At 33.2% G+C, this 288,358-nt stretch overlaps 4 protein-coding genes across 5 annotated transcripts; 2 read left to right on the top strand and 2 right to left on the bottom strand.

The window, feature by feature from the left end:
• The first annotated feature begins 12,284 nt into the window (after positions 1-12,284).
• On the top strand, positions 12,285-25,551 carry LOC147070310 (alkylglycerone-phosphate synthase-like). 2 transcript variants are annotated; one of them, XM_085949381.1, is made up of 5 exons: positions 12,285-12,592; positions 16,865-16,951; positions 19,520-20,714; positions 22,684-22,966; positions 25,238-25,551. In XM_085949381.1, the coding sequence occupies exons 1-5, from the start codon at positions 12,351-12,353 to the stop codon at positions 25,423-25,425; spliced, it is 1,995 nt and encodes a 664-aa protein (XP_085805507.1). In that variant the 5' UTR covers positions 12,285-12,350; the 3' UTR covers positions 25,426-25,551. The 2 variants fall into 2 exon arrangements, with proteins under 2 accessions (XP_085805507.1, XP_085805508.1); XM_085949382.1 differs by having other exon boundaries at positions 12,468-12,592; positions 16,865-16,916.
• A 40,760-nt stretch (positions 25,552-66,311) lies between these two features.
• On the top strand, positions 66,312-76,832 carry LOC147070309 (alkylglycerone-phosphate synthase-like). Its single transcript, XM_085949384.1, has 5 exons — positions 66,312-66,631; positions 70,961-71,047; positions 73,157-74,354; positions 75,186-75,468; positions 76,555-76,832. The coding sequence occupies exons 1-5, from the start codon at positions 66,447-66,449 to the stop codon at positions 76,728-76,730; spliced, it is 1,929 nt and encodes a 642-aa protein (XP_085805510.1). The 5' UTR covers positions 66,312-66,446; the 3' UTR covers positions 76,731-76,832.
• Positions 76,833-95,074: 18,242 nt separating this feature from the next.
• On the bottom strand, positions 95,075-199,120 carry Agps (alkyldihydroxyacetonephosphate synthase). The gene is made up of 5 exons (XM_085949383.1): positions 198,863-199,120; positions 188,447-188,533; positions 97,039-98,230; positions 96,159-96,441; positions 95,075-95,384 (listed from the first exon to the last, which is right to left on the bottom strand). Exons 1-5 carry the CDS (start codon positions 199,060-199,062, stop codon positions 95,209-95,211), a joined length of 1,938 nt encoding a protein of 645 aa, XP_085805509.1. The 5' UTR covers positions 199,063-199,120; the 3' UTR covers positions 95,075-95,208.
• Positions 199,121-217,195: 18,075 nt separating this feature from the next.
• On the bottom strand, positions 217,196-224,420 carry LOC147070307 (uncharacterized). The gene is made up of 2 exons (XM_085949945.1): positions 224,416-224,420; positions 217,196-217,886 (listed from the first exon to the last, which is right to left on the bottom strand). The coding sequence occupies exons 1-2, from the start codon at positions 224,418-224,420 to the stop codon at positions 217,196-217,198; spliced, it is 696 nt and encodes a 231-aa protein (XP_085806071.1).
• Between the last annotated feature and the right edge of the window lie 63,938 nt (positions 224,421-288,358).

Here is a 288,358-nt window from a genome sequence, read left to right as displayed (position 1 = left end):
GTATGTTAGATTTTTTATTATATGGCTTATCCAACTCAGACGGTCAAATTATTTATTCCACGAGACGGAGCGATAATTTTACCGATTTCACGAACAAGAACGGCGCTCCGGTGCGCTCCGCTCCATTTCGAGCCCTGTTTGTAAATAATTATAGATGTCAATACAAACTTCCTAATAATTCCAAGAACTTACATATTATTATTTGTTATACATACATCCTTGGATTGATTTTCTGGCTGGCTATGATAAGTATTATAATTTAACAATATTACAAAAAATCTGATTGCAATGGAAATAGTTTTTTTTATTTTTTATTTTAAGATTGACTCATTCCATAATTTCTCACAATCCTTCTAGAATCTAGATTCTAGAATTAGAAAACACTCCAAAATAGTAATATTAAAATAATATTATGTAGTCTTTCTTATCTACTAATAATCTCATAGTGCGAAAGTAGTTTTACTGCTGCCATCTAACAACAAATAGAGAAAGATGCAATTTTAAAACCAAAGACGTAAACACATTGTGGCACAGACAAAATAATTATAGAAATGAACTTCGAAATAGAGTTAACAGGTGATGTCTCCAAATTTTCTGAAGCAAATGCAAAATTTTATAAAGATAAGTGAAAGCTGATTGTTTAATTTTATATTATAATATCTCAGCGATTTATTCAATTCAATTTTGCGATACAGGTTTTGCCTTTCGGAATCTTCAGGCACTGTGCACACACACCAATGGTAAATACATATCGATACCAGTGACGAAAGGGTAGGCTATACATAAATAGCGCACACTAAACATTGTCAGTCATACGTATTTGTTTTATTGAACTTAGACTACAACTTGCAAATAGTTTTGGTTCGTTTTTAATAGTTAAAAAATATTCGTCTATCTGTAATATTAAATGCCATTAAAAACAGTCGCCTGCGCACAATTTTATTCCATGTGATTAAATATTTCTTTTATTACTAATTGTGCTTCCGTACTCCATCGCGACATTTCGATCGTTTCAAGTCTCTTTATTCAGATTGCTATATACTTGAAAAGGTATAACATGTAATTTTTTTTGTTATAATATGAATATTTTGACTATTTCATTTTGTTTATTTTCATTATTCCATTGAAAAATATTTTGTATTTGGGGGGGCGGCTATTTTGGTCTGTCACTTGGGCGGCAGTCACCCTTTTTTTTCACCGCAGCGAAATTTCGTTCCACCCACTGTTGAAAATTATTTGCCGTTTCACTTAATAAGTGTATGTATGCTCTTAACGTTACGGATAGGTAAATTCTTCTGTACTCTTTTAGTTAACTACAACCCAATCTCGCAAACTTTAGAATATAAAAATGTTTTAAAAGTGAAAATACTCTCCGAAAAAATGTAACGTCATAACGTATGTCGTATATGAAACAGATTTTCGCTTTTCTCGAAAAACTCAATTTTTCAAAACTCTTTTTGGGTTTACGGCGTGCATTGCCATCAACATTGCACTAAACCTTTTGATATTATATTATATAAGTACGAGGGTTGTCCAAGAATTAAAGACCTATATTGATTTTTGTGGCGTGGCATTTACTGGCGTGTAGCGTAGACTTCCCTCTCCAGAACGAGTGGTGAGCCGGCTCGATAGCTACTTCAGGAGGACCTTCGCGTCCGTTTGAGATAGACGCTCCGCTGTCGAATCCCGCCACCTGCGAGGTGCGTTTAATCGTTCGGTTTCTCAACCAGGAGGGAGCCCACCCTGTTGAAATCCATCGTCGTCTCACATCCAATTATGGTAATGTGATGAACCAGCGTAATGTCAAGAAGTGGTGTACTGAGTTTTCGAGTGGTAGAACGAGTGTTCATAAAGAGGAGGGTAGAGGAAGGAGGTCTTCAATTAGTGACGCTTTGTTAAAGAAAATCAATGATAAAGTTCGTGAAGATCGCCGTCTGATAGTCTTTGAGCTCGCAATGTTGATCCCTAACGTCAGTAAGTCTACCATAAAAACGATTTTGAGGAGGACATTGGGGTATGCAAAGGTGTGCTCGTTGGCTGCCCAAAATTCTGACGGAAGCTCACAAACAAAATTGTATGAAAAGCACTTAGGTCGTTTTAAACCTTCTGGACTCATTCAAATGGGATGTCTTCCGTTATCCTGCTCACAACCCCGACCTGGATATTCCATCTTTTTTTTCACCTGAAGCTTACTAGTTCTACGATAAGGAAATCAATGACCTAGTGCCACGGCTCACCAAGTGCATCGATCATAATATGAACTACATCGAAAAATAGTGGGAATATGTACCTAAAATTTCGTATGCTTTTTTTCATAAAAATAAAATTTTTGGTGTGAATACAATAATATTGATGACTTAATTTAAATAACAAGAAAATTTCAAAAAACTACAAAGTTATGCGAGAGCTCACGTTAGATATAAAGGTAACAAAGATAATTTTCGGATAAGCGGGAAGTGGAGTAACAACTACTTCGTGTCCAATGTAATAGTAAAAAAGGTGGAAAGAGATGTGAATAAAAAAAATTGAGAAGTTGAAAGTGAAGAGTAGAGCATGATTAAGAAGTAAAAAGTAAAGAATAAAATATGATAATTAAATTGTTCAGGGCGTGAGATCTTGCTGACAATCAGTGAAACTCGTATCCATAGAATATAATAAAAAAGGAATTTTAGTAGTAAGTAAAAGATGTGAATAAACAAGACTTGTAAGTGAATGATAAAATTAGTATTTGGGGCGCTAAGTACTTATATGTGTGTATAATGGTATACTGTGGAATTAAAGAAAACACTATAATTTAGAGGCAACAATTGTTTATTATAAACTAGAAGACATATTGAATTTATTAAAACAAGTAAGAAGACAGAGACATAAAATTTAAGAGACTCGTGATCATTGTTTTGCGAACATGTATAGTTTTACAAGAATATTATAATTCAAAAATAAAGGTACTCATCTGCTGGTCCATTTGAAATCATTGATTTTACAAATAGTAATGAAAGTTCAAATGAAGCTAAAGCAATACTGAGAATTTAAGTGACCGGCGTCCGAACCGGCCGTCATCAAAAGCAAGTGTTAAATGCAGAGCCAAAGTAAAAAGTGGGGTCTTGTCCTGCCGCAGGGTGGGGGTTGGTATGAAAGGGACAACCAATCTTGCATCTTCTTCTTGAATGAAATCGTATAACACTACTCCACGAGCCGTTGACTTACGGTTGTTCCAAGCGGAATGCTTGGCGTTGAAGTCTCCGGCAATGACTGTGGGAGTATTGTTGGTGTCCAATAAGTTATCAAAATCTGACCTGGTGGGTTTCTGTTTCGGAGGACAGTAGATAGCTGTGAATTTAACTAAGCCGTAATTCTTAGTGGTTACTAATATCGAAGTAGATTCTATAGCCGGACGTGTGACGCGCGCGGGTGGCTGAGAGTGTATTGAACAGTGCTCGATATGTGATTTTACGATGATGGCTGTTCCGCCACCTTTAGTGAGTCTGTCGGTTCTGTGGATAGTGTAGTTCGGTATATTAATATGGTGCGAGGGTTTGAGCCATGTTTCATTGACAAGAAGTATGTCAATGTCGTGCTCACGCAGGAAGTGTCGGACTTCGTGTTTGTCTTTGAGGAGTGAACCTCGAGTATTCCAGATCGCGGTCTGAAGTGATGTTGGTTTTATTTTACCGGCCATAGAGGGTTGGGCAGATTAGCTCTAGCGAGGAGTTGACTTGCTCCGACAGGGCCTTCATCCTTTGGGACAGCATCAATATATGTTGTACCTGTGGATGATCCTGTGGGAGGGTGATAAAGGTGGAGGTGGAAGTGGATGGGTGGGCTGCGGGGGCTTTGGTGGTGGTGGATGGGATGTCCTGGGTTCGGGGGGCGCTGTTCATCTGAGAGGCCGCTGTCGTGGCCCAGGTGTTTGGGCGTTGGACTGGCAGGCTCATCAGTGGTTGCGGGGGCAGGCGTCTGGCAAATCCTTGATTGCCGGGTCGTCTTGGGCAACCCTTGAAGTTCGCAGGATGCGGTCCTTGGCAGTTTGCACATGTCGCGGGGCCCATCTCCCTCGTGTGTGCGCAGGAGGATGAGATGTGTTGTTCTCCGCATTTAACGCATCTGGGGGGGGCGAAGCAATTCATGGCTGAGTGGTTGTATCCTTGGCATTTATGGCATTGCCCGGCGGAGGTTTTTCGTCTCAGTGGCTTGGCCTGGATGCGGAGCTGCCAGATCGCGGTTAGGTTGTAAACTTCCTTTCCACGCTCTGTCTTCTCGACATCTAATAAGACCAGGGGCATGGGGGTCCTATTTGGTCCTTTGTTCATCCTCTGGACTTTGAGGACTGGGTAGTCGAGGACTTGCGTAAGTTCCTCTAGGATCTCTTCCTCGGTGAATTTTGGATCCAACCCTCTGAGGACGATTTTGTAGGGTTTTTGAGTCTGGAGATCGTACGTGTTGTACGAGATCTTTTCTGATTGGAGGTGGTCTTGGGATTTTCTGTAGGTATCCATTGACGGGAGGGTGACTTTGATTCCTTTTTGGGTGTCAACAGCATCGGCTATTGGCTTGCCTATGCGGAACATGTATGTTTGAAATTTCCGGTAGGTGGCTTTGTCATGGAGGACAATGGGCGGGATTTTGATCGTCTTGTTGACAGGTGCAGACAAGATCGTGGTTGGGACGGGGTTTTTGGGCTTGAATTTGTGCTTGATGAAGCGCTGGAAGGAAGTGATGGTGAGATAGGTGGTGGATCAGTTGTGGTCTTCTTCGTGGGGGGAGTCACTTGGTTATTGGGGCCTTGGGGCGAGGGCGAGCTGGTTGAGGAGCTCGAGGCGTTTCGCCTGATTTCGTTGTGTTCCATTCTTTTACGCGCTTTTTTTCCGAGAGGTATGGGGGTGGAGTGGTTGAGCGGGGAAGTTGCTTCGTCCTCAATGATTGTTTCCAATCCTTTGGGAGTCTGTTTGCTTATGTTTTTGCGGATTTCCTTCATGAGGGGGGAGGTTGTGGAATTGGAGGAGTTAATAAAGCTGTCCTCCTCTTCTGAGTCCAAGTTGTGGATTTCATCTGGGGTGATGGTACATTGGGAGTCAGGGAGCTGGGGGGGGGCGGGTTGTTTATTCCGGGAGGTGCTCCTGGTCTGGCGTTCTGTAGTCGGTGTACCTGGGGGAGAAGTGGAAACGTCAGCGGGTGCGCGTTGTTTAATGAAAGTTTGTAGTTGGTCCATGAGCTCTGCTTCGGCCGGTGGAACTTGAACATTCACAAGGAAGGCCAGTAGTTGAGTGATCAACGAGGGTTGGGTTGTTGAATTTTGGTTTTTCTTTTTGGCGGGAGCCATTTTAAATAGATGCGAGAGATAGAATTTAGTGGTTGAGAATTATAGATAGAGGGTTAGAAGTTATAAGTTATTATTTATTTATTATTGCGCAATCTACTCTGTGCAATATTGTAAAAATAAAATAAATAAAAATAGAAATTAAAAATAATAAAAATTAAAGGAATTAAAGAGAAAAAAAAAAAAATACAAAATTTTTTTTTAAAATTAAAAATTAAAAAATTAATTTAAATTGCGCAATCCAAATTTGTGCAATGTTGTAGTAGGTAAAATTGTTGATAGACGGCGCGAAAAATGAGTTTAATGTTATTGCGCAATGTTAATGCGTGGTAGGTAGGGGGGTCGGAGTAGGTAAGGGGGGAGGGTTGATATTGATATTGCGCAATTCAATTTGTGCAATATTGCAGGGGTTAAGATTAATGTTTGGCGCGAAAGTTAATTTAAAAATTTAAAAGTATTGCGCAATGTTAATGCGCGGTAGGTAGGGGGGAGGGTTAGTATTGCGCAATCCAAGTTTGTGCAATAAGTAGGAAACAAATATTATTAAAGGGCGCGAAAATTAATTTGAAAATATTGCGCAATGTTGTTGTGCGGTGGGTAGGGGGGTCGGGGTAGGTGGGGGGGGAGGGTTGGATGGGTTGTTTGGTAGGTATGATGGAAGTTTTAGGTATTAGTTTAGGGGCTGGAAAAGGGGCTGAGAAAGGGTCTCGTCGGCGAGCTGAGGTTATCGGAATTTTATCGGTATGCGGGTACGCGGCGTAAAAAGGGTCAGACGGACCGAGCGAATCTATTGTTACAAAAGCAGGTAGGTGAAGCCTCTGTGTTTTTTGTAACTATGAAAGAATTTAAAGTTTATAGGTATTTAATTTATTCTATGCGAGTTGATGAATTTATAGTAAAAATGTACGGACAAGAGTGAAATTTAAATGAATAGGATAAACAGAGTGAGAGATAGCTTAGCTGTAGCCTCGGCTCCTGAGGCGCGGTGATCCGGTGGTCTCCCTGGGGCACTGTTACTGGCTAGACCGAGCTGAACGGGGCCGCCGTCGATTAATGCGATCCGGGACAGCGACAACTCTGGTGAGATGAAGGTATACTCGGATCGCACACGACAAAAACACAGAACTGCCCGGAACTGACAGCGTTGCACTCCACGGATACACTCGAAACACAACACTTTGGAGCACACGAAAGCAGTGGCTCGCGGCTAAGCACTTCACTGGGAGGTAGGTAGGTAGGTAGGTATATGTGATGGGTTGGGCGGGTTGGCGAGAGAGGCGCAATTCAGGTCTGGACACGTTTGACGGGTCGATTCTCCACTATGAAGGCCCGGGCGAAGATTCTAGGTTATTCGGCTGTTGGCGATTATCTTTAAAAAGACTGTTCAGCGGCAGGTAGATGTCTGCTAGAATCCTCAGGCTGGCGATGATAGCGGCGATTCGATGGTATCTGGAGTCCGGTGCGATAACAGTACTGCAGAGACTGATACCCACAGAATGGATATGCCTAAATCCACCAGACTTAAAATCACGGCGAGAAACCGCGCCAGGAAAATCTCCCAAATCCTGGGGGACCAGCCCTCTTTCCTCAAGTTTAAGAAACTAAGGAAAGAGGTCCGCAATCTAAACGCCACACAAGCTAGTGAGACCTGGAACTCCAAACTCACAGAGTTACTTAAGGGCAGTGACCCTTTCTGGAAACTCTCTAAAGCCTTGAGGATAAAGAAATGTCCTATCACTCCTCTGAAAGCCCATAATAAAATGGTCTTCACGACTGGAGAAAAACTCGAGGTATTTGCGGACAGCCTCCAAAATCAATTTAGACCCAACGAATTAGACACATCTAAAAGGTCCACCAGAAGACACCTAAAATCAATTGAAGACAGGGCCAGCGCAATCATACATGATAGAATAGATCCTCCACCACCTCCGATCACGCCAACCTCCACTCAGGAAGTTGAATATTTAATCTCACGACTTAAAAATCGTTCAGCGCCAGGCAACGACGGAGTGAGCAACCTCTCCCTCAAGAATTTACCAGAAAAAGGCATCCTTGCCTTAACAGGGATCTTCAATGCCTGTCTAGAGCTGCAATACTTTCCAGATGTCTGGAAACTTGCTGACATCATCCTCCTGCCAAAACCGGGCAAGAATCACACTCTCCCCGAAAGTCACCGGCCAATCAGCCTCCTCCCTACGATGAGCAAACTCTTAGAAAGACTCATAAATGCCAGACTTCAAATCATTATCCATGAGAAGAAACTCATACCAGACGTTCAGCATGGGTTCAGAGCCGGTCACGCCACGAACCATCAACTGCTGCGCGTAACAGAATACATAACAGACGGTTTCAATCACCATAAATCTACAGTTGGCTTGTTCTTAGATATTGCTAAGGCCTTCGATAAAGTTTGGATCGAAGGCCTCATTGTTAAACTCTCAGAGGCCGAAATCGATCAGCCAATTATTCAAATCCTGCACTCGTTCATCACCGACAGACACTTCGCAGTCAAACTGTTCGGAGAAAGATCCTCAATCAGACCCGCAAGCGCCGGAGTCCCACAAGGCTCCGTTCTTGCTCCGTCTCTGTATAACCTCTATACAAGAGACATTCCGATCCCATCAGACACCCCATTAGCTTCATGCATAATAGCACAATATGTAGACGATACAGCAATCCTCTCCCGATCGATGAATCAAGACAGAGCTACAGAACTAGTCCAAAGGGCGGCCGACCAGGTTTCCGCCTGGTGCGACAAATGGCGCATAAAGATAAACGCAGACAAGAGTAACGCCATTTGCTTCAGGCGCAACTTAAGGAAGAAACCACCTTCTAAACGTAAGCGCAAATTTCCACACCTGATAATGCACAAAACTAAAATCCCTTGGACCAATACGGTCAAATATCTTGGTCTAACGCTAGACACAGCACTCAACTTTTCAAAACACATTAGCGATAAAAGACGCCAAGCCGACATAGTCTTAGCTAAGCTCAAACCCATGATAGGACATAGGAGCAAACTTGCCTATCGCAGCAAGTTGCTATTATACACAGCTATCATTCGCCCCATTATGACCTACGCGTGCCCCGTCTGGGCATTTGCCGGCTTAAAATTCATCAACAGACTACAAATCGTACAGAACAAAACTCTCAGAGCAATCACCAATGCTCCCTGGTTCGTCAGGAACACCACACTCCACAGCGATCTTAACTTGGAAACCCTCCAAACCCACATCCTCAAGCTCACGAAGCAATTCTACAGCTCCATCAACAACCATCCCAACACGACAATTAAAGACCTATTACATTACGACATACACGCTCACTATCAATTTGACCGACCAAGAAGGGTACTTCTACTAATGCCCCCCTCCCCTAAATAAATATCCTTTTTTCCTATATTCTTCTCTTTTGTATACTCTTTTTTTCTTGTACTTTTCCATATGATTACAGATCCATTGACACTCAACCTAGACCGATCAACACCCAGGATGTCCGGATGACCCAGGAGGGTACTTCTATTAATTCCCCCCTCCACTAATAAAAATATCCTTTTTCCTTATATACTTCTCTTTCTGTTTATTCTTTACTTCTTGTACTTCTCTATATGATTACAGATCCCTTGCCACTCAACCTAGACCGACCACCACCCAAGATGTCCAGACGACCCAGGAGGGTACTTCTAATAAATCCCCCCTCCCCTAAATAAATATCCTTTTTCCTTATATTATTTTCTCTCCCTACAGATTAAAACCACAGCGGAGGGGTTTTTGGCCGGTTGTGGGCTTGCTCACCTCCGGAGTTTTTCCCCCCTCTGCGGCTCAAATTTTGATGAGCAAACGGGCTAAGACCCGAAGTAACACACGATAAAGATGCGATTATGGATGCCGGTCTTGCTTTTTGGCCTTCTCTCAGTCTTCGTGGGAGCACCGGCTGGTGCGGAAGAAGATGACCCCGGCACTGGATTCGGACTGGACGAACGCCAGACCCCACGGGCTGAACGCTGAACTCTGCAAAACCGGACAGAAGCGAGATGTGGGGTGGGGAGATGTTGGGGGCCTGTGACGGCGGCGGTCCTTGTTGTTGTTTGCTCAGAAGAAACACTTTTTAAATATACTTACTAGAGATTCCTTCACCCAGATCCTAAACCTGGTCTCGGTCGGACGCGAAGCCGCCGAAACCAGGTCCTCTCACTCCAATCACGCTTCACTCCAGATAGATACTTCATATAAAGGGGATAGACGCTAAAAACCGTCTAGGTGGCCCAAATGAATAAGCACATACCCTAAGTAAGTAAGTAGCATCTTCTTCTACTTATTCGCCATTTACCTATTTTGGATTTTAGGTATATCCACAACGTGACACCAAAGCTCTTATATTATTATATTGCATATACCATATTATCATTATTGTTGATTCTACATTTAGTTGGGCTATGGATGTCTTGAATAGAGACAATCTTTGTTCGTAGGTGACATTATTGTAACTAGAAGTCTGTTTTGATTTTTTTTTTTTTTGTTAATATTATTATTATTATTATTGTTATTATATTTTTTTCTATCTTCTCTCTTCTGAGGGTAATATTTGACTTATAATGTAAATATCATGTTGTGTACTTCTTCAATTTAGATTTGTTATGTCCAGAATGTTTTGTATTCTTAAATCAATAAATAAATAATACTTATTTATACTGCAATGTTAATTTTATACAAAAGAAAATATATTTTTTTAATTAAAGTATCAAGTGAAGAATATCAATGTAACCTCGTAGTCCGATGCGTAAGGCACTAGCGTACCGAGGGTATTCCGAGTTCCAGCGTTCGAAATAGAAAATATTACGAACCGGAGCGCTCGATAATTTTCCGACAGTATTACTTTAAACTACACCAAATTACAATCTTAACGTTGTCATTTCTCTTCAAATATACGTCAATGACTTCTAGACCACGTGGTAATAGAGCAAGGTCTTCTGAACTTCAGCTGTTATGTTCAGGATGTATTTTCCTGTCTGGACTGGACTGGACATCAAGATGTTTAAAATGTTATCGCTCGCTGAGATCATTGACCAAATTAAGGAGACCCAAGAAAAAATATAAAATATAAAAAAAATCGTTGTGTGTACTTATGTACGCGCGTTAGAAGTTATACTTCTTTGGCGTAACAAAACAAAAAAAAAACTTGTGATAAACTAGATTCTTTGGATAGCTCATAATTATCTTGTTAAATTACACACTCAAGAAAAAGGACTGCTTATTGGAACGACGTTGGTTTATTTCTATACACTTTAACTTATATTACTAAATTATATGATGGTTTCTCGTTGTTTTTATTTTTAAAGTACCAACTGTCACTCTGGCGTTTAATAGTTTGTTTATGTTAGGATTTGCACTGGCCGACAATAATAAATTCGCTGGCTAGGCAACGGAACAATTCTAAACTATATTATTATACTGTATAATCGTCACGATTGAAGTATCATACTGTGGCGTAAAGGTAGTGCGTTCGGCTGATAACCGAACAATCGGTGGCTCGAATCCAATCAAGTGCGTTTTTTTTCGTGTGAAAAAAATAATTATGTGTTACATGTCACACGCCAAAAATACGTAATTTAGTAAGGTGTATAACCAAAACTAGCGCCGTCTGAATTCAACTATATTATGAAATATTCGATGGGAATTTAAGATGTGGTTTGTATGCGTTTTAGTCACGTGATGCCACTGACGCCAGTCACTGTCTGGCTTTTTATTCCGAAATCATAGGTGGTTTAGTAAGCGCTTACATCCGCACATTTATTCAAAATAATTATTAGTAAGAAGATAATTTAAAAAATAATTTCTATGGGATTCAATCACATATAAATATTGATTGTTGTTAAAAATATAAAATAATTTATCTCGCGATTTTTATTTATCAGTTATTTATACCTAAGTCTGTGTTTTAAATATAGAAGTATTTCAAAATGTCTAGTTTTACGGGTTAAATTATAAATTGTTATGGAACATATTATACACAACAACGGATATTTTCAAAGATGATAGCTTATATATTTTGGACGTATGTTACGTTTATGAATGTTTAGGAAAATACATAATTCAATCGAATTGCTTATTTATAAACTAATTATATCAAACTAATTGAGCTTTTGAAATTTCATCGATTTAGTGTATCTACCTATTCATCAGTAGTAATATAGAGTTGTCTCCTTATTCCCCGTAAATATATCTGACAAGTGTGGTTACTCCACAGCCTACCTCTTTCCAAAAGTCACCCTTCGCCACTGTCCTTGAGTAATTATTTTTTCCAAAATTTCGAGAACTCTCATTTGTCAAGAAATCATCGATCTGATTTTAAATTGTTAAGTAGGCAAAAATAACAAATTAAAAATTGAAAAAATAGTCATAATGAAAGCTGATAAAAAAAGCCTACGATTTTGATACTGAACGATTTTTGTTTAAATTTCCCAGTTAAAAAAAAGCTCTCGACCCTGTGAGATAAATGTTGTACACGTGCACTTTTTACGATATTAACATGGAATATTTTATTTTTTTATTTTTTAACGAATGATACAAATATGCACTTGATGCTAAAATTATGCCAAGATATCACATAGTCCTTATTGTTTTAAAAAAGTCCATCTTAAAAGCTTTTTTATCTATTCTTTCATTTTTTTTTCTCCCACGGATGTAGTGAGATTTTGCGTCCAAAACAACTATTTTTGTGAACGGCATAGTACTATAAAATAGATAAATTATTAACAACTACTATCGGACTTAGATTTATGGTCTTCTGTCCAACTGAGTCCCAATGCATTGCATAATTCTGCGGTTAGGTGGCAACGTCACTTTTTATAAGGAAAACGCAGACACTTATGAATGGGTACATCATATTAAAAAAATATAAATTAGATAATAAAAATATCTATAAAATGTATTCTTCAATAGTACTCAATTACAACAGTTATATTTTTACAAATCTATGGAATTTAGTCAGTCTTCTTTGAGATATTCAAACATAACGTCATGCTTTATATAGTATGATTGTTAGAAAATATTACTTAATAAATTATAAAAATACTACAGTTAAATTAGTGTCTTTGCCGGTTAATGGTGTGTTTACAAGTGATTCAAATTATAAATTCAAAGTAATTTCAAATTTATTTAAAATGGAGCCACGATTTTATCCAGGGAATCAGAAATCAATTAACTCTAAATATCCCAGAAAACAATCAAGAACTCTATCGTCTATAAAAGTTAATAGTTCTATACCGATTGAAAGGTAAATTTTTCAAATTCAAACTTATTCATTACTATATTATGTGGCGGCTCGACGACTTTCTAGGTGGTGGGGTTCTGCCATTAATTATTAAATATACATAATATCTACATACTTTCTCATACCATACATTACGTACCGAGCTACTTATAATAATACGATTTTACTAGTGAGGAAATGAGTATTTTTTCAAAATAAATAGTATGATTAGTCGTTAGGTACTTAATCACATCTAAAAAGCGTGCTTAAAATTATCAACTCAATTAATAAGTAATAATAATTGTTATAGACTTAACATTATCAGTTTTGTACAACACATACAGCGAGCGTTTTTACTCACCTTGGTGTTATTTGATTCGCTCCCCAGTATGCGCATACTAACGCTAATGCATTAAAAGTCCTTTTTAGGACGAGATTTGGATGGGACTGAGTGACTTCGGTCAGCGGAAAATAGACGCTATAACTTTCTTAATTTGTACACACGTGTCACTGTGAAATAGGGCGTATTTAATTTATTTAATTATTTTAATGCATCGTAATCATCATAATGTTATGTTATAACAGAAGTATTTGCAATCATTGATCTATTTATTTGTATAATAATAATAAATATCAACCTATGTAAAATTGCGACAAATTTAGATGGATAAAATAAATTAAATAGTTCATGTAATTAAGTAGGAATATTATGACAATGATAAAAATATCGGGTGTGGAGATGGTCCCTATGAACCCTTAAGGTAGAGCCGCCCCTGACTATAGTGATAGTTACCTACATAAGATTTTTTTAATAAAAAGTGTATTAACGTCTCAATTACCTTTTTTTTAAGTAACAAAATTAAATCAAAATAACCGTTTCTTAGTTTCATTTAAAATTAATCTTTTATCGTATTCCCTCAGACCACAAATAATGTTGATAGGTTATGAATTATATTATATAGATTTCTTTTTTTTAAACCTTGTCCGATCCTAAGAAGATTGTATGGCACTAGGTATTGCAATACTGAATGAATAAATTATGTATACCGGTATTTCTTATTGAATACCAGTATTAATATCGGTATTCGTCAAAACTTATTATAGAAAAAAAATAATTAGGTACCTATCAATAAATATAACTGTTAAAATCTATTTTAAATACTATTTTTTTTTGCAATTTACCTACATTTGTTATGTTGACCTTTATAAATATGTATAGATAGAACTATTAATTTTTACAAAATGTGTATTTAACTAGTATTAACTAGTAAATTTAACGTTTGTTGGATGCACTATCAACGTTGGATCATAGAATTATTGAATATATCTATTTGGCACGAATGTTTTCTTTTTGAAAATAATATCGCGACAATTTTAAAAGTATATTGGAGGGATTTTGTTGTAATATTATGTAACTTTTGTTAGTTTTAGTCAATATATTTGTGTTTTGGCAGCATAAAACTTATATTTTTGTACACGTTTGAGTAGTGATTCCAGATGCATGAAATTATATTTCCCAAATTGATCATGCTTGATAACGATGGATAAACTTGACTCGCAGCCGTGTGTATATTTAAATATACTCTTATTCCCCTTGGTAAATCCCTCGTAGCCTTGAATTGTGACCATCCTGAAATTCAGTCACCTTCCGAACTACCAATACTCAACACCCCTCTTGATCCTTTGCTTATCTCATGGCAGAGTGAACGCTGCTCCTTCATTTAGTCGCTCGAGCGCGCCGTCACTCATTCTCTGTTTCGTATTATCTAAAAGCTACCATCAGTTTCTCCAAGTTATCCTGTCCACGTCGAATTTTATGTCCAAAAAACTGCAGAAAATGTCTCAAACATAATATTGTCTTGTCTCAACCAAGGCCAACTTTGAGGCATTCAAAAAATTTGCTGCGTCATATTGGAGGACGGAATAATTCCGATCCCTCCTTAGATTCATCACTTTCAAATCCTGACTCCTCTGTGTCGGCAGAGTTTCAGTACACGGGTACAGAGGACATGTCATGTCATTAAAGATAAATGACGGCAGAGCAAGTCAAGATTCTTTTTATTTTCTAAAACTCTTTCTTTAAGCACTAAGGTGCATGGTTGCTACATGACTACAGTGCAGCATCGCTTTGAGACAAGGAAGTGTGGCACTAAAATCTTTTCATTCTGACACGTTTATAGCGTCATGGAAGGCGGCCGTGCATAAACTGCGGTTGCATATACATGGCGGGTGGAGATGGAGAAACTCAAATCATTGTCTTGTCTGGTTCGTCCTGTGATCTATTCAAGAAATACAAAGCATTCGGCGCCAACACCACATTTCGAAGGCAATAACTTTATTGTCTTCCACTCGCTTGCGCTTAGGATCCATGACTCGATACTGTACAAAAATATAAATATAAACACTAATGTTAGAACAAGAATAATTTTCGTGGAAATTCTGTGATCCCTCCATATAACTGTAATACGTATCACCACATTTATTGTAATATGTGTGCACCTTTTTGATCTGTTTCACATCCCCTTTTTCCACTAATGGTCGATCCCAGCTGGATATATAGTGAATTATTAATTAAATTTTATATATTTTTTATTACACGCGATTTATAAATGTATTTTCACATGGTATGTTAGTAATTTCTGTATTTTTCGGGTAAAATTACGTAAATATACGTACGTATATTTACGTAATATATATATATATAAATCATATATAATATAGTACATATAAATCAAAAATATCAACTTCGATAAAGAAAACGTTAGCTGATAAATTTACTGAATGCTCCTTGAATGCATGATTTTTTTTTTATTTTAATTATGATACATATTATGTTGTCATTCCTATAGGTATTTTAACAATGGGAAAGATAATTTAAAAAAAAACATTCCAGCATCATTTTAATAAAATTAAAAAAACACAGTCGTTTCATATTATATGATAACACTGTGCATTACAGGTCTTAAACATATACATTTAGAATATGAAAGTGGGTACCATATTATGATAATTGTAAAAATTTTGTTTTGGTGAAATTAGTAAGTATTATAATAAGGAAAATAACTAGGGGGCGGATTTATATGCAACAAAAAACATGATTATATGCATGCACGTATGCATTTAAAATCAATAAAATATGCACTAAAACCGAAGAAATATGCAGTTAAAAATTGACATTTTTTGTGAGAAAAATTGAAAATATCCACTTTACCCATTATTACTAACAAAAAATCCAACAAGTAGTTAATAATTTTTCAACATAATACGATAGCAGAACAAAAAAACACAAAAATGAATATAAAGTTAATCAATTACAATTTTCAAAATAGCTTTTTCACAAGTACAAATAATTGAATAATAAATGCAATGTAAACCAAACATAACTTAAAAAACAAAAACGACACACTTAACTATTCCTAAATACTATTTTCTGTTTTTTGCCCGAAAAAAAAATACCTACAATTTTTTTTTTCAATATTATGCTCTGGCTTTAAATATTTTCGCATAGGTAGGTATCTGTCAGTATTTTGTTTATATGCGGAAAACGACCTCTTCACGTCCACAGAGGTGATTGGGTAAACTTTAAATAAAAGTGCCCGAGTTGACTTCACTTTTTCTGATAAATTCACAGAACTTCCTAACTTAGTTATATTTCGATAAAATAATACATATACATACATACTAAAATTATAAATTCAAAAGCTCTATAATATGTATTTATTTATGAAATATGCACTAATGTCTCAAATATGCATTTATATGCACAATAATATTTTATTTTTGGATTCTGTGTCTTTCAAAACAGATTTCTGTGCAACTCTCATAGCTGTGCATACACCCTAACAAAACATGCACTAGCATATAAATCCGGGCCCCAAAAATAACAATGATTTATTCTGACAAAAACGTCTAAAATCCGAATTTCACACATGTCAAATTGAAACTAACATAATTCGAGTCCAGTACCATGTTAGTTTTTAAAATTTATTATAAAAAAAATATCATTAGTCATGGACTAATAGAACTAACTTCTGAAAAAATAGATGTCACTAAAAGTACAGAATTAAAATACAATATGTAGTATAATATATGCTACATGATGCACTTAAGTGTTTTAAATGGTATGTGATTTAGACGTAATGTCCAGCAATACTCTTTCTTTAAAATGTAAATTTGACTGAAATTCATGTTTTATAATTTCGTCACTAGATTTCCCTAGAATTTATAATACAGTAGCACTTCACTTCACCTTGAATTGGTTACCTCATTATTTTAAGTCAATTTAATTTGTTTCAGACATTTAGTGTTCAAATGGTATGGATGGGGATACAAGGACTCGGGGTTCGTGGTAAGAAATGGAATTGCTGCTTTTACTGGAAATAGGTATTTCACTGGTATTTAATAATACAATAATATTGCTTTGAAGGTATTATTAATTAAGGTAATAAATAATAATATATCCTCGTACACATCAGTGTGTTTATTCAATACACTCTTTTTTAATGAAATGATTTTATATGCATTCAATTAAACATTTCTTACGTAGCAAGGCTTAAACAAATCCAGCATTTTAATGCAACAGAAAGCATTTAGTGACAAATACATGAGTTAGATGGAATAAACTGTAAAGTTTAGCATCGTATACACTGATGTAAATCTACTCTATCTGTAATTGCCTTATTTTATTTATTTATTTAAGAAAACAAAACATTGTAAACATAACAAATCTAAATTCAAGACATTCACAACATGAGATTTACATTATAATAAATATTACCCTTACAAGAGAGAAGAAGAGAATATAATTTATAATAATAATATATAAATTTGACGCCCACGGCGGCCGCGCGGCTTAAGCGTTGGACTATAACGCCGTGGGTCCCAGGTTCGAATGCTGGGTCTGGCAAGTACACATATTGTTTTTCAATTTGTGTGTTAGTCAGGGTACGGACCTAATAGGTTGAGCAAGTGGCTGACATCCATTTCTCGTAAAAAACAAATCTGTCAATACAAACCTCTACTCTGTGCAGGCCCATATGATCCTATTAGGATCGGACATGGTCGGAAAAAAAATAATAATAAACATACTTAAGTACAATTTTATACAGAAAAATTAAATTTTGAAAACAAAAAACATTAAATTGTATACATAAAAATAAAAATTCGAATACAAAATACATAGCACGTCACCGAAGATGTATACGTCTTTGGAGAGCGCATTGACTAGTCTTGTACCTCTCGCTAATGGTGCCTGATAATCTTGATATGAACAAGTAGTGCATGATTTGATGATGTAGCCACGATGTGTGCCTTCCATAACGCTATAAACGTGTCAGAATGAAAAGATTTTAATGCCACGCTTCCTTGTTCTGAAACGAAGCTGCACGGGACTGGCGTAGCAACCATGCACCTTAGTGCTTAAAAAAAGAGTTTATAAAATAATAACAGAATCTTGACTTGCTCTGCCATCATGAATAGTGTCCTCTGTATTCGTGTACTGAAACTCTGCGCGAAACATGGGAGTCGGGAATTGAAAGTTATGAATCTAATGAGGGATCGAAATTATTGCATCCTATATATCATTAATTCTCAAACTAGGGGGCCCTGGACCTCCTGCCAGGGAGCCGCGAAATATTTCAGTATTTGAAGAAAAAAATCATAAAAACATGATTAATATTATGTATCTCGCATTAAACTCTTTGCAATACAACTAGATGAATCTTACAAACTACGCACAGTTGATGGTTTTTGTAAGATATCAGTATGATTTCCAAATTCATGACGATTTGCTTTTCTGTAGGGAACTTTTGGCGACACCAGAAGGAATAGATCCACCATAATCTGGAAAGTCATGATAAAAATGAACATATTATAATAATAATTAATGGTAAATAAAGCACTGTTGGTCACTACAGATTTTTTTGGGAGGGTGGAGCCTTGGATTTTTTTTCTGGCCGAGCTATAAAAAGTTTGAGAAGCACTGCTATATATGGCGCAGAAAATTAAGTTGGCCTTGGTTGATATCAAATTGGCGTAGCCAATTGGGCCCGTGTGTGGACGGACCCTGGCAAACAGCTCCACTTGGTCGGGTCGAATCCCAGCAGCGGGCAGTCCCAGAGGACGTGTTCAGCGTATTGAAGGTCGTGCTCGCTTGTGTATTCCGGCCCATGTCCTACCAAGCGAAGTCACCATAAGCAAAATAATTACTGATTCATTTTTAATAGACGACTTTTATAAACACAATTCGCTGTGTAAACCAGATTAGCTAAACAAAGCTTAATAACCAAACCGAAAAACTAATGACGTTAAAACTCTGTAGGACAGAATGTAGTTAGTCGAGATTCTCTAAATACTCTATATAAACGACTATCCAAATTCCGGATCACCAGTTTTATAATATGATAAAAATACAGCATTATCATAATATAATAAAAAAAAAAAACAAAAAACAGTGTAAATAGATAGGTAAGAATGCAACTTGAAATAAAACAACATTATATTTTAATGATTGTTCGTAGAGCATGAATTACCGGTTTTCGGTAAACCGATTTACCGATTAAAATGATTAAATTATAATGGATTTAAATTTTGTACTATTCCATCTGAGTCGTTTTTTTCGACCCGAGTTGAATCCATTAGAATTTAAATTCAAATTCGATAGTATTAATATAACATGATTAAAGTTCATTACCGATAAATTAAAATGTGTTATTTTACGTGAGTTTGAATACCTTGATAATATGCTATAATAATGCTTTACTAAATTGTTTTTACCGATTTACTGGTTTTGCGATAATTTTGCATTCTCTAATAACTATTAATCTTGATACAACTTAATCTTTTTGTGTTATACTAACAATATTGTCATACCATTTAAATGCTATTTAAATATTACCTAACTACACATTGTTATCTTGATATAATATAATATATAACTTATTTTTGTTTTAGGTACATAATAAGTGGAAATAAACTTCCACATGCGATGAAATATATTGAAAAAAAGCTGGGCATAGTCGTTCACGGTGATATTAACTCAGAAGTCTTAGAAATTCCTAAAGAAAATGAATTTACAGTATCTCAAATGAAAAGTGAAGAAATTGAAGCTCTGGTAGATTTAGGAATCACAATTTCTACCAAAGGAATTGATCGTCTTATAAGATCATGTGGTCAGGGCTTACCGATAATGGCTTTAAGGAATAACTCCATTGAACGAATACCAGATGCAGTTGCATGGCCAACTTGCCACGAAGAAGTTGAAAAAATTGTTCAGTTAGCAAATAAGATGAACTTTATCATTATTCCATTCGGTGGAGGAACCTCAGTCAATAACAGTTTGCTATGTCCAACCAAAGAAACGCGATCAATCTTATCTTTGGACATGGGACAAATGAACGAAATCTTGTCACTTAGTCCAGAAAACTTGACAGTAACTTGTGAATCAGGAATCATTGGACAAGATCTTGAAAGAGAACTTGGTAAAATGGGATATACAACCGGCCACGATCCAGATTCGATAGAGTTTTCTACTCTTGGAGGATGGATATCAACCAGAGCGAGCGGTATGAAACAAAATCAATACGGTAACATTGAAGATCTTTTTGTTCAAGCAAAACTTATTACACCTAGAGGTGTTTTGAATAAGAAATCTTTTGCTCCTAGAGTTTCATGTGGACCAGATTTGAATCATTTAATTCTTGGATCGGAAGGAAATTTTGGAGTTATCACAGAAGCGACTATCAAAATAAGACCAGCACCAGAAACCGTTAAATATGCTTCAATAATATTCCCAGATTTTGATACCGGAATTAATTTCTTAAGATGTGTGGCATTTAATAAAATTCAACCTGCCAGTATAAGACTTTTAGACGAAGAACAGTTTCAATTTGGCATGGCTTTACAAATAGAAAAATCAGCTTTTAAAGAAGCCTTGGAAAAAATTAAAATATTCTTTGTTACTCATTTTAATAAGTTTAATCCAGAATTTATGTGTATGGCCACGCTTCTCTATGAGGGTAATGCAATCGATGTACTAAATCATGAGAAGCAAATCAATGAAGTCGCAGCAAGGTACAAGGGAATACCAGCTGGAAACACAAATGGTCGACAAGGATACTTAATGACACATATCATAGCGTATATACGTGTAAGTAACAGAACAATCTATCTATATCCACTTGTTATTAAAACTGTTTGATAATTTATTACGAAATATTTGGCTTTTGATAGGCGTTTTGATAATTTTAATGACAGCTAAGCAGAAAATGTTGTCTATTATCAGAAAATTCTATTGTCATTTGTTTCGATGTAATTCAAAACTATAAGGCTGTACAACTTAGATAATAGGCTATACTGTACATAGTAATATGGTATATTACATTCTCAAAATCTTGCGAATTTATTCATTGAATAAAAGAAGTAGTTCATTAAATATTGTCAGCAAGTTCTAGTAGACGTTATATAAAATATTTGGTGAGAGCCGGGCGTCGGTTAGTAATTAAGGTAATTAATATTCCTTGATTTAACACTTTGGACGCTGAAGACGCACCTGGCGTGTAATGACCAGGCGGCCGATCGATGTAATTAACGTGCATTTTAAAAGTGGTAACTAAAAAGTCATTATCTAGTCAACAGTGAAATAGTTATTAATATACAAAAATCGATAGTCAATAATAACGCAATTTGATAAGCATTTCATGTATGACCTACTACTTTAAATTGTCGTAATTATATAGAAGGCTCCTAGCATATTGGGTAATGCACAGATTGGCGCGACACCAATGGTTATATCCCGTCGAGCTTCGTATTTTTTTCAAATATGATTTTTTCTATTGGGTATATATCTGAGGTGTTTTCAAGTTATGTATGTTTAATATAGTATACATTCGTCTTAATATCTCAAAATGTGTTTGTAGAAGTTTTTATTTTATATAACATCGCGAAAATAATGTAATTTCACCGCTCGAAATGGAAAATTTTACGAAATGGAGCGCTAACTAATTTTCCGAAAATATTAACATAGTTATCTAATTTTATGTTTATTATATAAAAATAAGTGTTAGATTTTTGATTATATGGCCTATCTAGCTCAGACGGTCAAATTAATTTATCCACGAGGCGACAATTTTTGGAATTTCATGAACCGGAACGGCGCTCCGGTGTGATCCGGTGCATTTTGAGTCATGTAGTAATTTCAATACTTCATCACGTCGCGTAAAAGCGACGGGGTAGTGAGATGAGATGAAAAAAAAGTGAGCGTGCGTACATAATAATATAATTCTTGAGATATTTTTGTCTGCTCTCGCGTAGATGGTTACCAATCCTGACGTCCTAAAGAATTTGAACTTACAATAGTATGCACCTGTCAATAATTACCTACGTGGTCGCAGCCATGACTTCTTCTTCTAGGTCATCGTAATTGTTCCAATAAGTGCTAATAATTCGATACAAACCTACCCTAGATAGCTGCCGTAGCGGCAGCAGTATTGTGTATTGAATAGATCCGCTGATATTTATAGCCATATAGCTTATATGTGTGAAAAGTTTACTGACCATTACTTTAAAATATATTCAATATACTTAGCTTTGATTAAAGATCTGTTAAGGAAATATTTTTTTTGGTTTACTTAATAATTTTATATAACTACCGAACATTTTTTTATAAATTGAGTCGCTTAGAATCATAACTCACATATTGCAATTTTGTCGTTTTTTAGTGAAATATGCCAAGTGATTCTAAATGAATTAATCTATATACCGAAAAATAGTTGAGTAATAAAAGTCAATTTAAACCATGTGAAAATCGTTGACAAAGTTCATTGTTGGTGTAATATGTCGTATATTTCAAAGAATAGAGTTTTGTCACCAACGCCTTCCTAACCAATCGGGGAGCTCTATTTCTCATAGTATGCTGTATGTCTGCAACGTTAGGAGTATTAGGTATATATATTTTTAAAAAAAAGTTATTCGACTCTCTCACTCATTAATATTCTAGGGAGTTCAATACTGTTCTTCTAATTACAAAAAATAGTGCTCTGTTGGTTTTTAGCGATTATCTCAAAACTTGATTTTTGGAATATGTGAGTTATGATTCTAAGCGACTCAATTGATTATAGGACATGATTTGTGAAATCAACATAGTCTACGACACGTTTGAGACTTCAGTGCCGTGGAACAAAGTAAAGAGATTGATAGGCCGATTAAGGATGGTTATACAGAAAGAATCTCTTCTTCTTGGAGTATGGAAGTCCATCATCATGTTCAGGGTTGCTCAGTCCTATGACTCGGGCTGCTGTGTGTATGGATACTACAATATACCCAAACCGAATAATATGGATGCTCATGAGCTTAGCATTGGTATTTCTTCAATAATAAGACGAGAAATATTAGCTATGGGAGGTAAGAATATTGATTACATGTAAGTTGTACGTAAACAGTTCACCACAGGATACTTATTCGTGCGCCGTAGTACGTGAAACATGAGTTCGTATAACATTTTATCAAATGACGAGTTCTTCGTTGAACATTTCACCGTGGAATACATTTGTACGTATCTTACAAAATGCGGCGATAGTTTGCAAATAGTACTGTTCCAATTAGATTAACCCTAACCTAACCTAACTTAACTTAACCTAACCTAACCTAGTAAAGACATCTCATAAAATTCGCCACATGTTGTAGCATACGCACAAATATCCTCCACGGTGAAATTTTCAACGAAGAACTCGTCATTTGATTAAATGTTACACGAACTCATGTTTCACTCAAGTGTCCTGCGGTGAACTGTTTACGTACAAATTCCGAATACGAAGAATATTATTGTGTCTCATATATATATATATATATATATATACATATTTTAGCTACAACCAATTCCATTATTTTTATATTCATACAGTGATCGTTCGTATTATGTTAAAGAGCAGAGCTTCCCAACCATTTGTGCATCATTATATTGTGTAGTGTAATATTGAAAGATTTAAAAAAATCGGTGTGTGTACTTATGTACGCGCGATAGAAGTTATACTTCTTTGGCGTAACAAAACAAAAACTAAACTTGTGATAAACTAGATTCTTTGACTAGCTCTTAATTATTGTTAAATTACACACTCAAGAAAAAGGACCACTTATTGGAACGCCGTTGGTTTATTTCTATACACCTCTGACGTTTAATCGTTTGTTTACGTAAGGAATTGCAAATGGCCGACAATAATAAATTCGCTGCCTAGGCAATGGAACAATTCAAAACTATAATATTAGACTGTATAATCGTCACGATTGCAGTCTCATACTGTGGAGTAAAGGTAGTGCGTTTGGCTGATAACCGAACAATCGGTGATTCGAATTCAATCAAGCGCGTTTTTTTTCGTGTGGAAAAATAAATTATGTGTTACGTACTTCACAACATGACTAGATGACTAAATATGATTCAATATCAGTGACTAAGTGTGAAGGTTGGCTATTAAGATCCGATATAAATAGTGCATACTAAACTTTGTCAGTTATATGTAGGTATTTGTTTACATTGACCTAGGACTACAATATTTACAAATGGTGTTAGTTAGTTTTTAAAATTAAGCTCTGCGAAAACTATGCCATAATATATAATAGTCAAAAAATACTCTTATATTTATAAAATATCTATAATTATGACAATAAATCATAATTTTGGATATTTTATAGATAGAATAATAATATATTAGGTATAGCTTGATTTAAGCAGGGCTTATTGAATTTTAAAACTCAACGAAAATGAATAAGTATGAATGAAAAAGTATGCAAAATTTTGTGGGATCGCCCAAAGAATACCAAAACTATTATGGTTTGGTTTAGGCAGGGTTTAATTGATTTTTGATTTATCCAACTCCATCTGTAAATTGTAGTCTTAGTTCAATAAAAACAAATACGTATGACTGACAAATTTTAATGTGCACTATTTATGTCGGATCTTAACACTTAACTCAACGTCCACGAGTTAATGATATTATAGTGGGCTCACTCGGAATAATGTAGTTTTTTTAATGATTTAAATATTTTTCTAATTCAAATGGAAAATTTGATGAACCGGAAAGCTCAATAATTTTCTAAAAACAATGTATTTTTTTGTTATATGAACAAATGAAATAATTTTTGAACTTCTGACATGAATATTTATTTACCAATTGCGCGGGCATAATATAAAAATATGTTTTATACATTGTTCTGTTTTCTTCCTTCATTTGCCGCTCATACGCCGTTCATGGTCTGCATAAATTCTCGTTACGGCACTGCTATGTGAGAAATGTGTTATTTACAACTGTTTAACCAATTAATCCAGCAATAACATAGCCAAGATCTAAAGTCGAAGAATTTAATTTTATTTATAGTAGTCATGAACCGGAATAAAATTTTTCCACAAAACGGAACCGGAACTTTGCTCCGGTCCACGCCGCTCTATTCAAGCCCTGCTCTTCTTACCACATTGATTATTTTTTAAATAATGCTAACACGTACATTCTTTGTTTTTTTTTTGGTTTTTTTTTGTTTTGATTTTAGTGGTTAAATATTAACTTATTTTCGCCAAAACGATTCATACATTCTTTAGGGTAGCAAAATCGATATTAGGTATAATATATATATTGTAGGGACATAAGGGTGCATAATATATATTACTGCTATTCTTATTTCCAGGCTCCATATCACACCATCACGGAGTTGGAAAAAGTCGAAGTAAATACTTTGAAGACTTCATATCAAGCACTGGAGCGGATGTTCTTCGGGCAGCTAAGCATCACCTGGATCCAAATAACGTCTTCGGAGCAGGAAACCTACTGCCTGATTTTGATAAGCCAAACATAAAACTTGAGAGTAAACTTTGAACATATTGTGATTGTTGACATTAATGTCAATAGAATGTAATAAATTATTCGTTTTATTCAACCAAAATTACGACACTCGACAGGACTTGAATCTGTATCTGCTAGATTAATAAAATAATAAATAATAGAGTGATCTACGACGTCGTTTAGTAATTAAAGAATTAATTATTGATACATACCTTAATTTAATATAAGTACTAAAACCGGTAGCCAACATTATACCGCAATTCGATAAGCATTTCATGTAACAACTACTAGTTTAAATAGTCGTAATTTAATAAGATGCCTGTAGCTTAATTGGAAAAGCATACTAGCGAGAATCCAGCAGATACAGGTTCAAGTCCCGTCGGGTGTCGTAATTTTTTTTTCTACAAAATGTTTTTTTTTAGTGTGTATATGCATGAGATGTTTTCAAATTATGTATATTCAATAGAATGTACAAAATGTATAGTTTATTATAGAGATAACTTTATTTTATATTTTTTTTTTTTTGTTTAAAGCCATGAAGCCTCAATGGAGGCTTATTCAGCTTTATTTTATATACTATCTTATTAAAGTACACACTTAAATAGAAAGTAAATCGCAGGTAGGTAATATAGAATGATTTGTAATAATTCACGTCCTTCCACTTTATTTCATTATAAAAAATATGAGGTGTTTGACTATTAAAAACACTTACGTTAAAAGGGCCGACGGTTCATGAAATACCTTTAAACCATACCTTAAATAACCGCTGATGAGCTGATCACTACCATCTTGTAGCATTCTTAATGCGCTTAGGTGTAATAAATGATCATAAATGTCAAAGTGGAAGCAAAAATGAAGATAATCTTATGGTAATAATAATATATGGTAAGTCGATAATTTAGAGATATTTAGAATTAACAACGGATTATATGTCTATAATATAATAAATATGTTCTTATAATTCTTAAAATTCAACGATATACTATTAAACGTGCACATAAAACACAAATAAATTTAATTTCAAAGGGCATGATAAACTTTTAAATTAAAATTACTTCATAACATAACTTCAAGACTTACCAACTTTTGGCAGTAAACAACACGTCGTTAGGCTAAATTTTATGATGGTCTAAGACGAAGGTTCATTGAAAATTTAAGAAGTCAAATTTTCAATTACCACCTAATCTTGTGTTGTTTATAGCTCAGCCAGACATCAAAGTGTTTTCGTATATCCAAGTGTTTCTGAGAGAAAGTAAGCTGCAATATATACATATTATAATGCCACATGATTGGTGTTAAGATGTAATATCTACTGATTATGAATAAAATGCATTTTTTGTTTTTATAATAATTATTAATGTTTTATTCTTGTGATAACGTATAAATGTACAGACTTCGAAGTTTAAATAAATAAAAATAATAATATTATTAAACAATAAAAAATGACTTATTAATGAAGTGTTAAAAAATGTTTTACGTAGTATCAAAACCAGGAAATTACAGTACCCCGGCCACATTATGAGAGGACAAAAGTACAGTATTCCCCATCTTGTCATTCAAGGAAAGATCAATGGTAAGCGTAGCAGAGGACGACGCCGCATTTCGTGGCTTAAGAACCTCCGTGATTGGTACGAGTGCAGCTCCACCGAACTGTTCCGGGTAGCAGACGACAAATCTAAGATCGCCTCGATGGTGGCCGACCTCCGCTAGGGGATGGCACAATAGGAATACGAATAAAATAAAAATTAAAACTGTATTTATTAGAATTGAAAATACGTCCAATAAATTTAAAATTTATGTATTCAGAAAGTAATTTTTGAGCACATTGTTTCAATTTTTTTACCATCTATGATACTAAGAAGTTACACAGAGTGGAGGTTCAATTAACAGATATTTGTTTTTACGAGAAATGAATGTTAGCCACTTGCTATCCTATTAGTTTCATTGACCGCGACGTTGCTTCTCGGCCATCATGACAATATATTGTACCGGGTGACCCAAATCAAATGTATTCGCACTTTAATTGACCTTTAGTGGAAACGAACGTTCATTTACAATAATTCACGTATCTTTAGATTGTATTGTGACAGCTCGTGGTATAAATAATTTTATGATGATGACAAATTAACTAAAAATATACTTATTCATAATTTTTATTTTACCTACAAATATAACCTAATATTAAGAAGTACATTTGTGCGTTTATTTATTGACCCACACGTCATAGGTTACAAATGTAAATTATATGAATTACATTTCACCGTAGCACAGTTCGCCGTGAGGTTTCTTATCGGAAAGACATGACCACAGAACAGATAATAAATAGAATACCAATAGGCTATATTCAATACGCCGCATGGTGAAGCAGGCTTTTGAATGTGTGAGTGTCATACGAAAATGAAGCACGCATTATGCACGTGCAATAGTGTGTGTAATACACCAACATTAAAGGAGCGTAAATGCATAAACCGAGAACAGTTTTCAGTATTCGACGCTAAACGTATTCTAGACACATGTATAAGTTTAACCCGGATTCATCCTTACTCGAGTCGGTTACCTGCTATCGCCTTACCCGTTGTGTATTTCAGTTCCCTGGACATGACCGTATGATGAGAAAATTGCGCGTTGTTCGTGGAGCATTGCAGACAACAATATTCCAAGTTTATTAAATTCAATATAAACATTAATTTTATATTGATTGGTTTAAAATATCTCATAATAACCCTATCATTATTTGAATTCAAGAATGAAAACCTAACCTAACAAATAATCTAGTATTTCGCCTATTTTCAAAATTTGAAATTACAATTCAGTCCAAACAATAATATTTCCAATACAACATTTCACGGTGAAGTGTGATACGGCAAACTGCATACGTACAAGTTTTCATACACGTACGTCATAATGTTTGACCACACTAACATAATATCGTTACAGACAGTATGTTCAATTATTACAAAAAACATGTTATATGAATTTTATTAATTACAAGATAAAAAGAACTTTTTATATTGAACGTTTTTAAATTTTCTGCCGAGTTATTATGCTCAATATGCTCAAACTTGTACTTGATATGAAGTAAATAAAAAACAAACAAATATAGAATAGTGAAATGTCTTTTTGACATTTCATTTTGATTTCCATAGTAACGCACGTATATATTAATAATTTAGTTGCTAGGACCACCACCTTAGCAACCAATAATAGTCTTTAACTTTTTACGAATTTTTCTGAAATAACTTTCCATACAAAACAGAATTACCTGAAAATGAATTCAATTTTACTTAAAGATGGCTAAAAGTATTAAAAAATGCATTGGTATCGTGTTCTGATATATTCTAAAAGTTTCAAATGTCTAGCTAGTCGGGAAGTTAGTTAAAAATTGATTGCAATATTTGTACTGGACAAACAACCACCAGACAAACAAGAATACGAGCTAATAAAAACGCTGTAAAAAATGCGCCGCATTCTAAATTTTGGTTTATTCATAAGCTCAAATATTAAATTGGCAGATTTTCAGGCCAACCGTTTGCCAATATCGCCACCGAATCGTCACTTTTGTCACCTTGAAAAGTCACTTTTGAGTCGTTCCCTAGAGTCATGACCGAATTGGAACAATTCCTATTTTACGGGCACGATCGTATCGAAGATTACCGATAACATACGAAAATATTCGAATTAACCTAGAGTTTCCAATTGTGACCGCACTGGCGTGTCCTGGCTTGCGTTTGACATAACAACACAAATTTGACGTTACCATAATGAAATGAAGGGTGTCTGACTTTATTCATTACTATAACAAGACAATAATAAAACAAAACAGAAATAATATCCTACATAGTAACTCATTACTTGTCTAATTTTTAATGTCATTTCCAATAATAATAATTGGTATTTAGTGATATTTTTTTTTCGACCATGTCCGATCCTAATAGGATCATATGAGCCTACACAGAGTAGAGGTTTGTATTAACATATTTTGTTTATTACGAGAAATGGATGTCAGCCACTTGCTCAACCTATTAGGTCCATACCCTGACTCACACACAAATTGAAAAACAATATGTGTACTTGCCAGACCCAGGATTCGAACCTGGGACCCACGGCGTGATAGTCCAACGCTTAAGCCACGCGGCCACCGTGGGCAATTTAGTGATATTTACTTACTGGTAAAAACAAAAATCTTTTAATATAGGGTTATCAAATTAGTAGGCACTATAGATTTTTAAAACGTCATAGAAGCAATTTTACAACGTTTTTATTTGGTCGTATTCTTGTTTGTCCGGTGGTTGTTTATCCAGTACAAATCTTGCGATCGATTTTTAACTAACTTCCCGACTAGCTAGACATTTGAAACTTTTAGAATATATCAGAACACGATGCCAATCCATTATTTTAATACTTTTAGCCCTCTTTAACTAGAATTGAATTCATTTTCGGTTAATTCTGTCTTGTATGAAAAGTTATTTCGGAAGAAATCCGTAATCCAATCCACTAGTATTGGTTGCTAAGGAGGTGTTCCTAGCAACTAAAGTATTAATATATTATACGTGCGTTACTATGGAAATCAAATTGACATTTCAGTAATATAGTAAATCCGTAAAACGTAAAAAAACTATTATTGGTTGCTAGGGGTCTGGGGTCCTTGCAACTAAATTATTAATATATACGTGCGTTACTATGGAAATCAATATAAAATGTCAAAATAACATTTCATTATTCTATTTATTTATTCAGTATTTCTATCAAGTATAATTTTTTTGATCGTTTAAGGGGGGACATGCTCGTCGAAGGTCAAAATTGAGTTTTTATTGTATTTTCAAACCATGATCCTGCACACTCCTTAAACGTTGTAGATAATCTATTTATATTATTTTGAAGCCTTATTATCCTTTATAGTTATTTTAAATATTTAATGACTGCATAAAGTATTTTTGTTACATAAAATAGTAATCTTTTAAACCTCTCGCTCTAATGTTTTAGAATATAGTCATATTTCGGTACATAACTGTGCAGTGGTGTTAAGAGTTTTTACATTTGTTAATTTTTAAACGCATTTATAAAACCATTAGTATAATTTATTACGAGATAATTTTTGTAAAATATTCACGATAAAAAATTATATTGATAATCTCTGTGATCCCAAATTTGACAAGAATTAGGCATTTTATTATTCAAAAAATCGGCAATATTAACACATTTAAAGATGATTCTAAAGATACTTATCATAAGCTATATCTTTGACAATTTAAGTGTGATAAACATCTTATGAATAATGATTGCTTTATAATAATTATTGACCTAAGAATAAGGTAGTGTTTTTTTGAAATACGCCATTTCTTTTGTCATTCCCTAGTGGTTAAACTACAACATACGGCCGTAGCCATAAATTGACAAACTCTAATTAAAGTAGGGAGTAAAATTATGTTAACGCGCGTGTTTGAACATGTACCTATCCGAATTTTTTTTTATTTTTTTTTTAAACGGTACATGTTCAAACACGCGCGTTAATATCATTTTACTCCCTACTTCAATTATAGTTTGTCAATTTATGGCTACGGCCGTATGTTGTAGCTTAACCACTAGGGAATGACAAAAGAAATGGCGTATTTCAAAAAAACACTACCTTATTCTTAGGTCAATAATTATTATAAAGCAATCATTATTCATAAAATGTTTATCACACTTGAATGGTCAAAGACATAGCTTATGATAAATATCTTTAAAATCATTTTTAAATGTGTTAATCTTGCCGATTTTTTGAATAATAAAATGCCTAATTCTTGTCAAATTTGGGATCACAGAGATTATCAATATAATTTTTTATCGTGAATATTTTACAAAAATTATCTCTTAAGAAATTATACTAATGGTTTTATAAATGCGTTTAAAAATTAACAAATGTAAAAACTCTTAACACCACTGCACAGTTATGTACCGAAATATGACTATATTCTAAAACATTAGAGCGAGAGGTTTAAAAGAATACTATTTTATGTAACAAAAATACTTTATGCAGTCATCAAATGTTTAAAATAAATATGAAGAATAATAAGGCTTCAAAATTATATAAATAGATTATCTACAACGTTTAAGAAGTGTCCAGGATCATGGTTTGAAAATACAATAAAAACTCAATTTTGACCTTCGACGAGCATGTCCCCGCTTAAGCTAGTCAAGTCAATTTTATATTATGATTCAACAAGTTGATTTAAAAAGTTCTTTTTATCGTGTGATTATTTTTCTAATTCCCACCAAAATGGACATTTGTGTCAGTATTGTGGAGAAAATCACAATGGAAAGATACCACAGCTGTACATCGTACACAAATTGTTAATATTTATTAAATCAATAATGAATCTATTAGAGCTGCATTTCGGTCAATACGTGAAATTTTTGGTCAAAATAATCGACTAGAGAGCTTCTTACTATTCAAAATATAATTGGAAAATAGTCAAATGGTAATGTTAAGACGATACTTCAGTGAAACGGCAAATAATTTTCAACTATAGGTGCGACGAAATTTTGGACTCGCTGGCAATCGGAGAGCAAACGTCGAGGTGTGAACACATCAGTTTGTTTCGTGATGGCGACGGGGGTATTAATTCTTAAATCGTGTAAAGATGAGTAAAAAAGTTACCCATTTACTTGAAAAAGAAAACATGACAATGAATATATTATAATTGTTACTAATAGAACAATAAACAGAACATTAAATGGACGCATGTTGGATTTATATAACAAATTATATTTCGTTCGGCACGCGTCATTTGCACAATCCGCGCATCGCCTAGCCATGATCTTTTTAGACCATGCCTCAACTGAGGTATAGCCTTCAAAACCAACCCGTCAACAATGTAAACATACTGTTGAAAATAACGATGTTGTGAATAAAAGTGTGGATGAAAATCCAGAACAATTAATTTATTACACGTCGTTCTCAAGAACTTGGAATTTCTTATGGCACTACATGGAATATTCTTCATAAAGGTATGCACTCGAAGGCATATAAAATAGAGCTTAAACCGAATGACCATTTCGTGGGTCGATATTTTGCTGATTGGGCTTTAAAGCGACTTGAAACAGACCCATTATTTTACTGATTAAGCTTATTACATTACAACGTTTTTATTAGCTCGTATTCTTGTTTGTCCGGTGGTTGTTTCTCCAGTACAAATCTTACAATCGATTTTTAACTAACTTTTCGACTAGTTAGACATTTGAAACTTTTAGATTATATTAGAACACGATGCCAATGCATTCTTTTAATACATTTAGTCATCTTTAGGCAGAATTGAATTCATTTTCAGTTAATTCTGTTTTGTATGGAAAGTTATTTCAGAAAAATCCGTAAAAAGTAAAAGACTATTATTGGTTGCTAAGGGGGTGGTCTTAGCAACTAAATTATTAATATATACGTGCGTTACTATGGAAATTAAAATGAAATGTCAAAATGACATTTCAGCATTCTATATTTGTTTGTTTTTTATTTACTTCATATCAAGCACAAGTTTGAGCATATTGACCATAATAATTCAACAGAAAATGTATAGTGTTGTATATAAAAAGTTATTTTTATCTTGTAGTTATTTTTGGTTAAATGGCTTCGTAAACAAGCGCAATTGTTGCATTTTGAGTAATGAAAACCCATATGATATTTTTGAAACACCATTACATCCTCAAAAATTAACAGTGTGGTGTCGTTTATGATCTGGAGTGTAATTGGACCGTATTTTTTGAAAACAAAAATAGCAGTGCAGTTATTGTCAATGGAGATAGCTACAGAAACAATTAAATGATTTTAAAGATGGTGCAGCATGCAACACAGCGCGTGACATAATCAAATTATTGAGAAAAAAGTTTAGTAAATATACTAAATCTTTTATTTGATAAACCTATACAACTTCCACTTTGTGGAGGCCCATATGATTTTCTGGTACTGTTCGGTTGTGAGGAATACAGCGGAAAACACATTTTGAAAATACCCGATATGCAGGATTATTTGTTAGGTTAACCTAACCTAACCTAACGTAACTTAACCTAAACTAACCCAAACTAACAAATAATCCAGTATATCGGGTATTTTCAAAATGTGTTTTCCGCTGTATTTCTTACATGTCAAACAAAATACTAAACTACTACTTACATTGGAAACATTATAAAAATATGGCCGGTAACCTTAGAGTTTAATGTTTATACTATTTACTTCTTAGTGTGTTTATTATTGTGCGTAAAAATAAGTTTCACCTTGGGCCTTGATGATAGAACACTATACCCCCTTACAAATAATACAATGAGTAATTTTGTACAGTGTTCATTGGGTTTTCGAGGTGTTTATTTTTTGGTCATACAAATGCATCAGAGATTCTTAGTACATGGCTTTCAGATAAGAAATGACAATCCTTATATATGATTTCACACAATTAAAGTATCTTATTTCAAGGTAAGATTAATTAACAACATAAAAAATATATTTTAAACAAACATTTGTATATAATATATTTGAGTAAATTGAAAAAAAAAATTGACACCACAATCCTTTATAGTTTATAATGACTAAACTTAACAGGATAATTTAAGTTAAAAACATTCTAAAGAAACATTCGATTAATTGCTAACACGCTAAAACTTATACATTTTCCTTGATAGTATGACTTTTCATTGTTATTGTTTCATTATTTACAGTACAAAATATATAGACAGATGCGAAGTTCAATAGAATGTTTAATTATATTTGTTTCGTAGAATTTTATAGAAACTCAGTGTCAATTAACAAATATAAAAAAAATCTGGGGGTATCATAATAAATAATTGCTGTTAAATTTGAAATATTTTCATTTGATCAGCTTTTCACTATTAATTGCAATAATACATAACCAAAGTAAAAAAATATATTAAAAATGTATGTCTGACTGTGTATACCAGTGGTTTATAACCTACATAACATAGATACATTATAAATGAAATTTCAAAAAACTACACGAAACAATACAAAATCACGTAAGTTCTTACAGTCGAACCCTTATTTTTAACGGTTTTTTTTCTAAATTGTTGTTTTCTCTTTGAAAAAGAAATATTATATTTTTTTATTTTTACCATTGTATTTAGATTGGTATTAATCGATTTAAATGTTTAATGAAGCTTCAATTTGACAATAATTAATTTCTATGCTTCTCCCCCTTAAGGATATGTATTGCGATTGTTGGTAGCAAATACCTGTCATGGAAGTAGTGCGAAGTTATCTGCAAATGAATCTGCAATGCCGTCAATTATTGTAGCTAACTTAATCAGTGGACCAGTGGTCCTTTTTGTGCTTCAATTTGATTCATTTATGCTCCATTTTTATAGAAGAAGGTTTTTAAGAACAGCTTTGTTATTTTACCTGGCTGTTTCTGCATTAAATATAAATGTAGTGCTGAGCTCAAACTAGTCCCTGATATTCTTGAGCCAGGATGTTTTTCTACCCTTAAAAATGATAAAATGCACCTGCTGATATCTCTCGGTATGCCGGATGACGTGGACGAAGTAGGCCGACCTCAGAGTAATAATATAAAGAGAGTGACGATTGTTAGGCAAAATGAAGCCGTATTTCTTGCGCATAACGCACAGCATAACCTCAATTTTATTATTATTAACTTAACTATGAAATAAAATACCATCATATTACTTATCAATACGGCTACCAAATTTAAATACAACATAGTTAACCATATTTTCTACTAAATTAACTAATCATAATTACTATTAACTTTATATTTACTACAAAAACAACACATTGCAGCAATACATGGTCACAGTTTTTAAATGAATATAGTCATTCAATTCAATATTTACACACAACGTTTACAAAAAATATTTAATTCAGCCGTAGAAATTCTATCTTACTCTAACGCATATTGTGGAGATATAAGCGTGCAAAATGCTTTCTCATTTGCACTTATGGTTCGTTTTTGTTCAGGCTTTGAAGCCGACTCTGTAGAGGTTTTACCCAACTCTGCAACTGACATGTTATTGTCTATATTCATTTTTGGAGCATAGACAATAACGAGATGGAAATTTCAGTTGTCTAGAGACCTTCAATAGATAGATAGAGGTTACAAGGCTCTCACCCTTTCCAAAATATCAAATTAAAAGTATCATTATAAACCTGTACGTGTAAATCATAGATTAATATTATACTTTCGTGTAAATAAAATGTGCTATATACAAAATACAAAACGATAAAAATACCCACGCGTGTTTGATTAATAGAGACCCATATAGTATCACATCATACATCCAAACACCCCCTAATAACTCTCTGGTTTTTATTATCGTGAGATTAAAAAATCAACAATCTTACTATACCTAACCTTTGCTTAGAGACGGCACTGTAGTAATAAGGAGGAGCTACTTGCTTAAAATATACAAGAATGTTTACAATTAATATATCGTCATTCTGCATAATATTATCTATGATGATTTTAATGCATCGGCAAATAATACAAGTTTATTAAATGTATACACAATCAGTACTGTCAGTAGGCAGGTGCATAGACATAGGGCCATAAATTCATTTTATTCCGGGGTAAATATTGCAAATTGTTAATTTATATGACACTAGCTATCCCTGATTTTTTGTTGTTGCTTGAAATGCGAAAATAAAAACGTTATTTTTTCTCCTTCTTTCCCGCCCTTAGCTGGAGAATGGAATGGATGGAATCGTACGTCTTCTCGCGTCTTCCTAGTCTTACCAGGATCCCTTAGTATAACAGGTACACTCTGTGGATGGTATTTTACTAATTAACGACCTTCCAGGCAGTGGCGAAGGGTTGATGTAAGCCAGCGTTCGAAATGGATTTTTTTATGATCCGGAGCGCTCGATAATTTTACGAACATATATATTTTATGAAAATAAATGTGTTAGATTTTTTATTGTTTGGTTGTTATATCTAGCTCAGACGGTCAAATTAATATATCCACGAGACGGAGCGATAATTTTTGGGATTTTAAGAAACGGTCATTTCGAGCACTGATGTAGGCTGTTAAGTTCCGCCATAAATAGTGCACATTAAACTTTGTTACCCATACGTATTTGTTTTATTGAACTAAGAGTACAATTTACAGATGCTGTTGGTTAGTTTTTAAAAATAAATTAAACCCTACCTAAACCAAACCGTAATAGTTTTAGTATACTTTGGGTGATACGACAAAATTGTGTACACTTTTTCATTAATACTTATTTGTTTTCGTTGAATTAAAAATACATTTTAAATATATTATTGGTTCATGTTATTAAATTTATTAGGCCCTCCCTAAACCATAATAGATACAAAATATTATTGTTGTTATAAAATATCCAAAGCAATTTATGATTTAATTGCATAATTTTAGATATTTTATAGATAGACGAGTATTTTTTGACTATTATTTATTATGACTTGGTTTTCGCGGGGCTTAATTGAATTTTAAATATAATATTCTCTCATAGTATCATTTCAATGAAAGCAAATACGTATGACTGACAAAGTTTAGTCTGCACAATTTATGGCAGATCTTAACAGCCTACCTCCATCGCCACTGCTTCCAGGAGGCCAAAATCAAATTGGCTAGCCAGGTTAAAATTCTCTTGAGGCACACGCAGCACTTGGCTAAGCCGGGTCTAACGTCACTTCATTATCAACGTGATGAGAAGCTTCTTGGTCTACCGTCTTAACTCACCGTTACTCCTAAATTTATACTACCGCACATCCAGTATCAGTTCCAAGAATCTGTTCTTGAAACTCAGTATATGGTTGCTCGTAGAGTTGGGTATTTCCCGAGAAAATCTCAATCTCAAGATTAGGGATTACCCGAAATGATGAAATTTTGAATTCTCGAGATTTGGGATTTCCAGAAAAGAGTTCTCAAGAATTCTCGAGATATCGGGGAATTTGAAAAAAGCCTAAAAATCCTAAAATCAATGTAAAAATAGACGAATTCCAAAAAAATATGTTATTTTTTGCATTTATGAAAAAGACGAACAAAATAGAAGTAGGAAAACAAAAATATTTCAAAACATTACTTAAGCCCATATTCCATTGGCAGATTGCGTCTGGCCCGATCGTCTGCCACGACTGTCAAACTCTATTCTCTATGGTTTTCAAGGATCGTGAGCGATCGGGTCGAAAGTGGAAAATTTTCTATTATCCGTCGTGCGATCCTTTCATTATTAAGCGAAGATTGCCGAAAGCGTACGAAAATATCCGAATATGCGCCTGAGTCACGCAAACGGTCGTTCATTTCATTCTACTGGTCGATTTCAACTGAACAACTACAAGATGGCGAAAAAAAAATATATATGGAGTATCACCGAGGACACAGTCCTCGTCGAATAAATACACGCCAAAGATATAGTGTGGAACGTAAAAAAATCCGCCATATTCAATGGCGATCACGCTGTTCTTCAGTTAGCCAACTTTTGACCCAGTGTTTTCGTTTACGGCGAGTCCTGACCGCCTGAACCAGTTGAAATATAGCCATACCGCTACAATAAATTAGTCTTTGGATTATTCGATTTCGATATTCGAATTACTCAATTGGTTTGGAGATTCAAGCTCGCCCAGTTATTCATGATGTAAATTAACAATAAGTATACAAACTTTCTATAAATGTCAAACGGCCGCATAAATTTTAACAGATCTGATGCTCGCTAGGTTTGACAGCTGACAACTCAGTTTTGTTTACGTAAAATTGCGCGGGAATGCGTTCAGTGTAGCCACCAATCTAAGAAATACATATCTAGTTTTCACTCAACCTATATTTTTAATAATAGCAACACTAGTATTATTTTAACCAATCAAATCAAGGACCAACGAGATTGAATCGTTGCGTGTAATTGCAAATAGCTAGTGACGACGGTTGGCGTCGATCGTTGGATCGGGTTGGGTCTGTGCGTCTGCCAATGGAATATGGCCTTTATTAAAATAGAATTTCAAAAAACACAGACTGTCAATCGCTGTCTGACAATCGAGTATGTTTTTGAGACACACAATTCCCCGTTACAAAATTGCGCTCATTTTGAGTCGACGTTGGTTTAATTGTGATAAATGCCCCGACCAGTCTTCGAACGTTTTGTGTTCTGTCCACTTTTTTCATTTAGAAAATTTTCAATTAATATTTGATAATAAAGAAATCCCGAATCCCGAGGAAAGATTCTCGAGATCCGGGATTTCCCGAAATGTTAAAAATTTCAATTCTCAAGATTCGGGATGGAAAATCTCGAAAATGTCTCGAGAAATCCCGTCGGGAAATTCCCAAAACTCAACTCTAGTTGCTCGTAAGGTATCATGTCAGAATGCAAGCATCAAATAGGCGACATTTGGTTTTAACCATGGCTTGAAATGAACCGGAGTGCCGTTCCAGTTCATTAAATCCACAAAATTATTGCTTCGTCTCTTGGAAAAAATAATTTGACAATCTGAGATAGATATGGCATATAACAAAGCTTCTAACCCACTAATTTGTATAAAATACTAGCTGAAGTACCCGGCTTCGCACAGGGTCGCTTCGTGGTTATATTTATCTTAGATATTTAAAAAAATAATAGGAGGTAATTATTTTTTTAATATTAAAATATCTGTGTAATACAATATGGCAATATGAAAATAATTCTAATAGGAGTAAAGGTCAAACAAAAGACCACTAAATTAAAATCGAATGCAAAATTTGCAAACGTTATTAATGTTATTAATATATTTATAGTTTAAAAAAATCTAAATTAGATGAAACAAACAAACAACAAACTTTGTATTTTATATAATACTAATTTAGAATCTTTTGCAGGTGTGCGCACAACAACTGACAAAAGTTTCATCGCAATCGGATGAATAGTATAGGAACGCATACGAATAGAAGAGGAAGATGATTTTCTAAATCAGAAATCTTTGTGGGCATGCGCACGACAACTCACACAATTTCATTGCAATCGTATAAATCATATAGGAACGCATACGAATAGAAGAAGAAGAAGTTGATTGTACTAATTCAGAAACCTTCGCAGGCGTACGCACAATAACTGGTCAAAATTTCATCGCAATCGGGTGAATGGTATAAGAACGCATACGAATAGAAGAAGTTAGAATAGAAGAAAAAGAAGAAGAAAATGGTTGTATCAATTCAGAAACCTTTGAGGGCGTAAGCAGAACACTTGATCAAAATTTCATTGTAATCGGACGAATGTTATAGGAACGCATACGAATAGAAGAAGAAGATGATTTTCTAATTCAGAAATCTTTGTGGGCATGCACACGATAACTCATAAAAGTTTCATTGCAAATAGAAGAAGATAAAATAGAAGAAGAAGGAGATGGTTATTCTAATTCAGAAACCTTTGCGGGTTTTGGCACAATTATTGACGAAAGTTTTATTGCAATCGGATGAACGGTATGGCAGTGCATACAATACGAACAAACAAACAAACAAACAAACAAATATTATTTGTTATATATTAGATAATTTAGAAACCTTTGCAGGTGTGCGCACAACAACTGACAAAAGTTTCATCGCAATCGGATGACTGGTATAGGAACGCATACGAATAGTAGAAGAAGATGATTTTCTAATTCAGAAATCTTCGTGGGCATGCGCATGACAACTCACCTAAGTTTCATTGCAATCGGATTAATGGTATAGGAACGCATACAAATAGAAGAAGAAGAAGATACTTGTACTAATTCAAAAACCTTCGCGGGCGTGCGCACAACAACTGGTCAAAATTTCATCACAATCGGATGAATGGCATAAGAACGCATACAAATAGAAGAAGAAAAAGATGATTGTACTAATTCAGAAACCTTTGCGGGCAAGGGCACAACACTTGATCAAAATTTCATTGCAATCGGATGAATGGTATAGGAAAGCATACGAATAGAAGAAGAAGATGATTTTCTAATTCAGAAATCTTCGTGGGCATGCGCACGACAACTCACCAAAGTTTCATTGCAATCGTATAAATCATATAGGAACGCATTCGAATAGAAGAAGAAGATGATGGTTGTACTAATTCAGAAACCTTTGCAGGCGTGCGCACGACAACTCACCAAAGTTTCATTGCAATCGGATGAATGGTATAGGAACGCATACGAATAGAAGAAGAAGAAGATGGTTGTATTAATTCAGAAACCTTCGCGGGCTTACGCACAACAACTGGTCAAAATTTCATCGCAATTAGATGAATGGTATAAGAACGCATACGAATAGAAGAAGATAGAATAGAAGAAAAAGAAAATAGTTGTGTCAATTCAGAAACCTTTGCGGGCGTGAACACAATACTTGATCAAATTTTCATTGCAATCGGATGAATGGTATAGGAACGCATAGAAATAGAAGAAGATAGAATAGAAGAAGAAGATGGTTGTACTAATTCAGAAACCTTCGCGGGTGTTGGCACAATTACTAACGAAAATTTTATTGCAATCGGATGAATGGAATAGGAACGCATACGAATAGAAGAAGAAGAAGAAAAAGAAAATGGCTGTACTAATTCAAAAACCTTTGCGGGTGTTGCACTTGATCAAAATTTCATTGCAATCGGATGAATGGTATAGGAACGCATACGAATAGAAGAAGAAGATGATTTTCTAATTCAGAAATCTTTGTGGGCATGCGCACGACAACTCATCAAAGTTTCATTGCAATCGGATGAATGGTGTAGGTACGCATTCGAATAGAAGAAGATGATGATTTTCTAATTCAGAAATCTTCGTGGGCATGCGCACGACAACTCACCAAAGTTTCATTGCAATCGGATGAATGGTATAGGAACGCATACGAATAGAAGGTGAAGAAGATGGTTGTACTAATTTAGAACCCTTTGCGGGCGTGCTCACAACAACTGGTCAAAATTTCATCGCAATCGGATGAATGGTATAAGAACGCATACAAATAGAAGAAGATAGAAAGAAGAAAAAGAAAATAGTTGTGTCAATTCAGAAACCTTTGCGGCGTGAGCACAACACTTGATCAAAATTTCATTGCAATCGGATGAATGGTATAGGAACGCATAGAAATAGAAGAAGCTAGAATAGAAGAAGAAGATGGTTGTACTAATTCAGAAACCTTCGCGGGTGTTGGCACAATTACTGACGAAAATTTTATTGCAATCGGATGAATGGAATAGGAACGCATACGAATAGAAGAATATAGAATAGAAGAAGAAGAAGAAGAAGAAAATGGTTGTACTAATTCAAAAACCTTTGCGAGTGTTACCACAACAACTGACGAAGGTTTCATCGCAATCGGATGAATGGTATAAGGACCATACGAATAAAAGAAGATAGAATGAAGAAGCAGAAGAAAATGATGATTTTTCTAATTCAGAAACCTTCATGGGTGTGCATGCAACCACTTACCAAAATTTCATCGCAATCGGATGAATGGTATAGGAACGCATACGGGACAGACAGACAGACAGACAGACATACAGACAGACAGACATTCATTTTTATATATTAGTATAGCCTATACTCTTCGCGCAAGTACAAGCAATAAGTTGACAAAGTTTTATCGCAATCGGATGAACGGTATGGCTGCGCATTAAATACGAACAAACAAACACACAAACACACAAATATTAATTTTTATATATTAGATACATATAATTAGACAACTTACTAAGCTCTTAAGGTTCGTAAAATTTTCCAATTCTAGCGCTGTGTACAACTAATTTATTTCGTCGTAATTAGGTGAGATGCAGGTGGCTCAATTGGTAAAGCATATTTGCCAAAATCTAATTATAATTATGTAACATAGAATCGAGTCCAAAAACGACAGTACCAAGATATTATGTTTCTAAAGCACGTATTTTAAAAATATTTATATTTCCGAAAGGGGGGACATGCTCGGCGTAGGTCAAAATGGAGCTTTTATTGCATTTTCAAACCATGATCCTGGACATTCCTTAAACGTTGTAGATAATCTATTTATATAATTTTGAAGCCTTATTATCCTCTATATTTATTTTAAACATTTGATGACTGCATAAAGTATTTTTATTAGATAAAATAGTATTCTTTTAAACCTCTCGCTCTAATGTTTTAGAATATAGTCATATTTCGGTACATGAATGTGCAGTGGTATTAAGATTTTTTACATTTATTAATTTTTAAACGCATTTATAAAACTATCAGTATAATTTATGACGAGATAATTTTAGTAAAATATTTACGATAAAAAATTATATTGATAATCTCTGTGATCCCAAATTTGACAAGAATTGGGCATTTTATTATTCAAAAAATCAGCAAGATTAGCACATTTGAAGATAATTCTAAAGATACTAATTATAAGCTATGTCTATGACCATTCAAGTGTGATAAACATCTTACGAATAATGATTGCTTTATAATAATTATTGACCTAAAAATAAGGTAAGGTTTTTTGAAATACGCCATTTCTTTTGGCATTACCCAGTGGTAATGTATGATACATATCCTTTTTGGGTAGGGATGTGATCACCGCGATCGACCAAAATTTTTTGTATGAAAAAAATATCGGAAATCACAGACAATTTTATTTAGTTAACTGAACCATGGACTACAACGTATGTGAAATATAAAGCTGCATCCACATTATTATAAGCGTGAGCGACTCTAATTTAACCGTCTATACCGGATTCCAAGCATTCGAGTGGTAAATCGCATCTCAAGTGGTGTCGTGTCTAGATTCCATCGGATTTTTATAGATAGAATTTGTCTGCCGTGACCCCTCTAGATTTCCTTTTTTTACGTCCCCTAATTTTCTTTGAGCTTTCTACTGCCCCCCTGAAAACCTCCAGCGCCCAAAGGGGGAATTATCGTCCACTTTGAGAAAGACTGCTTAATGGGATGACACAGTTATTTATAAAAATAACGGATTGAAAAAAAACATTACACAGGACACACAAAAGCCTACTTACGGCACTGTTCGTAGGTAAACACTGTAAAATAGACTTGAATAAAAAAAAATCTTGAGTGTGAAATGCTATTTACGTGGAATGTAATTGTTAGGTATCTTTTTAATTTGACATTGAGTATTATTTATTATATTGTATAATTAATCATGTATCAACACCAGCTAATGTACAAACTATCTTATTTGCACATTTACAAAACAGAACAAATGAAACTTAATTTTTGTGGAATCTATTTAGGCTAGGTTAGGTCATTATTTCGTTGTACCTAGTCACCTAATCATTTTGAATATATTATATTGATTAAGATGAGATATCCTAAGCTTGCCGGCAACACCGAGTTAAGTCCCGTTTATTTGAGGTTTTCTAGCGATTAGGAATGCAGAAATTAGGTATATTATAATTGAAGATCTTGGCATAAAAACAGCAAATGTCACAAAGGTTATTTTTTTCAGGAGAGGGTAAAAACATAATATCTTGGTTGTCAAACACATTTTTAATAATTTGACAATGAAGATTCATGGAGGAGCCTTATATGCACTGCATGTATGTAAATAAAATATCAAATTGATGTTTGTTAAATAGATATTTAAAAAGAAATGAATGTGACATTTGCTGTTTTTACACAATTTTTGGACCTTTGTCGTTTTTATAACAAAATTAAAAACATGGAAAAGCAAATAGTATGAATAAAATTATAATTTTATTAAATAAAACAAAAAATATATATTTCTGTTATTTTTTAATCATAATACTACATTTTAGAAGGTTTTGACACATCATAACCAATTATTAAGCTACGTACTTACATGTTTTAAAAAAATCTTCAATTAAATATTTAAAATAAATCAATCATGTGCATATTACTACTGATTAGTCTTGATCACTCACACCTTCACTGTCTTCTTCAACGTTATCATTTGTATCATTGTCACACGGCAAATTTTCATAAAATGATGCATTTATTGGATTTTGTAAATACTTAGTTAATTTTAAAATATCTTTTTTCTTTGCGCCTTTCAATGGAATTAAGCCATCATATGCTGGCTTAAACGCAATCGTGACTGGCATTTGATGTCTTTTCACTATATTGAATCTATCCCACAGTCCAGAGAAACTGAGATGTTTGCAAAGCACTTCTCCCTTACAATCCTTGTCTATTTTGTACATTCTAACTTGCCTAAGATGAAAATCTCTGCCGAAGGATGACTTAAAGTAAGGCTTTAACGTATCTTTAATATTTAAAAAATCTTTTTGCTCCGGTTTCTCCAGAATAAAGGGCCCAGGAGTTTTTCTGGCATCCAATACAACTTTATCCCAATCCTCTGGCACGTCTGCAAGGATTGTTTTCCTTGCACTGCTGAACAAATGAAAGTCAGCGTCATTTGGTAAAAATGTGTGCCCTCTGATAGGAAATATATGGATGACTCGTTCAATTTTTTTAATACATGTACCACCATATACCAAAACCAAATCATAACAAAATTTTTGTTTTGTCCAGCACATCCGTCACTCAAAATATACAATGTTTTCGTGCCTGCTGGCAGATGGTGGTTTATGTAATGTAGTAACAAAGATGTTACATCATTTTGACCTCGTTTGGCGAATCCTTCATGATACGTGTACATATATACATCATTTCTGGCCAAGTCATGTATCCCAAAAATGTAATACCATAGCTGTCTGGAATAAAATACCGCATTTGTTACCATATTCGGTAAAGGCAAATTTTGCATAAAATCAAACGATATGACTGTGGTATCACTTGAACCACTTGCGAGTTCTTTTAATCTTCGCTTCGTTGTAGTAAACTGTTGTGCTTTAGCCAGGTGAAGTTGATAATCTATCTCAATCTTACGTTTTTCATCTTCAGAGAGATCGGGTAATTTCAGTTTGGTTGTAACTGAATCACAGTATGAACACGTATCGCTTCGAGGAGCTCCAAATGACAAATTATATCTAGTTGTAAATACTCTGTAGTATGTGTCATAGTTTAGTTGAAGCCTGTATTTACTTAAAAACATCTCGTGCATTTTCATAATAGTCAAATTTTCCGGAAGATAGCTAACATTCTTATTTTTCGCGAAAGAATAATGACTTTGACGTGCCTTAAATGATTGTATATGAATGTGAATCAACTGAATCACTGATTCAGGCACTGCTCTTGGGCGATTTGGATGCTTTTCTCGTTTGTCCATAGGAGCCGAACCCGAAAATGTGATGTTGTCTTGAATACGTCGCAGCCGGGAATGCGTAATACCATGTATTGCCACAAATGCCTTCATACAGACTTCTTCGTTAATACCATCAGATGTAGATCGTATCTAAAGTAAATAAAGAGAAAAAATAATTAATTTTTCAAACACATTATCATTAGGTATAATAGGTGTAATGCCTAATTTGAATGTACATTTTTTATTAATTCAATGAATACTCACTTTATATTTATATGATGCTGAATGCTTGAATATACCATGATCATTGACATCATTTATTATTATCGGAGTATTTTTTCTGGGACGTCTTCTCTTGATCGGTACTACTTCTATACATCCAGATATATAGCCATCTTGTTGATTTTTAGAATCCATTTCATAAAAATTCTCAAATATTTCTTTCCGTAAATCTTCATTTATTTTTGTAAAACAATGAAACCTCTTGCACCTGGAAACATAATAATCAATTAAATACAATCCTACATAATATACTTTATTACAATCATACATACATTTACATAAAACAACATGGTAAATACAATGCTTTGCATTCGAAAGAAGTCATAACTTCAAAGTAATCACAGCCATTGTGAACTAAATTTAATCACACAAACTATTCAGCATAGTAAATATTTTAGTACGTATTAATAATGTATAAGTTTTTAATTGAATATATGTTATGAATACATAATTATTCCTACCTGCAATCTTCACCGATAACTTTTTTTGAGAGTCGTTTCCCAACATGATTGACATGATCACTTCCCTTTATTTTGGCGGTTTTTAATAATGTTTGCTTGGTTTTATTAACTTTTCTCTTACGAGGCGTTTCGGATGTCTGTATCCTATTACATTCCATGATAAAATATACAAACAATCGTTAAGGAACTTCATAAAATGGCAATGCCAATGACTGAACGAATGAAAGATAATTTTGACAGGTCAGGCACTAACAAGTATGGAATGTATACTAACGCCTAACGCTGCCTGGTGATAAAAGTGTGGAACTACTGGACCTTTGTTGTTTTCAAACAAAATTCCTTGGACTATTGCTGTTTTTAGAAAAGTGGCATATTTTTGAGAGCGGATTTGAGGGACTTATGATTTTTTTAAAAAATATATCTTTGCACAGTTGTATGTAACCATACATAGAGAATATAGAAATGCAATAAAATGAAAATGGAAAAAAAGTGGACATTTGATGTTTTTATGCCAAGATCTTCAATTTGATTTATCATGGCGTACTGAAAATCTGTGCTATTAAAAATCTATTAACATAATAGAGATAGGACAATAATTTCAATATTAAATTTGTATTTTTCCTGAATGGTCATAGTTATATTTATCGTTGTTCTGTTTTGTCATGTTCTGTTTTGTCATGTTCTGTTTTGTCATGGAACTGTTATAATAATGCATCACACCTATCAAATTTACAATACCATACAATTATTGCATCATATAAACTTTAAGCTTTTAAAATAAACAACATAATATACTATAAACATTTATGTACCTACTTTACTGTGTCAACTTAAGAAATGTTCAAAAGGTCTCACAACATTCAGCTCACCATCTAAAAGCAGTAAATTAACTAAAATAACGTCTTAAACCAAATGCACACCTGCAGTAATAAATAAGATGATAAATGTATTTTTTATACAAGTAGCACTTTAAAATCAAAGTAAGACAATCGCTTATCCATACTGATTTGAACACATGCATATTCTCACCCTTTTTTAAAATATTGACATGAGTCAAGAAATGCACTTAACTGATAATTAATAATATTATTTATGACCTCATGCAATCTGTTACCAACCCTTTTGGGGTAGACACCTGCATTTTTCACTCCTAGAAGGTAAATCTCCTGACAAATTACCTTCAAGACGTACAGTCTATAAATGTACAAGAAAACTGTGAAGAATTACATCAAGGAGTTTCACAGAGTGTCCCAATTCTGGTAAGAACTTAAGGAAGGTTAATAACATCAAACCATATAGGTTACCTGCCAGCCAGATCACCTGTTTTCTTAAAGTACTCATCACTAGGACATAACAGAACCATCGCGGCCATAATAAAAATAGTGCAAATTGCAAGATTGCATGCATGAATCAAAGAAGTTCAGAAGCTTTTGAATTTTCCCTCGACAATTGAACCATGCAATATCTTATAATATGTTCCATAGTATTCTTTTCAGGAAGAGCATATGGATGGAAGATAGAGGCCCATAATAAGCGGTTGGGCCGTCGAGAATGACTAATGGACGGAGGGACATACAATTAAAAAAAATATCTATTACAGCATTAGAGTTAGAGCAGTAACGTCCCGTGGGGTAGGCAGGTCATGCGTTGCTTAAGGGCGGGAAATAATGGCATTAATACGATCGTTATAATCATCTTTGAAAGCAGAGGCGATTTTCCGTGTAGCGGACGATACGGTCGCTTCGTTATAAATTTGCTTAGTCTAAAGAAATCATAAGGGGGCCTTGAAACTAGTCAGCGTCTCAGACCACCGCGTACTTAAAACCACGGCTGCTTGAAAGGAGTTTTCATAGAAAAAAATTAAAATATTATGTAAATGATAATATTATCCACCTATGTACCTACCTACCTAATTTTCTCTGAGGAAACTCAGGGACAGACAGGTTAGGGAATAATGGGAACTGAAGTACCTATCGGGTGTGCAGTAACAGAAAACCGGTCTTGAGTGTGGAATAATATGGGATAAACTTAGACACGTGTCAGGAATACGCTTGTATTTCATTCTGACAACTTCTCTCGGTTTATGCATGTATTATTATTGATGTATTTGGAGGACACATACATTCTAAACCCTGCATCAAAATGTGGTGTATTGGGGTATAGCTTATCGGAATTCTATTTATTAATCTGTTCTGTGTTAAGTTCGACACTTTATCAAGGGACGTCACTGAGTTAGATTCCACGGGGCGCGAGTTCGAATCTCACTGGGTATCATTTTTTTTTTTCAAAAAATAAATTATTACATATTTTTATAAGATGGTGGCAACAAAACGTCGTACATCCAGTGTGAAATGTAAATGTTCGCCGAAGCTCGTAGTCCATTGCGTAAGGCGCATCCCCTTAGATGTCAATTGTACGTAAAACATTTCACCGTGGCACAGTTTGCCATGAGCTTTCTTATGGGAAAAAGATGACAGTATACTACACGGTCTCCAATTTTATTAATTAGAAAATATTAGATAGAATAATATTAGATAGAAATAATTACTAGACAAAAAGAACTTTTTATATACCTACCACGTTTTTAAATTTGCTGTTGAATCATATAAACTTGACAATTCTATGTACTTATTAATAATTTAGGACAAATAAGGCAATTGTAAACACATCATTTTTGCTATTTTGCAAAAAAAAAATACAGAATACTGAAATGTCATTTTGATTTCCATAGTAACGCACGTATAAATTAATAATTTAGTTGCTACGACCACCCCCTTGGCAATCAATAATAGTGGATTGGATTACGGATTTCTTCCGAAATAACTTTTCATACAAAACAGAATAAACTGAAAATGAATTCAATTCTACTTGAAGATGACTAAAAGTATTAAAAGAATGCATTGTCATCGTGTTCTGATATATTCTAAAAGTTTCAAATGTCTAGTTAGTCGGGAGGTTAGTTAAAAATCGATTGCAAGCTTTGTACTGTATAAACAACCTCCTGATAAACAAGAGTACGAGCTAAGAAAAACGTGGTAATAATAAAATAGATAAAGTGTAAATATATTTAAAATAATGTTAATTTATTTCCCATCGTTAAAAAAAGCCTATCATATTAAGTCCTATTTAAATATTAGTTTTTAAATTTTATACTATTAACTTTTATATTCTGCCAATATTATAAGATTATAAATTAATATAGATGAGAAAAAAGCCTATAGCGAGTTTTAAAACTATTTAATAAAAAAAAGTGAAATTTGTAATGAAAAAATAAATAATCTGAACAGGCGGGCTTGTGGCTTTCAAACATTTTGTCTCACGGCATCCTTGTTGCATGTATTAAAATTGTATCAAAGTTTCCTAAATAAATACAAATTGTAATAATACATTAAATAAATAGATAAGATATTGTTCAACAACACACATTTCTTAGGAATCAAGCTTGAGGCACCTTGATTTTTTAATTATTTGTAATCGTTTTTAATGTAGTTAACAATAATTATTGTCAGCTGTAAACTTCATAATTTGACTATTTATTATACTATTGTGTTCCACTATATTTTAGTGTTGGGCATATTTAAGTACTTACAGTGACGTACCGTTGGGGTAGGCAGATTGAGCATCGCTTGGGGGCGGCAGATACTCGAAGGGCGGCAAATCGAGGAGAATCATTAAGTGTATATAGAAATTACCACCTACCTAATCTTAGTAATAACGGAAATATCTTTCCATGAAAAAAAATAGCTCACTGGTTGGGAACGTAATGTATTTATCAGGTAGGTACTAAAAAAGTTTTAACAGGACTTTTTTTCAGGTTCGCGATGTCTAGTTTACTTCCGTTGTCCTTGATGTTGTCAGGTGTATTTTTAACTGTACCTATCTGAAACCGTAGACTCGCAGTATTGAGGCAGATATGGCATTTAAATTAGATTTAGTGGTATACATATTTCTTGTTAGTAATGTATCCATACAACACATTTCTTAGATATTGGAGTCACGAAAGGATGATAAAAAGTACTTTATAAAAAAAATGTGGCGGCATTTTGTCACTGCTCAGGGGCGGCATTTTGTCTAGGGACGTCACTGAGTACTTAAGCCAAAGATACGTAATTTTCCCTGTCAATTATTATGGAATGGATTTGGTTATCCCCTGAACCGTATATTATGTACATATTGGGCTTTGAGAACAGATGCCTGCGGCAAACATTGATTACAATGTGAGGTTACTGCCAAAAGTTGGTAAGTCGATAATTTAGGTATTTTGAATTAACAACGGATTATGTGTCTATAATTGTCACAATAAGTTAGCCGTCTTAACTTTCAAAGATGTCTATCTCGCTCTAAAAGTTAACAGTCAAGAGAGGGGATATTAAAACATATCACTTTTTGAGAGTTAGACCAGGGAACTAATAGGAACTGAAATACCTAACGGGTAAGGAAAAGCCGGCAACTGACCTCAAGTAAGAAAGAATACGAGGTAAATTTATACACGTGTCAAGAATACGTCATACGTCGAATACTTACAACTGTTCTAGGTTTATGCATTGACGCTCATTTAATATTGGTACACACTATTGCACGTCTATAATGTCTGGTTCGTTTTTGTGGGATACTCACACATTCAAAACCCTGCGTTAATTTTCACTGTATTGGTATATAACATATCGGAATCATATTTACTATCTGTTCTATAATTTAGATAAATTTAGATTTAGAGGTTAACTTATTGTAACAATTAACCGTATCAATACATAAATAAGATAAACTACCGTCGATAGCCGCTTTGCGTTAAAAATAATAATAATTGTGGCCGAGGCGACATTTTGAAAACCTCTGAGGTAGGTGATGTATCATTTTCTGTCAAATGGAAAGTAAACAAATTCTTACAACTTTTCAAGTTAAAATAATATTAACAAGTTAATTAAATTCTGATATATGTATTTTTTATAAATGTTTTATTGTGTATTGCTGGAATCAAACGTGTTGAGTTATGGGACATTGTTTACGCGATATGTCAGAATATAACTTTCGCTCTCTCTATTTGTCTCTCTTTCTCTCTATCTTGGCATTCTTACAGATGATAATATTATAGACAATGAGGTCCAGCGTTGCCTACAAAGGGGTTACGTAATTAAAAGAAAATATTCAAAGAAAAACAACACATAATATTCTTGATTGCATCGGTTACATTAATTATATAATATATTGGTATTTAAGGCTATACCTCAGTTGAGGCATGGTCTAAAAAGATCGTGGCTAGGCGATGCGTGGATTGCGGGTCGCGGGTGCAAGTGACGCATGCCGAACGAAATATAATTTTTCATATAAATCCAACATGCGTCCATTTAATGTTCTGTTTATTGTTCTATTAGTAACAATATTAGTATATTCATTGAAATGTTTTTTTTTTTCAAGTAAATGGGTAACGTTTTTAGTCATCTTTTCACGATTTAGGAATTAATACGTCCGTTCCCATCACGAAATAAATTGACGTGTTTCCAGCTTGACGTTCTCTCTCCGAATGGCAGCGAGTCCGAAATTGCATGCCGAACGAAATATAATTTGTCATATAAATCCAACATGCGTCCATTTAATGTTCTGTTTATCGTTCTATGAGTAACAATAATAGTATATTCATTGACATGTTTTTTTTTCAAGTAAATGGGTAACGTTTTTAGTCATCTTTTCACGATTTAGGAATTAATACGCCCGTCGCCATCACGAAACAAATCGACGTATTCACACCTCAACGTTCGCTATATCGTCTTAAGAATACCAAAATTTCAGTAAATAAACACTTAAAAATCATACATTTTATTACAAAAATCTTAGGAAACAAGTTAGACCCAGTAAGACTCGATCTTTACAGTAACTTTTTAGTGTCCGAGTTTACTGTTCTAATAGGTACCTATCGAATAGTAGTGGCGGAGGGGGGGGGGGTAATCAGGGAAGATACGACATAAATAGGGCACACTAAACTTTGTCAGTCATACTTATTTTGTTTTCATTGAACTTGCAATTGCAACCTAACCTAACCCAACCTAACCTAACTAAACCATAATAGTTTATATTGTATGCTATGGGTGATACGATAAAAATATTGCACATTTTTAGGCATATTTATTTGTTTTCATTGAATTAAGAATAAGTACATAATATTACAGATTGTGTTGGTTATTTTTTTTAATTGATTAAGCCTTGCCTAAACTAAACCATTATTGATAAAAAATATTTTCTATTTATAAAATATATTATATTATATGGTTTAATGGCATAATGTTAGATATTTTATAGATAAATAAATGTTTTTTACTATTACCTTTTATGAAATGGTTTTCGCAGGGTTTAATTGAATTAGCCAACACCATCTGTAAATTGTAGTCTTAGTTCAATAAAAACAAATACATATGACTATATGTGTGGCGAACCCAGCCTACCTCCACCCTTCGCTGCTGCTATGTAGTACATTTATTAACGAATATTATATTTTATAACGCCCACGGTGGCCGCGCGGCTATAACGCCGTGGGTCCCAGGTTCGAATCCTGAAAAACAAAATTTGTCAATACAAACATCTCCTCTGTAGAGACCCATATTATGATCCTATTAGGATCGGACATGGTCGAAAGAAAAGAAAGAATTATATGTTTTAATTTATTTGTCATCATAAGCATTATTAGTTAGTCATCATCATCAGCCGGGGTCAATCCACTGCTGGATGAAGGCCTCCCCAAGCTTTCTCCAACTCTCTCGGTCCTGTGTCGTTCGCTGCCACGTATTTCCGCCGAACTTTACCAGTTCGTCAATCCAGCGGCTTTTAGGGCGACCCTGTGGCCGTTTCGTACCCCTTGGGTACCATTGGATGACGGCATTTGTCCAGCGGCCGTCCCTTCGGCGAGCAATGTGCCCCGCCCATCTCCATTTCAGCTGTTTGGCCACGTCTATTACATCGCGTACTCCTGTCTGCTTCCTAACCCACTCGTTTCTCTTACGGTCCTTTCGCGTGATGCCCAACATGCACTTCTCCATGCCTCGCTGTGTGACTCTTAGCCTTTGGACATCTCTCGTGTTGAGGGTCCACGTCTCGCAGCCATACGTGAGCACGGGTAGCACACATTGGTTGAACACCCTACGCTTAAGACATAATGGTAGGTCACTCTTGAAGATAATATTCAGACGTCCGAAAGCACTCCATCCCAGCTTTGTTCTTCGAGTAATTTCATCGTGCATGCTTCCGTCACCTGCTGTCCGAGATAGACGTAGCTGCTGACTTGCTCGAGTTGGGTGCCAGAAATACAGATAATCGCAGGGTCCGAAAAACAGTTCCTCATCACTTTTGTCTTTGAGACATTTATCTTTAGACCGACCGTTTGACTAACATCCGCAGCCATACGTGAGCACGGATAGCACACATTGGTTGAACACCCTACGCTTAAGACATAATGGTAGTAGCAGTAATATCAATGATCTACCTAATATTTTATGCATAAAATATCGAGCCACCGTACTTTTAAGACATTGTAATGCGAAAAATAATATAATATATTATTACATATATATATATATATACTTAGAAGTAGGTAATTAAGTTTGAAAATTTTAATTTATTGACAAAAAATATATTGAGCTTCATAAAAAAAACTCAATGAAAAAAAAATTACAAGAAAAATGCGTGTTTGACAATGTCAAGCTGTTACTTAATAAATAGTGTCTCAAAATCCGTTGCTTGATTACCTATATTATACTTTGCGTTCATACAAATTACTATTCAAATTTAAGTTATTTTTGAAGTTATACTTCTTTAGGCGCGTTTGGAAAATCATATCACAAAAATAAACGCACTCGGTTGGATTCGAACCACCGATTGTTCGGTTATCAGCCGAACGCACTACCATTACGCCACAGTATGATACTCCAATCGTGACGATTATTCAGTATTATATTAAAGTTTAGAATTGTTCCGTTGCCTAGGCAGCGAATTTATTATTGTCGGCCATTTGCAATTCCTTACGTAAACAAACTATTAAACGTCATAGTGGCAGTTGTTACTTAAAAAATTAAAACAACGATAAATAATTATATAATTTAGTGATATAAAATAAAGTGAATAGAAATAAACCAACGGCGTTCCGATAAGCAGTACCTTTTCTTGAGTGTGTAATTTAACAAGATAATTGGGAGCTAGTCGAAGAATTTGGGTTATCACAAGTTTTTTTTTTGTTTTTTTACGCCAAAGAAGTATAACTTCTAATGCGCGTACACACACCGATTTTTTTTAATTGTTTGAGAATATCTTCCTAAGTAGTTACAAGAGTAACTAAGTATTTATTAAGATGAGAAGTATCTGGCTTCGCACGAGATCGCTTCATTGATCGATATACATTTTAAAGTATGTTTTATTTATATCAATAGAAATACTTCCGGCTTTAAGAGTTCACAGAGATTAAAGAACAACAGCAGATAATACTTTAAACAGTAGAAAACATATTAACAAGATAAGATGACTCGCTCGACCAAATAACCAGATGAACTTGCCAAAGAATTAGTTCAGTTCAGGTAGGTATCACATTTGACAACTAGAAACCACATTCATCACTAAAATCGAATTTAGACAGTGTAAGGTAGTGCTTAGTTTCAAACTAGAGGACATGTATGATCAAAAGGATCAGAGCTAATCAGACTAAGCTGACTGGCTGTGAGAGATAAAAATTACGGAATTAAATCATAATCCGTCTGCATAGCGCTTGCGGCGTCCAGTCAATAGGCAGCGCCATCTATGTGTCTCTTTTGGGAGTCACGCCGCTACAATTTATATATCTTATTTAACAAAACAATTATAATAATATCGACTGAAGGTACTTGATGGAATTTTTATATATGAGACTATATTATGGTCAATGTTATTGATACAAAATTTATATATGTATGTATGAGAATGTATGAATGAGGATTAAGGTATGTATAAGTGTATATTAGGTGAGTTTATATAAATATTATATTAGGCGAGTTTATATGTATTCTTTAAAAATATGTTTAAAAAAGTAGGTACCATGTAAGAGTATTATTAAAGACTAATATTTCATCAGTTAACCCCATTAATTATTTTTCTTAGAATTGACGATTTACACCTCTTGAATGTAGTATTTTTATTGTTCAAAAGAATAATGATCTATTATTATGTTTTGGCGATTTATTATTATATTATGCTATCGAGGGTATTGTTATTAATAAGATAGGGTTTTTACTAATTAGGTTTTTTAATGACACTTCTACTATTCATAAGTTGTTTTTTGTAACCTTTGACTTGATAGGTAGGTAATGGAGTTTTCACCTACTTTATTGTATTGATTTATTATATAAGCTAGAGTAAAGAGAGTTCGTTGTCAGTGTGTGTTTGCCTTTGGTGAGTGTACATGGCGCCTGAAGATGCCGAAAGGCGAAACCCGGGTCGCAAAAAACGACTTAAATGGAATAGTACAGAGCTTGAATCCATTAGAATTTAAAAACAACAATTGTTACGTTCTTCAATATTAAAATTTCATTTCATATGTATCTACGCATTCAAAATTGGAATTGGCACGAAAGATAATTTGAACATACAAACTTTCCAGATAGGAAAAGGATATCAATATAATAGATAGGTATTATTATATCAATCTATGTAGATTAAAAATATTTCTGTAGGTACTTGTTATCAACGAGTAAAAAATCGGGTGTCATTCAACATTTCGATGTTTTTAATTTAAATCCCAAATATTGTTATTTTCAACATTTAAAACAACACAATATCAAGGATTTAAACAAAGTTAAATAATATATAATAGATAATTAAAAAATATCAATTAACTTTAAAGTTATCATGTTTTTAAAACTACAACAAAACTGACGTAAGCACCAGTTTTTTTTACGAAAAGTTATAAAATAATAATATTCTTATTTATGTAAATTTCCACATCTATAAAAGTGATTTTTCCTGTTATAGTGTCTTTTTTATTAACATGACGTGACGAAATAGCACCATTCACACACACACATTAAGATTAAAATTTAAATTTCGTCAAAAGTTACATGATAATTTTACACCGGAACTACAGAAATACGTTACACATGCCTAAACATTTTTATGGCCGTATACTATTTTATTCCACTTCTTGAATGAGGAATATCAACATGGCAGGAAAGAAAACACAGGCCAGATTTTTTAGAGACTTTTCTTAGACATCCGTATTACGCGGTGTAGAAGGTTCAACTTTTTGAAATATTTATAAAAAAATAGCATATTATTATTATATGTTTTATTCTGGTGGATCAACATGCAATAATATTAATATATTGTGTTCTCGTAAGCTGCTTTTGTGTTTCTCTTTACTGAGGCACTGAAATTTCTCCATTCATTCGAATGATTTGAAAAATTTACATAGATATTTTCAAATATTCAGTAAAATATTTACTCAGTTTCAAGCTAATGAGTCGCCACTGAAGATATCCACGATATTTTTATAACGATTATCTAGATCAGCGCTGTCCAACTGGTGGCCCGCCAAGATTTTTTTTTACGGCCCGCGAGCTGTACAGCAAATTTTGTATCAAATATTGGGGAGAGAATTACCCATCATACATTAAAATATGAATATAAATAATGAAATATAACAAATTTAATTTGAGAGATTTTGGACTTCAAATCATTTCTATGTTCGGAAGTACATATATCTGTGAGCGCCTTCTCTGACATGAAATACATAAAATCAAAATATAGAAACAGCTTGAAAGACTCCACGCTTAAAAATATAATTAGACTTTCCACAACAAATGTTGATAATAAATAATATTATGATAATTCATCGCGACAATTACTTATATAAATATATTTGATGAAATTTGTTTTATTATTTTTTCACCTCTGATGGATTCACTCAATATATTTTCATTTTAGCAGCACATAACATAAAATAATTTTCAAAAACGTAAACGAGTGTGAGGAGAAAATTCCGGTATTTTTTAAATTTTTAAAACCGGTATTTCGGTATTGATAAATACTGGAATACCGGTATTGCAATCCCTACTCCCAAGTTTCAGAGTATGTTAAACATATCAATCTGATGAAATACATACCTACCTAACTTTACAAGTAGATAAGGGCTAATAAATAATATCTATATAAGATGGTGCAATACCTACATAAGTATACTAACATGATAAACATATGTGTGGGCCAACATACGCACTCAGTTCTATAGGTGGGCATAAAAAACCTTTGTAGTAGTACCTACTTCACCGTTTTTACGTAAAGTATAAACACGCAACTACTTGCGGTCTCCGTCAAATATACGGGGAACTCCCTGTTACCGGTGTATACGCGGAAGCATGCAAGAAATTTACAAAGAACTCACAGTTACCGGTGTATACGCGGTAAGCGTGCGAAGTGGCGGGGAAGTGTGTGTATAATAAATAATCATAGTTTTCTCTGTTTTGTCTTTGAAACTCAGGGTTATTACTGTCTAATTGTAATTAGGTTTAAGATTTTTAATCGTTTACCAATACCAGTATCTTTTTAAAGAAGTAAAACTACGTAACTGATATTTGCCTACCATTTATTATTTAGTCGTACCCAAAAATAACCCCGAATGTGACACTTACAAGAAAAATTTGTGTGTATCAAGTCACAAGTACCTCTTCGTTTGTGCCACTTCTAAGAACGGTCTACATATCAAGTCCGAAGTATAATCTTGTATCTGTCACTTATAACGAAAAATCTATACCTTTAATCCGAAGTACAATGCCGTATCTGTGATATGTCAAGAACTATAAACACTTGAGCAAAATTTAAAGTGAAATATTATATAGATTAACTAGATTTAAAATGGCAGCACTGTTTCAATTTTGAAGCAGATACGTGCAGCCGTTACTTTGCAATTGCGTTTTGAACCTTTGAGACGCTCCCCTGTAAAATGTTTTGTTTGCAGATACGGGATTATACGTATTGAGTGTCGATACATACTAATTATTATGATATTACTAAACTATATAAAAAGCGAAACGCGCTCATGCCCTTCATTTATTATCTATATTTCCTTGTAACGCGTGTAATGCAGAATAAACTATAATACTTACTTTAACTTTCATGAAATCGTTATTGTTTCTCGAACATCGTTCTCGTCATCACTGCATGCATTGTCATAAGGACTGTTACACTGGAGCATTACCTTATATGATAAGGAATTCAGGCAACATGCAATCATCTTCCAGCCTTTACAGTAGTATTTGTACATTTGAAAGAACTTCTGAGAAATATATAACCACTAGATAAAATCTTCCTGAAAAAATACGACACCCCCATCACCTGACATATCAGTATTCACGCGCAGGTGCACTAACCACCATGCTATACATGTATTACCTAATTACGGCAAAGTTAACAAATAGTTTTTACAATACTCTCTGAAGCGCTTATATTATTAGTTGTTCGTTGAATAAAAAAAGGGGGGCTTCGACGGTAGCGGCGATTTTCTTTGACGCAGGTAACGCTATCGATTCGTCAGTATATTTAAAAGAGGCCCCGAAACAGTTCACACCAGACATTTTAAAAATATTTCACACAAATTGAGTAAAATTACCTATGCGAAACATGATAAAATGTCTCCAATTAACATCAAAAGGGTGTATAACGTTGTCACTCAAACATAATATACATACTTTTTTACGGACCATATCCGGTCCTAATAAGATCTAACGCTTATCTTAACGTTTAAGCTGCGCATCCATCGTGGGTGTCAAGTCTCATACATACTTAACTATACTGAAAAAATAAACCATTAATATTATTGTGTGTCGTCACTGTCATAATATTTAATAAAACTACTTGGATAGAGAAAAGATTCATTGTTATTCTTACTAAGTACCTACGTCATGGGCCCCACATCCTGAAGCGGGCTCCCATAAATATAGCGCCACAATCAACTTTTTTTTTACTATTAGAGAGAATTTGTGATGTGTGTGTTATATCACTTATTTGGTCGACTCCCCACGGCGGGGCCTTCCTGAGTCTAGGCTCCCAGGCTAGAACCCTGTCAGCCCCCCTTTTGTGGGGACCATGACCTACGTTAGTAGATGGAATTTGGGTATGGTGACGGTTCTCTAAATTAGTTTATTCCTCAGGCACCCAATACCTTGCAGCAACCTAAAAGTTTTGACTATAACTAGAGCTTTATGGCATTTTAGTATTGATGGCATTTCTGGATATTTTAAGTGTGGTCAATTTGGCGACCACAGCGGGTCTATTCTTAACAGTTATCACTTTAGCACGTTTCCGCTATTTTCATCGTTCCAAATTAACACGGAAGGCATTCTATACACAAAGCAGTTATCAAGGTATGTTCGTGCTACCAGTTACGTCCGAACCCAAGCGGATAAAAGCTGAACGCAAGAATTTTGAATCGACACGTCAGACATATCAACATAACCTATAATTTTATTAAATGTATAAATTAACAACGGCCGTAACTTAACACAATCACCGCGTACCTTTTAATTAATTTTTAATAACCACATTTAAATAACATGCTAATTGCATTTAATGGCCGTTTAACGAGGAGACGGCAGCCGTGTCGTCCGGTAAAGTTCCCACCACCACCTGTCATATATGCACAGCCGTGGATATGCACGGCCGCTTTCCATGACGCTTTAAACGTGTCTGAAAGAAGTGATTGTAAGTGCTCATTCCGTCCCGAGACGGAGCCGCACGGGACTGATGCTGCAACCATGCACCGTAGTGCTTAAAAAGAAAGTTAAGAAAGAATTTTTTTGTTTTTGTACTGGCTCTGCTGTCCGCTGACGTTAAGCGCCCTGTGTATACTGAGTGTCACGAATTGAAATGGATGAGTCTACAGAGGAGTCGGGACTATCCCGCTCCCCATACGACGCTGCAAAATTCTCGAATGCCGCAAAGTTGGCCTCGGTTGCTACCAGATCTCCATGTCCAATTGGGCCCGTCGGACCTTGCATCTCAGTAAAATTGACGTACTCTGTCTCGTTCTCAAAGTTAACATGACCAAGAAAAGGGCTGTTAAAAGATAGAATTTTTTGACTTTTTCTTTTTATTTCGACCATATCTGATCCTAATAGGATCATAGGATCGTATGGGCCTCTACAGAGTAGAGGTTTGTATTAACAGATATTTCGTTTTTTACGAGAAATGGATGTCAGCTACTTGCTCAACCTATTAGGTCCATACCCTGACAGACACAAATTGAAAAACAATATGTGTACTTGCCAGATCGAGGATTCGAACCTGGGACCCACGGCGTGATAGTCCAACAGTTTTTGACAGTAAACGGTTAACTTTTTTATGTAATTATTAACCGCCAGAATACGTAAAGTGATAAATGTGATCTCTTTATCACAATTAGCTCTTTTTGGATGTTAAGTTAGTGTTATTGTAGAATAAACTTGCAGAAATTATCTATTAGTAAGATGGCGATTGGCGGATTTAAATTAAAATATAGTACCTCGCTTATAGCGACATCTCTCTTTTTTAAATTTCGATGCAAATGACATACGCGATTAAAATATCGTAAATATTTTCCAAAGTTCTTAGCAATATTGGCACATGTTCTGATGAATCCGTGAACTTGCCTAAGACGTGAATAATTACGATTAAATTCCACACTGAGAAGTCATTTTGACGAATCATGTCTTACCTAATCATTTCAGGATTGCATCCGTTTGATTTTCACTCATCAAATTGTTATATAATCTAAATTCATTCGCCAATTATTTGCCAATTAATAAATCGGACATAGCTTAAATGATAATTTATAAAACTGACTGGTTCAGTGAATCTAAAATTGTGTTGAAATGTTTGCGGTCTTTGTCAGATTCCCGGAAAATTATAAAAATTGTTAAAAACAATTGAATTATCAATACAAATTAAAATGACAGCTAATTTAATAGTAAACTGAAGGCGCGCCCACAGAGAGAAATGATTTGCCCCCAACCATTTCCGATAAATATCCGAACCGAACAATATAATACTTTAAAATTTAGTGGTTTCCAAGCTTAATGTTACTACGCCTTCCTTTTAAAAAATATAATCTTGGCGCCTCCCCCCCTTTATTTCATTAAATAATACAGACACCTTTTTAAATAGTCAACAATGTACTACAAAAAAAATGTAAAAAAAAATATTATAAAAATAAACAAGGTTTTACTACTTATATTATATTCATTTTTCATGCGATGAATGTGCTTGTTTATTAGCACAATCAATTTCAATAGTAGTCAATCCAAATTCATCATCGTTCAATAACAAATGAATTCTATCATGGACCCCACATCCTGAAGCGGGCCTCCAGGCTAGGATCTTTGGCGGGCCCACCTACCTATCGTTAAGGTTAAGGGCAGTGTGGTGCTCTAATGTAGTGTTTCCTAAATTATACACAGGAGTTATCATTTAAGTATATTAATCGTCATAAGGTCATATCACATCAAATTGCAACGCACAACCACATATTTAAAATATTTAATATCCTTAAAACAAAGCAACGCCGCAGGCGACTTTTATAACTATTAATAAAATAATGTGAAAAGTGCATTAGCAAACTTACCAAGAACTCAGTAAATAAATTTTTGTTTGCTTCAATATATCTGGCGCAGAAATCATTTAAAAGTGGAAACATGGCGAACTTATTTTTTTGTAATTTTGATTTCCAAAGCTCCATTTTTTTATGAATGCCTTCGCTTTGTCTTTTTAAATCAGTGAATGTATTAGTGGTCCTTGCATTGATTTATTCACTATTTTTTTTTTATTTCAACCAAATAGACAAGTTTAACAACAAAATTATCATTCCTAAACAAATTTGCCTCAAATTTCAACATTATGATTTGACCATTTTATTTCATTTGTTCACAAGATAGCCAGCGCTTCTCAATAGTAGAAGTGGGGTATTATAAAATTAGTCTCCATATTTTCAGACAGGTTTGCAAACAACCTTTTATAGGACTGTTTTTTATGTAGTTTATAACTAGCGGCCGTTTTATAAACTATGCATTTGCAAACTGCAACCCTGTGGCTACATTAATTGTGTTAAACTTATCGCGCCTCTTGCAACAGCAACACAAGGCGTGCCCCTCAGTTTGGAAATCGCTGCTTTAAATATAATGATAACGTAACATTTCTCGATGTCTTCCCGTGCACAGACTCTCCGCATTTTGATTCGCCGTATTACACTTCACGGTGAAATGTTGTGTCGAAAATATATGACCGTATATTAAAGAACGTCCAACCTCTTTGGGTCGTATCGTACTGACATAAAATTCATGTGTAAATAAAACACGGTTCTTGACGTTTACACTTTACAGGAAGCCAGCAGCAAACGAATTTTGAAAATAGCCGATATACCGGATTATTTTTAAGGCTAGGTTAGGTTACGTTTTCATTCTTGAATTCATGAATTTTGCCAAAATCATCTATGAAAATTAAATTAATGTCCATATTAAATCTAATAACATTGGCGATCATATTATAGTATAGGTTCGGTTATCTCTTTTCGATAGAAAGCTCACGGCGAACTGTGCCACCGTGAAATGTTTTACGTACAATTTACATGTAATAAGATGAGTATAAATAATATGTGATATTTCGCATCCACAAGTAGTTATTTATTTATTTAAAAACAAAGCATTATGTAGACTTCACCATGTCGGATCCTCAGAGAATCAATTATGCCCCCCCCCCCCCCCCCCCACACAGAGTGGATTTTTTTCTCTTTTTTTCTTCTGATGGTAATTTTTGATATGCATTTTAATTTAACTCATGTGATTAGAACGAGTTATTTGTCAATTTATATATTAGATATGATATTGTGAACATCCTGAATTCGGATTTTTTATGTAGTACCTTCACATAATAAACGTCCACGATGGCCGAGCGGTTACCCGTCGGATTATAATGCTGTGGGTCCCGAGTTCGTATACTGGATTTGGCAAAACGTGCGTTTGGACCCAGAGTATAGACCTAATAGGTTGGACAAATGGGTAATATACATTTCTCGTAAAAACAAAAATCTGTTAATACAACCTTCACTCTATAGCAGTGGCAAAGACTCCATACTAAGCGATTATTTAAAGCCTACCTTCTTAAGAAAAAAAAATTAATTGCATATTGACTTATTTATATAATCACTTATATATATATATATACTTATATACTTATATACTCTATATATATAAAAATCTCGTGTCACGATGTTTGTGGTCGAACTCCTCCGAAATGGCTCGACCGATTTTTATGAATTTTTTTATGTATATTTGTTAGGTATGAGAATAGGTCAACAAGTATATTTCATACCGCTAGGTGATTAGGGTATCTCTATCCAGAAAATTTTTTCTTTTATTTTTTTGAAAATTTCTTTTTGTATTTTTTTTGTTATTTTGCATCAAAAAATACTTATAACTCCAAATTTTCACGCTCCTACCCCCACCCTTCCATTTTTTAATCACGATTTTATTATTTTTGTATGAACAAATTTAACCGTCGTTCGTATTTCAAACAGAACGAAATTATTTATGTGGTTGAATGACAGATGGCACTACGTCCGAGAAGAATTCAAGAGAAGCGTCGCGTCATTTTGACATTTCATTCGGCAAATCACAACGCAGTGCGTGCAAAATTTTGTACGATTTATTTTAATTTATCTATTTTTATGTGCGTGTATTACAGTGCACAATCCCATCAAGACGCAAGGGGGGCAATTTGGGCCGTCGAACGAATAAAGCAACAAAGATGCGAAATAGTAGAGCAGAAAGAACAGACGAACAAATCCAACAAGATGACAAAAACGTGCGTGTAAGCATGTCGCAATTGCGTGCATCCCAATCACAAGAGGCACGAGCTGAACGAAATCAACAACGACAATTGGAACGGAGCCAAGCGCGCCGGTTCGTAGTTAACACACGCAGAGCAAATGACCGACAACGCCAACAAGTACATCGAACATTTATATCCGCTTCGTTCCTTCGTCTCGCATTCGATTACGAGCCAGCTATTGAATATTCCGCTCATCCGAAAGTGCTGATTGGTGCTATGGACAAAGAATGTCCCCATTGTCATGCGCTCAAATTCAAACATGAGTCAGCCGGATGTGTTGCGCATCAGGAAAAGTGCAACTACCAGAAATTGAGATACCACCAGAACCATTGAACGGCTTGCTCATCGGCACGGTTCCAGATTCAAACCTGTTCCTGAAGTCCATTCGCACATTCAATTCATGCTTCCAAAAGACTTCGTTCGGAGCAACAGAAATAGTTCACAATACTGCGGCAAATGGTCAACAATTCCATTCTACGTTCAAAATCAAAGGCCAAGTATACCACAAAGTAGGCTCATTGCTGCCAATGCCAAACGAACCACATACATTTTTACAAATCTACTTCATGGGCGGTGAGGACATCAATCACGTGAATGCACGTTGCGGCTACAATAGCCTCAATTCGCCTAATGCCAGGCGCATCGTCGGCGAACTGGACGCCCTGTTGAATGAGCACAATGAATTATTGAAATTCTTCAAAGCACACATGCACGAATTGCAAAGTGACAATCACGCTGTTGTCATCAATCCTGATAAAACACCAGCTGGAGAGCACGTGCTTCCATTCAATGCGCCTATTGTTGACGACATTGCTGGAATCATGGTTGGCGACCGCACATCTACGCGAGAAATCGTGATTCGAAGAAGAAACAATAATCTGGAGTTCATCGCTGACACACACCGTTCATACGACGCTCTCCAATATCCGCTAATTTTCTGGAAGGGACAAGACGGATATTGCATAAACATTAAACAACGAGATCCTGTCACAGGTAATTCATTCATTATGAACATCATTACTCATTTTGAATTGAGAAAATGAATAGTTGATGTTTTTTTGTTTTTATCGGCGGTCATCGTCTACAGCGCTCTATTCCTCTTTCTGTCATATATCCCATCCCCACATACTTACGATACATTCGTTATTTTTTATTTAACAACCAAAATATTCACTAGAAATAATTTATATGGCAGAACAACGTTTGCCGGGTCAGCTAGTAACTCTATAAAATAATCTATTTTGCCAACGAGAGATTCCGTATGTATAGGAATGTATTACACAGATAATAACGAAACAATCTGCAAAGGTTTTAAAAATATACCACAGCGCGCCATCTGTCTTGACGTAAATAAAGGTCGGATTTTGTTTCAAATAATTCTCTTTTTTTTCATATGGACTATACGTCACGTCCATTCTATCGATTTGTATGAACTAAGGTAATCTCCGATCGCAGAGCCTAAAACTAAATAATTAATAATTAAATAGAATGTCGTTGTCATTAGTGTGTACCTATTCATTAGTAATAATATCGTAGTATCTTCTTATTTCTCGTAAGTATACCTGACAAGTGTGTTCTTTTTATCAGATCTCCATAGCTTACCTCTTTCTAAAAGTCACCCTTCGCCACTGCTCTATAAAGGCCCATATGGTCTTCTCCTTGCTTTTTCCTACAAGTTGGTTATTAATAATTTTAAATAATCACAAACACCCAATCATTGATAAAATCACATGAATATATTGTGTCCTCACCGGGATCGAACCCAGATCTCCCGGATGGAAGGCCAGCGCCTTACGCACTGCACCACGAGAGCCGTCAATGTGATGTTTAATTATTTTATTATTAGGTATTTTTACAGAATATTTTTGCATTTTAAAAAGTGGCGTTCAAAACTATTGCACGGGAATCTCATTTTCTTTGAAACTTGGTCCAGGGTAATATTGCGTCGTTGTATTAAAGAAATCTTATTTATGTGAAAATATATTAATAATTTCTAAAATTAAGAACCAGTGGAATAATTTCAGACATCCATGCTAATAGTTAAATCAATATTTTATACATAATATCTACATAATTTGTGTATATAAGGCGACAACGGATCTTCTCTTACGACATTTACATAAAAGCTGTGGAGGTGACAAAAGCATTCGGTGACAATTTCAGGGTGCAAAGAGAAAATTAATTTGATTATAATTCACATAGGGAGTGCTCTATATATATGTGTGTGTAAAAACTATTAATATAAAAAAGCACAAAATAATGTTATATAATATAAACTTCAACAATCATAAAAAGCCAACAGATTGATAATTTAAAAAAGGAACATTACATTAATTTTCTTTTAATAAATGTGTTTGTAAGTGAAATATGTCGTCAAACGAAAAACTTAGCAGTGCTTTGACGAACATGATCAGTGGCAAAAGTGGAAATTCATTGTTCTCGAGTGAATATAAATTGTCAACTGACAATGTAAATAGCGAAAAGGTGCAAAAAAAGAAGAAAATTCGTCGCCCACCAGCGATCAAAGTTAAAGGAACATTGCCATATAAAAGGTGAACCATCTTATTTATTATATTATCATATGAACCCATTTTTCAACGGTATAAGTCCATGAACGCAAAGTTTCCTAATATTCTAGGTACCCCTAATATCAGAAGCACTTAATGAAAAAATACGAAACATTTCTTTGATTACTTACATTTTAAATAAAATACGTATCTTAAAATATGTTTGGTAATTGTGCCGCAGATGTCATGAGCTTTTATGATTTTTTTTACGAAACCAATTTATTCCACGTTGGCAATAATTATAATAAATACCTTTTTCTGTCGGCGCATAGGCTTTTCGATCCAATAATTGTTAATTTGAAATTTTCATACATTTTTATGTATCATTATCACAAACTAAGATTATATTAGGTAATATTAGGTTGGAGTAGGGTAGGTTAGGTTAGGTTAAGGTTATGTTAGGTTAGGTTGGTCTAAAAAGAAAGTTATTAAATCTCATGACGACATCTGCGGCACATTTACCATATTATTTATTTAAAGTCAAAGATAAACTTTAAAAATTAAAAAATCGTTTATTGCAAAGTATTTTATTGAACATATTATTACATAACTTGAAAACACCTGAAATAAATACCTACTAGAAAAAATTGCATTTGAAAAAATACGATGCCCGATGGGATTTGAACTCCTATATCCATTAACATCGCGCCAATATGCTTTAACCAATTAAGCTACTGGCCTTCTACCTTATTGCGATAATTTAAACAAGTAGATCCTACGTGAAATGCTTATCAAATTGCGTTATCATTGACTATCGGTTTTTGTGTTTTAAATCAAGGAATATTAATTACCTTAATTACTAACGACCGATATTTAGTTATAACGTCTACATGAACTTGCTAACAATTTTAATAAACCATTTCTTTTATTCAACGAATAATTCACAAGATTTGAGAATGTAATATTCCATTTATTGAACATATATAACTACATACACCTCAGATATACACCTACTAGAAAAAATCACATTTGAAAAATGAATTATGTGAGATATTCTTTCGAATCACCGCGTTTATATACTAATAGTTAGTGCCAATTAATTTAAATTCGTATATATTTTTATAGTGCGGTACCCATTGAATACATAATATATACAGATAATATGATAGGACAGGGTATTTTAATCAAAATTTAAATATGTTTATTGAAAATGTAATGTGAATTTTTCCTGTGGGTATATTATATAGACAATTAATTTTCGTATTTTGCATCGTTTTTGATAGGTGAAAAAACATTAGGTAATAATAATGATTTCATTTTTGATAGAGTTTTCTTATTGTGCCATCCCCTAGCGGAGGTCAGCCACCATCAAGGCGATCTTATCTTTGTCGTCTGCTACCCGGAACAGTTCAGTGGAGCTGCACTCGTACCAATCACGGGGGTGCTTAAGCCACAAAATGCGGCGCCGTCCTCTGCTACGCTTCCCATTGACCTTTCCTTGAATGACAAGTTGGGGAATGCTGTATTTTTGTCCTCTCATAATGTAGCCGAGGTATTGTAATTTCCTGGTTTTGATACTACGTACAACTTCTCGGTCCTTCCCCATTCAATTGAGAACTTCAACATTTGTCACCCGCTCAGTCCAAGGAATTTTGAGGATGCGTCTATACAGCCACATCTCGAAAGCTTCAAGTCTCCGTGACATCTCTTGGTTTAGCGTCCATACTTCCATACCATAGAAAAGAATTGAGAGAACATAACAACGTTATTTGATAAAGTAAATACTAGCAATTTAATTTTCACAAAATCTAGCATTTTTTCCTGGCTTTCGTACCCCGTCCGGCATGTTTTTGTCAAAGACAGTTGGCAACACTGTATGGATATTACAATATTATAATAACTGTTATATGTGAGGAAAAACAATTAATAAATTATTGTCACGTCTCCGATTAATATACGTTTTTTATTATAAAATTTATGTGATTTATGGAAAATAAAAATAGGAAAGTTGTTCTGCGCAAAAACGGGTTATTTATACGGTTTATTTTTTTATAAACTATGTTCGATATAATATCCTTGTCACATTATTGTTGTGGTAGGCCGTACCTATCTCATGAATAATAGAAAATGTTTTCTTTTTTTTGTATTACGTAACTAAGATAGTCTTAATTCGGCTTCTAACCGTATAGTGATGTAACTGAGTTTTGTTGTTGAAATAACAACAAAGGTCAAGCATAGTATGACATTTTAAATTGTTTGTAAAATATGTATTATTGTAATAGTAGTGTTAGATTAGTTTAACTAAGGGGAAATAATTACAAGATAAAAAGAACTTTTCATATACCTACAACGTTTTTAAATTTTCTGTTGAATCATATAAACTTGACTTGACTAGCTTAAACGATCAAAAAAATTTGTACTTGATAGAAATAATACTGAAATGTCATTTTGACATTTCATATTGATTTCCATAGTAACGCGCGTATATATTAATAATTTAGTTGCTAGCAACCAATAATATTGTTTTACTTTTCACGGATTTCTTCCGAAATAACTTTCATACAAAACAGAATTAACTGAAAAGAATTCAATTCTACTTAAAGATGGCTAAAAGTATAAAAAGAATGCATTGGCATCGTGTTCTGATGTATTCTAAAAAATTCAAATGTCTAGCTAGTCGGGAAGTTAGTTAAAAATCGATTGCAAGATTTGTACTGGATAAGCAACCACCGGACAAACAAGAATACGACCTAATAAAAACGTTGAAAAATACAGGGAACTCAGAAATAATGGGAACTGAAATACCGAATGGGTAAGGAGTAGTAGGTAACCGATCTCGAGTAAGGAAGAATACGGGATATACTTAAACACGTGTCTAGAATACGTCATACGTCAAATACTTATAACTGCTCTCGGTTTATGCATTGACGCTCATTTAATATTGGTGTATTACACGCACTATTGCACGTGCATAATGCGTGTTTCATTTTCGTTGGACACTCACACATTCAAATCCCTGAATCAAAATGTAGTGTATTCTATTTATTATATATTCTGTGGGAAAAATAAGTAAAATTGGTCACCCAATGAATAGAATAATTTGACAAATAACAAATTTAACACGTTTTAAGAGTATAGGAATTAAGAAAAACACTTTTTAAAGAAATGGGTCAATAAGAAACGGAAGCAGTCTCAAGAAATAAAAATAAAAATTAACATATCTAGTAAAAAGCGTTTTTTACAAAATGACATGCCTCCTTAGTATTAAAGACTTTAAATTAGACAAAAAGCCCTAAACTATGAGACATCGTAGAGAGTGGAGGTTTTCCAGCTCTGGCAGTACAGGCATATTCTCAAAACTTCTTGGACTGTCTTGGTAAAAAATGGTAAACAACCGAGAAATTCTGCGTAGCATCAAATCTCGGTTATATTATGAGATGACAATGGTGCAGCTTTCCTGTACTTCGGGCGTTCATGATAATATGGATAAACGTGAGAAAAAATGCCAGAATAAGAGCTCCAAACATGGCAAACGTCATAAACACACCCAATATTTATATAATATTTAAATTGCGTCCATATTTCCCAAATCCATTCCATAACATTTAAATTATTTTAATATATTCACAATATTATATTATAGGTATGGTAAAGTATCAAATTATATGTTTTTGGGTATGCTGAATTAGCAAACGCTCTAACTAAAATGTTGTTAAAAGTCCATAAGACGAGATATCCAACGGGTGTCCTAAATTTTCCAGCAGAAACCGTTTCCCAAAATCTAAATCACATTTTTTATCACACAAGATCACCCTCATCTCCCTATAGCACTGTTTCTTTTTATTGCGAGTTGTTCGGTCTAACATTCCGGGATCATCATCATCATCAGCCTTAATCTATCCACTGCTGGATGAAGGCCTCTTCAAGCTGCTTCCACTTCTCTCGGTCCCGTGCATAGCGTTGCCACGTAGTTCCGCAGAACTTTATCATTTCATCGATCCAGCGGCCTCTAGGTCTACCTTGCGGACGTTTTGTACTTCTTGGATACCACTGGATGACTATATTTGTCCAACGATTGTCTCTTCTTCGAGCTATGTGTCCAGCCCATCTCCATTTAAGGCTTTTAATAAACTCTATTACATCGCAATACAAACGCATCCCGGGATACGTACCTATATAACTGTTGTAATATAACATAATATTATATTTAAACAGATTAATTTGTTTATATTATATACATTTATTAAATATAATCTTTGTTGACTATTATCTTCTGAATTTAGGCAAAACAGCGAAATTTAATGTAGATTCGATGCCTGGAGCACGCTCTATTTTGTATGGTTTATTCATGTGATTTTGTATTTATTTTTCTAGAGATGATCTCGTCAAATGGAATGGATGGGGATATAACGACTCACACTTTATTGCTGTCAACAATACAACATATTTTACAGGAGACAGGTAAGACCATACACTTGTAATAATATGTACTTCTTATGCATGGCCCCCACATCATGAAGCGGGCCCCGAGGCTAGGATCTTTGGCGGGCCCCCTGCCTATGACTAAGGATAAAGGCAGTGTGATACTCTACAGTAGCGTTTTTCACATGGTGTACACACTGTACACGGTAAAATTAATGTGTAGGTATACTTAGTGTTTTATAGTATATTATAATACATCCATTTGAATTATAGAGATGTCGAGTCTCGATACACAATTAAAAATTGTGTCGTACAAACACATAATTTTAAATAATAATATTGTAGAAGGAAAATGGCGCCGCAGGCAGCTTCTTTTTACTATTAGAGCAAATTTGTGATGTGTGTTTATCTCACTTATCTGGTCGAGACTCGCCACGCCAGGCCCCTCCTGAGCCTGGGCCCTCAGACTAGAGCCCTGTTAGCCCCCCCTTGTGGGGGCCATGTTCTTATGTATCGCCCTATAACGTCGGCCCATAACGTCGTGGGTCCCAGATTCGAATCCTGGGTCTGGCAAGTACACATATTGTTTTTCAATTTGTGTTTAGAGTCAGAGTATGGACCTAATAGTATGCAGTGGCTGTTTAGTCGTGTCTACGTTCGGTTTTATTTCGTTCGCTAGATGAATGCATCGCAGGGCATGCGTAGCCGGTGCATTGCCTGCCTAAAAACGGTTTCGAAATGGCCGTTTTTCGTGATGAAACTGCTAGCTTACGTAGATTCATCACCCGTGGACATATTTTCAACATCTTGTCAGTGTTGCCGACGGAACGGTTCCACGAAAAATGTTTCAGAGTATTATAAACTACAATTTTACGCCAAATAAACTAAACCACCATAATTTTGAAGGGTTTAAAACAAAAAATGTTCTGTGTAGGTACTGGATATAGTTTTTTTTTTAAATACTGTATTTTTTATATTTTTGTATTAAAATCAGCATTATAAAAATATGACAACACTGTATCCTGTATTTTTTTGAGGTATAAGTGTAGACAAGTTGGCGCTTTGGATAAAATGCTTTCCACCTAAAGCTCGCGCAAACCTACTCGGTATTAAAATCAGAATTTAAAAGTTGAAGTGAAGTGGACACTTAAAAACCCCAGGCGCAAACTGATTTTGAGTTACCTACCTACTGACACCGCCAAACAGTGTCACCCATAAGGCTGTCTTATAGCAAGTATAATCAGAGTTTGCTGAAAATTTTATATAAATAGCATAAGCTTTATATAACTTTCGATGTTTACCGTTCTCTGTCAACTCTTCGATTGTTTTGTGACTGGAACCGCTTGCTGATCACAGGCTCTACACATACCAAGAGTCAATTTCAGGACATCACACTACCAAACATGGTAAAATAGCTAATAAAAGTATATGCACAATCAAATTATAATTTGTATTAAATATACTATGTATTATGACGTAATAGATTTAATGTTTCTTTCTAATGGTTTCTTTCGATCATATGATTTCATTTTTTTTTGACCATGTCCGATCCTAACAAGATTATAATGAACCTCCACAGAGTGGAGGTTTGAATTAACAGACTTTGTTTTTACGAGAAATGGATGTCAGCCACTTTCTCAACCTATTAGGTTCATACTCTGACTCATATACAAATTGAAAAACAATATGACGTGTACTTTGCCAGACCCAGGATTCGAACCGAACCGGGACCCACGACGTTATAGGCCGACGCTTAAGCCGCGCTGCCATCGTCGGACTGTATTTTATGGTTATTTTTATAATTGAAATATTGTTTAATTAGTTCTTACGAAGTCCATATTATAAATATTTTTGAATAATCCATAGTTTTGGTGTATTCAGTATGGTCACACTACCAAAGATCGATTCAATAGTAATATATCAATGTTCAATATAACCAAAATAGATTTCAAGGCATACACATTTTTATTTATTAGGAAAATACGATGTTTTTCAATAAAGTCTAAATACATGAAAAATATAACTAGGAGGTGGGGTCATTGATAAAATGATCTTTGAATACGGCAAGACCGTGAGCCAAAAACTAGTCGGAAATTTTGAACTAGTGATATTAATTATTTTATAAAATGTTCAATATTTTTATTATAGATACCCAGTATGCAACAAACGTCTGCCATATTTTCTGGAATGGGTGAAGGAGAGATTTGGCATAGATACTGAAACGGCATTTGTTGATCCTATCATGGAAATACCGAAGAACTATACATACCCAGACTTAAAAATATCAAAAGAACAATTAGAAACTCTCAAAATATTAAACATTAAAATGTCAACGGACAACGCAGATCGGTTATACAGATCGCACGGTCAAGCCCTTCATGAGATACTGGCAGTAACCAACAATACAATGAAACGACTCCCTGACGTTGTCATTTGGCCAGAATGCCACGAAGATGTAGAAGAAATAGTCAAAATGGCCAACGGAATGAACATAGTTATTATACCATTCGGAGGTGGAACCAGTGTATCTGGTGCTGTAACGTGTCCTCAGTTAGAAGAAAGAACAATTATGTCTCTAGATACGTCCATGATGAACGATATACTTTGGATAGATAAAGAAAGTCTTTTATTTTGTTGCCAGAGTGGTATAGTTGGACAAGATTTGGAAAGAGAGTTAAAAAATATAGGTTATACTTTGGGACACCAGCCAGATTCTATAGAATTTTCTACTTTGGGAGGCTGGGTAGCTACAAGAGCAAGCGGTATGAAGAAAAATACTTATGGTAATATTGAAGACTTGGTTATTAATATTAAAATGGTTACACCAAGTGGTACACTTGTAAAAAACTGTGCTGTACCCAGAATGTCATGTGGACCAGATTTTAATAATATAATTATGGGATCTGAGGGATGTTTTGGTGTTATAACAGAAGTTACAATGAAAATGTTTCCAACTCCACCATTTTGTCTATTTGAGTCTTTGTTGTTTCCTGATTTTGAGAGTGGATTAAAATGTTTTCGGGAGATTGCCAAACAACGCTGTCAGCCTACTAGTATAAGAATGATGGACAATGAACAATTCCGGTTGGGAAAATCTCTTCGCGCGGAGCCGTCTTACTTCGGTATCATTCTAGATGGAATTAAAACGGTATATATAGAAAGAATTAAAGGATTTGATCCAATGAAAATGTGTCTCACAACTATTCTCTATGAAGGACAAAAGAGTGATATTATTCCACATAAAAATAAGATAAATGCAATTGGTGCAAAATACAACGGAGTTCCTGCGGGGAAAACCAATGGAGAGAGAGGCTATACAATGACTTTTGTGATCGCCTATATACGGGTTAGTAAACTGTTTTTTTTCTCCACATTTGCTGAGCGATGGAGTTTCCATTATCCACCTTCAAATCTTTACTCCATTCCTTCAGCATACTTCTAAATATGATCTGATACACTCTGGGGCACAAATCGAGCCGACTGTTCACAAATATTGAATGGGAGTTATGTTTACGTGAGAAACTTTAATACATATTATGGGACAGATAGAATATTAGAAAATAACATTTTCTTTAACACGTCTTCAAGTTGTTTCCATATTTTTCCACAACCGAGATCTGTACCCAGTTATACCACACCCGATAGGGTAAGCCAATTCCCATTCATCTGGTAGTGAGATTATAATAATATTTAAACTTGAAAATCCAAAATAACTATCTCCCTTATATCAAAGAGGATCCTCATATTTTTTCCCCATTTTTTTGAAGGTGGGCATAATATTGTGAATTTCTGCTACTTTTTTTTAAATAGTAATAATTGCAATAACTAATAAATATTATAGCTCATTGTCCATTTAGGCGTAAATTCAGCCATGGTTGAGGCGAACATATTATTTTAATGTTTCTTATATAATGGTTACAGCCAAAAGTGTGTAAGTCTCGAAATCATGTTATGGAGTAATTGCACTTTGAAGTTTGAAATGCCCTCTTAAATCTGGCATAATGCAAAGTTATTTGTGTTTTATGTACATGTTCTATACATCGGATTAACTTAAAAAAAAATAGCATACATATATATACACACACATAATCCGTTGTTAACTCTAAATACCTAAATTATCAACTTACCAACTTTTGGCAGCAATATATTATATAGTTAATGATAAATTGTCCTATAGGATGTGGCAAATATATTCTCCATTATGTGCGAGACTTTGGAGACGTCAGTGCCATGGGAGAACGCCCAGCGGGCGGTAGACGCTGTGCGAAGTACCATCAGCAAGGAGTGCAAAGCCCTCGGCGTCGAGCACTTTGCCGTGATGTTCAGGATAGCTCAGACTTACGATTCGGGATGCTGCGTTTACTTTTATTTTGCCTTCCGCGGAGAGTATTCGCAGAAGACCCTTAACGTCCTGCATCGTCTGGAGGAATCCGCCAGAGACGTGATCATTGCCAATAGAGGTTTGTTATGGTTGAATAAGAATTTAATAAAAATGGTCTCTAGCATATGGGCGATATTAAAATATTATTAAAGCTTGCTACATATTATATCACCAATATGGCATAGACCCAAGGAGGGTTGAAATTAATAGTTTCTCTGTCGCTTATGGAGACGGTGACTATAGTCAAAATGCCACCCTCAAGCAGATTAAAAATGTCAACCCCTCTAGTGCTGTCTTAAATTTTATGTAAATTCATAATCCATAATTTTATTTTATTGCATACAGTAATACCCCAAAGTTACGCGATATGTGGATCCGAAAATCGCCCAAGTCGAATTCGCGTAAGTCGGGGTACAACGTTGCATATAATATAAATAAATACATTTTTTTTTTTTTAATTTGGACCAAGGACTAACAAAAACTCTTATTTAGATGAAAAATATTTAATAAAATTGCAGTTCTTTGTACATATTAATTTGTACCTACAAAACATTAAAAAAATAAATGTACAACATGGTGATTAGCCTAGACATTCATTGGTCTTTCAAAAATTTCTTGACAGAATTTTAAATATCTCAAATAATGTAGTTATAACCAAGTGTAAAGGACAATAATTATTGGATCGAGAATAATAATTTGAATTTATATAGACCAGTTACTTACATGTTTGCATTGATAACCTGTTTTGGACAAACTGTTTCTTCATATCAGACTTATCAGGGTGCAAGACTAATCAATGCACTGCCCAGAGACAAATATTTTCAGTTGTAATGCGTATTTTGTTTTTGAAATTGTATTTTATTGTTGAACATTTTTTATGTTTTTTTTCTTCTCTCTTCTGAGGGGAATAATAATATATTTCCTCCGTATTGGGTATTAGGTATGTATTTTTATTTGAATCATTTGATTAGAATCAGTTTTTTTTCCGAATTAAAAAAATCTCAATTTGGGAACGCCCTGAATTTTAATTTGAAAATAAGTAAATTCAACGAATAAAGATAATGCACATTGAAAAATGTGAGCTTAATTCCTATTCGATTCAAATAAAATCTAGGATAATTCTAATACGTATTTTTAATAACAGATTATCCTATTCACCTTTCAGGTTCTATTTCCCACCACCACGGAGTTGGCAAGATGCGAAGAAAGTGGTACGAGATGACAGTGTCTTCGACTGGACAGGAACTCTTCAAAGCTGTCAAGCGTCAATTAGACCCAAGAAATATATTTGCCACAACAAATATGGTGGAAAATGTTAATATTCCACCAAGTAAATTGTGATAACTAAAACCATTAATTATTATGATTGTATAAATATTATAAAAATTCATAATAGTAAAGTATAATGTCCGTAAACAATGATCTTGAGATAGATAAGTATCTATAATGAGTTCAAGTTTAATGCAAAATTCAGTGTTACTGGAGACATCTAGTGATAGGAAACGAAAGGTGTTATTGTAAATATGTAGTCAATACATAGAAATGAAAATAAATTATTAAAAAAACTTTGCGTATAGGTTGAATTCTTTTTCATTTACAACGAATCTAATGTAAGTAATGTTATAATACATTAGAATGTATTAACCCTTTCACTGTGCGAGACGAGATATCTCGTATAATATATGTACTCAATAGTATAGTGGTAATTACTGGCTTTTTTATGACAGTTAAAGAGTTATTAAATACATGTATGCTTAGTATTTTCTCGCTAGATGTCACAAATAGACTTTCCCACAAAATAATGTGTAATTACTAGGGCCCGGATTTGTATGCAACAAAAAACATGGTTATATGCATGCAAGTATGCACTTAAAATCAATAAAATATGCACTAAAACCGAAGAAATATGCAGTTAAAATATTATTGACAAAAAATCGAATAACTAGTTAATTATTTTTCAACATAATACGATATCAGAACAAAAAACACAAACAAAGAATATAAAGTTAATCAATTACAATTTTCAAAATAGTTTTTTCGCAAGTACCTACAAATAATTGAATAATAAATGCAATGTAAACCAAACATAACTTAAAAAACAAAAACGACACACTTAACTATTCCTAAATACTATTTTCTGTTTTTTGCCCGAAAAAAAAATACATTATTTTTTGCAATATTATGCTCTGGCATTAAATTTTTCCACATAGGTATCTGTCAGTATTTTGTTTATATGCGGAAAATTACCTCTCAACGTCCACTTGGGCAAACTTTAAATAATAGTGCCTGAGTTGACTTCACTTTTTCCACTGATAAATCCACATCTCGGAGATGGCATTAAAATGCAAGTGCATCTAAACTATCTTCCTTCCTAACTTAGTTATATTTGGGTAAAATATTTAAAAAAAACTTAAATTATACATTCAAAAGCTCTAAAATATGCATTTATTTATGAAATATGCACTTATGTCTCAAATATGCTCTAACGTCTCAAATATGCATTTATATGCACAATAAAATTTTATTTTTGGATTCTGTGTCTTTCAAAACATATTTCTGTGCAACTCTCATAGCTGTGCATACAACCTAACAAAACATGCACTAACATATAAATCCGGGCCCTAGTAATTACATGTTGACCGTAGAAAAGAAAAAGGACGTAATCCACATAAATCAAATTTTACATGAGACATAAAAACGTTTTTGTTATGGTATTCGGTCTAAACAAATATAGCCATGAAGGTCATGATTTAATAATTTTGTTTTTATATTTCTAATCTGATAATAATTATTGAGTTAATTAAAGATAAACTAATGACGATTGAGTCATTTTTCCCACTTCACTTCCTTCTTTTTATAAAAATTGCCAGCTAAATTTAGATAATAAATCGGCATTTGCAGCTTACATCCTTTTGACACAACACATATTATTTAGTTCTGTACAACGTTATTATCCAATAAAACCTATCATTTAAAAAAAAATTGAGGGTTATGTCCTTTTTCCTTTCTACAACTTTTCGCTTCAGAATGTTTAAATGACATCTATGAAATCTATTTCGAAGTTTAGTTTTGTAAATATTTATTAGTGTCTTTCGTGTTTATATTAAATTTTGTAATACATTATTATTTTTTATATAATATTTGAAATATATTATTCTAGATATAGTGAAAAATTATACAATCTACTTGATCCATTATTGTTGTGAAACCAAATCTTTTTATGTAATATTAGGTATATAATTTAAAATAATTTAGTTAGATTAAATATTTATGTAGGTATGCAAATGGTGCTTTAAATAAATTTCGAATAAATCTTTAATTTTTATTTAACCTTTTCACTCTAATCTGTTTGCCTCTCTCACACTCCCTTACATTAATTATTGATGCAAATGACAGAGACAGCATCACATCACATCATTAGTTTCACTGAACACTAATAAATTGTTCTCTAAAATTAAATACGGGTAGCATTATAACTGGTAAAAATAAACGAAACAAATTTAAGACAAATTTACTCCACCTACCAGAGGGCACCTATCGGAAAAAATATGAAGTTTGCAATTTGAGACATTTTTTTGATAATTTACATTTTAAAGTGTTTTTTAATTAACTGTCTAAAAAAATAAAAAGGAAATATTTTTTTATATATAAAGTCAAAGATAAATTTACACTTTTACACACATTATTTTATGGTCAAGTTTAGTTTATTAAGTTTTCTCTATCATACCGTAAATATTTTTAACTAATTCATAGTGTTAAAGATTTTTTATATATATTTTATTTTAAAAAACATGATTTTTCATAAAAAATAAAAATATATTGTATTATAACCTGAAATCTTTTTTATTTAATTATGTATTTCAAATCTAATTAAGGTATGGTTCCAATATAGAAAGCTCTATTTGATATAAATAAAAGGATTAAGTACACTATATTTGCTATACTCTTGGTAGTATTAATACTTTCATTTGATATGACATCTTTAGGTGGAATACATCTTGCCTGGTCATGTTTATAATGTTCAGTTTGCAACGCCATCATTGTTTTTCAACCAAAACAAGAGTATTGCCATATACCAATTTCAAAGGAGGATATATTTTTTTGATCACATCATGATATTTCATCGATTCACATTCCTCAAGTATGCATTATTATGTTGGTAAAACTATATATAGGCAGGTAGGTACTTTGTAATAAAAAAAAAGGTATTTTTTATATAATTAGAATCGGAGTCGCATTTATTTTCAAAAAAAAATTTATTTCCTTTTGTTAGTTACAAAACACAGCCATCCCACAAAATAAGAAGTCAAGTGTTAGATTTGTAATAATATTTTATTGACAATTAAATAATAACAAAAATGGTGAAAAGACTTGAAGAATAAAGAATTCAGTTGATTATGAGGTTAAAACACAAACAGCATCTTCCAAACAAAAGTGTCACAAGTCAAAATATTACAAAAATATTCATTTTTTGGGTCAATAAAATGGGAAACTAAATCCCAAACATCCAAAAAAATATCACAATCAAATCTTAGTAGCTTAATACCGATGAATAAAGAGAGTTCAGTGTCATTTTTCATATTGGATTACTGTGTAACAGAAGCTGTCCAGCAAATGTCTAAAGAAATGAATGCAACAGTTATCGAAACAAACGCATCTACTAATAAATCAAAAAACAATCAAACACGGTTTTTGTTCTCTTATTAAAATATATTATTATTATATTTCGATTTGTGTCACTTTAGACTGTTTAGTAGGTGGGAAATACATAATTATATTAATATATAAGCTAGGAAACGGGTGTCTTACTAAAAAGTAGACTCACAAGAAAAAACTTAAAATTAGATTATTAATTAGAAGAATAAAAAAATATTCACTTTCACCGAAACATTGACGTTAATTTTGATTGTTTTCGATAATTATTCATAACTTAAATATTATTTCCTTAGATTGTATCTAATTGTCTAAACTATAATATCCAAAAATATAGATTCAACTCATACACATTCTTAATTCATTCTGATTTTCTTCACCAAATATCATAGCTTATAAAAGAAGAGCATGACTTCATTAATGTTTCTTATTGTTGGAATATTTTTTTTATATTATTTTACTAATTGTAATCTAAAAGTCTGATTACTTACAGAGTATAAAAATGAAGTTGTCACTAATAAATCAAATTAACTTAGTTCGAAATTTAGAATTTAAAAAAATCATATTAACAATAACTATTCAGAGAGGGTTAAAGGGGTACCATTGACATTAATTAACAGTAGGAGGACGTCACATCACCCATTTATACGTAAAACAGGATTCAATCTTGTAGTAACTGGTTTGTATGAAAAGCATTGGATTCCAAACATCAAATTATGAATATTCCATAAAGTTGTGTGTATAAAACGTTAATATTATTTTCATAGTAACGTATCAACTAAAATTGAATGAATTTAAAAAACTCTAATGAATATAAATATAAATATTTTTTATTGGCATTGAAATTAGATGCCACTTCATAACTTTGCACTCTGGCTCGAGGATCAAAATGATGTAATTATTCTAAAAATATTTTTTATATACTACTTATTGTCTATGTATTTATTTATATATTTATAACTATGTTATATTTATACAAGTAAATATCATTAATTTTATGCCAGGTAAAGAGGCGTATCAGTGTAGTAAAAAATGCAAAAAAGTACAATGCTATAAAACATATACTTTACCTGTTTAGACCTCATTTACCAAATCGATACTCTAATTCAATACGGAAACTACTCAAAATTTCAAGATTTTAAGTTAATGATGTTATTTGATGCACTTAAAGGTATATTTTTTTATAATTCAGTAAAAAAATAAGCCAAAAATATCTTGATTGTCATTAAATCAAAGAACTTTTATTATTAATAATCATTGATTCAATTTTATACAAGAATATTTCGGCTTATTTATTATTGAATTATAAAATTACACTGAACATTACAATAAAAAAAAAACATTTCAATCATTAACAATCAAGGTTTTTAAATTTTAATGAAAATTGATGTTTACAACAAGGTATTTTGAGTTGTTTCTGTATAGAACACTATGGCATCATAATGTTAAAAACAATTATGTTGAATTGACAATCGCATAAGTATTATATTTATGCACATAGATCCCTTTAATGCTCGCTTGTTTTATAATACAAAAAAAGATTAATTATTAGTAAGATATTATAATCAAACTATAATATATTCTTGGTCACAAATCCGTAAAGAAATCAGAGATTGTAGAAAGATGAAGAAGAAGAAAATGATCAAGCTAATAAAATTATTAATACTCTTTATGTATTTTTTTTACTATGAAGTAGACAAAAATAAAAAAAAAATTCTTGTGGGTACATATATTATAATGTATGTTTTTCAGAAAAGTTATTCATTTATAATTTTTCATAGTCTTCAAAATGGCTGCCATCTAGTGCGTCGGATCAAATTTCCTCAGAAGTAATCGTCGACACAATCACCTGTAGAGTTTGCAATAGTATAATTATTATTAATAACAAATTAATTAACACATTTAGTTAAAAGCAACAAAGACTCGTATGTTAGCTGTTTAGTTAGGCAACACAAAGAATACATTCAGTGCAATATTTTGTGAAAACAATTACTTTTTAGTAAAATAAAATTAGCACACAAAAATATGTAATATTTATTTAAATTTTATCTAAATACCTATCTATCTAAAAACAAAATTACTGATTAAGTATATTTATTTTTTTTGCAAAAATTACCATTTTCATTTTTTGGCGGAGCAAAATTTGTTATGTCCATGAGTAGAAGTTAGTACTTTTTTTATTATGAATAACATATAAGCCACATTCTTTCTGCAAATCCAATATTAACACACATTAAAAAACAAACAATAATCAATAACCTAAAAAAACGACTCAAAAATTGAATTTTTCATTTGACTTTTAAAAATTTCTACCTAATTCAATAAAAATAAAGAACTCAATATAATTCTGACTGTATCATAAAATTCGAAAACTATTTCTGTTCATTGAACAAAAAATATTAATTCATTCTAAATGTACCACCCACGATGGCTGTGCGGCTTAAGCATCGGCCTACAGCATTGTGGGTCCCAGACTCGAATCCTGGGTCTGGCAAGACACATATTGTTTTTCAATTTGTGTATAAGTCAGAGTATGGACCTAATAGGTTGAGCAAGTGGCTGACATCCATTTCTCGTAAAAACAAAATCTGTTAATACAACCTCCACTCTGTGGAGACCCATATGATCTTATTAGGATCGGACATGGTCGGAGAACTAAATTTGAAGAATGAAACTAAATTTAAAAAAAAAAACCATAAGTAATTGTTTTAAAAAGAACTTTCTAAGATATTTATGTTGATAGCTGTTTCGGACTACAATCCCATCTTCAGAAGGATAATAAAATTAACATTCAACATATGAAAAAGATCTTATTGTCATTTTGATGATGGTTTTACAGAAATGCTTATCAAAATTAGTATTATTTACTGTTTTAACTCCCCCATCCCCGACCCTTTCAGAAAATACATGTTAAGGGGGAGACGCATGCCAGCAGAGAACCTAGCGGAAATATACGAAGCTTGCGATTTGAGATTTTTTTTTGATAATTTACAATTTCAACTGTATTATTTAATAAATATGTATCCGAAAACATTAAAAAGATTTTTTATTTTCTTTTAAACTTAAAGATAAACTTATAATTGTAAAAAAAATTAATAAAATGTGAATTCGTTGCAGGGTCAAATCTTATTATTGCATTATATTTTATGGTCATAATTATCATTAAAATTTAGTTTATTAAGTTTTAGATTTTATGTGGTGTAGATTTTTGACTAATTCATCGTTTTAATATTTTTTATATGTATTTTAAAAAACATTGATTTTTATAAAAATATAAATGTGTATAACTTGAAATCCTTTTTATTTATATCAACTCGAGCTTCAATATTGTGACCATGCCTAAAATAAAATTTGATATAAATAAAGAGGATTTCAAGTTATACACATTTATATTTTTTTTAAAATCGATGTTTTTCAAAATATATATAAAAAATATTAAAACGATGAATTAGTCAAAAATCTACACCACATAAAATCTGAAACTTAATAAACTAAATTTTAATAATAAATATGGCCATAAAATATAATGCAATAATAAGATTTGACCCTGCAACGAATTCACATTTTATTACATTTTTTTACAATTGCCAGTTTATCTTTAAATTTAAAAAAAAATAAAAAAAATTTTTAGTGTTTTCAGATACATAGTTATTAATTACTACAGTTGAAATTGTAAATTATCAAAAAAAATCTCAAATTGCAAGCTTCGTATTTTTCCGTTAGGTGCCTCTTTTCGCCTCTGATAGTATAAGCATCCCCCTTAAGTCCACTGTTTTTGAAATATTAGGTACCTATAATACTAACCACTATCATGCATTTAAATAATCTCAAATAATATCAACTTACCGTATATATTGTTTGTTGAGTGAAAGATTACACGAAACATGTTTATGGAAGTCAGCATAATAAAATATGTAAAGTAATATTTTTAGTTAGTTAATTGAAATAATAGATTTTATATAAGTAGGAAAAATCAGTTAAACTTTCATAATTAATTTAGTAGTGTTAATAATTATTAATTATGAATCAGGTGAAAATGAAAATCATGTAGTAGTAGTTCGAGGAACCATGGTATTTTATAATGACATCTTTCACTGTTGTCTGTAAAAGTATGATGTTATCATGATGAAGGCCTTTTGATAAGCTGTACACTGACATTGTAATTAAAAATATTTAAAGGAAACACAATATAGTAATACCAGACAAAGTATATAAACAATTTCAAAACAGAATCTGACCTCAGACATACGTTTGTTGCAGTAAGAAAGCAGAGATGGACCTCAAAATTAATAAAGCTAAAATAATAATATGCATGCCTGTAAATATAAGTGTGCGAAGGGAGGAGGTAGGCTGTGGAGATCTGACGTAAATGATGCACACTAAACTTTGTGAGTCATACTTATTTGTTTTCATTGAACTAAAGCGTCAATTACATTGAGCTACTTTACGAGCTGTTTATTGGCGAATTTAAAAGCGGGCGATTCAGCTACTGCGATTGTGATGATGACACACAAAACTTTCCATTCGCTGAGAAGCCACAAGCCAGCGACTATTTTGACAGAAGGTAGTTCGTTTTTTTACCGGGAGGTTGCTACTACGCTCTACTGCGCAGACGCAGTAGGCCCACACGCAGGCGTGACGCGTGTAAAGTTGACCGGCTTTCAACTTTTCTCGGTAGATTGTTTACAATCTGCTTACTAGCTTGTTCAATGATGACACTGGGCGACTTTACAGGCAGATTGTAAATTCGCCAACAAACAGCTCGTAAAGTAGCTCAATGTAATTGATGCATACGAATACAAATAGCAGATTGCGTGTGTTTATTTTTGGAGAAACAAAAGTAACAGTGAGGCAGCTTAAAATAATACTACTTCATTGTTAGGTTTGTTTTGTCAATAATAAACACTTAGAAACCTTGTGGTATTAAAGTGGGGCCACACCGGCAACAAATCGCGCGACAACTCGTTAAATTTTACGATAATTATCATAATTGCTTAAGAAATTTTACGATTATTATCATGCTTATCGTAAAATTTAACGAGTTGTCGCGCGACTTGTTTTCGGTGTGGCCCCGCTTTTAGGCTCGTGAGATGCTATTGGTTAGTTTTTAAAATTCAATTAAAACCAGCCTATCTATAAAATATTTAAAATGATGGCATTAAATCATTCATAATTTTAGATATTTTGTAGATATGAGAATATTTTTAATCTATTATGGTTTCGTTCAGGCAGGGTTTAATCGAATATTAAAATCGTTCTGCAATTTGTATTCTTAATTCAATGAAAACGAATAAGCATGAGACTGACAAAGTGTGTATTATTTTTGTCGGATCTCCACAGCCTACCTCCACACTTCGCCACTGGTAAATATTATTACAATAATTAGGCAACTGCAGGTCTGACATGGCGGGAGGCACAGGAGTTGGCGATGGACCGAGGGAAGTGGCGCCAACTTGTGCTTGCCCTATGCCCCAATGTTGGGACGTGACAGGGTGAAAGAAGAAGAAGAGAATTAGGCAACTAAGTTTTCGAAATCGTTTGGTAGTGAACTTATGTATCCTGGATCCATAATGCCTAGAAATAACTGTCAGGGTAGGTGTCCAATGAGGAATCCTGAGCAACAAACAAGTGTCATTATGAACTGGACTGGATGAAAAGTTAAAATCATGTCTGCTGTCCATAAAAATAAAAGGAAAACTCATTTGTCATGAACAGTAACAAAGGCGAGTCAAAATTCATTGATCATTTTTGCAAGAAAAGTCCTGCATAACAAATATGGCTCGACTCGTATCAATTGAGATTGAATCATAAATAGTACGCATTATCACCATTGTCATTGTCTAATCAAGGCATCTCGTGTATCAATTGTATAACTTTGATGGGAATGTATAAGTTTAAGTGGGTGTTTTAACACAGATTAATATTTGCAGCTTCGGTGGGCTAAGAGTATTCGCGCGTACGCCAGATATCCTTGCGTGGAACCTGCGACTTTAGGAAGTTGACACCTCCTGCTCTAGGTTGTGGAGTCAAATAATGATCTTGAAGATATTATGACTACATTGGTACATTAATACTAAAATATTTACTTTTATAGATAATTTTTAACAGTTTTATGTTAATTTGTATTTTCTGTAGAAATATAACTAATTACCATAATATTGTTTATTTGAGAAAAACACATTTCGTCTCTAATTTTCTACAAACACATATCTCAAAAAACACAACTTTTCATGAGAGGCAAATAACAACATTATTCTCTCAGTTTTTAATTTAGAAATAAATTTTCTTCTATAAAATATCCATTTAACATAGTTAAACATATTTTCATGAAAAAAATGTTCGTTTCTTCAATTTATCGCACTATACTTTCGACCGATCAGTCATATTGTCGAAGATACGAGTATGCGTTGCAACTTTACTGTGATTATTACTGCAACAAACACGTATCTTGACTTACGGGAAAGAAGTTCAGTATAATCATCTGTCGGAGTTCAGTATTCTGTATACTTACAAACACGTAACTCAAGATACGAGTTTATAATATTTATAAAAGTCTTTTATTGTGATACGAGTTTTTTGTTATTGCTTAAATCTATTATGTTATAAAGTATGTTTTGAGATACGTGTTAGAGGAATATGTCCGTATTCAAATTCTGAATTTATTACATCAAACAACTCAAAACTGACAAACATTGAGATACATCGCACCGTGAGTGTAAAACCATAGCAAGTGCAAATTTTTCAATTTCGAGATTTAAATGCAAAACAACTGCAAAAGTCATAAACTTGATAATGTTAAATTGAAGTTACTGCAAACTTAAAAATTTTCATTAAAAAAGACAGATATTTGGGTTTTACAATACAAAGATTTACTTCCATTGTTAATGTAAAACCATAGTATCTGCAAATGATATCCATGACTAATTGTAAAACCCGAGCATCAGACGCATTCTTTTGGTGAATGCAATGTGGCATTGTTTTTATTATTGTGATAGCAGGCAATTATTGAAATGATTCAGTGTTAAGACTTTGATAACGCATCCAGACGTATTCTACAACACATTATTGTTTCCTTTGATTCAAGTAATGTAGTGCAGTGTATTTTGTTTTTATCAAATATGAGTTTAAGGATTCGAATGATGGTGGAGTTAGCTTTAAAACCTGAAAAACTTCTAAAAAGGTAAGACTTTGTGATAAATATTATACTAAAATGATATACAAAACTAACCTTAATATTATTATTGTTATGAAACTTATTATTATCGACTTATCTTATGTACCTATGTATTTATTTTATGCACCTACAATAATAAACTCTTTCAATTAACACAACAGTATATCAATCAGATCTATGATATTTTTGTTTTTGCAATGTTACAGATTTTCAAAAATGTGACAAGTACATTTCCTGATGCTGAAGAACCCATGTTGGATATAGATAAGGATGCTGCTGGTTTGCAAGAGGAATAATACCCATTATAATATAGGCTTTTTTCAACCAAACAAGGAACTATGTGACTTTTGTGAAAAATATAAAAATTGCAGTAGAGAAGAGAAAAATATAATTCAAGTTAAATAATATATGACATTCATCAAAAAAAATAAACAATTATCGAGAACACAGAAGGCGAAAGACGAATAAAATAGTATGTTGCTATAATCTGCAGGCCGTATTATCAACACCAAATGCCCGGATATCAGTGCTATATTATAAAAGAAAGCTTTCAACCTATAATTTTACCATCTTACACACATTAATAATAAAAATGGTTACTGTTTTGTTTAGCATGGAGGGACTACAAACAAAGGGGCCAATGCAATTGGTTCTTGTGTTGTAAAATTCCAAAAAAGACCAATCAATTGGGAAGGAAGTCATTTTTTATTCGGATAATTGTGCCGGACAGAATAAAAATAAAATTATTACAGCAATGTATTTATACGCCGTCCAGAATTTTAATATCCCGAAAATCACACACAACTTTTTGGTCGTAGGACACACCTTGAACGAGGGTGACTCTACAACACTCTTGCATAGAGAAACAAAAAAATAGTCTTGAAGTCAGGTCCAATTTATATACCAATACAGTGGTTTCCAGTGATTCACTGGAAATTGGCACTGACGAGATTTTTGATTTTCACAAGTTAGCAAATGAAATGGGCAATAATTTTCAACTCAACAAAAATAGTAAAAAGGTTAGTTGGGTAGACATTTGCGTTATCGAAGTGAGGAAAAACAATCCTTATTGCCTGTTCTATAAAAATAAGTATGAAACAGAAGTGTTTGATGTAATAAATATTAGAAAACGTCAGGGCGGACGTCAATCAGTACAACCTCAACTACACAAAGCATTTATAAAACCACCTCGGATCTCCGAAGCAAAAAAAAATGACTTGATTTCCCTATGTTCATCAAAAGTGATACCAGAAATACACCACAATTTTTATAAAAAAAACTTTCATCTACACATTTAAATACAGATTCAGATAATAATTGACGTCGATAAAATTAATTATAAAAACATTACAATTATTGTAATTTGCTATTTTTATTTTGGTTTAAAATTGTATGCGTCTATTTTAATAAATTATAGTTAGTAAGCTTAAAATATCAAAATATTATAGGTAAATATCATTATTGATTTATTTAATAATAATATAATATATTATATTATAATGGTATTACCAAAGTTCCCAATAAAAATCTTACTGCAATTCAGGTAACTGCGAAATATCAACATTTTCTATGCATCATGAAAGTGTAAAACCACTGCTAAAACTTGTAATCTTGATGGATTTATATGAAAAAAAAATAAAATTAATAAAAGAACATGTCATAATGTATACATACACCAAATATTATGGTTTGATTTTAGAAACTCTATTTATCCTGACCAAATGAAAACTTCAAACCCTTATATCTCCAAACTATGTAATTTGCACATACGTTGGTTTTACACTCACGGTGCGACATGTTTGTAGAAAATTAGCGACAATTTAAAATCTGCTGGCTAATTATTAATTTTGGAAGTAGGAATTATTTTCAAATAACAATATTAAACAATTCCGTGTATGGCATGAATATGTTGATAATTCTAAAATCATTAATTCTTAGGTATATGGCTATATGTAGGATTGGTATTATCTGGTAAGTATATCAGTAATCTTTTTAAATTTTAGTTTGTTAAGAATTTACAAGCATTTTATTTATAAATAATCTAATTTACCACAGAAAGCCAAACGTACAAATAGCTGCCCTACCTTTACCACATTTCCGTTATTTTCATTGTTCTAAATTAGCACGGAAGGTATTCTTTCCACTAAACGGTTATCAGCGGCTCTCTCTAATTCGTAATACGGCGAAACTTTAGGTTGGTAGACATATCGGTCAAATTCGGATATGTTCATGCTGCCAAACCCAAGCAGATAAGATAAGCGGATAAAGCCGAACCAGTGCCATCTAGTCGGTAATGAGCGGAATATAAGAATTTTGTATTGACACGTCAGACATATCAACATAACCTACAATTTTATTAGTCGCATCATTGTAATTGCAGCAAAACAGACAGATATTGCGTCTCAATTCTCAATATGTAAAATTGACGTACTCTGTATTCTCAAAGTTAGCATGACCAAGAGAGGGGCTGTTATAAGATAATATCACCTTCTGACAGTTCAGATGGTGAACTTTTTACATAATTAACCGCCTGAATACATAAAGTGATAAATGTGATATATTTATCACAATTAGCTCTTTTTTGATGTTACGTGATATGTTAGAATATGCCTTCTGATGCATATTGATATTTTTAGACTTATCAACATATTCATGCCATACACGGAATTATTATACTCAATTCAAATTACAGACAGAAATAAATAAATCGGTTTTATCAATAGAAAATGTAATTATTAATTATTATAAATCACAAAATTGAATACAATATAACTTATAACGTACATTTTAAAACACCAACAAAATAATAATATGAACTAATGCGTAGGTAACATGAGAGATTTTTATAAAAATAAAACCATGGTCCACAACCAACAATCCTAAAACAAATCTAAGCAAATGCATATTTGGACAAATTAAGTCCGTAATAGTACACAATTATAAATAATGATAGCATCATACGACTTGACTTCAAAACGCACTGGTGTTCAATTAAATAATATTTACACATATACTAATAAAATAATTATATCATAAGTAGAAAGCCACGTAATATAACAATGTAAAATAAAATTAATATAATAATAAAATTAATAACGCAGCAATTACTGACATCTATGTAAATTACTTTCTATTTATGAGCAAATGTTTCATTCAAATAGTTCATAGATGTCATTGTCAACAATAGCTACTAAATTTAAAGGCAAGCTAATATCAAATCAGTAGCAATATTACGGTAATTCTATTTATACCTAATAATATATTTATTTTTAAAATAACTTATGACCTCACACTGTATTCTGTATGTAACAGTATTGGCTCAAGTTTAAAAAATCTAATAATGTTACCCTAAGAAAGCACATTGCGGAAAATTATATTGCATCATGACGTAATTTGAATTACGCTCTATATTATGAATGGTGAATTTCTTTGTACTGATGTAGTAAATTTATTGTGAGTGTTCATTATTGATTTATTTATAAAAAATAGAATACCTTATTACAAAATTACAAAACTAATTAATTACATAAGCCCAAAGTGGGTAATAAATTGAAAAAATAAGAAATTAAACATCACTCACCGATTACCTAGTATAACAGTTCAGTAAGCTTAGGAAACTTCCAGTTTTTAATTGATTTCGGCTCAAGGAAAAAGGCATAAATAATTTCGCAGCCTGCAAGAACAGCGTTTTTTTTCTATAAAACCACGTTTTATTTATATTTTTAACTAAGGGGTCATCTATATATGACATCATGCCCGATGAAACCAGGGGGCTGATATAATGAGATGATTTGTGACAAAGTATATAAGGAGGATATATTATAAAGTCACAAACATTATACAGATTTGATAATTTGTTTTCTAAGGAACGGATAGGCAGTTTCAAAATGTGACATATTTTAGATGGGGGAGGGAGAAAGATTTTGACAATGTGCAACGATTTGAGTGATGGGGAGGACTGTCAAAAATACCGTATACCAGCAAACCCTACCAAAATAAACACCAAAACTTGTAACGAATAAATACATTGGCACGTAACATATCGTAGTTTCCTATTTATATTTTAAAACTACCATCCTCACTGCAAATATACTTAATTTATGTGATAATAAAAAACATTATTATTTGTATCGTTGAAAAAAAATTATACACCAAGTATACCTATAATAATAATAATATTATGTTTATATGAAATAGAAATGAGCTTTTTTATAAAATGTTTTCGTTAACTCCATCATAAATTAAGTCAATAAGTCCATATCGTTTTGTTTATCTCGGAAACTAACGTCAAGCCAAAACTATTGATTTCAGGAGGCAGCAAAAACTGTCTAATATTCGTTTTAACCGGTTCTATGCCTACGAGTTATCTCACTCTAAGAGGCCGTGATCGACAGGCCGCACATACGAATTTCGCGATTTATCTCATATGACTTTAAACTCGAATTACTAGCCACTCTCGATTGATTTGCATAATCAAAAAAATTAAATACACAGTGACGTCTGTTTGAATAATAATGAAATACTAAGCCACAAATTATCGGTATTACAGCGATTTATCTATTATCTATTAATCTTATTATGCAACAGAAATAATATATATATTTTTTAATTAAATGGGATAGACTGACGATATGAGATTCAGAGATTATACATATAATTCAATATAACTACACCATACATTTATATGGGTCTCTTATATGGCATATTAAAAGATGGCACAGTTTTCTTGGAAATAAACCATATTTTTGTGACTGAATAGGATCTGTCAATAGTTTAAGTACAAAAGCATTCAAAATAATATGATTGTACATATTATTATTATTATTATATGAATGTTTTTATTATACTAAATTCAAAGTGTAATTATTCTGATTCAGTATGGTAAGAATAAATTACTGCAGGGATTTACTTTCCACAAATGAAATATATTTTTGAAGTAAAGGATTGTGTAAATGAAATATAAATATGACAGCTAAATAATTGTACATTCAAAATTATATTAAAACTTACGATACCTAATATTATTAAAACTATTATAACATTAGCTTAACAATCTACTTGTAGCCTTGTTACTATGTTTATTATCACGATAAATACAACATAAAACTAAACTAATAAATAAATTGTAAATCGTAATAAAATGGCTGAACAATTTTCTACTGTGAAGGCACAAATGTTTTTTTTTTTTATATTTTCTACAATCCCATTTACAAAAACAATGCCCCATAGCTTGTCAACCATTTTACACCGCCCCATTCTTCTATCTCGCAAACTAATAACACCAAGCTAAAACAGTTACACAATGTTAACTAAATATCATAACACAAATCTAGCATTTTAAATAATTAAACTATGTACTCGTTATTCAATGAATAATACACAAGATCAATTAAGAATTTTGATCTATACATTAATGATTAATAGATTTGGATGCATACTTATTTTTCCGATTCTCGAATCTTATAAAAGATAGAAGATTAATTAAATTTCATTATTTTTTTTTATACAAAACTTACCCATGTCGAAATCCAGGAACTCAAAATTTTTAATCCTGTGATTTCTGAATCATGAAATTGATTTAGTAGGTACTTTGTCACTCTGAACCAATGATATGAATTGATTCAAACACCTTAGAATATTATGTTTCTTCATTGATTTGTTTAATTCTTACTTTGATTACAGAATCAGTAGGTATATCATGTCATTATAATAAAATTAATCTTTCTGTTAATGTGTAACTGTTTTAGCTTATTTAAATAATATTCTATGCACGACGATTCCTCCAATTGGCTTGGATTGACACTTTTATATTTTATATTAATGATTATTATACATTATATATTAGTTTTTAAATAATTTTTAATGGAAAAAAATTAATAATAAGCAGATTTTGCTATGAAGAGATTCACAAGCGAACGACAGGGTTATGTATTTAGATTTCAAGCTAGACATTATTAATAGTATTATGTGTTTACATTTTACATACAACAATGTATGTAAAATGTAAACACTCCTTCATATAAACGGATAGTGTTGTATCAATCAATATTATTCATAATGTTATATTTTTATATGAATGAAATTTATTTAAATTTTGTAAGAATACTTTTTCCACAGTGGAAAAAGTGTTCTTACATTATAATTACAAGGTTTATTCATAGATATCAACGTTAATTTAATATATTTTTGTATTATTATAAAATTAACAATGCCACCTATGAATAAAATCTATAACTATTGTGTAAGAATAATTTTGTCTATTGCAGAGAACTGCAGCTTTATAAATAAAATTTCATTGACACAAAAAAATACAATGAATATTTAATATTGACGGAGAAAGGTATAAGAAGGACACTTTGATGCCTAAATGTTACATCAGTTTTTTGAATATGTCACATGATCTTTAAAATACAAAACCCTGTCTAAATAATAATATAATTACATAGTATTTTATAATGCCGTAAGTAAGAAGAGAAGAAAAATATAATATTATACAATAATAAATCCAGCATCAATATGGTTTGATGTTAAAATGATACATATTTTTATTATGGATGGTAATGATTATTAATATGAACACAATATACTTTCAGCACCACCTTTGTGCACATATATGTAACTAAATAAGCGATTGATAACTTTAAGAAGTTTGTGAACGCTTTGTGGAAATGGCTGCTATAAATGACAATATATTCGCCTGAATTTATTAATCATTAATAGTCAGAGTCAACTTCCAGCTGGAGATTGGAAAAGTATGCAAATATATGGCAGATTGATACTCGTGTGTCTCAGTAGAAAAATGCTTCATTGCTCTAATCTGTAATGCTCTAATCATTAACTTTATTATATGAATCAGCCTATAACTTAAATGTCTATATCTGACCACTTTTTCTTTCTGTTGTCCAAGTGGACATGGGCAATTGCTAGCAGAAAAATAGTTTGGAAGGGGTCCATTTTTAAAAATTACCCATAATATTTTTTTATGGATACTTAAAGCGACGGGTGTGGGTGCAGTTAACGAAATTTAGCCAGTGCCACTGACTTTCACACTACCCCACTTACTACTTACATCAACCACATAATATCGTACTTTTTCAGATAAGTACATTCTTCATATCTAGATACTGCACACTTTGACTCTAACAATAAACACCTGGCCTGCATGTATAGGTAACTAAGGATATTCACCTATGTGTTATTGCGTGCTGTCACATCAACAACTGTCTATCAAATGTGCACAGCTTAACTGTCATAATTATTGGGATTGTTAGTGTCCATTTGTGTCATCTGCGACTAAGCAAAAATTGGATGCCCCAGATAGTCTTTTTTAAGCAATCATAGACCTTGCGAGTCGTAGAATGGCGAGAGGAGTAGGGCCAACCAGTTGAAAAGGATGTTTGACAGTCAAATCATCCAAATCATAAACCTCAGTCATAAGGTCCTGATGAAGAAGAAGATCAGCTAATATGCAATTTACCCCAGGAATATAAATAAAGAAAGGTAATCTGTATTCATGTTCAAATAAACAATCAGTTCTTGATGAAAGCCATTATAATAATTATATTGGAACCTTAGTTACAATAAATACTCTGGAAAGGTGTTCTAAAAATATATTGTGTTCAAAAATTAATTATTACCTACTTAATTAGGTACCATGGTGAAAAGTAATCCCCACAAAGTTTCTCTCATTGGTTGGTACAAATACTACGTAATAAAATGTAATATAATAAATAATAATAAATAGTCTCTTTTCAATAAAAACATTTAAAAATGTTTGAGGTAACCTGTATACGAGTTACTTTCCACCAACTAGCTTAGTATGTCAATTCACTAAGTATACCAGACTACCTGTAAAATAGTTCCCTCTATGAATAAAATGTTAAACTCATCACTGTAAGTAATATAATAATAATGTAGTAAGTTGTCCCGCATGGTTTGATGGATAATGCACCTTAACAATTGTCCCACTTAACAGAGTTTTGTTTGCGATTACTAAAGCTTACTTTTGACTTTGTCGAGATCTTCAAAGAGATTCGAGTTGGCGAACACATTGTTTGGATCCAGTTCACTCTTGGTCGCTCTGTAGATGTTGACTCCGGTCTTGGATACGGACTGGGCGTACCATTTCCTTCTCAGCTTACCAACTCCGTGGTGGTGAGATATTGATCCTGAAATCACAATATTTTCAGTTATATTGAATCCATCTTCAAGTATTTCTATTATACGATGTTTTTAAAACTATAAATTATTCAAAAATCTAGATTTGGATTTTGAAAGAATTAATTGAACAACATTTTAATGTTAAAAACTATTATAAATACAAAGGAACATTGTACAATGTTTTATTTTAATTATAAGATAATCTTCAATTAAAAAAAATATTAATTTTTGATTTTAATATGATTTTAGACACCTACGTATTTATCAAACAATATAAATTGTATTAAATTGCGTGCTCCACTGGTAGCATTGCACTCCCACTTAAAATATATTTTTAAATAGGTCACACATTTAATTACGAACTAACTTGAAAATTTTATTATTTAAATACCTATGCATTGTTATAAAAGAATAGTGCAATGAATGGTAAAATTTTAATTTTGATAAAATATTAACTTTTGTATTCACAGATGTCGTTAAATGTGTAATCTGGTTTCAATTATTTTAAAACAGATTCTTGGTTGAGGTATTTCTGTTGACTGTTTTGTTGTTTGTACTTACTTATACAAAAAAATTGTTCAAAAATATTCTAAATGTTTTTATCCAAACAATATAAAACATATTATGGACATGTAAAAGTGTGTCCATGTTTGCAGTGAATTTTTTTTTATGTTGGCGAGGTATGATGTAGACTGTCCAAATTACATTTAGTTTGACAGAAATGTTATTTATGTTATGTCACTTGACCCATCCATGCTTAAAATGCAGCCTAATTATACTACCTCCAGACGCAATGATCTCGTCTCTCGCCATGCTCTCCATCCTCTCATAAAGTCCAATGGGATTAGGGTGCGTAGGGCTTCTCAGACCAAAGTAGAAGTAGACGCAGCATCCTGCGTCATAGGTCTGTGTGACGCGGCACGACACCAGGAACGTCGTGATGCCTTCCTTGGCGCACTGCGTCGTGAGGCAGTGCTTCACGTTCCGGCACAGGGCTTCTGTGCGGTCCCAAGGGACGGATGTCTCAAATGATTCAGCCACTATTCCGTATTCATAAGCCAGGTCCTGAAAAGTTACAAATTGCGAATGAATGTTTAGTGCTTTTAGGGCTCCGAATGGACAGGAGTGCAGCTCCGGTTCGTGAAATCCTCTAGAACATTTAAACTGTGGCCGCACAATTGAATTTGACAGTTCTATGGAAACGTCTGGTGGCCGCACCAAATTTCACTTTTGTTGTGATTGAAAAAATTAAAGCTAAATTTTATTTAAGTACTAAAAAAATGTATCAATTTATCTATAGACAAGTCCATTAAATAAAAAAAATATATGAACATTTTAGTACATATCTATTTATTTAAAAATAATGCAAATGAAAATTCCTCAACACTCCTTTTTTCCAATGCGAGCTGCATGGCTGTTTCTAAGTTTACATCTGTCAACTGGCTTCGATATTTGTTTTATATGAAGTGCGTTACACTAAACTGCTGGATTCGAAAAACATACTGGCGGGAATCCAGCAGATACAGGTTCAAGTCCCGTCGGGTGTCGTATTTTTCTTCTTTCTACAAAATGTTCTTTTCTAGTGCGTATAATGTATGAGATATTTTCAAATTATGTATATTAAGTTTATTAAGTATTAAACTTTACTAAAAGTTAACTCACTCTGATGTACGCAATGACGAAAGTGAGAACATAACCTCTTTCTCCATTCCTCGCACCAGCTGGAATCCCACCATGCTCGATAGCAATCGCGTTGATCTTCTTTTCCTTGGATGCTACTTCGTCCTGCTCGCCTTCATACAACAAAGTAGCGACGCACATTTTATGGACATCCACACCTTTGAACAGAACAATGTACGCATTCTTGATACCATCGAAGACCGAGCTGAAATACGATGGCACCGGTCTAAGTCCTTGGCCAAATTTGAATTGCTCATTATCCATTAAACGGATACTGGAAGGCTGACATCTCTGACGCGCCACCTCTCTCAAGCATCGAACTCCACTCTCAAAATCCGGAAAGACTATAGACCCATAAGACAGCACGTTTGGCGTTGGTCTAATCTTGATGATGACTTCAGTGATAACTCCCAAAGAGCCTTCGGATCCCAGAATAATTTCTTCAAAGTCAGGTCCGCATGACATTCGAGGCACTCTACATCCCTTCTCCAGCACACCTCGAGGAGTGACCATGCGGACGTGGACTAAAAGATCTTCAATGTTGCCGTAAGTATTTTTCTTCATGCCACTAGCTCTGGTAGCGACCCATCCTCCAAGAGATGAAAACTCGTAAGAGTCAGGTTCGTGTCCGGACGTATAGCCCAACTTGCGAAGCTCTCTCTCCAGATCTTGCCCCAATATACCACTTTCGCAGCAGACAACCAAATTTTCACGATCAACCCATAATATATCATTCATCTGCGATGTATCTAAAGATACAATAACTCTCTTTTCGTCCATCGGACATTCTACTGCTCCAGACACAGTGGTGCCTCCTCCGTAAGGAATAATAACCAGTCCTCTTTCGTCAGCTAGCCGGACGATCCTGACTACTTCTTCGTGGCAAGTCGGCCAGAGGACTATGTCCGGGATTCTTCTGAATTCGCATTTTCTGAGATGAGCAATATCGTGCAAGGTCTGTCCGTGTGATCTGATCAGCCTGTCCATGCCATCGACGGAGAGGTCAATGCCAAGAGCTTTGAACGCTTCGATGAGACTTTTGTCGGCGAGTGATTTGGGGTATTCACTTTCCAGAGGTATTGGCTGCTCATCTGATATTTTCGTGACATCAACGTCGAATTTTTTCAGCACCCATCTAGTGAAGAAAGGCATCTCGTGTCCTCCGATTGGGTACCTGAAACAACAAAAACCAAGATTTAAAAAAATATCCAAAATTAATCCATTGTAAATCTAATAGTACCATTATTGAAAACACATGCAGGCATATTGATACATACATGACAGGTAGATGCTTTACAATTTGATCGTATACCATCAATAAAATATGGCACAAAAAGAAAAAAAATCGGCGTGTGTACTTATGTACGCGCGTTAGAAGTTATACTTCTTTGGCGTAACAAAACAAAAACAAAACTTGTGATAACATAGATTCTTCGGCAAGCTCTTAATTATCTTGTTAAATTACACACTCAAGAAAAAGGACCGCTTATTGGAACGCCGTTGGTTTATTTCTATACATCTATATATTTATCGTTGTTTTTATTTTTAAAGTAACAACTGCCACTATGACGTTTAATAGTTTGTTTACGCAAGGAATTGCAAATGACCGACAATAATAAATTCGCTTCCTAGGCAACGGAACAATTCTAAAATATAATATTATACTGTATAAAAAATTCGCTGCCGTAACTGCCGTAGCTGCCTGCACTGCGGCGTAATGGTAGTGCGTTCGGCTGATAACCGAACAATCGGTGGTTCGAATCCAATCGAGTGCGTTTATTTTTGTGTGAAAAAATAAATTATGTGTTACATGTCACACGCCAAAATACACTCTGATCTGATTTCCCAAGCGCGCCTAAAGAAGTATAACTTCAAAAAGAAAAAAAACTCATGAAATCCAACATATTATTTTGTAGTCCGAAACAGCTGTCAACATTTTTAAAAATTGTAGAATTTAACAAAAATATTTTGTTTCAAAACCGTTACGATTGGAACGTATGTAGGTACATTATTGTTTTATCAGAAATTGTATGGAATTTAGATTAAAATCGAATTAACCGACAAAATAATAATTTCAGTGTATCTATAGGTATATCGGTAAATTAATACTACCTGTCGGTTAGCTGGTTACACAGAACAGATAACAAATAGAATACCGATAGGCTATATTCAATACGCCGCATCTTGATGCAGGGTTTTGAATGTGTGAGTTTCCTACGAAAATTATGCAGTGCAATAGTGTGTGTAATAAATACACCAACATTAAATGAGCGTAAATGCATAAACCGAGAGCAGTTTTCAGTATTCGACGTAAAACGTATTCTTGACACGACTTGTATTTCAGTTACCATTATTTTTGAGTTCCCTGGCTGGTTATCTACTAACTCATAATCGGTGAAGGAGACGGAGATAAGGGATGAATATAATGTAGGAGAAATAACATATATTTTGTATACTATTAAAATCACCATTATAAAACACTAGAATCCATATGTCGGCATTATGGATGAAACTAGCATCTTACACATCTTGATGCACGGAAGATCTACTAGCAGTAGTCCCATGGCTCCCGGCCAGGGTCTTTGGCGGGCCCCCTACCTATCGCTAAATTTAATGGCATGTGTGACACATAACAGAAGCGTTTTCAAAATTATGTTAGAGGTAAAAGTAAGGGTCTTCAGTTTATTTTTAGGGATTTTTTTGTAATTTTAATACTTACATCTACTCGAATTATGAAGTATCTGATCGTGATATCTGATCGACCCGTCATGCCCTCCGAGCCCGGGCCCCGGACCCCCTTCCCCCCTTGTGGGGGCCACGAGTAGAAACCTTCCGATGGAAATATAGCTGAGGCTCAAATTCTAACAAAACTAACTAAAAAAACTAAGAATTACATTTAGGCGTAAATAAATAATCTTCTTTCTTTGTCCGTATCCGCCCCTTAACTGGAGCATATGGACACCACGTGGCGCCTCCAAAAACCCCTGTCGCTTGCCAGTCTTCTTGCTTCGTTCCAGGTCAAACCAGCATCCCGTAGCTCCGCCGTATACACTCTGTAGATGTATTAAGCGGCCTTCCAGGTCGCCGGAATCAGGTTGGCTTGAAGAACAGGCAAGCCAGGTCAAAGTTCTCTTCTGGCATCCGCAGCACGTGGCCGAGCCAGGTCCAACGTCGCCTCTTCACTTTCAGCGTGATGAGAGGCTGCTTGGTGCGTTCTCTTATCTCCTCGTTGCTCCTAAAGTCATACCCACCGCACACCCAGTATTCGTCGCAAACATCTGTTTTCGAAGCTCAGTATACGGTTGCTTTGAGCCTTCGTAAGGTGCCATGATTCGCTACCGTAAAGCAGCACCATCGGAATAGGCGGCATTTGGTTTTGACCGAGTACAATCGTGAGTCCCAGTCATTTCGCATCGAGTTGAATGTTGCTCCAGCCATTCCCATTCGGATAGCGAGCTCTTTCTGCAAAATGCCTATATATAGGTATATTGTAATAAAATATTAAATTAATAATGCTTACACAACCTAAAGCTTTTACTAAATTTAATAGATAATAAAATGCACAAGTACCCAATATAACTAAGTCAAGGTGGCGATGCATTTCAAATTATTACGTTTTGCACTTAGATTATAGAAAAAGTTTTGCAGCTCAATAGCGTATTGAAATCAAACAATACATTTTACGCACAGCGAGAAAATCTCATGGAGACTTATTATTATGCTAAGGCTATTTCGTATTATTTGCGTAGCAATAATTATTATACAAATAAATTTATTGACCGTGCCCCATTCAAAATAATAATATAAAGCCAGATGTTATTTCAATTATTTGTCTACTCAAACAACATGAAATTTTGTTTGTTCGAATATATTATCATGGTTTATAATTAAATCTTGGAACGAGACATTGAAATGCATCATGTGCAAAACACCGATAAGACTACCTGTCAAGTACCTCCGACTCAGAAACTTAATGCACGACACCAGGAGCGCCTCTACCTTAAGGTGAAGCTTTTACTGAGCCTTTTTCAAAGAGCTAGCGGAAAAATACGAAGCTTGCAATTTGAGATTTCTTTTGATAATTTACAATCTCAACTGTATTAATTAATAAATATGTACATGAAAACATTAAAAAGAAGAATATTTCTTATTTTTAAGTCAAAGATAACCTTACAATTGTAAAAAATGTAATAAAATGTGAATTTGTTGAATCAGACCGCATGTTATTATTACATATATTTTATGGTCATATTTATTATTAAAATTTAGTTTATTAAGTTTTCTAAGCATCGCCCAAGAGATTTTTGACAAATTCATAGTTAATATCTCTTTTAAAAAACATCGATTTTTATAAAAAATATAAATGTGTATACTAACTTGAAATCCTTTTTATTTATATCAAATCAAGCTTCAATATTGGGACTATACATAAATAAAATTCGATATAAATAAAAAGGATTTTTAGAATAAGAAAAGGATACACATTTATATTTTTTCTAAAAATCGATGTTTTTTAAAATAGATATAAAAAATATTTAAACGATGACTTAGTCAAAAATCTAAACGACGAAAAATTGAAAACATAAACTTAATTTTAATAATAAATATGACCATAAAATATAATATAATAATAAGATGTGACCCTGCAACAAATTTACATTTTATTACATTTTTTTACAATTGTAAGTTTATTTTTAAATTAAAAAAAAAATCTTTTTAATGTTTTCAGATACATATTTATTAATTAATACAGTTGAAATTGTAAATTATCAAAAAAAAATCTCAAATTGCAAGCTTCGTATTTTTCCACTAGGTTCTCTGCTGGCATGCCTCTCCAGGGACCATCGCCACATCGTTATCATTGTCATAATATATATAAGTACTTAATTACATGATTAAATGAACTATTTAATTTATTCTATCCATCTACACCCGTCGCAATTTTATAGACAAATTTATTATTATTATTATTATCCAAATAAATAAACCAATGATTGTAAATTTTGTAGGTAGGTGCTAACATAATGATTATTACGCGGTATTACGATAATCAATTGAATTAAATATGCCCTATTTCACGGTGACACGTACCTACAAATTAATTATGAAAGCTATGGCATCTATTTTTTGCTGACCGCGGCAAATCTCGTTCTACAAATGATGTGAATTCATAAGCGTTAGTACACGCATACTGGGGAACGAATAAAATGACCCCATGGTGAGTAAAAACGCTAGTTATTCAAACTGATAAGATATAGATGTGACCCCACCACCTAGAAAAGTCGTCAAGACGCCACTGCATGACACTTTCGGGGCGCACATAGTGACATTATTTACGCCTAACTCACTGGTTACATGTAAGTTGTACGTATTACATTTCACCGTAGCTCAGTTCGCCGTGAGCTATCTTATCGGAAAGAGATTACCGCATACTATACGGTCATCTCTATAGCACCGAGATTGTAGAGCATTGCAGACAATAGTGTACATAGCATACCAAATAATCCAGTATATCGGCTATTTTCAAAATTTGTTTGCCGCTGTCTTCCTGTAAGCCAACAAGGACCGTGTTTTATTTAGGCATGAATTTTCTCTCAGCACTATACGACCCAAATACGTTGGACGGTGTTTATTATACGACCATATATTTTTTTGATTTATTATCTTTTTTAGATTGTCGCATGATTTAAATACAATTATAACTGATTTTAACTGTTTATTATATTTATTATTAAATTAGTTTGAATCGGTTGTGCCATTTACGTCAAAGAAAATCGCCGCTGGGCGCACAAAAGCGCTTCCGATTGGGGTCAATAATTTCGTAGAAGTGTCTGGGATTTTCCATAACTAGTAATATACGAAATAAAGAGAATAATTATTAATATTGAGCCACTGAGGATTGAATAAAAATATAATAAAAATAAATATGAATAACTCGCAATCTTAGTTAAAATTCTGTGTTTATTTCAACATTCCGTAAGTAAGATCTTATTATTAATGATCCATTATTATTATTCGGTATTCCAATAAAAATATTGATCAATCCGTTTACTTTTATTACCTAATATTTTTAGTGTTTGACGGAGGACAAATCGAGTTAAAACGTTCAAATCAATTACGTTCATGTAAGAATGACAACACCGTTGTATAAATGAATGCTAGGAAAAATATAGTTATGTTATATAACTTTTCATATCAAGCAGATACCTATATGGTTAATTTTTAATCCTTATTCACTCATAAATATATATGTGGTGGATATGAAAACTACACTTACTTTATTATTTAAAAACTGCATTACCTATAATATATTATATTGTGTTACGTGTAAATACTGTTGTACACGATTCCTCAGTTAATATTAAAATAATTACAAGATAAAAATAACTTTTTATGTACAACGTTTTTAAATTTTCTGTTGAATCATATAAACTTGACTAGCATAAACGATCAAAAAAAATTTTACTTGATAGAAATAATACTGAAATGTCATTTTGACATTTCATATTGATTTCCATAGTAACGCACGTATATATTAATAATTTAGTTGTTAGGAACCTAGACCCCTAGCAACCAATAATAGTGGATTGGATTACGGAATAACTTTTCATACAAAACAGAATTAACTGAAAATGAATTCAATTCTACTTAAAGATGGCTAAAAGTATTAAAAGAATGCATTAGCATCGTGTTCTGATATATTCTAAAAGTTTCAGCTAGTCGCTAGTCGGGAAGTTAGTTAAAAATCGAATGCAATATTTATACTGGATAAACAACCACCGGACAAATAAGAATACGACCGAATAAAAACGTTGTAAAATATCTACCGCGTTAGTTCAACCAAGGTGCTACGTTATTATTTACTGATACTTGAAAAAATGCATCCATATAAAGTACTAATAAAGCCAGTTTATGGCTCGGTATATTGGTACATGACAAACAATCTGGGTTCTGAGCTCATTTGAGTGGAACGTGCTGATCGGTATGTTTGGTCCCGGGTACGATACATATCCTCTTTCATTTTTTGTGTGAAATTTTATGCGAAATTATTAGGTTAGGTGCACACTTACTTATGCAACAGTAATCTTGAAAAAAATGCTATACGTGACATTTTTATAATACTGAGGATTAGAGAATTAGTTTAATATACGTAGATGTCTGAGGCGCTGACAAGTATGTCGACCCCCCTGTGATGTTTTAAAACTAAAATGTCGGTACTTTCGAACGAAGCGATCACATAGTCCGCTCCATGGAAAACCGTCACTGCTTATAAAAGATGTAATGATCGTATTTATTTCTTCATTTGCCCTTTATATTTCGCCGCCCCTAAGCAACTCATGACCTGCCTATCCCCACAGGACGTCACTGGAGACGGAGATGGAGAGACGGAGATCCCGGGATGCCGGGATCGGCATTTTTCGATAGTAAATAGTAAATTTGTATATATACAAAAAAACATTGATAAAATCAGTCAAAAATCAATCTAGAATAATTAAATTTATAATATTTAAGACATTTATTTTTAATATTGTTTACATGATTATATATATGAGATTACTATTTCTGATAGTAAAGACGTAATGAATGGGTTAGCGAGATTTAAAATAACGAAATCATGGTTTATGACCTTTCCGCTTCATAAATCTAATTAGTCAGCCAAATATTAAACTGTTGCAAAACGTATGAGATCATGGTGGAATCACTTTGCTAAAAGTGCCAAGCATTGTTTTTTATAATCTTTCTCATTTTTATTTTTATGTGAAAAAATAAAATGAATTGGCAACACACGGGTAATAAAATCAAACTTCATTCAAACTCAGTTTATTTATAATGTAGTTATATGTTATTAAATATATTTTTTCTGTTATATTTTCGTTATTATTTTATTTTCCATCAAAATTGAAAAAAAATCAATCCCGAAAGTTTCGGGATTATGTTTACCAATCCCGGGATTCATAGGTATCGAAAATAGTTCGGGATTCCGGGATTGGAAACACTAACCACAATACTCATAAATCTCAGCACGACAAAAAGACAAGTAAATATAGGCGGGAAAAAACTCTTAGACTTAGTGTCAGTTCAACGACAGCATATTGACAAGTTTCATACGATAATACAATTAGGTTGATTAAAATTAGGCAAATGTTAAGAAAATAAATAATATACAATTTAATGCGTGGATACTGGATAGGTTTCATTATAATCACATTGCATCATCTCTTAAAAAAGACTTTTTTTATTTATCGTTTTTGCATATTAATTAAGTACCGTTCACACAATTTAGGTACTCATCTAATTGTGTATTGTGTATTTTTTTTTATGATTGACAGCTGGGAATGTGAATGGTGTTTATTTTATATTCTTATAAAGTTATAAACATATATTACGTTCTTTCCTCTTTAGTCATTCCTAATATTACGATATTAATTGTATTCGAGTGACTGAGTGGGTAGGAGGTAGCCTAGAACCACAGCGACGCGTTTAGGAGCTTGGAGGCCCGAGGTACTGACTGACTTTTAGGCTCCCCACGATTAAATTTCAACTATCAATATCAATTTATCACTTTCCTAGAATCACACCACGTAACTAAAAAGAATTATTAATATTGATGACAATTATGGCACACAGTGGATTATTTTGGGTTTGTGTTTGAGTGGTTATGTTGGAGGGATTTTTTTATACTTTGGGTTACCTATCTAATTAATGGTACCCAATTTGTGATAGATACACGTATTTTTTTAAGATTTTGGTACAAATTAATAATTTTATTGTATGACTGGTGTTTACTGTTCGAGGCCCCCTTGATTTTCAATTTTTTTTTTCAATCTTCTTTTCTTTCAATTCAAATCTTCCGCGCACACAGGCTAAACCATGCCTGAACAGCGACGTCGGCTTACCGAAACGAATAACTGACGCTATGTGCAACAGTACATTAAGTGACATCTGTTTGGTGAATGACAACAAAATCACATCGAGAAATTCGACGTGCTGTAGTCAAGACTAATTTATATAATTATGGGAACGGGCTTGGTATGACACACGTCATATTCACTTGTGATTCATATAATACTCAACCTTAACCCATTTTATATATATACAAGCGCGCGCGAGGTTTGGGTCTGAACCTCCCCCAGGATAAAAAAAATCAAATTGTTTAGTTAAATAGAATATTACTTCTTCTTATTATGAATTGTGGATACGGCATGTCTCAATGTGAGCATCATAATATAGCTGCAGGCAAGGTGCTCATCACTAGTCTAAAAAAATCGGAGTGTGAGGGTATGGTCAATGTACCGGGAAAGTGCAGTTGAAGTACTGAGAAGCCTTAAGTAGTAGACGGGGTATACGAAAGACAGTGGTGCCTGCTAGATTTTGTTAACCTCACCTCCTCTTACCGCCTTAAAAATAAAAAATATTTTATTTTTTATTTTTTTTTAAATGGATCCTCCCAAAAAAATTTCTGTGTGCGCACAAGTATTTATATACATATACTTATCTCATTGTAAGACAAATAATACTCCAAGAGATGTTTCTCGTACAATTTAGGCAGATACTAAGTCGTTTTCGGTCAACAAAAAATAGAGTCACAAGTACTCTCGTATGAAAAGCAAAAGTTGAACCTCGGTCAAGAGATATGTTAAAAAAAACACCTTGAAGACTTAGCATGATCATTCATAGTGATTTTGACTAGATTACGACACCACACACACCTGTTGACATACCATGGCGTTGTTTGATCTGCAAATGTTTTTTTTTTGACGAAGATGGAATATTATAGTACCGCACTAGCGGTTGTAAGGTTTCAGATTTAATTACAAGATAATCTTGAAGGTCCATCTCGCAGAATTTTTGCAACCTAAAGTACCCACCTACATTTATTTTATTAAACTTTGTAATTTAATATATTGTACAGATCATAATATTTTTTAGAACTGATATTTTTTACAAATACTATAAGTTTGTTGGACGTACATACTATCAATGTTGGATCAATAGTTATATAATAATTGGAAATATCTGCCACGAATGTCTTCTTTTTCGAAATATATTAAGGCTATACTTCAGCTGGGGCACGGTCTAAAACGATCGGGACTACGCGACGCGAAGAATGTGCAAATGACGCGTGCAGAACAAAACATAATTTATCATAAAAAGTCAATATGCGTCCATTTAATTTTATGTTTATTGTTCTATTACTAATAATAATTCTATATTCATTGACATGTTTTCTTTTTCAAGTAAATGGGTAACGTTTTTTAGTCATCTTTACACGATTTAAGAATTAATTCCCCCGTCGCCATCACAAAACAAATTGACGTGTTCACAGCTCGACTTTCGTTCTCCGATTGCCAGCCGATCCTAAATTTCGCCGCACCTATTATATTATTCATATTATATTATTCAGAGATTATCAATATAGTTTTTTATCGTAAATATTTCACTATAATAATGTCGACATAAATTATACTGATGGTTCTATAAATGCGTTTAAAAATTAATAAATGTAAAAAATCTTAACACCACTGCACATTTATGTACTGAAATATGACTATATTCTAAAACATTAGTGAGAGGTTTAAAAGAATACTATTGTATGTAATAAAAATACTTTATGCAGTCATCAAATGTTTAAAATAAGGCTTCAAAATTATATTAAATAGATTATCTACAACGTTTAAGGAATGTCCAGGATCATGCTTTGAAAATAGAATAAAAGCTCCATTTTGACCCACGCTGAGCACGTCCGCCCTTAAGAATTAATTCCCCCGTCACCATCACAAAACAAATTGACGTGTTCACAGCTCGACTTACGTTCTCCGACTGCCAGCCGGTTCTAAATTTCGCCGCACCTATAGTTGAAATTTATTTGCCGTTTCACTGAAGTACCGTCTTAATTCATCGCGACAATTCTAAAAGTATATTTGAGGGATTTTGTATTAATATTATTTAACTTCTGTTGGCTTCAGTCAATATATTATTTGCGTTTTGGCAGCATAAAACGTATACACTAAATGTAATAGTAAGTTATGAAAAAATAACATTTAGTAGGTACATTCATTTTTGAAAAACATAATATAGTGTATGCTTTTTTAATGCCGAGAATACCGGTAATTTGGAGTTTTGAAAGCGGTTTTTCGGTATCAATAAATAATTGAATACCTACCGGTTTTTTCTGAAAGTTTCATATGATCACTTTTATGTGATAAAGTTCAAAAATTTATTGACACATTTTACGGTTGCGACTTTTGACTTTTGCCTCCAAACACTAACTTCAAGTTAGGATGAATAGGTAAATAAATACTTAAACATAATTTTAATTTACCAATGACAGTATTATAAATACCAAACAAATTGAAACGTGCCCGTAAAATTTACAATCTTAATTAGTACATCCAACGATACGAAACGATATTTAGTGAAAATTGTCAAAAAATGAAAGTGAATCAAATTTAGTGAGAAAGATTTATCTTATTTTTTAGTTTGTTTATTAATTCTATCATGCGCAACTACGTTTAGTAAACGTAATTGAGGCGTCTATTTTTTCCGTTGTATTCTATGTCGAAATTAAAACCAAATGGCAATTTGAATTGAATTGAAAAATTTTCCCGGAGCAGAGCTGCACCAGAGCAACTCAAAAAAGCATCCGCTCCAACCCTCTGACTAAATTACTACATATTTTAATATAAACAAAAATTAACTGTATTCGTTGTCAGTGTGTATTTGCCATTGTTGAGCGCGCATAGTGCCTGAAGATTTCGAAAGGCGAAACCCGGGTCGCAAACTCAAATGGAATAGTACAAAAGTTAAATCATTTGGAATTTAAATTCAAATTCCATCAAGTAACCTCACCTCGGTCAATAGTATTAGTTTTATAAGAATTTGTGTTATACCAAATTCATTTATCAGATAAGACAATAATTCATTTCATTTGTTTCGAATGTGCTATATTTAAAATTTGGTTTTATTCTGTTCAGGTTTATCTACCCGAGAATCGTATACCTCCTCATACATTATATTGTCCTGATAATTTACGATATATCCTAACCATTTTTGGTCTGACATTACTTTCATTCATGCGATTTTAAATTAACACGACTAAGAACACGTTATGCTTAAAAATACAACCGAAAACCGAACGCATATTATAACATGCAATTATCTTCCTAGCTGCATGCAATATTTTAAAACACGCCAATCATGTTTATCTGTCCAGTCAGAAGAATTTATGTCACATACTAATATTTACCAGCACTGTGTACAAACATCATTCTCACGATTATTTATTAATTATTCTACAGTTTCCTGTAATAATAACGCACGTAGTCTGTTCATAGTATGTACATGAAGAGACAGAATAAATCGTCACTGTTCTGGCAGAAGACACTAATTCGAAAAAATGACATATTGAGTTAGTTATACCAAAATGTTCCTTATTTCAAACTTTACCGTCTGGAAACCTTCTTAATAAATAAACAGTCTTTATTTTAAAGTCATCCTTTTTACGATTACTTAATAAACTCACATGATAGGCCATTTCAAACATTATAACAACTTCAAAGTCAAATTACTCAAAACTAGTATTCTCCAGTTAGTGTGTTCTGCCAGAACAGAGACGAAATATAATATGAGTGGTTCACAAGCATAGTGAACCAAGTCCATTCTGGTTATTTTTGAGTAAGCTAGGTTCAAACAGTGACGTCCCGTGGGGGTAGGCAGATTGAGCGTCGCTAGGGGGCGGCGGTTACTCGAAGGGCGGCAAACCGTTTAGAATTATTTGGTATATATAGAAATTGCTACCTAGATTCTGAAGTGTTATTTTGAGTACCTACCTTTAAGTTGTTATGTAAGGGAAATCATACCCTTACAGAATAAGAAATACTCAAATATTATGTTTGAACCTAGCTTCCTCAAAAATATGTAGGTATCCTATTGTTAGTATCAGACGCGCATACAGAAGAATGATTTAGGAGGGGGTCCATCTCGAAAGGAAAAAACCATTATCGATTAGATACCTATTGATTTTAGCGCGGCGGGAGGAGACAGGGTTAATAAAATCTAGCAGTGCATCTATTCTATATACAAGACTGCTTTCGACCGCTACGGCAGCTATCTAGAGTAGGTTTGCATCGAAGTATTAGCACTTATTACAACAATTACAATAAGTTAGTTGCAATTTTTACAATAAGTGCTATGTTTTAACAGCACCCCTATTGGCTGTCGTAAATTTTAGAGCGAGGTAGACAGTTTTGACTGTTTAAATGGCTAACTTATTGTAATTGTTACAAGAAGTGTTAATACTTCGATACAAACCTACCCTTGATAGCTACCGTAGCAGCCGAAAGCAGTCTTGTGTATAGAATAGATGCGCTAGAGCCACTGGTTTCCACATTTACCCCGCCTGCTACTTATAGCTTATCGTCGCTTCAACCGGGGACCACTGCATTTCCGGACATATTCTCCATACCCAGACATTCCGCGCTTTGAGTCTAACTAATGAATATTTGGGTTGCAGCTATAACTAAAAGTGCATCCACAAGTAGCTACCTATCGAATGGGCATGGCCCAGCCATAATTATTCGGATTTTTAGTGTCCGTTTGTATCGTCCGCGTTTTTTTGTCCTTCAGACAAGCCGCATCATAATGATGAAACAAACATTAGATGCCCCAGATGGTTACACTAATTCTTGAGTGCTATGGGTCTTCCAGTGGTAACAGTCGTAGAAAGTCGAGAGGATTAGGACCAACCCAAATCATTGCCCGTAGACCGTTGCTGAATCACTTGGGTTAAGATTCACAGTCATGAGGTCCTGACGAAGAAGAAACAATACTCCATTTAGGCATCTTAATTATTTGTATTTTTTTCATTCCTGAGGTTGGTCCGGACCCGAAAGTTTTAGTTTAGTTATAGTCAGATATGTACGAAGAGTCAATGTTAGAAATCGATACTTTAAATTGTCAATTTCTTGAAATTATAATATTACGTATGTTATCTGTATGTGCACAACCTCAAGGGTTCCGTCGTCGTGGCCGGCGACCCTCCTTCACCCTGCAGCGATGCTACAAAAGTTACTTACGCGCTGCAGGTCTGGAATGGCGGGATACGCAAGAGTTGGCGATGGATCGAGGAAGTAGCGCAAACTTGTGCTTGCCCTATGCCCCAATGCTGGGTCGTGACAAGATGAAAGAAAAAGATGTTATCTTCACTTTACGAAATACGTTATTTTATATATTAAAAATAATTAAAAACTAATTTTAAAATTCTGGGATTTCAGTATTTTCAATGCCTAAGATTGCAAACTATATCCATAGCTTAGGCAAATTTAGACTTAGACAAAGAAGTTCGACGTAGTATCAAAACCAGGAAACTACAATACCTCGGCCACATTATGAGAGGACAAAAATACAGCATTCCCCAACTTGTCATTCAAGGAAAGATCAATGAGAAGCGTAGCAGAGGACGGCGCCGAATTTCGTGGCTTAAGAACCTCCGTGATTGGTACGAGTGCAGCTCCACCGAACTGTTCCGGGTAGCAGACGACAAATCTAAGATCGCCTTGATGGTAGCCGACCTCCGCTAGGGGATGGCACAATAAGAAGAAGAAGGCAAATTTATAATATTATTTACTGTTTATGTAAATTTTACCTACGAATATTACAGCAAAAAATTATTAGAAACAAAAAAAAATTAGGCACATCATATAACCTTGTTTTGACCGCGTACATAATAATATCAAATACGAGTTCAGAATTTAGGCTTTGAAACATTATAAATGTCGCTTATTCTCATTAATTATCGTAAGATGTGTGCAAATTCTTATAGGCAGATAATAATATAAGGCATATGACCTCAGTTATAGCCATCAAAAGAAGTAGGTTTGTATTCAATGGATAATCCTTTGGTACGTCAATCTAAACAAAAGATTCTTGGTTTAAGATATATTGCGGGCCGTACCAGATTTTGTCATGACGAACAACATTTTACTGTAGGTATATTACGTACGATCTACATACATTCTTGGTGACATAATATAAAAACAGTTTAAAAAAAAAACACTACAACAGGCCATGCGGCCCAATGACAGTAGAGTAGTGAAACAGAGTATTGCAGTAGTCGAAGTTGCTTTAAAAAAAATTGCGGCAACTTATTGCCGACGTGAAGATCTTTTCACATAGTTTAGTATGACCGTATTGTTTTAGCTTTGTTTTTACATATCGACTGCCTAATCTCCAAACCGGCTAACTCTATTTAGGAAAATTGTTGAGGAAGGAGAAAAAACATAATAATTTAACTATCGAGCAGAATTTAACAATTCTAAAAGTATACTTCTTACAAATAATAAGCTGCACTATGAATCAATAATACACTATTTTAGCTTGGCTTTTTATATATAAAAAAAATTATATAAAAGCGCAGTACGATATTGGAAATTCAGCACCTGCAGTTGGCTGTTTTGTTTGAAGAACAATAACGCATTTATCTATAGGTTTAGAAATTTGAAATTTTGTGTGAGCATAGAAAACATACTTTATAACAAAATGCCATCAAAATTCTATTCAATGTTTGGTCAAAAGTGCAATTGGCTGGTTTGCAGATTAAACAATTGATATATTATTACGTGAATTAATTAGAAATAACTATTATTTTTGTTAACTCTCCCATGAGTAGGTACTCTCATTAAAAAGTATCTGTAAACTCAGTCAAAGCAAACTTGAGTGCGTGGCGATCTCAGTCTTGGGAATCTGCTCCTGAAATATACCCAGGCGTAAACAACTGCTGATGCTTCACATCTAAATCGCCTCGTGATCGTGTTTGGAGGGAACTATTAGATAGTTGAAGAGAAACGATCACATAAACACCCAGGTTTTGAGAAAATCACATAGTTTTGATGAGACCTCATCGGGAATCGACCCGACTACGAAAGTATCAACTTATAAAGGGGTCAAATCTGATCAATCTAATATGGTGTTCTCATATAAATGATTTCAATTAAAACCTGATTAAGGTAATATATAATTTGGAGCCCTCAGACAGGTGCACACTGCGAAAGAGTTAGAAAATTATTTGTACCGAGTGGGATTTGAGTACACAACTAATAATTAATCACGTAAACTTCCAAACAATAATATATAATGCAATTGACTTATTTCAAATTGAATCGAGGGTAATACATTGATAAAAAATTACAAAACATAGTCGCCAATATTTAATACCTAACGGAATTTAATGAATTAACATTTATAATATCTAACAACATTTATATAATACTAGCTGAAGTACCCGGCTTCGCACGGGGTCGCTTCGTGGTTATATTTATCTTAGATATTTGAAAAATATTAAAAGGTAATTATTTCTTTAATATTAAAATATCTGTGTAATACAATATGGCAATATGAAAATAATTATAATAGGAGTAAAGGTCAAACATAAGAACACTAAATTAATATCGAATCCAAAATATGAAAACGTTATTAATGTTATAAATATGTAGTAAAAAAAAAATCAAAATTGGATGGAACAAACAAACAACAAACTTTGTATGTTATATAATAATAATTTAGAAACCGCACACAACTGACAAAAGTTTCATCGCAATCGGATGAATGGTATAGGAACGCATACGAATAGTATAAGAAGATGATTTTATAATTCAGAAACCTTCGTGGGCATGCGCATGACAACTCACCAAAGTTTCATTGCAATCGGATTAATGGTATAGGAACGCATACGAATAGAAGAAGAAGAAGATGGTTGTACTAATTCAAAAACCTTCGCGGGCTTGCGCACAACAACTGGTCAAAATTTCATCACAATCGGATGAATGGCATAAGAACGCATACAAATAGAAGAAGAAAAAGATGATTGTTGTAATTCAGAAACCTTTGCGGGCAAAGGCACAACAACTCACCAAAGTTTCATTGCAATCGGATGAATGGTATAGGAACGCATACGAATAGAAGAAGAAGAAGATGGTTGTACTAATTCAGAACTCTTCGCGGGCGTGCTCACAACAACTGGTCAAAATTTCATCGCAATCGGATGAATGGTATAAGAACGCATACAAATAGAAGAAGATAGAATAGAAGAAAAAGAAAATAGTTGTAACAATTCAGAGACCTTTGCGGCGTGAGCACAACAGTTGATCAAAATTTCATTGCAATCGGATGAATGGTATAGGAACGCATACGAATAGAAGATAGAATAGAAGAAGAAGATGGTTGTACCAATTCAGAAACCTTCGTGGGTGTTGGCACAATTACTGACGAAAAATTTGTTGCAATCGGATGAATGGAATAGAAACGCATACGAATAGAAGAATATAGAATAGAAGAAGAAGAAGAAGAAGATAGTTGTACTAATTCAAAAACCATTGCGGGTGTTACCACAACAACTGACGAAGGTTTCATCGCAATCGGATAAATGGTATAGGGACCATACGAATAAAAGAAGATAGAATGAAGAAGAAGAAGAAGAAGAAGATGGTTGTACTAATTCAGAAACCTTCGCGGGTGTAGGCACAATTACTAACGAAAATTTTATTGCAATCGGATGAATAGAATAGGAACGCATACGAATAGAAGAATATAGAATAGAAGAAGAAGAAGAAGAAGAAGATGGTTGTACTAATTAAAAAACCATTGCGGGTGTTACCACAATAACTGATGAAGGTTTCATTGCAATCGGATGAATGGTATAGGGACCATACGAATAAAAGAAGATAGAATGAAGAAGAAGAAGAAGAAGAAGATAGTTGTACTAATTCAGAAACCTTTGCGGGTGTTGGCACAATTACTGACGAAAATTTTATTGCAATCGGATGAATGGAATATGAACGCATACGAATAGAAGAATATAGAATAGAAGAAGAAGAAGAAGAAGAAGAAGAAGAAGAAGAAGAAGAAGAAGAAGAAGAAGAAGAAGAAGAAGAAGAAGAAGAAGAAGAATAAGAATAAGAAGAAGAAGAAGAAGATGGTTGTACCATTGCGGGTGTTACCACAACAACTGATGAAGGTTTCATCGCAATCGGATAAATGGTATAGGGACCATACGAATAAAAGAAGATAGAATGAAGAAGAAGAAGAAGATGATGATTTTTCTAATTTAGAAACCTTCATGGGTGTGCATACAACCACTTGCCAAAATTTTATTGCAATCGGATGAATGGCATAGGAACCATACGAATAAAAGAAGATAGCAGTGGCGAAGGGTGGAGGTAGGCTGTTAAGATTCGCTATAAATAGTGCACACTAAACTTTTTTAGTCATATGTATTTGTTTTTATTGAACTAAGACTACAATTTACAGATGGTGTTAGTTAGTTTTTAAAAATCAACTAAACCCTGCCTAAACGAAACCATAATAGTTTTAGTCTAATTTGGGCAATACGACAAAATTGTGCACACTTTTTCATTCATAGTTATTTGTTTTTGTTGGATTAAAAATACATATTGCACATATTCTTGGTTATTTTTTTTAAATTCATTAAGCCCTGCCTAAACCAAACTATAATATATATAAAATATTATTCTATTTATAAAATATTCAAAGTTATGTATGCTTTAATTGCATAATTTTAGATATTTTATAGATATACATGTATTTTTTGACTATTATCTATTATGGCTTGGTTTCTCAGGGTTTAATTGAATTTTAAAAACTAACCAACATTATCTGTAAATTGTAGTCTTATTTCAACGAAAACAAATATCTACGTCTGAAAAAGTTTAATGTGCACTGTTTATGGCGGATCTTAACAGCCTACCTCCACCCTTCGCCACTGGAAGATAGAATGAAGAAGAAGAAGAAGATGATGATTTTTCTAATTCAGAAACCTTTATGGGTATGCATACAACCACTTACCAAAATTTCATTGCAATCGGATGAATGGTATAGGAACGCATACGGGACAGACACACAGACAGACATTCATTTTTATATATTAGTATAGCCTATACTCTTCCCGCAAGTGCAAGCAATAAGTTTACAAAGTTTTATCGCAATCGGATGAACGGTATGGCTGCGCATTAAATACGAACAAACTAACACACAAACACACAAATATTAATTTTTATATATTAGAAGATATGGAAAAAAAATATTAGTAGGTACCTATAAAAAAACATCGATTGTCTTTATGCATACATTTTTTAATGTAGGTATGTATATAATGTATTTTGTTATAATTTAAATTATTTATTAAGGGGATCACTCTCTTTTTTCGATGTCTTCATAAAAACGTATGTCTTTTAAATATAATCAAAACAAATGTATGACTATTAAAAATTTTATTTTTAAAGACCTAAATAGTCACATCAACTGTTTTCAATATTGGACAAAATTCTCTCATCAGAAAAAATGGCCGTTATAAATTTAATACGATTATTAGTCAATTTGTCGACTTATATATCGCTATTTTTTTTCGTCATTCTTCAACGTACCTATTAATAATTAGTATTGTTGATATATTTCATTATTAAAAATATCGTGTAGAGATGACCCCATGCATGCCTTCCCCGGAAAGGTTTCAGCCATACATCATACCAAACTGGAGGAAACTGTGGATTATTACCTTGTTGGTTCCACTATGACTGACTTGTTATATGAATGGTTTTGTGATTTTATTTTTGTCATTTTATTTTTCTTTTTGAGCCAATTGTTTTTTTCTATCCCTAAACATATTCATGTATAAAATGGATAATTTGACGTAAAATTACTATGTTCTAAAATATTTTTCACTTAAGATCATTTTGGTCAAACCAGAAAACTATTGGGGAAAAAAACATGAGTTATTAATACAAAATAGGTAGTAAAAAATACCATCAATACATTATATAATAAATTAAAAGTCTAATTAAGTACAAGTGGGTTTTAACCATTAATGGATGATGCATATTTTTGCAACGACAGCGAACCAAGGAGAACAACCCCCTTAAGAGTGAAAATCTCTTGTGCAAAACCAAAATTCAGCCTTGAAGCCATACAATGGCTATTAATCAATAATGTAAATGCAAATGACAATCCAGTTAAAAATATTAAAGATTAATGCGCGAAAAAAATAACGTATCAGTAACAGTTAATCGAAACGGGACTACATTATTATTATTATTTGTGATTTTGACAACGTTATAATTTATTATGATTTATAATACAACCACCACTGCAAGCATTATATTATTACTAGCTGACCCGGCGAACTTCGTACCGCCTCAGAATCAAGAAATATTGTGTTAACTTATTAGCTGAATAATTTAATTCAGTTTTTATGAATACTCAAAATTAATTAAGTTCAATAAATGTGCAAAAATCAATCATTTTAATTACATTGAAATGAATGTAATTCACGTGGCAGCAAGGCATTTGCTTTATTGAAGCGAATAGATATGATTCGCGTAGCATTGTTGCGCTACTTTCTGTTAAACTATTTGGTGGATGGCTTGCACTCGGGTCGATTCCCTTCATTGAAGTAACTTGTGCTATACGACATTTTTCGTTTTGTTGTCAGGTGCGATAACGAACAAAGTGGATGGTTTGCCGACACGTTATCATGCTACGTACAATTGACCGTGAGAGAAACATTCATTTTCTAGATTCAGGCCACAAACACTCAAGGATTGGCCTTGTGATTTGTTGATCGTGGTTAGCAATGATGTTTGGGAACACTTTTTTGATGAGGTCGTCCTTGGTTGAGACGAAATTGCAAAAATTCAGCGGAAACGAAATCAATCCATTCGATTCGTCGACAGGAACACGGCCGTTACCGATAGTCAGCAATTGCTTGGAGAAATCTTCGGCAGATGGATCGTTTAGCAATGCAACGCATGTTTTTCGTCAGCTGAAGTTTCTTCACATAGCGTCAGAGTCGATGATTTGAGGCAAGTGTTTATTTCATCGGCTGCGGTCGATCTTGGAATGACTGGTAGTGTTTGGCGGAAATCGCCAGATAGTAGAATCATTGCGCCTCCAAATCATCTTGATCGCAGATCTTTCATAGTTCGATTGAGTGCTTCCAATGCGCATTTGTGCACCATTGTGCATTCATGCCAGGTGATGATTTTACTTGCTTCCAAACCTTTGGCCATTGCTGAGTATTTAGCAATGTTGCATGTTGGTTTTTGAGTTGTTTGAAGGTTTAACGGCAATTTAAAAGCTGAATGAGCCGTTCAGCATCATTCTAGCAACGTGGCCGCTATCCCAAAAGAAGCAACTGCTACATCAATTTCGGATCTCGCACGAACAGTGGCGAAATCATGAACATGAGGAATGTCTTCCCAGTTCTACCGGGCGCATCGATGAAAAATAAGCCACCATTTTCATCATCAATTGCCTTCATTAACGTATCGTACACTTCCTTCTTTTGGGGGTTCAACAGTGGTACATTTCGTTCGAACTGATTGGTTCAAAGCATCTCAATCATATTCATGTTCACGTTCCAATTCTAGATTGAAAGAGTCGTTTATTCCACGATGTGGCGTTGGCATTCCTAACTTGACTAACAAACTGCCGCACATGAGGTAACACATGTGTTCGATCAAAAGCAAAGCCTGGTTATGTATTTACTTATTCACTCCGAGATCGGGATTCCCTGAACTGACACGAATTCAATGTAAAATGTCTTCTGACATGTTATCCTTGTACTTGTTTCACAGTTCGGGTGGATTCGATGGGAAGCATGTCGAAATAATGATAGCAAATAATGTGCGTGTCTGACTTGGAGATGCAGAAACAATAATTACTTCAGCGATTGTCATGTCCCAATGAGTATCGTTTTCAAGTAAATTGAGCCGTTGAAATGCAGCACGAAATATTGGGCACACCACACCATTGACAGTTTGAAGTGATTCAAATGATGTCGGCCCACGAACGTTCACCGGAAACAACCGCAAGTAGAAGCATTCGTCATTCTTCGGATGAACTGTGTAAATGGGACCAAGAGCATCAGCAAAACGCACATCCGTATGATCAGGAACTGCATCGCCTTGCTTCCGACATTGAAATTTCTTCGATGAAGCGTTCCAAGTGTAATAACGTGGCATCTCAGAGTAGAGCAACGTTCGTGCAAACGAATCGTTTTGGCAAATCGAAAAGAAACTGGTCAATGTTGTCGCTGGAGGTGTTACAGCACGTTGAGCAACATTCGATGCATTAAAATAAACTCGTTGACCATGATTCTCCAGATGCACCGCCAAATGTACAACGGTGTGATGACGTTCATGAATGGGGAATGAGAAAATACGCCAAATCGCTTCATTGCAACTCACATATCGACAACTTGATAGTGTGTGATTTTATCGTTGGTATTGGGAGTTTGGACACCAAAAACCGCCATATCGCTGCCTTTGGTGACATATTTGCAGATGTATTTGATGGACTTCACTGAATTGCAATACTCCACGTTGCAATACGCCTTGAATGTTTTGGAAAGAAGTGGCAAATACGGAACAATCCGAGTGTTGCCGACTACGATATCTTTCACTTTCGTTGTGATGGTTAGCTGCATCTCCTTCGGTGCTGATTGCATCGCGTAAATGAATATACTCCTCCGAACGCAGTTTGGCTTGGTTCAACCGAATGAAAATGAAGCGCTCCGTCTCGATTTTGACGTACAAAACGAACAACAAATGAAGAACAAAAAAAATCAACGAAATCAGTCAATCAGTTCTCGAGATGTCATCAAAACAGCCGCTCCATACGAAATGTATGAGAAAATGAATTTTCTCCACATTTTTTCCGTGATTTTTTCGATGTTTTAATAGTTATTCTGCTATTCGGGGCGGAGACAAATCCAACAAATCAATGATCATAAAAATCGGTCTAGCCGTTCTTGAGTTATAAATGGTGTAACTCGTATCGTTTTCAAGCAAATTGAGCTGTTGACATGAAGCACGAAATGTTGGGCACACTACACCATTGACAGTTAGACATTTCGACTATCATTCTTTCTTTTGTTTGTTTGTTTATTGTTTCTGTCATGTATCAGAGATGGCGTTGTATACGGATTTAAATTTTTTGTGACTTTCTTTTATTTTCGATTGCGCGTTCATTGTTCAAAATGTCAAAATGTATGAGAAAATTAATTTTCTTCATATTTTTCCCGTGAAAATTTCCGATGTTTTAATAGTTATTCTGCTATTCGGGGCTAAGACAAATCCAACAATGCAAAGATCGTAAAAATCGGTCTAGCCGTTCTCGAGTTATAAATGGTGTAACTAACCCGACTTTCTTTTATATATATAGATACAACAAACTGGCTTTATAGAAGACAAAAGTGTGATTTAAAAAATATACCTCGTAACACCTACGGAATTAGGATAATAAATAGTAAATAAACAGGTGAAGTCATGGCCCCCACATCCTGAACCGGGCCCCCTACTTATCGCCAAGGTTAATTGCAATGTGATGTGCTACAGTAGTCTTCCCCAAATGGTATTCCGTGTATTTAAGCGATTTTCTATATGTTTAAATAAATCCCTTCTGAATTATTGATTTGCCGGCACTCGGTATCATATTATTAGGGTCGCGACCCCTTCATGTGGTAGCCAAGTAGCATTTGACCCTTCGATATTGGATAAATAACCATTTCTATTATTCTGGAAACACTAAAAATAATTGTAATATAAAATGATAAACGTGAATTATCATGTACTGTCCGACAACATTATTTAGGCGACAACAGGAAGTCGCCCTTGTCGCATTTAGAATATTTCTCAGTGTTGTCATTTTTTGAGAAAACATATCCGCGAAATAAGGTTTTAAGTTTTAGTACATTTTTTAATACATTTTAGTTTTAGTACATTTTAAGTACATTAATTTATAAGTCTAATTATTGTTCAATAAATATCAATAGAAATTTTTTTTCAAATAATTTCACCTCTTAATTATTACTATTATATTAAGTTAATTAATACAGCGTAATTATTGAATTTGGAAGGAAATGTATCATTGAACCCACACTGATAATATTGCTGCAGGTATTTATTAATGAAATAACTAGCACACAAATTATGACTAAATAAGTAGAAGTGAAAGATATAACATATTCAATATTATATTGATGACCCAATCACATGTTTTATAATTTACAAATGATGTCTTTATATCGTATTTTTACTAAAATTGTTGTAGAAACACATACTGTGAAAATAATTTTCTATAAATTAAATTATATCCATCTTACATAAATTTTAAAACAATATATACCTACTTATCGGTTTAAAAATACAAGGATAATTCATGAACTAACTAATGATCATTTATACTTAATTATACGTCTAAAATGTTAATAAAATAGATTACGATACACATAACTTTATAAAATACAAACATAATTTCCAGTATTTGGGGAAATATTTCTAGGATTGCAACACTGAATTTTGACATACCTGACATGACAGGAACCCGTAAAATGGGCTTGTTTAAAGTATTGTATAGGCTCGCCTTTTAAATACGACTCTTTTTCTTCTTCGCAATAAATCAAAAGTTTACTGATAATATTACGAACATCATTTCGTATTGTTTTAGACATCTTTTGAATATAAAAAGCTTCAAATTACGTAAATTGATAGATGCGCCCAATACGAAGTGTCAAAAATGTAATGAATAATTTGGGGGCGTTCCTAATTTGAAACCGGAAGTTCGATTAGCTGTACTGGAGGGGATTGTAGTTCACAGATTTGCCACGTAGCCAAGATGAAGTTGCCGGACAATAGTTACTTATATCACATCAAAGCACAACTACGTATTTTTTAATGTTAATTGTTATGAAGTAATATAGCGCCGCCGGCGATTTTTTTTATAATGTAACAAAAGTTTGGTATGTTTTTATCTCACAACTAATCGACCCACCATGCCGAGCCCCCAGGCTAGAGCCCCATGTCAGCCCCCCGTTTGTGGGGGCCGTGGGTGATGTAAATCTTCTCAGCAACCAGTGGCGAAACAAGGGGCAGGCGAGCGAGGCAGCTGACCCGGGCGAAGCTCGGATTGGGGCGCAAAAATGGAGTTTCAATTTCAACAGACAATTTTCGTATGCCCAGAACTAAATGCGATGATAATAACCAAAGTGTCATTTTCCGTACATTGATCCACTGCTTTTGACATTGCTCCAACTGAAAGGCGCCGATCACGCATGTGAAGATTTTTCCAGGGACCCGCGAAAATCAATTAGTTCAAAACAACACAGTAAGTACGTTACAATGTTAACAGTTGTGCAGTTAGTAAAAAAAAAATATGTACGTCGGGTCTTTGTGTTAACATCGATATTAAGAGATGATGACTTCAATATTGATGTGCGGTTAGTAACGACGCGCCCCCTCTATTCGGTGGATTTCACCATTTGTATGTTGGTGAATACTTTATATCCTGAATTCTTTAGCAAATGTCAGCAAAATTTTATTAAATAGCGAAAAAAAATTATTGTATAAAGCAGAAATAGTGAAAGAGAAAATATTTCCTGAATTATGGGAAGAAATATCCTTCTTATGATTACAATAAAAACTAAAGGTTTATGTTTTTAAATCGCCTGAGGCTCAAATATTCTCATTGCTCATTTATAAAAATTAATATCGATTATTTTTAAGTACGTATTAATCATAATGTATGTTGAAAATTCAACGGTTTTCATTGACCAACAATTAGTATGTTAAGACTTCTATGATTTTATACCAACTTACTAACAAAAACGTTCGGGTATCATTGACATTTTTATTCAATTTTAGTGGCCCGTATTAAAGTGTTTCGTTTATTGTTACTCTACCACCTTTTAAACACCTTGATACGCTCCTGTCAGCAACCTTACATTAAATTTAAATAAATAAGATACATAATTGGACTATATTTAAATTAAGACATTAATCATTCATGAGTCATTAAGGGGGGACATGCTCGTCGAAGGTCAAAATTGAGTTTTTATTGTATTTTCAAACCATGATCCTGGACACTCCTTAAACGTTGTAGATAATCTATTTATATAATTTTGAAGCCTTATTATCCTTTATAGTTATTTTAAACATTTGATGACTGCATAAAGTATTTTTGTTACATAAAATAGTATTCTTTTAAACCTCTCGCTCTAATGTTTTAGAATATAGTCATATTTCGGTACATAACTGTGCAGTGGTGTTAAGATTTTTTACATTTATTAATTTTTGAACGCATTTATAAAACCATTAGCATAATTTATTATGAGATAATTTTTGTAAAATATTCACGATAAAAAATTATATTGATAATCTCTGTGATCCCAAATTTGACAAGAATTAGGCATTTTATTATTCAAAAAATCGGCAAGATTAACACATTTGAAGATGATTCTAAAGATACTTATTATAAGCTATGTCTTTGACCATTCAAGTGTGATAAACATCTTATGAATAATGATTGCTTTATAATAATTCTTGACCTAAGAATAAGGTAGTGTTTTTTTGAAATACGCCATTTCTTTTGTCATTCCCTAGTAGTTAAGCTACAACATACGGCCGTAGCCATAAATTGACAAACTCTAATTAAAGTAGGGAGTAAAATTATGTTAACGCGCGTGTTTGAACATGTACCTAACCGAATTTTTTTTAATTTTTTTTTGAACGGTACATGTTCATACACGCGCGTCAATATCATTTTACTCCCTACTTCAATTATAGTTTGTGAATTTATGGCTACGGCCGTATGTTGTAGCTTAACTACTAGGGAATGACAAAAGAAATGGCGTATTTCAAAAAAACACTACCTTATTCTTAAGTCAATAATTATTATAAAGCAATCGTTATTCATAAGATGTTTATCACACTTGAATGGTCAAAGACACAGCTTATAATAAGTATCTTTAGAATCATCTTCAAATGTGTTAATCTTGCCGATTTTTTGAATAATAAAATGCCTAATTCTTGTCAAATTTGGGATCACAGAGATTATCAATATAATTTTTTATCGTGAATATTTTACAAAAATTATCTCGTAATAAATTATGCTAATAGTTTTATAAATGCGTTTAAAAATTAATAAATGTAAAAAATCTTAACACCACTGCACAGTTATGTACCGAAATATGACTATATTCTAAAACATTAGAGCGAGAGGTTTAAAAAAATACTATTTTATGTAACAAAAATACTTCATGCAGTCATCAAATGTTTAAAATAACTATAAAGGATAATAAGGCTTCAAAATTATATAAATAGATTATCTACAACGTTTAAGGAGTGTCCAGGATCATGGTTTGAAAATACAATAAAAACTCAATTTTGAGCTTCGACGAGCATGTCCCCCCTTAATAGAAAAATGAATTTATTGGACCCGCATAATATTAGACCAGAACTCATTCATATAGTTTATTATATTTAAAAACAAAACTATTTGTCAACAAATTCTGATCAGTTAAAATTTAATAATTGCATAAATTAAAATGTTTACCTTATAGCAGTGACGTCCACTACGAGGATAGAATACAATAGTCAATATTACTAGTAACAATTTAGTAGAGATTCATCTCGATATCTCCGAAGTTAAGATAAACCTTTTTGAAATAACATACTTGCAATAACTTATGTAAGTAGGTAAAGTGGTTAGACCATAGTCTAAGGGTTAGACATAAGCGGTGAAATTATGGGATGGGTAGCAGGACGTAGATGATCGCGCGCAGTTTTTCATACTAAAATAAATAAATCAAATTTATTTATTTCTTTTTTCTGTATATGTCTGTTTTTATTCCTGCCTTTTACACAGATGAAGTAGCAGATTATCGTAAGTGTCATAATATAATGTAGTATGTGATATTCGTACACTGTATAAGTGAAAGTATCACGTAAAAAGTCTTCATTCTTCTTCTTCAGAACTTCTTGTCTACGTGTTAAAAGTGTGAACTAACTATCCCCTCTAATGCAGCTATATGCACTTCCGTTCTCAAATGAGAAACGCCCCTAAATATTTCATTTTACGCTCCCGTGGTATACGTATCTATTAATTTACGTATTTTTAAGCTTTTTATAATAAAAGTATGTCTAAAACGATCAGAAGTGGTATTATAATTATTATTTGTAAATTTTTGGTTTATTGCTAAGAAGAAAAGAAGTTGCATCTAAAGATGAACCCATACAATATTTTTAAAAACGCCTCTAGCATGCGTTGCCGCCATGACACTAAGAAGTCTTCTACCTGCGACTACAGCGACTTCCTGTTTTCTACGATTTATTGTTGTCGTTGTAGTTGTGTTAGTTAGTATAAACACGCAATTTACTATAATATGCCAGAGTCAAAAGGCGCTGAATCAATAAAAGGTCAGAAATCTAGACCAAATATCCAACAACTCTACGTCTTATTCGTCATGACTGTATGACAAGATCGTTACTCGGATGATTTGGCTGATTGGCCGCCTTCTCCATAGCTTGACTCCATCTCTTTCACCATTCAGCGACATGCAAGACCTTTGCCAGTGATAAAATCGTGAAATTCTTGATTTTTTAATAATGTTTGTTTTGATCCTTCAACCTAAAGGGGGCTTATTCTCATCCTCTTCAACCTTCGACACACAAGCACTAGTTTTTGCAGATTGACATCTGAAATTGTATGATTACCGAAACAATTTCAAAGTCCAGTTAAGAATTATCTGGTTATGGAATTATTGGCTCATTTGGTCATCCACGATACTATCAACAATGTGTCTCCAGCACCATATTTTAAATGCGTCTAGTTTCTGAAATAAACAACTCTAAGAGAAACAGTTCGCTGCTTGCATTATGAATTTGTGATGCATGGTGAGGTTACTGTAATCAGAATGCACTCATAATTACTATCTGGTCCAAACGACAGCACTGTAAATTTGAATCTTTTTATTAAGTCTTCATTTATATTATAATCCGATCCAACTTCAGTATTACATTGAACCAATTCATTGAATGCATTTGGTTCTGCCGACATGTCAATTTTGCCAGTGTGACGTTTGCTTTTATAATAAAAGTATAGTCACCTAACTTTATTTATTATTGTAATATAAAAAAATACATAGGTAAATATTTTTTCATTTCACTGTGTTTGATTGAAAGTATAAATAGTTATATTATTCAAGTAATAACAACAATATTTTGCTCGACTTAAACAAATCGTATTGAAAGTTTACAGTCCAAAGTTATCAAATCCATAGAAATAATTAATATACATTTTTTGGTAAGAAAATATCTTTGCCTGGCAATCTTAAACCTCCTGCTCAAAAATCCGACGCAACGCAACTGGTTTATTGGTAAAAGTAACATATTAACTACATTACAAATGGCACGTAGGTAGTTTTATAATATGCGTATGCATGCATATGTCATTTTCAATCTTAAGGTCACGAGCCCTTTACTAATTGAAGTGTTCATTCAATAACATTATGATTCGACCTTAGTAATTTGTTCACAATGACAGTTTTAAGAATTTCTACTCATTACGGCCTACTAAATGAGATGAATAAGTATTTATGTCAAGATGATATATTGATTTGAGATAAATTTACCCATTTCGGTGTGTCGTGAGATTTTATAAAACTTATAGATAAAATGAATGGACCAAAAATCAAATATAATTATTATTGATCTCAAAATTAGTTATATATTAGCAATTTAAATATAAGCAATAAGACAAACCCATCTTAAATACTTTTCGTCATCGATGATGATAGTGGGTCAGCAGGGTCGTAGCGAGGTATTTTAGCGCCCGGGGAAGTAACAAAAAATACGCCCCCTTACGTAATACAAAACTATATAATATATACCTACACACACTTAATACCAATCTATAAATAGGTACTCGTACTATGTTTCATAGTTTAGTTACCATTAACATAATTAAATAATACGGATTTAAAAACTAATAAAAATATTTTCAAAAATTTTCCCACCTACCTCCTAAGCTGAAAAAAAATCAAGATCCCTGATTAATTTTTGTTTGTATAGAAATCATATACTTAACTCTTCATATTCTTAATTATGAAGGAGACGTATTATTAACCATACGAAAATATTTACATAATATTCTACAAAAATTGCACCACGGGCGATTTTTTTTATAAAAGATTACTTTTTATCATAATCATAATAAGGTTCGTTCCCCATAATTTGGTCATTTTAGGGTGAAATTCTCCATTATTTTTTTATTATTCTTGCACGTTCAACGAAATTCCACAAACCCCTTGTTAATAATTCACTGTGCATCAGTGTTGACTAAATATAATATAAGGTTATCACAAGTTTGTGACACTAATTATATTTTTAACCACGAAGAATCTATTGGCAAAGATCAATGTGAGAAGATATCCAGATTGTCCATCCGTGGACGTCTACTTCGTTCCACGACTTCCTCAGTAAAAGGGGAAGAATAACTTCTTATAATATCTATAAAATATTTTTATCGCTCGTGAGTTTTGGCCAATGCATTTCTCCGGACATCCGGAGCTAAGAAAAACGTGGTAAAATATATATTTATTTATATAAAAAATTTAAGCTAAAATCTGTATTTTCCGTCAACCTTTATGCTGAATTATCGCTTACTTAGACCATTCATATTAGGGTTTGACTTTGGAAATAATTCCGTTAATGACAAGACTTTTGAGCAGCAGTTTTTTCGTCTGGTAATGTCTCAGGAGCAGAAACTTAAGACTTGGATCGCCAATATAATCAAGTGTGCTTTGATTGATTTTACTGTGTCTTCTTCAAACAAAAGTGTAAATGAAGAGATTAGAAGCTATAAACTTGGCCTTTGTGGCGGCCAAGTTGCGCGGCCCGATTAGCCCAACAGCTGGCTGGGCTAACTTGAGCATCTCTTTGCCACATGGACATGTCGATCGGGTGGCAAGTCCAAACTCATATAGCTCGGCAGCGTATCCACCGTGTTTAGTCAAAAATTGACTGGTGTAGTGAACAGTAGTCAAAGTGGGCATCTCAAATCGCCATTGCACATTAGGAAAAAAACAAATATGTGTGTTCTACCATGAGTGGTGTCATCCCACTTTTACTGGCAAGTCTTCAACGCCACCTCCAGCGTCATTTGACGGGATAACGGTTAATGTAATATAACTCAATAAGTTCTCTCGGATTTTCTAGTGAGACTTTACAATATCGAGTCACTATTATTACGCAGATAATAATATGTACATAATAAAAAGGCAATGTGAGTGGTCTATTGTTTGGGCACCGCATCAGTTGAAGTATGGCCTTATGGTGGAGAGGGTTCAGAAGAAATTCTTGAGACTCCTTTATTTGAGGTTGTACGGATACTATCCGTGGCTTTATCCAACTGACTTTCTCTTAGGCATGCTTACATACTGCAGTTTGCAATTTAGAAGAAATCTTTATTTAGCTATGTATTTTTTTCGACTTATACGAGGTATAAATGAGAACTCTGCCATTCTGGGCAGTGTTGACCTGTGTGTCCCTGATAACTATCTTAGAAATAGAGAACATCAGTTGTTTATTCTCCCAAGGTGCAGAACCAACCTGCCACTGGTAATGCCAATTGGGAGGGCGATAACTATGTTCAACGAAATTGCTTCGGGTGTTGATATATTCCACATACGTGAGGATGAGTATAGGTGGACGTTATTTTATAAATTTTTAAAATAGGGTCTGCTTAACTCATCCGGTGTATTTCCATGTACCTATATAATTAATATTTTTGTATGTACATATTTGTTTAATAACATATTATCTATCTCTTTTTTATGTCATGTTGTGAACGTCTTAAACTTATAATTTGTAATGTCCACAATATGTAAAAATAAATAAATTGAAATTGAAATTGAAAATTGAAATGTCACGATTATTATTAAATTTATTAGATTGGTTTGTAAACAAAACTTTATTTAAAATATTTTTCAGTTTGGACGTTGCTAAGTGAATGGCTATCTACTTGAAGTCACTATAATAAAATATACTGTTTTACTATGTAAATTATGAAAAATCGTTTAGAACTTTGGAGTGTGATTATTGTGAAAAATAATATGGACATTGAATCGTCAATATTTGATAAGTAAATACTTATTTTAAAAACAATATGGCACTACAATGCGATATTATATCACTGTAATGCCCAAAATACAATGGTATATGATTATATTAGTATTTACTTATGAAATGTATGAACAAAGCATTGCAGTGCATATCCGGAAATTAACCGCGCGACTGAATTCACAAGATGATTGTTAAAACTAATACATACAGGGAACTCAGAAATAATAAGAACTGAAATACCTAACGGGTGTGGAGTAACAGGCAAACGATCTCGAGTGTGGAAGTATTTGAGATAAACTTCAACACGTGTCGAAAATACGCTTGTCCTTCGTACTGACAACTGCAATCGGTTTATGCACTGACACTCATTCAATATATTATGTATTATACGTCTATAATGTGTGGTTCACTTTCGTAGGACACTCATACATTCAAAACCCTGCGTCAAAATGTGGTGAATCTGGGGTATGGCCCATCGGAATTATATTCATTAATCTGTTCTGTGAATACATACTTTAATACTCGTATTAACCAAGGTTTAAACACAAGGAAAATAACATATACAAAATCGTTAAGAAAACTGACCTACGTAGACCCTATCTTAAAAAAATATAAAACAATGTCCTCCTAAACTTACTTTTCACGCAAGTGGAATATATAAACAATTAGGTCTGCACCTTGCGAGGATAAACAAAAGATTATTTTTAAGATCAATACTATGCAGGTCAACACTAACTAGCATAGTAGAGAAATACGTTGCTAAATAAAAATCTCTTTCGACTTACATTATAATATACTATATTTAAGTACTAAGCATGCCTAAGATAAAATCAGTCAGATAGAGCCAATAAAGAAGTCTTATAATCGTCTGAACCTTCTGCACCATAATAGTGTACTTCAACTGATATGGGACCCAATAATAGACCCATTCTCAAGCCTTCTTTGAACTGTCTTTTAATGTTCCTACACATCCATGTTAGTTACGAATGTTATGATTAAAGACCAAATAGTTTCAGACCATTTAAAAATTCCATGTTGAATGGTGACTTATGGGTGAAATCTGTAGTAAGATGACAAAAACACGATATTATGTCCGTTTTTCTAAATTGTTCATTAGAGCAATTTTTAACTTCAAAAAACATTCAAACAATGGACATATCAAATATTGACACAGCTTATTTCTCCCAAGACCTAGACATACCATATATGTTGATATCTTATAGAACTCACTGAGACGAGTCAGAAGGTACACATAACTCAATTTGCCAAAAAAACCTCAACATATTATCATGTTTTGCCATCTTACTACAGAAATAATAAATCAAAGCGCGACAATTGACTTACATATTGTAATTAGGTAAGTACAATATTAACACGTTGATCGCCATGGGGGTCACCGGTGACCGGCATTGGATTACGTTCAGGGGGCCATGGGGGTCACCGGTGACCGGCAAAGAAGACCTGCCTTAGAGTTGTTCTACAGCGCCGGCGGGCACGCGCGCAGTGCATTTTTCGATACGCGGTGACCGGCATGGCCCTTCTGTATATTACTGCCACTTGGCCTGAAAATATGTCTTCCCAGTCACAAAATATAGGCTCACTAATGTAAAGAATGTACATAATGAAAAAAAAAGTTTTCCTTTTAAATTGTAAATGTGTTTTTGTTGATATAAAAATAAAAATTAAATAGATTATAAAAATGTAAGTTATAAAAAATATGTAAATAATAAAAAAATAGAATAAAAAAAATGATTATAAGGTATGTATACGTATATTTCCAGTTTATGTGTATCCAGGTATTATACTACCCAATTTGAAAACTTTTATTCCGTATTTGTGCCTTTTCTGTTTATTGTACTATCTAAATCTAAATATAATTCGACCGCGAAATGGCACCATGCTCTCGTCAACACATATGGACAGGTGACCGGCGAAGTGGCCGGCCCGGCGCAATAGAATAAATTAACTTGTTGGCGCCGCGACGGACACATGTGGCCGGCACATCATAAAAACCAATATTTACGTAAAAAAATCATCAAAATGAAAAAAAACATTATATTCTTTCATTACCTATAAAATAATACCTTAGAGACAAATAATCATTTTTTAACTATTTTATGTAAAACTAGTTGGCGATCAATGTGTTAAGAAAATAAATACTCAATAATTTTCCAATGGGAATGTATGTTTTTGAGTTGTTTCGAAATGTGTATGTTCAGTGACGAATACAATAATAGTAAAAATTATTAAAAATTATTAGCAAATTAAAATGAAAAATTGAAGATATCTTGATGCCGTTTAGGAATCAAGATGGGGTGGTACTTACTGTTAATAGGTACCTAACGGTAGCGGGTAGTCATATTTATTAATGACATTTAAGACTACCTCGGACGCATAGTGTATGTAACTAACAAGCAGGAAATACATAAATAATGTAAAGTGGGTTGCCCCCTGGGCGAGGCTGTAACAAGGTTTAATTCTCGGGTGTAGAGAAATATAGGATAAACTTAAACACGTGTTAAAGAATATTATGTTGCATTAAAGTTTGACCCATACATGAAACGCGCATTAAAATTGATAATATATTTGAGGACACTTGGCATTTTATAGCCTGACCATCATAAAACAATAAACTGTATTTGGCCTTGATTCATGGCGACTGATTTTCATATTTCTATCGAATTCATCCGTTCGGTGGATGTTAGTTAATTTCAGCGCGATTGGGCATAGTACAGGTGGCTTAATTGGTAAATCTACATAAGCACATTTATGTAGGTACATACTTTCTTTTCTACTTTCTAGTTATATTGGTTGTTATTTGTAATTAAGTAATTTTTATAATTTGTATTTATTATGTATTATGGCGCATTGGCCAATCGCTGTAATGCCATAATTATTCCGACCATGTCCGATCCTAATAGGATCATATGGGCCTCCACAGAGTAGAGGTTTGTATTAACAGATTTTATTTTTTACGAGAAATGGATGTCAGCCACTTGCTCGACCTATTAGGTCCATACCCTGACTCACACACAAATTGAAAAACAATATGTGTACTTGCCAGACCCAGGATTCGAGCCTGGGACCCACGGCGTTATAGTCCAACGCTTAAGCCGCCCTGCCACCGTGGGTGTATAATATAGGGTGCCATAATATTCTATTCTAAATAAAATAAATAAATCATATTTTCCGAAATCCAATCAATACGAATTCAAGTCTTACTATTTACCAATGTATTTTTCAAAAAAAAAAAAAATTGTAAAAGGTAGGTATTTCAAATTATGGAAATTAATAGGGTCGGAGTAATCGTTAAATAATCGCTTACTATTAAATATTCGTCACTAACTATGATAGTATGAATAAAAGACAGTAGCGAAGCTTCATTAACTATTTATCGTTTCCAGACTGAAGAATACCACAGTTGCTATCTATTATAAAAATTCTCACGTCATTTCGTAAAATCAATATATTTTTATTGATTTATTACAACTCTATTCAAGCAATATGCGACGTTAACATATTCGCATAAACGCAGTATATAGGTGTTAACTTCTTAATATTGATTGGCTATTAAACCAGTGGATTTCAACAACAACAAAAAAACAATTTCATTGCACATTATTTAGTGTAGTGTGTCCCAAAAAGAATATACAAATCTGTTATTCACCACACAGATTCCACAAGTCGTGGAATCAGACGCATCTAAATCATAATGTCATCTTTTGACCGTAGGCTATCTTTCAATGAAAATATGTATGGCAGAAAGCTATTAGCTGCCACTGGTAATGCCAATTGGGAGGGCGATAACTATGTTCAACGAAATTGCTTCGGGTGATGATATATACCACCTACGTGAGGATGAGTATAATAGGTGGACGTTGTTTTATAAATTCTTAAAATAGGGTCTACTTAACTCATCCGGTGTACTTCCTTGTACATATCTAATTTATATTTTTTATATGTACACATTTCTACTGTTTAATAACATTCTTCTATCTATCTATCTCTTTTTTATGTAATACTGTTTTATATTTCTTTGTTTCTAAATGTCATGTCGTGAACGTCTTAAACTTATAATTTGTAATGTCAACAATATGTTAAAAATAAATAAATTGAATTGAAATAGTTATGATTTCATATCAGTGAGTTGGAGTGGTAAATGATAACAAACGATTCTCGCGCGATCAAATTTTCCGACAATCGTATTTATTTTTAAATTAAACTAAATTATAGACCGGTTGGTGGCTAAGCCTTCAAATAACAAAAATGATTGGATTATAATATATTTTTAATGATTTATGTTTCGATTATACTAATTATTACAGATCACAGGAATCAGGTAAAGAGAAAAGCTGTGCTCGCGTCATCCTACCGAACACAATTTTTCAGAGTCTTTCGGAACTGTTTACAAAATTTAAGAAAATAGATTTCAGATTAAGTACCTATACAAATTTTAATTTTTTAGAAAAAAATTACGTTTTTTTTTTAATAAATATACTTACTTAAAGGGGGACATGCTCGTCGAAGGTCAAAATTGAGTTTTTATTGTATTTTCAAACCATGATCCTGGACACTTCTTAAACGTTGTAGATAATCTATTTATATAATTTTGAAGCTTTATTATCCTTTATAGTTATTTTAAACATTTGATCACTGCATAAAGTATTTTTGTTACATAAAATATTATTCTTTTAAACCTCTCGCTCTAATGTTTCTCCTCAATTTAGCTACCTGTTAATTAATAGTTATTGAATGATAAAGTTATTATCTTGGAAAACACCTCATAAATATTACGGGTGTTATTTTGAATTATGTATTGCAAAAAATATTCGCATAAAATACGGGGTAATCAACCGGTTATTTAAATTTTCATCAGAATATTATATAAACGAAAGTCGGCAAGGCTAGATTAATGAACATGTTTTAAAGAAATTTGGGCAAGTTCTGAAAATTCACTTTTGCACATAAAAATCGAATTAAAAATTAATTGATATTATTTATTACAAAAAGACACAAAAAACAATCGCAAGTAAAAAAAGCATAGATCTATAACATTAGAAATCTCATATTAATTTTGAATTTACACCATCTTTAATGGTTGTTTTAAATGAAAGTTTTTGGTCTTGAAAATCATTAAAACAGACTTATATTTTGATACATCTCACTTTAATTATAGTTTTGGCATAAACAGAATTTGAGAATTTATTGTTTTTATTGAAACTCAGAAACATACCTATTAGAAAACACCAATAAGATTTAAACGCATTTTACTCTCCCGATGATTTATCTATTAAACTACCATACATAATTTGATAACACTTCGGTGGCTCTATTCTATACAAAGAGCGGTTATCGGCGGCTATCAATGGTAGTTTATCATATTTATGTATTGAGGAAGCGTTACAACGAATTAACCGTAATTAACTGTCAAAAAGTGCCATGTTTTAACAGCCCCTCTCTTGGCTGTGTTAACTTTTAGAGTGAAATAGTCAGTTTTGAAAGTTTAGTTTAGACGGCTAAATTATTTTTACAATTAAAAGACCTAAATACATAATTATCATAAATAACCGTCAATAGCCGCCTTGTGTATAGAATAGATGCACTGAAAAATATATATCCACTAGAAGGGAAAAAAAAGAAAAGAAAAAACAGTAACGCAATAATTATTTATAAAGCGCTCATTGTAAAAACCATTACCTACTTTAAATCTATCGCAATTAAATAATATACCTATAGCATAGTGGTCAATGCACATGGGCGCGATTCCCGAAGGGCGCATGTTCGAATCATATTTTTTCAAAAAGATTTTTTCTAGTGGTTATATATTTCTCAGAAGTATTTTCAAGCTATCCATGTTCAATAAAAGAATGTTACATTCTTAAATCTTGTGGATTATTCGTTAAATAAAAAAAACTATTTGATAATGATATACGTATTAATAATATGATTAATATCTCGCATTAGGAATTATCAAAACTTTATTCATAACAGTGAATATAATACACAGCGTCGTAAACTCGTATCACAATAAAATACTTTTATAAATATTATAAAGTCGTATCTTGAGTTACGTGTTTGTACGTATACAGAATACTGAACTCCGACAGATGATTATACTGAAGTTATTTCTCGTAAGTCAAGATACGTGTTCTCTGCAGTAATATTCACAGTAAAGTTGCAACGCATTCTCGTATCTTCGACAATATGACTGATCGGTCGAAAGTATAGTGCGATAGATTGAAGAAACAACATTTTCTTTCATGAAAATATTTGTAACTATACTAAATGGATATTTCATAGAAGAAAAATTATTTCTAAATTAAAAACAGAGAATGAAGTTGTTATTTGCCTCTCCTGAAAAGTTGTGTTTTTTGAGATACGTGTTTTTAGAAAATTTGCGACGGTAGCTTGTCACCTAGATTCGATCTAAATACTAGTAGAAAACTTGTGGACGCCACTCATAACCAGGATTTTAGTAAATTGTTCTTAGGATGTCTTACGTCATAGTATATGCCAGAAATGATGCAAAGACGTAATATATGCTGAAGGGAAAGCATGTATATTTTTAATCAATGATAGCAAATGTCTGCACGTGAAAATAGATAAATTTTAACTGTAAAACAATAATAAACGTAGCCTAAATGCGTCATCGTCAGGAATGATAATTTTTATTTTTTAATTGATCAGGATTCGCTTAATACGATAAAAAAGAAAGTCATCTCATTTATATTCATTTCTTAATACGCACTACTTTCCATGAAAATATTTTCGCTAGAATTAATACAAATATTTCAACGAATTGGTAGATTAATGAATAAGAGCCATTACTGGGGAAGCGAAAGATATGAGTTTGAGGATGTGAGATGGAATAAGGAACCGGAGGGTAGGTTGGTTTGACTCCAATAATAAGAAGATTGATGCGTGAATGAAATGAACCCTGGTTTTATTATCTCCTTCCAAATAAATATTAATTTAATTATTACAGGTACGTTTACAGATTATAATTTAGATGAGTGAAATCACGATTATGCGTTCTGATGAATTGCGAAGTACGATCGGGCGGAGCGGTTACGGTTAAATCTTTGATAACTGACTAACATATTGATTTCATGTAATGAGTATTTTTATAGTGATTCGATACAATAGAAAATGCTGCTATCACTACTTGAATATTTTGATAATCATGCTTTGTTGTTAATGCATGGCTCGTTTATAAATAATTAATTTTAATTTGAACAATTAAGCAGTTTTTAATAATTAGGCAAGATTGATTTTCGTATAAACAACTTTTGTGCATATCATGATAAATCGTTTTGTAAATTATAAATAATTGATTAATACAGTTATTGAATTATTTTTGCTAAATCAGCTTTGTTGAAATTTGATTGATTCACATACATCGCTTGATTTGCAATTTTAACAATATTATGTTGCAAGATACATTGTAATTATAAATTGATGGTTTCCTGCCAAGTCATGCGGATGGTAGGGTATTCACCCTACAAGTTTGAACCCATCCCGATTGATTTTTTTAGAGTCCAAGTTTAGACTTAAGTCCAAGGTTTAAAAAAAATGCATGAAAATCAACATAATTATTTCTTGTAAATAAATTTCGACCATATTGGAGTACAGGTAAAAACACTGTATTTTATTTACATTTATCGCAAGTTCGACATCCATAATTGGGCTCAACAAAAGTGTTATATTATCAATCAATATAAAAATTTGAATTCAAGGCAATAAATAACCCAGTATAACAGTCGAATGGTCAACAAAAAGTCCTCTATCACATGTTCAGTATTTTACCGTTTTTACATCATTTTGACGTCAATCTTCGTCATAGGAAAATCAAATAATGATTTTTATAATACCAAACTTTACATAAAGCACTACAAATTACGATAAACCGATAGTATATGTATTCTATCTTAGACGTATGTTGACTGTTGCATGTCATAACATAAACATATTAAGTATGATGCATTTCATTAATCTACTGGCACCAAGATGGTAATTGTCCGGTCACCAAATCAACACTTTTCCAGCCATCACCATTTTGGACGTCACCAACCACGTATTCCAAGACACCCTATAATAATTATAACAATATAATTATTTCGAACGTTTTGTAACCGCATAACGCGATATCATATCAGTATCAGAAACATTTTTAATTTAATCAAATACAAACAGCTGTCAAAACACTCATGTAATGCTTAAAAAAACAAATCAGGTATAGGAAACAAACAGGATTAATTAAAATGTATTACATAACGATTAATTAGTCATGAAATCACATACCGGTATTATTTCACCGATTTCATAACAGATTACTTATGAAAAATTAGACCAGCGACCTTCGATTTATTAACGCGGTCATAATTTACAATACATACCATAGAGGGAACTCTACTTAATTATGGGTATGTGTACCACATGCCTACACTATGTCTAAATTTTACACGTCATTGATGGCACTACAGCCCTTGGCGGGTCTTGGACTCCTCCAAAATTCATCCAGGACGATCGCGCCGACACTCTCCAGTTGTTTTGACTGAGCATTTTTAAACCACCTGTGGCGCAGTCCAGCTATTTTATTTTCGGCCGAGCAGGTTTTCTCTTGCCCTCGGGGGTTGCGTACAAAGCCCGCCTTGCTGGTATATCCTCCAGCATTCAATACACGCGGCTGATCCAGCGCAGTCTCTACATTTTCATATGCCACATGATCTTTTCACTCCCATAAAGTGTGTACAGCTCCTTATTACACCTTGCCATCCAAATGAAACTTTCTTGAAAAACTCCAAAGATTTTTCTCAAAACTTTCCTCCCAAAGATATCCATATTTATTTCTCTCATCCTGTGTGCCCAGTGCCCAGCTTTTTGATCCGTACTTTAATATTGGGCGCAAAAGAGTTTTATATATAGTTGTTTTGGTTTTCCTTAACAGTTGCCTTATTCTTCACAAGCCTTTGGTGACATAAAATATCACATATTGGCGAGGGTGATTCGACGATTTATTTTGTCACTCATGTCATTAGTTTTTGTGACAAGGGACCCTAGCTAAATCAATAAATCAAGTCATTTGCGTCTTATACATAAAACATGCGTTCATTGACTGTCTGAATTTTGTAAGGGAATTGTATTTTATGCATATTTTTATTATTAAAATATAATATTATAAAATCTATCATAGGTACTTTTTTAGGTCGTATTTATTAAAAAAAAAACATCGATTTTTATGAAAATATAATATTGAGTAGGTATAACTAGAAATCCTTCGAGCGATTCCTTTGATGCGATATTGTTATCGCATCAAAGATCGATTTGATATTTTCGCCCTTCTTATAAGGTGTTAAAACCAGGACTTTCAGAAATCCGGTGCTTTCTGTGGATGCTCCAATTGGAAGAACTTGACATGAAATAATGTTTCTCGGATACCTGCAGGAGACGAGTTCTTCAATCATATTATTACACGAGATTCAAGCAGCATAGAGAGGAGGATGATCACTGATAGCATCGGAATGAGGATGCCATAAAAGCGTGTGGTTTCTATATGGAGCAATATTATCAAGATAGCGACTAAATTAACTATATAAGTAACAAAATCTGCGTAAGATTACTTCAGATGGAAGAAGGTTTTCGACAATCATCATCTTCAGTATGTAAAGAATATGAAGTCGGTCTCAACAGGCGCGCAGACAAGGGGAAGGTTTATATTATTATTATATGGATATTGATATTAATAGAATGTTATTAATTATGTCTATATTAGAAAGTTAATTCTTCGGCGAACAGCCTTTGAATGGATTACACCACTCCTCTCAGCATTCTACGATAATAGCTGAGGCGACTGAAAAACCCGTGGCACTCATAAATTGGTGCAACCATCTGTGGCATCCGATTGTTGCTTTAATATTCTGATGCGGCATGTCTAAAGGGCACGACAGCGCGGACGGCACAAACGGACACTCATGATCCTAATAAAATCCTAACAAACAACGCGCATTAGATAACCAGATGTGGATGCGACACCTCGTACAGGTGAACTCCTTTAGTTATACCTGCATGCCAGGTGTTTATCGTTTGACCCAAAATTTGGAGTGTCTATAGGAAATGTATCTGTAAAAGTGCGGTATTTCGCGTTTGAACCGACAAGAAAATATTTTTTTTTTATGTGAAGTAAATGGAGAAGTCATTGGCACCGAAAGATTTTCTTATCCCCCCCCCCTCATCCCACGGCATAAAAAATAAATAAAAAATATTATCAATATTTTTTTTAAATGGATCCCCCTGATCATTTTTCTGTGTGCGCACCTGGATCTCAAGAATAATATTTATCATAATGTATCCAATAACCAGTTTCAATTCTTCTCCAATTATCAACTTTACTTCGATTAAGTATTGGCAAATTTCACTTTCGGTCGAATGGTTTATTATTTAACTGTCCGTTTGATAAAGATTGAATGGTTAACCCAAATAAAATACCTAATTGCAATTAGATTAGGCTGCCTACTGACAGAACTAACTTTTGTTTCGGCTCACTGAATAACTAACTACTCGTACATTTCGCTTTAACTTGCATCTTGTAAAATATTTTTAGTCAAATTCGAAAACAGCTGTTAGTAACTAACTGTTAACTGTCTAAGTACTGGAAACTTTTTAAATGCCTTATAAATTTTAGTCTATACTAAAAATAACCGTTTGGTACCTACTATTAATAAAGTTTAAAAATAATATTTCCCTAAGTAGGTCTTGGCCTCCTCCAGCATCTGCCTTCGTCTAGGTCTGTCCAAAGCTGCTTCCCTTCAGCTTCCCTCTCCCCAACACGACACTATCCCTCCATCTTATACGAGGTCGAAAAGGTCTTCATTTGTCTTTCAGCTGCCCAAACATTAGTTTCTTTTTCATGAATGACTCGTGATTATTTTACGCCGTGAATTTTTTCTCGCATATTTCAATATAATATAGAACTAGATCCAAACCCTGAAACCATGAAAACCTCTTAATCATTTTGAAACCGAAACCGGAATAGGAACCCCTTAAAAATTACCGGGTTCCTGAGATTACATTTCCCTTTTATTTTTGGTCATCTTTCAAGAATGCTGGTGCTTATTCTAAAAAATAGTTGATAATAATATGTTATTATACACTATCTAGTGTTTTACTAATGTCGTTGAAAACTAATGACATTATTAATGGACGACGCGCTCAGTACAGTAGCTAGCAAGTAAATTCGCCCATAGTGACATTCGCACGTACATAGGCAGACGTCACGAAATATCCATTATGCGATATCACGCATCGGGAATTTATAGCAATATCACCTTTATTGTAACGGCGTTAGAACAGTGTTTCTAGTATCAATGTTCGATTGAGCGAGCCTGTTCGAGCCGAACCATTCGGCAGACCCGAGAAAAAGTTTCGGGAATTCATAGCAATATCACCTTTACTGTAATGGCGTTAGAACAGGTTATGCCATTCGGCAGACCCGACAAAAAAATGAGTGTCATTTTTCCAAATGCTTCGTCCATATTAATGTCATTGTTGAAAACGCACAAATGATGATGTCCATTCCAGCTGGTATATTAAAAAAAATGAGTTTTTAAATAAGATATATGTAGTTACATGATATACATATAACTAGCAAGGTTGTTATAAATTAGTAAGTATAAAGTTTTTTTAAAAAGAATCGAAACCGAACTCTGGAACCAAGATTTAGACTCTTGACGTAATGAAACCAAGCGCTGGAACCGAATTTCTTTCAAATTTCCACTGGAAGCGAGCCATTCATCGCATAACATAGTTTACATAATATCATATAACGAAAATATACACAGTCATTCTTTATTTTTTTACTATATGCGGCTTATGCGTTGCTGAATTCGAATACCATGGAAAAGGGTAAAGTACCACCGCCCTTCTCAGATGGTAAGCTATTAAATCACTATTATCCGCTGTCTATAAATGTATTTTTTACGTAATACTTTCCTGTGATTGACGGTGAAGTTCTCAGTTTTTGACAAGGTCCTACCAAACTTATAGGTAATCGTATTAAGAGCATGGTGACCTTCCCATTTGAATATTACATTGATCCAATCGGTCGGTTTATCTGTGATATATTCACACATCGCAGTATCTGTTCAGTATCATTAACATCACATATTTTTTAAATTACAGCCAACAAGACCTTAAGGGGGGACATGCTCAGCGTAGGTCAAAATGGAGCTTTTGTTCTATTTTCAAAGCATGATCCTGAACATACCTTGAACGTAGTAGATAATCTATTTATATAATTTTGAAGCCTTATTATCCTTTATATTTATTTTAAACATTTGATGACTGCATAAAGAATTTTATTACATAAAATAGTATTCTTTTAAACCTCTCGCTCTCATGTTTTAGAATATAGTCATATTTCAGTACATAAATGTGCAGTGGTGTTAAGATTTTTTACATTTATTAATTTTTAAACGCATTTATAAAACCATTGGTATAATTTATATCGACATTATTATAGTGAAATATTTACGATAAAAATTATATTGATAATCTCTGTGATCTGAAATTTGACAAGAATCGGGCATTTTATTATTCAAAAAATGGGCAAGATTAACACATTTGAAGATAATTCTAAAGATACTCATTATAAGCTATGTCTTTGACCATTCTAGTATGATAAACATCCTACGAATAATGATTGCTTTATAATAATTATTGACCACCTAAGAATAAGGTAGTGTTTTTTTGAAATACGCCATTTATTTTGGCATTCCCCAGTGGTTTTGCTACAACATACGGCCTTAGCCATAAATTGACAGAGCACGTCCGCCCTTAACTCTCCGTGATATCTCCCGGGTTAGCGTCCGTACCTACATGCCATAGTAAAAGTTTGTAAAGACACAACAGCGAATCCTAATATACTATTTAATTATTGAAAGTATCTACGCAGTTTTACGTCATCATTCTAATCTGCCTCAAAAATGTAATTTGACATAACTGATCGGATACGAATCAGCCACTGTTCAATAATATGTACAAACCTATAAACAACGTTATAATGACTACATCGAAAAAAATGATAATTATTCTATCATTGGCAAACGAAATGAATGACAAACTCACGTGGAAATCTACACGTGCTTGTGAAAGGTGCTATAAGAATAAAATAGAATTAGTATCATAATGAATGTAGCTATTAATAATTAAATACGTCAATGTCGAGTCGCTTTTTTAACAAGTTGATTGCACAATCATATAATATAGGTACTATCAATCTGATATTACTTAAATATTAACAAATTCGATCTTCGGTGTCGTCATCAATGACCACACTATTTTTTTCTATTTATCACCTGTCAGAAGTTAATTTACATGTAATGTAGGATTGCAGCTACGCATGTGAAATTTCTTGCGTTATCAAATAACCGGATGAACGAATATGTTCACATTCAATAGACGGTTACTCGGTTAACCACCAAATGCACAGTTAATTATCCTTGCAATTTAATTATCATAATCTGTATACTTATTGGCGGGTGGGCACAAAGGGAGGGCTCCGGACTCACTCCCCAGGAACGAAAAAATACGAATTGTTTAGGTCAGTGGTCGGAAAACCGCGGCTCTTTGCGCCCTTGAGTGCAGCTCTGCCACAAATGCCCCCTGCCCTATTTCACATGGCTGCAAAGAAGAAGCAAAGAAAAATGTATGACGAAAACAGTGAATTTAAAATTGAATGGACTGACACTTTCGCGTTTATTCAAAACTTAAATGGCCTACCGACCTGTATTATTTGTCAGGAAAAATTGGCGCACAACACGAAGTCAAATTTGGAGGGACACTTTACAACTAAACACGCGTTATTTAGCACTAAATATCCTGTCGGTGATGCAAGAAAAAAAGCAGTTTAGAAGGAAATTTAGAAGAGTCAAGAAAAATCAAGTTCTGTATTTAATTACTGAATACAATCTTCCAACAATGTTAATATTGCATGTTTTGTGGTTAATAAAGAGATTTATAAGAGAGGAATTCAAGAGTAAATTGAGAAGTCGTCTTATTGATCAGAACCTGGAATCGTGCTTAAAATTAAAAACATCAACATACAAAGCTGACTTACCCAAACCTTCCAAGGAGAGGCAAGGCCATTATTCACATTGAGTGTTTGTCAGTCATTGTCATGATTTAATTCTATGGATACTTTTCTTACAATTATTAAATTTTTATCAATAAATAAGATCATTATTACGTATGATATCAAGTTTTATTCAGTGCACATATAGTTTAATTAAGACTTAAATCTGTAACTAAAGTTTATTAAGTTAATAAACAGTGTACCTACATTGTATGTATATTATATAATTTCACTTTAAGAAATTTGGCTCTCGAAAGAAATCGCGACCGTTGTACTGTTCATATTTGGCTCTTTTGACTAATGAGTTTTTGCCGACCACTGGTTAGGTGAATGGAATATTACTTCTTCATCATCAGGACCTCATGACTGAGGATTGTGACCCGGATAGTTTGGTTATCTCTCCGGATAGCCCTCTCAACAGATTGGACCCTCTCCTATCGGTATTCTACGATACGCAAGGCTTTTTCAGTGGAAGACCCGTGGCACTCGTGAAATGCTGCAACCATCCGAGGCATTCAATTTTTTTTTTAATATTTTGACGAGGCATGTCTAGACAGCGCGGACCACGCACAACGGACACTAACGATCCTATAAATTATAACTGTTAGGTAACGCGAAATCGACAACCAGTTGCGGATGCGACTGGTCTCAATAACTCGTAGATGAGCACCTGTACTTATACCTGCGGGTTAGGTCTTTATTGCTATACCCAAGCTATTACTGGTACTGCTACATACTAGTGTATGAGTGTCTGTGTAAGGGGAATGCAGCCGGAAAATGCATATAAGTAGGTAGTAGACGAAATTGGTACGGAAGTTACCTGTGGCACCCGCTAGATTTTCCATAACATAATCCATAACATTTTTCTGTGTGCGCGCCTACATATTGCTGGTGGTCTAGCAGAGCTAAAGCACGTCAGGGAAGCACTCCAGCACTGTGCCAAACATTTTTCATCAATAGTATGTATACACGTAATGGTTTTAAGTCTCGTGAATGACGAAAATTATGTCGCTGGTATCTTTAATTTTAAAACAATCGAGAACCAGTAAACTAGGCATAAAAATGAGAGAGAGGCGATTATTCAGTTCAATTCCAAAGTGATTATGGAAAAATGTATCGATCTTTGATCCTTTGGTACCCGTCGCTTCGATTTTTGTTGCTGTTACAAAATTTATTCCGTTTTCAATAATCAAGGTTACACATTATTAATATATCGATTTAAAATTAGACATAGTTATGCAGAAAGTAGCCATTCTACAAAAAATAAAAAAATTAAATATGATATATATCAGATGCGAGAAGGTTTTCTCTACATTCTGCTGAAAATAGCCAAGCCGCAAAAAAATTATTCTTGAAATAAAATACTATTTACAATTTGACATTTTACATACATTTTTCATAATCATGTTGTTACTAAAGTGCCATTATCTCAGCTCGACATTATTGTGGACTGGCTACATTATGCATAACTACGTTCAATTACAAATGACAGTTGATAATATTAATATATATATATATATATATAGAAAGCGACAACTATAACTTGAGGTGCGGCCGCTGGAAGTACTTACAGCTCGCAATACTCAAATCGTGACGTTAGCGCAAAATACCTCAAGTTGTAGTGTTGTCGTTTTTGATGAGTTAATTGGTAGATTAATGAAAAAGAGCCAATACTCGGAAAGTGAAAGATATGAGTTTGAGTCCCACTCGATCGATCGCATGTATATAAGGTTTTAAAAATGGGTTTATTGGTCCCATTCGGTGTAAATATTTTTATAATTTGCATATTTCTAATATGTTACGAAAAATTACATAGTCATATAAAAAATGCTATCACTATTCAAACAAGATAAGGCATAAGAAGCATAGTAGTATTACGGTGAAAACGCTGAAATATATTAATGTTAATGAAATAGATAATAATAATTGTGGTTTGTCATGCAATAAGATAGAGGTAGATATATTGTTATATAATATGATACCTAATATAAAATTATTATTATTTAAAAATATATATTTTCCAACTCTCTATTCACACGGTGCCCCTAGTGCAGCGATTTCCAAACTGGGAGGAGCAGAGTGTTGCAAAGGGAGGCGCGAAAAAATTACCACAATTAATGTAGCCATAGGTTTCAGTTTGCAAATGTATAGTTTATAAAACCGCCGCCAGTTATAAACTACATGAAAATACACTCGTATAAAAGGTTGTTTGCAAACCTGCCTGAAAATATGGAGACTAATTTTATAATACCTCACTTCTATAGTTATTGTGAAGCGCGCTGGCTATCTCGTGAAAAAATGAAATAAAAGGGTGAAATCATAATGTTGAAATTTGAGGCAAATTTGTTTAGGAACGATAATTTTGTTGTTAAACTTGTCTATTTGGTTGAAATTAAAAAAAAAGAGTGAATAAATCAATGCAAGGACCTCTAATGCATTCATTGATTTAAAAAGACAACGTGAAGGCATTCATAAAAAATTGAAGCTTTAGAAATCAAAATTACAAAAGAAAATTAGGTTCGCCATGTTTCCACTTTTAAATGATTTCTGCGGCAGAAATATTGAAACAAACAAAAATCTATTTACTGAGCTCTTAGTTAGTTTGCACATTTTTTGATTAATAGTAAAAAAAGTCTTCTTTCGGCGCTTGACTACTATTGAAATTGATTGTGCTAATAAACAAGCACAGTCATCGCATGAAAAACAAATTAATTTAAAAATTAATATAATATAAGTAGTAAAACCTTGTTTATTTAATGAAATAAAGAGGGGGAGGCGCCAAGATTAGATTTTGTTTAAAGGGAAGCGTGGTAACATAAAGTTTGGAAACCACTGCCCTAGTGTATAAATATTCTTTCACGGCTCCCTAATGAAATGTTACTATTAATTTATAACGATAATTAAACAAATTCCATTCACTATCAGATTAAATACCTTCTTCTGAATCAAATTGGGGAACGTTGTTTATAGCTTTTCAGAGCTCCCAATTGAAATACTTAGTCCACTTCAGAATGAATTGAGCTAAAAAAATTGGTCCTTGTCTGTTTAATAGAAGCCAGCTCTGATCCAATTTTGAAAATAGAAGATATACTGGATTATAATATTTTGTTAGGTTAGGTCAGGTATCATTCTTGAATTCACGAATTTTGCCGAAATCGGCTATAAAAATTGCCGTAGTTCCCGCCTGGCTTCCAGTAAACAGACTTGTACCTTTTTTTTCTTCATGACAATCTATGAAAAATATTTTTTAGATAAGTAATAATTTTTCGTTCATAAATTTTTTATTGAGATCGTGTATCAGCGCATAGAATGAAGATTGTCTGATTCTGTTAAACATCCCGCGGCGCCCTGGGTTTATATACCCTCGGCGATATACCCTCCCAGGGTTGACGCGACGCACACTCTGAATATCACAGTGCGACATACTTTAACACTATCTGTATTTTTCATAATATTTTTATATCTATCGTAAAGTGAATAGATTTTTTTATCATGTCCGATCCTAAGAAGATCATAACTGTCCTTCACAGAGTGGAAGTTGTATTAACAGATTGTTGTTTTACTAGGAATGGATGTTAGCCACTTGCTCAACCTATTAGGTTTATAATCTGGGTCCAAACAAACGTGTAATTTTTTCGCTAGACTCTGGATTCGAACCCAGAAAACACGACAAATACAGACTGACACGTCACCCGAACGTGGCATATTATGTATAATAAAAAGGCCTTATACACATTTCTTTATTCCGTAAACACAGGGAAACACAGGAGGTAGAAATAATTACAAGATAAAAAGAACTTTTTATATACCACGTTTTTAAATTTTCAGTTGAATCATATAACTTGACAATTCTATGTATTAATAATTTAAGACAAATAAGCAACATATAAGCAAATAAACAAACAAATATAGAATACTGAAATGTCATTTTGATTTTCATAGTAACGCACGTATATATTAATAATTTAGTTGCTAGGGCCACCCCGTTAGCAACCAATAATAGTATTTTACTTTTTACGGATTTCTTCCTAAATAACTTTTCATACAAAATAGAATTAACTGAAAATGAATTCAATTCTACTTAAAGATGGCTATATTAAAAGCATGCATTATCATCGTGTTCTGATACATTCTAAGAGTTTTAAATGTCTAGCTAGTCGGGAAGTTAGTTAAAAATCGATTGCAAGGTTTGTACTGGACTAACAAACATCGGACAAACAAGAATACGAGCTAAGAAAAACGTGGTAAAATAAACATTTATTGCAATAAGCGCGTGTTTGCATAAAAGGTCACTGTTAAAACTGGACAAAACTAACAATTTTTGGTTGTTGCCAAATTTTTTTAAAATAATAAATTGTCTGTGCATCGATCTTTTATACACACAAATATTTTTTTTGCAGTTATTTATCATAAATATGGATTTGTCTTATTGATGTATTGTTTACATAATATGAATGTTTTTTTCGGTTTCTTAATTTTCTGTTTGACTATTTTACGAAACGAATAGACTCCATCTATCATAAAATCTATAGTATTATTCACTTTGTGTAGGTACATAATATAATATCGTCACTGTTCTGGCAGAAGACAGTAATTCGAAAAAATGACATATGGAGTTAGTTATACCAAAATGTTCCTTATTTCAAACTTTACCGTCCGTAAACCTTCTTAATAAATAAACAGTCATCCTTTTTACGCTTACTTAATAAACTCACATGATAGACCATTTCAAACATTTTAACAACTTCAAAGTCAAATTACTCAAAACTAGTATTCTCCAGTTAGTGTGTTCTGCCAGAACAGAGACGATATACTCGTACAATATCGGCAGAGAGTTAAACTTTGCAATGTTATTTCAGAAGTAGAGTGGTAAATGATAACGATTTCATATAAGGTCAATATCTCATCACACGTATGTATTATATTTTATAAAATATAAACTTAATTAAAGAAAGAACTTAGGGACAAGGTTCAACATTCAGTTAGCCTACAAACATTAAAAAAATGGTTATTACAATAATTGAAATAAATCTACATTTTAGTTTCTATCACATAGGCAGATAATATTGTGATCGAAAAGTGGTTAGTGCAGTTGTGCTAAATAACTTTCTGCGATCGGGGCGGCGTCCGTTGGTTTTCAGTCGATCATTTTTTGTCCCAAAATTGTGTGAAAAAATAAAAAATCACAATACTAAATTACCGGCTAATATGCCTTGATGATGTATTATTGTATTGGTAACACTACATACTTATCTATTTGACAAGTAAATATGTAAATTTAAAATTCTTTTGCGTAATTACCAACTTTTCTGCGAATATAAATGACAAATATTTGGTAGTATCCATTCCTTTAAAAAATCTTTATTATTGACTCGGAAATTATTTTGGGCGCGTCTGTCAATATTGCGCACGCGGCATGGCATACACCCACAAAATATTACCTCAACTGTATAAAATAACAATCATTTACTTATAAAATTTGTAGACAGTGAAATTTTACATTACGATCATATAAATGTTTTGATCCTTAAGTGACCACATAGCACGTATAATATGTAATTGAAACTTGTAAATGTTGTGTGGAATTCGCAATGTCATTGTTATTAATTTTTGAATCCAACTGGTATCTAACACATATGTTTACAGCATATATATTTGTAAGAAATAATAACTCGATTCATAAGAATTCTTTTAAAACTAAAATCAATTTACAAATACCTACTTATAGCGCGATACAGAACCATACTTAGGCGCATAATAACTTTAAGGGGCCGATTGTGACGACCAAAGTTCAGTGAGAAAAACATATTATATAATTCTTATTAGAACACCGAAGTGGAAGAGAGAATGATCGTGTAAACGTATTTTTCTTGTTTAGAACGACTGATTAACGTCAACGGCTCTGCATCGCGCTCTTAGTAAGTATTTAAGTAGGTAACTGTGGAAAATGTATTCAAATGATGAGGTGTAATATTTTATTCTTTCTTACAGTCAACCGGATTCCGGCATCCTAGAGGGTTGCTAAATACCATCCACAGGGTATATACGGCGGAGTTACGGGATGCTGGCATGACCTGGGAGAACGCAAGAAGACTGGAAAGTGAGTGCCGCATGACCAGACATGGACTATCATTAGCAGCATTATGCATTCAATGCTTTTTTATCAATAGAAAATAAAATAGCGGCCTGTATTGTATAAAAACTTTTTTAGACCTATAACACCAATGCAATGTATTTTAATCTCAGTGCAAACCTGACAAATAAACCTAAATGTACAAAAATGTAAAACCTCCTACAAATGGCTTGCAGCTCATTTAAATCCTTAGTAACCAATTTTTAATCGTTAATTTTTACACACAAGTCCTAATCTGCACAACAGACCTCTAGAAGTCTCTATCCCGAGCTCTTTCTTCCTCCACTTGGTCACGCTCAGCCACTTTCACGTTATCAGACCATCAAATCCGGGACGGCTCAGAGACGAGTGCCTACAGGGATACCTTCATAAACTTTATGGCGAGCTCCAGATCCCTCGCATCTAACAACGTGACCGGTTCATCAGAGTCTTCGCGTCATTATGACTTTGAATATATTGAAGATGTTAAGTTCTCAAAATATTATATTAATGTTGAGTGCTTGCTGTAAAGACTCCGATCAAGTTTGTGAAGTTATACTTCTTTAGGCGCGTTTGGAAAATCAGATCAGAGTGTATTTTTGGCATGTGACATGTAACACATATTTTTTTTTTCACACAAAAATAAACGCACTCGATTGGATTCGAATCACCGATTGTTCGGTTATCAGCCGAACGCACTACCATTACGCCACAGTATGATACTCCAATCGTGACGATTATACAATATAATATTATAGTTTAGAATTGTTCCGTTGCCTAAGCAGCGAATTTATTATTGTCGGCCATTTGCAATTCCTTACGTAAACAAACTAATAAACGTCATAGTGGCAGTTGTTACTTTAAAAATAAAAAACAACGATAAATAAGTCGAAGAATCTAGTTTATCACAAGTTTTGTTTTTGTTTTGTTACGCCAAAGAAGTATAACTTCAAACGCGCGTACATAAGTACACACACCGATTTTTTTCAATCAGATAAAACAAATAACACAGTAAATAACAACTTAAAAAAAATGATTTATAATTAGATTATTATAAGTTGCGATACGGAACTGTAGAAATAAACGCCAGAGAGAGAGATAAACGTTATTTTAATATATAGGTATCTTCTGATAATTTAGTAGATACTGACACCCTCACTTAGCCACTGCTTTGACTGATGAAAGTAGCACAGTTGTAACGAATAGATGAATATTTTTTTCTACGCAAAAAGATATACTGACAATAGTAAAAAGTATGATTAATGAATAAAATAAAGAATGAGAGTCATATATAATGATTACCCAGTAGTAAAAATTACACAACGTAATGATCAGTGTGTAAACATAGTAATAGAAAAAATGTTTGAATTATCTTATGTTAATTTAGTAACATAATAATATTAAACTGTATATTATTACGTATTTTTCGTGTTACTCTTCCTGAGGAATATTCCCAAGTATTCATTACTCCCAATCCGACACTGTGCAAACGCATAGTTCTGTTTTCATAAAAACAACGCAGTCTGGATACGTTAGATACAAAAATAGCCAAAGCTTTTTTTAGACGAACTGTTAAATAATGATACCAAATTGAAATCTTGGTATTACGAAAATCATCGACTGAAGAATGCAACTGGGTGCATTCTAAAATTAGCATGCGTTGCACCAATCGATTTCATGGACGTACACTCAATCCTGAACCCTCGGTTTACAAACCGTTTTGCAAAATATCGTCTTCGGATTTTGTTCGTTCTGAGATAATGTCGATACAGACGAAACTGTATTAGTGACTGCAACGAATGTGAGCAAAGTTATCAATAAACTTTAAAATAATGTGATAGATTATAATTACTTACCTACTTTTTTTATTATTCAACGAATAATTCACAAGATTTAAGAATGTAACATACCAATTATTGAACAACAAAATCTGATCGCCAATAGTAGCTCAATTTGGAAAACGCTTCAGAGAGTATTAAAAGCCATTAGTTAAAATTTGTCGCAATTAAGTAAGACGCCTTTAGCATAGTGGTATATGTGCAGTGGCGCGATACCTGAGTGATGCAGGTTCGATTCCTGCGGGGCGTCTTACTTTTTCAAAAAGATTTTTTCTATTGGTTATAATATATTTTCATAATACGAGTATCATGTAAATGTTTTCAAAATTATGTAAATGTGATGGACAAATTGACCCAAAAACTGAACAATATTTAAAGTTTCAACGTTATTACAAGTAATAACTAAACAGAATTGACTGCCGATTCGATCATAAAGTGGGTTAACTGTATTATCAATCGACAACCGTGAGTGACTCAATGACTCACTCACCCCTTTAAATCTTGTAAGGGGAGATTTAAACAGTGTGTACTAAAAAATGTCTTCATTTTTTATAAAAAATATTGGTATAATATACCCAACTATTAAAAATTAACTATTTTGAATTTTTTCCTCGCATTCATTATTATGACCAGCTTTTAATTTACTATGGTTTGTTTTAATTTTGAAATTATTTACTAATATAATATATTAGAAACGTAATATTATTAATATATTATACAGAAAGTTATCTTATTAGAGGACGCCACAATTCTGACGAAGAAAAAGGCTTTTGTAAATTAAATTATTAAAAGAAAGGCTTGTAAAAATTGTCTATAAAAAAACACTTAGGAGAATTTCTGGAATGCTTCAAGTGCGGTAGAATTAGTAACAAGAAAAAAAATAAGACGGCTTGGAGTTTTAAGACTACCTATATAATAATATTATGTTGATCGTAGATGTATGTCAGTATTATATTAAAGGTAACTATAGAGTAAGAAATAAAACTAGAGAGGGAGTATTATCCGGAAAAATTGGGATGAAAGTAGGTACTCAAGATTTCAAGCAAAATACGGAATTATATAATTTTTTACAGAATTTTGGAAGATTTACAAATTGTTATATTAAAATTTTGAAGAACTATAAATGAACTGATTTTTACGATAGCCAAAAAAAATAAATTATTATTATTATGGAGAATGGAAATAAAATTTTTGGCCCATTCTGTATTCACCCTTTATCCTGAGTTACGCATCTAATATGCATATTATTATTATTCAGTATTGCATTCGTGAGCATTGCATATTTGCGAATACCTACCGAATGAATGTAAGGGTTGTTTCCACTGCATACTAAAACATGTTTTTTTCTAACTTTGAAGTGAGGTGAACCCGGCAAGTTCACAATACATAAATACAATGCAATCAGGGCGCATACAAGGGGGGTGGTTTTTAGTCTGGAACCCCCACCTCCCAAGAATTAAAACAATACAAAATATCGAGGTGAATGGAACAATACCTACTTATTCTTCTTCATATTAATATTATCGACGGACGGTAGTTAAATCCATTAGAATTTATTCTTCTTCGTCAAGACTTCATGACTAAGGATCGTCCACGTGGCACTCACGTATTGGTATAGTCACCAGGGGCATCCAATGTTTGCTTTAATATTCTGACATTGAGGTAGACGACACGAACGGATAACAATTATAGCCGTTCGGTCACGCGCGTTTACCCCGGTATATATATATATATATATAAAAGTGTAAGGGTCTGCAGGATAAATACGGAAGTCAGTGGCAACTGCTTAATTTTTTTTAACCCCGGCCACTTATCCGACTTAAAAAATCAAGAATTAATTATTATGGCTATTTTTAAAAAAATGGATCCCTCTCCCTTTTACTGCAACCTTATTAATTAGGCGTCATGGCATGTTCTAATGTTAGAAGTGCTAAAATAATTAGATGTACATTTGGTAGTACGTAGTTGAAGTTAAGGCTTTGGCAGTATATGAGGTAGATAAACGATGGAGGAGTGAAGAACTGAAGCCTGATTATGTAAATTACGTATTTATTTACGGTTTGTCAGATACAGTTTACATACTAGATACAATATACAGACAATATTACACGATATAAGATAGCCCGAGCAGCCAGAGTGACAGTTACACGATTGAGATACAATGAGGAGTGAGATAAATTAGTCTTCGAAGCGACGATACGGAGTGAGATTCGTTCAATCGTGATGGCCTTTTTTATTAAACCCATCACGATGGAAAATGCTTACACTGAGTATCTCAAGCCTCGATGAGAAAATACATTTTAAATATAATAAACATTAATAAATGTTGCTGGGGTGAAAAAGAAGTAGTAATAAATATACGCAAGGTAAATTCACGTACTAGACAATATTTTTTTCGACCATGTCCGATCCTAATAAGATCATAATATGGGCCTCCACAGAGTAGACGTTTGTATTAACAGATTTTGTTTTACGATAAATGGATGTCAGCCACTTGCTCAACCTATTAGGTCCATACTCTGACTCATACACAAATTGAAAAACAATATGTGTACTTGTCAGACCCAGGATTTGAACCTGGGACCCACGACGAATATTTAAATAAATAATATTGATTTGAGAATGAATCGTATGTCATGAATTCTGCTGACACTGCTTGGTTCTCACGGAACTATCGATCGCCACATATCTATCAGTGGCATCAATGCTTCATCCATGTAATGTCAAATACAATTCAATGATCTCCACCAATCAGTGATATTGCACCCCACTTTAATGTGTCCTGGCTAGCTCGAAGAAACGTCTCAAATCTCAAACGTCTTCCATAGCGTGACCCCTGTGCATATTTAATATTAATTTAACCGCAGTCCTTGATGGAGATAATCGATTTCACGCTGAAATATAAGCGAGGTTTTGTAATTTACCCTTTTTCTAGCTAAAAACACGTGTATGTATTATAATTTCATTTTATGTCCTGTCCCACAACAATCAAATAAAGAGTCGTTAAATTGTTTACGACATCTACCTGCAAATTAAGTTTTTACTGCCGATAAATAATAATGAAAAGGCACTAGAATTAGCGCTTCGATTTATGTCCATTGTGATAAATAGGCTCACTCAACAATTATTTATATTTCTATGCAAATATAGAGAAACACGAAAGAATTGACAATAAAATTATCAACTGAATGGAAGTATGGAGCTGTTAATATGTTTAGGTATGTCACATAACATAACACTAAGTAGGCTCGTCTCACGTGTTGCAATATTTCAAATTCAATATACAACAAATTAAATATGATAAAGCCCGTGTGACCTGTCGTATCACTCGATTCGCATTCGTGCAACCATAGTTTACCGCAGGAGTGAGAGAATGGAACGACAGTAATTTCTGCACTTTAAACTTGACGTAGATACTATTACCGTCACGCAGTATACTATTTGCACAGTCGGCTAATAATTTGACGCTGAGTGCAAATAGTATTAAAAATAAGACAAAAACGAGTATCCTCGGCCAAATACAATACGTGTCTTCAAGTTGAAGAATGACAATTGGACAGTGTAGTAGATTACTGCCAGTTTTTATACTAGATTATAGATGCTAGCCTACTTGAAGTTAGGTATGCCTGCGATTATAGTGAAAAAATATGTTTACCTTAAAAGTGATTTCTCGAGAAATGAGAATTCTCGAAAATTTGAAAAACTTACTCCATTAAATACCATAAAAAAAGAACTTTTATATACAACGTTTTTAAATTTTCTGTTGAATCATATAAACTTGACTTGACTAGCTTAAACGATCAAAAATATTTGTACTTGATAGAAATACTGAATAAATATAGAATACTGAAATGTTATTTTGACATGTCATATTGATTTCCATAGTAACGCACGTATATATTAATAATTTAGTTGCTAGGACCACCCCCTTAGCAACCAATAATAGTGGATTGGATTACGGATTTCTTCCGAAATAACTTTTCATACAAAACAAAATTAACTGAAAATGAATTCAATTCTACTTAAAGATGGCTAAAAGTATTAAAAGAATGCATTGGCATCGTGTTCTGATATATTCTAAAAGTTTCAAATGTCTAGCTAGTCGGGAAGTTAGTTAAAAATCGATTACAAGATTTGTACTGGATAAACAACCACCGGACAAACGAGAATACGACCTAATAAAAACGTTGTAAAAAAACCATTATACCCAAAGCATACACAAAAACGAACCATAAGTGCGAGTGAGTAAGCATTCGGCACCCTTATATTTATGTATAATATCTATTTTTTCTCTTTCTGAGTTGCATTTTAATTCCTTTCTTGGGCCATTTAGCAAAATTTAAGGTTATATAAAAAGATTGTGCATCGCTGTCCCAAAGAATGTCAATTACAAAGGTATGATTTATAATTTTATTTTACGAGGCACTTCGCAAGACTTACCGAGTATTGAGGGCCTTGATATAAATAATAGAATCTTTCAATTGTGTAGGGAAATAATATGAGGTTGTTTCACTTATCCTCCACAAATTTCTTTAAAACACCTATTTAGTTGACAAACTTCTAAAATTTGATGATGCTTCCTCTTCACATTGGACCAGGCAGGGCGAATGTTGGCGCATTTGATTAGTAGTAAAATAATCAAACGCGATTTGATAAGCATTTCATGTAAGAACTACTAGTTAAAATCGTCGTAATTAAGTAAATTAAGGATGCCCATAACTTAATTGATAAAGCATACTGGTGCGAATTCAGCGAATATATTATGTTCATGTCCCGTCGGGTGTCATATTTTTTTCTAGTAGGTAGGTATATGCATGCGATGTTTCCAAATTATACCTATATGTCCAATATAATATAGATTGTTACATTCTCAAATCTTGTATCTTGTGAGGTATTCGTTGAATAAAAGAAATAGTTTATTATGTATACTATATATATAATATATTCTTTTTAACACTACAACAGCCCAATGACAGTAGTATATTTAGTAGAAACAATGACAAATACCCAGGCTTAGAGAAAATCGCATAAATATATTGTGACCGCACCGAGACTCGAACTATGTGCCCCCGGATGAAGAACGAGCGCCTTACGCACTGCACCGCGATTTCCTAACTATCGACTCGTGTGGCACCAGACGACATGACGTAATTGTGACGTCAGCCAATACACGCTCGAAGCATGCCGCCCGCCCGCAGTGCCCACCGTAGATATTATTACGATGAAACACCTATATGTGTATGGTGACAATGAATAGCGCCGCTGTCGGAGTAGCGTTATATTCTCGAGCGCTATTATCACTCCGGTAGTACGTCACAATGATGACATATGACGTCATGTCGACCGGGCAGCTGGCACTCGCAAGTTCTAACATCGGGCCCCTGATCTACGAGGTCCATTGAAGCACCGAGATTGCAAATATAACCGTCGTCAAGAAATAAACATGAACTGACTTCAAAGCTTTGGTCTATGGCGACTGCCTTTCGCATTTCTATCTTATTGATCTGTTCTATGGTGTTGTTTGTTAATATGGTGTAATACACAGTTCTACAGCGTAAAGAAATACTTCATTAAATTTTATCATCCTTAGGCTTCGTCAAAAAGCAAAATAATCTCATCTAGACGAGTGAAATGCGATGATGCAGGATTTCTTCAAGAAAGCCGACTATAGCCAGATCGTAGAACTGGTTATAATGGTAGCGATAGTCATTGATTATTTTTGATTTTATATTATTTCGTTAAGATCAATTAACGTATTACCATTTATTTAAATATGAAACAATCATAATTTTCTATAAAGTTTGCTATAATGCACTCTAAGAATGAGCAATGAATAACTGGTACTACGATCGAAATTTACAGTTTCGTGTCACGGCCTGACTAATAGTGAGTCTTGGAATTATTTTGCACTTAATAATTGGAAGGTATAGATCTGACAAACATTTGATTCCAATAAGACGACAATACAAGCAATACATCCCGTAAAACAATAGATTTACTGAAGGTGTGACCATACTATCATTAAAATAAATTCGTAAATCAATTAAATTGAAAGTAATAAAATATTATATTTCCAATTATTCTAAAACTACTTTAAATGCTAATTCATGTTGTTTACATTATAGAATACGTTGGTTATATACGATTTTCAGTACCATGAATAAATTTTCTTGCGTACATCCTACATACCTAGGCATCGTTTATAAAAATATTATGACGAAATAACTTCAAAGAAAAATTCAAACGAGAGACAACTTGCTCAAGTGTTTCGTCAAACAAATCTCTGACAGACTTCGATCTTCGCGTCATTACAATATTATTTCTATGATATTGCAATGGCATTTTGAAGATTTTTTTTTCTCAATCAATAATACAACAAAATTTTCCGTTCAAAATTTCTCGGAATTAGTTGGTCAAACATTGCAGTCATTATTATAACACTACATGGACATATTACACCGGACAACGCGATTCCAGTTACTGATAATTAATTAGACTTTAGTCAGGGAAAGGAATGAAAAAGGACCGAGAAGTTCTGCGTAGTATCAAAACCAGGAAACTACAATACCTCGGCCACATCATGAGAGGACAAATACATCAGCTGAATGCAGAACAATTCTAAACTCACATTTGAAACATTTTGCAGAAGAGTTTATTGAAATAGCCTACTTCTTCTTTGACCACGTCCGATCTAATAAGATCATAATATGGGCCTCCAGTGAAGGTTTGTATCAACAGATTTAGTTATTACGAAAAATGGATGTCAGCGACTTGGTCCACCTATTAGGTCCATACTCTGACTCATACACAAATTGAAATACAATACGTGAACTTGCCAGAGCCAGGATTCGAACCTAGGACCCACGACGATATAGGCCAACGCTTAAACCGCCTAACAGCCTACTTCAGTTATTTATGTAGATAAGTGTATGCACCATATTTTCATCAATAATCCTTCTAAAATATGATGCGTACATTTATCCATAAAGATAATAAATAATTTCAATAAGTTGTTTCAAAGAACTCTCCTCAAAAATTACAAATGTAAGTTAGAATAGTTCTGCATTCAGCTGACGAAAAGTACAGCATTCCCCAACTTGTCGTTCAAGGAAATATCAATGTTAAGCGTAGCAGAGGACGATACCGCATTTCGTGGCTTAAGAACCTCCATGAATGTAGGAGTGCAACTCCACTGAACTCTTCCGGGTAGCAGATGGCAAAGCTAAGATCGCCTTCATGGTGGTCGACCCCCCACTAGGGGATGGCAAAATGATAAGAATATAGTCACGCAGAAGAATATAATCACGCACGGTCGCGCAGCCGTGACCTATTCTGTGTCAGAACTATTTCCTCGAGTCATGCCTATCACGCACCATTAGCGAGGGGTGCAATACTAGTCAATGCGATCCCTAAAGACAGAGAAATTTTCAACGATGTACAGTGCATTTTGTTTTTGAAACTTTATTTTACTGTATAAAATTGTTTACGTTTTATTTATTTTTTCTTCTTCTCCCTTGTGTTACTGATATTATAAATTTAATGTTGTGAACGTCCTGAATTTTGATTTGTTATTTCCACAATGTTTTATTTTCTTGAATAAATAAATAATTAACTGGGAAATCGCAATAGCATTTGAGCACCCTTCATAATTGCGTCTATTCAATCTCATTTTGATCAAAAATAGATTTTTGTTTAACACTAAGCTTAAACATTAGCCTATAAACAAGGATATATGGCAGCGCTCGAAATGGACAGGAACGCACCGGAGCACAGCTCCCGTTCGTGAAATCAACGAAATTACATCTCCGCCTCGTGAATAAATTAAATATTGCATTCTGCTACGTGGTTTATTAAAAAGAAATAAAATTAATTTAAATATAATTACACTTATAAATATTTTTTTAAATTTTTAAAAGAATTAATGGGCTTCAGATCTGGAGTGTGGAGAAATATGGAATAAACTTGTAAAACACGTATTTAATAATATGTTATTTTCACTATGCATTAAAAGTTGTCACGTAAACAAAACACGCATCCAATATTTGAGGACGGTCGGTGCATTTTGTGTTCTTTGGATTGTGTCGTAAAATAATAAAAATAGCCCGTCTCAAAACTTTCAGCCAGGGCAGCTGGCTTTTATATTTTTATCTAAAAGCTGAAAATATTATGCGGCTGGTTTTCGCTTAATGATCACAGTTTATAGCTTAATTCATATATTATGTATGTGAATATTCTGACTAGAAAATAAAAAATGCTTATACGAAACAAAAATATATTATTAATATTATTAAAAAAGATATTTTATATGGATTTAGTCTTATACCCCGTTTACACGTGCATGGATTTACTGTTGACAGTAAATATTATCGCAGCCATAATAAAAAAATGTATGGGTAAACATGAATTATCCATCAGTTGCAAGCTTGCATGCACGAATAAAAAAAGTTTGGAAGCATCTGCATTTTCATGCGACAGTAGGGATTTTTTCGATATTCGCCTGCGCAGTAGAACGATAGTGGCGAACCTGCCGGCAAAAAAACGAACTATACTCATTTTGAAGTTAACCGATTTTCACTACCTGTCAAATAGTTCCATAAAATAACAACATCGCGTCTCGCTTACTCTTGAAGATTGAAATTTGATATTGGAGAGTCAGTCAGCACTTTTACGTGTCCACAGTTATTGTCACCACAGTTTAAAGTACGCACTATTGCTGTCAGTAAATTCATGCACGTGTACAGGTGGTATAACGCTTTGTGTATTTTCTACATTATTTTATAAGCGACTCAGACACGGCGGTCGCCTCATCAGAACGTATGAAAATATTTAAAAGATGCGTAGGTGCCAGGGAACACAAAATTAATGGAACTGAAATACCTAACGTGTGTGGAGTGGAGTAACAGGTAACCGATTTCGAGTGTGGAAGAATATGGGATAAACTTAAACACGTGTCAAGAATACGTCATTATAAACTGGCTCTTGGTTCTCTGCTCTCGGTTTATGCCCTGATGCTCATTTAATACTGGTGTGTTCGAAGGTTGCACGTGTACAGGCGCTAATATTATACGCTGCAAATAAAACTTGCTCCACCATCCATCGGAGCAACCATCAAATCTCGACTTCTTCATCCACAACACCATGACTCATACATATAGTTAGCTGTGCTGTGTTTTATTTCATGGGTGAATGCATATTATAGTATTTCATAGGCGAAGAAACCCAGGACGCTACAAAATATCTCGAATGAAATTGTTCAAAATGTAAATAAAATAGAATTAAAAAAAAATAATCATACTTTATTATATTAATACTATCGACTGAAGGTACTTCATGGAATAGGAATTTAAATTCTAATGGATTCAAGCTCTGTACAATTATATTTAAGTCGTTTTTTGCGACCCGGGTTTCGCCTTTCGGCATCTTCAGGCGCCGTGTACACTCACCAAAGGTAAACAACTCCATTACCTACCTACTTTATTGTATTGATTTATTATATATAGTACAGAGCTTGAATCCATTAGAATCATACTACTTCGAATCGACCCATCTGTTTATGTCAATGTACTAGGTGCCTCTGAGTAATAGTGTTGCCAAGTCAAAATTTGAAATTTCAGAAGAATGTGTAAAAAAAATTCAGTAGATTCAATAAATATCAGTAGATTTCTGTTTTAGGAAAAATGTTTCGCCCCGGGCCGCAGGTTCCCAATTTTTCATGATCGGCTCGTTTTTTTTAGGAGAAAAATTTCGCCGCGGGCCGCAGGTTCCAAAATTTTCAAAGACGACTCGTTTTTTTCCCGGATGGTGGGAATTTTGTGGAATGAAGAAATATCAGTAGATTTCATAAAATATCAGTAGATTCAGTATATTGCCAAAAATATCAAAAAATATCAGTAGATCTACTGAAATTTCAGTAGACATGGCAACACTACTGAGTAAAGATGCATTCCACATAAGATCATGGCGGTTGTCTACGGCCAAGCATTAATTTTTTACTCAAACACAAGAATTAGAGTCCCCTGTTTGTTTGTTTTTTACGTAAAAGCAAGCACACGCTTTTACAGTTTTCACGTATTTTTTACATCACTTTGAAATCGATGTAGTATGATTGGCCTCTGTCACTCAGTGATTGATGACGTATTATTTAATGAAAATGCATGACAGCGAAAAACTAAAGAGCACGATATCGGATTGAGCTAGAGAAGACATTCACTCAGCACTGAATTGAAATACGCGATGATGCAAATGATATAGTTTATAATAAAATATACCATCTTTCTTGTGTATTCATATATTCACGTATTCATGTATTCGTGTATGAATACAGTAAATTTAATTTGATTGTTACGACAATTATCACATTCAACTACTTTATAGGTACCTATATTTCATCTCTCCTGGGCACTAATAATCAGCTATTTTCAATGACATTATTAATGGACAACGCACTCAATACAGTAGCTAGCAAGTAAATTCGCGCATAGCGACATTCGCACATGTATAGGTAGACGTCACGCCATTTCCATTATGCGATATCACACATCAGGAATTTATAGCAATATCACCTTTATTGTAATGGCGTTAGAACAGTGTTTCTAGTGTCAATGTTCATTTGAGCGAACCCGATCGAAACGAACCATTCGGCAGACCCGACAAAAAGCATCGGGAATTTATAGCAATATCACCTGTATTGTAATGGCGTTAGAACAGATTATGCACATTTGGCAGACCCGACAGAAAAGTGAGTGTAATTTTTTTTCCAGATGCTTCCTCCATATTAATGTCATTGGCTATTTTCAATAGAACTTGCTTCTTACTAATGTCACTCCGCTGGCTCTTGGAAACGTACATAGCATTAATATTATAATATGAGTACAGATAGTTTACTTTTTTCTTGAAAATTTAATTATACGAGTACCAACATCTGACGAATGAATCGGCACGTGTAAATTAAACGGTCAATACTGTAACTATCTACTCATACAAACTCTATTCTTTGTGATGAGGCTCGGTGCTAAATAAAGGGGAAAACCCCAAAAATGTATGGAAAAAAAGCGGGATGTAAAGAACAAGATTCTCAGGAATATCGAAAAGTTATTTTTCAGTAATTTTCAGTTATTTTTGTTTATTTTTCAGTGTTGAAATGCAATAATTTAGGTTTTATTTTTTATTACAACGTTTTTCTTAGCTCGTATTCTTATCTGTCCGCTAAAAATCTTGCAATCGATTTTTAACTAACTTCCCGACTAGCTAAACATTTAAAACTTTTAGAATATATCAGAACACTATGCCAATGCATTTTTTTATTACTTTTAGCCATCTTTAAGCAGAATTGAATTCATTTTGAGTTAATTCTGTTTTGTATGAAAAGTTATTTCGACACCATTATTGGTTGCTAGGGGGTCCTAGCAACTAAATTATTAATATATTTGTGCGTTACTATGGAAATCCATATAACATGTCAAGTACATTTTTTTTGATCGTTTAATTAGTCAAGTCAAGTTTATATGGTTCAACAGAAAATTTAAAAACGTTGTATATAAAAAGTTCTTTTTATCTTGTAATTATTTAGTTTTAGGTACAAAATTGTTGGAAAACTATTTTGTAATATTTTGTATAATTCTATATTAATAAATCACTGCAAAAATAAGAAAATTTTTGTTTTCTCAAGTCCAACCTTTTCCAGGTGACTTACTAAATTATCGATTCTCCGAGAAACTTTGTTGGTACTTTACTAAATTAGTGAATATTTTTAATAAAATTGTCACAAACTGCATCTTCGGAAATTGACAATAGTGTGCCCTTGACATAATGACTTTTGATTAGGTAAGAATCAGTATCAATTCTCGCAATGTCCCTTTGCAAGACGTTGCATTAACATAATATTCTACTGCCTACAGCGCAGTATTTCCAAATTATTTTATGAGGTTGCATTATCATGTTTTACATTTTTTATTGCAGTTCCAAAAAAATGGTTACATCTCCCTTTGACGACTGATTTGAACCTTTTCTGCCTTTTAGTATTCGTTGTGATGTCATTGTATAAATTAATAGATGTGTGCCCAATATTATCAATCGTTTATATATTTTTAATGTAATAACTGTGATGAAAATTTTTGACACGATTCTTTCGAAAACATCATTTGATTTAATTTATTTTATTAACTAGGTGACAAACCAATCGAAGTATATACGACATAAAACTTTAATTGAGGCGTCTAATTACAAAAAGCGACAATTCCACAATTCAATATTTTCGGAAAACAACGTTTTTATGTTTCAAGCTTCAATTATTTGTTTTAACGTGAGATTATTTTTCCGTTGTATTCTATGTCGAAATTAGAACCAAATGGCAATTTGTTTCAGCCGATAAACTCTTAAAATAATGTAATAAATATAGGCAAAATAAAATTGGACGTAGCGCTATTTGTACTTCACTTTTTAATTAACTCCGCATAAGGCACATATTTCCGCGAAATCAACCAAGCTTTAAATAATATGAAACACGGACTTTTTTTGTAATAAATCGAGTAAAAATATTTTTTTTCGAAGGGTTATGTCGCGTTTTGGAATTTATAGATCAATACATGTTGTGTAAAATTATACAAAGAATACGTGCGTATTTTTTTCTCGATTTTGACCAAATGTGGACTTATCGCTTTTTGGAATTAGACGCCTCAATTCTTCTAATTATTAGAAATTTTATGTCGGTATCTATGCTATAGGTATAGGTAAATCATTCTACAGTGGCACCATAGGCGATTCGCGCATGTATTGAAGTGCATGCGACAATGCCTGTTTCAATGCTAGCAAACAATACCACTACAACTGCAAGCCGCATTTGCCGTACCCATGGTGCCACTGTAAAACGATTTACCTTTATCTCTTCTAATTGCGACAAATTTTATGTAAAGATTTTTACAATATTCTCTGAAGCGCTTTCTAAATTATTGAATTATTGCGTTACTGTTTTTTTTTCTTTTCTAAAAAATGATTTTTTTAGTGGGTCTATTCTATACACAAGACGGCTATCCCCACTCACAAGTATCTTATTATCTTGTATAAGCGTGTATTTTCCATACTTTTAGGCGCACACGGGGTTCCGGGTGTGTAACCCTCCCCCCCCCCCCCCACACAGGCCACGGAACGTGAAGAGCTCACGATTTACTATTTGTGACCTGGATAATATTTGCTGTCAAAAGATCCCCCCACTCCTCTCGGCATTCTACGACATGCGTCAGTTAATATGCCTGTGACACTCGTGAATTATTTCAATTATCAGGACCATCCAAAGTCTGTTTTAATATATCTGCAGGCCAGGTGTTAGACTCAAAGTGTAGAGTATCTGGGTATGGGGTACGTTCCCGGAGAAGTGCAATGATACGCGGGGTAAATGCGGAAGTCAGTAACATATGTTAGGTTTAGTTAAACTTGCCCCCTCTCGCCACATTAAACAAAGAATAGTTAATTATCATGAATATTTTTTTCGAAATTGTACCCCCCATAGCATTTTCCTGTGTGCGCACCTGTATAATTTACAAACAATTTATTATTATTTGTATAATATGCACGTTAATTTAATAACATTTTTTTCAGTGCGTAATACGAATGACAGCCGCAATATTTTCATCTGTTTTGTCAATATGTAATCAACTTTAAAATAATGTTTTAAAATTGGAATTGCGCAAACGACACGTGGGCATTTCAGGCTTAAGGTTTTTGGAAAATGTCTTTGTTATTTAAGACATTATGACAGAAATTACAATTTAGTATGATATGCCTAGAGGAAATGTAAACATATAACTTAACATCAACATATTGGGACTTTTACCTCTCGCATTTAGAAATTTTTGTATGAGTCAGAGTATGGACCAAATAGGTTGAGCACAGTGGCGAAGAGTAGAGGTAGACTGTTAAGAGCCGCCATAAATAGTGCACATTAAACTTTGTCAGTCATACTTTTTAAATGGTTTTGCAGGCAAACTGGTTTAGGCAGGGTTTTTTTTTAAATTAATCAACACCATCTGTAAATTGTAATCTTAGTTCAATGAAAACTAATTGTATGTATAACTGACAAAGTTTAGTATGCACTATTTATATCGGATCTTAACAGCCATCGCCACTGTTTAATGAGCAAATGGCTGACATCGATTTCTCGTAAAAACAAAATCTGTTAATACAAACCTCCACTCTGTGGAAGTCCATATGATCTTAATAGGATCGGACATGGTCGGGAAAAAAATACAGAAATTATTAGAATTAATTCCTCGCTTCGGCCAGAATATCAGTTTTCCGCGCGCGCACCGAGTCCATCTTCACCGGTATGCAATCCATTCAACACCACGCCACATCCTATCATAATATCACAGTTCCTTTCACTTTGCTACTAAACTGTGTGATGATTGTCATAAATTTCAAAAGTCAATCAGCGGCCAGATTTCAAGTAGATCCATTGTCGACGATCAACCTCGAACCCGCGACCTAACTCGTATCCCGTAAAGTCGGCTATGCTTGTCTCCGTTTGATTGTAGGGTTGCCAACTAATTTTGAGACAAGACCATAACATTTTAACCAGTATTGCTATTTTTTTAAAATACAATAATAATTATACATTGTATATTTTACGAAAATAAGAAATAATTTTAAAAGTTGAATACGTATGTACCACTGTATTATTACCAATGTAACCCAAAACAAATTAAAATACTAAAAATAACACTGGCAGGCTACAAGCCGATTATCTGCCGATAGTTTCCGGGCCAAAATAAAATAATTACAATTTTTTTTATACGAGCTTAATAATGATATCCGCTCAACAACAAAAAAAACTGACCAGCACAAACCAGTCTATAAAAGGAAACCTTTTTATATAACTACAAAGATATAAATGAATAATGAAATTAAGACAGTACCTACATATAATACGTCACCTTCATCCACTGCTGGATGGAAGCCTCTACTAACTCATTTCACTCATCTCGGTCCCTACTTTTCTCTCCCATATTCATCCACCGAGTTTTTTTCCGAGAGTTCGTCTATTCAGCAGGTTTTAGCGCGTGTCATATAGGTCGTTTAGTGACCTTTGGCATGGCCCCCACATCCTGAAGATAACCCTTACCTATCGCTAAGTTTAAAGACAGTATGACCAAATGGGTAAAATTGGATATTCAGTGTATTTCGACTTTTTATTTTGTATATCGACTTGAATTACGGAGTTGTCGAGTATTTACACACAATAATCAAAAATTGCATCTCACAATCACATTTTTACTATTGCCACTTTATTACTATTAGAGCAAATTTGGATGTGTATTTATCTCACATATCTGTTCGACCCACCACGCCGGGCCCCCTTTAAATCCAGCCTAGAGCCCTGTCAGTCCCCTTTTTATAGGGAACATGCCCTTGGGTACCTGACTGCATTTGTCCAGTGATTGTCCACTCACTGGGCGACAACATGTAAACAATAATTATAATAAATTAATTAATATATGGGATATTGGTCGGTGGCTTTCTCTAAAATTTCTAAACGTTTTACATTCCAGATAATATGATAAGACTGTTCCCGCACAAATCGGTGCAGTTGGTAACCCTAGTCTCCAAACACACCACACGTCTAATCCTTTCATCCATCATACACCGTGACTAGGGATTCCAATCCCGGGATCCCGAGCTATTTTCGATACCTATGAATCCCGGGATTGATAAACATAATCCCGGGATTTCGGGATTGATTTTTTTATCAATTTTTATGGAAAATAAAATAAAAGCGAAAATATAACAGAAAAAATACTTTAAAATAAAAAATAACTACATTATAAATAAACTGAGTTTGAATGAAGTTTGATTTATACCCATGTGTAGGTTGCCGATTCATTTTATTTTTTCACATAAATTATTAAAAATGGAAAGATTGGAAAAAAACAATGCTTCGCACTTTTAACAAAGTAATTCCACCATGATATCATACGTTTTACGGCAGTTTCATATTCGTCTGACTAATTAGATTTATGAAGCGGAAAGGCCATAAGTACGCCATGATTATTTGCTTTACTATTTTAAATCTCGCTAATCCATTTATTAAGTCTTTACTATCAGAAGCAGCAATCTCCTATTAAATTCACATTATTATTTAAATTACAATATTATTTACTCCGTTAAACTTGTGTATTTCCAAGATTGAACGTATACAATATTAACAATAAATTTCTTAAATAGTATAAATTATACTAGATTTATTTTTGACCGATTTTATCAATGTTATTTGTAAATATAAAAATTTTATATTAACAATGGAAAAAATGCCAATCCCGGGACCAGTCCCGGGATCCCGGGATTGTCAAATTGTAATCCCGAAATCCCGGGATCAGAATTTTGGCTCGGGATTGGATTCCCTAACCGTGACTTGAAAATCCTTTGTATTTTTGAACCATTGCAATAATTGCAAAATAGCTATGGTAACTAGGTAATTAATTAACTTTTATAAATGGTACCAAACAATTGTTAAACATTTTTAGCTTTATCATTGCAGCCGCATTTAATTGAAATGGAGATAATAATATTTTAAAATACTGAATGGTCATTCATTTATAATATATTAAGAAAAAAATCAATTTCAATACTATTGTATTGATCATAAATTGTTTTTTGATCGACCGATATAGCTGGACATATTTATACGGAAAGCTACTAACCCACATGTTTTTTTTCGAACACGTGTTAAACATACAAACAAAATACCTACTAATTCAACTGACCCAATATTTTCATAATTTAATAATCGATGCCTTTACTAAGTGTCAGTGGGAATTTGAAATGCAGTTTTTTCAATGGACGTTTTATCCAGCGCATGTAATTATTATAGGTTAAACAAATGATTAACAACTATTTCTCGAATACAATCTATTGGTACACCCCTTCCATCTCGGACTGAACAACCGATGCTGAGATTATTATTATAACATTAGAAGAAGCAGCCATTCTTGTTAGTCTCGATACATACACGAACCATGGTGTGATCATGGAGAAATTCAACCTACGGAGCATACTGTAGAGACCTGCATCGTTTACGCATCCCTTAGGGCACTAGCCGGAAATCTTAGTCATTACAACACATCAATAGACGTCGTGTATTTTATTGTTAATTGATATACCTACTCAATCATCGGATAGGAAAGCATTTTAATATATTGTAAGTATCTTTTGCGTATTGGCAACTCAAGCGACGGGAATCTCTTCTCAACTAGACTCGACTAGACCGTGGTAAAATCCGGGATAAAATTAAACACGTGTCAAGAATACGTCATACGTCGAATACTGACAAATGCTCTCGGTTTATGCATCGACGCTCATTTAATATTGGTGTATTACACACACTACACACGTAGGTACATAATGCGTGTTTCATTTTCGTAGGACACTCACACATTCAAAACCCTGCATCAAAATGTAGTTTATTGAATATTGCCTATCAGAATTCAATTTAGTATTTGTTCTGTGACCATACACTATAACACACTTTCATTACTACATCAGTCGTAGAGACTTCTTTTATAAAACCCTAAATGGATATGTAACAAATAATGACTAGGTATAATATAAAAATAATATTATGTATTTTTTCAACAGAATCTTTACAAAGAAAGGCACCGCACACGACTGATTATTGGCGCCCTTTTGCCTTACAAAAAATCGATTGAATTAATATAAAAAAATAACTCGTTCATTGACTACATTTAAGATTAAAATGATAAAATTAAAGATGGTTACGTAACATTGTCAAAGCTTATGTGTCAATACTCACGGCACTCGTAATCGGCTAACATCTGGCGAAAAAAACTTTCACTAAGTATTTCAATGGGCTCGCGGAGGTGCTAAAATACGGCTGACAAAATACTCATTAAAATGTGGACATTTTACGATGACGAAGATGTTTGGTTCATCTCTTCTACCGCGGTATAACAGATACAAGTCTCGTATCTGACTATTGAGGCTTCGTGATTGCGTATCTGTGTATCGAAAAGGCATTTAGGTATTTCAATAAAATCAGCTGATGAGCGAACATGCGACTTTGAATAAACGAAAGAATAACGAAATACATGCCAGTTCTCCACGGTGCATCAACAAATGATTAAACAGCCTTATCTCTGAAGGCGATGCTTTAAAAACTGTGGAGTTATTTGTTTTATATTGTGTCTCTTATCACAATAAACAATTATTAATACGGCAAAGAAACCCCCCAAAAGATGCTATTTTGCTATACAAAGGCGTTTGAAAAACAAGGCACTCCCAATAAAAACTAAAATAACACTCTATAAAACTATCCTACACCCATTATTAACGGGTTACATGTAAGTTCTACGTATGCAGTTCATTGTGGGACACTTATTAGTGCGCCGCAGTACATAAAACATGAGTTCGTATAACATTTTATCAAATGACGAGTTCTTCGTTGAACATTTCACAGTTGAATACATTTGTACGTATCTTACAAAATGCGGCGATAGTTTGCAAATAGTACTGTTCCAATTAGATTAACCCTTACCTAACCTAACCTAGTAAATATATCTCATAAAATTTGCCACATGTTGTAGCATACGTACAAATGTATTCCACGGTGAAATGTTCAACGAAGAACTCGTCATTTGATTAAATTAATGTTACACGAACTCATGTGTCACGTACTGCGGCGCACGAATAAGTGTCCTGCGGTGAACTGTTTACGTACAAATTTCCGGATACGTTATTAACGTGGTTAGATGTAGGGATCGCAACACCGAATGAATATATCAATATCGGTATTTCGGTATTTCTAATTGAATACCGGTATTCGTCAAAACATATTATAAAAAAAAAATAAGTATCTATCAATAAATATGACTATTAAAATCTATTTAAAACACTATTTTATAGCAACTTACCTTTAATTATTAATTTTAAATTTAATAAGTACCTTTGTAAATATGCATAGATCATAATATTTTACAACTGCTAAGTTTTACAAATACGATAAGTCTGGGTACAGAAAAATCTGTCTGAAATTCAACGTTTGTTGAATATACTATCAAAGTTGGATCAATAGTTATAAAATAATTGGAAATATAAGCCACGAATGTTATCTTTCTCGAAATATGTTGATTCATCGCGACAATTATTAGTCTATGAGTATATTTGAGATTTGTTAGGTTCAGTCAATATATTTGCATTTTGACAGCATAAAACTTACAAATTAAATTTAATATACAATATAGTAGTAAGTAATGTCAAAATAACAACATTAATTTCAATTTGGAAAAACATAAATGTGTATGCTTTCTTAATACCGAAAATACCGGTATATATGATTTTTGAAACCGGTATTTCGGTATAGATAAATAATTTAATACCGGTTTTTAAATACCAGTATTGGAATCCCTAGTTACATGTAAATTGTGCGTAAAACATTTCACCTTGACACAGTTCGCCGTGATCATTCTTATGGGAAAGAGATGACCATAAACGGTCTCCAATTTTATTAGATTCATTATTAACATTAATTCAATTTTCATAGGTGATTATGGCAAAATTCATGAATTCAAGAATAAAAACCTAACCTAACCCAACCTAACCTAATAAATAATCCAGTATATTGGCTATTTAAAAAAAATGCTGCTGGCTTCCTGTAAAGTGTAAACCGATAAGAACCGTGTTTTATTTAGATATGACTTTTATGTCAGTACAATACGACCCAAAGAGGTTAGACGGTCTATATACGGCCATATTATATTTCCGATACAACATTTTACGGTGAAGTGTGATACGGCGAACTGCATACGTACAAGTTTCCGGACACGTATTCACGTTTGGATAAAAATAGTGCGCACTCAACAAACAGGATGAAAGGAATGTGGATATCTTTAAGCGAAGAGTTATGAGAAGATTATTGGTGGCTGTTGAAGTAGATGGAATATGTGGGTTGAGGTAAAATAAGAACCTGTACATTCTTTATGTGGGCGAAAAGATCACGTGACAAATGAAAATGCAGATTCACGTGCATATAATATCGGAGGAGTTACTAGCTAAGTTGGGCTATGTACGCATCCACCTGTCAGATTATCTAACAGGGGCTTCAGGGTCCAAGAAAAAAAACTTTAATATCGCTACCTGAATGCAACAGTAGGATAAGTCAAAAATATTAGTTTTGAGGTAAATGAACTTTTATGCTATGTCATACAAATTAAATAGTTAACTATGTACTTATAATGTTTTTTTTCTGCGGTATGATTTTGATAGTATTTTGTGTATACTATAATTAACATTGGGTTATTTCAGTTATTTTACTATTGCTTTGAAGTTACAGGACAATTTTAATACATGTAACATTGACATTTTTTCTTTTAAATGGGGTACTTATTACATTTTTTCGGATCTCAGTGATTCATTATAATAGATAAAGCTTTCACTAATTAATTGGAATATTTATCTCAAATCGATTCTTTTAGCAGTGCAGGCGATTCATTTAGGTGTTGATATCGTTACGTTTAAATGTCATTAACACCCTTGCTAAATGATTTCGTCGTAGCCATAATGTTGAAATAATTACAATATAAAAAGAACTTTTTATACACGTTTTTAAATTTTCTGTTGAATTATTATGCTCTATATGCTCAAACTTGTACTTGATATGAAGTAAATAAAAACAAACAAACAAATAAATATAAAATACAGAAATGTCATTTTGATTTCTATAGTAACGCACGTATATATTATTAATTTAGTTGCTAGGACCACTCCCTTAGCAACCAATAATAGTCTTTTACTTTTTGTGAATTTTTCTGAAATAACTTTCCATACAAAACAGAATTAACTGAAAACAAATTCAATTCTACTTAAAGATGGCTAAAAGTATTAAAAGAATGCATTGGCATCGTGTTCTGATATATTCTAAAAGTTTCAAATGTCTAGCTTGTCGGGAAGTTAGTTAAAAATAGATTGAAAGATTTGTACTGGATAGACAACCACCGGACAAACAAGAATACGAGGTAAGAAAAACTTGGTAAAATACGTCCTTCCCCTATTCTATATTAAAAAAAACTAAATTTATTTCGCCTGCAGCACTATTGAGATTGAGAGTCTCAAAATCGATCAGCAAACCAGGTAATTCACCGCTGTTTCAACTCCATGGAATGACGAGACATCTAGTCATACAAAATTCTTCATTTATTTGACAAGTATTATAATTATTGTTCTTATAATACAACGACATAATATTATTACGTAGTTACGAAGAATTCAATAATTACTGCGATATAAAAAATGACATAAAAACGTTAAGTGCCATAATATTGTTGAGTATGGCTTATAGCAAATAATTCACGAAATATCATTCCAAACAACAAAAAAAATTGCAATATCTTTTGACATCTAAGTTAGTAGACACTAGGGATTAGAATTTCAGTCAGAAATTGTAATTCCGGGATTTTGCAAATTTGTATTAACCCGGGAAATAAAATATTAAAACCTAAAATTTATTGGTATTAGAACTTGACCAGACGACGCGTGTCCCGCAGCGATACGTCGTGAGTGGTAGTGGACGGTTCAGTGAAGTCACCTGTAACTCAACCACGCGCGAGAAGTGACACGCGGAAATTACATGTGGACGGCTTTTTTACCCTCCATCTGGACAAAGCCTTCGACTATCAAAAATCTTAAACAATTAATATGTTTTATGACAAATGTTTTATAAAATCTTTTACAGTGTAATTATTTTATAAAATATATCATAGCATGACATTATTTAGTCAATGGCAGTGATTCTCCTTAGATATACCAGGGGCTCCGCGAGAATTCGCAAAACTTCCGTTGGTCGTGAGCTTGAAAAATGTTTAACTCGTCGCTATTTGACACAACCTTTGAGGAAATATTCCATGAAGATTAATAAATTTTCGCCTGCGGTGCCAACAGACAGGGTTTTTGCGAATATTATATATGATATAAATAGATATATATATTTTAAATATTATTTTGTTATTTGCACTTACCCGCTAATAAAATAATAAAATTTAGTAGGTGTGTAGGTAATAAATAATAACAATTAATACACATAAAAATTGATACTAAAATAATTATGGACAGAAACCACTTTTCCTAGAGCCTAATTATTTACACATCGCTTTTATAAAAAGACCATAATGTGTACTAGGTAGAGGTTCCCCAAGATTTTTCAAAATTGTTCAAGGGTTCTGCCAATCGAAAAAGTTTGGTAATCACTGAGTCTTTATGGTAAAGGTGCTTTGCAATATTTCCAGTTGGAATTTTTCATATTTAGTAGACTGAAAAAAGTGAACAAAAATTAACATTTTTTCATCATTTTCATTTTTTTAGATTTTTTTAGTAGGTATATATATGTCCAATATACTAGGTGTTTTAAAATTATATATGTTAAATATAAAGAATGTTACATTCTCAAATCTTGTGCATTATTCGTTGAATAAAATAAATAGTTTATTAAATTATTAGCAAGTGCAAGTATCTATAATATTATAACTAGAGATTGGAGTTATCCGTGCGTCGGTTAGTAGTTAGGGCATTCATAAGCGCAATTTTATAAGCTTTAGCTATGACGCCAGTGATTTAATTGGTAAAACACATTGGCGCGAATCCAGTGGAAACGGGTTCATATTCGTCGTCGTTTTTTCTTGTAGGTTTGGGATTTCAATATGTAAAATCTACTAGTTAATTTCGTCGCAGTTAGATAGGACGCCGGCGACTTAATTGGTAAAGCACATTAGCGTGAATGAAGTAGAAACGGATTTTTTCTAGCATGTATATTATATCTGAAGTGTTTTCAAATTATGTATGATCTTTAATAGTATACTACTGACCTAATTGTGTCTTAAATCGTCACTGCTGTATATATGAGAAAATGCTTATGTATAGCTTAATAGATTCATATTTAAATTACTAATTGGATACGTTCATAAACTGCAATACTTAAAGTATACGATGCAAAGTAAATCACGACATTCAGCCGTGAATTTTCCACGGCCAGCAATTGCAATAAAGTCAAGACATTAACTTCGCTTGACTACCGATGATTTTAAAGTAGGGTATGTTCTGTATTAAAGTCTGAACACAAAACGACAAAAAATCAAAAAGATTTTCAATAATAAGACGTCTCCATGTACGTGCGAAATAAAATGAATAAGAAAAACGAGACAACAGATGTAATTTTTTGTTATAAAGTAAATAACGTTTTTTGGTTGAAAATATTTGATGAGTGTCATCATCGGGTTTTTTTTTTCAATAATATACAACATGCTCAGGTGCCATAATGTCGCCTGTCTTTGGGAAGTTTTATAAATCGTATCACAGTTGTATGATATTGTATCTGATACTTGCGTGTATAATATTGAGATCAATTTCTGATTAAAATGCAAATACAGAATTTTACCGGCCTGGAAGGGTATTGTTACTGATGCCCCCCTGGATTTCCACATCCCTCGTTTCCCTACATACCAATCATCTCTTTACAGCGACCGCAATCGGGACCCCATTGCGCCACACGGAGATCGAACTTCCCTCGAGTATAATATAAACAGCAAAAGATGGTGATCAGTCTGTCACTTGGCCTAAATACAAGTCTCAGAATCCACCCACCCTAGGTATTAAAAAATAATAAATACCACATCACAAATACTAAGGGCAAAGCAAAAGAGAAAAATTGCTACTCGAGGGAACTGCATCAATCATCCAAGCGCCGAGACCCTGAACACGTGCTCTGGCCTGCGATTTCCTAACTATCGACTCGTGTGTCACCCGACGACATGACGTAATTGTGACATAAGCCAATACACGCCCGAGGCAAGCCGGCTAACTCACACTGCTCACCATAGATATTATTATGATGAAACACCTATTTGTGTATGGGGACAATGAATAACGCCAGTATTTGACTAGCGTTATTTTCTCGAATGCTATTATCACTCCGTTAGTACGTCACAATGATGTCATATGACGTCATGTCGACCGGGCGATTTCAACTCGCAAGTTCTAACATAAGGCCCCTGTACGTAAATCAGGTACTTACACAACAAGGCTCCAACACCGACTCGGGCTAAGCACTGTGCGAAGAATGAAAAGTGCAACGGACCAGAATCGGCGGACCTCCTAACGTATATGCGCGAAGAAAACTCTTAAAATTTATCCACGAGACAATTTCACCCAGACCGCCAATTGGGTCTCGGACCGGTCGCGAAGCCACAGAGGCCCAATTTCAATATAGGAATAAAAATCACCTAAAAGCACTCGTAGAGATAGCTACTTCATATAAAGGGGATAGGTAAAGTTTACCTGGCGCCCCATTTTTTAGCTAATACCCTAAGCAAGTAAGCAGATTAAAATAAAATACGAATTAGAAAGTACGAAATAAACCCACCGGAATACAAATTCAGTACAATCGTATCGTAGGTATAATGTATATAAAATTCTGGTTGGTGCTAATGAGTATCAAGTCGTACCGTACGAACAGCTCTATTATCGGATATTTGATATTAATCAATATCAAAATAATGTAATTATTGAAACTGTAACGATAATTCCTCTTTCTCATTCCTGTAAAATAGCTCACGGAAAACTGTGCAAGGACGAAATGTAATTGTACAACTTAAATGTAACCACGATGAAGCGAGGAAACTGGTGCGATATTGTGCTTGATGTTGGTGAGTGGCGAAGACATGGCTGAGAGCTGGGAGCTGACAGAGCTCTAGCCTGGGGGCCCGGGCTTAAGGGGGTTTGACCAGTTAGGTGAGATGGTTACATGTAATTGTACATGGCACGGCTCACTGTGAGTTTTCTATCGGAAAGAGATGACCGTATACCATACGGTGTCCAATTTTATTAGATTCAATATGAACATTAATTCAATTTTCATGGCTGCAAATTCATGAATTCAAGAATGAAAACCTAGCCTAACCTAAACTAACAAATAATCCAGTATATCGGCTATTTTAAAAATTTGTTTGCTGCTGGCTTTTTGTAAAGATGTGTAAACCGACAAGAACCGTGTTATATTTAGACATGAATTTTATATCATTAATATACGACCCAAAGAGGTTGGACGGTCTTTAATATACGGCCATATATTTCCGATACAACATTTCACGCTGCGGCGAACTGCATACGTACAAATTTCCGAACACGAAGTGAGATAAACAGACACCACAGATTTGCTCTAATAGTAAAAAAGTCTTAATATTTTAATATATGTGACTGTGCGATGCAATTTGGTGAGATATGATTGATTGAATGATAATTTTGTCAAATTTTATTTTATAATAATGTGTGGTTTCTAACTAATAAAAAATGCTATTTATTCAATATAGCGATTGGTCACATATTACCTGGCTACCATAAAAGGAGAGTTGCGGTCAGTGCTTTATAATATGATATCGAGACGTATGAACAACTCAATAATTCAAGTGGATTTATTGAAAAATAAAAATAATAAACGCTAAAAGTACACCCCTTAATAATTATACCACGCAGAACCATTGGGTTCCGCGGAATACCGTTTTGGGGTACTCTACTATAGAACATCAAACTGTCCTTAACCTTGGCGATAGGTTAACATCATAGCCAGTGGGACCGATTCAGGATGTGGGGGCCATGGGTGGAGAGAGTGCATACGGGACGCAGATCTCAACAACATTCTAAGCGGTTTGTTTTTCTCCGCACTCACAAAATCGAAAAGGGTTTAAACTCCACCTATACATGTTATACGCACAAAGGTCTAACACCAAGTGTGAGTTCCTTACCCTAAAGGCCTGCCATTCAATACTAATTCTCCATGTTCTTCGATCCTTTGAACTAGCTGCCTCCTGCCACCCAGAAAAACTTTCTAGAGACATCATAATTATTACTATTATCAATATGAAGTGTAGGTTTAAAATAATAATTATATTAGTGATTTAAAGCATGTTTTCACAGATATTTTCTAAAAAGAAATTCAACGTTATCCTTTCCACCAGATATCGTATAATATATATGTTTTACGAGTAGCCGCTTTATCATACCTGTTAACGTTATTTTATTCATTCATAAAATACATAATTGGAAGATTAAAAAAATCTTGAAATTCTAATAAATTTAATACATTAACTCTGAAACACCATTAAAAATAGTAGATTATTATTTAACAATAAACTATTTTTAATAATAAAAAAATCACTAATCGTAAAGATATTAAATATTATAAGGATGTCATCACTGTGCGAAAAAATATGATTTGAACAAAAAAATCAATGTGAATATTATGTAAAACAGCGAAAACCACGTTGAATTAATTACATTAAATAATATAATAAAACCATTAACTTTGAAATATTTAAATAGTACAATTGTGTAATGCTTACCTGTTTTTTGCATTAGTAATAAGGTGAGAGTGGTTTTTTAAAAAATTAACGACATTTATCTAAATCTAGTATTTTGAAATGAAATAAAACCAAAAAGAAAATTAAAATAAGCACATTTTGATTCGTTTCATAGACAAATTTATAATCGGATGTTTTAATATAAATTTAGCATTTATATATATATATATATTTCATTAAACGTGCGCCATATGGATATAATCTGTTTTTGATGATAATTTATCTAAGCATTAGAAAATATATTTAATTGAGGATTACACTTGAATATGAAGCTCCTTAATTTAATATAAGTACATGTTACAATAAAATTTTCTACCGGTAGTCCGCAGACCGGCGCCGGTCCGCAAGAATTTATTACCGGTCCGCAAAAGCTTTCACCATGCTATCAACCGACTATATCACTACACGATTCGGGGAATTCGCACTAGATGAAATACTGGGAAAATTTTTGAACGCTGCTGATATCCAGAAAGTCATATTCAACATCATAAGCCTACATTTAAAAGCGTCAGCTGAAAACTGTGATAAATATTTTTATGAAAATTAAGATCTACGTTAAGGCGAACTTCTAACCTCTGGATTAATAATCCATTTTTGTTAGATCTTAACTCACGCGCACTTGATCCTCGTGAGAAAGAAAATCTGATCGAGCTATCTTCTGATGTCACTCCGGTGTCCAGACATAAAATTCAATCATTGTCTCAATTTTTGATATCCCTTGATAAAGAATATCCATCTCCGAATTATAAAGTAATTTTTTCGACTTCCTATTTATGTGGAAAAAAAAATTATCATCTATGTCAGTAATAAAAACCAAAAAGAGAAATCGAATGGATATTAATGCAGCGCTTCATCTCTCAGACACAATGCTGCAACCATGTATATCAAATTTGCTTACAAAAAAGCAGCAGCAGATGCAACTAACCAAAGGTTGTAATTATAAAACATAAGATTTAATAAATAAAATCCTATCTATAACGGCTATTATTTCTGGCTAATACCGGTCCGCAAAATATTTGTCCTATGTTTACCGGGCCGCGGGTATTGAAAGGTTGAAGAACACTGATTAAGAAAACAATTTTTATGTTCATAACATATGATAGTTAATATGAAGAAAACGAAAATTTATTTAATAATTAAGGATTTCAAAATTTTGATTTAGAAATAGATTTTAAAATATATAATAGGTACTGCGTAACAGCCTCGGCAATATACCACAATGCACTTGGCTCAGTAGCTTAATGCAGTGCTCCGCAACCGGTGTGCCGCGGGACGATGCTAGGTGTGCCGCGATGCAGTAGCCAAATTTGCCTACAAGGCTGGTAATATATTTGAGCACCTGCATGAACTTAATAAAACAATGCAAGGTCAGAATGAATATATATTGACGTGCTGTGATAAATTAGAAGGATTTAAAAATAGACTCTAACTTTGGCAGAAGGAGTTAAGACTAGGATCTCTACAAATGTACCAAAGGACCTACCAGACCACCATCCGTTTCAAAAACATTTAACTTTGCTGCAAAAGAAATTTCATCATTACTTTCATACGATCAATGCGACTGGATACGAAACCCTTTTGCAACCAATGCCGAAAATTCTTTAGAAGCGCTTTTCCTATAAATTCGAAAGGAATTTATGGAATTGATAAACGACGGGACGCTAAAACTGAACTTCGCCGATGTTCAATTGGCTATTTTCTGGATTTCGGTTATTAAAAAATATCCTCGGATTTCCGACAAGGTTATCGCAGTTCAGCTCCCATTTTTTAGTAAAAAAAGTCGCCTGCGGCGCTATTTTACTACGCTAGTGTTAATATTTTAAAACATGTGATTGTAGGATACAATTTATTATTATTGTGTCAATACTCGACAAATAATTATTCCTAACCTGACGACTAACCATAATTATATTAATATAATATAACCATAGAAAAAATCGCTAAACATACAATCAATACCATCAATTTTACCTCGAACACTATTTGAAAAACGCTATTTTAGAGTATCACACTGTCTTTAACCTTAGTGATGGGTAGGTGAGGGTGCCAAAAATCCTGGCCTGAATCCCCCCATTCATCAGGGGGTTCCGGGTTTGATTCCAGGTAAGGTCGGAATCACCCCTCGAAATGGAATATTTTACGAACCGCAGCACGCGATGATTTTCCTAAAATATATGTTTTTCTAATTTTATGTGTTATTTTATAACTCAGACAGTCAACTTAATTTTTCCAATAAACGGAGTGATTATCTCGGAGATTTCATGGACTGGAACTGCGCTTCGGTCCATTTAGAGACCTGGACTCAATATATAAATATGTGATTTTATCAAAATCTGTGTGTCACATAGCCTGTTTTAATGCTAAAAATAATATTTATATATTATAATATGTTTCTAAGATATTATGAAAAATTATGAAATATCCAATAAAAAATGCTACATATTTAAATATAGTGTATTGCATTTGAATAAAATAGTGGTTTAATTTTAAACATATATATGAAACAAATATAAACACTAAAATCCAATGTTGATCTTAAACGCCTCGTGAAAATTCACCCTTCTCAGGGCCCAGGTTTCCACTCCCCTATATTTGGTACAAGCTCGCCACAATACTATAGCCTCAGGGATACCGTGTCTCTATTTACAATGAACATAATCCAACCATGTCCGTTTAGGTTTCTCGAACCCCTTTTTATTCAGGAGCCTTGTGGATGGTTATATCCTTCATACATGGCCTTCCCAATAAAGTCGCCTCACTGTCACATGTGAGACGTAAGGGGTTCACTATAAAATCTAGCTGTTGATCTTTGTACTTTCTTCGCATGCATGCAAATATTTTTGCCACCGGACTATACACACTGATTATGATGATATCGTAATAGTAAAAAATATAAAAGTGAACCTGAACAAAAGGTTACGAAAAACAATAATTTAATTCGCTGAAAATCATTTCGCATTGCAGATTCATGTAATAAACACAAACTTCAAACTCTTATTGTCAGCATATTTTATCAACAACTCCAAGCTGTCCTCGTAGTCCAGTACGTAAAGCGCTGGCCTTTCATTCTCAATTCCCGGTGAGGTTACCATATATTTCCATTACTTTCTCAAAGCCTGGATCACGGAACAGATTAATAAATAGAAATGTAAAAGCCATCGTCACGGACCAAAGTTCTGAATTAGGGCAGTTTATGGCCTGACTGCCATAAAACCCAAGTAAAAGACCGCGTTGACTGTTCCCAAATATTGAAAGCACGTTATATTAACATGATAAACTAAATTGCATATTATTATGATACATACGTAAATATTGAAAAAAAAAGTATTTTTCTAACACGTGTTTAAGTTTATCCCAATTTTTTACACAATCCAGATCTCTAGCCTGTTATACCACACCCAGTGTAATCCAATTCCCATTATTTTTGGTTCCAAGGCCTGGATGTTTGTGATTGTTTATCTTATATTACTAATTACACTACTGCTTCGTTACGCTAGTGTCATTGGGCCTCATGGCTCGTTTTAGTGTTATAAATAATGTATTTAAGACGGTTTCAATTAAATTGATTTATTCGTCTTTTAAATAAAATGTCTTAATCAAAAACACCATATTACATTTTTCCTCCTAGTTATTAATGTTTACAAAATAACCATAAAAATCGAGTCACCCAAACATAAACAAACATAATATTCTTAATAAATAATAGACATGCAATCAATGACCGTGACCTTAAAAATTAATGCAAAAGACATCGAGTTTTATATATTATACCGTAAGAATATTCACCTCTTCGGGTTAACATATTATTTTATTATTCACTGACAAATTATAAATGGCCTGGAGATTTTTGAAAATTATTTTTCTACATTTGAACGAAAATAAAAATACAGATAAGCCATTCATCATTTATTGAAATTATGAATAGTCAGTAGTTACATGCTGTTTTTTTTTTGTTCTTTATTTAGATCTATTCCCTTGACATTTTTACGAATATCATATTGCAGATTATTAAGATGACGATTTCAAAATCTGTTGCAGTAATCATTGAATGCAGGTATTCTCAAATACTGCGTTTGCTCATTTAAGACTTGCTGCAGTTACATCGCATTAGCAGGAATGGAAAAAAGACAATATGACTTTAATCCAAGTCGCACATACAAACTCGTCTCGAATTTGTCGATGTGACTTTGTTGGCAATCACAAAACACGTGTAGCGTAATACATCGCACACAGCGTTATAAAAACACGACTGATGTCGCATGCAATGTTGCCAACACAAAAATATGCCAGATAGGGTAAGAAAATAAGCTGAATGCCAGAAAAAATGCTAGATTTTCTCATAATTCAAAAGGTGTCTAGAAACCATATTTTTTTTAAATATGTCAAAATTATTAACAATCTTTATACAAGAACAAAGGACGAATAAGAATTTCGGTACTGTTCGGTTATCAGGAATACAGCGGAAAACACATTTTGAAAATAGCCGATAAACTGAATTATTTGTTAGGTTAACCTAACCAAACCTAACTTAACCTAACCTAACCTAACCCAACCTAACCTAACCAAAACTAACAAATAATCCAGTATATCGGGTATTTTCAAAATGTGTTTTCCGCTGTATTCCTGATAAACGAACAGTACCAGAATTTCTTGTTTTACAACTAATAAAATCAGTCACAAAATCAATGCAGGTAATAAAAGTTTAGTCTTAATTTTATAAATTAGTCTTGCCTAACAGCATTGCCCCTTCCTTAAGGGGGGACATGCTCGTCGTAGGTCAACATTGAGTTTTTATTGTATTTTCAAACCATGATCCTGGACACTCCTTAAACGTTGTAGATAATCTATTTATATAATTTTAAAGCCTTATTATCATTTATATTTATTTTAAACATTTGATGACTGCATAAAGTATTTTTGTTACATAAAATAGTATTCTTTTAAACCTCTCGCTCTAATGTTTTAGAAGTAGGGAGTAAAATGATATTGACGTGCGTGTTTGAACATGTACTGTTTAAAAAAAATAAAATAAAAATTCGGTTAGGTACATGTTCAAACACGCGCGTTAATATCATTTTACTCCCTATTTCAATTATAGTTTGTCAATTTATGGCTACGGCCGTATGTTGTAGCTTAACCACTGGGGAATGACAAAAGAAATGGCGTATTTCAAAAAAACACTACCTTATTCTTAGGTCAATAATTATTATAAAGCAATCATTATTCATAAGATGTTTATCACACTTGAATGGTCAAAAACATAGCTTATAAGAAGTATCTTTAGAATCATCTTCAAATGTGTTAATCTTGCCGATATTTTGAATAATAAAATGCCTAATTCTTGTCAAATTTGGATTCACAGAGATTATCAATATAATTTTTTATCGTAAATATTTTACTAAAATTATCTCATCATAAATTATACTAATGGTTTTACAAATGCGTTTAAAAATTAATAAATCTAAAAAATCTTAACACCACTGCACATTCATGTACCGAAATATGACTATTTTCTAAAACATTAGAGCGAGAGGTTTAAAAGAATACTATTTTATGAAACAAAAATACTTTATGCAGTCATCAAATGTTTAAAATAAATATAAAGGATAATAAGGCTTTAAAATTAAATAAATAGATTATCTACAACGTTTAAGGAGTGTCCAGGATCATGGTTTGAAAATACAATAAAAAATCAATTTTGACCTACGTCGAGCATGTGGGCCGTTAAGGGTGGCACTATGCATTTGAATGTCATTAACTTGCTGACGTCTAAATATGAAGAAAATTTATGCAAAAAGTGATTGGGTAAAGGATTTTGAGTGATCAGAAAATAACCATGAAAAAAAGTCTCTATGTCAACAGCTTTTAAATATTTCTCATTCGTATGTGAAAATATTATTATATTATATTTTATAAAGCGAATTTTCAATATTGACATTTTATGGAATAAAAAAAAACATTGATTCGTCAATGTCAAAAATGCACATTTTCACATGGTCATTTAATAAGAATGAGGACACATTATTATTAATATAACCTGGGCAACACAAAATTTACTATTCTTTGATTGTAATCAAATATATTATATTTAAAGTTATTTATCAATCATCGATTATTATCGATAACATACTTTCGTTATATACATAAATAGGCACTGTGTCCATTAAGTCTCAGAAGTATATTAGAAATTGCCATTATAGTAAAATGAGAAATTTTAACACAAGTAAATGTAATAACTATCTTTTTTATTCAATGGACAATTTACAAGATTTGGGAATGTAACATTCTATATATTGATTATTCTATATTTTGTTCAATTGTGATTTTTTCTTCTGGCAGAACACACTAACTGGAGAATACTAGTTTTGATTAATTTGACTTTGAAGTTGTTAAAATGTTTGAAATGGTCTATCATGTGAGTATATTAAGTAATCGTAAAAAGGATGACTTTAAAATAAAGACTGTTTATTTATTAAGAATGTTTCCAGACGGTAAAGTTTGAAATAAGGAACATTTTGGTACTAACTCAATATGTCATTTTTTCGAATTAGTGTCTTCTGCCAGAACAGTGACGATATAATATCTGAGTTTTTTTTCAATATATGGAATGTTACATTCTCAAATCTTGTGAATTATTCGTTGAATAAAAAAAATGTTTATTAAAAATTATTGGCAACTTCAAATAGGCGTTATAACTAAATATTTGGCGAGAGCCAGGCGTCGGTTAGTATAATAAATAATTTCTTAATTTATAACACAAAAACCGATCGTCAAAATTAACGCAATTTGATAAACATTTCATGTAGGACCTACTAGTTAAAATTATCGTAATTAAGTAGGAGGCCCGTAGCTTAATTGGTTAAAGCACATAGCTAATATAATAATATAGAGCCTGTAATTTATCAACTTTTTCATTTCTGTTATTAAATCAAAATTTCCGGATTAAAGGAAATTCCGTCCTGAATTAAACTCGAGTTTTTATAGCTCTCCCAGGTAAAAAGAAACACTGAGACGTTTCTTTTCTAAAGCGCCATTTTTTTTAATTCGGTCAAGCAGCTTAGCCTAGGAGCAATTTCTTGATTTCTCGAGAAATGAGAATTTTCAAAATATCAGAGAATTCTCAAGACGAGACTATACTATATTAAGACAAAAAAAAATGTTTTTAAAAAATATTCACAAACCGACAACAATTTAAATACTTGCATAAATACCTTCATGATAAAAAAAACTTTTTCTACATTATTAGTAGGTAGTTGTTACCTTATATAGATACTGAACACATAAACGAATATATTATTAATATATTATGTTGTACTATAAACAATAGAAAAAAAGGATATCACTTTCAATAAAAGATATTATATCTACAAATAAACCTACACAAGTAAATATTATCGTGCAATATTTCAAAAGAAACAAAATGGTACTCGTTTACCTCATAATAGTTTCGAAGTGGCCCTGCTTAAAATATAATATGCTAATTTAAAAAATATATTTAATGGTCAAAAATATAAAATTTTATCAAACAGCATGTCTGATATTAAATAATAATAATACATTCTGATTGACACAAAGGTGTTGCCAAAGTCATAACGATTATTGGGTATTGCGACATTTGTAAAAAAAAAAACTCGAATACCGATCAGTTTCTCGAGAACTTGCAATTAATAATAAACCATAAGAGCAAATCATTTCAAAAAGAGTAATATTTTAATTTCAAGTTATAAAAACAGACAGAACGCAGACAAAGGCGAGTCACTACTTGATTACTAGATAAAGGCATATTATGTTATCAACAATCATCGTACATCGCCGATCATAATTAATACAATAGGTAATAATATACTGATTCGCATATGAAAACATTAATTTTTCTTCGGTTCCATGTATTAACGAAAAATTATTATTGATTGTACATTTTCTAAAGATAGTTAGCGTTTATTTGATGGTAACTCATGATTCTTTATAAAATCTATTAATCACTGTGAGCTAATAGTGGGTTAACGGTCCACTTGTTCAGCGTAGGTCAAAATGGAGCTTTTATGGTATTTTCAAAGCATAACCCTGGACATTCCTTAAACGTTGTAGATAATCTATTTAAATAATTTTGAAGCCTTATTATCCTTTATATTTATTTTACTGCATAAAGTATTTTTATTAGATAAAATAGTATTCTTTTAAACCTCTCGCTCCATATTTCAGTACGTCCATGTGCAGTGGTGTTAAGATTTTTTAGGTTTATTAATTTTTAAACGCATGTACAAAACCATTAGTGAAATTAATGTTACCATTATATAGTGACATAATATTTACGATAAAAAAAATATATTATATAATCTTTGTGATCCCAAATTTGACAAGAATTTTTGAATAATAAAATGCATAATTCTTGTCAAATTTGGGATCACTAAAGATTATAAAATATATTTTTTTATCGTCAATATGTCACTATATAATGTTACCATTAATTTTACTAATGGTTTTGTAAATGCGTTTAAACAATTATAAAACTAAAAAATCTTAACACCAATGCACATGGACGTACTGAAATATGACTATATTCTAAAACATTAGATCGAGAGGTTTAAAAGAATACTATTTTATGTTATAAAAATACTTTATAATATAGTCATCAAATATTTAAAATAAATATAAAGGATAATAAGGCTTCAAAATTATTTAAATAGATTATCTACAACGTTTAAGGAATATCCAGGGTTATGCTCTGAAAATGCCATAAAAGCTCCATTTTGACCTACGCTGAGCATGAAGGTTTATTGAAGATCTACCACCTACTTCTGTAAAGGGGTGTTATCCGGTTGGCAGACATGGAATTTGGACGGAAAACTCTCTCTGAAAGGTCCAATATTGGATTTTGTCCCGGTTTGTAAAATTTAATATGATGAGCCATAAGTAAACTTGATGAATAACTCGATTTGTTTGAATAACACAATGACATTAATATGGAATAACAGAATATAGTAAAGTTCGTCATCATAGAGTATTTTTAACTACTACGATGAACCACCCACGTAAATTAGAAATTTAAAAAAAACATTTTAATACAATTATTATCACATCGGAGGTTTTAACTATTCGACGACAGTATATCATTATAATAATATTCTAAATAACTATGTTCCTCCTACATACCTACTGTAGTGTGCACCCTTAGGCGGCTCGCACATCGGAACTCATCTCGTCTAAAAACGTGTCGAATACGTCGATGTGACGTCATCGTTGTTTAACGAAACAACATAACACGCGCTGCCAAATGGAGCTTCGTAGATTGATCGAATGCAACTATTTCGTCTGAAAAAAATATCTGGCTGTTGCATTCGACATGTTGCATCCTTCTCGGGCTCCGAGTCGGAGGGTCGAAGTCACAAAGAAACACCTACGAATTATTGGTCATTCCTATACCGGTTCGCCGATCACCGCATTGAAATATCAATACGTTTCGAAGGCTACACGCGACTGTCGCTAGATAGATGTGCGAGGTTGTGTCATGCAACACTGGCCGCCCGTTCTCGGAAATTTTGATTTATGGCGGTCAGGCACACGAGGCGAGTTGTGATGTGCGAGCCGGCTTACTTTTATTTTCATATTTTAACAGACTTCGTTACACACCTCTATGTTCGGTAAAAAATATAAACAAAACAAAAACAAAAAACGACAATAATTTGCAAAATCATATAAGTACATATGACATAATTAATGTATTGTATGCTTGCTAAAATCGCTAAAAGTGCTAAAACACCAAATACATTCCATACTGATAATAATGATTTATTATACATTTTGTATCTAATGCGTAGTGCGAACCAAGGTACATTTGTGTCTACATACAGATTTTACGATGGTCTGTAAACTTGCTATTACTTATATATTTGTTGGAAAGCTTTGAAACTCTGCACTTGAAATTTTGATAATCAGATTAAATGTAATTCGGACAGTAGGTACACATCGTAAAATTGTACCTACATGATTTGATTTATTCATATTTAATAATGATGGACTTATGGGTGAGGCTTAGAGAATCAGGTTAAGAGGACGTTCTTTAATCTTGCAATGGGCACGGTACAAAAATTATACCTAGTGGAGATGTAATTCAGTAATATTATGACCATACGTGGTGTGAAGTGGCTTGCAAATGGGGTGAAAGGTTTTGGATATAGTAATGATGAAATATTAATAAACGAATAAAAGAATACGTATGTGCCGCAGACGAAATTTCCTACATGTTTTTATTACTGTATGTATCAATAGAAAGAATTCTGGCACACTATACAGTCTATACACACATTTAGGCGCGCACACAGAAAAATTGTACATTTTGAAATATATACACAATATTTTTTATTGATTTTTAAGGCAGCGGGATTTCAACATTTACCCCGCCCACGGAATATCGCACTTTTCCGGGAACACTCTTCATACCCAGACACTCCGAACTTTAAGTCCAACTATAAACATCTTACTTGCAGGTATAATTAAGGGTGTTGACCTATTGCGCATGGCTTAACGGTCATAATTATTAGAATGTTTAGTGTCCGTTTGTATCATTGGCGTTGTCTAGTCTTTTAGATACGTCGCATCGGAATATTAAAGCAAACAATAGATGCCTTAGTTTATTGCACCAATTCATGAGTGCAACGGTTCTTTAAGTGGCCACAGGCCTTTCGTGTTACTTATATGAGTGGGGTCAATGCATTGAGAAGACTGTTTGACAGTTAGTAATCCTGGTCACGATCCTCAGTCATGAGGTCCTGACGAAGAAAAAGAATAACTAATATGCGATTTAAATATTCTAAATTTAAAATTTAATATTCTGAACAATTTTATTTTTTTTTCTTTTTTGGAACCTCTCTTTTATTTGCACGCCTGCACAGTGCACACACTACATACAAGTGTTATCTTAATTGATTAAAAAATCTTACCTTGATCCTGTGAAATTAATGATGGAGTCCTTGACAATAAAGCGAGAGTCCTTGTAGCCCCAACCATTCCATCGGAGCAGGTCCTGTCTGTAATTCAAAAATCATCATTAATAATTTGTTTTGCTATTTTCTGCTCCGCATTTGTTCCACACACTCTTCATGCATACGACAATTGCTATAGATACCTGCTTACTTATAATATAGCAAAACGTTACACTATATATTATAGTATATTTCTTGATTATCTTTGTCTATCTGTCTGTAACGCTGCGCAACACACAAACACTCTCTCTCTATCTGATAAAGGTATGCACGGCTAACAATAGACTATCTCATTCTGACATATGTAAATTTGCATATGAAACAGTTTTCGTATTTGTTTCGAGATCGATAAATATAATACACAAGTTACATCCCTCTAATGCGTGCTGCACTCAATCGCATAGTCATGCAAAATATGCATTTTTTCTCACATACTTACGCACGTAAAATACACCGGCTTTATCGAAATAGATACATACCAATCTATATTGGTATTCAAATCGACGCGTTGTTTAGTAAAGTATGAATATTATTACTCTATATTTATTTGCTTATGATATAAAAATAGTAGTACTGTTACCTACATAGTATTATTGAGCGCATCGACAAGAATGTTGACAGGTGACACTGCAACCGGCTAATTTTTATAAGTATATAATGAAAATAGCCTCAGAAACATAAATATTATTTTTAAAAAATGTATTACCCTCATTGACCCCACGTCCATTATATTCCGGGTGGTGAATATTACTAATTATGCTTCCGCAATAATTTAATAACTGAAATTAATAATAATGATAGGTAGCCATAAATTAATTATCAGTATATAATTTGGAAACATACATAAAAAAAATGGTGCCGGGCGGGACTCGAACCCGTCGAAATAGATCTAAATGCCAACGTCTTAAACGTCTTAAATTAATAATTTATACTGTTCAAATTGAACAGAAAAAATATTTTTAGTCGGTAAATTTACATATTTTAAAAACATGTTTGAATGGTACTAATTGTTTTCTCGTGTGATTTTTTTTTTTTCAAAATAAAAGTGCAACCGTAGTATTATTACCTATTTCAAGAAAAAAATTAAATTATATAATTTTGGTGTGCCGTGAAATCCTGACTAGATTTAAACTGTGTCACCAAATCGAAATTAAATGAAACTAATTAATGTGTGTCGTTTATTTATCGTCAGATATTATATAAATATATCTAACGATCTAACCAGAGTATGCTTGGCTAAATCCTATTTCGAAAAAATATGCTAATTTATTGTTTTTGTTTTCACTTTTTAGAAGTTTTACTCGCATGACTTCCTTTCTATTATTATTTTATTTATCGGGGAAAGTGGTGAAACGTCAAGTTGCCGTTACGGCATTCGTAAGATTTTCAAAAGGATCGACGAGACACTATACAAAAAATAATAAAAATAACATACAAATTAGATACTTACATTTAATATGGTATTTTTTAAATACAGTTATATAAGGAAATTTATTACGAAATCGTATTTCCTTTTAAAGTCAATGGACATCGTAATGCTACTTTCTCAATAAAAATGTGCGTTTTGTCGTGATAAATAATAAAAAGACAAAAATAACTTTTTATATAAAACGTTTTTAAATTTTCTGTTGAATTATTATGCTCAATATACTCAAACTTGTTTGATATGAAGTAAAGAAAAAACAAACTAACAAATACCTATAGAATACTGAAATGTCATTTTGATATCCATAGTAATGCACGTATACATTAATAATTTAGTTGCCAGGACCACCTCCTTAGCAACCAATAATAGTATTTTACTTTTCACGAATTTTTCTGAAAGAACTTTCCATACAAAACAGAACTAACTGAAAATGAACCCAATTCTGCTTAAAGATGGCTAAACGTATTAAAAGAATACATTAGCATCGTGTTCTGATATATTCTAAAAGTTTCATATGTCTAGCTAGTCGGGAAGTTAGTTAAAAATTGACTGCAAGATTTGTACTGGACAAACAAGAATACGAGCTAATAAAAACGTTGTAAAATACGATTTGGTTTAAGATAATGGGCTAAATTATTACTATTAATTTCTTGTTATTTTTTTTTTAATAATTTTACATAGACTTTAACTGCGACTCGCTGTGATATCGCCTCTTCTCATCTAGAAGATGAACCCTCGATCAGGCCCTTATTCGAATTTATTCTGTTACAATATATTCTGCCAAACTCTTTCGTCCTACCCACCGCCAGGGCACCTTTCAATTCGTCGACATTCTCAAAGTATCAGCAATTCGCACCTGTACTCCGTGTCGTTCGTATTTAGGATATTGTATTGCTTACGTACAATGTCCTCCAAAACATCACATTCATCACAGAGCTGCAAATCGCTTCTTCCCATGAGGAGATCAAATCTTTTACCAATTGTGTGTCCTGTTCCTAGCCTCATTATCACCTTAAGCTTTATTCTGTTATTTAGTGATGAATTTATATACAATGTCCACAACTTATTTATTTACTTTGTAATCGGTTCTATATTCATGCAATAATTCTGTTAATACTTATAAACGAATTCACATTTTCTATAAATTCATATTATGTATAATAATTATTAAAACTTCAATTCTGATAGTAAGTTGAACCAAGCAAATCGACCGTTTATAATGAGAGGTTTATCGTTAGATTAAACGAAAAACTTTACTAGATAATCATGACAAGGTCAATGCCAAAGTAGGTAATGCAGTAGTAGTAGCAGTAGTAGCAGTGATATAAAAAGTACACACTAAACTTTGTCAGTCGTACGTATTTGTTTTCATTGAACTAATATTACAATTTTATTTATAGATGGTGCTGGTTAGTTTTTAAAATTCAATTAAACCCAGCCTAAACTAAACCATAATAGTCAGGGTATACTTTGGGCGATACGACAAAATTGTGCACACTTTTTCATTCATACTTATTTGTTTTCGATGAATCAAGAATACATAATATTACAGATGTTGTTGACTAGTTTTTTTTTTTCATTAAGCCTTGCCTACATCAAACTATAATCGATAAAAATGATTCTTTTATCAATAAATTACCTATTATTGTATTAATAAACGATTTTTTTTACCACTATCTACTATGGGTTGGATTAGGCAGGGCTTAATTGAATTTTAAAAACTCACAAACACTATCTACACAATATTTTAGTCTTAGTTCAACGAAAACAAATACGTTTGACTGATAAAGTTTAGTATGCAGTATTTATGTCGGAATTTAACAGCCTAACTCCACCCTTCTCCACTGAGTAAAACAATATAAAATACCAAATGGAGTCAAGAAACCTAATAATATAAACAAATATATATATATATATATATATATATATACAAAAAACGTAAAAATTAATGACGAATAAGCTGAAATCACAAAATGTACAAAATTAAAAACCAAAATTGATAAAATAATAAATCGAATTTATTTCAAAATAAATTGACAGATATAATATGACGATATACACATTAAATCAATCTAAATCTCTGTTTTAATGTTTAATAAATGGCTATTGAAATTTTCAAATAGCGAATGTAAACATAGCAATTAAAGCACATTTATAGGGAGGTATGCTCAAGAAAAATATTTCCAGTGGTTGTAGACCCAAGCTCACACATACATAAATAACGTATGATGTGACTAAGCAAAATGACGACCATAATTTTAAATTTACCTCTGACTAGTTAGAAACCAAAACATATTGTTGTAGAGAATCGTTTCCGAAATGGGGTTTCTCGATGATTGCTGGTATTTATAAGGGGGTCCCGACAAAACCGCCCGAACCAAAACCACCCGAACATTACCGTCCAGTTATTGCCGCCAAAACAATTTAGAAATAAGACATTTTTTATTTTTACATAATATTATATTTTAGATGGGTACATAGACAAATAAAAAAACATACGAATAAAGATATTAAAAAAATATATATTATTTAAAATTAAATTTCAATATTGTGTGCTAACCTTCTTAAATATTCTAAATTAGAAATACTACCATACAAAAGCACGTTAAATAACACGTTAATTTTATCTAATGGCCAAGTACTCCAAACGCGCCAGTCGCGGTGTTAGCACTAAATTAGTTAACTAAGTGTTAAAAGCTGATGATTTAAAGGTATTACTCTACTAACAACTACAACGGATTATATCTCAGATTAAACTGATTATCTTAAGTATGTAAATGTCTATCGATAAAATCAAAAAAAGCAATTGTTTTATATAGTTTTTATTATTTTTGACGGGTGGTTTTGTCTAGGCGGATTTGTCCGGGCGGTATTGACGAGCACTGGTACGGGCGCATTTGGTTAGGCGGCAATGTCTGAGCGACAATGTTCGGGCGGTTTTGTCGGGTTGCCATTTATAAGACATAAAAGCATTGAAGATTACTAGGTCAATATATTTAAATCACACTTAAACTGTGCGGTCATCCGAATTAATTATTGTATTAAAAGTCAACTATCACAGTCACAATAATTTTAAATTATATGTGAAAATATAAGTAGATTCGGCTTACATTGAAGATTCCGGTATTGCGATATTATGAGGCTGGTCGCCGTTAGAATGTTTGAACTGTGACAAGAAATGCACACATTTTTTAATCACAAATTACAATCAATAAAAATGTCTACAATATTGCACATCTTACCGAAAAATTCATAAAATTTAATAAATTGTGTAACACCTTAGGACCAAACATAAACATTAATTATTGTAATGCGATTGATAAAAGAATATGTTTCATAAGATGCAATTTTGAAAGTTTTTCTCGAAGAACCAAAATTGAACCAGAAGAAAAAAATCGTAGAGAACATTTTATTTGACTTCGGTGTTTATTTATCCATTATATCCAAATATTTAAGAGGTTCTATTATGTTGCACATAATGTAAAGTAGTAATTGTTTGGTAAAATTAGGAAATCAGTAGTTTATACGTTTGGTGATGATTTAGTAATAGTTAATAGTTTCTAAAATCCTTCATTGTAGGTCACGCGGAACCTTAATTATATATTTTTTTAGTCAAATTGGTTAAAACCAGGTGTATTTCGCAACCTGCTAGTGAATCACTGATATAGAAATAATAATATGATAAAAATTGACTGCTTAATCTCCAAACCATACTGCACATTTGAACAAAACTAAGATTTTATGAGTATTTTGTTAGAAAACATGTTTTCTGTGCTCACACAAAATTTCAAACTCCTAAGCCTATAAATAAATGCGTTATCGTACTTCAAACAAAACAGCCAACTACAGGTGCCAAATCTCCAATATCGTAAATGGAACAACTCCACTATTTAAATAAATTTTCTTCATATATAAAAAGGGAAGCTAAAATAGTGTATTAATAATTCATATTGCAGTTTATCTGTAAAAAAAACCATGTGTATTTTTGAATTGTTAAATTCCGTTCGAAAGTTAAATTATAAAGTTTTTTCTCCTTACTGAACAATTTTCACAAATGGAGTTAGCCGGTTTGGAGATTAAGCAGTCGAAATGTAACATGATCGATCTAAATGCCAGGAAAGTCATTGAAAAAATCCTAACTAGGGATTTTTTTTCAATAAACAATAATAATAATTGTATGTAGATATTACAATTTTTGTAATTTTTATGTTCATAATACCTACACTCACCACGTACGTTGTATTTAACGGACATAATATATATATATAAAGATAACGTGATCAATATTTTCCTCTAGTAATGAAAATGAAACTTGATGTGAATGAAATTAGCACCACAGGCGAGATTTTTTTTTAAATTGTGACGCCTTGATTAAAAAATACAACTAACCGATGTTTTCAATAAAAATATTAACAATTATTTTCTATTAGTATAAATATCATGATTTATAAAAGATTTGTTATTATTGTTTTTTAACTTTTTTTTCCAATTAAATTGTCATATAAAATTACATAAAAAAACATTATTCTACAGTTCAAATTATGTAAAAATTGTCAATCATTGTAAGATTTTTCTCTTTTTTTTCACGATTATTCTCATATTAAAGGTAAATATTCTGGTAAAAATATATTATGTTTATAGGTTTATCAAATAACTGAGTTATGTTATCAGACCCACGTAAACCTCAAATCAAAAATTATATCCATAGCAAATTACTTACTATATGAATTGCTAAATAAATAAATTATTGACTAAAAAAACAACAGAATGTCGTTTTTTGTATCGACTTAAAAATTTGCATTTTTTCAAAAAAAAATATACTTGATGATTAGAAGGAATATTTTGTATGTAAGTATATCGTTGTAGGCATATTGTCACCTAAAATATCATATCCACTCAAAGAAACCCACGAAGCTGAGCATTATAGGACTACTTAACATTATTGATAAAGTCAGTTAGTATATTAACTAAAATAATATATACTTTGAATTGCATATAAAAGTTTAATAAAAATCTGAACATTGTTTAATACTAAAATAACGTCTTCATACACCAGTCGAAAATTTTCCAAGCTAGATGCATAATTAAAAATGCTAAATCTGACAATAAAAAGGCTGCTGGCAACGCTGCACATAATTGAATTAGAAACACCAGAACAAAGACAGTAAGACAGAACATACACGTAAACGTATGAGAGAGATAGAGAGACGGGGAGAAGACGTATGAGAATGTTGACAGGTGGTACTGCCACCTGGTACTATTTGCTAGAAATATCAATAGATGAAAAAATCATTTTCAGTTGTCATTTTGTCAAAAGAATTCTATACTTTTTCAGTACTACCTATGTGACAGGGTTACATATAAATTGTACGTAAAACATTTCACCGTGGCACAGTTCACCGTGAGCTTTATATCGGAAAGAGTTGACCGTATACTATACGGTCTCCAATTTTATTAGATTCAATATGAACACTAATTCAATTTTCATAGCTGATTTCGACAAAATTCATGAATTCAAGTATGAAAACCTAACCTGACCCAACCTAAACTAACCTAACATATAATCCATTATATTCAAAGATTAAATATGTATATCGGGTATATTCAAAATTTCTTTGCTGCTGGCTTCCTGTAAAATGTAAACCGACAAGAACTGTGTTTTATTTAGACATTAATTTTATATCTGTACTATACGTCCCAAAGAGATTGGACGGTCTTAAATATACGCCCATGTATTTCCGATATAACAATTCACGGAGAAGTGTGATACGGCGAACTGCATACGTAGAAGTTTCCGGACACGATGTGACAGTATGTCAATAAACTTGGATAATAATTAATGTAATGTTCTCAATATAGATAAAATTGTCTAGGTAGTGATATTTAACGTAATATTATTATCACCAAATGTAGTTTAGGCACTGATGGAGTGATGAGCACATTTGACTTCGGTGTAGATAAGAAGTTTTAAATATTATTACAAAATAACTATTTTTTTTAAATGGCAATTTGGTATTGTCGAAGATTAGATATCACATCTTATTGTTTACTTTTGTAGGAAGATATTTTAGTATTTCTTATTTTATGTGTACTTATATTATATACGTTTTATACGATATCATGTTATTTTTTATCATTGAAACATTAAAAATAAACAAAACGTACAGCTAATTGAAAGTTTTTTTTAACAAAATTTATTTCATAGAATCGGTAACGTTTATTTGAGTACTTATTCTATTTTCGAATACCGATAAGTCTACTATTCAGTATTTTCGGTTACCTGGTAACCTCATTCTGTTTCAAGTGTAAATGATCGGTTCTAAGGTTAATTTATTTGTTTATACTTTATTGACGTAGAGAGGCATTTACGTCAGTAACGAAAATTGCGTCCTTTACATAATACAAAACTTGTAGGTACCTATGCACACTTACTACCAACGTATAGGTACTAAATTCGATGGTGTCTGGTTACCATTTTTTTTGTTGGTTTGTACATATACAAAACTCTTTATAGGTTTAGTTACTTCATTATGAAGGAAATACAGTGAATTTTCACCATATATGATTAACCTAACAAAAGACTAAACAATCGATAAAATATAACCGACAACGTAATATCTGGAGTTACATAAACACATTTTTTAAAGATAATAAACACCAAAAAGATTTGCGCCACAGGCGATTTTTTTTTACGATAATACATTACTTTTATTATAATCGTAAGAAGGTTCTTTCCCCCATAATTTGGTCATTTAGGATGAAAATTTTATTCTTGCACGTTTGACGAAACTTCCGCGCCCCTATTCGAGTTTCTCCAGGGGCGACTGCCCCGCTCGTACACCCCTTGTTACGCCACTGTTATAGTATGAAATAATCATCGTTTTATAAAAAACAATATTTCTTACCGAAAAATACAGCTACGTACTATAATAGTGGGCCGTATAACTGTATATTTGTGACCGAGAGGGAAGGCGGATATAGGTCGGAAATTACTTGATACGCCTATAAGAACATTCAGTTTTGATCTACGTTTGTTTGTATTATTTAAATGTAAACTAATTCAACGACATCTATTCAACCTGCCCCTTATCTAATTTACGCATATATATACCTACATTATATTATAATATTGTGATCGTCTTAAATGAATAATTTGTAATATTCGTTCCTTTAAATAAATCAGAAAAAATATTTTTTGGCAAGTTACCAAAGATCCGTTTCAGGGTGTACGTAATGTAATAAAAATAGATTTTTGAAATACGTAACTTTGACTTTAAAAAGCTCTTCATAAAACTAATATAACCTTATTAAAATTCGTAAATAGCAAAAATAATAAATTACATTATAATACTACTTCTTACCGCTTTATAAAACACCTATAAATATCGAAATAATATTCAAAGTAGAATGATTTCGTTTTCGGTTTGCAAGTAAATTAAAAAAAAAAATATATTTTTTAAATATTCTAAGTAACTTTGTCATAGTTAAAAATGTCAAGAAACGAGTCATATTCGATGGTTGATCAATTGAATTCTATGATTTAAATACGCTATGTTTTGCCAATATAATATTATAATAATTAATTGATAGACATTATTTAAAATAACCAAAATATATGATATTATGACGAAAGATCCAAGGCTAATTAATATAAAAAATCAACTCTATTAATATTACAAAATATCTAAGAATACTTAATGTTTTATTTTTATATTCAATACAATTAAAATGTGTATCTAAGGTGACGAAATTAGTCATGAGTGTGATTAAATTATTTGTTTTTATGTATTTTATTTTATACTATAAAGGTTTTCCATAGTTAATTTATAGATAGCATTAAAACGAATAAAAATTAATTACAAGACAAAAATAACTTTTTATATACTTACTATGTTTATAAATTTTCTGTTGAATCATAATATAAACTTGACAATTCTATGTATTAATAAATACTTTTTTTGTATTTGATAGAAATACTGAATAAATATAGAATACTGAAATTTCATATTGATTTCCATAGTAACACACGTATATATTAATAATTTAGTTGCTAGGACCCCCTTAGAAACCAATAATAGTGTTTTACTTTTTACGATTTTTTTCCGAAATAACTTTTCATACAAAACAGAATTAACTAAAAATTAATTCAATTCTGCTTAAAGATGGCTAACAGTATTAAAAGAATGCATTGTAATCGTGTTCTGATAATATATTCTAAAAGTTTCAAATCTCTAGCTAGTCGGGAAGTTAGTTAAAAACCTTCAATCGTCCAATACAAATCTTGGACAAACAAGAAAAAAATTGTACTGGACAAACAAGAATACGAGCTAATAAAAAACGTGGTAATAATACGACGTAAGTACTACATATTCTAAATTCAAAATACGATATAATATTATTTTGTTTATTGTTCGAATGTCAATATTGTATTTTGTACACCTACAAATTCGTAATTATTTGTTTTTTTAGCAAACAATAAATTAATATAACCACGGAAAATTAGAATTTGAGTGAATTTTTCTTTACAAATGTTCTACACACGAGAAAAGCGAGAATATTAATTATATTTCATATCCAGTGAAAATTAGCTAGATAACCTGAAAAATCTGTAAAGAAAATTATGATAATTTATTTCTGCATTGAATTCACTGCAGTTGTTTGTCGAAAGAAATAGTATATTGTGTTATAAGAGGGAACCGACAATTTATATTGTGGGAAGACGTTGACAAAATAGATTATATGAGCCGTATGTCATCATTTCGCTTATCATGTATGTAGATACATACATACCTACCAACTAACTCGACTTAATTTTCAACCCATATTCGCGCGCATGCTTTTAAAGATTACAGAATAATCATGAATGAAAAACGGTGCACAAAATATATCTGAAAATAAACGAACACATTGGGATAGATTTAGAATAGAAAGGAATGGAATAAACGCACCTTTTTTTAGGAATGGCGCTCTTAACCTGTATTCCCGACGTCGCCCGGGATAGTTTTCTGGGATAATTTTTAGTCGATACGCCGCCGTTGGGTTCGTGCGCGATCCCGTTGGATTTACCATTCGGGATGGTGCCATTTTCTTGCTTTGGGATTGTGGCATCGCCGTTGTAACAACCGTTTGTTAAGATTTTTGTTGACATTTTCGATCGCGAGCTTTTACGAGCTTAGCCCGATGGCTTACACATTCGTTTTTTGACTGGCGCAGATTCACCGCGCATCTGAAATAATGACATGTCCCGCGTATTGATAATGGATTCAGCGCGCTGCGACGCGGCTCTCGTGGCAAATGATGGAACTAAAAAAATGGAAATTATTAACATTTTATGACTGACACTAGATGGCATGGTAATAAAATTTTAAAATAAGTATAAAAAATATAGTATTATTTTCTGTGGTTATTTTCAACGTCCATATTACAGTCATAAAAAATAAGTCACTTCAATAAATTTTACAATTTTTGAGGTTTGACATATTATTAGGAATATTTGAAAAACAATAAATAATCATAATATTCTAAATAACATATTTTCTAGGGAAGCGTTTTAAAACAGGGCGTATTTCTGCAAACGAGATCTAACCCACGCGTGTAACATGTTAACAAAATTCAATATTTGAGTTAAGATTGATTTAAAACGATGTGTGATTATTTGATTTTATTAAAGTATCCTATCAGACGTTTAAATTAAATAATCACAAATATTAAATTTTCTCAAAATGTTATACGTGTGGGTTGTATCTTGTTTGCAGAAATACATCCATATACGTACGAAACAAAGATTTTGCACAATATAACATAGTCCCTTATGAGGTTTCTCTATAAAAAAAACATTCAGTGGATTTCAGTTTGACACAAACGTCTACCTGCCTACGTCATAGCGACAGGCCCGAACTCACATTAATTACAGTTTTATATTAATCAGAACTTTTTAAACAATTTTTATATAATTATATTAAGTATATAGAAGTTAGTGTGTTAGATTGTTTTGTTAAATACCTACCTGGCTGACTCTCTCAAGTGGAATAACACCCTTTGTTACCTAAACTAAAAACTTGTGCCATGCAAATGTTGTCAGCACCGCAGGCAAACGGGGTTCATAACATTTCATAAATATTATTGTTTTACCATGGATTACTAAGGTGGACTTACCGGATAGTGGACAAGTGTATATAGCTGCCAAGGGACTATATTTTTTATTTTAATTGATCTGTCAATGCTTTTATACTGAGGTAGATAATGTAATGAACACCGGACTAATACGAATTATTTAAGTAAATGAAATATTAGGTATCTACTTATTTTTAATTTTTGCCCGGATCCAATAGACGAGGATCGTGACCCTGATGATTTAGCTTTCTCCACGGATTGCCCCCACTTCTCTCAGTATTCTACAACACACAAGGCCTGTGGCACTCATAAATCGGTGCAACCATTTGGGGCATCCAATGTGTGCTTTAATATATTGATGCGGCATGTTTGACGGACAAAACAGCGCGGATGACACAAACGGACACCAACAATCCTAATAATGTGGATAGGACACCTCGCACATGTGAACACTTTGTAGGCTATGTGTTTATCGCTAGATTCAAAGTGTGGAGTGTCTGGTTATGGGTAATGTATCCTGCGCATCTATTCTATACACATACTGCTATCGGCCGCTAACGGCAGTTATTGAGGGTAGATTATCATATGTTCGTATTATAAATTTTTCAATAAGTTTGCCGTCTAAACAGTCGAAACTGCTCGCTCGCTCTAATATTTACCATACCCAAGAGAGGTGCTGTTAAAACATAGCACTTATTGTATAAATTACAACTAATTTATTGTAAAAAATATAATATTTCGATACAAAATATGAAAAACTACCCTCGATAGCGGCCAATAGCAGTATTGTGTATATAATATATCAGCGCTCTAAATGGAAAAGCTTACGAACCGGAGCTCTCGACAAGATATTTACATAGTTATCCAATTTTATGTGTATTTTATAAAAATAAGCGTGTTAGATTTTCTATTATATGACCTATCTAGCTCAGACGGTTAAAATATTTTTTCCACGAAAGACGGAGCGAGAATTTTACCAATTTCACGAACCGGAACGGCGCTCCGGTGCGCTCTGGTCCATTTCGAGCCCTGCAATAGATGCGCTGAAAATGCCGAGGTTCGCGGGTCTACTATTATGTTAACTCTGCCCCTTCAAAAACACGGCAAAATTTTGATGTATAGTATCAAAATTATAGTAGGTAGATGAATATAGCAAATGTATTTTATCAAGCATTTTAGCTTTTTTTGTGCTTGAACCTAATGTTTCTTTAACCCAGCGATACTCAACCTGCGGCCCTTTAAGTTTTTAGGTGCGGCCCGAAACACATTTTTTTTTTGGAATTTCGTATATCTTGAGATTCGTTTCGACTTTGACGCACAGATAGTGACACCCGAAGAGGATTGTCATTATGGTCCACATCAGATCTGGTATAAGAGTGTTGCTATTGCACACGATTAATTTAAAAAACCACGCATAATTTTTAAAATCTCAAAAATGTTTTGTAAAAAAGGGGGGTTTCATGATTTTTTTTGTCACACCAGTAGTGATGCGGCCCGCGTTACTTTACAAATATATGTATTTGGCCCGAGGAAAAAAAAGGTTGAGTATCATTGCTTTAACCCATCTGTATTAAATTATACACATTATCAATCATATAATATGTAATAAAAAAAAATGTGTTATTGTGATGATGACAATCATGATAAATAAATCTTCTTGTGGTAGCTATATTTTTTGTTTGTGTTACATTTTTAATGAATCAAGTAGGGACATATTACCATACCTTTTTATAGTTATTACCTTTATTGTCCGTAGATACGTGAGCTTATAAAAAATACTCTTGTTGACAATTATGTATAGAACTATGATTTTGCGTACACACTGATTATATTGACGCACAAAGTTTAAATAAACACTTTTATGACTTACAAGATAAAAAAATCTTTTGATGCACATTTTTTTTATACTTGCAAAGTACGTAGTCACTTTCAATAACTTTAACATAACACACCGTAATTAAAATGGGTAATACAGCATCATTAGACAATAACCAAATAATAACTGGACCGAACGGAAATAAAGATGAACGTCAGCAGTGGCGAAGGGTGGAGGTAGGCTGTTAAGATCCGCCATAAATAGTGCACATTAAACTTTGTCAGTCATACGTTTTTGTTTTTATTGAACTATGACTACAATTATTTTTACAGATGGAGCTGGTTAATTAAAAAAAAAACAATTAAAACCTGCCTAAGCCAAACCATAATAGTGTTGGTATCATGGCCCCCACATCTTGAAGCGATCCCCCAGGCCAGGATCTTGGGCGGTCCCCCCTACCTATCGCTATGGTTAAAGACAGTCTGATGGTCTCCAGTGTTGTTTTTCAAATGGTGTTCGAGGTCAAACAAAATTCAGTGTGTTTTAGCGATTTTTTAACATCGAATTATGGAGTTGTCGAGTAGGTACGAGTATCATTCAACAAGTCATAACCATTATATATTTTAAAATAGTAATAATTCCGAAGCAAAATAGCGCTAAATATTTTTTTGTTATTAGAGCAAATTTAAGATGTACATTTATCTCATTTATCTGGTCGACCCGTCACGCCGGGCCCCCCTAAGCCGGGGCCCCTAGAGCCCTGTCAGCCCCCCCTTGTGGGGGCCATGGTTGGTATGCTTTGGGCGATCCGACAAAATTGTGCACACTTTTTCATTCATATTTTTTTTTTCGTTCAATTAAGAGTTGCTGGTCAGTTTTTTTTAAATTCATTCAGTAAACCTAGTCATAATACATAAAAATATTATTCTATCTATAAAATATCCAAAATGATATATTATTAATGTCGTAATTATAGATATTTTATAGATAGACAAGTATTTTTTTACTATTATCTATTATGGCTTGGTTCTCGCAGGGTTTAATTAAATTTTAAAAACTAACCAATACCATCAGTAAATAATTTTAATCTTCTTAGTTCAATAAAAACAAATACGTATAACTGACAATGTTTAGTATGCACTATTTATATCGGATCTTCAGCCTACCTCCACCCTTCGCCACTGAGATGAAGTTGTCTTCGGAAAACTGTTCAATACCTACGACTAAATATATTTTCTGAAAAACTATGTTTTATTATTATGTAAATTACTTTTGGTAATTTACTGTATTGGAAGAATTAAACACTCGACCTGTCATAGGTTTTTTTTAACATTTTTTTTTATTTCATATTATAAAAGTTTTCATATATTTTTTTAATATCTTTCATTCAAGTCATACTTGTAGCTTTTCACTCTACATCATTTAGTGGTAATTTTGACACTTTCTAGTCACGAACTTCTCGGTTTTCCAATGGTTATTTCTATTGGGGATACATATGTAGTTTATTTTTATCAGTTTCATGTTACGTTATAAACTTATTGACCTTGACATTTGTAATATTGACTCAATCGAACATAATATGTATTTTTTTCTGATTTATTTGATTTCTGACTATTCATTATATTGTATGCAGTTTGATTGACTACAAACCACGAGTAGAATGAACATGAAATTAATATAGGTACTTATAATATTATATGTGTAGCAATCACACCACTCAGCATTACAAGGGTGGCACACTTCAACATGTATGTGTTATTGTCAAAACAAATCAAAGTGGCGGAAGCGATTGTCAACATTTCCTCGATCATAACCTAGATCAACAGTGTATATTATGATTTATTTAATTGCGAAAATGTCTCCTGTAATGAATTGATTTCGTTTGTATAAATAGCGAGGACGATCTTTAACTCGTCACGACTCATCTCGAGCCCATCACTCGACTCACTAGTCTACTCGAGTCCGTCACTTGACACAGTCACTCCTGACTCATCACCCTATTCCAGTGCTTCTCAAACATTGTTACATAGTACGGTACGCTAAATCTGTAAACAAGCTCAATGTTCTGTCAAATTATATATTTTATTAAAAATAATATACAATCATCGACATTTCGATAATGTAATATAAGTTATCGGTAGAAATAATAATGTTTCAAACGTAAACAAATTTCAAATAGAATTTCGCAGCGAGCGATTTTTTGATTATGCCTACATAGAACTAATTTTGAGAAAACTGCACGAAAATATTACTTTTTAACATTATCATTTGAAAGGCCTATAAAGGAAAAGTTTCGTGTTTATTATAATATATTGTGGCGATAAAATTTCCCTTTTTTCTATTTCTGTTGGGAAAACTGCACTGTTTGGTGAGCGAATTATGATGTATATTAAACTCTTTTTTTAATACGATATAAATAAAAAACAATAAGTATGCTTTGCATTATGAAATCGACAACTTACTATAAATATAGTTGGGAACTGTAATATCTAGTTGCGTGATATTTTGAAAATCTTTGTTATTTATAAATAATAATGTTTTCCATATACGTGCTGAAACACTTTACCCCAGTTTGAGAAGCACTGATTTGTGAAATATAACAATTAATTGGGAAAGTAACGCCAGTTTTCGTCAAACAATATATCGCACCCTCGCAACTAAACCGCCACAAGTCCAAATTTACGTGTTTTGAGTTAATTACTACGTTTCATTGTCTATCGTTCATAGTATATGTACCAAATTTTTCATATTTCATAGGCGTAAAACTCACTTAACGCAGCGAGTGGGGCGCTCGCGCAAAATTTCACAAGTGGCGCGTAAATCATCGAAAATACAACGTAATCAAATACGCCAGCGCACACTGGATTTGACGACGCATTGTGCCCGCCTGCCCCATGAGTCACCGTCATGTGGCTTCTCAGTGGCACGAATTAACGAAAATACAACGTAGTCCATTCATTGAACACGGCAAGCAAAATCATGCTCCTGGAAGCGTCGTCGATAGACGGGCGAGAAGCCATTATTTAATAACAGTGAACCCATTGTTTAGTTTGCTGCGTGTCCAACATTTTGCTGGTAGAATGATGTCATCGTGAATATTAATTACAAACCCCGAGAAATAATATAATATTTTTATTGCTTTGTTATGAGAGACGCTGATAATAATAATTATTTTGTGCTTCTTGGGCCCCTTATTGCATAGGTGAAGGGTAATGCGCGGGTGGGAGGGGGCCTAATCAGTAGTGAGCGCACCGAGCGCTTTTTTGGTGGACTTTATGGCTTTGTCATCAAATTCAAGTCAAAACTTCATTCAATATCTAAACATATTTCAAAAACGCAGTACAAAAATGCGAAAGGTAAAAACTTCAAAGCTGACTTTCTCTGTTTGACGTTTTTTGGATTGTGGCAGTTTAGTTGCGATGCGATGGTGCGAAATAAGTAGTCAGCTTAGGTATCTACGTCGTCTTTAGCAAAAGGATTTAGTTTTTTTACAAGTAGGTACTAGCATATAAATAAAACCAGGGAACTCAGAAATAATATAATATCTGTTCTGTGAATAAAACCTTAGTTTGACATTGTAAAAATAAATATAAAACTAAATTGGCTATGCTTGCTTTATTGCTTATATTAATTTATCCCTACCCTTAAAAGGTTATCATAAAAAACACAATTCGATTATTATACTGTGGTCATAATGTGAAGTAAGTAGTAGGTACCTAAGTAATATATTGGCATGATATTCAAATTATTTAAAAAAAAATGGAAATAAAATATGTCCATTTATAATAATAACAATAAAATATTCTCTCGATGATATTAATTATTTGACTACACCAAGACTACACCCTTCCTAATTATTATAATTATGTACCTCAGTGTCATACTCGTATTATGTGTTATTTTTCTAATTGACCTTTTGAGCGTGTTCATAGCAGAAACCCGAAATAGCTAAATCCACAAAGCCGAAAGTAAATAAACTGAAAATCACAAATTGCGTTTTCAAGAAAATGTTGTTTTGAGCAGCCAATACAAAAACAGTGACTGACTTTCAGGTATATAGAATTCATATTATTATAATATACGTAGTTAGTGACATCTATTACTAATATTCTGACCGAAGGGAACTGACACAGAATGATGGTGTCAGATGGTATAGTAAAATGTATTTATAATAGTTACAGTGGATTGAGTCTGAGATTACCAAATTAGTAACATGAATATTTGATAGATGTAGATATTCCAGAGTGTGCGTAACATAATTGAATTTACAAAACATATTTTTTATTATATCCACCCGCAGCCCTCGAATTGGAATATTTTACGAACAGGAGCGCTCAATAATTTAACAAAAATATTAACATAGTTATCTAATTATACCTATGTGTATTTTTATATAAAAAAGTGTGTTAGATTTTTTTGTGTTATATTATGTGTTACACCGAATGTGCGAAATTAACTATTACATGAAATAGGCAAAATTTTGGCTAATTCATGTAATAGTCAAGCCTGTTGCCTTATTCATGAATTAGGTAAATTTTCTGCTGAGTACATGAATTCGCCAGGGTATGGAATTCTTGAACTGTCAACATGACAGAAGAAAAAATAAATTGAATACGGATGGTTTTATTAGTTATAATTGGACATAATGTAATATTATTATTATTAGGTTAGGTTATGTTAGGTTAGGTTAGGTTTTGTAATTCTGAATTAAATTATTCAACTGAATGTCCATTTTGAGGCTAGCTATCAAGTGTCAACAAACTATCACAAACATTCAATCGACCATTGCACGTTTGATACCCAAGCACGAATCAAATCGCGAAAATACTTTTCAATAAAATTCTTCCGTTATCATATTATAGTTCTAGATTTTTTTTGCGCATAGTAAATGGATATGAACGTCATTGTAGTTATTGATTGGTATATTTTTATATTATAATCAATGACATTTGACACATTTGTTTAGTTTGATTAGTTGCAAAAAACACCACCGGAGCGCGATCATCTATTTTGACCATAGATAATATATGTACATTTTGACCAATGCATGAGCATTTGATACATTTAGTTTAGTTGCAAAAAATACCACCGTAGCGCTACTATCTAATTTGTCCAATACATGAACTAGGCAGAAAAATTACTGCCGAATTCACGCACTCTTCAAATATTTTGTCTAATTCATGAATAAGGCAACGGGCTTGCATTTTTCATGTAATATTCAATTTCGCACATTCGGCGTAACATATGCATATCTAGCTCGTACGGTCAAATTAATATGTTCACGACACCGAGCGATGGGGATTTTACGAACCGTAACGGCGTTCCGGTGCGCTTCGGTCCATTTCGAGCCCTGTCAACCCGCCAAGGCCGCTCAGCTGCAAACTGTTAAATTTAATCATAGTGTTATCTCTTATTTTAGTATCTATTATACTGAATGACTATACCAAACGAAAATTAAAATAATTAGATATGTACTAACACCAACCAATTGAATTATTATAGAAACGTTACCTATAATATGGTTAGCCTAGAGCAAGGATTCTTAACCCTGTTCCCCCAGGCATACCTGTCGCTCACTTTTGCGTGTGCTCATTTCTGCATTTTAGATACTTAATATAAACTATAATATAATTTTAAATCAATTAATCAAAAAAAATAGAAATTGAATTTTCGCGTTGGTTGATTAGATATATTGAATTCATAGTCTCTGTATGGTTGTACAAACAACCTTTTGGAACAAAAGAACTCACCCCTAAAAAGTGAGGCATAAAGTTAAAATTATGCTTTAACTGAACATGCGAATCATTAGTTTGAACATCCACACACATTTTTAACTATGAAAAATTGATCGAAGAAATCCAATGCCGAACACCCTAATAATCTACACTTATTTTTTTTCATATTATGATGTTCATAGATATTTTTTACAACGTTTTTCTTAGGTCGTATTCTTATTGCGCACTTTTGTACCTACTGTGTAGGTAGACAAACGGTGCGCTGTGGATTTAGGGTTACCATTTTTTTTTAAATTATTAATAATCATGTCCTCGATTTTTCGTACAAGGTGGTTGTTAGTAATTTTGAACAATCACAAACACGTAGGCTTTGAAAAAATCTCATAAATATTGTGTCCTCACCGGGATCGAACCCAGAACTCTCGGATGGAAGGTCAGCGCCCTACGCACTGCACCACGAGAGCCGCCGGGGTTACCATCTATCGATCGATAGGAAAGACTACAAAAGTACACTCATAACACTCCCGTTACTATAATGTCACCTGAGGTTACCTAGCCCATAAAACTGTAAATATTTCTCTTAATATGCACTTATTCACATTTCCGCTAATTATAGAATCATCAATATTAATTATAGGTAATTCAAATGTTATTATTTTGAAAATGAATACTTTGAAGTATTTTAATTAATAAATACATTAAAATATGTGAATTCGTTAAACGATCCTATCTTATCATCAAATAATATTTTATGGTCTTGTTTATTTTACAACGTTTTTATTAACTCGTATTCTTGTTTGTCCGGTACAAATCTTGCAATCGATTTTTAACTAACTTTCCGACTAGCTATACATTTGAAACTTTTAGAATATATCAGAACACGATGCCAATGCATTTTTAATACTTTTAGCCATCTTTAAGTAGAATTGAATTCATTTTTAGTTAATTCTGTTTTGTACGTAAAGTTATTTCGATACCATTATTGGTCGCTAGGGGATCCTAGCAACTAAATTATTAAATAAATAATATATACGTGCGTTACTATGAAAATCAATACGAAATGACATTTCATTATTCAGTATTCCTATCAAGTACAAATTTTTTTGATCGTTTAATACTTTGGACGCGGAAGACGCACACGGTGCGTAATGACCAGGCGGCCGATCGATGTAATTAACGTGCATTTTAAAGGGGGCAATTAAAATATCATTATCTATTCAGCAGCGAAAGCGTTAAGCTAGTCAAGTCAAGTTTATATGATTCAATAGAAAATTTAAAAACGTTGTATATAAAAAGTTTTTTTTTATTTTGTAATTATTTATTATTATCTATACATATATTTAACTATTATATATATTTCATATTATTGGTATATTATACTTAAAACTTCATTTACAAAGTTAATGACTAAGAATTAATTGTTAAAAAAAATAGAACCGATATTATTTTGTACTGTAGTTCTTTGTCTAAGTTATGTAAGTTTCATTAGAAAAAATGCCCACTATTCCATTTTTTAGTATAAATGTGCTCCTGGTGAAAATAAGGTTGGGAACTCCAGGCCTAGACCATACATAGAGCGGAAGTTTACTATATTATTATTCGTAAAAAAATACCTCGTTAAAGCCCATTTACTTCGATTAGGATCGAGTATGGTAATTTATCTTTTTTCAGTATTCAATATTGTATTTACTTACCATTTTTAACAATACCATCATCACATGCGAGAGACATTGGCGTGACTCTTCTTGTACTCAAGTCCTAGAGTGTCTTCACTAGGGCCCGGATTTATATGCTAGTGCATGCTTTGTTAGGGTGTATGCACAGCTATGAGAGTTGCACAGAAATCTGTTTTGAAAGACACAGAGACCAAAAAAAAAATTTTATTGTGCATATAAATGCATATTTGAGACGTTAGAGTATATTTGAGACATTAGTGCATATTTCATAAATAAATGCATATTTTAGGGCTTTTGAATTTATAATTTTAGTTTTTTTTTTTAATTATTTTATCGAAATATAACTAAGTTCGGAAGGTAGATACTTTAGATGCACTTTTAATGCCATCTCCGAGCTGTGGGTTTATCAGAAAAGGTAAAGTCAACTCGGGCCGGGCCTTAGACTATAGATACATCGGGCACTTTTATTTAAAGTTTGCCCAATCACATCCAATATAAAATATTGACAGATACCTTTGCAGAAAATTTTAATGCCAGATCATAATATTGAAAGAATATTGTAATTTTTTTTCGGGAGTATTAAGGAATAGTTAAGTGTGTCGTTTTTGTTTTTTAAGTTATGTTTGGTTTACAATGCATTTATTATTCAATTATTTGTACTTGTGAAAAAACTATTTTGAAAATTGTAATTGATTAACTTTATATTCATTGTTTGTGTTTTTTTGTTTAAATGTTTGTTTAAATTTTTAACTGCATATTTTTTCGGTTTTAGTGCATATTTTATTGATTTTAAGTGCATACGTGCATGCATATAATCATGTTTTTTGTTGCATATAAATCCGATCCCTAGTCCTCACTCCAATTCGATACTATTGCAGTATACTTACATCCAGACTCCAGATATTTTAACCTGGTTCTTCTGTACTTTAGTGGATTGTTTGACAGTATTTGTACCCTAACTGGTGCAGTATCCTAATCTTAATTGATAGAATTGCAAGACCGCAAAACTCATTCTTGTATATTTTACTTTCCCCCAAGATTAATACTTGTCCATTTACCAACAAGAGACTTTGCCTTCCGCATTTTCAGATCAAACTAAGACCATTAGCTGTAGAGTGTGTTTTTACTGAAATATGTAGGTACCAATTATTCGTTTCAAAACTCCCTCAAAGTAACATCGATCAAGATTATTTATGTTATTTGTATGTATAAACAAATTAATCTTAACATACTTGTTCCACAACATAACGCAATACAAAAATAATGAATGATTGATTTTATGGTGTGGTCGGTATTAGGAATCCAATCCCGAGCCAAATCTCCAATGATCCCGGGATTTCGGGATTACAATTTGACAATCCCGGGATTGGAATTTTTTTCTATTGTTAATATACAAAATTTATATTTACAAATAACATTGATAAAATCGGTCAAAAATAAATCTAGTATAATTCATACTATTTAAGACATTTATTGTTAATATTGTATACGTTCAATCTTGGAAATACATAAGTTTAATGGAGTAAATAATAATGTGAATTTAATATGAGATTGCTGTTTCTGATAGTAAAGACTTAATGAATGGGTTAGCGAGATTTAAAATAGTAAAGCAAATCATGGTGTACGTACGTGTGGCCTTTCCGTTTCATAAATCTAATTAGTCAGCCAAATATGAAACTGCCGTAAAACGTATGAGATCATGGTGGAATTACTTTGTTAAAAGTGCGAAGCATTGTTTTTTCCAATCTTTCTCATTTTTATTAATTTATGTGAAAAAAATAAAATAAATCAGCAACTTACACATGGGTATAAATCAAACTTCATTCAAACTCAGTTTATTTCTAATGTAGTTATTTGCTATTAAAAGTATTTTTTCTGTTATATTTTCGTTTTTATTTTATTCTCCATAAAAATTGATGAAAAAAATCAATCCCGAAAGTTTCGGGATTATGTTTATCAATCCCGGGATTCATAGGTATCAAAAATAGCTCGGGATCCCGGGATTGGAATCCCTAGTCGGTATGAATGTTTGATTCTGCAAAAAGGTCGATTCTTGAAATCAATTCGATTCAAGTAAAGTTGATTTTTTTGAGAAGGAAAGCTTACAAAAAAGGAAAGGAAATGATATTTCTAATTTTAAAATAACCCATAGCACAGCAGTGATAATTATTATTACAATAATTATTATTTTAGATATTGGCCACATGTACTATCACTTCCCTCCATTTTGGTAAGAGATTTTCTCAACTGTCACTTTGTGTTTTGTTTTCTTTTTTATCGTCTGTATTTGGAATGAAGGTGGATAATTATGACACCGGAATTGTGATGGAAGCGGCGAGTTTATTTACGTTTATTATACTATATGGTTACATTTTTTTATAATTTAATTCTACGGAGGGCGAAATGTACGCGTTCGCGATTTTGCTGCTTGTCGCGATCTGCGCGCCATCTTGAAAAATCATTGCCAACGGTTTTTTTTCTTGGGCGACGTTGCATATCTCCAACGGTCAAAGACAATGTTGCCGGCCGACTTTTAACATTATTTATTTTCGTAATCAGCGCTTTATTATTTGTTGGCTTTGATAACGATTCGGGCGTCTCCAGATACACAAAGACATCCCCAAATGGGGACCATACGGGGGTGTCACAAGCGCACCTCTCCGGAAAGGCCCGACTGGGGATCGGGCCAACTAAGGGCTGATTACGATAGCGTGTGTAACTGGACAGTGCGGCGGCTTGATAAGGGGTGGTTGCGTCTCTAGACGTTGAAGGATCGAAGCCCTTCCGGTACGTCGGCGGCTGGAGAGACTCGGATGCAGCACTGTAGCATAGTGGTTCGCGGTTCCCGGGCCCACCGTAAAGCTGCTGAGAGAGGAGGGCGTCGCGCCCAGCCCTCTCAACACCCTCGGACCGTCGGCAACCGGAGAGTTTCGGATGCAGCACTACGCCGCTTTGTGGGCGTAGTGGTTCGCGGCTCCCCATGTCTACCGTACGGGCGGATGCTGAGAGAGGACGTCGCACCCAGCCTTCCCAACAGCGACCGTCCGAAAATCAGTCGATCCCTCACGAAAATGCATACCGGCGCATTACTCGACCCCCTTTTTTGCTCGCTTGCCCTGCCGCGGCTATCGAATTACACGCACTGCACTGATATTATACTAATATAATATGCGAAAACTTAATTTTATACTTAAAATGGCTTTAGAGTTTATAAAAATAATTTTAAAAATATATCAGGGCCCGAAATGGACCGGAACGCCATTCTGCCTCATACAACCGCTCCGGGTTGTAAAATTTTTCACTTCGAGCACTGAAATAACTTATTATACATCGCTTCCAAACACAAAACACTTAAAAGTAACTAATCTATGATGCTAATGGCTGAGGATGCTGCTTGGCTGCTTGGCTGCTTTCCGCTGATGGAGGCTGCTTTGCTCAGCTGAAGAAGGCCGCTTTGTAGCTCTCTTCATCATGGTGCATCTGGGCCAGGGCTGATTGCAAGGCTCACAGACACGCTGCTGTTGACGAAGAGGGCTCAAGCGGCTGATGATGCAGGGCATTTGATGCCGTTTTCCCTCGTTGGAGCCAGGGTCTTGTCCGATACACTCGTCCGTGGGCCAAGTTCGCTGGCGGATGCAGTTGGTCGGGAGTACATCGGGAGCCATGACTTCGCAATCCGGGTGTTTCTGCTCTTTTCTTCACTGGCTTGGCTTTGGCAGCATCCTCTTTCTACTGCTTATTATTATACTTTTGTTGAGCGCCACCAGAGGCAAGCCTCTGGATGTTTTTTCCTCGCCGTTTCCTATTCCGGTGTTTGGATCTCAGGGTGTGTGTCTGGGTGAAAGAAATTTCACCTGCTTCTTGATTCCAGACGATCAAAATCAAGAAGCGTAGTCCCACGTTGACTGGGGCCACTCATCACTTCCCTCCATTTTGGTAAGAGATTTTCTCAACTGTCACTTTGTGTTTTGTTTTCTTTTTTTATCGTCTGTATTTGGGATGAAGGTGGATAATTATGACACCGGAATTGTGATGGAAGCGGCGAGTTTATTTACGTTTATTATACTATATGGTTACATTTTTTTATAATTTAATTCTACGGAGGGCGAAATGTACGCGTTCGCGATTTTGCTGCTTGTCGCGATCTGCGCGCCATCTTGAAAAATCATTGCCAACGGTTTTTTTTCTTGGGCGACGTTGCATATCTCCAACGGTCAAAGACAATGTTGCCGGCCGACTTTTAACATTATTTATTTTCGTAATCAGCGCTTTATTATTTGTTGGCTTTGATACCGATTCGGGCGTCTCCAGATACACAAAGACATCCCCAAATGGGGACCATACGGGGGTGTCACAGTACGTAAACAGATGCGCATTAGGTTATTGGTGGATTAGCTGCCAAGCTCTACAAGCTTAACTTGTTACCCGGCCATGTCCATGTGGCGGAAAACTACAGGATACATCTTCTGAGAATGTCCGAGAATGTGCTCCAAAAGGGAAGAGATGCTCAAATCGATCCAACCGGCTGTTGGGCCCATCGGGCAATCCAACCTGGTCGCCACAAAGGCCAATTATATTGCATTTAAAAAATGCGGGGCCGATGTTTTTTGTCATTTTTCTACAAGTCTTAGATCAGGCATTACTCAAAACTACTAATTCCTAATAAACTATTTTTGTATTCTACGAATAAGACACAAGATTCGAGAATGTAACATTCTATATATTGAATAGCATTAGCAATAGAAATGCATTCCATGTAACAACTACTATTTAAAATCGTCGTAATTAACTTCGATGCCCGTAGCTTAATTGGAAAAGCATACTGGCGCGAATCCAGCAGATACAGGTTCGTGTCACGTCTGGTGTCGTATTTTTTTTCGAGAAAATGATTTTTTTTTATGTATATGCATGAGATGTTTTCAAATTATGTATAGGTACAAACTAGCAGTGTAGCACTATGGAACTGAGCCAATCGTTATATATAAAATTATAAATTATTAAAAATATTAATAGATTTTTTATTAAATATTATATGCGTTTACCAAAATTCAAAATACTTCGGGCGCCTACCGTAATTGATCCGGCGCTGTTTATTGCATTATACCTGTGATACATAGAAAAACAACTAAAAAAGTATATGCTAAGGAATAATAAAGAAAACAATTGTCAAGTTAATTGTATTTATTTATAAAAAGGGTACAATATTCCGGTTAAAATAATTAAGTACAAAACAATCCTAAATATATAAAAGATGGATTAGTTGTTATTATAATATCATTGTTAAATGATTGACTTTGTAATTTTTTTCCATAATTTTAAGTTTAGTTTATTATAGTTTATTTAGTTATATATTATTATAACACCGTAATTAACTAGTATCAAGTAGCATGAATACCAAACATCCATTCAAATCGTACACATGTTTCCTATTTTTCATTCATTATAGTCATTCATTAATATTTTTATAGGTAATTAATATACGGGACGTGTGAACATATTTTTCGATAATAATTAGGTTCAGTAACAATATTATCCTTAACAAATTTTTGATAAATGATGGTAAACATGTACCTACCATTATTTTTTAGACAAACAATTATAATAGTCAAACAATTATTATTAATAATTATAATATTACTAAATGAATATAATATTATTTTTCTGTTTTATTTGGTTCTTATCGTGTTTTGTCCGATCAAAAACAGTCTATCGCCATTCTGGAACCAGGCTGTGATATGTGAAAATTTAAAGTTTAGAGATAATTGAAGCTACAGGTTTTAACCTCACAGTACCAAGCCATAAAACAATGAATTTAGTATTTTGCCAGAAGTCAGTGGTGAAGGGTAGAGATAGGCTGTCAAGATCCGACATAAATGGTGCACACTAAGCTTTATCAGACATAATTTATTTTTGTTTTCATTGAACTAAGAATACACATTGCAGACGGTGTTGGTTAGTTTTTAAAAATCAATTAAACCTTACCATAATAAATAAAAAAACATTCTTCTATATTATATAAAACATCAAAAATGATGTATGATTTAATGATAAAATAATGTTTCTTATCTATTATGGTTTGGCTTAGGCAGGGTTTAATTGAATTTTGATAACTATCCAACACCACCTTCAATTTTGTATTCTTAGTTCAATTAAAATAAATAAATATGACCGACAAAGCTTAGTATAAACTATTTATGTCAGATCTCTACAGTCTACCTCCACTCACCACAGCATTATTTAGAGCTATTACAGTATAGTTCCAAAATGGTGCTATGTAGGTAATTTTTAATTAATAAATCCCAAGTTTATGCAGATATGTTTTAATTTTTATTATCGAAATAACATATTTTTAATTCATAGAAGTTCGTAATAATATATAAGATATTATTATAGTATTATAATAATATTGGTTACCAATGTTCGATGAACCAGTCATTGTATTGTTAATTTTAACAACCGAAATAAATAAAGCACTAAGTGCCAAAAAAGTTCAATTGAGATATAGGACTTTAAACGAACATAATATTTTTTTTCGTTTATTGGCGAGCGATCACACGAGCGTGAGCGTGAGCGACATTCAAAAGCCATTGTCATAAGTCCTGTTACCCAATGACTTTCATATAAACTTACCTAGATTACTTAAATAGATCCTGAAAAGTTTGATTTAATTTTCCATCGCTATAGAAATTTTTTGTGGCATATTGGACTTTTTAAACAATGTAATAAAATATTTTCGACGGCAAAACATGGAACATGTTTATATGAGTAAATTGATTTAATGGCGCATAGTACTTTATTAATTCAAATAAAAAACAATATACCTACAGTGTGTATCGAGTTTAATTTTAATTAATACAATACTTTTACATCAAGAATCGGCAGTTAACACCACTAAAGTGACTTGGGACTTTATTTATTTCGGATATTCATTTGACGATAATATTGTGTGCACTCGATAGAACCTCAATAGGTACAGTCACGGTCATAATAATGTATCAATTTACGGTTACATATATATTTATTAATGCTATTAATAATTTGAAATCATTTTAAGATTAGATTTAAGAATTAATAAAGAAATTTAATATATATTCATATAGGTATATCCTTTTTTAATACACTACAATATGCCACGAGGAAGTAGTGTAGCTAGTAATATAAGTAAAACAATCACAAACATACAGGTTTTGAGAAAATCATATAAATATTATATTGTGACCTTACTGAGAATCAAACCCAGAGCCCCGGGTGAAAGCCAGCGCCTTACGCACTGTAATACGAGGGCAATTTTAACAAATGTAACGCCCCATATAGTGAAGTTTAAAATAGATTTTGGACAGCATATAGACAATATTACTTTTATGACTGTTACTGGACACTATTAATGTAAACCAAAAATATACTAAATACTCCATTCTTGCATTCGTTATCATTCTAAATAGCTACCATTATAGTATTGAAAGCATTGAGTTATTAACTTAGAGACGTTCATTTAGGCACTAATGCCATGAGACACGATTTAGAAGGGAGACAGTAGTGCAAGTGACAATATTATGTGAGTATCTTAAACATTTTATTCCTCCAAACCGCTGTTCCACTTATTAAACGTGTCTTTCTACTACATTTTTGCTAAATCTTTTACATTATAACCGCTAGTTCTTGGATCGAAGTAATTCAACAAAGTCTGCTCCAATTAGCAACGACTCGGAATTGCTCCAATATTATTACGAACTGCGGTATTCTCAAAGTTAATAACTCAATGATTGAAAAATAATATTTTTAATACATATAATTTTGAGTACATATTAATAATCGTAACATTATGTATTAACCCCAAGCACTTCACACATTATTATAATAATTGTAACTCGTATTAAAAAAAGTCTTTTCCTAAACAATTAGATAAGCCCTTAATTATTGCAACTTAAAACAACACTTCACTCACGGCAATAACCTTTGAAAATGGCCTGGCTTTTTACTCTTTTCTATAACGTAGAACGATTTCGGTTTTCCATTTCCTGTGAAATACTTATGAAACGAGCCATTTTTAGGCTTTGATGGAACGTAATATGTAGGGTTTTTCTTTGCGTATTTCGTGGGTTTTAAGTATTCTCCTGATTTGTCATGAGCATCATTTACATGTGTACTTGTCCAAGTTGGTGTATTCTGAATATCGAAGATATCACTGTCATCGTTTCTTGATAGTTTAGACCGTGAATGTATCTTTTGTTTGCTGGTAAGTTTCTTCAATACTGGAATATTCCAATGGTAGATTCTTCCAGGTTTTCCATTCGATTTGAAACCAACAGGAACCTTTTTACTTGAGTGGTGAACAGCATTTTTCTCTGGTTTCGTGTGCGCGTAATAGTAAGGGTTTGGTGGAAGCTTAATGACGTACATTCTGGAGTCATCTTCATTGTAGTGGTGTCTGGATTCGACTGCTAGTCGTTTTCTGCTGTGGCTGGACGGGACTCTCAGTCTCGTAAGGCCGAGTTTGGTGAGGACTTCGTGGTTGGAGAGGGTGGCCTTGGACGTCTTCAGAGATTTTACGGCAGGCTTATCGGATGCTTTCTTGGCTGTGGCATCGATGTAGGATACCCAGGATATTAAGCAACAGGCGATGATCGTGTATCTGCAAGAAAAGAAAAATAAAGGTTATTGAAATGATTTTTTAACCACTATATTGTAAGCAGCCAAACTTTGATTAATAACTGAGTGACTGAGAAGAATATCAAAAAACATGGATAGGTAACTAAATTGAGTAGGTAATAATATTATTTTTATAAATTCTACACAATTTTCATCATTTCAAAATAAATACTAATTAATTTAAGTTTTTGAATTTTTCCACTTGAGTACTTTTTTGCAACCCTCGGTTCGCTTTCTGGCATTATCAGACACCAGTGGTGAAGGGTGGAGGTAGTCCGTTAAGACCCGACATAAATAGTGCATACTAAATATTTTCAGTCATACATATTTTGTTTTCATTGAACTAATACTATTATGTGTACCTAGATAATGTTTGTTAGTTTTTTTTTTTAATTCAATTAAGCCCTGCCTAATCGAAGCCATAGTAGATAATAAACAAAAAAATATTCGTCTATCTATAAATATCTAAAATTATGACATTAAGCCATACATAATTTAAGATGTTTTATAGATATTTTTTATCAATAATTATGATTTGGAATAGGCAGGGCTTAATGAATTTTAAAAAGCTAACCAACACCATCTGTGATACCTATATATTTTTAATTTATCGAAAACAAATAAGTATGAATGAAAAAGTGTGCACTATTTTTGTCGGATTATTATGGTTTGGTTAGGCAGAGTATAATTAAATTTTAAAACTAACTGGCACAATCTGAACATTATATTCCTACTTCAATGAAAACAAATAAATATGACCGACAAATTTTAGTGTGCACTATTTATGTCGAATCTTAACAGCCTACCTCCACCCATCGCCACTGTCAGACACTGTGCGCACTCACCAATAGCAAATACACACTGACACTTACTACGAATACAGTTATTTTTATTCCTGTTGATATATCGATTTAATACAATAAAATAAGGATAAAAAATACATTTGCCGATATACTGGATTATTTGTTAGTTTGGGTTAGTTTAGGTTAAGTTAAGTCAGGTTAGGTTAGGTTAGATTATCCTAACAAATAATCCAGTATATCGGCTATTTTCGAAATGTGTTTGCCGCTGTATCCAGGATAACCGACTAGTACCTACCCTATATTACTTATATTCTTTGCACTCTGCAATATTTTGAATAATAATTAATATATACCTCGCGATAAAAAACCAATTGACAACCCCTGTGCTAGAGTATTTAAAAAGGAAACTATTTTTTATTTTGATAAACCAGTTCATCGCACAAATAATGACGAGATGTCATTCTCAATTACTCGGAGAGATCAACTGATTTAAGCATGCCTGTTTAAAGTCAACTTCTCCAATAAAACGACACCTACGCCCGACACTTCTGGCAGATAAGTGTTATTCCGTTTGATGGAATGATAACGTATTCAATGAATTATCTAATCCCCTAATCTAATCACGTTATGTGACTATCAATTTCCATCACTGACTGTATTAATTATGTTAATACAGTTGACTGAATTCGACAATTCTGTATGTTTACTTCTCCCGAGGCTGTATGGATGAATTATTGAGACATAATTTTGCTAAAGGAATTAAAGACGAAGATTTTCACGACTATTGAATTTATAAGGTAGAATATAATATGTTTCATAACTTTTTACCACGCTGATACGTCTCTTTACATGATTACGTCGCATAAAATTATTAGATCAAATGATATGCACACGTTTTATTATAATATGTAGTAATAAATAAATAAATAAATAGATAATATATGTAAAGAAATATTTTTAGAATATTGTAAATCATTTTCATCCTAGAGGCTGAGTTCAAAGATATTAAGCATCTACTCTACCCGGCAGTGGCGAAGACTCCATACTAGGCACTTATTTGAAGATTAACTTCTTAAGAAAAATATTTTTTAATTGCATATTGACTTATTTATATAATCACTTGATTATAATATATATTCTATAAAATATTTTATTTTACCAACGAGAGATGCCGTATGTGTAGGAATGTATTACACAAATAATTACAAAACAATCTGCAAATGTTTTTTTAAAAATATACCACAGCACGCCATCTGTCTTGACGTAAATAAAGGACTGATTATGTTTCAAATAATTCTCAATTTTTTCATATGGACTTTACGTCACGTAGCCCCGCCCAGTCTATCGAATTGTATGAACTAAGATAAGCTCCGATCGCAGAGCCTAAAACTAATTAATGAATAATTAGGTAATTTAAAAAAATGTTTTCTATGGTGTTTAATCAAATATTAATAAATAAAGACTGTTTTTAAAAATAAAAAGAACTTTTATCTAATTATTTTTGATGTGTATAAATGTTTCGAAAAAATACATTATTTAAACAGCTGGTCGCTTAATTTTATGTCGTCAGTGAGTTTTTGAAGTTTCATTAAATTAGTGTGTCGTTGTCATCAGTGTGTACCTATTCATTAGTTGTAATATCGTATTATCTTCTTATTTCTCGTAAGTACCTATACCTGAAAAGTGTGTTCTTTTTATCAGATCTCCACAGCCTACCTCTTTCCAAAAGTCACCCTTAGCTACTGCTACCCGGCATCGCTCGGGTATGATTTTTATGCCTTATATGGCATTTTGTTACTATATGATTCCACAGGAACACGGATTTTTTTCATTCTTTTTTTAAATTTATTTTGTTTCTTTTGAGATATCGAAAATTTATTTTCAAATATCGATTAATGAAATATTTTAAGTAAATTATCTCAAAAAATAAATCAACGACACCAACATTTTTTTTGCATTTCTATCCACAAAACGATAATGATACATCTATTGGTAATGGTTTCAGATTGTTTGCAGCACCGGAATAATGTGATACTACTTACACCAAATTGTCATCAACAATGTATTCAATAATCAAATCTAAGTTTCTTAAATATGTATTAGTCCAGTAGTTTTTTTTTAATTTTTAACCGAATAAACGGACAGACATACCCAGACACTCATATTTTATTATTATTATATGTCATATTTATATTATGAATGTGATGGATATACTGTATTATTTATTTATAGTAGGTCATTATTATGTATATGCAGGATGGATAGTTTCATTCAAATATACAATTTACCAAAATAGTATACCTAGTCACAATATGACTGTAAGCTCGATTGGATACAAATGAGAAAAAGTTCGATTTAAACACAGTTTTATTTTAGATATAAATCGATGTTTTTAAAATTAAACGAATACCTATTCATATTTTAGACAACTTATTTTACCACATTTTGATGATAAAAATAACCGTAAAACAATAGGTAGATAATAATAATAATATTATATTTATTGATATGTTAATAATTGTCATTTAAGGTCATCCGATGTAATACAGAACATGCGCATAACGCACAAATAAATAAGCATTATGCCTGATTTTAGAGGGCATGTCAATTGCAATAAATTGCAATTACTCCTTAACATGATTTCGAGACTTACCAACTTTTGGTAGTAACCTTACGAACTTAGGTATACCGGAAAAAATAGTACCTAATTCGTTAATTAATATTAACGAAACATAAAATCGAAAATCTTCATTTACTGTGAACAGTTTACCACATTGCATTCAAGTTATGCAATAACTAGCACTACTATAGGAACTCGTAATTTATTGGCGAGGTCTGGCTATAATGGCCTTGATCTACATCATATATATTTTGCTGTAAAACTTTAATTATTATAGTCAAAAAAAGGTATTTGAGAAGATGCTGTCTTATTCGAATATTATAATAATATGCCTGTTTATACTTTTGGTTTAAAAAAAAATTGAAAGATTGAAATTTAATTGAAATTTGATTGTCTTAAAACATAATAAACTGGACATAAACATCTGTGCACTAATCGCATCGATATGCGAGCCTGGTAAGGAAGATAGTCATATATATACGAGTACCACCTTCCTTGTCTAGTCGATCGTGAGAACGGTCAATATTTCCCGTTGGCAATTTGCCCATTGAAGGATTTGTACGGAAAAAGATAAACACACCTATGAACGTAGATAGCCTTCTATCGCCATTCTGCTAACTAGCCGAGACTAACAACTACAGGATTCTACTATTATATTATAATATATCTAATATATGTATATGTACGTAATATGTAGGTACACTTTAATGATACTAACTGCCAATTCTTGGTGGAAATAAATTTTGATAAACTTTTTTTTATTAATTAATAATGTAACATTTTTTATACAAAATTTGGAAAATCGGAAAATAAACATCGGTACATAATATAATATTACAACAAATATGATATCTGACTTTAACCTGCATCCACCGAATTCAGGCCAATGAGCGTTACCAATTTAGCCACATGCACCCTACTTAATTCTGACAAAATTAGCTAATAGTCTTGCTTGTTTTCACAGATTGATAAATCGAATTGGGCGGAATTCCAAGTTGGAATCCTGTCTGGCACCATCAATGACATTATTAATGGACAACGCTCTCAATACAGTAGCTAGGAAGTAAATTCGCGCTTTCGCATGTATAGGTAGACGTCACGCAATTTCCATTATGCAATATCACGCATCGGGAATTTATAGCAATATGACCTGTATTGCAATGGCGTTAGAACAGATTATGCCATTCGGTAGACCCGACAATAAAGTGAGTGTCATTTTTTTTCCAGATGCTTCGTCCATATTAATGTCATTGGGCACCATACTTTTTTTAAGATTCTTTTAAATAAGTATGTGGGCATTTTTTCAGGTGTTTCAAAATTATGTATGAAAGAGATTTGGCTTTCGTCGTTATTTCACGTCGTTATCACGTCGAGGCGACGGACTCGATGAGTGAGTGAGGATCCATGTATTATCCTTCCAATTGATACAAATGCAGTACGTAATATATTACAAAAGATATTGTCACAATTAACTAGAGATCCTATATCTCTAGAGATCATAACAGATCCTACTGATCCATTTATGATTGAGGAAATTCTGACAATCATTATCACTCTATTATTTTGTTTGACAACAAAACATACATGTGTCACTCATTTAATGCTGAGTGGTATGATTTCTACAGAGACTTTATTAATTGAAATAAAACACAATAATATTATGTAGTAATTACTCCGCATAATTTAATTATGATCAGGACCAGTTTCGTACGCTTTAACGGATCATTCTTAACTGCTAATATAAATAATCGTAAATACTACGTGATTAGTTTAAAAACCATAATAATATCTCTTAACCTAGCATTGTACACACACACGTTGATATCACCAGCAAAACAAAAATCTGCAAATTAAATAAAACTAATAATAATTGTATCGAATAGATCGGTATCATGTATCGGTAGCTTAATCGACAAAATTAACCGCTTGAATTTCGCTGGATGAGGGCTTAAATCCATTTCATTACTGATATTGTAAATCTAGATTTTTTTCCTAATAATCACCTTTGATTTTGAGGTTGTTTCAAGTAATACCTATATCTGTTACTAAACAGCGAGAGTAGTATGTACAATTCGTCGAAAATAAGTTACATACAGAATTTGTACTTACAGTAATATATATCATTACAGTGGCAAAGGGTGGAGGTAGGCTGTTAAGATCCGACATAAATAGTACACATTAAACTTTGTCAGTCATTCGCGCTTATTTTTATTGAACTAAGACTATAATCTTCAGAAATGGTGATGGTTGGTTTTTAAAAATCAATTAAACCTTGCCTAAACTAAAAAATAATCGTTTTGGTATGTTATATGCGATTCAACAAAATTGTGTACACTTTTTCATTCATACTTATTTGTTTTCATGTTGTTGGTTAGTTTATTAAGCCCTGCCCAGACCAAACCATAGTAGATAAAAAATATAATTCTATCTATAAAATATCCAAATTTGTTTATGACTTAATTGTATAACTTTAATTAATATTTTATAGATAGACGAGTATTTTTTTTACTATTATTTATTATGGCTTGGTTTCGCAGGGTTTAATTGAATTTTAAAACACCGTTTGTAAATTTATTGTAGTCTTACTTCAATGAAAACAAATACGTATGACTGACAAAGTTTAATGTGCACTATTTATGGCAAATCTTAACAGCCTACCTTCACCCTTCGCCAGTGATATCAGATGCGATTTATCTTTTGATTATATTTTCAACATTAAGTCGTAAGAAAGAAATCGGGTTTAAAAAAAAAATCTGGTACCGAATCTGACATGCCTAAATGCGATTCAAATGTCAAAATTATCAATAATGTTTGATTGACTTTTATGCACAACATTACAAAACTTCATGAGTTATTTTTCAATTTGTGAGATTTATCTTATTTACGCAATGCTATACGTTTGAATCTACATAACTGTCAAAATCCACAATGGAATAGGTACGTATTGTAGAATCAACATTAACTGCTTACGGAGATTATAAATCTGCATCCTGCCAGTGGTGGCGTCCATTATGCAAAATGACTCATGCAAGTCATGTCAAGATGTATCCAAGTTCAATCAATTTAGAGCCATCTATGTAACACCTGACCCCATTGTGGCTGGGTCAGGCAGACATCAGGTGCGCCCGGAATGCATCCGCGGTGCACACCTATCCCATGCAGGGTTACCAACCTGTACACTTACGTCTAGAGTACGTGTATTTTTTTTGTTTGGAATAACGTACTATTTATTTTCATTCAACGAACACACATCGTCTCCTTACTATTAAAACCTCGTAAGTTTGTTTGATAAAATTTAAACAAAACAGACTTACAAGGTTTTAATAGTAAGGTGACGATATGCATTTTTTTAAATGACTCTTGACAATATGTCTAAGATGGAGTCTACAGATTTTTGGACACATTTATCGGCTCACAACGGATTACTTGGAGAGACTGGTGGTTTTCGCCAGCCTCCAGGAAATGCGTCGGCGCGCTGGAGCGACCCAGTGGAGAAACATAATACCAACAAGTGGAGAGTTTTGGTCGCTGAAAATATGACTAAATTTCATAGTGGTGACGATCATTAGTCATGAGGGAATGGCCAAGAAAAAGAGAGATTTATAAAAAATGTACATTATAATGACGTTCATTCTGAAATAAAGATAACGGGCCTCCACAGACTGGTACTAAACAAACAGACTTTTAAGTCGCCCCTCCCCCCCCCCCAGACACGACGTGCAATGATGTGTAACGTAATGTAACGCGATTTTGTCATCATAGTGACGATCGCGCTGATCCATCGGCTGTCGGTTTTTAACACGAACACAAAGGCGGTTGCAGTGCTCGAACTTGAACACCAGGATTCGCGTCGAGATCGTGTGCCGTTCGTATAATTCGCGTTATATTCCACGGTATATTGCACGCATCTGGAGTCTGGACCTGCCATTGTACGAGGAATGGTTGTCAACATTTTGCTTGACTAATTGAAACCTTGCATTGGATCGAAGATACACTGAAAAAACAAGTTGCATTTTGGATCCGGACACCGGATTGAACTAGTGGCACATGGCTTTAGAGATAAACGTTTTAGCAATCAGGCTACCATTGGTGCTTTATAATAATGAAATAATTAAAAAAATATTTTTTTTATATAAAAATTGATGTGTCATAAAATAAATATAAAAAACATTAAAACTATGAATTTTTCAAAAAAAACTGTTGGAGAAAACTTAATAAACTAAATTTAAATAATTACAAGATAAAAAGAACTTTTTATTTACAACGTTTTTAAATTTTCTGTTGAATTATTATGCTCAATATGCTCAAACCTGTACTTGATATGAAACAAATATAGAATACTGAAATGTCATTTTGATTTCCATAGTAACGCACGCATATATTAATAATTTAGTTACTAGGACCACCCGCTTAGCAACCGGTGTATTGAATTACGGATTTTTCTAAAATAATTTTCCATACAAAACAGAATTAAATGAAAATGAAAATGAATTCAATTCTGCTTAAAGATGGCTAATAGTATTATAAGAATGCATTGGCATCGTGTTCTGATATATTCTAAAAGTTTCAAATGTCTAGCTAGTCGGGAATTTAGTTAAAAATCGATTGCAAGATTCGTACTGGACAAACAACCACCGGACAAACAATAAAACAATAAAAACGTTGTAAAATAAACAAGACCATAAAATAATATTTAATGATAAGATAGGATCGTTTAACGAATTCACATATTTTTATAATATTTTAATGTATTTATTAATTAAAATACTTCAAAGTATTCATTTTCAAAATAATAACATTTGAATTACCTATAATTAATATTGATGATTCTATAATTAGCGGAAATGTGAATAAGTGCATATTAAGAGAAATATTTACAGTTTTATGGGCTAGGTAACCTCAGGAGACATTATAGTAACGGGAGTTTTATGAGTGTAGTTTTTTAGTCTTTCCTATCGATCCACAGATGGTAACCTCGGCGGCTCTCGTGGTGCAGTGCATACTCCATCCGAGAGTTCTGGGATCGATCCCGGTGAGTACACAATATTTATGTGATTTTTTCAAAGCCTTCGTGTTTGTGATTGTTCAAAATTACTAATAACCACCTTGTACGAAAAAGCAAGGCACGGTTATTAATAATTTTTAAAAAATCGGTGTGTGTACTTATGTACGCGCGTTAGAAGTTATACTTCTTTGGCGTAACAAAACAAAACTTGTAATAAACTAGAATCTTTGACTAGCTCTTAATTATCTTGTTAAATTACACACTCAAGAAAAAGGACCGCTTATTGGAACGCCGTTGGTTTATATCTATACACTTTAATTTATATTACTAAATTATATAATGGTTTCTCGTTTTTTTATTTTTAAAGTACTAACTGACGTTTAATCGTTTGTTTACGTAAGGAACTGCAAATGGCCGACAATAATAAATTCGCTGCCCAGGCAACGGAACAATTCTAAACTATAATAATATACTGTATAATCGTCACGATTGCAGTATCATACTGTGGCGTAAAGGTAGTGCGTTCGGCTGATAACCGAACAATCGGTGGTTCGAATCCAATCGAGTGCGTTTTTCGTGTGAAAAAATAAATTATGTGTTAGATGTCACACGCCAAAAATACACTCTGATCTGATTTTCCAAACGCGCCAAAAGAAGTATAACTTCAAAAAAAGATGGTAACCCTAAATCCACAGCGCACCGTTTGTCTGCCTACACAGTAGGTACAAAAGTGCGCAATGCACATAATCTCGTGATGCAAGAAAAACTATGCATTTTAAGACATGGAGCGAATGATTTTAAGATTTTGTTACATAAACTGAACAGTTGCAACACTGAAGGTACATATTATTATATAATATTTTAGGATTATCAAATACAAAATACGCTTTGTCACTTTATTTACAAAAATCATTATTTAAGCGTGTAACAGAAATCAAAAATGAAAAATAATATGACTAACGTTGCTTTTTGCCTACGTGGTAAAACTTTATGGCTACACTGGGTAGGAACGAAGTTAATAAATTGTTTTACACAAATTTGATAAAAATAACTTAGGTACTTTACACCTCAAATAAATTACTAAGTACTTATCGTCACTGTTCTGGCAGAAGACACTAAGTCGAAAAAATTACATATTGAGTTAGTTATACCAAAATGTTCCTTATTTCAAACTTTACCGTCTGGAAAACTTCTTAATAAATAAACAGTATTTATTTTAAGATCATCCTTTTTACGATTACTTAATAAACTCACATGATAAACCATTTCAAACATTTTGACAACTTCAAAGTCAAATTACCCAAAACTAGTATTCTCCAGTTAGTGTGTTCTGCCAGAACAGAGACGTTATGCAAAATAAATAAAATAAATATTATTAAGTAATTAACACGAATTGGAAAATATATTTTTTTAAATTTGAAAATACTATACTTAAGTATTACACCTATCATTATCATAATTTATGGCACTACAACCCTTGACGGGTTTTGACCTCCTTTAAAAACTTCCTCCAACCTGGACGATCCATTTTCGGCCGCCTCTTGCCCTCGGGGGTTGTGTACATATCCCCTCACCTTATGGGTATATCCTCTGATATTCTATGCACATAGCCGACCTAGCGCAGTCTCTGCATTTTCATATGCCACGTGATCTTTTCACTCACATAAAGCGTTAAATTTACGTAAAACCTGTGTGTTTGTTATTGTTTCTTTTCTATTACTAAATACACTACTGTTTCACAACACTACTATCACTGGGCCCCATGGGCTGTTGTAGTGTTAAAAAGAATAAACATGTATATATAGTTTTTTATATAATTTTGTTTTATTATTTATAATATTAATCTTTGTACACTGTAACTCATTTTTTACATCTAAATGTAATATTGTAATCGTATTAAACTTTTTACGTTTTATTACTCATGTGTTCAAATAAATTAAATTTGAAAATAATAACAATAGACACTAAATGGGTATGTAATATAATAACGCCATAATATAGCGTATTGACACAAAGACTTATTACGATTACAGACCCAATAATTTCATAGTATTTAAAGATGTCGCAAGTTTCAGCGAATGAAACTGCAATACTTACGAATAGAGTAATGAATCAATTCGCGCTATTCCTGTCAATTTACCTGTAGATAGAGTATATGCTTTATAACTTTGGACCCCGGCTCTAGAATGAAAATGATGTACCTAAGTAATTAATTCTAACAATATTTTTTTTACATCTATATTATCTATTCATTTATGTATTACTAGATATACCAGTGGCGAAGGGTGACTTTTGGAAAGAGGTAGGCTGTGGAGTAACCAAGCTTGTCAGATATATTTACGGGAAATAAGAAGATAACCCTATATTACTACTGATGAATAGGTACACTAAATCGACGAAATTTCAAAATCTCAATTAGTTTGATATAATTAGTTTATAAATAAGCAATTAGATTGAATTATGTATTTTCCTATATACATAACATACCCTCAAAATATATTATCTATCATCTTTGAAAATATCCGTTATTGTGTTTAATATGTTCCATAACAATTTATAATTTAACCCGTAAAACTAGACATTTTAAAATACTTATATATTTAAAAGACAGACTTAGGTATAAATAACAGATAAATAAAAATCGCGAGATAAATTATTTTATATTTTTAACAACAATCAATATTTATATGTGATTGAATCCCATAGAAATTATTTTTTAAATTATCTTATTAATTATTTTGAATAAATGTGCGGATGTAAGCGCTAACTAAACAGCCTATGATTTCGGAATAAAAAGCCAGACAGAGACTGGCATCAGTGGCGTCACGTGACTAAAAACGCATACAAGCCACATCTTAAATTCCCATCGAATATTTCATAACATAGTGAAATCCATGCGGCAGTAGTTATGGTTATAAACCTTACTTATTTATAAAATAAAGCTATGTACTTCTGAATTTTGACGATAGATGACTATCAATTATCTTGGATTTTTCAGTGTATTTTTTTTTTAATTTAAATTATTTGCTTGAAGATCTATTTTTCTTAGTAGGTAGGCTTTAAATAATCGCCTACTATGGAGCCTTCGCCACTGACATATACTTATTATTACAAGTGAATATCATTTGATCTAATTTTATGGGAGGTAATCAGTTAAATTGGCGTATCAGTGTAGTAAAAAGTGCAAAGTTATAAAACGTATAGTACTCTATTATCTTTCAAAAAAAATCTAGAATTTTGAAAAATCGCTTAAATTCGAGTATTCACAACTGCTACGGCGATTCGCAATGGTAGGACATTATTTATTTTCATAAGTTTAGCTTATGTAATTCTATATGAATAATCCTTAACAAGTTAATAGCAAGTTAATAATCCTTTTGCCCGTCAAAAGATAAACCGACCAATAACTGGTTAAATGAAAATAACTAGAAATGTATTATAACTTATAAAACCAATGAGAAAATATGAATACATGTAGTTATATTGAACCTGTCATTATTTATGTTACAGGTGACATTGAAAAGATAATTCTATGGAAAATGACATCTTAATGATATTAAAACTTTATGAGAAACCGCACATAATCAGTTCGCTGAGAGTCAGGTATAAATAATTGGATCGCTATCATACGTGTATGCAATTCGCCGTATCATAGCTTTTTTTCTAGATGCCTTTATGAATACCTCGCATTTACTATCGAGGTTTCTTTAAGGACTTTGTCACGCAAACTACTCTACTTGATGCTAGTCAAATAAAAATTGTGCCGTCTGAGAGAATATGCCTTATTGAAAACTATTCTTCTACCCGCACCGGGTATTGCTAATTTGAATTCGGCCAGGGCCTATGAAACCGCCTTGCAAAAACCCTGGAAAATTCTTTTTAGCGCAAGGCGGTGGTGATTCTGATGAATATTTTGTCATATTCATTGGGAACAGAGGACTGCGATTTGTAGCCGCGTATCATAGTGAGATAGATTGCCGTATAGTATTGAGATTAAGCTCATGTCTAAATAAAATACATAATAAAATGACGAGAATAAAAGGAAAATAGATAGGTAAGTTAATTAAAAATACAATATTTAATTTATATAATATACTGGTAGGTGCTCGTAAGTATTAACTCGTACTTATTCAATATCTGATAATAATGACAGCATTATTATCAGATATTTGATATCAATTAATGTTCTTACTGAATCTAATAAAATTAGAACATTACTCTACAATATTTTTAATCTCAATGCTATACGATCATCTCTTTACGGTAAGATAGCGCAAGATGAACTGTACTATGGTTAAATATCAAATGTACAATTTATACATACCCACGTGCAATAAAATTCGGATCAATTTTGTATTAAAAGGCTCAATTGGCCACGAAGGTTTGATAGCAACCGAGGCCAACTTTGCGGCATTCGAGAAATTTGCAGCGTCATATGGGGAGCGGGATAGTCCCCACTCCTCTATAGACTCATCCATTTCAACTCGTAACACTCAGTATGCGGATACATAGGGCGCTTAATGTCAGCGGACAGCAGAGCCAGTCCAAAAATGTACTTACTATATTTTCGATACTTCCATATTCCTATAATCTATTGCTCTCGTTTGTCTTGGAAAAAATCGTGTAGGTAACTACGTTCCAATCATGAGTAATGTAAATTTGATAATTTTTTCAAGACCTTTTTGATACGCTTCAACGATTAGTGTTACTATTTAAAATATGACGTTATATCCTCTAATCTCCCCTGTCAAAGAAGTACCACCCCCTTATTATGTGTCACCTTCAGCCATCGCTTCACTTCAGTGGTGAAATGTGAGTTTTGGAAAGAGGTAGATTGTGGAGATCAGAGAAAAAGATTACACTTGCCAGGAATACTTACGGGAAATAAGAAGATAATAGGATATTACTACTGATGAATAGCTACACACTAGTAACAACGATACACTAATTCTATGAAATTTCAATAGCTCACTGACGACATAAAAATGAGCAATGAGTTTAAATAATGTATTTTCCTAAACATTATACACATCAAAAATCATTAGATAAAATTATTTTTCTATATATTAATTTATATGTGATTAAATGCCATTGACATATTTTAAAATTATTTTGGATAAATCTGCAGTCATAGACAATAATAATATTATGCGGAAATGTTTTAGGCTTCGGAGCCTATCGTATTGCATACATTGCGATAGACATGCTGAGGTCACGTGACATAAAGTACAAACAAAAAAAACCCTCGGCGAATGATCCGATACATACAATAGTTGAAGAGATGGCGCGCTGTGGTATATTTTTTTTAAACTTTTCACAGGTAGTGCTGTAATCTGTATATATTTATAATACATTCCTACATATACGACAGATGTCGTTGGCAAATTGAATTATTTTTATAGAATATAAGTGATTATTTAAATACGTACATATGCAAATAAAAAAATTGAGAGTATTTGCCACTACTCCACTTGCATAATTATACCAATGAGAAGTTAGTGTTCTTATATGCACAATCAATCAATGTATTTTGTCGCCTTGTCGGTATTCAGATATCTGCCAAAGAACAATCGTGCGTACGGGTGTATTATTTTTCTTCCCAATCAGAGTTATATAATTTCCGCGGCTGAATTGCAGGTGACCCCACTCCGACCTCGCCAGGAAGTTCCGTTAGGCGGGCACTGGGCTCTGCCGCTGTGTCAGAAAGCACCAATCTATCAATCGAAGCCCAGAATTAACCCTAGATAGAATCACTACTGAATAATTAATCAACATTTTATTGTTATGCATTAAATTATTATAAATCAGTGGCGAAGGGTGACTTTTGAAAAGAAGTAGGCTGTGGAGAAAGCACACTTGTTAGATATATTTACGGGAAATAAGAAGATAATCCGACATTACTACTGATGAATAGGTACACTAAAATCGATAAAATTTCAAAAGCTCATAAAATTAACTAATTAATTTGAATTATGTATTTTCCTAAACATTTATAAACGCAAGATACCAATTTATAATTTAACCCGTAAAACTAGACACTTTAAAATACTTCTATATTTAATATACCTACAGACTTATGTACAATATAAGATTTCAACTGAAATAACTGACTGAATAAATTGTCTTAATCTATGAATGAACTAACTGATAAACAAAAATCACGAGATAAATTATTTTATATTTTTAACAATCAATATGTGATTGAATCCCATAGAAATTATTTTTTAAATTAATTATTTTGAATAAATGTGCACTTACGTAATATTTAAGCGCTCCTTAAATAGCTTAGCGATTTGTATGAGTCGCCGCAGACGTCTTGAAATTATGGGAAACAAACTTCATACAAAAAAACTTTCGATTCACGCGAACATAATCCATACAATATGTGAAGCGAAACGAGATGTCGCCTATTTTTTAAACTTTCGAGACATGCCATAAATGGTGCTTATTAAAATAGGGAAAAATATCGTAAAATTATTATGACAATTATACGATAGATGCCGTTGGACATTTTAATATATTATTATGTGATTATATTATTTAATATGACAATATAAAATTAAAAAATATTTTTCTTAAGAAGGTAGGCTTTAAATAATCGCCTAGTATGGAGTCTTCGTCACTGTTATACATTATGCAGAAAAAACGGGATGCCTCCACCAAATGCAGGCACACATATATGATTTTTTTCTAAATATCAAATGGCGAATGGAGATAACTGCTTTGACTCCAGATCACCAGTCAATTCTTGACTGGACATGCTGGTTTAGGTGGCAGGCTTTTTCAGCTTGGTCTTGTTACCCGTTCAACATGTCCACGTGGCAGAGAAGTACAGGATGCAAATCACATCCTAAATGTGTACGGAAAGGGAAGTGCTGCTTAAGTTGGTTCAATCAGCTGTTGGGCCCATCGGACCGTCCGACCTGGTCGCCACAAACGCCAATTTTTATTGCATTTAGAAAATTTGCGGAGTCATACTGCCAACGTGAAGATCTCTTCTCTTAGAATGTTCGGCAGTTTTGTATTAGCTTTAATTACTTACTACAATTTTTAATATTGCCTCTACGTGCTCATCTCTCCCATAAATTCAGTCAAAGCACATGTGAGTTCATGGCGACCTTAGTTTTGGGTAACTGATCCTGAGACATTCCCAGTCATAAAAAAATGATGCTTCACACCAAACGTAGGGTCCCGTGATACGCCCGATTAAGACCGGGTGAGGTGCGGTGCGGGTGTGGTTTGGTGGGGCCATTAACTTCAATCTAATGCATTAATAAGTCTTCCAAGAACGTAATATTAATATTCAATCACAAACAAAGCAGCTAATAGGTAACACTCCACGCCCAATTTAAATTCTAATTGGTTTCAGTTTTGTACTTTTCCATTGCATGGTTTTTTTTTTTTGATGATCCGGGTTTCGCCTATCTGTATCTTAGGTTGATACATAATGTAGTGGAATGTAGTTAGTACTTGTCAGTAAATCTATTCAGAATCGGAGATGTCCATTACCACATTTAAATAGCATGCTTATTATATCGAATGGCCACCTAATCGTTTTTAGCGTTCTATGTAGAGCGTGTAATATAATGTATCGGCTGCCGTTTACATGATAACTGCAGCCCAGACCATGAGCTGATTGAAACCAGTGTTGAGATGGAAAGAAGCACGTTTGAAAAAAAACATCTGTTCTGTAATCGAATCATATTATACTTGGGGCGCGGTTACATGTAAATTGTTGGTAAAACATTTCACCGTCGCACAGTTCGCCGTTCGAGATGACCGTATACCTACTATACGGTCTCCAATTTCATTAGATTCAATATGAACATCAATTCAATTTTTAAGGCTAATTTTTGGCAAAATTCATGAACTCAATAATGAAAACCTAACCTAACAAATAATGCAGTATATCAGCTATTTTCAAAATTTGTTTGCTGCTGACTTCCTGTAAAGTGTAAACCGATAAGAACCGTGTTTTATTTAGACATGAAGTTTATGTCAGTACTATACTGCCCAAAGAGGTTGGACGGTCTATAATATACGGCCATATATTTCCGATACAATATTTCACGGTGAAGTGTGAAACGGCGAACTGCATACGTATAAGTTTCAGGACACGATATCGAATAACCTCTGTCGATTGTGTTATTATGTTTAGTACAATAAATGTTGAAAGCAGCTGGCGTAGGTAAATCATCGTACTTGGTGGATGGATAATGTGCAGGTCAGGTGAGCGCGCATACGTCATACACGGAGGCATTAATCTATGCATAGGTAACTCTTCGGCGTATTGCTGGGAAGTGCCTAACCAAGAAGCCATTGTCAATAACAATATTTAAGTAGGCCTCGCGAATACAGCTTCGAAGACATAAACCTTTCTTTAATGGGAGTTTTATGACAATTACTTAGCAATAATATGGCTACTAGTAGAGATTTTATGTAGTTATTTACAACACAAATTATAAGTTCAATACTTGACATAAAACATTTTAGAAAAAATAAGTAATTGCTACATTGAAATATAATATTCTTAAGTAATTCGGAAATACCTCAGAAATTCACATATTAGACACAATCTTTAAAAATATATAGTGCCGAGTTCACCCACATTTATCAGATTCTGATATTGTGTTTTTACCAACATAGTCACCTGCACCCTACCTAATTACGATGAAATTAACGAACAGTTATCCAATTGAAACGCTTTTTTTTAATTTCATGAATATTGGCTACCGGCTTTTGTGGTAAAATCAGGGTAGGCAATAATATTATGTATGTTCAATAAATAATGTTACATTCTCAAACGTTATGAATTATTCATTTAATAAAATGTTTTATTAATTTATTAGCATATAGCTCGAAGAAGGTACAATCGCTGGACAAAACTAGTCATCCAGTGGTACCCAAGGCCTACAAAACGTCCACAAGGTAGACTAAGAGGCCTCTGGATCGATGATATGGTTAAGTTTGCGGAAGGACGTGGCAATGCAACGCACAGGAATAAGAGAAATGGAATCAGCTTGGAGAGGCCTTCATCCAGCAGTGGATAGATTCAGGCTGATGAAGATTACGAATTTATTAGCAAGGAAAGTACGTTATACTTAACTAAATTTTTGAGAAATCCTAAAAGATTATTAATTTTATTATGATAAATAAAATTGATGCTTTGATGTTAATCACAAAAGCCGATTGTCAAAATTAACACAATTTGTAAAGCGCTTCGTAATTAGATAGGACCCACATGGCTCAATTATTGATAAAGCACATTGGTACGAATTCAATGGATGCGGGTTCGAGTCCCGCTGGGCGTCGAATTTTTTTTCAAAAGATTTTTTCTAGTTGTTGGATATATCTGAGGTATTTTCAAATTATGTATGTTAATAACAGTGTGACAGTTTGTTTTACACAACATGATATTATGAGGAATCACATAGTCAATGTAGTGTCACCTCATCGGGAATCGCACCTAAAGCTCCCGGATGAGAAGTTACGAAACTATGAAACTACGATACAAGGCTATATTTATACCTGTTACTATATTGTGGTGTGTCAACTTTACTAACGTTTACACAAATCGCAATTACTATTCAAACCGTACGATGCATAAACTCTTTGAACTTAGACAGGTGCCAATAGAGGTTGCCAAGTAGGACATGTTTAACTAGATCAGTGGGTACAAGGAAGCAATATACGAATAACTAATCCACTTGAAAATCCTGCTAAGTTACCTCACCCAGGGTACACAGAATTAATAGGAACTGAAATACCTGACTGGTGTGTAACAAGCAACCGATCTCGAGTGTGGTAGAATATGGGATAAACTTTAACACGTGTCATCTTTATTCAGACAACTGCTATCGGTTTATGCACTGACGCTCATTTAATATTGGTGTACTTGAAGGTTGCAACACACACTAATAGCACTTCAATAATGTCTTGTCCTGTAAAATCTACGTTTCCCACAATATATTACGTTCGATGTGTGGGACCGGCGATAATGATAAAAGTTTTTTTGTCTTTTTTTAATCACGGTTAACCTACCGCCCGGTTAACGCGACCCGGATAATTCAAGAGACAACTGTATAAATAAAATTTTGTAACACGTGTGATAGATTCACCTGCTATTAAGATTAACGCTGTAATAAGTAATAACTAACGCTGGGCGATCCAAAATACGTACTAACTATCTATGTGGAACCAATCATAAAACGGACACCTGTATGTAATATGCACATGACGTAGGGCAACCATATTTTTAACAATTTAATGTTTAACACGGCTTAAGAAAGCATCTTCTAAATCAGTATTTCTCAACCTTTTTCGTGCCATGGTAGTTATGATACACTTTTATAGTTACTTGTACCATTTTTTTGCGACATACTAAATAATATACTTTTTAACTGCTCTATAAGTTGTAGATTAAATAACTAAAGTGCAGTTATCCGAATGACTACTAGAACTGACGTTTTTAATGAACTGTAAGCATTTATTCATCATTTTAGATTCACGGTCAATTCCTTTAATTTATTTAGTGTACAGATATTGCAAAATATTAAAACAAAATTATGTGTGCTTGCTACCTGTCCTTCTGTATAACTGAGATACATGGCATCTTACCAAGGACCAAAAGTCTCGCGTTTTGATATTTGAAAATCGATGTCTCTACCGAATCTTAGCCGACTCGCACATCTAAATTTGTCTCGTCTGCGGTTGTAATGATGTCGCAAGCAGGGAACTCAGAAATAATGGAAACTGAAATACCCAACGGGTAAGGCGATAGCAGGTAACCGTCTTGAGTAAGGAAGAATCCGTGTTAAACTTACAGACGTGTCAAGAATACGTTGTACGTCTAATACTGAAAACTGCTCTCGGTTTATGCATTTACGCTCATTTAATGTTGGTGTATGATACCCACTATTGCACGTGCGTAATGCGTGCTTCATTTTCGTAGGACACTCACACATTCAAAAACCCTGCTTCAACGTGCGGCGTATTGAATATAGCCGATCGGTATTCTATTTATTATCTGTTCTGTGGTCGCAAGCATATTGCATATTTGACGGTGCACATAGACACCTAGCGACAGTCGCGCGTAACCTCTCGAAACGTGGATATGTATGAAATGCAGCGAAACAGGAATGACCAATTTGTAGCATGTGCGTAAGTCCGTGTCGCGTGCGATTTGTTGCCAGCAACACAAGCCTTTTTTTTCAAACTAATGTACTAGTCGCATTTGGCAACGTGTGCTTTGTGAATAGTGATGACGTCGCATCGATAGCTTAGATGTGCGAAACAGTTTAGAGGTACGCAGGTACGACCGCGGTACAAGCACTCGACTTCGTGACCTGGCACCTCAGTTCTTTGTAACAGTGCTGTTACCACGAAGAAATGCTTCGCGTGGCTGAGCATGTGCTTCGGGTTCCACCCCTGCACTGATTCTTTCGCCGTGAGCCACACCCTCACTCACCGTACGTGGCAGGCGTAAGTGGCTATGAACCAAAATAAGGGATGCGACTTTGTGCTTATCAATGCTTCATATCATGTGCTTTGTACTAGAGTAGAGTAGTTAAGTAGTGGTAATTTAAAAAAAGTTTATTTTTAATGTTTCTGATTTTAAACAACTAATTAATATATAGGTAACAGTTACACAACTATCAAACAAATATTTGGATTTTTTAAATTTATAATTCAGTCTTTAGATCTTGTACCACGTTAAATACGAGTAATTGCAAAAAGCATTTTCGTTTTTATTTTAACACATGGTGTATGCATTATATTCAAGATGGCAATTTACGTATAATGTATAGCTGTCAAACGACCAAATAAATCATGTGGCCTATAAAACACCTCCATCTTGAATTAATTGGACCAATAAGTGATCAATATATTGTAGGAATGCAGAACTGATATTTAAACACATTTAAATATCTTTATAAATGATAACATAATCTTTTATATATATTTTTATTTTTCGTATACCACAATATTTGGTGATCTATGGTTGTCATGTATTTTTCACTAAGGGCCCACATGCGCCACGTAGGTCAAAATGGAGCTTTTATGGTATTTTCAGAGCATAAGCCTGGACATTCCTTAAACGTGGTAGATAATCTATTTATATAATTTTGAAGCCTTATTATCCTTTATATTTATTTTAAACATTTTTTGATAACTGCATAAAGTATTTTTATTAAGTACATAAAATAGTATTCTTTTAAACCTCTCGATCTAATGTTTTAGAATATAGACATGTTTCAGTACATCCATGTGCAGTGGTGTTAAGATTTTTTAGATTTATTAATTTTTAAACGCATTTATAAAACCATTAGTAAAATTATTGTTAACATTATATAGTGAAATATTTACGATAAAAAAATATATTTATATTCTCTGTGATCCCAAATTTGACATGAATTAGGCGTTTTATTATTCAAAAAATGGGCACGATTAACACATTTGAAGATAATTCTAAAGATACTGATTATAAGCTATGTCTTTGACCATTCAAATATGATAAAACATAACAAACACGAATAATGATTGTTTTATAATTATTATTGACATAAGAATAAGGTAGTATTTTTTTGAAATACGCTATCTTTCTATTGGCATTTCATTCCAGCCAAAGAATATGGAAGAATAATAATGGTATAACAAAAAAAAATATATTCGAATATCAAACAAAACTATACCCTAATATCATTCTATTTTTGAAAATAAGCCTCGTGACCCGTTATCGAACATTTTTGTTCCAAGTTTAAAACAAAATTGCCGCCATTATATCGACGAGTTATGTATAGTACATTCCTGCCCTCAAGGTAGATATTTTTAAAATAATTACAGTATTTATGTCGAATATTAGGGATGCACTAAAGTGGCTAAAGGCGGCTGTTATCGTTTCGTTCTTTTTTGATGGGTAATTAATTTGACGTTTTCCATAAATTATAAAGTAACGACATTAAACGCTGGAAGAAAAAGTATTTTATCACAAATATTAAAACAAAAGATGAATATTTTGGATAATAGTAAATCAATTTCCCGTTTGATTATTGTTTATTGAGAATAAAACAGTAAAGTAGAAATATCACAGCATGCAGAAACTTTTTTTAAAACAGCTGCTATATTATGCACATAGTTTGTAGTAGCAACTTGTCACTCCAGTTCAATCTTGTTATAAGTCCGATTTACTACTTTTGCCTTAATCAAGTTTAAATATTGAATGGAATATATGCGATGATGATATGCACTATACGGCATAGTTTAATTTCGAGTGCTACCCTTGACTTGACTTGACTAAAATATGGCAATGACTATTGGAGAGAGACCAAAACTACACAAATTATGTGTCAATGATAGAATACAAAAAAAATAGTTTCTCCTTGGAACATAATATTATAAACTGGATGACGAGAATGTACTTAAATGACATGGAAAACAGATTTTTTGAATAAAATACTTAAGTATATAATATATTACTTGTAATAATATTTGTCATTTTTTTTTTTAAATCTTCACATTTTAACATAAGAATATTTTATAAAGGTGCTATTTATAACCATGGATATCTGCGCATATATTCTTTCCACAAGGCTGCTGTCTGTGCTTTTGGCGGCTATCGGCGAAGATGGTTAATTGTTACAATAAATTAACCGTCTGAACCGTCAAAAAGTGCTATGTTTTAATAGCACCACTCTTGGTTGTGTTAACTTTTAGAGCGAGATTTTACAGTTTTTACATTTTATATGACTAACTTATTGTAACAATTATAATATTTCAATACATAAATATGATAAACTACTCTCCATAGCCGCCATTAGCGGACGACAGCAGATTCTTGTGTAAATAATATATGCGCTGATGTCCCAAATATGATTTTATTATCAATATCAAATGATAACTGTTACAAAAATTAATACCCTTTTATGACATTTATATGATTATTATTAAATGATGAAAAAAATAGGTTATAATAATATCATAATAGGTATTTTTTAACAAAGTCTACAGATTGTTCAGGCTTAGCTCCTAAATATACCCAAAATTCTTATTTTCTGCCTTAATAAGAAAGTGCAGAGATATTAAAATATTCTAAGTAAATAATCCAGCCGTAGATATTAAAGGTAAAGATATAGCCATAAGTAGATTTAGTAAGAGTGCCTCTTAGATATACACAAAGGAGATTTGCCAAATCTTCTCATCACGACTTGAAGCTTTGCATAAGTCGATGTGATGTGATATAATTGTACTGCATGCCACGAAGTACCGAATGGATTATAGAATCACTCCCAAAGAACAGTGCTAAAAAACATTTGAAATTTAATTATACATTACACATTTTTTTCAGTTCCTAATTATGACGTATCTTTTAATGGCAATACATTTCGAATGCTTCAGGGTTAAATAAGTAGTTTATTTAAGCTTTTTTTTATCTAAATTAAAAAAAAATAGTTTATACACAGATGGAACGTTTAATTTTAAATACAGAAAAAATTTACATTGTATACATATATTTTGTAGAATAACGTTTCTGGTGCATATGGAATAAACTGCCACTGGAATTATCTATATGCACTTGAATCATGGTCTGAGGATGTACAAGAGCACGTCCATATAATATGGAAGATGCGTTTCGTTTTACGGACGCACACAAGTATATATATATATATATATATTATATCTAAGAAGATCATGTGGGCCTCCAAAGAATGGAGGTTGTATTAACATATTTTTGCTGTTTACGAGAAATTGATATTAGCCACTTATTAGGTCCATACTCTGGGTCCAAACAGATTTTTCTTTTGCCAGATCCGGGATTAGACCCCGAGACCCATGACATTACATGCCGACACATTACCCGCTCGGCCATCGTGGGCGAATTAATTTTAGTAAGTATTTGCAACAACCAATGACATATGTCATTGGCAACAACTGATAATGTTCGTTCAATGTACAGCAACTGACAATGTTCGTTTAAAGTTTCAAAATGTGCTACGGGATGGAAGCATCAGTCTGCCATTTTAAATACCAAGAAAAACGACATTACACACTTTTCCCCATAGAGGCAGCTTACTGTGACGTCACGTGATAGTCCGCAACGTGCACCATAATATGTTTGGCGCTTAAAATACCAGTTTAACTATGATGAAAGTATGCTATATGAGGCCAATGCTCAAATTAATAAAATTACTCGTTTAAAGTTCCCGTGGCAACCAATGTTTGCGTTCTCTGATTATATTCATTCGTAACTCGGTAGCACAAAGATAAACCGGTGCCTAGTTGAACGACTTGAAATAGTAATAATTTATTTTAATATTATTTTATAATCCTTAAACATACAGTTTAATATAAAACATCGTTAGTCCATCGTAATCATCATTCTCACAATAAACTAATCGTAAATATAATAAAGTATCCAGTTTTATTATGTTATAGAAATTTACTATATCAAAAAACACTATTAACTTAGAGATTACTAATGATCCATAGAATATGAGACTTTAATCTGCATTGATATGTAATAACTAATAATTTTACAAACCAAATATACATAATTGCTTTTATTATTATACTTCCTTTACGTTTATACAACTTCCACTCCGTGAACGCCTATATGCCCTATATTATCCGATTTCAATCGAATGTAATAATTTACTTTTCACTTTTTTATCATCAGTACCTACTTGGATACAAGTATTCAAATTAGTGCAAATTGGTACAAAATTTCATTCTCATGATATCAATTCAAACCTCCCCAGTATACCATCCTATGTCTCTCCAATACTTTATAAATTTTCATTAAAAAAGTAATCTTATCTTACACGTTTCTGTTTCATTTAATGAAGAAAACAATGCTTGCTTTCAAAAACCTATTGATTAAATTTTAGGTGTATTATTTTGGGTCTAGGACGATTTGGCGCCGCTAGCTGGTCGCCGGGACAAATGGGCGCCAGGACAATTGTGCGCCGTACAGTCGAATTAAATGTGTAAATAAATAGACGTACATACGTTACGATTTGGTAAAAACAGTAGACAAGACAGTTTAATAATATGCTTCTTTCTACTTTTTGCGCTTGATATATTTTTTTTATTACGAATTGAGAATTATTATGCCTGACGCTGTTTATTGTTAAAATAAAGAAACTTTTACCTCGTTAGAATTAAATATATTTTAATGTTTTTTTTCCGACCATGTCTGATCCTAATAGGATCATATGGGCCTCCACAGAATGGGGGTTTATTTTAACAGATTTTGTTTATTACGAGAAATGGATGTCAGCCACTTGCTCAACCTATTAGGTCCATACCCTGACTCACACACAAATTGAAAAACAATATGTGTACTTGCCAGACCCAGGTTTCGAACCTGAGACCCACGGCGTGATAGTCCAACGCTTAAGGTAACACCGTGGGTGTCAATATATTATATAAAACAATCATTATCTGTGTGGATTTATATTAACAACAAATATTTTAAGTAAAATTAAAATAATATTCTTTCAACATCTTCTCGGTTTAATACAATACAATCTAAACGTTTGTATTAAAATAAATTAAAAAAAACATATCTAATAAGTAAGAAAAATGGTCAGCTGGTGGCGCCAAATCGTCCTATTTCCATTATTTCTACTCCCTAAAATAGGTAGGAATAGAAGTTTCATTACGAAAATACGTGCACACCACTCCCCTTTTGATCTTAAATGTGCTCCTGATAAAAAAAGTTAGCAACCACATCTGTAAACTGAATAATTTTTCAACTTACGCAGGTTGCGAAAACCTCAGAAACATAGGTACATAGGTATTAAAAATCTTAAAAAATATATTGCATTCTTAAAAAATATTATGAACTATTCGTAGAATAAAAAATTGCGTACGATTATTTTTTATTTTACATAAAAATGAGTTTTTAATTAACCATTTTTTTATTCAACGAATAATTCACAAGATTTAAGAATGTAACATTCTAATTATTGAATATACATAATTATTTTGAAAACACTTCTGAGAAAACATGTTATAACTAATAGAAAAAATCTTTTTTGAAAAAAGTAACCTGCATCTCTCGGGTTTCGAAAGTGTTTCCAAAATTATGTATGATCAAAATGATTGTTATTGATTTTAATATAGCGTCGCCTTATCCCAACTTTCTCATAAGATTTGCATATATTTTAATTTTCTTTTTATACACTCTAACGATGATTACATATTAAACTAAATTACGTTTAACATATAGAAAAAAAATATCACACTCTTTACAACCGTATCATTCCAAATCAAAAATTAATTCACATTCTGTAGCCACGTATCAATTTACAAGTCAACGCCTTCCCATCATGGATAATATTAATTACACATCGGTACCTACACGTTTTTTTCACATATACACTTATATTCAATTTGCAATCGACCGACAGTGCTGAACAGTAACAAAAAAGAAAACTAATGACATTTGTATTACCTCGACGAGTAATGCGGACGCCTCTAGATACTTTTTAAATCAAGAAATCGAATTTTGCACTTAGGATAAGATGTACATGCTATTAAATATCAATCAATCTTAAAATAGCCCCTGGTTTTAAGATTCCAGTATTATGAAGACGAATGTTAATCTTTTAGTGCTCGGTCGTAGTGTTTTGGCGGGCGCGGCGCGGTAGCGTTTTGCGAAACTCAAACGTATAACCGTGTGTATTATTATGCTCCAAAAAAGACACTGTCTACGAACATTTCACACACGGTTATACGTTTGAGTTTCGCAAGACGCCGCCGCGCCCGCCAAACCACTACGGCTGAGCACTTATATTATCAGGCATGCCCAACGCGTCAATAGCAGTAGGAATTGAGTCGTGAAAGTGTATAAATCGTGTAAATTCAGTTGTAATATAATATTTTTTTCAGAGCATACATAAGTGAAACGGCAAATAATTTTCAACAATAGGTGGGACGAAATTTCACCTTCGTCGCCAATCGCTGAGCGGCATTCGAGGTGGGAGCACGTCGATTTTTTTTGTGATGGCGTCGTAAGAATATATTCTTACATCGTGTAAAGATGACTAAAAAACGTTTTGCCTGGACTTGAAAAAGAAAACATGCCAATGAATATATTATTATTATTACTAATATAATAATAAACATAACACTAAATGGACGCATGTTGAATTTTATGACAAATGATGTTCCGTTCGGCACGCTTCATTAACACAATCCGCGTGTCGCATAGTCACGATCTTTTTAGACCATGCCTCAGCTGAGATATAGCCTTAAGGCTATACTTCAGTTGAGGCATGGTCTAAAAAGATCGTGGCTAGGCGATGCGCGGATTGTCCAAATTACGCGTGCTGACAGAAATATAATTTGTCATAAATATTCAACATGCGTCCATTTAATGTTATGTTTATTGTTATATTACTAATAATAATTATATATTCATTGACATGTTTTCTTTTTCAAGTACATACGTAAAGTTTTTTAGTCATCTTTACACGATTTACGAATATATTCATCCGAAGCCATGACAAAACAAATCGACGTGCACCCACCTCGCTGTCGGTCTCCAATTGGCGACGAGTGCCAAATTTCGTAGCACCTACTGTTGAAAATTATTTGCCGTTTCACTGAAGTACGGCTCTTAAGGACGCCACTGATGAGAAACATAATTCTGCATGAACTAATTACTATGTACTCTGATCAGGACATGTAGGCTTTCACCGCGTTGACCCAACATGGCACTGGGAGAGGAAAAATAAGGTTAAATCAAATTACTTTGCCACGTGAAGCACAGTTATTATGTATTCATGGTAATCACGGCCAGCTTGTCACTTATTTTTCCCTACCTATGCCCTGCGGTCGTTACTAATTTAAATTCTTCGCCGGTGTTCAGATTAGATTTGATCGCAAAAAATATTGAAATCAAAGCGAAAACGTACTTCGGTAATAAGAATTTTGACAGCCTTTGGCAATGGGTAAGATATTTTTTGTGTAATTTAGCTAATTACCTACTGTGATAATCGCCGTATGTTGTATAATGTACATCATTAATTCGCAATATTATTAGTTTGTTTTTGACTGTCACTGTGAATTATTTTTTATACATATTTCCCTGACGTTTCGGGCTCTTTGCAGAAGATAACTGTTTAGAGATAATAATATATAATCTTATAATGGAGGTAGATACTAATATGTTGGAAATGAGATGATTTGGCGCAGCCATCTGAACTTACTAACGCCATCTGGGCGATTGCCATTGGTGCTGGTACAAATAGTGAAAAGCTTTAAATAACGTACGTACGTTAGTCGAGTCGCATTTATGTCAATGTGATTTTGTTGTTATCTATTAAACATATTATAATATGTAACTTAATTAATGTACCCAGTGACGTCTCGTGGGGGTGGGCAGATTGAGCGTCGCTTGGGGGCGGTTGCTACTCGAAGGGCGGCAAATCGAGGAGAATCATCTCGTATATATAGAAGTAGTTACCTAAACTTAGTAATAACGAAAATAATTATCTTTCCGTTTAAAAATCACCTCACGGGTTGGAAACAAAATGTGTTAATCAATGTAAAAGGTTTATCAAGACTGTATTTTTTGTCAGGTTCGCAATTTGTGTAAAAAGTCACTGAATTACCAACGCCAACAAATCCCTATTTTGAGGAAAAAATGTTTATAAATTAAATTTTGTATGTTTTAGTGATATATATTTTGTTAGTACCTAATGTATCCATACAACACATTTCTTAGATATTGGAGTTATGAAAAGATGATAAAAATACTGTATAAAAAATGGAGCGGCATTTTGTCTAGGGACGTCACTGAATATACCTCCGCATACAGCTCAAATGCTATATTTTAGTTTTGAAAAACAGCTGGTGTCGAAAGCAATACATTTTACTCGACCCAGGTATAACACCAAAATGACGAATTGGCACATATTATGCAGAAGCTGGTTTTTAATTCGTTTTGTAGGCCTTTATCCCCTACCCAGTGACGTCCCGTGGGGGTAGGCAGATTGAGCGTCGCTCGGGGGCGGCAGTTACTCGAAACGGCAAATCGAGAAGAATCATTTGGTATAATATAGAAATAGCTACCTAACTGAATACTTAATAACGAAAATATCTTCCCTTTAAAAATTCAGCTCACTGGTTGGAAATAAAATGTATCTATTAATTAACATAAAAGGTTTAACAGGATTGTATTTTTTGTCGGGTTCGCGATGTCTAGTTTACTTCCGTTGCCCTTCGACGTCCTTGGTGACCAGAAACGACACGAACACGGATGATAAAAAATATTGTTTACAAAAATGGAGTGGCATTTTGTCTGGGGACGTCACTACCCCTACAGGTTCTTTGCGCCCGATTTTTATTTATGACCATATCCCAGTCCAGACGATTTTCAATGTGCGACCCGGTTTACGAATTGATACAGCAAGTTATCAGCACATCAAGTATCAGTGCAAGACAGTAATGTGAAATTACATCGGTGTGCAATGTCGTTTGAATAAAAACTAATTAGGTGTACCTAATGAAAAACACCAAGCGCTGTGTTAATCGCCAAAAATCATATTTGTTGACAATATTTTATAGGTTAGGTAGGTGCTGTATATTATTGGCTATCTGCTGTTTTAATACGTACAAGTATCTACAATTACATCTATCTAAAAGCTCTGTCGGTGCGGCTTGACAATTTCGTCATTTTCAGTGTTTACAAAACAAGATGGCGCTATTTAATATAATTCTATAAGACTCCATCAAAATGAAAGTAAATATTATTTATAATAGTGTCTGAACCTGCCGATGTACACGTTAAAACAACAATCATTAGGGGAGAGTGCCTATGAACATGACAAAATTATACTGTAAATATTTATTATATAAGTATTTTTTATATATACTTATATTACACAAAATTCATCATCATGTGACTATAGCCTCAATTACATTGAGCTTCTTTACGAGCTTTTTATTGGCGAATTTACAATCTGCCTGTAAAGTCGCCTAGTGTAATCATCGAATAAGCTAATAAGCAGGTTGTAAACACTCCACCGAGAAAAGTTGAAAGCCGGTCAATTTTACACGCTACACGCTACACGCCGGCGTGTGGGCCTACTGCGTCTGCGCAGTAGAGCGCAGTACCAACCTCCCGGTAAAAAAATGAACTACGTTCAGTCAAAATAGTCGCTGGCTTGTGGCTTCTCAGCGAATGGAAAGTTTTGTGTGTAATCATCAAATCGCATTAGCTGAATCGCCCGCTTTTAAATTCGCCAATAAACAGCTCGTAAAGAAGCTCAATGTAATTGAGGCTTAGTGCAATAGTAATTTGCTACGTTATTGAATTTTAAAAATATCATGCGACTCAATAGTCAATCAAATAAATCCAGAACGAATTAGGGGACAGAGCGCATCATATATCTATCTCTTTCTACTTCTAATCTCCCGGTCCATAAAACTGTGTGACTGAAAAACTGCAAACGTGAATATGTTTTCACTTTGTTCATTTTCAGTTTATGATTTATATTTCATTATTATTTATTATTTTCATGTGTGGCGGTTCGAATAATAAAGTTCGATGGTGTCTGTTAAATTTTAAAAATAAATAATTTGAATTTAATAACAAATAATGGTATTTTTTTTAAATGGAACTCAATTTTTTTCTTAGTATAAAAGCTAAACAAAGGAAAGATAGTGAATTTTTAACATTACATGTAATTAAACAGACGCAAGACAATTGACAACTAAATATTATGTAGTAAAACACATTTTTTAAAGATAAGAAATACCAAAAAGATTTGCGCCGTAGGCAATTTTTATTCAATTAGGTACTTTCTATAATTTCTTACTTTTTATCATAATCAGAAGAAAATTCGTTTTCCCATAATTTGGTTACTTTAGGATAATATGTTCCATTTATTTTTTATTCTTTTAAGTGAACAGATTATATAGTATTAATTGAGTTAGCATTTACTTGGTAGAATTCCATTTTAAAAGAAATGAAAATATAATTAATATTGAATTCTACAGGTTTTTTAAAAAAGTTTGTCGATAGCTATTTCGGTTGTAACACCATTATCAAGACTATTCAGATAGGCCGTTTGCCTTTGCTTAAATACTATACGCATAGATAGAGGCAGAATACATTATCTTATTCGTTCAAACAATATTATGACTTTGTATACCTATTTATTATTAATTGTAATATTATTAATACTTTGAAAACCCTAAGTGGGTTTTTAATGTATATCAAAAATTACAAAATTTATCGAAAGTACAGTGTTCGAGTGCTTTGGTTATTTCTTGACATTATTAATCAATTAAAATATTATTAGTATAATTTTGTTAATCATGTGCTTAAATTATATTTAATAGTGGCGACGAATGCATTTCAAAATTACCTAATGGATGGCATGCATAACTTAATTTTATTTCACAAATTTTGCGAGTTACTGCCTTCTTCCTTGGAAGGGCAGAATACTGGCATCAAGATAATGCATAAAACAAGACGTTTGAATGGTATCACATATAGATTAAGTTATTTATAATATTATTTTATTAATACATTATAACGTCAGCTCTAGTGTCACTTTGAAGCCTACTCTCCCCTAGTAATGTGAAGTTTAGTGTCTAGTAGACGCACGACGTCAATTTGCCGACGATTTGTGGTGATTACGTCGCGAATTACACCGCGCCACTGTACACAGTGAAATAATAACGAATAATGACCTCCAAGAGCTTCAACTCACCAGAAAATTGAGCCAATTCTTAAGATAAAAGCATACCAAACGACATTTTGCTGCAACAAACATACTATTACTTTAGCTAGAATACGGGCTCCGTACCCAAAGGGGTCGCAAACTGATGTCTAGGGGGTCGCCAACTAACCAGTTGATGATACGACATTTAAGATCAAAATTCGCTTTTTATCGGTGTACCGCTAAACATTCTTCAGTGGAAAATTCACATTTGCATCAATTTATTTTGTTAATAATGTATGTAGGTACCTACATGATATCATGTCCTGAAACTTGTACGTATGCAGTTCACCGTATCACACGTCACCGTGAAATGTTGTATCGGAAATATATGGCCGTATATTAAAGACCGTTCAACCTCTTTGGGTCGTATAGTACTGACATAAAATTCATCTCTAAAGAGAACAGGGTTCTTGTCGGTTTACATGTTACAAGAAGCCAGCGACAGTTTTTTTATTTAAATAGCCGATATACTAGATTATTTGTTAGGTTAGGTTAGGTTTTCATTCTTGAATTCATGAATGTTACCAAAATTAGCTATTTAAATTGAATTAATGTTCATACTGAATCTAATACAATTCTAGACCGTAGACGGTCATCGCTTTCCGATAAAAAAGCTCACGGCGATCTGTGCCATGTTTCACGTACAATTTACGTCATGTAACCACATAATGTATGTGTGAGTATTATTGTGATACTAAGTTAATCGAAAATTATTGATTAAGCTCGTTGACAAAAAAAAATACAGAATTCTGCTGAAAGTGGGAACACACAGTTTCGATAAATAATTCAGCAAGTTCAATGAAAAATTTATTCACAAACAAAAACAGTCAGTTACTCAATGCCGAATATATTCATGCCGTGGCACTGAATTACGAATTACGGTTGTAGTGGTTATTGATTATCTTCGAATGCAACGCGGTAACCAGTTCGTAATAAATGAAGATTTTCGATTGCATATTTCGTTCAAATTATTACCTACCATTTATTTCAGTATGCCACAATCATCATTTTCTATAAAACTTTTACCATATTGCATTCGAAGTATAACTAGCACTATTATCAGCGTTTCGTGCGACGCCCTGGCTATAGTGGGCCTGTCACCAGGTGGATAAAATAAAATTATAATTGTTCTCTTCTAAAGACAGCTTCTGAAGATAGCTGAATCGTAATTGTTAAGATCTTTGATTGACTGGTTTGGAAAATCTACTGCATGTCCCCCACATCTTGAAGCGGGCCCCCAGGCTAAAATGTTTGGCGGACTTCCCTACCTATCGCTAAGGATAAAGGCAGTGTGACGCGCTTAAGTAGCGTTTTCCATATGGTGTACGTGATAAAATTAAGGTGTATTTTTAGCGATTTTTTGTATTTTTAATATGTATATCCATTAAAATACAGTTAGAATTGCATTGCACAACCAAATGTTTTTAATTATTAATATCATTGTAGTAAAATAGCTAGACTTTTTTTTACTATTAGAGCAAATTTGTGATATATATTTATCTCACTTATCTGGTCGACTCGTTACGCCGGGCCCTTCTTGAGCCCGGGCCTCCAGGCTAGAGCCCTGTCAGCCCCCCCCATGGTCTACTGCCATGGACAGTTTCAAGACAATATGTTAGTAAATGGTACACGGACGGGGGGTAGCATATTATGTCATAATGGGGTGGGTAATCGCAGTATAGAGAAGAATTTTGCTTCTAAGGGCGAGCTTGCCTTTTCTACTTATCATTGGGCTTAGTCTAGCGTTTATGACTGTGCTTAACTAGTATTAAAAATATGTTGAGAGCCCGTTGGGTTTGAATCTAGATTTCTGGACAAAAATCACTGGACCATAGTAAAACGTTTCAATTAATTAAATACTTGTGGCTCACAATTCTAAATCAATTACCAAATTAAGCTGTTATCGCTATAAAAAGACGAATGGGAAGTTGCTTACTCATCTCGCCCATTATTAAATTTGTATGAAAAAACGTCCACAAAAACAAAGTTTTGAAGCATTTGAACGCGGAATGATAAAATTAAAAATGATTGTTCCTAATTTGAAGTAGTTTCCTGCTTACTAGGTATATGACTTAATGACACTGTGGAATTTATTATGTGTATGTAAGTAAAATTTATCTTCACTGAAATGTAAAAAATAATTGAGACGAGACACCTTTTTCGCATAAAAAATCTTCTAATTAATACATCAATATTATAATTATTTAAAAAAAAAATTATCTGAATAATATTAACTAAGTCAATATAATTAACTCTTTTTTATATTCAAAGAATAATTCACAAGATTTAAGAATGCAACATTCTAATTATTGAACATACAACACTTGAAAGCACTTTTGAAAAAAAATATTATAACGAGAGATGCAGGTTCAATTCCTGCAATGTTCTGCCAGTGAGCCATTTCCGAGAAGGTCGGAACTCACCCCTACCCAGGCGAGTCGCTTGATTTAAAATCTCGAAAATTAACATTGATAATTGGTACAAAAAATATTATAAGCTGTATGTACACTGTCTGTTTTGATCTGTAATATATATATATATAAAATCATTCTTCACTTCAAATTCTTGATTGTAGGATTCGTAGACGACCTCAACATGATGGGCAGATCCATACAGATATTAAGCAGACCGAGCCAACTGGTTGGCTACGCAGACGACCTCAACATGATGTGCAGATCCATACAGATTGTGAAGAAAGAATTTGACCACCTCCAAAGGGCCGCACTAGAGATTGGCTTAAGAGTAAGTGAAAACAAAACTAAAGTCATGGTACAAAGCCGACAAAATCAGAGTAGGCTGGGCCAAAGTTCCAGTTTTGGAAACCACCAATTTGAGGTTGTCAACCGGTCCACATACCAGGGTTCCAATATTACAAAAGAGAACGAGGAACTGGAAGAAATAAAAGCACGTATAACCGCTGCAATTAAATCGTACTTCTCATTGCTGCCCATATTCAAATCCAGAAATCTCCACAGAAAAACTAAGACCCGGCTCTATAAAATCATCATACGCACAGTCGTTGCATACGGGTGCAAGTCATGGACGCTAAATGTGAAAGCAATTGAAATGGTGGATTGCTTTGAGAGAAAGATCTTGAGGCGGATATACGGACCCATGAATGATGGTGGGGAGTGGAGAATTAGGTACAACACGGAACTATACCGCTTATACCAAGATTCAAAACTCTCCACCTTCATAAAACTCCAGAGGCTGAACTGGGCAGGCTATGTCCAGCGCATGCCTGAGTCACGGATACCGAAGAAAATTCTCGAAGGAAATCCAAGGGGAAAAGGCCAGTGGGAAAGCCATGCATACGATGTGGTGACAACATTACAAAAGATGCCAACCAGCTGCTAAAAATCATGAACTGGAAAAGACGTGCGGAGGACCGTTCCGGCTGGAGGACGGCGGTGGAGGAAGCCAGGGCTTGACTTGAGCTGTAGCGCCATCGAAGAAGAAGAAGGATTCGTCTACGCCCCAACATTACCTGTGTACAATGAATATTTAATGATATTTATTATTTTTTCTTATAAATTTTCTGATCGCATTATATGCAGAAATGTGTAATATATTATCCTCCTGTATTAAATTGTATGCAAAACTGTCTAGTATACAACGGCCAATATGTGGTCCTTTTATTTTCTCAGTGGTGTTGTCAGTGTAGAAACTAAGGGGGCGTCTAAACTGCATCGCGAGTCGTTCACGCTTGATTTATATTCACACTTTAAGCTTCGCCCACACGAAAACACTTCTACACTGCGACCACTTTCTTGTTTCTCCGCATTAATGTGACAATCGACCGTCGGAGATCTCCGCGAAACGTTTCTGGAATAATTAAATTGTTCACAGATACGAGAATAAAATAAATGTGACATTATTATTACACTGTGGGTTATATTATGTATAATTGAGCGACATAAACTAAGACAGTTCAACATTAATACTATCAATTCTAATGGATTTAAGTTTTCTACTATTCCATTTGAGTTGTTTTTTGCGGTCACATGTAAGTTGTACGTATGCAGTTCATCGTAGGACACTTATTCGTGCGCCGCAGTACGTTAAACATGAGTTCGTATAACATTTTATCAAATGACAAGTTCTTCGTTGAACATTTCACCGTTTTACACATTTAAGTATCTTACAAAATGCGGCGATAGTTTGAAAATAGTACTGTTCCAATTCGATTAACCCTAACCTAACCTAACCTAACCTCGTAAAGACATCTCCACATGTTGTGGCATACGTACAAATATACTCCACGGTAAAATGTTCAACGAAGAACTCGTCATTTGATTAAATGTTACACGAACTGCGGCGCACGAATAAGTGTCCTTCGGTGAACTGTTCACGTACGAATTTCCGGATACGGTTTTTTGCAACCCGGGTTTCGCCTTTCGGCATCTTCAGGTACTATGTGCACTCACCAAAAGGTAAATACACATTAACAACGAATACAGTTATCAATAACTTACTTAAATAACAAATTAATACAATAAAGTTGGTACAAACTTTATCACCTACCTATTAAGTCAAGGATCACAATAAAAAATATAACAAACAAATTATGAATAGTGTTTGTAAAAAAAGCCCTATCTTATCAATAATAATACACTCGATAAGCGTGTAATCAATCGTCAAAATCTAATAATAGATCATTAGTAATAATTATAAACAATAAAAATGCTACACTCAATTGGTGTAAAATCGTCCATTCTGGGAACAATGGTAACGTATTGGGAATTTAATAGCGTTAACTAATAATGAGATATATATATGATATAATTCTTTAAAAATTTATTAGTCAAACAATTATTAATATTCAATAATATTCTTACATGATAGGTAGGTACCAAATCCACAAATAAACCCACATAAAATAATATATATATAGGTACACACACGTATACATACATACATCTACATACGTATATATAAATATCATTCGAATTTAAGATACTTCAATTCAAAGTTTTGTTTTTTCTTACATAACTACGCTATACGAAAAATGTAACATAAATATTTCCATCTTCAAATAAGCTGTCATCAACTATCCAGTATCATTAATGTCATAAAATAATATTTTTAAAATTGGAACTGCACCAGAAGATCCTTGCCCATTTCAGTTTTCAATGTTGGGAAAATGTAAAATTATACATGTATCTAATCGTTACAAGAATACACTGAATACAATCATAAGGATGATAGCGTGAGATTATAATCGCGGGAAATGATGCGCTTTATGGGCGGCAGGTTATATGAAAGTAAGGTGAAGCAGGCTGGTATGGTGAAAAAGTATGGTGAGGCGGGCTGATAATCAAATTGCGGCAAAATTTCCACGTTAACATTATATTATATGGGTACATTATAATGACCAAAGTAAATCCTCCGTGATGCCTTGAATTTTATTTATCGCGTCGCTATTTCTCGTAACTTGACGTCTATTGTTGGCCTGCTTCATTCAGTTGTATGAGAAAGCCGATTCCTTGCCACTCTTTTTTATTTAATACCTCGGTGAGGTCAATGAAAGAAATTGATTATATTAATGAACTGATTGACTTGATTCGAGTGGAATCACGTTGACTATGGCGAGTGACAATAGTAGTGCGCCTCGTGACAGACTCGATGAGGTGAATGAGGATTCATGAAGTGCTCTTCCAATTTATACAAATACAGTACATAATATATTACAAAAGATATTGTCGCAATTAACAAATCAAAACAAACCCTACAGATCTAGTTATGATTGAGGAAATTCCGGCCATCATTAGAGGATTCATGTATTGTCCTTCCAATTCATACAAATACAGTACATATATTACAAAAGATATTGTCGCAATTAACAAATCAAAACAAACCAACTGATCTAGTTATTATTGAAGATTATTATCGATCTATTGTTTTGTTCTGACAACAAAACATACATATTCAAGTTTGTCACTCATTAAATCCTGCGTGGTATGATTGCTACATAATAATAAATTACATTTTCCGTGGCTGATAGGAAAATGTCAACAGTTACGTCATATCCCCTATCTGTAATATTTCACAAGTAATAAGAGAAGACCAAAAGTTTATTAAAATCGTGTCATCAAGTAACTGATACCTTTATTCAAAATGCTTACTCTAGTTAAGGGTATTTTTATCAAACCAGTCCGTACGCACCGCACCTATTTATGTAAATTTATCACTGATGACAGTGATGACAAAATAATATGGCCATACACATGATCCAGTTTGCAAGTAAATTAAATTTATTCGTTGTTTTTAATTTAAGTATTTTCTCGAGCCAATATCAAGTCTCTACATACTCATGAAGAATGTATTACATGTAACGTTGCACAATAAAATTCTTAACCTACTTTATTTCCAGTTAAAATTAACTAAAAAATTCTTTAGTTATACGGTATAATTATGAATTATACTTTCAATCCCTTGTGCATGAGAACTACGGAGCGCTAAGTATAAAAAATCAGGGTATAGTCAATAATTGTTTCATATTCCTCTTCCATGCCGTATGTGCACATAAATTTTTTACCACGTTTTTCTTAGCTCGTATTCTTGTTTGTCCGGTGGTTGTTTATCCGGTACAAATCTTGCAATCGATTTTTAACTAACTTCCCGATTAGCTAGACATTTGAAACTTTAAAAATATATCAGAACACGATGCCAATGCATTCTTTTAATACTTTTAGCCATCTTTAAGTAGAATTGAATTCATTTTCAGTTAATTCTGTTTTGTATGAAAAGTTATCTTGGAAGAAATTCGTAATCCAATCCACTATTATTGGTTGCTAAGGGGGTGGTCCTAGCATCTAAATTATTAATATATACGTGCGTTACTATGGAAATCAAAATGACATTTCAGTATTCTATATTTGTTTGTTGGTTGCAAAATAGCAAAAAATGATTTGTTGACAATTGCCTTATCTGTCCTAAATTATTAGAATATATAATAATACATAGAATTGTCAAGTTTATAATATGATTCAACAAAAAAATTTAAAACGCGGTAGGTATATAAAAAGTTCTTTTTAAATTATTTCGTTTGAATTTCGCTACTGGCGGAGTAGGGGATTTTAATCTCTATGAATTAAATACACTATAAGTGGGATAATTCTCTCTGAAGTCTGCACGTCTATAAGTGTGGAAACTTAAGAAGACTTCCTACTGAATTATTATTTATCACTAATAGTTAGTTGCCATAATATACGTACATACAGCATATATTAATCAAAATAGTCATATTAGATAAGCTCTAGTAATCCAAGAGAAGAGTATTGTCTATGTATGTGAAATATTACCGATAAATACCGGTATTCTATAGGAAATACCGATATTGGTATTTTCATTCAGTATTGCAATCCCTAATCGACTCTCTTTCTGTTCAACAGCTTAGAAGGCAACTAATTAAATATTACATATTTTTTTCAATATAAGAATGTCAATAAATCATAATCGTCTCTATTCTGGCAGAACACACTAACTGGAAAATACTAGTTTTTAGTAATTTGACTTTGAAGTTGTTAAAATGTTTGAAATGGTCTATCATGTGAGTTTATTAAGTAATCGTAAAAAGGATGACTTTAAAATAAAGACTGTTTATTTATTAAGAAGGTTTCCAGACGGTAAAGTTTGAAATAAGGAACATTTTTGTATAGCTAAGTCAATATGTCATTTTTTCGAATTAGTGTCTTCTGCCAGAACAGTGACGATATATTTTCATCTTTTGTGGTATTTATGGAGAATTTAATTGAATTTCAAAGACAGTTAGCTGATGAAACAACAAAAATATTATAAACTTTTACATTGTTCATATAAAGCAATTAATATTTTTAAGTACCTTTAAATAATTATCGCCCACCTTTCAACAGGCATTCTGCCACTGCAGTAAATTATAATATTATATGATTGTATGGTTCATAATAGTATTATTACATAGTGTGCTCCACCCCAAGATACTTCACACATTGCGGTCGTTTCTGTAACGGTTTTTAAAAATCCTTTTCGCATATCCATGCGCTCTGGTCTTATAAGGTGTGAAAATGTAAAATATCGCGGTCTTTAGAAGTAGCCTTTTTGGTGCTAATTGATTGCTAATTAATTCTTTTGGAATGTTTTAATTCATAACTTAATACCTACCAAAATCAGTGAATGTATTACTGTGCTGATATTATACAGCATATGTATACAATCGAGAACAATTTTATTGGCAACATTACACACACTGACTTTAGGACTACAATAATCGTCAATTTTGGCCCAGTCACCGCCATCTTTAGATTAATAAAGCCTGAGCATAACTTTTTGCACAAGCAACGAGTGGTCCACTGCCATACTATTTATTGATAACATGATAACGTACTCGCAAGCAGAGTTTGGTATTCTATAATGACTGAAGAGTATAAATAAGTTATTAGTTATTGTCGTTTAGAATCGACTGTCACATTGACGAACGTCCTAGTGTATTATGATATTATTATACACAGAAGAAGTTTACCAACTTTGATCGTCACTTTCAATTATTAATAACACATAACCACTAAATTAGATGAACTCCATTGTCTCCAAGATACGTTAAAATAATCTGAAACTAAGAATACTCCGACAAGTGAACACGACAGACGTATAAGTATGAGCACTCTATAGACAATGACAGGCAATGATAGGTCATCCATAGATAACGGGGGGGGGGGGGCGAAAAGTAGGATCAGTCGTGTAATGTATCGGCTTCCTTCTTCAGTGGGCAAAGGCCCAGTCCAACTCGGCGATTGGGGTGACAGATTGGTTTATAGGTATGAGCTTCCTCGTACGGCCATACGACGTGTTACGCCCTGTCACTGTTGGCAGTTTTATGATTGCATTTATAATACTAGTCGGCTGAATTTATTCATTACAAAAAGCAACTAGTTACTTGTTCAAATGCAATCTACAATAGTTTTAAATATTTGATATTTTAAGTGACATGTGATGCAAGAAAGATTGTTTTAATTTAGCCACCAAGATGACTAATAGATTAATTTGTATTTACTTTTTAACACAACGTATGTCATGAACCAATCCAAACAAGACGATCGAATTGGTATCTGAATTTTTGCGTATAATTACTATGTGAGGTTGCCGATTGCTCATGATGATCGGCGTAAGTCATCGAGTATGCAAGTCTGGTCGCTGCTGACTAGATAATGATTTTTTTTAATTACCACCTTTAAAATGCACGTTAGATACATCGATCGGCCGCCTGGACATTACGCGCCAGGTGCGTCTTCAGCGTCAAAAGAATTAAGAGCGTACTTCAGTGAAATGGCAAATAATTTTCAACAGTAAGTGCGACGAAATTTCTCACTAGTTGCCAATCGGAGACGGACAGTCGAGGTGTCCGCACGTCGATTTGTTTTGTCATGGCGTCGGATGAAAATATTCTTAAATCGTGTAAAGATTACTAAAAAACTTTACGTATGTACTTAGAAAAGAGAACATGTCAATGAATATAGTATTATTATTAGTAATTTAACAATAAACATAACATTAAATGGACGCATGTTGGATTTTTATGACAAATTATATTTCGTTCGGCACGCGTCATTTGCACAATTCGCGCATCGCCTAGCCACGATCTTTTTAGACCATGCCTCAACTGAAGTATAGCCTTAATTATGGGATAACGTCACGTAAAGATACAACGGTCAACCGCAGCCACTAGTAATAACCACACATGTACGGGCGGCTCTCGTGGTGCAGTGAGTAAGGCGCGTGGTGCGATGTTTGTGATTGTCCAAAATTACTAACAAAGCAATGACATGGTTATTAATAAATCAAAAAAAAAAAAAACCACACATGTACAATGGAGAGTAGAATCTAATATCGGTAAATATTTTTATACTATCAGTTTGTAAAATGGAATTCTACCAAGTAAATGCCAGCTTTATCAATATGTATACTTATTATGATAGTTAGGCTAAAAGCCTGAGTACAAAAATCAGTGGCGAAGGGTGGAGGTAGACTGTTAAGATCAAACATTAATAGTGCACACCAAACTTTGTCAGTCATACTTATTTGTTTTAATTGAAGTAAGAATACAAATTGTAGATGGTGTTGGTTAGTTTATTTTTTTAATTATTGTTACCCGTGCCTAACCAAACCATAACAGATAAAAAATAGCGCGAAATGTATAAGGTACAACTACTGAGAAGATAGAAGCATATTAAACTGACTTGCTTATTTACTCCAACAAATCGTAACGTACGTCTATTCCTTTGCGCATTTAATTCAACTGTGCGGCGTCCAATCCTCCCGGAGGCCAATTGGGTCGGCGTCCGATTGTACCGGCGGCCAATTACCGGAGGCCAATCGCTGGAGGCCAGTTCGTGGTGCCAAATCGTCCCATTCCCGTTGTACCCCCTCAATATATTTGCATTTTAGCAGCACATGACTTATAGTTCATTTTCAAAAACATGAACAAAAGTGTGCTTTCTTAATACCGAAAATTCCGGTATTCTGGATTTTGAAAACCGGTATTTCGGTATGGTTAAATACTGGAATACCGGTATTGTAATCCTTAATAACGGCAGAGGTAGACTGTCGAGATCCGACATAAATAATGCACACTAAACTTTGTGAGCCATACATATTTGTTTTCAATGATCTAAGACTACAAATTGCAGTAGTGTTGTTTAGTTTTTAAAATTCAATTAAACCCTGCGTAAACCATGCCATAATAGATAATAGACAACAAAAATATTCGCCTATCTATAAAATATCTAAAATTATGCCATTAAATCATACATAATTAAATCATAGATATTTTATAGATAGAAGATTATTTTTTATCTGTTATGGTTTGGTTAGGCACAGGTAACAATAATTAAAAAAATAAACTAACCAACACCATCTACAATTTGTATTCTTACTTCAATTAAAGCAAATAAGTATGACTGACAAAGTTTGGTGTGCACTATTAATGTTTGATCTTAACAGTCTACCTCCACCCTTCGCCACTGATTTTTGTACTCAGGCTTTTAGCCTAACTATCATAATAAGTATACATATTGATTAAGCTGGCATTTACTTGGTAGAATTCAATAGGCGTCCGATTGTACCGGCGGCCAATTACCGGAGGCCAGTTCGCGGTGCCAAATCGTCCTAGACTCGGTACAACAGAGGTGAAAAAATAATAAAACAAATTTCATCAAATTAATATATTAATATAAGTAATTGTCGTGATGAATTATCATAATATTAGTTCGAAATGGAAAACATCCGTGACAAAAATGTTCAATTATTCTATAATTATTGATGCCTGTACAAGCGTTGAATTTATGAAGCTTTTCCTGCGGGCGGACTTATTTGCACTTGATGAACTTTGAGGGCTTTAGTTAAAATTATCAATATATTCAAATTCTTTGTAAAAAATCACTAGTTCTATAATTATGATCAATACATATTTTTAAATGTCAACATAATAAATGTAGGTATGTAGGTTTTTGCTATAAAATCATATTTCAAAAATATTTTCATCGCTATATTTATTGATAAGCACCTACTTCTGTTTTTTTAATGTTTAAGAAATATCGGTATTAATACCGGTATTCAATAAGAAATACCGAAAAACCAGTATTTACATTTTCATTCGGTATTGCAATCCCTAGCCGTTATCCAATGGTAAATTGTGATATTTAAATGCTTAATTAAAAAAGTGTCGAGAAATCCAGGACAGTATTGCATTTAATTTTGGAGTAGCTATTATTTGATCGTTGGTACAATATGGAGCCGAGACCACGTGACCTACCGTCTCGTCACGAGTTGTATTCACTACATATTAGTATTGAAAGGCTTTGTGGTCACCACTGTGCGTAGATATTTGATGATGATTCAAACCTTTTGACGTTTGTGTTGTGCCAGTATTAAAATCCTATTACACCGGCCTAAGTAATGCGACAGAACCGGACCGGTGTTCGTTTTATCTTGTACCGCATTAAAGTGTCTCATATTATAGTTAGACAAGAGTTTTTCAATACATTCAGCCGTTACCAATCCGTTGGAGGCAAGATCAAGGTCAGAATTTAAATTGAAATGAGAACTTTAAACATTCTTAAATCGTAGGAATTATTCAGTAAATATCTTTAAAAATAATTTTCCATTATGGCTAAAATCGTGTCCGGAAATTTTTTCGTATGCAGTTCGCCGTATGACACTTCACCGTGAAATGTTGTATCGGAAATATATGGTCGTATATTAAAGATTGTCCAACCTCGTTAGGTTGTATAGTACTGAGATAAAATACATGTCTAAGATCCTCGGTTTACAAGAAACCAGCGGCAAACAAATTTTGAAAATAGCCGATATACTGGATTATTTGTGAGGTTAGATTAGGTTAGATTTTCATTCTTGAATTTTGCCAAAATCTCTTTCCGATAAGGAAGCTCACGACGAACTGTGGCACGGTGAAATGTAAAACGTACAACTTACACGTAACCATCTTTAGAAGTCAGTGATCACTGTGTTTTATTCAGTTTACACCAGATGAAAAAGTTAGTTGGGTCTATCGAATAAAGTTGCGCATATAATGCGAAAAGTTTAACTTGATGTGCGGTACTTTGGTGAACCAAAGTCCTCTCTCAATTGTATATGCTCTATAAATGAGCATATAGGTACAATAACATATCAGTTGTAGGGTTTATAAAATCTCTACACTAGATTGCTAGTACAAAATACCTGCATACCGGCAGTTGAGAAAGGACCGGGCGCGCGAGTACGCACATTTTTATTAACAAACCATAACGTCTTCTTCACCCAATATTCTTCAATAGCCACATAATTGTAACCGTATGTAATATTATACCGAAATGCAACTTACGTGTCTTTAAGAATAAAAGTGTCTCCACGACCTAAGGCCCGTTTCAGATGGGATACCGGTGTCGCGCTCGTAAATAATATAGGAGGCCTTTGTATTCGAATAAAGGAGCCTATGTATTATGTTTATGAACGCCCCAGAGCTAATGAATCACCGCATAAATTTACGTTATAAATTAGAGCATAAAACTGGCTGCGGTAACAAAAACAAGTGTCTCGGCGGCTTGAGAATGTAGCGGCTGACAGAAAAGTGTATCGGACACGCGTTTACTCATTAGCTTTGGGGCGTTTATAAACATAATACAAAGGCCCCTTTATTCGAATACAAAGGCCTCCTTTATTGTATCGAGCGCGACACCGGTGTCCCGTCTGAAACGGGCCTAAATGTACACCAAACCCACCCTCTCAAAGAAATCTTCCTCGATCGTATGCTTTAATAAGTTGACCCAATGTCTTTAGTTTACAATATAAATAATGATAAATATGAGTTTGAACTGTGTGTGTTGAAACTCTCTGAGTATAAGCAATATGGCTGTTGGATTTGAAGAATTTGAATCGTTATAAAATATCTAAATGGACGTGATTAAAAAAAATGAACAAATGACAAAGTGTTTCGGAAAATACTCGTGACCCCAAAAATCATTCATCATTTAGGTACAATTCCAATTTGAGTACAGACTGAGCTAAAATTACCATCAACTGCATTTTGGATAAATCGTATCAACGCAGGCATTGAATATTTCAATTACTTTCAGAATAAATACACAAAGATCTGATCAAAGTCTATGATTAATGTGAATTATTTCTTATATTTACGTTTTAACTGAGGTATTTTAAATCAAGGAGGCAATCTGCTTTATGATCAATAATTAAGGTAAGTGACATTACACATTACTAATTTAATCGTAGTAGACGTCTGATACTAATAAAATGATTAGTGGAATTTGAAAAACCTTAGTTTAAACGTATAAAATACGACACAATTCGCATGAATCACATACGGATCGATAGCTTAGAGACCAAAGCACTTACCTAGAAAATAAAAGACGTAAGTTCGAGTAACTTTTTTTCTAGATTTTTTGCTGTAGCAGTCAATTACTTCGGGCTTTGTCAGCATTATTTCGACAGTGTAAGAATTAGCAAGTAATTTAAACTATTGCACAATCGTCGCATCTACAGTCAGCATATTTTACACGCGTGACATTATTCGATGGGATCGAAACGTTCGAAGTGCAATAATGCAGAGGCCAACAGATTTGTCAATTGCTAACTTGTCTTTATCAACAGACTCGAAATTTACCGAATATTTGTGCATATAATTAGCGGATCATAGTTGATGAGTTGGTCAGTCTAAATACTTATTAGTATCAATCTTAATCTTGGTCCAATCAGTAAACTTCGTATAAGTCGCTCCGCACAGCATTCTATTCCACCGAGCTCGGACATCGGAACAGTATCATAAGTATTGTAATATAACGCACTTGTACCGACTGTTTACGCTGCAAATAAAACTCTCTCCTCCATCCATCGGAGCAACCACCAAATCTCGATGTCTCATCTCTCCTCCTGACGACTCTCCATCACAGCGGTCTCGTCTCTCAACAACGAAACCCGCAAAATTTCTGAGGTTTTTAAAAATTATGTTACTTCGAAAATATGACTGACTAAGTTTTGTTTGCACTATTTATGTCGGATCTCTATAGCTTACCTCGGGAATGGGACAACTGGACGCCAGGACAATTGGACGCCGCACTGTCGTAGATACGTATACAGAACGTAGACGAGGAATTTTAATCGGTATCTATCTACTACTTAGTAGTTTTAATTCATTTTACTCTTAACATAACGTTTTATTTATTGCGGATTGAGAATTACCATGCCTAAGGTTTTATATAAAATAAAAAACTCTTTTTTCGTTGGAATTTAAACATATGCACAGTTAAATCATTATTTACGTGAGCATATTTAAATTCTCACCAACTATTAAATCATAATATAATAATTTAAATATAAATAATAATATTAAATATTTTTTTTAAAGTACCTAACGTCTATTTAATTTCGAACTGCGTGGCGTCCAGTTGTACCGGCGCCAAAACGTCCTAGACCCCCTACCTCCACCCTTTGCCTTTTAAACATATAAGTATTCCTTCTCCCTCAAGATTTTTACAGTGATACTAGCGTACGCAATAACAAAAATGACACTCACTTTTTTGTCGGGTCTGCCGAATGGCTTAATCTGTTCTAACGCTATTACAATAAAGATGATATTGCTATAAATTCCCGATGCTTTTTGTCGGGTCTGCCGAATGGTTTGGTTCGAGCGGGTTCGTTCAAATGAACATTGACACTAGAAATACTGTTCTAACGCCATTACAATAAAGGTGATATTGCTATAAATTCTCGATGCGTGATATCGCATAATGGAAATTGCGTGACGTCTACCTATACATGCGCGAATGTCGCTATGCACGAATTTACTTGCTAGCTGCTGTATTGAGTGCGTTATCCATTAATAATGTCATTGAGAGTACCTTATAATGTAACCTACTAATTGTAATAAAAATAAATAAATGCATTTTCAGGTCAGTCTGTACTACGGTACACGAAAAAGCATGGGCGTCCCACGAAGTGAACCAAATTGAATTAGACGGTGAATAGACAAGCAACAATGGAGGGCCGACAAGACGGTATCGTGGTCGGCGATTCGACAAGCCTGTCGACAAGTGTTTAGTCTGACACACACGTATGCGCGGGGACTCATATATGGGTTTTTAAATACCTCCTAATAGTGTGAACCAGTGACAGAAAACGTATCGTCACTTAGAGATTACACAATGAAGACACAAGGGAGCAGGTACTTTTACCAAATTGCTTGTATCATAATTTTGTACTTTCTTATCAATTTGAATACACATACAAATATTAAAGTATTATCAAAACCAAGCATATTTGAATTTTTTTATTGAGACTTTTTTTGAATCTCTTGTTACATAATGTTTTTCATTATTTTTTGAAGAAACAAATAAACAATTTTATACAAGTTTTTTTTTTGTTTATTTACGTATTTTTTATTCATTGATCCACGAATTTAAGAATATTGCATTTCATATTTCGTTTTGGTACTGTTAGGTTAACTTAACCAAACCTAACCTAACCTAAACTAACCCAAACTAACAAATAATCCATTATATCGGGTATTTTAATAATGTGTTTTCCGCTGTATTCCTCATAACCGAACAGTACCTTCGTTTTATAAGATATCCATGAGTATTGCATTTTTTTCAAATAATTCTTTAATTAACAAGAAATCGAAAAGTTTCCAAACAATGTTGTTTGTAAATTCGACTTATACATAATTTGAAAACACTTCTGAAAAAAAATAGAAAAAATCATTTTGGTAAAAATACGACACCCAACAGGATTCGTACCTGCGTCTCTCGCGAATCGCGCCCACGTGCATTGACCACTACGATGTAGGTGACTTATCTAATTGCGGAAAATTGGTTATATTATATTTCTCAGAAGTGTTTTCAAATTATGTATGTTCAATAAAAAGAATGTCACATTCTTAAATCTTGTAAATGATTAGTTGAAAAAACATAGTTATTTCTACCATTGTTTCAAAAGAAGTTATACCACGTAAACGTCAGTTCAATAATTACAATCACAGAACAGATTTATAGGATATAAATGTAAAAGCCATCGCCATAGACCAAGGTTTTGAAGCAGAATATTTTATGAAGGTCAGGCCATAAAACTCAAGTTAAACAAAATACGCCAACTGCCTTCAAATATTGAAAGCGCGTACGTTTACGTGACATAAATATTGAAAATATATATTTTAACACGTGTTTAAATTTATCCCATATTTTTTCATACTCTAGAACCATACCCTGTTATATCCCACCAAGTAGGGTAAGCTAGTTTCCATTCATTTTATGTTATCTGATTACAATACATACATGCAAAGCTTTCGTTCGTCACCTACCCCGAAAGCGCTTTGATAGCTGGTAGTCAGCTCTATCCTCGTCGAAAGGGTGGCTCTATTTTAATCCTCTAATTATTCATTCCGACCATGTCCGATCCTAATAGGATCATATGGGCCTCCACAGATTAGAGGTTTGTATTAACAGATTTTGTTTTTTACAAGAAATGGATGTCAGCCACTTGCTCAACCTATTAGGTCCATACCCTGACTCACACACAAATTTAAAAACAATATGTGTACTTGCCAGACCCAGGATTTGAACCTGGGACCCACCGCGTGATAGTCTAACGCTTAAGCCGCGCGGCCAACGTGGGTTAATACATAGTGGTACATAGTTATACATAGTGGTAAGTATCCCCGCCTGTCTAATTATTATAGAATAGTTAATGTAAAATAGACCACAAAATTTGCGGCGTCGTCTTGTGGACGTGAAAATCTCTTCACATAGTTTTGTTTGGCCGTATTGTTTTATATTTGTTTTTTGTATCTTATCCATGATTAAATTCATTTATTTTTCTCGTCTCCGTGCCTTTCTCTACCATGACACTTTTTATTAATTTGTGTCTTTTATCAATCACTCAATCAAAGCTCACTTGAGATCCTGGCGACCACAGTCTTGGGTATCTGCTCCTTAGACATTCTCACGCGTAAACAATTACTGATGCTTCACATCCAAACGTAAGTCCTCGTGATTCGCTAGATAAGACTGAGTGTGGTGCGCGGCGGGTTGGTTTGGAGGGTTCATGTTTGTGTTGTATCATCATTTTCTTAAAATAAATATGTTTCCTCCACAAGTTCTCATTTTATTAGATTTGCAACCCCAGCCCTAACACTATATGGGTGGTTCACGATAATTATGGATCAAGTCCATCAAAATAGATCCTGAGATATTTGGACCTAAAGTTAAAACTCATTTTGTAAAATTCAGGAATGTTTTCACTGTATATATACTGACCATATTTTGATAGTACATGCATCAATTTAAATAAAAGGTCGAAACATAAAGTATATTAAGGCTTTATTAATATTAGAAAAGTAATGTTAGCAAATACCTCTTTATACTGCTGAATAAACTGTCAAAATGGACATGATTCACATTCAATTTGATGTCTTATCAATACATTGCCATTTATGCGGAAAATTGTATAGCTACAATAATTGTGATATTAATATACAATATAAAAATCCGTTTTATTTAGCCATTGAAACAAAAAAAATGAATTTTATGAAAATTGGACTTGATACATAATTATTGTGATTATAATTAACATATATTTTACGTGTAACTTGACTAATGAGCGTAGTTATACGCAAAGCAGCCAGTCCACACAAACCTCAAACAGAGATAGAAGCACTTTTATGTAAAGTGTGTTTCTTTAAATCCACAAAGCCTCTGTATACTGTTCATTCCTTTTGAATGATAGATATTATATTTATATATATATATATGATTTTGTGTAACTTATAAAGAGATAAAAGCATAAAATTTGTGAAATTTTGGTGTTTTAGCAGTCCAGGCTGTTTTGTGAAAAACGGGTTTTTTAAAATGTTCACTCTTAAATGCAGCTAGCTCTTATTTTTGTAAGAAAAATTATTATTTTTGCATCTATTTTCTTTAAAAAAACCTTCTAAGTTATTCAAGTATTATGGAAATTTCAAAGTTCTGAAAATAATTCGAAAAACTTGTAAATTATATATTAATATTTAGATGCCTGGCACTAATTTTTACATGAAAAATCTATACACTATAATATATAATAAAATGAAAAACATATACTTAATCCAATTGAAAAAATAATATTTATTAATCGAATGTAGAAAAACACAGCTTACAGTCAGGATTTTAATAATTAGGTAAGTACATAATATTATCATGTGGTTGCTGTTTGCAGATCGAATATGGCATATTTTTAGAACGCATTTATATGACATTTTTGTATGACAGCAGCTTGGTTGCTTTATGCAGATCGAAATGATGAATTATGAAAATGTCATATTCTGCAATTTGCAAAATCTTTAAAACGCATTTATACAAGGCCTGAACAAAAATGATGCATAAGTGCGAGTGAGAAAGTATTCGGCACCCTTATAACCTCTGCGACACGCGCTAGAGTAAGATAAAAGGTTTACAGATGTGTGAGATGATTTGCTGTGGTGTCGCCGCCAAATCTTAGTTTGTTGCATAGCTAATAAATTAATATTTTTTGTGTTAAACATAAAGTCAGTGGTAAATATTTTTAGTTAATTAAGTAGAAAAGATGGTTATGTGTGTTTTATTAAAATTTGGTAACCGTACTGATAAGCAAGAAGATGGTATTACATTTCATAGGTATTACATGTTCGTGGCATACATACATAGGTATTGATACATGTTCGTGATAATTTATTTGTATATTATTATATATTTTAATATCAGTGACCTAGTGTTTCTTTAAAATAACTTAAATTATGAATATCTTTACCTAATGGTTGCATTTTTACCGCTTAAAAATACTATATGACGTAAGTCTAAGCATTTATATGAAATTTTGTATGACAGCAGCTTGGCTGATTTGTGCAGAATGTAAAACAAACGTGTGAGATTATGGAAATCACAATAACTCATTTTTTTTCAAAACTGTGGCCTGGCTGATTTGTGTATAACTACGCTCTTTTTCTCTTCACTATATTATGTATCACAAGAAAGCTAAAAGGTGAGACGCATATCTTTAAAAAACGTATTAATTAATACCTACATCGATTTGAATACCGATGTCACAATAATTATTTTTTAATCAGATCTCTACCGTTTCGTAAACGCTTCTAATTCCCGGTACTTGAGACTATTCCACCGAAGATACACAGACGCCGATCTGGACTAGATGGCGTAGCTGCATAGTCGAGGAATTTAATTTAAAACTATAAAGGACTGGTCTGATTGAAATCCTAAAAGGCGAATCGCATAATCGGTGGCCGGTGAGATAAAATCCGGCACGTACTGGTGTCATGAATCGATTTTATTCTGTTAGGCAGCTATCTCAAACGGAATTGAGTCAAATGCCACTATCGATTGGTATAAAGCAGTTGTTCTTAATATGGAGTGCGAGGTGCTAACATCGAGATGTAGTAAACGTCATAATAGATTATTTTTGCTATTTATCGACTGTTTAATGGACAGTGAAAAAAAAATACACACACGTGGTACATTTATGTTGCGGTGACGGGTTCCATGACAAAACAGAACAGCCAGGGAAAAATAAAACATTCATTTTTGTGGAATCTATTTATTAATGAAATACTTATAGTCCAGTCAATGAGTGCATCATGTAGAATGTAGAATGCATGGAATATGCGAGAATTTTTGACATAAGGACATTGTTAGGAGTAGCAAGTAAGTAAACATACTAAAAGTCCCCGCCCCTGGGAGGTGAGCTTAAGGCGGGAGGGGGGTCGAAATGTCCCATTTTTTGGTTTTCCGCCTTCGTTTTCGTTTTTGTAGAAAAAAATATTTCAAATAAAAATGAAAGCTAATTAAATTTCCTATAAAATTATTTCTATACATATTTGTCGAATTCCCAACGGTATCCGAGATGTTTTTGAAATTCGATAAACGATCGTGTTTTGTCCGGTTACCCATTATGATTACGGCACGTGTTGTCACATGCCGTTACGGTGACAAATTTAGTCTATGGTTTTGTCATTCTAGAGAATATTTTGAATGATCACTCTCTCTTCGATTAAGAAAAGTGTGAACTCTAATTTATTAGTATTTTGAAATTATTATGATGGTAATTTCAATTAATTTTAACAGTTTCTACGTGTGCGTACGTTAAAATTACTTGCATCCATAGATAGTATTTTTAACAGAGCCCAACCATCAGACCATAGATAATAGACGTAAACACCAGACAAAGATATTATTTTATAAAAAATCCATAGAAAACAAAGAGCTTGAGCTTTGACATAAATCAAAAAATGTGTAGGCATGCATAACATAATAAAAAAAATTGTTCATTGAGTCATGCGGTAGCCGATGTAGCGCCGTACGCGTAATGTGATCGCATTGTTGTTCTGGCGATTTCAGCAGATTTTTGTGACAATGTTCGCTTAAATGTTCAAAATGTGCTACAGGATGAGAGCATCAGTCTGATAACATTTTAAAAACCTACTAAGAAAAACGACATTACACACTTTTACACTGCCGTAGCGGCAGCTTACTGTGACAGCACATAACGTGATGATAATGTATTTGACGCATTGTACTATTGTTAGGTATGTGCTGATTTTATTTTATTGTACCGGTTATTTTTTTCTGATTTAATGATATATTGTAATTTGTAATATTATATTATATCATTTTTGTTCAGGATGCTTTGTTTAATTGTAGGTATAAAATATTTCCTACCATATGTACGTATTCCGTTTATAAATTAATTGCATCTCAAAAACCTTATTGCGTCTATAAAAATAGGCAATAAGGTTCTTTAGCAGTATTACATTTAACCGTAGCATAGTTCATCGTGAGCTGTCTTACCGGAAAGAAATGGACGTATTGAATTGATATATAAATTGTATTCAATATTCAGTAGGTACGACTCGATACTTACGTATTGTATTTCGAATTAACTGACCTACCTATTTTCCTGCAGGTGGTTTTAATTATGTATTTTGTATTTTCTTTAGTCATGAATTTGATCGCAATAATATGCAGTCATCTATTTTCGATAACATCTCATAGTGAAGTGTGATACGGCCAATTGCATACGTATAAATTACCGGATACAAATAAAAACATATGCTGATAATCTGACGGGGGAAAGTCACAAAAAATGTTTAGAAACACTGAATTACATAAAGCACGTCCGATGGTAAATACGTTAAATACTCACAATAAGTAATTATTTTGAACACTTAAGAATCTAGTAATAAACTTCTCTGATTGATTATTTAGTAAAAAAGAAGAAGGTAAACTAGTAGCCAAGGAAAGATTAGATTTTCAATTTTGAATAACGTTGATTTCGTACAACTTTGTGGATAGAGACAAAATTCATCGTGGTTAATCAAACTATATGGTAACATAATAAAAGAAATTATACCAGAAAATTCAAAAACTTTTCTGTCCTGTGGGTAACACAATAAGTTATATATTTTTATGATTGGTGGTTGGAATAGGTTTGTGTGAAATTACACTAGTCAAATTTCAAGAAAAAATATATCGTGTGCTAATGTCTAATGTCATCAATAAGTGAATACTGATTATTGTGTTTATGTATGGGTTAGGTTAGTTTAAGTTTAATGCCCAACAATAAAGAGGCAAATTACACATAACACATCCAAAACATATAAATCGCATCATATTAGAATGTATCTGTTACAAATGTTTTAGTTTTTTCCATGTCATGGTGTGGACATCTTTAATTAGTTATAACTTGCGAAGTTAAATAAATACATTTAAATTTGTGATTGAAATTGAAGTTTAAATTTTTGAAAACTTCAGCCAATATCCAGTGTGTCTAAATTTTTATAAATCAATGATCAGTATTTATTTTTTTTATTGACTTTTCTGTTGATGTATATGACTAAAATTAATTATTTTGAGTACCCACTTATAGATTTAGTCAATATCTGAAAATGCACGTTCGACTTTGACATACAAAAAAGTAACAACAGCTAAAAAAATTATATATTTTGTGAGCTTTTTCGGGGTTTCGGCAGGGGCGGCTCTACCTTAAGGGTTCGTAGGGATCATCCCCACCTCGTTATGTCAAAAATACACGTTCGATATTTTATCACTGTCCTAATATACATAGGTACTTAATTACATGATTAAATTAACTATTCAATTTATTTTATCATACTGGGGAGCGAATCAAATGACCCCATGGTATTAATTAAGTTAATATTTTTAAGCACGCTTTTTAGACGTGATTAAGTGACGACTCAGATAATCATTTTATTTATTCTGAAAAATTACTCATTTCCTCATTATATTATATCATATTATTATAAGTATCTTGGTATATAATGTATAATGTGAGAAAGTAGGTAGGTATGAATATTTAATAATAAATGGCTAAACCACACCACTTAGAAAATCGTCGAGCCGCCACTGGGTTTCGGTCTTACTCTATCGTTGATATAAAATGTAAAGTGGAAAATGACTAAAAGCTCAAAATATTATTAATTACAACAAAGAGATATGAGCATCACAAATTATCGTAATAAAAGCATATTATTATTGTTATTACTTTATTAGTCTAATTCAGAAGTGGATAGCATGCGGCCTTTTAAATGAATCTAAATTTTGCAGAATAAATCCTTTTATTTTATTTAAATTTAATTTTCATAATCAAGCAAATATTCCAGTTTTCAAACAAAAAGCAGGCGCAGCAACAATATTTCTACTTCTTCTTTGACTATGTCAGCCTCTCAGTTAGAGCATATGGATACCACACGGCGCTTATAAAAGCCAATCGCCAATAGTAGCTCAATTTGGAAATCGCTTCAGAGCGTATTAAAAGCCATTGATTAAAATTTGTCGAAATTGTGTATGACGCCTTTACCATATTGGTTTATGTGCATGGGCGCGATACCCGATAGATGCAGGTTCGATCCTGCGGGTCTTAATTTTTTCAAAAAGATTTTTTTCTATTGGCTACAATATATTTTTTCAGAAGTGTTTTCACGCCAGCTTTTCTTTTATATTTTGGTTAGTAAAATCTACTATAAATTCAGAAGTCTAAAATCGACATGATGTATTAAAGCTATTAAATTTTACTGCTGACGAGTATTAATTTATTATACTACAAAAAGTTTGGATTAGTATTATTATACATATAAGTTGTAGAGGTAAGTTTTTTTTAACCTGTCAATAACGTTAATTATATCGATACGAGTGTTGACGTTTTAATTAAAGTTAAATACGTGTAATAATTCTCATGTTTAGCATAACTAATTTTTAATAATGGCAGATAAATTGCCAATTTTAATATAACGTATTATCGAGTAACCGTTATTATCTGCAAGCCCCCCAACTGCGTTTCGAAATTTAATTTGACTAATGATTGTGTAGTTCAAATTATTATCAAAATATTTATACCAAATTAATAACTCAATTTCCGCCTGCACTAAAAAGGGTAGATTATCAACAAAATATGTTTTTTTTAGCGTCATACAATATATTCATTTCCGTTTATTTATCTACACGTTTGCTTTTGTCGGTTTTAATGTTTTTTATTACCTTTTTAATACTTCAATATAATATTTACTAGGAAATAAATATGGTATTTTATCTCTGTGTTTACTAGAGATGTGTCATTAAAATCGATTCATTAATAAATCGATTTCATTTCTCGATCTAAAACAGTTTAGATTTCAGTTAGGGATTTCAATACTGAATGAAATGTCAATACCGGTTTTTCGGTATTTATTATTGAATACCGGTATTTCTTAAATATCTAAAAAACAGAAGTAGGTGCTTATCAATAAACATAGATAATAAAATCTTTTTAAAATATTATTTTTTAGCAAAAACCTACATACCTACAATTATTATGTTGACATTTAAAAATATGTACTTATCATAATTATAAAATTAGTGATTTTTTTTACAAATATTTTGAATATATTGATAATTTTAACTAAAGCCCTCAAAAGTTCATCAAATGCAAATATGTCCGGCTGCAGGAAAAGCTTCTTAAATTCAACGCTTATACAGTCATCAATAATTATAGGATAATTGAACATTTTTGTCACGAATGTTTTCTATTTTGAAATAATATTATGATAATTCATCGCGACAATTATTAATTAATTTGTTTTATTATTTTTTATCTCTGTTGGACTCCCTCAATATATTTGCATTTTAGCAGCATAACTTTCAAAATTCATTTTCAAAAACGTAAACGAGTGTGCTTTCTTAATACCGAAAATTCCGGTATTTTGGATTTTTAAAACCGGTATTTCGGTATTGATAAATACTGGAATACCGGTTTTTATATACCGGTATTGCAATCCCTAGTTTCAGTAATAGGTTCTTTAATTACGTTACGTGATAATTCTTGGTGGAAAGATATTGTTTAATTAAAATAAAATACAATTTGCAATACTTCATCATCAGCCGGTGTCGATCCACTGCTGGATGAAAACCTCCTCTAGCTCCATATATATTTAGTTATTCGCTGCCACGTATTCTACCGATTATGATTTCGTTCATCCAGTGGGTTTTAGGGCGTCCCTGTGGAGGTTTATTGTTAAGGTTTTTGGTTTAGATTTTAATAATAATATTCATAAAATTCGATGTATTAATAAGAATCGAACTTAGATAAGTAGTAGTTTTACTTCTTAACTAAGATGACCAAGCGGCTTAAACGTCGGCTTATAACGTCGTGGGTCCCAGATTCGGAAAATACACACATTGTTTTTGAATCAGAGTATGCAACTAATAGGTTGAGCAAGTGGCTAATAAATATCCATTTTTCGTAAAAACAAAAAATCTGATAATACAAACCTTCACTCTGTGAAGACACATAATATGATCTTTATTAGGTTCAAACATTGTAAAAAAAAACTAAAATAAAAACATATTATTCTTATTTGCGTGTTGTTTATTTAAAATGAGAGTTATTGGTAATACACTTATTTAAATTATAGTTTTTGCTAAAAACGTTACTCTCACTCTTAAATGAGGCAAAAGAACAAAATACTTAATTTGTAATCACAGCGTGTTTTAGAATCACAGGGGCCTAACTACAAAAATCCATGTTTTGAGTTAGCCCCGGTTTCGATAATGCCATAATCATATTTATTGGTGACACAAAGCTCTATGTCGCACATAACAATGTAGATTGTATAGGCCTTTGTGATCCTAAAGTGTCGAATAATTTATTTTACAAAGTCAGCTCATCGAACTATATTACTCACCATCATACAATTTATTTACCCTAATAAGTTAACAAAATATATTGTTTATTGTACTATATCAATGTATGGTAAGTATGTATATATACGATTTACCAACACATACTGAGAAGACTATTGTATTTCAATTGTTAAACTGCGAACCGGTAGTTGGAATATTATAAAAAAATACACCACTAATTACACACAAGTCTTGCAGTAGGAAAGCAGAAGACTAACATTATAATATATCTAAATTATTGACCTCAGTAAAACCCGTTACATCATAACAGGTAGCGATCTCAGCCCGTAATAACATTATTAGTTTTATAACACCTTGCAAATATTTACTACACCGCCGTCATATAGTGCCATCAAAATCAGTTATAATATTGGTAGCCTTCTGTTAAATTATGATAAGTACAACATAATATATAATGTTATGTTTTATTAGAAGAGTGTAACAGATTCATTTCTCCCGGTAAACATTAAAAAAAATTACCATGTAAATTAAGTAAAGTAGAATACTGTTTGGGTATGAAGAGATAGGAAATGGGATAAAGCGGAGGCACCGCTCCGAAAGTAAAAAGTTGAGGTAAGGTTTTCATGAAGTTAAATCAGGTTAAGAAGGAGCTCTGTGCATTGAAAACGTTTGATGGTTAAAGCCACTCACAAGCTAATCGCAGTAGGCGCGAGCTCTAATGAATACCTAACCGATTTTTTTTAACGGTACATGTTCAAACACGCGCGTTAACATCATTTTACTCCCTACATCAATTATAGTTTGTCGACTTATGGCTACGGCCGTATGTTGTAGCTTAACCACTGGGAATGCCAAAAGAAATGGCGTATTTCAAAAAAACACCACCTTATTCTTAGGTCAATAATTATTATAAAGCAATCATTATTTGTAGGATGTTTATCACATTTGAATGTGACATAGCTTATAATTAGTATCTTTAGAATTATCTTCAAATGTGTTAATCTTGCCCATTTTTTGAATAATAAAATGCCTAATTCTTGTCACATTTGGGATCACAGAGATTATCAATATCATTTTTTATCGTAAATATTTCACTATAATAATGTCGGTATAAATTATACCGATGGTTTTATAAATGCGTTTAAAAATTAATAAATGTAAAAAATCTTAACACCACTGCACATTTATGTACTGAAATATGACTATATTCTAAAACATTAGAGCAAGAGGTTTAAAAGAATACTATTTAATCTAATAAAAATACTTTATGTAGTCATCAAATGTTTAAAATAAATATAAAGGAAAATACAGCTTCAAAATTATATAAATTGATTATCTACAACGTTTAAGGTATCTCCAGGATCATGTTTTGAAAATAGAACGAAAGCTCCATTTTGACCTACGCTGAGCATGTCCTCCCTTAAGATACACTGGTTCTTACGTACAGAATATGGGATAATAAGGTGTGTTTTCAGCTGTGGTCTATTTTCCATGCAACACAATGCTATCTAAAATAGTAGCGATATTGTCAAATGGCTATTAATGGCTAATTATATATATTTTTAATAAATGGTGTAGGTACAAAAACAGAAAAGCTTTCGTGTTAAGTATAAGGCAAAGTTTAAACTGCTTCATAAATGAGCTCCCACACTATGTTATACACTCGTTATACAGGTAATATCAAAAGCTCATGCAAAAGGAATGGCTTGGTGGCATTGTGGCAAGCTTCTCTTAGTCGTGGTCGACATTTGAATCCCGTCACGCGACAAAGATTTATTGATTTAATCACATATTCGTGACTTTGAATTTCAATACGACTCAGATTTATTCAAGCATAGAAAATTTGCCTTCAGAAGCTCTGAAGAGCTGAAGTCAAGCTTTCTGTTATACATATTGCTTTAAGTATATACATGTATTAGGTACTCAGAAAGAGTGGAAGAGATCTTGATTAAATTTTAAATAGTTTGCGTAGTTTAGTATTCTGCGAGCCGAAGCCATACAACGTAGGTAGAACATTAGATGCATATATTATTATCACCAGATGAAGGAATCAGTTTACCGCCACTGAATAATTTAAATTTGACCCAGTGATACCGGTTACGTATGTGTGACAAAGGGTTAGCCAAAACCTCAACGTCCTGTCTCTTTTTACTATAATACCACATCCTCGCCTCTCCAGGGATACGAGACTCATTGGACAAAAAACGACCTTTTAAAACTTCCACCAGATAAAATAAATATGTCGCTAGATTTCAAAATCAGTAAAGTCCACCTTTAGGTATTTTTGACTTTTTGTGAATTGCTGAAGAACTACTGCATTCTAACATTTCTGCATTATCAAAATGTGGAACTTATTCATTTTAAATATTCTATAATCGAAATAATATAAACTTTCACCTTCGTGACTATGTACTTGAGAAAATAAAAAAGCTGTTTTTCTCCTATTCATCCATTACGGACTTGGCAGATTTTGAAATCTAGCGACACAAATAAGTGTATTAAATGGGCAAGAAAATTATGCAGAAAGTTAGGACGGCTCGAGTCTGATGCCACGGGAGAAGTGATCGTTGCTTTGACATTGAAATTGAAGGTTAACCGCGTAAAAAAATGTTCATCCTCAATTTTATAGAACAGTGTTTCCCAAAGTGTCGTACGCGTATCCTCTGGGGTACGGGAAGAGTTTGGTGGGGGTACGCGCTGCACCGGGCTTTGGCTGCGCCTGGTGCAACAAGAATTACTACGACATTAATACAACATTCATCCCAGAAGGTTTATCGCATGCGGAAGAAGAGCAATAATAATTGTTGGAATTAGCTTCAGACGGATTTTTGAAAAATAGATATAAGGCGTGTACTTTAAGATCATTCTGGTTGCAAATGCAACATTTGTATCCAGTTTTAACAGAGAAAGTCCTGAAATACATTTGTCTTTTCCAACTTCATATCTATGTGAAGTTGCTTTTTCAGCATTTGTAGACATTGAGTCAATAAAAGAAACAGGCTTTTGGATGTCGAACCGCATCTCAGATTAAAATTAACAACCAGGGAATCAAATTATGATCATAACATGTCTCAACATAAACAATTTCATTCTTCTCATTGATTATAATGAATGTTATTTATAATAAATATAACTTTTATTTCTTTTATTCATATTTTATTATGAATGAATTTTATTTTTCTTATTATTTTGTTTATGTACTAAAAAGAAAAAAATAGATATATTATTTTGATTGTTATTAAAGTATATAAGTACAATTTTCTTGATGAGGGGTACTCAGTGTTACGAAAATTATAGAAAGGGTACACAGATGTCGAAAGTTTGGGAAACACTAAAATCTAGAATACTGTTCAGTGCACATATTTATAAATATCAAAATCATTTAATAAAGATATTATAGTTTTTTTTATATGCCACATTCTGCCTAGAATTCCCTAGAACGTTGTTCTACTAGTTGGAAAAACTGGTGGTGTAGTTGACCTTTACATAATATCTAAAGTTTGGACTTGTAGTCTGTATGGGCGATGTTGAAAAGCGGTCACCAAAAGCTACAATGGTGTAGACACAAAAATTGTCTATGTCTTACTTTCTGATCAGTAGGGTATGGCATGACGCGATCAGGTATCGAAGTCTCAATATGTATTTGTGTCGTTACTTTTATTTAGTTATGCTTCTTTTGGCGCGTTTGGGAAATCAGATTAGAGTGTATTTCTGGCGTGTGACATGTAACACATAATTTATTTTTTCACACGAAAAAAAACGCGCTCGATTGGATTCGAACCACCGATTGTTCGGTTATCAGCCAAACGCAGTACGTTTACGCCACAGAATGATACTGCAATCGTGACGATTATAGTTTAGAATTGTTCCGTTGCCTAGGCAGCGAATTTATTATTGTCGGCCATTTGCAATTCCTTACGTAAACAAACGATTAAACGTCAGACTGACAGTTGGTACTTTAAAAATAAAAATAACGAGATACCATTATATAATTTAGTAATATAAGTTAAAGTGTATAGAAATAAACTAACGATGTTCCAATAAGCGGTCCTTTTTCTTGAGTGTGTAATTTAACAGGATAAATAAGAGCTAGTCAACGAATCCAGTTTATCAAAATTTTTGTTTTGTTACGCCAACGAAGTATAACTTCTAACGCGCGTACATAAACACCGATTTTTACAACGTTTTTATTAGGTCATATTCTTATTTGTACGGTGGTTGTTTATCCGGTACAAATCTTGCAATCCATTTTTAATTAACTTCCCGACTAGCTAGACATTTGAAACTTTTAGAATATATCAGAACACTATGCCAATGCATTCTTTTAATACTTTTAGCCATCTTTAAGTAGAATTGAATTCGTTTTCAGTTAATTCTGTTTTGTATGAAAAGTTATTTCGGAAGAAATCCGTAATCCAATCCACTATTATTGGTTGCTAGCGTAATCCAATCCACTATTATTGGTTGCTAGGGGTCTGGGGTCCTAGCAACTGAATTTTTAATATATACGTGCGTTACTATGGAAATCAATATGAATGTCAAAATGACATTTCAGTATTATTTCTATCAAGTACAAATTTTTTTGATCGTTTAAGCTAGTCAAGTCAATTTTATATGATTCAACAGAAAATTTAAAAACGTTGTATATAAAAAGCTCTTTTTATCTTGTAATTATTTAGTATTTATAAAGAATAATGATCTATGATTAGGCTTTGACGATTTATTATAATATACTATCGAGTGTATTATTATAAGATGTGGTTTTTATTAATTAGGTTTTTTACCGACACTTCAACTATTCATAATTTGTTTGTTGTATTTTACAGAAAATTTAAAAACGTTGTATATAAAAAAATCTTTTTATCTTGTAATTATTTTTTTAATATTGTATCCCTTCCTGTATATTAACAATAATGGAATACATAATATTTAACAAACCCAAATATAAAACATAATAAAATGATTAATAGTATTACATTAGATAATAAACTTGTCGGATGTTTACAATTAATCACAGTCTGTCAAGCATTATTATAAATTTAAATACGTCCTCCTGACGCCAGATAATTTCGTATTAATAACAGGCTGTCCTGAAATAAGTTAGAAGGGAATGAAATCCGATACTCTTTCGGCAAAATTTTCTGAAAGGCCACCTCAAAGAATTGCACATGTGAATTTGTACAAATTCACAAGAATATGACTATTATATTAATGACGGTAAAATATAAAACAAATGATGCTAAACTCTTTCTACACAGTTCTCCGACACATCCAATTAAAAAAATGCTAAGAAATACCGAAATAGATTGATATGGTATTAATTAACGTACAATAGGTAGTACAAGTATATTCAAATATTATTTTGCATAATTTATCCTCAGATTAATTTAAATAAACATGTGGTGCGGCAATATAATATATGTTTTTTTCCGACCATGTCCGATCCTAATAGGATCATATGGGCCTCCACAGAGTAGAGTTTTGTATTATTTTTACGAGAAATGGATGTCAGCCACTTGCTCAACCTATTAGGTCCATATCCTGACTCACACACAAATTGAAAAACAATATGTGTACTTGCCAGACCAAGGATTCGAATCTGGGACCCACAGGATGATAGTACAACGCTTAAGCCGCGCGGCCACCGAGGGAGTCAAATATATTATTATACTTACACATAAATACTACTAAATAGTTGGCCAGAGAGTATACCTAATGCAGTATTCTAACTTGGCGATTTTTGTCGTTCAACTTTGTGTTGAATGTTGAAAAATAAATAGAAAGGAATGTACCCACGCAGGCGTGCACACTTAAAAGTGATTAAGGGGGAGGGGGTGATTTTATTTTGAAATATTTTTTCTATTGATTTTCAAAGCGGCGGTGTTAAAAATATATAACAGGTGCCACTGACGTCCACATTTACTGTGACTAATAATTGTGGCTTCTCGTCGCTTCAACCGCGGTAAACTGCACTTTTCCAAATACATTCCCCATACCCAGACACGCCAAACTTTTAGTTTAACCATAAACAACTGGCCTGCAGGTGTGGTCACCTATGAGTTATTGCAATTTGTCGCATCCATAAGTGGTTGTCAGTTTATAAGAATCGTTAGCATTCGTTTGTGTCATCCGCGTTGTCTTGTTTTTTTAGACATGTCGCATCGGGATATTAAAGCATACGTTGAATACATGATAAATTTAATAATATAGGTAACATATATCAGTCGCGAAGGAAGCTGTTCAACTGAGGTTAATGATAGATTATAAACGATAACAAATGAAAATAATTATTTATAACTAGCTGAAGTACCCGGCTTCGCACAGGGTCGCTTCGTGGTTATATTTATCTTAGATATTTGAAAAATAATAAGAGGTAATTATTTTTTCAATATTAAAATATCTGTGTAATTACAATATGGCAATATGAAAATAATTCTAATAGGAGTAAAGGTCAAACATAAGAACACTAAATTAAAATCGAATCCAAAATATGTAAACGTTATTAATACTTTGGACGCTGAAGACGCACATGCGCGTAATGACCAGGCGGCCGATCGATGAAATTAACGTGCATTTTAAAGGTGCTAATTAAAATCTCATTATCTACTCAGCAGCGAATGCGTTAATGTTATTAATATGTATGTAGTAAAAAAAAAATCAAAATTGGATGGAACAAACAAACAACAAACTTTGTATTTTATATAATAATAATTTAGAAACCTTCGCAGGTGTGCGCACAGCAACTGACAAAAGTTTCATCGCAATCGGATGAATGGTATAGGAACGCATACGAATAGTAGAAGAAGATGATTTTATAAATCAGAAATCTTTGTGGGCATGCGTATGACAACTCACCAAAGTTTCATTGCAATCGGATTAATGGTATAGGAACGCATACGAATAGAAGAAGAAGAAGATGGTTGTACTAATTCAAAAACCTTCGCGGGCGTGCGCACAACAACTGGTCAAAATTTCATCACAATCGGATGAATGGCATAAGAACGCATACAAATAGAAGAAGAAAAAGATGATTGTACTAATTCAGAAACCTTTGCGGGCAAGGGCACAACACTTGATCAAAATGTCATTGCAATCGGATGAATGGTATAGGAACGCATAAGAATAGAAGTAGAATATGATTTTCTAATTCAGAAATCTTCGTGGGCATGCGCACGACAACTCACCAAAGTTTCATTGCAATCGGATGAATGGTGTAGGTACGCATTCGAATAGAAGAAGAAGATGATGGTTTTAATAATTCAGAAACCTTTGCAGGCGTGCGCACGACAACTCAACAAAGTTTCATTGCAATCGGATGAATGGTATAGGAACGCATACGAATAGAAGAAGATGGTTGTACTAATTCAGAAACCTTCGCGGGCTTGCGCACAACAACTGGTCAAATTTTCATCGCAATTGGATGAATGGTATAAGAACGCATACGAATAGAAGAAGATAGAATGAAGAAGAAGAAGAAGATGATGATTTTTCTAATTCAGAAACCTTCATGGATGTGGATACAACCACTTACCAAAATTTTGTAAATCCAAATCCAAAAAAAATCGGATGAATGGTATAGGAACCAAGGAAGAAGAAGAAGATACTTGTACTAATTCAAAAACCATTGCGGGTGTTACCACAATAACTGACGAAGGTTTCATCGCAATCGGATGAATGGTATAGGGACCATACAAATAAAAGAAGATAGAATGAAGAAGAAGAAGAAGAAGAAGATGATGATTGTACTAATTCAGAAAACTTCGCGGGTGTTGGCACAATTATTGACGAAAATTTTATTGCAATCGGATGAATGGAATAGGAACGCATACGAATAGAAGAATATAGAATAGAAGAAAAAGAAGAAGAAGAAGATGGTTGTAATAATTCAAAAACCATTGCGGGTGTTACCACAACAACTGACGAAGGTTTTATTGCAATCGGATGAATGGTATAGGGACCATACGAATAAAAGAAGATAAAATGAAGAAGAAGAAGAAGAAGAAGATGGTTGTACTATTTCAGAAACCTTTGCGGGTGTTAACACAACAACTGACGAAGGTTTTATTGCACTCGGATGAATGGTATAGGGACCATACGAATAAAAGAAGATAAAATGATGAAGAAGAAGAAGAAGGAGATGGTTGTACTATTTCAGAAACCTTTGCGGGTGTTAACACAACAACTGACGAAGGTTTCATCGCAATCGGATGAACGGTATAGGAACCATACGAATAAAAGAAGATAGAATGAAGAAGAAGAAGATGATGATTTTTCTAATTTAGAAACCTTTATGGATGTGCATACAACCACTTACCAAAATTTCATTGCAATCGGATGAATGGTATAGGAACCATACGAATAAAAGAAAATAGAATGAAGAAGAAGAAGAAGATGATGATTTTTCTAATTCAAAAACCTTCATGGGTGTGCATACAACCACTTACCAAAATTTGTAGTAATGGTGTAGGAACGCATACGGGACAGACACACAGACAGACAGACATACAGACAGACAGACATTCATTTTTATATATTAATATAGCCTATACTCTTCCCGCAAGTGCAAGCAATAAGTTTACAAAGTTTTATCGCAATCGGATGAACGGTATGGCTGCGCATTAAATACGAACAAACAAACACACAAATATTATTTTTTATATATTAGATAATAATACATAAGTACATTCACGTCAATTATTTACGTATGCCAAATAATAATATAGTGTTCTATCCGGTTAAATTCAAATTTTTCATAATACACATGTTTTCCTTCTTTCTGTGCCATATCCGCTATTTGACATCAACGATTATTTTAGCCACATTTTCTGTGACTTTTGATGCTCTAAAGTCTAAGCAAAGATGGGGTGGGGTGCTGAACTCAAACCAGTCTCTGACATTTCTGAACCACCAGGACATGATGGTCCTTTCCTGATTTAATAAGATGCAACAGTTAAATCTCTCGACGTTCGTAGCATTGTATTTCCGACTGATACGGATTGAGCGTATGTACACCTACGTCATAAAAAAATCAACTATTCTAAGCTTTTTTCTGTGAGTGTCCACGACTTCACTCCATATAGTAGGACAGAAGAAACATAGCGTCTTATCATTCTCGTTCTGAGTATCATATCTAGGTTATTGCTACTTAGTATCCTCAGTCGTGTAATAATATACCTACGTATGTTTAATTTATTTTACATTATTATGTATACCTATAACTAGGGATTGCAATACCGAATGAAAATATCAATACCGGTTTTTCGGTATTTCTTATTGAATACCGGTATTAGTAAATATAGCTATAAAATCTTTTTAAAACATTATTTTACAGCAAAAACCTACATATCTACATTTATTATATAGACATTTAAAAATATGTATTGATCATAATATTGTAGAAGTGGTGATTTTTACAAATAATTTGAATATATTGATAATTTTAACCAAAGTCCCCAAAATGGCTAATTCATTAGATAAATGCAAATAAGTGGGACTGCAGGAAAAAATGCTTCAATTTAACACGTAATTTAATTATTGAATAATTGAATAATTGTCACTGATGTTTTCTATTTCGAAATTAAGTTAATTTATCGCGACATTTTATAAATAGATAGATATATTTGATAGATTTTGTTTTATTATTATTTCACTTCTGATGGTTTCAGTCAATATATTTACATTTTAGCACCGCATAACTTATACACTCAATTTAATAGGCAATGTAGTACAGAATAATGAAGAACTAACATTAAATTCATCTTCAAAACTGTAAACGAGTGTGGTTTCTTAATACCGAAACTTCCGGTATTTTGTATTTTTAAAACCGGTATTTCGGTATTGATAAATACTGGAATACCGGCTTAGAAATACCGGTATTGCGATCCCTACCTATAACCTATAAGTATATAAAATGCGGCATTAATCACGTAGATTCATACAAATATTAACTACGATCCAATAATTTATCATTAATTAAATGTATTGGTTTCTTCGTTACTTCGATTCACGAGAAGACCCGTTTAAATAAAGAAAAATATATATTATAGATCCCAACAGAAATAAGCTAACTTAAAATAAATCAAGCGAGCTTTTGTACCAGAAATTCAACCGGTGACGAATGTATAGCGTGCCTCTTGCTATACATTCGTACTATATAGCTTTCTGCTACAACTTAGTTTCAATGAACGTGAAATAATATAATGCACAGTATTCATTACTAATAAAATGCTGAGAGCTTTAGCATGGGGTCAAGGAGCTTACGCCCGACATTCAAGCTTTCAAAATGTGATATCCTGCCAAAATGAAAACTGATACTTTTTTGTTGTTGTCAAGAACCTTAAAAATATACATATTAAAATTAAAATTAAAATTATATTGTAGCATTACCACTCAATTTAACCTTGAAAAGTAACTTGCAACTACACACGACAAATAAGACAAATATTATTAACATATTTTCCATGCAGGGTCAATCATAAGCATATAGGCGAACTGTTTATAGAATAGATTCTCAATACTGGATACACAACTCTCTATAGTAGGCATTGTCATTCACATAGATATAATTTTATTTATATTTATATTTATAATAGTTCATTTGCTTCGAATGTTCTATTTTCAAAACATTTATTTACTTTTTAATATTCGTTTACCTTCATCATAATATTTAAGCAAACCTGCGCATCTATTATATACACAAGACTGCTTTCGGCCGCTACGGCAACTATGTAGGGTAGGTTTGTATCGAAATATTAGCACTTATTGTAACAATTACAATAAGTGCTAGTTTTAACAGCACCTCTTTTGGCTGTGGTAAATTTTACAGCAAGATAGACAGTTAGGTAATACTTCGATACAAACCTACCCTAGATAACTGCCGTAGCGGCCGAAAGCAGTCTTCTGTATAGAATAGATGCGCAGAATTTCAATCGAATCAAATTTCCTCGCTCATTATACTACCCGGATACTTTAAAACATTACGTGACGAGTTTTGATCTTAAATTTGTTTCCTTACAAAACGTCATTCAAAACTGACACATCATTTACCGCAGTAGCTTTAAATAGTATTATGTATATTTCGACCTTCGATTATAATATAAGACATTGGAACTCAGAAATAATGGGAACTGAAATACCTAACAGGTAAGTAGAAGCAGGCAACCGATCTCGAGTAAGGAAGAATACGAGATAAATTTAAACACGTGTCAAGAATAAGTCATACATACGTCGAATACTGAAAACTGCTCTTGGTTTATGCATTGACGTTCATTTAATATTGGTGTATTACACACAATATTGCACGTCTATAATGCGTGGTTCATTTTCGTAGGACACTCACATATTCAAAATCATGCGTCAAACTTTACTGTATTGGTATATAGCCTATCGGAATTATATTTATTATCTTCTCTGTGTATAAAACCTATCGCCTCAATTTTTTAATTAAAATCAAATATTAATAATCGTATCAACATCAAAACAACGCGTTTAATTTTTATTGAAATTCTCAAAGAAAAAAATCATTCTTAAATTATTATGATTGCAGGATGCGTGTAAAAAACATACACGAGAATTCTAAAAAATGGCAACATAGCTAATAAAACTGACTAAAAAGTTGATTGCGAGCGACACGCGATCTTGTGTTATCCTCTATTAAATAATATTTTTAAGATATAATAATATGTAAAATGTCTATATCGAGTGTTGTTTAATATATAAAGCACCCAGTACGAGACATAAGACAGTATTTAATAGTACACTGCTACAATCCAATCAATAAGTTGAATTAATATATTTTACGGGTTGTCAATCTTGTTCCGGAATATAACCTGCAACTAGGGATTGCAATACCGGTATTCAATTATTTATCGATACCGAAATACCGGTTTCAAAAATCTAAAATACCGGTATTTTCGGTATTAAGAAATCATACACATTAATGTTTTTTGAAAATGAATTAAGTTTTTTTTCATTACTTACTACTATACTGTAATTATATTAAATTTAGTGTAAAGATTAATGCTGCCAAACCGCATACGTAATGACTGAAACCAACAAAAGTTAAATAATAATAAAACAAAATCCCTCGAAAATACTCATTTAATTGTCGCGATGAATTAACATATTTCGAAAAAGAAAACATTTGTGGCAAATATTTTCAATTATTCTATAACTATTGATGCAACATTGATAGTACATCCAAAAATGTTGATTTTGATAGTGATTTTCCTTATTTGTAAAAATTAGTAGTTCTAAAATATTATGATCCATACATTATAAAGGTCAATAAGGTAGGTTCTTTAGGTTGCTATAAAATAGTGTTTTCGATAGATTTTAATAGCTATATTTATTGATAAGTAGTACTTCTTTTTCTTATGATAAAATGTTTTGACGAATACCGGTATTCAATAAAAAATACCGAAATACCGGTATTGATATATTCATTCGGTATTGCAATCCCTACATGCAACCCTCACATATTAAAAATCATAAAAATACATGTGAAAAAACAATCTTTATTATTTCTCTCAATGTCTGTTTATGGATTAATGACAAATATATATATAAATTTTTACACTAGATTTGCTTCTACAATTAGCAAATAATACATTTTAGTTTCTCTTTATTAATATATCGTCACTGTTCTGGCAGAAAACACTAATTCGAAAAAATGACATATTGAGTTAGTGCCAAAATGTTCCTTATTTCAAACTTTACCGTATGGAAACCTTCTTAATAAATAACAGTCTTTATTTTAAAGTCACCCTTTTTACGATTACTTAATAAACTCACATGATAGACCATTATTTCAAACATTTTAACAACTTCAAAGTCAAATTACTCAAAACTAGTATTCTCCAGTTAGTGTGTTCTGCCAAAACAGAGACGATATTAACCGTTTCATCGCGGAGCATTTAATTACTATTTAATTACCACATTTAAATAACATGATAATTATATCAAACGGCCAACTAATGAAGGCACAACAGCTGTGCCGTCAGCGGTGCAAATTAAGTATATTTAGTATTACACCACCGGTAATTGAGTGTCTTTGCTTGTAGATGAATTATTGTTTATTGCATTTGTCTACAGGCGTGCATACAAGGGGGAGGGGGGGGTTATAGACCATGGACCCACCCCCCTGCAAACGAACGTCTGTCTCAATTGTATTGTATATATATTTCTCTATAATCTAAGTGTATATATTATTGAGATTGATTTTCAGTCAACGAAATTAATCGAGTAACCACATAATTAAATAATTACCTACACATTCCCTTACTTAATAATATATTTTACGCAAAATAAATACTTAAGTACATCATTATTTATAATGTTTAGATTAACAATCACATGTTATTTATGAAACCTACAGAATATTCATTAAACTGCCTCAAATTCAACTACGCTAAAAATTCTGTATAATCCACATTAAATTAAATAATAAAAATGCTCGTAAGCCTCCCTTTAGCAATATTTTAAATTACTCTTTAGTGCAGTCTTAAACTTGGTACTAAAATGTATTACTATAACTTTTTTCACCATCATAAATCGTATAAGGAAACCGGGATATATGCATCGGATA

This window comes from Rhyacophila brunnea, unplaced genomic scaffold (genome assembly GCF_057557595.1).
Source record: "Rhyacophila brunnea isolate RB1 unplaced genomic scaffold, BYU_Rbru_1.0 scaffold_22, whole genome shotgun sequence".
Classification (NCBI taxonomy): Eukaryota; Metazoa; Arthropoda; class Insecta; order Trichoptera; family Rhyacophilidae; genus Rhyacophila; species Rhyacophila brunnea.
The sequence above is the reverse complement of the archived record's forward strand: the minus strand, read 5'-3'. Positions and strand labels throughout refer to the sequence as shown.

Bases quoted from the DNA above. Each gene is read 5' to 3' on its own strand.
- LOC147070310 (XM_085949381.1), top strand. From the start codon at position 12,351: ATGATTGTTAGAAAATATTACTTAATAAATTATAAAAATACTACAGTT. The intron at 16,952-19,519 runs GTATTTCACTGG...TTTTTGTTTTAG, and splicing joins GCTGCTTTTACTGGAAATAG to GTACATAATAAGTGGAAATA. The intron at 20,715-22,683 runs GTAAGTAACAGA...AATTGATTATAG, and splicing joins ATATCATAGCGTATATACGT to GACATGATTTGTGAAATCAA.
- LOC147070309 (XM_085949384.1), top strand. From the start codon at position 66,447: ATGTCGTCAAACGAAAAACTTAGCAGTGCTTTGACGAACATGATCAGT. The intron at 66,632-70,960 runs GTGAACCATCTT...TTATTTTTCTAG, and splicing joins GGAACATTGCCATATAAAAG to AGATGATCTCGTCAAATGGA. The intron at 75,469-76,554 runs GTTTGTTATGGT...TTCACCTTTCAG, and splicing joins CGTGATCATTGCCAATAGAG to GTTCTATTTCCCACCACCAC.
- Agps (XM_085949383.1), bottom strand. From the start codon at position 199,062: ATGTCAACAAAAATCTTAACAAACGGTTGTTACAACGGCGATGCCACA. The intron at 188,534-198,862 runs GTGCGTTTATTC...TTTGAATTACAG, and splicing joins AGCGCCATTCCTAAAAAAAG to ACAGGACCTGCTCCGATGGA. The intron at 95,385-96,158 runs GTAGTATAATTA...TTGTGATTTCAG, and splicing joins CGAGATCATTGCGTCTGGAG to GATCAATATCTCACCACCAC.